This window comes from Eulemur rufifrons, chromosome 1, assembly GCF_041146395.1.
Source record: "Eulemur rufifrons isolate Redbay chromosome 1, OSU_ERuf_1, whole genome shotgun sequence".
Lineage (NCBI taxonomy): Eukaryota > Metazoa > Chordata > Mammalia > Primates > Lemuridae > Eulemur > Eulemur rufifrons.
In genome coordinates, this window is record NC_090983.1 from 24,253,956 (window position 1) to 24,542,313 (window position 288,358).

Sequence of the window (288,358 nt, forward strand, 5' to 3'; positions counted from 1 at the left end):
CCAAGGGTGTAGGGAATTCTCTTCATCAGTTAGTCTATTCCAATAACGTCAAATATTATGAGGGCAATGTTGAACTGATCCACATTTTGAAATTATTTATTTGGGCCCTGCTCTATCTACACACATCAGTGAATAAAATATTAAAACCCAGCAGCCCTCGTGAATTTATATTCTATTGGTGGGAAAACATAAGTAATAAAATAAATAAATAAATAATATAGGAAATGAGAAGATGATAATGCTATAGGAAAATATAAAGTAGAGAAGAGAGAATAGAGAATGCAAAGGGAAGGGGAGGACTAGAGAAAGAAAAACCAGTGAAGATCAAAGAAAGTTGAGAAAAAATTAAAATAGGTTAACCTAGTTATTCATATGCTTTGAATTTAAAAAACTGTTTCTTCTCTATAGATAAGTAATTCAAATCATTGGTTTATTTCTTTTTCCCAGTATATAAATTCAGAGTTTATCCATCAAATTCCTTAAGTTGTAATCCCTGAACATCACATAGCAAATAAAATCTACCAATATGTAATCCAGGAAAATTAGTACATCTCTGCAGTTAATTTTTATCTCAATAATCTAAATTCAGGTTTCATTGGTTTTTAACACATAAAATACATTAAGCTTTCTGCTGCAAAATACACACACACACACACACACACACACACTCACAAAGGTTGAAAAATACACAGAAGTTTTTTTGTTTTTTTGTTTTGTTTTGTTTTTGAAACAGGGTCTTGCTCTGTCTCCCTGGCTGGAGTGCAGTGCAGTGGTGACATCATAGCTCACTGCAACCTCAAATTCCTGGGCTCAAGCAATCCTCCTGCCTCACCTCCCAAGCAGCTGGGACTACAGGTGCATGACACCACACTCGATTAATTTTTCTATCTTTCGTAGAGACGGGGGCTTACTCTTGCTCAGGCTGGTCTCAAACACCTGTCCTCAAGCAGTCCTCCTGCCTTGGTCTCCCAAAGTGCTAGGATTACTGGCAAGAGCCATCACTTGAGGCCCCAAAGTATTATTAATGGTTATCTATAAACAAATAAAATTATGAGATGTTTGTTTGTTTGCATGTTTTTTCTATTTTATGTAGGCATTCTTGACTTTTCTGCAATGAGGAGCATATTACTTTTGCAGTTACCAAAAATAAAAGTTGCTTTTTATTTTTAAAACCCATAATGGTAAGCATTAAATAGAACAGGACAATTCCATGACAATAGTGTTTTTAAAAGAGAAGTACTTTACTTGCAAAAAAAGATTGCAAGGAAGTTTAGGTTTTAAAAAAGTCTCTACAAATAAAAACTGAATAGATATTTAATGAAAATTTTTACCAAAGTTACCAGTTACCCAGTTTTCATTTAGTTGTTCATAGTGAAAAAGAAAACAACACAGCAATATTCTCACTTGCTTTCAAAAGATAGGATTAAAGTAATTTCTATCAGGAAATACTTTGCAATAAAGCTTGAGTTTTCATTTATTTTCGGAACTATTGCTAGACAGGGTGTTCCTGGTTTATTGGTTTCTTTGGTTAACTTTTGCATTTGCAATGTGACTATGCACTATACATGATGATGGTAAAGCAAAGTGTCAGACTTCGCTTCCAAGTGAAATCGCTTGGGCTGGGCATGGTGGCTCACACCCATAATCCTAGCACTCTGGGAGGCCGAGGCGGGAGGATAGCTCGAGGTCAGGAGTTCGAGACCAGCCTGAGCAGGAGCAAGACCCCCACCCCCACCCCGTCTCTACTAAAAATAGAAATAAATTAGCGGGCCAACTAAAAATACATAGAAAAAACTAGCCAGGCATGGTGGTGCATGCCTGTAGTCCCAGCTACTCGGGAGGCTGAGGCAGAAGGATTGCTTGAGCCCGGGAGTTTGAGGTTGCTGTGAGCTAGGCTGACGCCACGGCACTCTAGCTCAGGCAACAGAGTGAGACTATGTCTCAAAAAAAAAAAAAATAAATAAAATAAAAACAAGTAAAATCGCTTGGTTAACCTACAGAATGGGAAAAAATATTTGCATACTACACATCAGATAAAGGACTGATAACAAGAATCTATTTAGAAATCAGGAAAATCAGCAAGAAAAAAATCAAACAACCCTATCAAAAAGTGGGCAAATGACATGAATAGAAATTTCTCAAAAGAAGATATAAGAATGGCTAACAAATATATGAAAAAATGCTCAACATCCCTAATCATCAGAGAAATGCAAATCAAAACCACAATGAGATATCACTTAACCCCAGTGAGAATGGCCTTTATCAAAAAAACCCCAAACAACACATGTTGGCGTGGATGTGGAGAGACAGGAACACTCATACACTGCTGGTGGGACTGCAAACTAGTGCAACCCCTGTGGAAAGCATTATGGAGGTATCTTAAACAGATTCAAGTAGACCTGCCATTCGATCCAGCAATCCCATTATTGGGCATATACCCAAAGGAAAAAAGGTCATTCTGTAACAAAGACATATGTACCCGAATGTTAAAAAAAAAAAAAAAAAAAAAAAAATCGCTTGGTTAGCCTTTTGCCTTGGCAGTCAGGAAACTCAGAACAAATTTAATATATTTTTCAATTCTCCCCATATAATTATTTTTTTATTTCCTGTCCATCTTTTTATCTCAGTTTTTACCTTTATTTTTAACTGCCATATTGAAAGTTCTTTTATTGTAAGCCATATCAAATCTGTTTAGAAATATTGGTGGTATAAATTACAATAAATATACTGATGGACTTAGTGGCTTCATCTTTCTAGATATAAACTTTATTTACTACTCATGAAAATCAACTTCCTGGATCAAATGAAAAAGATGATAAAATGGATCATAAGGTTTCTGGACATCAAGCATTTTCTACTAAATAATATTTCAATGAATCATGTAAAACTAAATCAGAAACAGATTTAATTTCCCTTGAAATTCACATGGCTTTAGATTGAGTTTAACACATTGTTTGCCAACTTTGCTAAACCTAGATAAAAGGGAATTAGCTGAAATTTTCTAAACCATCCAAAAAATAATTTTTTGCTGTTCCAACTGAAAAGAAAGGTCAAAATTAAGAAATGTCAACATAATTGAAAACCCCCCAAGAGAGTAATAATGATAAAAGGAACTCTTTTATTGTGGTTTTCTTTACTTCAGAGACCAAAGTGGCATTTGAAAATCCCTTCAAAATACCTTGTATGTAACCGAAATTGAAATTAAAATCCCATTGCATTCTTTCTTTGATTGTGGTACCGTCATGTCCTCATGTGTGTTGTTTTTTCTCTTGAACGTGAATACAAACAAACAAAAAATGTGTATATAATATAAGATTGTTTCCAGAATCTTGGATAGGCTTAGGAGTCAATCTTGTCATTTGATGAATTTCTGTACCAACTTTATTAGAGAGGTTGGGGAGAACAGGAAATAATTATACACACTGGAGACATTTTTCCCAAATGGCAAACTCTTGATCTTTAAACAAAGGGAAATTAAATATTAATATTTATATCACATACGGTTTCCCTTTGAGAAAATCTCTCTGAGAAGCAGAAAAAGTTGTCCTAAACAATAGATTTTTTTTTTCCAATTTCATGACATTGGAAATCTTGTAAATAATTGTTTTTTTTCAGTGGTCTATTTGCAACCCCCCTCTAGCATCCATGCAGGACTCTATAACATGAATTTCTGTGTATAAGTTTTTGAGGCTTAATTTTTGTACTATTTACGCTTTTGAATACTATTCAGTGACATTCTCTAGTCACCTCTTATATGCTAAATTAACCCTTTTTTTTAGCCTCCAGTCAAATGGCCGTTTCCACCTGTCTCTTGGTGTCATTTCCTATGAACTAATAGTTCATCTTTAGACAGCAAAACCATCTGGGTTTGTGCAGTGAATTGCCTGACTGCTGTCTTTTTGGAATTATTTGATTATTGTATTGAATTTTGTATATATCCTATTTAAAAAAAAAACAGTTCAAAACTGAAAACTGGAAGTTGGTTTCAGTATGAAATGGATAGTCTATAAACTTAACACAAATTGACAAAAATAAAAATTATTAAGTACACCAAACAGTAAATTAGCTCCAATACCATACTCATTTGTTGTTTGACTAGATGTTCAATTATGAAATAAAAGAACAAAATTTAAAAACACATGTGAAATACTGGAAATGTATAATCTTAATATTGTGACTAAAAGTCAAGGAAGATTCTCTTTATTACGCAAGTCTTTGGGTCGATTTGCAATACAGCTTTTGTAAACATTTTATCCCTCTTGCTTCATCTACTTTACATTTATTTTCCCTTTGCCTAGTTTTCTTTTCTCTTTTATGGCCTGTTAAGTTTATTCTATTTGCCTTAAAGCTTGCTCATCCTTTTTGGAATGAAGTAGAATATACAATTATAAATTAAATACTTATTGAACAAACAATGGGTCTCTTGCTGTTTTATAAAGTACTGAGGAAAGTTGCTGACATTTGTTTTGTCCTTTGAGTAGTGTGTTGTGGTAGAAGGTTATGGGCCAGAAAGCCTAAAGGATTTAGATAAGAGATTATAGGCAATCCATTTAATCTTGCTGAATTTCTGTTTCCTTTTCTCTAACAACAAGGATAACACCACCTTTCCAGGAATGGTGGGGATTAGATAGTCTTATGCTTTAGGTGAACTAGCCTGCATTTGACACCTGCTGTAGTTACTCTCCGAGGGTCAGCTACTATTCTGATGACCCTGTGTAATTACTGCTCTGTTATAAGTTTTGCTTCAGCTACTTATGTGTCTGTGCATATGTGTATTGTATTAATATATACTGTATATACACATACATATATATATAATCACAACAAATATCTCTGATTTATCTGGTTAACTTTTCTTTTTAAATAAAGGAACTTATATGTTTGTGATGAATTCTCTCAAAAAGATTCCTTCAGAGTTTAATATAAAAGAAATGAGGGAGTGAACCATTAGTACTTTCACCCATGTAAATTATTTACCCACATTTAGGGAGTCACCTGGTCAACTGTCATTCTAAAAATACATGATATTATATTGACAGGGATAAAATAACTTTGGAAAGGAAAATATAAGAATCGGCCTCTTAATGAATACAAAGCCGTAAAAACAGCCCGCCTAAGGACAGGAGGAACGCAAGTTGGTCTCTAGTGACTCCGTGTGGCAGAGCCATAGAGGAGCACTGAGGTTGCAGAAGGAGCAGCAGGCAGCGCTCTCTCTCGCTCTGAGAATGTCTTTGCAAGAACCCAAGTGTTTGATGTGGGGAAAAATGGAAGTGGGATTAACATGTTTCAAAAAGTAGGATAAAAGCTCTTCTCCTCCAAGGAAAAAGTTCCAAATTACTTTAATTACTGACACTTATCTCACCTTTGCAAGGTGAGATAATTATGTAAAGCAAATGCATTGGTGGTTCCCTTGTAATAGTGCTATTTTGGAACGGGACAACCATTAAATAATTTGTCACTGGAGATGGTCTCTGTCAGGAAGACTCCTCTAATCCAATGCATATTCCATCCGACAGGAGACAAAACCAGCAAATGAAAGGATAATTTTTCACAAATTCAGATTTCCTTGTTCATTGAACTATGCCAAGCATGTTTGATGTAATGAGATAAAGAAATTTATATTTAATAGAACAGTTCTTGGGACAGTCTTCTGAGGTCAGAGCTCTTCAGCGAAGTGATTCTATAACAAGAGAAATGACTACAGGTCATTCACTTCAGAGCAGCAGCCAAGTAAAATACTCCAGGGATAAATGTTCCAGCAATCACCTTCCTTCAGCAATCACCACAGTCCTGTCTGTTCCAAGCCTCGTCTTTCAGCCTTCTTTTTGCCCTGCAAGATCCCCCATATTCTTCCTTTAACTTTTATTTCTCCTAAAGGAAGGCAATCAGAGTCTATGGCTTGCAGGCCAAAAAAACCCTCCAATAACAACTTCTGATTATTTCCTTTTGGATGAGGCCTTCTCTGCAACTTCTTTCATACTTTCTACTGTTCTGAAAAATAGTAAGGAATAGTTCTAAATAATAACAACAGAAATAATTATTATAATGTCAATTATACGAAGTAGTTTACAAATATTTGGTCATTTACTCATTAAAATAATCCTCTGAAGTAGATAGTGATACTATTTCCATTTTGTATATGAGAAAATAGAAGATCAGGAAGATTAAGTAACTTATTGAATATCACATAACTAAGCAGCAGGAGAGCTGGGGTGCCCAGATGGTCCGGAATGACTCCCAAGTTCATCCCCTTAACCACCTCTAACATTTCAAATATTTTACATTTTTAGCTCTTTTGTATAGAAAAATGTTTTTAATAAATATGTATGTACTCATATATATATTTCATATATCTATAATCTCAAGTTTCTGGCAGCAAACAGATGGAAACTCAAAAGGAATAATTTAAGAGAAAATAATAAAAGGATTATTTATAAAAGTGTGGGCAGGATAAAAAGAAACAGGAGAGAATAAACGGATAAAGTATCCAGGGGCTAGCAAGAATATACCCTAGGTCCCAAAGGAGAATACTCCACCTCCTCTCACCGCCCATCTTCCAATCTCCTACAAGCGCCTCCTGTTGACAAAATCCAACCAGAAGCCAAAAGGCAAGGGAGTGCAGATACTAGAGTCTATGTATAATATCAGATGCCCTGGCCATAGAACAGGGTGGGAAGGTCAGAGAATGGATTTGGCTGGGCACACAAAAACTAACTGGGGCTCCTTATTAGTAGAATGCTAAACACAGTGTTTTCTTGATGACTTACCTTCATGATCCTCATCAAATCAAGCTACATTATGACCTCCCATTGTTAACACAGATGCGGACTACAGAAGCTTCCCGAAAACTCCCCTTCTTGTGCACAGCATGACGAGTACCCCGCATTCCGGAGCCTGGCATCAGAACACCTTTGCAGGACTTGCTGAGGGCTTATGAAAAGAGTTCAGCCAGCAGCAACAATCCCCTGCCTCCTCACATAAATGAGTCCGTGTTGGCGTCTGTGAAGGGGAGTTGTCGGGGTCCTTGCACCCCTTGACCTACTAACATGAAGCCAAGTGAGAGGATTGGCAAGAGAGCCACTCAACGAACCCGGCACAGTCCTCTGAGATCACAGGAGCCCAAAGTTTTCTATCTTGACTCCGCCTAAAAAAGTCTAACAGGGATTAAAAGACTCTGCCTGGAGGTGCCTCTGAGGCAGCAAAAGAAAGAGAAAAAGGCTACACAGGAGGAAGCTGTACTGCCTTCTTGGCAGGGCAAGAGGGCAGAGCTTTACCTTGGGCCAGGGGGACCCGTGCAGGGAGCCATCTGGGTTCACTTTGAACCCCACTCAGAGGACTGCCTGGAGGGGCTCTGAGATCTGAACAGAGAGTGCCTGTGTAGGGTGGACTTGAAAGTTTGGAGCTCAGAGCTCAGAAGAATGAGCCAGAGGAGGCAGAAGTCCATAAGGATCCAATGTGCATCCCCCACAGCCAGAGATTCAGAGCTCCTTCACACCACACCGGCCGCTGCAAGTTGTGTTCCTTTTTCCTGAATGCTCTCCCCAACCCACTCCCCAGGCCTGACCATCAAGGGTCAGCAAAAGCAGCTAAGATGAAGATCCGAGGGGACAGAGGAAGACAGAAGGGGCTGAGCCTAATTCTCACTGCAGGTGTCCAACAGTGAATGAGAGCAAAGGGAGATATTTTGCAGAGGATTTTGGGTCCTTACAATAAATGGGACATTTCAATAACTAAAATAAGAGTTTTCTTTTGACTGAAAGTAACAGGAGTGGGTTTTTTTTTTAATTGTATAAGAGTGACTAGAAAATTCACTTTAAATGATGGAGGATTTCATAGAGGAGGGAAGATGTTTAGCAGAGAGACGCTAAAGGAGAGTGGTGATGCTGAATAAAACTGCTCTCTGCTTCTATCCCCTCACGTCCAGCCCACTCAAACACACAGCAATTTTTGGAATGCAATTCTTTGTTATATTGCCTCACTCATATGAAAAGGCGATGATGGCTGTGCAGCTACACCACTGCCTTTGTACTGCGTCATACCATCTCTCCACAGAATTAATTACTAACTCAAATATCAAAAGAATTTTTCTAAGTGATTTTCTCACCTCTCAAAAAGTCATTTTCTTCTTTATTGAATTTGACCAGTCAGTTTAATTCTAAAATCTATTATTTGTACATCACCTATGCAGTGACCCCTACCCCAATCACCTCCTTGTCAATTTGCACCTATTCCGCTAGCTTGCTTTTATTAAAGTTATTTATGGGATATGGAAAATTTTTCCTTCTTATATGAAGAAATTATTACAGGATTATTTGGATGCAAGATGATTTGCTACTTTGTACAAAAGTAGCAAAAGCCAATCACATTTTCTTTCCCAGAAAAGACATTATAACATTCTTGTAGGAATGACACCAGATCACATTTTTTTTCTAAAATCCTTTTAGTATTTGACCTCAAACGCAATATTAATGATGGGCTGCATTAGGTGGTGTATCTCTAATGTTTTACTTTTGTAACCTGAGTTTTCCATGCTTTCCCAGATTGTGGGAACAGATGGGCTGACAATATCAGCAAAATGCCAAATTTCACTAATGTTCCTTCCACCACCCACCCACCTTGTTGAGACAAGACCTCCAGACTCCTACATAAGGCACTCCTCTCACTCTGCCCCCAGTAAGGGTTTCCAAGGGTCCCCAGGGTTTTTGCACAGATACTCATGCACATCCTCCCTGCCAAGCATCACTGCTACCTTACTGAGCACCCAGCATGAACTGCCATGTGCCTTAGCTTGGTGGCACCTTCTAGGCACTACCAAATCTGCTGGGTACTTGCCATTTTCCACAGGCGGAATCCACTGGGCACCAGAATGTCTGTTGGACATCCACAATTTGCCAATGGGCATGCACTGCATTTGGCCATGTCTGTTGGGTACCACTATCTCCAGCCCCTGCTGAGTCATTGAAGCCTGGTAAGATGTCAAAACAACACAGTTTTCTATTTAGAACAAGAGACAATGTCATTATCCCCTTATGTTAAATTCTATCAAGGGTCCCTACACAGTGCTGCTGACATGATTGGTATTTACAGTTTAAATGAAATTTGTTTTAGTATGATTTTTGTAGTTTACCAAAATAGGGTGCACACAGGATACTATGTAAGTATACACAATTTGTGCCCAGATGAAGAGTTGAGTAGGGGCTGTCAGCCAATGTACTGCTGACCAAGCCATTGAGCAGGGGCTACATCTCCCTAAAGGATGAGAAGACTACATCTTGCTGAGCTCTGAGACCCGTGCTGCTGGAGCTGCATCTGCCCAAAGGAGCTATCTTTTTCTGGTTTGCACTACAGTGTTGCAAGGGCTGGCAGCAGGTGAAGGCACATACATACAATTAGTAGGGCCAGGGTAAGGAATCAAACCAAGTGATAGGCACCATGTTGCATTCAGAACCACCCTTCCCTCCACCTATCCTCTAAGAACCAAGAACTAAGACATTCTTAATCAAATGCATTATTCATAACTTCATCTTTCGCCAGAAGACTCTTAGATCCTCATGCAAAGGAGCTTCTGAGAAGCTCCCTCATATAATTTACAAGATATGATCAGACACAGATTAGTAGTCTCCCTTAGACTGAAGCTAGACTCCTACTGTCATTAAATGTCCTGTACAGTGTCTGAATGCTTGATGTAATTTTCATGAAATCTTTTCTGTGATAATATTTTATATTTTGAATAACATTTTGTTCTATAAACTGAAGTAAGTGTAAATGATAAATATTGCCAGATATGAACTATACTTCCAGGGTCCACATTCACCTTGGGTTACGTTGCCCTGACCTTAAGATGTGCCAGGTCTTGATGGGGGGATGGTAGCAAGCATGGAGATACAGCTGATTCCTGCACAGGTGTATAAGCAACATTTGCTTACTTGATAGGCACTTTGATTTAGTCAAACGAGCACTAAATTCAACATTAGAAGACTTGCATTCTAATTCCATTATTGCCACTGGTTCTGGCCACAGTCCAATTATCTAGGCTATAAAATGATGGCAAAAACCAATTCTGCTTATTTCACATGATTGTTATGAATATCAAATGAAAATAATTGAGAACCTACAACAGCACTGAACAAATGTAAGTCATCATTATTATCTGCTATCTACAAAGACCTAGGAAACTTTTTATAATGAAAAACTCTTCATACAATGCCTATTAAAATGGGCTACTTTTAAAATATGCAAACAGAAAAAAATGTATCTCTCCCTTTTATTTCAGCACATTTTCAAGGAGTAGTTTTACTGCCAATTAAATTTCAAATGATAATTATTCTTTTCATTAAAAATTATTATATTGAGCCAGGTGTGGTGGGCTGCACCTGCAGTCCTAGCTCCTTGCTTGCCTTCCCTGAGGCGGGACGATTACTTGAACCCAGGAGTTTGAGACTGCAGTGAGCTATGGTCATGCCACCGCACTGCAGCCTGGGCAACAGAGTGTGACCCCATCTCTAAAAATAAATGAAATATTAAAAAAATGTATAAATAAAATTTTATTTTATAACTTGCTAATGTCATCAATGATTTAAATGCACACTTTGTCCTCCAACCTCATGATATATATGGAAAGAGCACTGAAGGGGGAGTGTGGATGCTGCATCCATTTCTAACCAGCTATATGAATTTGAGCAGTGCATGTTTCTCCAAACCTTTCCTTCTGGATCCTGCGGTTGTGAAAATTTAAATAAACCGAAGCAATAAAACACTGGGATACAGTCTTGCCAGCATATAAAGTAATGTGTTCCTTTGAGAACACCTACGGTCTTTCTTAGGACTTGCTATAGACATCTTTCCCCATGTCTCCTGAAGGTGGTTAGTGAAACTAAAGGGACAGAAATTGTCCTAGAAGAGAGATGCTTTGGTAATTGGAAGAGGGCTGAACAGAGACAGGTTACTCTGAGAAACAAATAAGCTGACTGAAGTCAAATGTGCATTAGATGTGGTAACAAAGTAGGGTTAGTTACTAAAAAACTGGAACAGAGGGGGCCACAGAAGAACCACAGTCAGGCTAAGTGACAGAATACTCCCTCTTTTACTTCTACATTTTAAATATCTTTCTTTTATTTATTTTCTCATGTATTAAAGTAGTTCCTTTTACTCTAATATGTAAATCGTTTTGTATTTTTTATGTTAGCCCTGAACTTCCGAAGCGTCAAAGCAAAAACGAAAACAATGCACTACATCACTAATCACTGTTTTTTAAAAGGAAGTACAGGCAGTCCCTGGTTATGGACAACCCGGCTTACGGCATTCTGTACTTATGAACCGGCTCCCAAGGCTCCCCATAAGGATAATTTATAATTAAATAATTAAATTAATAATTCAGAAACAAACGCGCATGGCATAAGCGGTCCTTGGTGCAGCACATTTACGCTCCCAGTTGGTCTCATTGTTTATGCAGTTGCTTCCGCACAGCATCACTTTTGTCTTAACTTTTTTATTTGATTTTGTGACTTACCTTTATGACCACGCCTGCAAAGTGAAAGTCCACTGTAAGTCCAGGTGAGAGAAAGGTGATTACGATGCAAATGAAAGCAGAAATAATTAAGCAAACGTTCAGAGAAAGGCCAGACACCTTTCTAGGAAAGCATTAGGCTTCCCTCGCTTGACTAACAATTACAAAGGATAAAGGGAGAATAATGGAACACGTTGGAGGCAGTCATTCGGTGAAAGCATCAATCATTACTAAGCAGTGTAGTGGATGAATTATTGAAATGAAAAAGTCATTACTGATTTGGTTAGAAGATCAAAATAAGGGTAATATTCCTAGTAGCCTAGCGTTAGTGCAGGAAAAGGCGGGAAGCATTTTAAACAGTTAAAAGCTGCACACATAGAAGTGAAGGTAGTTGTGATGAAAAAATTGTTGCAAGTAAAGGTTGGTTTAATCATTTTATTTATTTATTTATTTATTTTTTAAGCTTCTCTGTATCGTTCCAATTTTAGTATATATGCTGCCGAAGCGAGCACTAATCATTTTAAAAATAAGGCACAGGCCGGGTACGATGGCTCACGCCTGTAATCCTAGCACTCTGGGAGGCCGAGGCGAGAGGATCACTCGAGGTCAGGAGTTCAAGACCAGCCTGAGCAAGAGTGAGACTCCGTCTCTACTGAAAACATAGAAAGAAATTAGCTGGGCAACTAAAAATATATAGAAAAAATTAGCCTGCCATGGTGGCGCATGCCTGTAGTCCCAGCTACTCGTAAGGCTAAAGCAGAAGGATTGCTTGAGCCCAGGAGTTTGAGGTTGCTGTGAGCTAGGCTGACGCCACGGCACTCTAGCCCAGGCAACAGAGCGAGACTCTGTCTCAAAATAAAATAAAATAAAATAAATAAATAAAGATGAAAAAATATGTTTTGTTCTTTTGAGTTAGGATTTTTTAATGGAAAGACTTTTAAAGGATTTTTAAAGAAATTTCAAAGTTTTTAAATTATATTTATTGATATTCAAGGAAATTTATTTTGGCATTATCCTCAACCCACACAGGTGAAGAAAAGATATTTATATCCCAGATTTTTTAAACAATTTTTATCATGAAACAATTTCAGGCTCACAAAAAACTACTAGAGTAGTACAAAGAACTCCCATGTGTCTTTCACAATCATTAATATTTTTTCAAATTTGCTCTATCCCTCCCTCTCAGGTTGTAGGGCTCCTGAGTTCCCCTCATTTTCTCTCTGAGTACTGACTGGAAATCACAGAGTACATTGACCGCTCTGTGACCCAGCCAGCTGCAGGTTTTTCCCAAAAGGCTTGAACCCAAGCTAGGCCCTTGAATATTCCCAGGCACTGGTAAATGTATCTAAGTTGTTACCCAAAAAAGAAACTGGCTTATCCCTAAGCCAAATTCCTTAAAACCTCATTAAAAACTCCACACCCTGACCCTTCGCTGAAGACACACCTGGGTATAATAGGATACCCTTTTTCTCTAACTGTCCATCACGAGGATTGCTGCAGCACTCTGTAAGTTAATTCCCTTGATAAATACTTTGGACTGGTCACCCCAAAGCAGTGGGTGTTTAGTACTTCTTTCTTTGGAATTCCAACTGACTCCATCTCAGGATGGTTTGGGGCACTCCCTTGTGGGAATCCCCCTGCCACTGTTTTGGGGCAATTGCAGCTGGGGTTCAGTGGGACAAAAGACATGTACATACACAAGGGAATAAGTTGCAGACATCATTCTCTTTTATTCTTGAACACTTCACCTGACTTCTTAATACCCTTAATACCTACCAATTTCAAATGAAATTAATAAGTAATCTAAAAATACCATTAATTGACTAACATGAAACATCATAAGCCCACAATGCAATTCTTTCTGACTCTATGAATAATTAGGATTATTAAAAGAATAGTAAGTCCTTACTCAGTTGCTCAATGAACTCCTTATTCAGTTGCTTTATTCCTCTCGTAAAGGAACACAGAAATATCTAACAGTATGAAATCCCTTAGTGAGCTTGGGCAATAAAAGGACACATCTTGTAGAAAAAGTATCTTGAATTGGAGCTGTTGGTCTTGTGTATTAATAGTATTGCTACTAGAAAAAACAAATGCAGATAGTTTGTGATAGATGCAATAGGAGATTATCACAAAGTTCTAGGAAGAAAACAATGGCAACAACAAATCCTTATGGCAATTTCCAAGCAAAGGAGATTATGTAGAGTGGGGAGGAAGGGTGTCAAAATGGAGGAGGAACTTGAGAGGAACTCAAGTTAAGAGTGGATAGGTTCCAATAAATAAGAAAAAGAGAGTAGGAGCATATCTTGCAGAACCAGGGCAAGAGAAAGACCTAGAGACAAGAATGTGAACTAGTGCTCAAGGAGCCGCAAGGAGACTAGTCTGGTTAGAGTGGAAATAAGAGACTGTAAGCAAGAGTGGTAGAGCCTGATTGCAGAGGACTCTGCATTTTAGTCTATGGGGGTTTTTTAAGGGCTTTTCTTTTTTTTTTTTTTGGAAACAGAGTCTCACTCTGTCGCCCAGGATACAGTGCAGTGCTGTCAGCCTAGCTCACAGCAACCTCAAACTCCTGGGCTCAAGTGACACTCCTGCCTCAGACTTCCGAGTAACTGGGACTACAGGCGCCACCACATCCGGCTAATTTTTTCTATTTTTAGTAGAGACAGGGTCTCACTCTTGCTGACGCTGGTCCCAAAGTCCTGACCTCAAGCAATCCACCCTCCTCGGCCTCCCAGAGTGCTAGGATTACAGGCGTGAGCCACCGTGCCCAGCCCAAGGAAACATTTTAGAAAATAATTTATGTTCCTGCCTCCAGAAATTTTGACTTAAGAGATCTGCAATGAGACCCTGACTTTGGCATTTTTAAAACCCTCAAGTGTTGCTACTGTGCATCCAGAGATGAGAATCCCTGGCTTGGTAGAACTTTGATGTTTAAACAGAAAGTACTTCGCATTAATTATTGGTACTGTCTAGATTCCAAAAAGAGAAAAAATGGCAGTAGACTAGGTAACATCATACCTATAAACACAATGACTATGATAAGTCCATGTAGTACAGTTCATTGACTCTCATCTCTGTTTTAACTGATATGAAAGAAATTATGATGCTGGTTTTTCTCTACAAGTTCACAGATGTCTGTGAAGTTATCCTTTGTGGTGTTTCTCTCTCTTTCTCAAGTTAGAGGTTGGAAGTCCCCTACTTATCTGAATGTAGTTTTTTTAATTTATGAAAATTAAAATTCAAAACTTCATATATATTAATAACATGTTCTCATTGAGTACCAGATATCACAGGTCGAGCAATGGAATGATCTCCATTTATTGATATGTTTACTGCCATCACGATCACAAATAAGATCACATAGTCCTGCTCTATAAACCTCTAATCACATCATCAATGAGTGGAAATGGGCCTATATTTACTTGATAAACTGATTAGAGGATTTTGAATGCAGAGCATTAAGGATAATAAATCTGTGGCAAAGAAAGGGAAACTAAATAAAACACCAGTCTCTGCTTAGCTCAAATATAAAAGCCGCAGTTAGTTGACATCCACTATAAATAGAAACTTGTGACCTGCTCATGGAAATTCTTATTTTTTTTATTTGGTTTCAGTTACCTACTTAACCAGCAACAAAAATTATTCCAACACAATCCAATAGTAAGTATTCTTTCAAAACTAATACAAAGCAAGTTTCTTTCATCCAAATTTAGTGGCAAGAATAATAGATAACAATTTTAACTTCCTATTACATGTCAGACAACGAGCTAAATGTGTCATTTCATCTAATCCTTCTAACATCACCACAAGATAACAGCTATTACTATTACTCCTAGTTTACAAAGGAGGAAATTACGTGTCAGAAAGAAAAACTTGCCCACAATCACAGAGCCTGTAAATGGAAAAATCAGAATTGAACCCAAATCTTTCGGCAAGCCCAAGTATTTAACCACTGTGTTATATTACACATTAGAAATTAGAGCTGAAAGCAATTTCATGTAAATGTCTTGATTATTCTGAGGTGTGGCAATTTCCCTAGACAGTCTTCACTTTTTTGTGTTCTCACAAACTTCTAAAAATGAGAACTTGCCTGGCTAACAAAGCCTCCTGCATATTCTTTTGCATGCAGCAAGAGAATGCTTATACTATGTGGGGGTTTGCTGTTATTGGCTTTTTTTTTTTTTAAGGAAAACGTGTGTTTCAGCCCACTTGCATAATAACGTATTTGCAGAAACTGAGAGAAAAAAGGTTCAAGAACAAGTGTATTGAAGGACAAAAGCTACAGAAAGTGCCACTAGTGTTTAGATTTATGTTACTCTATTGCCATCTTCTGGTTTTGTTATAAAATACATTTTATAAATGTTAATCTGGTTGTACAGATAGGGAGAAATATTTTCACAGCATTATGTATCACAGAATGTGAACTCTGGAGACTGTGACAGATAACATAGCTTTAAGCTCTTCATTGTTATGTACTAGTTAGTTTACTTATCTGTTAACTCATTTATTAATTAAATAAATATTAATGAACCTGAGACTGAGCTGAGTGGCTGTGATAGGGGAGCCTAGATGTGGCTCATTCCATCAGGAAAATCTAGAGCCTTTAGGGAAAGTAAAACACTTATTCAAAGTCACCCAGATGTTCCACAGACATGTGGCAACCAGAATTTACCATTACACAGCTATATGTATTCTTTAAAGTTATATGAAGCACTTAATTCTGTTTGAGAAAATATGACTCTGAACAGTCATATAAAGTAATACAAGAAAACAATATGCAGCCCTTGTCTATACTCTTCCACTCATATACCTCACCATTCTTCCTTTTGAACTTAATGTCCAGCATTATTGAAGCTTTGTCGTCAGCTGCAAACAGCTGGAGAATATTGTCCATTCTCATACTTAAAACACTATAGCTATGATGTGATTTAATAAGCCCAAATGTATCTGTAGAGCAAGACAAATCTGAAATCAGACGTAATTATCCTAAACTTTTGATGCCTTAGAGTAGACATATCTACAGAAAAGGAAGCAAACTGGTAACCCGCTAACTAAAGCTGGCTTAAATCCCACTTTATTCTATCTGCATAGTGGATTTCTTTTCAATTACTTAAAAATATTCAAATATTAGGGTATTTCATATAACAATCCTAAGTTTTGACTGTGCTTGAAAAAATTGAGTTGAGTGAGATTCCTGCATGGTAACCATGGGCTGGTGCTGACTAGACCTTGGTCCTCTTTGGATGGGGTATGGATTCTCAGTTTGCCTTAGTCCCACTAGATATCCCCACATGATCCATCTTTGTATGTAAAATTATTCTTTCTTAATAGAATATTTCAAGCATACAAAAATTGTAGACTAATATAATAATTACCTGAGTACACACCACCAAGCTTATGAAATATAAGTTTAAAAATAGGAATGAAGCCACCTATGTAACTCTACCCTGATCCTATTCCCGCCCTCCCGTCAAGAGATAACCACTATTCTGATTTAGTTTTTATTATTCAAATGCATATTCTATACTTTTATAACAAATTTGTATATTCATAGACTAAATATACCATTTTTTAAACTTTATATAAAGGGTATCTTACGATAGATAGCTTCCTGCCCTCGTTATTGTTAATTTTTTTTTATTTCAGAATATTATGGGGGTACAAACATTTTGGTTACAAGTAATGCCTTTGCCTGGCCCAAGCCAGGGCTAGAGGCATGCCCCTCCCCCATACATTGTGCTCTGTCTTCATTAGTTGTGAGTTTACCCACCCCCCTGCCCCCAACTGACCGGCACCCAATGAATATTACTACCATGTGAGCACCTTAGTGTTGATCAGTTAGTGCCAATTTGATGGCGAGTACATGTGGTGCTTATTTTTCCCTTCTTGTGATACCTCACTTGGAAGGATGTCTGCCCTCATTTTTTTAACAGAATTATATTTTGTAGATTTATCTACACTACCATTTTAACTCCAGTATAGTACTCTATTATAGACTACAACAGAATTTATATATTCTGCCTACTAATGAGTATTAAGGATATTTCTAATTTTTATATTACTATAAATAATTCTGCAATAAACATTCTTGTGGATGTTTCTTTATGGGCACATGTGATTTTTCTCTAGAGTGGTGGCTCGCAAATATTAGTGTTATTGGAATCACCTGGAGGACTTGTTAAAACACAGATCAGTGGGCCCACCCCCAGCTTTTCTAACTCAGTAGGTCATGAACACTCAAAGAATATACCTACTACAATATAGACAATGGATTTTGGTTTATAAATCTGAAAATATTTTTTAATAGATGAGATAAGCCAATTTAAGTTTATAAATATGATAAATATATTTGCTCTTACTCTTGTTATATTTTGTTATTTTTCTTCTTAATTTTTTCTAACTCTATTTACTATCTAGAAATGATTTTTCTACATCATTCTTTTGTTACCTAGGAAGACACATACTTTTGTTCTAGAAATTATCTTTATAATTATACCTTAATATAAAGCCTATTAAGGCCGGGCTCGGTGGCTCACGCCTGTGATCTTAGCACTCTGGGAGGCCAAGGTAGGAGGATTGCTCAAGCTCAGGAGTTTGAGACCAGCCTGAGAAAGGGTGAGACCCCATCTCTACTAAAAATAGAAAGAAATTAGATGGACAACTAAAAAAATATATATAGAAAAAATTAGCCAGGCATGGTGGCACATGCCTGTAGTCCCAGCTACTCAGGAGGCTGAGGCAGAAGAATTGCTTGAGCCCAGGAGTTTGAGGTTGCTGTGAGCTGGGCTGACGCCACGGCACTCTAGCCTGGGCAACAGAGTGAGACTCTGTCTCAAAAAAAAAAAACAACAAACAAACAAAAAAGCCCATTAAGCCTCTATTAAGTCCCTCCTATGAACAATGATCAAATAAGCCATTTTCTCTAACTGTCCCCTAACCTCCCTCTTTCATTATTCATTTTTGATGAATAATATTATCACTCTAATTGTTTTCCTTTGTACTATTAAATGTGATTCCCTAATCAAAAATGCATTCAGTCCAACACCTATTCATGACAAAAACTCTCAGCAAACTAGGAAGAGAGGGAAACTTCCTCAATTTCCTCAACGTGGTAAAGAATATCTACAGAAAACCTATGGCTAACATTATACTTAAATGGTGAAAATCTAAAAGTTTTCTCGCTAAGATCAGGAACAAGGCAAAAATGTCTCCTCTCACCACTTCTTTTCAACATTATATTGTAAGTCTTAGCTAATACAATAAGACAAGAAAAGAAAAGATATGCTGATTGGAAAGGAAGAAATAAAACTGTGTATGTTCATACATGACATGATCATCTATGTGTGAAATCCAATCCAAATCAACAAAAAAACTTTTGCAACTAATCAGTTGATGATAGCAAGTTTACAGGATACAAGGTTAATGTACAAAAGTTATTTGTTTTCCTATATAAAGTCAATGCACAAGAGGGATTTGAAATTAAAAACGCAATACTGTTTACACTGGCGCCTACAAAATGAAATACTTAGGTATGATCTACCAAAATATGTACAAGATCTATATGAAGAAAACTACAAAACTCTGATTTTAAAAAATCCAAGAACTAAATAAATGGAGAGATATTCCATGTTCATGGGTGAGAAACCTCAATATTCTCAAGATATCAGTTTTTCCCAACCTGATCAATAAATTCCACGTAATCCAAATCAAATTTCCAGCAAGTTATTTTGTGGATATCAACAAACTGACTTTAAAATCTATGTGAATAAGGCGGTACATGGGCAACGTATGTAACCTGCAATTCTGTATCCCCCATAACAATAAGATGAAAAAAAAAAAATCTATTCAATTAAAGCATTTTTCGTAACAAAAAAAAAAATCTATGTGAATAAACAAAAGACCCAGAATAACCAACACAGTATTAAAGGAGTAGAACAAAGTCAGAGGTTTGACACTACCTGACTTCAACACTTATTATAAAACTACATCAATCAAGACAGTGTGATATTGGTGAAAGAATTGACAAATAGATAATGGAACAGAATAGAGAGCTCAGAAATAGACCCATGAAAATATGGGTCAACTGGCCTTTGACAAAGGAGCAAAGACAATGCAATGGAGCAAAGATAGTCTTCTCAACAAATGATGTTGAAACAACTAGACATGCACATTTTGAAAAGTGAACCTTGACACAGACCTTACACACTTCACAAAAATTAATTCAAAATGGATCACAGATTGAAATGTAAAATGCAAAAGAACAAAACTGCTAGAAGATAACATAGGAGAAAACCTAAATGACTCTGGGTATGGCAATGAGTTTTTAGAGACAACACTAAGGCACAATCCTGTTAACTAAAAAAGAAAAAGAAAAAAAGAAACATAAGGTTTATACTTTGGAAAACTAAAAGCTTTATTTCTCACGAGGGGTTCTCAGCTTGTAGTGGCCATTCTGGCAAGCTGGGAAACACTGATCCAGCCACAAGCCAGGAACATGTGTTTCCAGGTAGAGTTAAAAGGGAAGAGGATTTTATACTGAGTAGGGTAGCTAAATATGCATATATAACAAGCTACAGGAGGAATCATGAATATTTATGAAAAGAAAATGTTCATGTGTAATTGTGCTTACACCTCCCATCCAGTCATGTGTGGGAACTCAGTTTTAAGGTTTTTATCTGGGGTCCCCTTGGCTGAGATTGGTCTGTTCAATTAGCGGGTGGCTTAGCATTTTATTTTTAGTTCACAATCTGTACAAGAAAAAAGTGATAAGCTGGACTTCATTAAATTAAAAACTTCCACTCTGCAAAAGACTGTCAAGAGAATGAGAAGACAAGCAACAGAATGGGAGAAAATATTTGCAAAAAAAGTATCTGATAAAGAACCGTTATCTAAAATACACAAAGAACTATTAAAACTCAATAATAAGAAAACAAACGGCCCAATTAAAAAAAATAGGCCAAAGACCTTAACAGATACCTCAACAAAGAAGATATGCAGATGGAAAATAAGCATATAAAAAGGTGCTTCACATCAGTATGTCATCAGGGAAATACAAATCAAAACAATGATACACTACACATACCTATTGTAATGGACAAAATGCAAAACTCTGACAACAGCAGATACTGACAAGAATGTAAAGCAACAGTGTCATTCATTGCTGATGGCAATGCAAAATGGTACAGTCACTTTGAAAGTCTGGCTGTTTTTTACAAAGCTAAATATGCTCTAAAAGAAAACAAACAAACAAAACCTAAATATACTCTTACCATATGATCCAGCATTCATGCTCCTTAGTATTTACACAAATGAGTTGAAAACTTCTACAAAAACTTACACATGGGCCGGGCATGGTGGCTCACGCCTGTAATCCTAGCACACTGGGAGGCCGAGGCAGGCGGATTGTTTGAGCTCAGGAGTTCGAGACCAGCCTGAGCAAGCTGAGCAAGAGCGAGACACCCCCCCCCTCCCCGTCTCTACTAAAAATAGAAAGAAATTATATGGACAGCTAAAAATATATAGAGAAAAAATTAGCCGGGCATGGTGGCATATGCCTGTGGTCCCAGTTACTCGGGAGGCTGAGGCAGGAGGATCACTTGAGCCCAGGAGTTTGAGGTTGCTGTGAGCTAGGCTGATGCCATGGCACTCACTCTAGAGAGCGAGACTCTGTCTCAAAAAAAAAAAAAAAAAAAAAACCCTACACGTGGATGTTTATAGGAAGTTTATTCATAATTGCCAAAACTTGGAAGCAACTAAAATATCCTTCAGTAAGTGACTGGGTAAATAAACTGTGATACATCCAAACAATGGAATATTGTTCGGCACTAAAAAGAAATGGGCTATCAAGCCAGGAGATGTTGATGGGGGCGGTGTATGTGTGTGGGGCAGAGGATATGGAGGAATTCTCTGTACTTTCTGCTCAATTTTGCTGTGAACCTAAAACAGCTCTAAAAAATAAAGTCTATTAAAAAATACAAAAACAAAAGACAAATCTTGTTTGTAGACCTTCTGCCCCTAGCCCAGATACCAAATCATTTTTGTGAATAAGTACTGCCTTTGCAATTTAGAGTAAGCCCCTCACCTTTAGAAAGTTTGTTTTTTCTGGAACTTTCTAAAATCCACTGCCACTGGTGTCCTCACCATCCTCAGTGCTTCTTTTCACTTTTTCCTATAAACTTCTGCCCAATTGCAACCCTACTCACACCATTTCCCACTGTATTTTGGCAAACAAAGAAGAAAGCTTTTACACTTAAGGGTGAGTTCCTTACTTTTAGGAAGCATATTTTTGTGGGTTTTGCCAAGAGCATTCTACACTTTGTGGTTGCAAACAAGGGCTATGTCTTTTGCATTTCAGGTGAGGCTCACATTTCAAAGTATATTTCTGCAAGCAGTTCCTTAGATCCATCAATACTGACTGGGCCCTCTCACTGTTCTAGGCACTTTTTTCACTTACTTTTGAGGCTTTTATCAGATCATGGGTGCTTTGTGAAGACTATATTTATGTAAGACTCTGTAAAATATCCCTACCTCCTAATTTAACAAACAATGGAGTTTGTGAGTTGCTGTTATTCCTGTTGCTGTTTTTTTTTTTTTAATTTTTTTTTTTTAATTTTTTTTAGGCTAGTTGATTCGGCAGGTGAGTTGTTACATCCTGTTGCTGTTTTATAAATTTCATGAGTAGACAGAGAGGGATGCTGGCTCATGTTTTCAAGTACATATCGAAAGTTTCACTATGGATGCAAAGGATATTTATTATACTCTATTTAGCATTTCTATGTGCTTTATAATGAAAAGAGTAATAGATGCCATGTGCTGGCCAGCTTCCCCACTTGAGAAGAGGAACTCACCCCCAGCTGCTGGGAGTGTTGGGGGCTGAGAGCTTTCAGATCTACCTCCAGTGGCAGTCCACATTCAATACCAGGTTGATGCTGGTCTTTAGGCCGAGTGCGGTGGCTCACACATGTAACCCTAGCACTCTGGGAGGCTGAGGTGGGAAGATCACTCGAGGTCAGGAGTTCGAGACCAGCCTGAGCAAGAGTGAGACCCCATCTCTACTAAAAATACAAAGAAATGATCTGGACAGCTAAAAATATATAGAAAAAATTAGCTGGGCATGGTGGCACATGCCTGTAGTCCCAGCTACTTGAGAGGCTGAGGCAGGAGGATTGCTTCAGCCCAGTAGTTTGAGATTCCTTTGTGGGAATGGAGATCATAGGATCCTAGATTAATAGAGGCCAGATGGGGGCCACTCAACTGTGAAAAGCAAGATGGGCATAAACATCATAATGAGCAGCAAGGTTGGAGGATTAACCAGAGAGACTTGACTTGCAGAGGGAGATCTATAGAGATAGTTAATAGAACATAGCATCCCTAGAAGCAAAATAGATGGACAGCCAGCAAAGTATTGCTCAATATATAAAATCTGAACAAATCATGAAAGGATGATCAGGAGCTGGAGATCACCTGCTCAATTTTCACACATGAGCTAGTTTTAATACCCAGAACTCACTGGCTGAGGAGAAGTGGAAAAACAATCCTGAAACTCCAGCAAAAATACGCAATAATGGTTCTCTCATTTTCCCAAAAGGACCTATGGCCATTTACTCAGATAACTGAAGACTGTTAACATTGATACCAAGAGACCCAAAGCATTGTCATGGCACCCATATTAGAGTGGTGCTATATAGAGCCCAGAAAATAAGTGGAGTCCTAGCCCAGATTTGATTCACAGTGGATCTGCTAGGTCCATGGATTCACCCAGTGTCATTCCTTGAATGACAATGGAAATAGACATACTTAGAATTTTTCACTCCCACATTTGTCTCTTGGCCTGTGATATAAGAACTATTACAGGGGGGGTTTTAGTTCTCCAGGTCTGTTGTAGCAAAGTATCACAAGTTGGGTAGCTTAAACAACAGAAATGTATTGTCTCAAATTTCTAAAGCCTGGAGGTTTGAAATCAAAGTGTCAGCAGGGTTGGTTTCCTGTGAGGAACATGAGGATCTCTTCTAAGCCTCTCTCCTTGGCTTGCAGATAGCCATTTTTTCCAAGTCACTTACCATCATCTTCCTTCTATATGTGCCTGTCTCCACATTTACCCTTCTTTTAAGGACAGCAGTCATAGTGGATCATGAATCTACCCTACTCTTAACTAATTACGTCTACAACTACACTCTTTCCAAATAAGGTCACATTGTAAGGTACTAGGAGTTAGAATTTCAACATATAACATTTTTTTGGCCAGGAGTGGGGCATAATTCAACCAATAACAGTGAAGAAAACCAAGTAGAAGCCTCTGAAACTGCTCCCCACCACCTCCATCCCACCACGTCCAGCCAAGAGAATGAATCAAAAACAATTTCACATTCTTCAGAAGTGATTTGTGCCACCTTTAAAGAACTAAATAGTACAGGGGTGGTGGTCTTAATTATATTTCCATTTGATTCACCAGTCTGGCCCCTACAAACATCAGATGAATGCTAGAGAATACAGTGAACTACCACAAACTTAGCACACAAATAACACTAATTGCAGCAGTCTCAGGTACATGGTAGACAGCCATTGATTCTGCAAATATATTGTTTTCCATTGCTACAAGAAGGATGTTTACCAACAATTTTCATTGTCTTATAACAGAAAAAAGTGTACACTTACAGTCTTAGCTCAAGTTTTGGTTAACTCTCTCTGTCACAGAGAGTCTGAAGGGACCTATGGACCTTCCAACCATCACTTTATTCCACTATAAAAATGACATCTTGTTAGTCAGTCAGATGAGCAGGAAATGGAAAGTAATGTATTCTACAGGGTAGAAGATAAACTCTCCAAAAATTTAGGGTCCTTCCCCATTAGTGAAGATTTCAGTAGCCCAATAGTCTGGGGCATGTCAGGACATATCCTTCAAAGTAAAGGATCAATATTTGTCTGGTTCTACCACAAAGAAGGAAGCACAACACCTGGTAGGTCCTGGAGATAACACTTTCCACACCTGGGAATACTGATTTGATCCATATACCAAGTGACAAAAAAGCTGCTAACTTGGCATAGGCTGGAGAAAAAGGCTTTACAGCAGGTGCAGGTTATGGTGCAAGCAGCCATGCCACTTTGGCTATATGACTTAGCGGATCCTACATTATTAGAGGTATCAGTTGTGGAAAAAGGCATCATGTGGAGTTTACGGCAAGACCCAGTGGAGAAATGCACTCAAGATTCCTGAGGTTCTGTAGCAAGGTCATGCTATTTATAGTAGAGAATTAAACACCATCTGAAAAATAGCTTATGGCATGTCAATGGACCCTGGTGGAGAGGGAGTGTCTACACATGTCTAAACATCAAGTGACCATGCCACACTTACTAGCTATGTGACCTTAAGGGAAATCACTTAGCCTTTCTGTGCCTCAATTTTATCAAGTGTTTTTGCCTTCCATCTCTCACCAGATGTGTAATGTCAAACCCAGATGGCTTGTTATTTTGGCAAAGTGAATATCAAAAATATATTTTCATTGGTAAAATTAGTGACTTGTTCATTATCTTAAGCATCAATCAGATCTCACAGGGATAATTAATTAGTGGTATTCAAGATACATGATTAGCTGAAATTTCAGAAATGCTTCCCATACTTGGCACCTCAAGCTTGACCCTCAAACGGTCCAGTGTTCCTCCATTGGATTTCTGAGACCAACTATAAGAGTAATAGAATCTTGCCTCTTGAATATCGTTGAGTCAGCTTCAAGTCATTAGAGCACTTAAGAAGACAGACAGCTTTTTATCTTGTATAAACTGTTTTATGCTTATTTACAAATACATGTTTAATAAATACCTGTTTAAGTGACAGAATTTGGTCTGAAATTTGCTTCTATTCTGACTTGTCCTCAAAGTGGGGAACTGTACAACCCCATCCATTCCAATCTTTTCTACAGTTACTATTATCTGCCAAAACGATAAGACTCTTAGGGGTTGTGTGTGGCCAAAGAGGTTAAGCTCCGTTCACAACACTAGTTACTTTGAGTAAAACACTGTTTGAAATAAGGTAAAAGTAATCAATTTCTAGTTTCATAAATCCTAAAATGAGAGGCTATGTTTAATACTCTCAAATAATACTAATTTTGGATAAGGAGCCAATATTTGCTGCTATTTTATTAAGGGACTTCAGTTGCCAGCAATTTAAATATATTATTTGTTATCAAAGTTTAGTATAATCCATAGCATAAATTATTTTAGCTTTTAAGAGCTAAATAAAATATGAAGATGTTTGAATTCACCCCTTGACTGCATTCTTATTTAAATTCTAGGTCTGGGATCATGAGAATGGGCATGAACTTAATGGAATAATGAGTTCTTTTTTTTTTTTGAGACAGAGTCTCACTCTGTTGCCCAGGCTAGAGTGAGTGCCATGGCGTCAGCCTAGCTCACAGCAACCTCAAACTCCTGGGCTCAAGTGATCCTCCTGTCTCAGCCTCCCGAGTAGTTGGGACTACAGGCATGCACCACTATGCCCGGCTAATTTTTTCTATATATATTTTTAGCTGTCCATATAATTTCTTTCTGTTTTTAGTAGAGATGGGGTCTCGCTCTTGCTCAGGCTGGTCTCGAACTCCTGAGCTCAAACGATCCGACCACCTCGGCCTCCCAGAGTGCTAGGATTACAGGCGTGAGCCACCGCGCCCGGCCAGAATAATGAGTTCTTGACCACTAACCTCAGGGACCATGAAAATTGTCCTCTGTAATAGAAAGAAAGTTCAAAGGTCCTAAAAAAAAAAAGATAAACCTTATTTTTTTCTCACTGAAAATCAATTATTAACTCTAAGGATGGTTTTGGTATGGCTCAAATTTTGCAATAGTGTACTAAGAGAAAGGTGATTTCTTCCACAAATTTATGCATCATTGGAGCAGATCAAGGCCCAAAGTCTCTCTCTTTCTCTGGCTCTCTCTCATGTTCTTGCTTAATGAGTGAACTTACAAATATTCTTTATGACTTGCAGTATGGATCACAAAGATATTTTGTTAAATATAGCAGAAGGTAAATACTTTGAAATTGAGAAAATGAGACATTGTCGTTGACTTTTTGACCATCAATATAGGTAGGTAATGTACTGGGACTTTCTTTAGCTACAAAGGTTACATACTGTACCATGGACAATCCTATTTTAGGTGAAAGTTTACAATGTAAATGTTACTTAGTGCTATCAGTCTCCAGTTATTAAAAGAAAGTCGCTATCTCCTTCTGAGTAATCAAAGAAAGTCCCTGGGATTTCTTGCTGCTGTTTTCTGTCTTGCAGATAGGCCTGGGGGGCGTGGGTTGAGGGGCAATATTTACCCTTAATTTGTAGACTCTACCCAGCCTGAGGCAATAGACCAAGACAAGGCCTGCATTCAGACCTCAGGCAACGAGCCAGAGCTCAGGAAGCTAGCAAAATCTCGCAATAGCCAGCAAGGGCACCGGTGATTTTTCTGGCTTCTGCTAGCTTTGGGGCTGCCCCTCTTGCATAAAGTTTCCCCTGGGATGCCAGGACTTAACTGGCATCACAGCAGCAGCTCCGGAGAGACGGTTTTTACTTACCCTTCTCTCTCTACGCCAGTGCCCAGCACTAAAATCTCAATTTTTTTTCTCCTTCTTTCTTCAGTTATAAGAACCCTAAAGTCCCTGGGGCCAGGAAGGCCTGGGCTTGTATTTACAGGCAGAACTGGGCTGTTTTCTCATCAGTTTTTCACAGAGCAATGAAGTGTCCGTCACCCACTCAACATTGCCAAGCTCCAGCTCCAACCCGAGACCGTATGTTCTGAAAATTCCATTTTGAAAGACAGGCAGTTGAGGGGTGAGGTTTTATCTACTCAAGATGTGAGAAGGTCAAAAAGAAAATGTTTGAAGGACAATAGTGTTTACTGCTAGCTGGGTGTTTTAAAACATTTCATTTACTCTCCCCCAAATCCTGTGCGGAATGCCCATTTCACAGTTGAGAAATCTGAGATCTGACATAAGCAACTTGCATAAGGTTCTGCTGACATTAGTTGGCAGGGTAAAAATATGTCAGGTTTCAGTATGAAACATGGGTTCTTGTCAAGCCCATAGGTGGAGAATGACCAGACTGGCCAAAGTTAGGCAAGCACAAAAATGAGGTTTATTGAGGAGAGAATGATAGGATTATAGGGCAAGAGCAAGATATAGGTTTACAGAGCATGAAACGTATGCCACAGATGACAACCGGGCCCACTGTTGCAGCAAAGGGAGAGCAAAAGGAAGGGCTCAGAAAGGGGCTTGGTTGTGGTCTGCATCTTGTTTTATAATGCCCAGATTCAGACACCCCTCCCCCCCAGTGGCTCGGACGTCAGCATGGAACCACCTTGATTGGACAGTTGCAAGTTATATTACTATGCATGCAGGTTGTTCTAGGTCAATTTCTTTTTTTTTTTTTTTTTTCTGTTCCTATAACAGAATAGGTCAATTTCTGTACTCTATGGTACCCGTGCTGCTTGTCCTGTGGGCTAAAGAGTCCTCTTCATTCTTTTGCAGCTGGTCCACCAACTTCTGATTGGCAGATTCATAGGGTGTTCCCTCCTACCCCACCTATGGCAGTTGCTTGATACAAGATTAGGGTGGGACAGGACCACTGCGGAGGCCTGGGGCCCACCTTTGTCCTTCCCAGGTGGAGCAATTGCCCCAAGGCAACAGCACCCACTTTCATCCCTAGGAGCCCCAGAATCCGTTGGTATCTACCTAACAGATAGAGCCCATTTACTCTTCTATCGTGTCTTTATTTAACTCTCTCTCTCCCACCTATCCTGTTCCTTATTCTCTCTCCCCTTCTGTTTTCTCCTCCCTGTCCCCCAATTCCCCTTTTCAAGGTCGAAATTCAAAGTAATTCAAACAGTGGGTAATTATCTCATGGATAGACACAAGGTTTATCTCCATTGCACTGTAAGCACCTCATTTATATTTATTTGTCTTTGCCTGCCGCTACAGACAAGTTCCCCAGGGTTAAAAAAAAAACTCTGTTATGAGAGTCCTCATGAATGGAATTAATGTCCTTATGAAAGACACCCCAAAGAGAACCATCTCCCCTTTAGCCATGTAAGGTTACAGAGAGAAGACTGATTCTATAATGAGGTGAGCCTTCACTAGACACTGAGTCTTCCAGCACCTTGATCTTGGACTTCCCAGCTTTCAGAACTGTGAGAAATAAATTTCTGTTGCTTATAAGCCAACCAGTCTGATATTTTGTTAGAGCAGTCTGAACCAAGTAAGACAATTTATTCAATAAATGGTGCTAGGAAGAATGGTTAGTCATCAGGAAAAAAAATTATTATGTTGAAATAAGTTTCAGAGAGACCAAAAACTTATATATATAAATGAATCTATAAAAATTCTAATATAAACCATGAGAGAAATTCTCTGCAGTCACAGACTGCAAAATTCTTATCAATTTCCATAAACCGCTGCTGATCTTTACCAATTACTAAAATACCATTACACTCTGTTGTTGGAAATGTGGTATGTTTTATGTGTACCTAGAGTTGGGGGGAGTCAGCAGGAAGTACGGTCTTATGGAGAAAGGGTGATAAATATTTGAAGGGTATAACAGATGCCTCTTTCTCTTGACTGAAGGTAAGAATGGATGAACATGCAGATAAATTTGAGAGAGGAGATGAGAAGCTGAAGGAATTTGCAACAGATGGAGAGAACAGGTTTGCTAATTTTAGAAATTAATAAATAAATAAATAAATAATGCTCTTGAATCAAACGTGTAATTCATGGTCCACATGATTTCAGTCCATAAGCTGACACTCAGAAACATTAACTTTTAACTAAAGATGAATTTCACTAAATAGTTTTCCTTTGATTAAGATGCCTATCACCCAGGGAGTATACTCTATAGAAGCAATCCTTCCAGTTTAGTATGGGGCTTTAGCAGATCCATTTAGGTTTCTATGGAAATTATGTCAAACCTATCTACTCAAAGAAAGCTAAAAAGATTATTAAATTGAGACCAAGTACAGATACTATGGCAAAAAACTCGTATTCTTGGAGAAATCTTACCATGAAGGTTTATCTTACCCTGAATACAAATCAGCTATGCAAGGAATAATTCTTTTTTTTTTTTTTTTTTTTTGTCTTTGCAACAATTTCTCATTTTTGTTCTTCTTCTTTTTTTTTTATTTCATCTTATTGTTATGGGGGATACAGAATTGCAGGTTACATACGTTGTCCATGTACCGCCTTTCCCCCCAAGTCAGAGCTCCAGGCGTGTCCGTTCCCCAGGTAGTGCGCGTTGCACCCATCATGTAGGTATATGTCCCTCCCCCCCCAACCCCCTTCCCGAGTCAGCACCTTCAAGTGTTACCATTCCCCAAACGGTGTGCAATGCACTCATTGTGTAGGCATACCCCCATCCCCTCCCCCACCCCCCACCTCAGTCTGATATCCGATTGGTGTCGTTCCTAGATGTGTATTTAGGTGATGTTCAGGGAAAACAATTTTCTGGTGAGTACATGTGATGCTTGTTTTTCCATTCTTGGGATACTTCACTTAATATAATGGGTTCCAACTCTCTCCAGGAGAACCATAGAGATGTCGTATCTTCATTAAGGAATAATTCTTTATTGTGCAAGCAAAATGGATTAACAGTCATTCTTCTGACATTGTTCAGGACCCATATAACAGCATTATGGATGCTTAGATTTCTTTAGTTTAAAACCATAATCCACTAAAACTTATATAAAACTTCTATATTTTATTAGATCAGTTTTGCTTTGCACCAGAGGACATATATACTTCTAATAAGCTCTGTATAAAATGAATATAAACAACAGAGCAGCCCTAGAATATAAATTTTACACTCCTTTTTACTTTTGAGCAATGAATTTTGTTTAAAAATGTGTATGACTAATATTTTGATCATATTATGTTATGGGTATGGCCCATAGGGAAGTAATTTAGAAGTAGATCAAAGTTTGACGGTTGAGGCTTAAACAAATTCATTCTTAATCCTGACAATTAGGTTTCCCGTGAATGTCATGTTAGCTAAAGACACTTAAATTGCTTATTTATTTTTTTTAAGAAAATGTTCCAACACATAAAATAACGAGTTTTGAAAGCATTGTCTTCTATAAGGGAAAAAATAGTAATTCAGACAAATTTAGAAAAACAAATGCCAGTTTCAGCTTCTCAATGTGTCATCAGGCTATTCTTCAAATCAAATATAAAAATAAAATAAGTTTCTAATCACTCTCTTTTTTATTCATTTATTAATATAAACAGACAGACAGTAATGACTTGAGTTAGAGAAACTGGCATTTGCATCAGGTTTGGAAAGGACCATGTGGACCATGGCATTTACTACAGGTATCAGAGCAAAAGCATAAGCAGTTCCTCTCCTCAAACACCCTCTAGTTGAAGAGGTATTGGGATACACACAAAACAAATTTTAAATGTGCAAGATAGTGTATCAAAAAAGTACTCTGAGAGTCAGAGAGGAAGACTAAACATGATTAAAAGCTGTTTTTTCTTTACATTCTGTAATGAGTTAAGGATTTTAATATTTAAATAGAAGGACTAGGGGTAATTTTTTTTCTTTTAACTTAGATTTTTTAAATTTATAAAGAATGTAAGTTTATTTCTTACAGTTATGGAGACTAAGAAGTCCAAGGTTGAGGGGCTGCATCTGGTGAGGGCCTTCCTGCTGATGGGGACTCTCTGCAGAGTCCGAGGGGGCACAGGGCATTCCATGGAGAGGGGGCTGAGTGTGCTCGAGTATTTTTTAAGGATTTGCTCTTTCTTTTTTATACTCCAAAATATGGGTATTTATTTTATGTTGTAGTCCTGTCCTTCTGCCAACCACTTGACTTCCATTACCTGAAATATCCTCCCAACAACCCTATGATGTAGGTACTGTTATTCTTCATTTACAGGTGAGTAAATGGAGGTTCAGAGAATTTCTGTTATACTCACCAAGTCCGTGACCCTAGTAGTTTCTCGGTTCCAATCAACCTGGGTACAGAGTAACCTTCAGAGAATCGAGGCATGCCAGAGTAGTCTCCAGACATCTGACAGATTTCAACTGAATCCTGGCCCTTGCCTGACCTTCCTTTGCTTCTACTTTAATTATGGGATAATCTTCTAACTTTGCCGTACGTCTTGGCTCCAAATTCCTGAACTTTCTTGCTGTCTGACATCTGACCCCGTGATGTTGCCATATTCGTCTTCATAGCTAAATGATCTTTAAAGCTTCCAAGTATTTGGACAAACCTTCTCTCTCTTCATGGATGGAAATTTTTTGCCCTCCCTTGAAGAATAAAAGCAATGATGCCCGACAGGTAGAAAAGGCAAAGTCTAACATTCCTAGCAGTTGTTTATACCAGACTAGAACACTTAGCCAGAATTATCAGTTTTAGAAGCTGGACAAATGAAACTCTTTTGCACCTTAACCTATTTTGGTATTAGTTTTAAAATTCCCTGGTGTTGATTATGAACTCTGGGTCAAAGAATACCAACAGCAGCATATTTTCTTTTCTTTTTTTTTTTGACAGTTTCTCTCTGTCACCCAGGGCTAGAGTGCCACAGTGTCAGCCTAGCTCACAGCAACCTCAAACTCCTGGACTCAAGCAATCCTCGAGGCCCGGCTAATTTTTTCTATTTTTAGTAGAAATGGGTTCTCACTCTTGCTCAGGCTAGTCTTGAACTCCTGGCCTCCAGCGATCCTTCCACCTCAACTTCCCAAAGTGCTAGGATTACAGGTGTGAGCCACCGCACCGAGCCCATTTTCTTAAATAGTATTGGTAAAGGGGCCTTTAACATTTTCTCCCTTGCTTTCTCTAAAAGGGAAAGAACAAGCTATTGAAGGAAATGAACAGTGTAGAGACATAAAGTTCACAGGTAAAAAAAAAAAAAAAAAAACCTAAAAAAGCTTACAGGTCATGCGTTGGTGTCTCATACCTGCCATCCTAGCATTTTGGAAGCCGACGTGGGAGGATTGCTTGAAGTCAGGAATTAAAGACTAACTTGAGCAACATAGTAAGATCCTCTCTCTCCAAAAACCACAAAAAGGCATGCACCTGTAGTCCCAGCTACTTGAAAGCCTGAGGCAGAAGGATCGCTTCAGCCTAGAAGTTTGAGGTTGCAGTGAGCTATTATGATGTCACTGCATTCTAGACAGGGGCAACAGAGTAGGCCCTGTCTCAAAAAAATAAATAAATAAAATAAAATAAGTTTACATTAGTAACCCTTGCTCACCCTGAGGTTTGGCTCCAACACAAGGACTATCTAAACTGTACATTAAATAGATTATTGAACACTACCTATGAAAAAAAGAATTAATAATTAAAAATTTTTTTAAATTAATTGTCCACTAAAGAGTTTAGGGCCCGGTGCAGTGGCTCACGCCTGTAATCTTAGCATTCTGGGGGGTCAAAGTGGGCAGATTGTTTGAGCTCAGGAGTTCTAGACCAGCTTGAGCAAGAGTGAGACCCCAATTCTACTAAAAAAATAGAAAGAAATTAGCTGGACAACTAAAAATATATAGAAAAAATCAGCTGGGCATGGTGGCGCATGCCTGTGGTCCAAGCTACTTGGGAGGCTGAGGCAGTAGGATTGCTTGAGCCCAGGAGTTTGAGGTTGCTGTGAGCTAGGCTGATGCCACGGCACTCTATCCCAGGCAACAGAGCAAGACTCTGTCTCAAAATAAAATAAAATAAAATAAAATAAAATAAAATAAAGAGGTTAGTGTCGCGACCCGATTACAGAACAGGGGATGAACACATAAACATAAAGAAACAAACAGACACACAAAAAACAGACACAGACGCGCGAAGACGGTTCAAGGCTGCAGCACTGTAATGTGCCAGTCGTTTTATTTTTATACTCTCAGCCCGCAGCTACTTTTTAGTGCGTGACTTTCTTTGATGCCTTGATGTAACCTGTTCCATTCGTTAAGAGTGATTGCTCAAGGGAGGTGAATGTTTGCATCTCAATCTCCTGACCTCATCACTGTGTGCAGACAATGAGACTCCTTGGCTTGTTTGCAAGACCACAGGCCCTTGGCTATCAGTCACAGGGAACAGGTTATATGATCATCAGGCCGTGTGCAGACCTATCGATCATCAACAGACTATGTGCAGGACATGTTGATCTCTGGCCTCAAGAAGCACGTCCAGTTTCGCTGACTCTCGGCAAAAACCAATTTCCTGCCAAGGGGCGAGGGGCTCCTACAGGTTAGCTTAAATCATCAGAAACTAGAAGCAGCAGCTACCACAACTTCTCTCTAATGAATGATGGCTAACTATAACACATTCTCTGGGTTTTATTTGTTTCCCTGGCAACTAAGGCCAAGCATGGCCTCTCCTTCGACTAAGGGTAAGGAAACACAGTGATGATGTTACTAAGTACTGGACTTCTACTCCCAGACTGGATGCTTTACATATTTTTTCTTGTTTTAGCTTCACAACAACCCTGTGAGGTAGATACTATTGATATCTCTGTTTTATAAATAAGGAAACAGAGATGTGGAGAGATTAAAGAAATCCAACAGAAGTGTCCAACCTTGATCTAGGTCTGTCAAATGTTATAGCTCATAAATGCCATAAAAATAAAGTGGAGAAAAGAAACAAATCAAGAAGGCCACCCAAAGTGTCAACTACCTGCTCTGAACTGTTCCCTTACTCCATTTGTCACACTCTGTCTTGATTTTAAATCATCTTACATCATTCTTATTTTCATAACTGTATTTTAAGCTCTTTGAAAGCAGCAATTTTATCATGAACAACACTGTACTCTCATATTTAGGAGGAACACAGTAAGTATTTATTTAATAAGAGAATGAATGAATAAATTAATATATTTTGCTCTCCTACCACATCAAATCTAAATTCCTTGGTTTGATATTCAATAATAATAAAAATACTGGCCAACCATAATTGAATAGTTGCAATGTGGCAAACTCCTGTGCCACACCCTTTACAAGCACCTATGCTCTTAATCCCCACAATGACAATAGACAATTGGTAAGAAGCAAGAGTCAAATCCAGATCATCTCATACCTAAATCTGTACACTAAACCCAGTACCACCCTGCCTCCCAGGGATTACATACCTACTGAACCTGATTTCCCACTTCTTCCCCAAAAGTTCTTCCCAACAGTTACCTCCGATTAAACTGGTTTCCTCATCATCCTTCCTCTCTCCCTTCCTTCCTATCTTCTTCATGTACGCCTCTCCTAATTTTGTTCCACCCTCTTCTAGTGTCCTGATTTTTATTTCTATTAATTCTAAAGGTCCAAGTTCAGGTACATCCACTGACTGATTACTCTGACTCTCGTTGACTTGTCAATTAATAAAAGCATGCCTTGTAGAACTCTCTTGTAAAAGATGTGGCATATTTCTGCAAGGGACGTATAAATGCCTCTGAGTAAGTGTTCATGAAATCCTAGGTGATTTGCCTAAATTATCTGGGTAGTTTGTTTAAACTTTCAATTCATTTTAGCACAGCTAATTCTGCATTGAGAAACATATTTGTTCTTATTTCACAAAAGGAAACATAGTGGTGTTACTGGTGAGTGGTTGTCCTCTCCTCTTGGAGTTCAGAGACAAAGAATTGAAACCAAAGCAGCAAAGCAAAGTGAAAGAAGTTTATTTAGAAGGCACACTTCCAGCCATGGAGGAGAACTGCCAAGAAAGATTAGCAAGCTCCAGAAGGGCGGATAGGAACAGGCACACATCCCAGTGGACAGTGGCACTTTGTATCCTCGGGACATTGGTTCCAGGACCCCTTGAATACCACAATCCATGAATGCTCAAGTCCCTTGTATTAAATGGCATGATATTTACATATAACCTACACACATGCTCCTATATATTTTAAATCATCTCTAAATTATCTATAATATCTAACACAATGTAAATACTAGGTAAATAGTTATATTACATTGTTTTTTATTTATTGTTGTATCATTACTTTTGATTGGGTTTATTTATTTAGTTTTTGAAATATTTTCAATCCAAGGTTGGTTGAATCCTCAGATGCAGAACCTGCAGATTCAGTGGGCTGACTGTACTTCCTTTGAAATTAGAAGACTTGGGGTTTCTTACATTACTGTATTTCCTAAGGATACTGGCAGTAATTCCTAAAGTCTGTGCTTGCTTTGGCAGCACATATAAAATTGGAATGATACAGAGAAGATTAGTATGGCTCCTGCGTAAGGATGATGTGCAAATTTGAGAAGTGTTCCAGAAAAAAAAAGAAAAAAAAAATTTCCTAAAGTCCCTGGAAAAGTCTTTCCTGTGTCATCTACATGGGCATGCCTGACCTTACAGTCTAGAAACACAGCTACCGACATAACTTGATTTGAGGAGTATCACAAAGGCCCACATGTCCCAAATATCTCCTCTACAGTTCTACCTCAGTACCATTTTACTTGATCAGAAATATCACTATTAGAGCCAATTATTGGAATGAGAAAAAAAAAATTTTTGTCTAATTGATTACAAAGGTCATTGTTAAAAGTGCCCATGACCTGAAAGAGTAGAGAAGGCTTGTGAGTATGTTAAGTGGAGGACAATAAAAACAGTTAATATTTTCTGAGTGTTATGTGCCAACCCCTATGCTGTGCACCTTACATGAAACATCTCGTCAATCATTTCACATGCTTTAGTGTTTACAACTCATCTGTGAGACTTGTTAACTATCCAGAATCCTGTAACTCATCATCAAATATTCTGATTCAACAAGTGCTGTTGCTGATAGCAATTGTCAACAACCATACCAAGGCACACTAAAGTGTTTTTATTATTATCCTCATTTTTCAGAGGCTTGGCAAGACCATGCAGGAGAAGGGTTCTGCGGTATAATATGAAGTATATTTGGTCTTTGTTCCTGGTTCCTGTCAGAGTTCCTAAAAATTTTGGAAGTTCCTGAGTGATAGGAGTATCTTTAGTTACCCATAACTAGCCCCTGTCATAACAACTGAGTTTATGCTAATGCAGTGACTTAAGCTGGGGCCCCTAGATAGACCTGGATGGGGCTTGTGCCAGAAAAACAAGTGATCGGAGGAGTAGAATGTTGGAACTTTTAGCCCCACTTACCAACCTCCAGGACAAGTGAAGGGTGGTTGAGTTGAGATTAAGCTCTATAAAAACAAGGAGATTTGATGAGCTTTCAGGTTGCTGAACATATGGAGGTGTTGGGAGGGTGGTGGGCCAGAGAGGAATGGAAGCTTCACAGCCCGACCCCCAATACCCTGCCCTATGCATCTCTTCCATCTGGCTGCTCCTGAGTTATAGCCTTTATAATAAACCTGTAAATGTAAGTAAAGTGTTTGCCTGAGTTCTATGAGCCATCCTACAAATTATGAAACACATGGAGGCGGACTGTGGGAACTCCAATATATAGCTGATTGGTCAAAAGTACAGTTCACAATCTGGGACTTGCCATTGTCTTCTGGAGTGGGGGCAGTCTTCTGGGATTGAGCCCTACTTGCTCAATCTGTGGACTCTGATCCTATCTGCAGGTAGATAGCATGAGAATTGAATTGAATAATTAGACACCCAGCGTCTGTTGTAAAATTACTTGGTATGTGCAGGAAAAACCCCTGTACATTTTGGTGATTGGAAGTGGCATGGAGTGTGTTGAGTACCAGCAGAGAGAAAAAAAACTTTGTCTTTTCCTTTACAGGTCCCTTATTGCCCCACACTGGTAGGTTACTTGATCAGCTAATTATCACCTTGTGTTTGGTTCCATGAAGCTAATACGCAGATGTAGAGGTAGGGATGGCAGGCTGGCAGGTCTAGCATTCTGGCAAGACTGATGGAGTTCTGTGTTCCCTCTGTCAATTAAAAACGTTCACATTCTTCTGATTGTTTATAATTAAAACTTTCTAAAGCTTTTTATTTATGCCCTACCTTGAGTTAGTTGTCAGTTGTTGATTTCTAATACAAAATGTCTCTTTTTCACTTTCACCATGTCAGGCCCATGGTAGCTGTCCTTGACTGTTGTAATGGCCTTAATATTCTGCTTAACCTCCTCAGAAATCCACTCTGCACATTCTTTAGAGTTCAAAAACCTTCAGATATTTTCTATTACAAGAAAAGAATTGTGAATCTCAAGAGGTCAGACTTCATTGAAATGAAATGTAGATTATTAAACAGTTGATGACCTGAGTAAAACGGAAATGGCAAGATACGAATTCAAGGAAAACTACATTGCGTTTTTTATTTGCATATTAAATATATTTTAATTTTTTTCAGGAAGTAGCCCCTAAATTTTTCAAGAACAAATGATAACTGCACAATTTTTTGAATACAGTGTTTATATAGTTGTCTATGTGACGTAAACCAATTTCCAATGTTACAAAATAAACTTCACGTAAATTTTTGTGGTTATGTATTTGGGAGCCTTTGGGGGACTCCATAGCTCAACTGCTTAGATAAATAATGCTGCAGGGAAAGTCAACAGTTTCTCTTTTAGAAGCCTATGACTGATAAAGCTCTTGAGGGGCGTGTTGCATGGGGGCGGGCAGTCTGCGGGCTCCGGAAGGCCGCGCACAGGGCGAGACGTCTGCTCCGGAGGAGTGCAGGGTAGAACGCCCCGGCCGACAGTCCTCCCGCCCGTCCCCGCCCTAAGACGCAGAGGAACTGAGGTACCTGGGAACCGCGTCCGCCGTCCTTGCCGCCTCTAGTAGCTGCGGCCATGGCCTCGCGCCTCCTCCGCGGGTCCCTGCGCCTCCTGGGCAGCCGCTGTGCGCCGCGCCTGCCGCCCGCCGCGAGGTGAGTGCCGGCCGGGCCTGCAGTCCGGCCGGGGATGCTGCCGGGCAGGGGCGACACCCGTCGTTTTGGGGGACTTGGAGCGGGGGTTGCCCCACTCTCAGGTCCAGAGCAAGTGCTGAGCCTTGTCCCCCGGCTTCCAGAACATGGGTGTGACTGGCTTCTTCGTGGAGGAACAGGGGTGTCGGCCGTGCAGCCCCCAGAACTGACAACCCCACCATGCAGAGAAAGATTTGGTCAAACGCTCTCTCCGGGGCCCCGGTCCAGCCCGCCTGGTTCAGTGGCTTGCAGTGTGAGACCCGGGAACCGGCATTTTGGAGAGTTCCCTCAAGTTGGGGGGCGGGGGGTTGGTCACCTCCTGGGCGCAGCTGCCAGAGCTGAGACTGCGACCTTTGGCCCAGTAAACTGTGACAGGCGGTAGCCGCCGCGGTTTAGACTCGCTTCCTGATGGTGACCTTGAGAATTGGACTCTGACGCGGCACGGACCAGAAGTGTCCAAGACAAGTAATCCGGGATAGAAATGACTTGGTGAGGGAATTAACTGGCAAGGAAATTAGATTTATTAACAGATCCTTTAGCTAAATGCGGAGGAGTGATGAGAAAGTCTTAAAATGGCTCGGTGACTATTAAGATGGTGTTTACAATAAGATTAAAAGTTTCAGATACCGATTAAAGCATAAAATCCATTCATTGAGTAAACAAACTGGAAGAACCGAGAATTCATTATTTAATAACGGTAAAAGGACCAGTAAATTAGCTAATTACACCAGCGTTGTAAAGTACTGAAAGATGCTGTAAGAGCTGTGAGAGGGAATGTCTACTCTTCCTGGGGCGGGTTGTGAAGGCTTCACCAAGAAGGTGTGTTTTCTTTAGGATACACATATTTTAACAAATTCTTCCCTGGGACATCATAAGACAGTAATCCTCAAACTTTTTGATAACAGGACTCCTTTATGCTATTAAAGTTAGGGGACTCCAAAGATCTTTTGTTTATGTAGGTTATATCTATCTATATCAATAGCAATAGATGTCTTACAAAACTGAGATATTTTACAAATATTTAGTTCATTAAAAGTAATAGGCCAGACATGGCGGCTCACGCCTGTAACCCTAGCACTCTGGGAGGCTGAGGTGGGAGGATTGCTTGAGGTCGGCACTTCGAGACCAGCCTGAACAAGAGCAAGAGCCCTGGCTCTACCCAAAATAGAAAAAATTAGCTGGGTGTGTTGGTGTGGGCCTGTAGTCCCAGCTACTGGGGAGGCCGAGGCAAGAGGATCACCTGAGCCCAGGAGTTTGAGGTTGCAGTGAGCTATGATGATGCCACTGCATTCTGCCCTGGCCACAGAGCAAGACTCTGTCTCAAAATAAATAAATAAATAAATAAATACATAAATAAAAGTAACAATAATAAGCCCATTACATGTTGACATAAATAACATTTTTATGAAAAATAACTTTTCCTCAACAAACGGAAAAAAGTGAAAAGAATTACATTGTTTTACATTTTTGCAAATCCCTTAATGTCTGCCTTAATAGAAGTTATTTTGGTTGAAGTATGGGAAGAAAATCTACCTTCATATTGAGAATATTGGAAAAGGGAAAACCTGAGGGCTGTAGTTTTATTAGAACAGGCTTCTTAAACTTTAATATATTAACATATATGGATTACTTAGGGATCTTGTTACTAGTACAGATTCTGATTCAGTAGGTCTGGGATGAGGCCTGAGATTGTATGTTTATAACCAGCTACCTAGGTGTCCTGGAAGGTGCTGGTGGAGATTGTTTCCGTTTTAAAATGTAAATGAGGCTTTAAAAAAATTACAGCCTAGTCAGTAAGATCGGTAGCAGTTTTACTGCCTTAGGGGAAAAAAGCCAATTTTTTTCAGTACAGTTTTTTTGTCTTTAGACTAAGAAATAGATGTTCCAACAAATTTGCTGCCAAGTGTTTTGATTTTCTTCCCACTGCATATTCTCTCTTAACCACCTTTGACTGACCTGAAAGTCTTAATTCTTTTGGCATTTCTTTTGCTTTCCTGTGTCTTAGTGTATTTTACTTAGAAATATTGCAAAGATTTCCCTAACACAATATGGGCTATAACGTTTTAAGATCTATGCAGACTTAAATGAAAATTCTTTTTTTTTTTTTTTTGAGACAGAGTCTCACTCTGTTGCCCAGGCTAGAGTGAGTGCCGTGACGTCAGCCTAGCTCACAGCAACCTCAAACTCCTGAGCTCAAGCGATCCTCCTGTTTCAGCCTCCCGAGTAGCTGGGACTACAGGCATGCGCCACCATGCCCGGCTAATTTTTTCTATATATATTTTTAGCTGTCCATATAATTTCTTTCTATTTTTTTTTAGTAGAGGTGGGGTCTCGCTCTTGCTCAGGCTGGTCTCGAACTCCTGAGCTCAAACGATCCGCCCACCTCGGCCTCCCAGAGTGCTAGGATTACAGGCGTGAGCCACTGCGCCCGGCCTTAAATGAAAATTCTGACTCTATTATTTACTCACCATGTTGACAAATAAATGATTCAGTGTCCTAGAGCCTCAGGTTCCTAGTCTCAGCATATTTTTTCCTGAGGAAAAATCTCAAGTATGGAAAATCTATGTGAAAAAATATGTGCTTTGTAGTTTTGTTTCTACTAGCAAGAATTTGGAGCCAATCATTTCTTTTTTTTTTTTTTTTTTTTTTTTTGAGACAGAGTCTCACTCTGTTGCCTGAGCTAGAGTGCCATGGCGTCAGCCTAGCTTACAGCAACTTCAAACTCCTGGGCTCAAGCAATCCTTCTGCCTCAGCCTCCTGAGTAGCTGGGACTACAGGCATGCGCCACCATGCCCAGTTAATTTTTTCTCTATATATTTTTAGTTGTCCAGCTAATTTCTTTCCATTTTTTTTTTTTTTAGTAGAGACGGGGTCTTGCTCTTGCTCAGGTTGGTCTCAAACTCCTGACCTCGAGCTATCCTCCCTCCTCGGCCTCCCAGAGTGCTAGGATTACAGGTGTGAGCCACCGCGCCTGGCCCAATCATTTCAATTATAAAGTTAAAGTAGATTTTAGTTTATTGGCTGCAACCTGACAGTGATCTGCATGGCCCCCTGCATGTCCTGGTCCCTGGTTATCTCTGACCTCTCACCTACTACGCTTATCACTCAATCCACCCCATCCACACTTGATCTTCTTGCTCTTTCCATTACACATCGGACACTGTCCAGACTCGCAGACTTTGCTCTAGTTCTTTTGTCTTAATATGTTTGTATTCTAGAAATGTGCTTGGCTCACTGTGACCTTCAAGGGTTTGCTCAGATCTCACCTTTCCAGTTTAACCTACCCTCACTGCACTATTTCATACTGAAACCTCTGTCCCTACCTCACACCAGACACACTCCTGATCCCTTCTCTACTTCTATTTTTTCATATTAGTTATCACCTCTTAAGGTATTATATTATTGGCTTATTTACTGTGTTTATCATTTATTATCATTCAGTCTCCCCTTGCTAGAGTGTAAGATTGAAGGCAGGAAGCTTTGTCCTCATCTTAGTCCTTTGTTCATTATTGTATTCCAAGTCACTAGATAGAACAATGCTTGGCACAATATAGGTACTCGGTATTTGTTAACTAAATGAATGGATAAGCCATTAAAATGATGATTTGGATAACAGTACAGTAATCAGAAAAATACTTATGAAGACAAAAAGCAGACCAACTATAAAAACTGTATTAAATGTTCACAGCTAAAGGTTATCATTTAAAAGGCATCTCAGGGCTGGCTTTAGCTCAGCGGTTCCTTCACCAGTGCTTTGGTAATCTCTAAAAGGCATCTCAGATTATATTAACAAATAAAGCTCAATTAAAAGTTGCATATAAAAGGTAAGCCTAGGACAAAATGAACTAAACCTGGGGCAGCTCTGGCTGCCATAACAAAATAACCATAGACTGGGTTGCTTAAAGATGCAGTCACCAAGCCCCGGGCCGTGGACCAGTACCAGGGTCTGTGGCCTGCTAGGAACCGGGCTGTACAGCAGGAGGTGTGTGGCAGGCAAGCCAGCAAAGCTTCAACTGTATTTACAACCACTCTCCACGGCTCGTATCACCACCTGAGCTCCGCCTCATGTCACATCAGTGGTGGCATTAGATTCTCATAGGAGCACTAACCCTACTGTAAACTGCGCATGTGGGGGATCTAGGTTGTGGTCTCCTTATGGGAATCTAATGTCTGATGATCTGAGGTGGAGCTGAGGTGGTGATGCTAGCGCTGGGGAGTGGCTGCGAATACAGATTATCATTAGAAGAGAGATTTGACTGCACAATAAGTGTAATGCAATTGAGTCATCCTGAAACCTTCCCACCCCGATCTGTAGTAAAAATGTCTTCAATGAGTCTTTAATTTGGTTTTCCGATTGACTGTTATTGGCATATATAAATGCCTCTAATTTGTGTATATTAATTTTGTAGCCTGAGACTTTGCTGTATTCGTTAATCAATTCCAGGAGTCTCATGGTTGAATCCTGGGGGTTTTCCAGATATAACATCATATCATCAGCAAAAAGTGAGAGTTTGATCTCTTCTTTCCCTATTTGGATTCCCTTGATTCTGCTCTCTTGCCTGATAGCTCTCGCAAGGACTTCCAATACTATGTTGAAAAGTAATGGGGACAGTGGGCAGCCCTGTCTGGTTCCAGTTCTAAGTGGGAGTGCTTTCAATTTTTCCCCATTCAGAATGATGTTGGCTGTGGGTTTGTCATATATGGCTTGTATCATTTTTAGGTAGGTTCCATCTATGCCTATTTTGTTAAGTGTTCTTATCATAAAAGGGTGTTGAATTTTGTCAAATGCTTTTTCTGCATCTATTGAGAGGATCATACGGTTTTTGTTTTTGCTTCTATTTATGTGGTGAATTACATTTATAGATTTACGTATGTTGAACCACCCCTGCATCTCGGGGATGAAGCCCACTTGGTCGTGGTGGATTATTTTTTTGATAAGCACTTGGATTTGATTTGCTAGTATTTTATTGAGAATTTTTGCATCTATATTCATGAGAGAAATTGGTCTGTAGTTCTCTATTTTTGTTGCATCCTTTCCTGGTTTTGGTATCAATGTTATATTGGCTTGGTAGAACGTGTTGGGGAGAATTCCATCCTTCTCAAATTGGAGAATAGTTTATGTAGGATGGGCACCAGTTCTTCTTTGTATGTATGGTAAAATTCGGGTGTGAACCCATCTCGACCAGGGCTTTTCTTTTTGGGAAGGTTTTTTATTGCTGTTTCGATTTCAGTTCTTGATATTGGTCTGTTCAGGTACTCTATTTCTTCCTGGTTGAGCCTGGGAAGACTATGTGTTTCCAAAAATTTGTCCATTTCCTCCACATTTTCCAGTTTGTGTGCATAAAGATTTTTGTAGAATTCATAGATGATATCTTGTATCTCTGTGGCATCAGTTGTGATTTCTCCTTTCATGTTCCTAATGGAGGTTATTAGAGATTTTACTTTTGTGCTCTTGGTTAGTCTAGCCAGTGGTATGTCTATTTTATTTATCTTTTCAAAGAACCAACTTTTTGTTTTATTAATTTCCCTTATAGTTTCTTTGTTGTCCTTTTCATTTAATTCTGATTTGATCTTAGTAATTTCTCGCCTTCTGCTAGGTTTGGGGTCATTCTGTTCTTTCTCCAGCTCTTTGAGTCTATTCATTAGGTTTCCTATTTGCAAGTTTTCTGTCTTTTTGATATAGGCATTTATGGATATGAATTTTCCTTTCAAGACTGCTTTAGCTGTGTCCCATAGATTTTGATAAGTTGTATCTCCATTGTCATTTAATTCAAAGAAACTTTTGATTTCCGTCTTGATTTCTTCCTTTATAGAATAATTGTTCAGGAGAAAGTTGTTTAGCTTCCATGACTTTGAGTAGGAATGAGGGTTTCTGTTTGGGTTCATTGTTACTTTTATTCTGCTGTGATCTGAGAAGATGCATGGTATAATTTCTATTTTTTTGAATTTTTTAAGACATGCTTTATGTCCTAGGATATGGTCAATCTTAGAGAATGTCCCGTGAGCTGATGAGAAGAATGTATATTCTGTGGACTTTGGGTAGAATGTCCTGTAGATGTCAGCCATGCCCATTTGTTCTAGCATTCTATTTAAGTCCATTATGTCTTTGTTTATTTTCTGTTTAGAGGATCTGTCCTGTACTGTCAGTGGGGTGTTAAAGTCTCCAGCTATTATAGTATTGTTATCTATCATTTGGTTCAGATCAAGTAGGGTTTGCTTTATGAATCTGGGTGCACCTAGGTTGGGTGCATATATATTGAGTATAGTCATGTCTTCTTGCTGAATTATGCCTTTAACCAGTATGTAGTAACCATCTTTGTCTTTTATTACTTTTGTTGGTTTGAAAGCTAAGTTATTGGAAATTAAGACTGCCACACCAGCTTTCTTTTGGCTACTGTTTGCTTGAATTTTCGAGTTCCATCCTTTTTATTTTCAGTCTAAATGCATCTTTGCAGGTTAGGTGAGTTTCTTGAAGACAGCAGATACTTGGTTTGTGTTTTTTTAATCCACTGGGCCAGTCTATGTCTCTTGAGTAGGGAATTCAAGCCATTCACATTTATTGAGAAAACTGATGTGGGACAGTTTTCTGTTCAGCTTATTGGGTAGAACTTCATTGCTATGTTTTCTCTCTTGAGCCATTGTGGTATCTGGGATTTGATCTTTAGCTCTTGAGTAGTTTTACATTCGTGGGTCTTTCTTGTGCTGATCCGTGTGTAACTCTCTTTTGAGTACTTCCTGGAGGGCTGGTCTTGTCTTGGTGAATTCCCTCAACCTTTGTTTATCTGAAAATGTCTTAATTTCTCCTTCGTATAGAAAACTTAGTTTAGCTGGGTACAAGATTCTAGGCTGGGCATTATTCTGTTTCAGAAGAGGGAAAATGGGACCCCAACCTCTTCTTGCGTGTAAGGTTTCAGTTGAGAAATCTGGCGTAATTCTGATGGGCTTTCCTTTGTATGTTACTTGTTTCTTTCTCCTTACAGCTTGAAGAAGGGACTCTTTAGTGGATATTTTGGTCAGCCTGATGACTATGTGACGTGGTGTTTTCCTATTTGCTATGAATCTCCCAGGGGTCCTTTGAGCTTCTTGAATCTGTATGTCTAGAGTTTTAGCAAGGCCTGGAAAATTTTCCTCAATTATGTCTTCAAATAGCTTGTCCAACCCTTGCTTATTGTCTTCTTCACCCTCAGGAATGCCAATAACTCTCAAGTTAGGTTTATTCACATAATCCCACATTTCTTGAAGACTCTGATCATTTCTCTTATTTCTTTGATCTATCTCTGTGACTGACTTATTTAGTTGGAAAGAGTTATCTTCAATCTCTGAGATTCTTTCCTCTGTTTGATCTACCCTGCTCTTGAGACTTTCCACAGTGTTTTGTAGCTCTCTGAGTGAATTCTTCATTTCTAGGAGTTCAGTTTGGTTTTTCTTCAATATTTCAATTTCTTTAGTGAATTTTTCCTCTAAATCCTGTATTTTTTTTTTTGTGGTTTCTTTGTGTTGGTTATCCATTGTTTCTTGTATATTATTCAGCTTGTTTATAATCCATAATTGAAATTCTTCCTGTAACATATTGGTATTTTGAGTCTGGTTTGTGTCAAATGTTTGAGAGCTGGTATTTCTCTTTGCATAGCAACAAAGAAAATAAAATATCTAGGAATATACCTAACTAAAGAGGTAAAGGACCTCTTTAAGGAAAACTATGAAACACTGAGAAAAGAAATAGCAGAACTTGCAAATAGATGGAAAACTATACCATGCTCGTGGATCGGAAGAATCAAGATTGTTAAAATGTCTATACTACCCAAAGTGATTTACAGATTCAATGCAATCCCTATTAAGCTACCAACATCATTCTTCACAGAAGTAGAGAAAATAATTATACACTTTGTATGGAATCAGAGAAGACCCCGTATAGCAAAAGCAATTTTAAGCAATAAGAACAAAATGGGAGGTATTAATTTGCCAGACTTCAACCTATACTACAAGGCTGTGGTTCTTAAAACAGCCTGGTACTGGCACAAGTGCAGGGACACAGACTAGTGGAACACAACAGAAATTCCAAATATAAAACCATCCTTATATAGACACCTAATTTTTGACAAAGCAGGAAAGAACATACTCTGGGGACAAGAATCCCTATTCAATAAATGGTGCTGGGAGAATTGGTTAGCCACACGTAGAAGACTGAAACAGGACCCACAGCTTTCACCTCTCACAAAAATCAAATCACGGTGGATAACAGACTTAAACCGTAGGTGTGAAACAATTAGAATTCTAGAAGAAAATGTAGGAAAGACTCTTACAGACATTGGCCTAGGCAAAGAATTTATGAAGAAGACCCCTAAGGCAATCACAGCAACAACAAAAATAAATGAATGGAACATGATTAAATTAAAAAGCTTCTGCACAAAGAAACAGTCCAGAGAATAAACAGACCACCTACAGAATGGGAAAAAATTTTTGCATACTACACATCAGATAAAGGACTGATAACAAGAATCTATTTAGAAATCAGGAAAATCAGCAAGAAAAAATCAAACAACCCTATCAAAAAGTGGGCAAATGACATGAATAGAAATTTCTCAAAAGAAGATATAAGAATGGCTAACAAACATATGAAAAAATGCTCAACATCCCTAATCATCAGGGAAATGCAAATCAAAACCACAATGAGATATCACTTAACCCCAGTGAGAATGGCCTTTATCAAAAAATCCTAAAACAACACATGTTGGCATGGATGGAGAGACAGGAACACTCATACACTGCTGGTGGGACTGCAAACTAGTGCAACCCCTGTGGAAAGCATTATGGAAGTATCTTAAACAGATTCAAGTAGACCTGCCATTTGATCCAGCAATCCCATTATTGGGCATATACCCAAAGGAAAAAAGGTCATTCTATAACAAAGACACATGTACCTGAATGTTTATAGCAGCACAATTCACAATAGCAAAGATGTGGAAACAACCCAAATGCCCATCAATACATGATTGGATTAGCAAGCTGTGGTATATGTATACCATGGAATATTACTCAGCTATAAGAAATAATGAAGATACGACATCTCTATGGTTCTCCTGGAGAGAGTTGGAGCCCATTATATTAAGTGAAATATCCCAAGAATGGAAAAACAAGCATCACATGTACTCACCAGAAAATTGGTTTCCCTGATCATCACCTAAATACACATCTGGGAACGATACCAATCGGATATCAGACTGAGGTGGGAGGTGGGGGGAGAGGATGGGTGTATGCCCACATAATGAGTGCATTGTGCACCGTTTGGGGAATGGTCACGCTTGAAGGTGCTGACTCGGGAAGGGGGAGTGAGGAGGGGAGGGATATATACCTACATTATGGGTGCAACGCGCACTGTCTGGGGAACGGACACGCCTGGAGCTTTGACGTGGGGAGACAGGCGGTACATGGGCAATGTATGTAACTTCAAATTCTGTATCCCCCATAATAAGATGAAGTAAAAAAAATAAATAAATAAATAAATAAATTAAAAATGTACTAAAAAAAATAATGTCTTCCATGAAACCGGTCTCTGGTGGGAAAAAGGTCGGGGACTGCTGACTTAAAACAACAGAAATTTATTTCTCGGAGTTCTAGAGGCTGGGAAGTCCAATATCAAGGTGCCAGCTGATTCAGTTCCTGGGGAGGGTTCTCTTCCGGGCTTGCAGACTGCTGACTTCTCACTGTGTCTTCAAGTGATCTTTGGGCATGAATGTGGGGGTTGGGGGGGAGAACAGAAGGGGGAAGAGAAAGAGAAAGACCGAGAGACTAACTTCTCTTCTCATAAAACCACCAGTCCTATCAGATTAAGACCCCACCCTTCTGACCTCATTTAACCTCAACTCCTAAAAGCCCTATCTTTAAATTCAATCACATTAGAGGTTAGGGTTTCAATGTATTAATTTTTTTTTCTTCTAAAATCCCAAACCAGGGAAGAATCAATGTATGAATTTTAAGGGGACATAATTCAGTCCATAGCATTAAGCAAAGATAAATAAATAAAACTAGAACCAAATAACCCATTTTGGGGGAAAAAATTGAAATGTTTAGTTAAAAGCTATGGGGAAAAAAATCCTTTAAGTGTACTTTGATTAATTACATGAAATAGGTCTTTTCTGGACAAAGACTAAAAAAGAAAAGAAAAAAAAAAGCGGGGTCCAAATAAGGAAGAGAGAAACTGAAATCAGAATTTAATGCAAAACAGAAAAATATCTGTTGGCAATATTTTAATATATGATAAAAAGAGTTTATGATGTGAGCTTGAAAATGTACAAAGTGGTACATAGATTTTCAAAATTCCTTTCAAGGGTAGCTCAGGGGAAAAGAAACTCTGAAGACCATTGGACTAAAGGAACTACAGAGCAGTCTCATATTAAGCTTGGTGTGTATGGGGGTGGGTCTTGAATAATCCCACGGGAATCCTTACAGAGGTTGGTGGATATTTTGGTTTGTACCCAGAGTGGCTCTGTAATGTGTTGATAACATCTATCAATGCAGTGTACATCTTATGTTCTTGCCATTTGAAATTGTATGATTCTGGATAAAATACTAATTTTGGAGGGCTTGTATTATTTTAAACATTGTACATTACATGAAAATTTATCAGTATTATTCTGTTGTACTATTTGAATTTTGCATAATTTAAGCAATGTATCATGTAACACTGTTTCACCTCAACTCAGTCCTGTGGTTAGTTCTAGGTATTGTCCTCTTTATGGATTTGGAGGTGGAGACTGAGTTGAATAATGATAAACTACTTCTTAATCCCAACTAGGCAAGGTAGATCCTATCAAAGGTGGTGATGCTCAAATATGAACTCAGGTTTGTCATATTTCAAATTTTTTCTACTTCCTCTAAAATGTCTCTGGAAAAAAAATCAGGGTTCCATGCTGTTCAGTGGCATTAATTTTAGTATGAAGAGTAACAATGCACTTAATTTACTTAATGCATATATTTTTTTAAGATGTTCTCATTCTGGAGGGGAAGAACGACTAGAAACTCCTTCTGCTAAAAAATTAACAGATATTGGAATCAGAAGAATCTTTTCTTCAGAGCATGACATTTTCCGGGAAAGTGTAAGGAAGTTTTTTCAAGAAGAAGTGATTCCTCATCACTCAGAGTAAGTGGCACATTTTCCTTTAATGTAATATACACTAGGAGTACAATAGGACCATTTCCTACAAGGCTGTATGCTGTACAGAAAAAATACTATGTTTACTGCTTTATTGACATTTTTATTGCTCTTCACCATAATACTGTAAGATCACAGGATTCTTGTTAGTTCAGAGCTTTGTAAATGAATTTTAAGATGTACAATACAAAAATAAAAACATTTGAAAATTTGCAACTTAATCTAAGAGTAGTATTTTTGAAAACTATGGTTAAGTGGCAAAAAAATACTAGTCAATTTCATGGTCTTTCTTTTTCTGCTTCATGAATTGATTAAAATATGTAAAAGCTCAAAAGGCTGACATAATACAAATTTTGTTAGGCAATTGGCTACCTCTAAGAATTTTTACTACTGGATATTTCTTTTTTTTTTTTTTTTAAATATGGAACGCTTCACGAATTTGCGTGTCATCCTTGCGCAGGGGCCATGCTAATCTTCTCTGTATCTTTCCAATTTTCGTATATGTGCTGCCGAAGCGAGCACCTGGATATTTCTTGATTAACTAATTACTGTTTATTGACCCCAAATCTGTCATTTCTTTTGTTATTATTATTTTATTTCTGGGATTGCTTCCAAAACATGTCACTTCTATTAAAGTAAGATTTTGCTGTTTCCAAAATTTATTCAGTGCCAATACAGTTGCTCTTTGACTTGGGATGGGGTTACATCCTGCTAAAACCATCCTAAGTTGAAAAGAGTGTAAAGCTGAAAATGCATTATTGTTCTGTTAACACTGTTTTATATTATTTTAAAAAACACAAAAATTCTCAGCACTGTTACTTTGTTAGAACCAGAAATTAAAAATTAGTAAAAATAAAGAGAGAAAATGTTCAAGAACATCATAAGTTTGTGAGGTTTGATACACCTAACCTACTGAACATCACAGCCTAGCTTAGCCTACCTTAAATGTGCTTAGAACACTTACATTAGCCTACAGCTGGGCAAAATCATCTAACACAAAGCCTGTTTTGTAATAAAGTATTGAATATCTCTTGTAATTTATTAAATACTGTACTGAAAGTGAAAAACAGAAAGGCCCTAAGAGTCCTAGTAGTATGGTTTCTATTGAATGCGTATCACTTTCCCACCGTTGTAAGTCGAAAAGTTGATAAATCAAACCATCACAAATCAGGGATCATCTGTACTTTACAACATTTAGAATCATTTTTAAATATTATTTTAAAACAGCTTCCTTTAGGTTTTTACTAATACTTTCTTGAAGAATGACCAAAATTAGCTAAACTCAGAAGCTGTAACTAGTTTTTGGTGAAAAGCAGCTATCTCCTAAAGACAAGAGAGACATGGTATACTTTTCTCTTGGAGAATCTCTTTTGTTTATTTTTTCACTGCTTTTAAATTTTGTTCCAGGGCTGGGCATGGTGGCTCACACCTATAATCCTAGTACTTTGGAAGGCCTAGGCAGGAGGATTGCTTAAGGCCAGGAATTTGAGACCAGCCTGAGTAAGAGCAAGACCTCATCTCTACAAAAAAGTACAAAAATTAGCCAGGTGTGGTGGCTCATGCCTGTAGTCCCAGCTGCCTGGGAGGCTGAGGCAGGAGGATCGCTTGAGCCCAGTAGCTGGAGGTTGCGGTGAGCTACGATGATGCCACTGCACTTGGGCGACAGAGTGAGACCCTGTCTCAAAAAACATTTTTTTTTTGTTTGTTTCAGAAAAAAATTGGTAAGAAGAACTTAAAGTAAAAATAATAAAAGTTGATAAATTTGGGGTCAATAATAAAAATATTTCCAAAGCTACTTGAAGCAACAACTACATTAAAACACACGTATAATCAAATTCTTTTTTTTAAATCTCTTATGGTGTCTATATCTACTTTCAATCAGTATTTTAAAATACTTCATATCTTACTAACTATATCTACCACTTAAAAAAAATTCTCAGATTTTTTTTCTTTGTGGGGGGGGTATTTTTTTTTAATTGTTGAGTTGTAAGAATTCTTTATATATCCTAGACAGTCCCTTATCAGATCATATGATTTGAAAATATTTTCCTCCATTCCATGGGTTGCTTTTTTTTTTTTAAGAGACAGAGTCTCAGTCTTTTGAGGCTGGAGTGCAGTGGCCTGATCAATCATAGCTCACTGCAGCCTTGACCATGCCTGGCTAATTTTTTTTATTTTTATTTTTTTAGAGATGTGGTCTTGCTGTTGCCCAGGCTGGTCTCAAACTCCTGGCCTCAAACAATCCTCCCACCTCGGCCTCCCAAAGTGCTGGGATTACAGGCATGAGCCACTGCGCCTGGCTTTCCATTCTCATTTTTAAAGGATAAAAGCTGATATTACCCAAACATCTAATGTTTTCAGAAATTCCTTTGACAGAGCTATGCTGCAAGGTGCTTCTGCTCTCCTGTTGTCCCCATTTAAACTGTAATGAGGTTGCCTATTTTGTCAGCTTTGATATGCTTGTCCCATAAATTCAGCACTTTAAGCAAATATGCTGAGGAGAATTGCCTTTACAGGACAAGTTGCATTAATTCCCATAACTACATGACACAACTTAGCTTGCACCCTCAGAGCACTGGCTTAACAAAACTACATCAGTGATTACCAGTGGGTATAATTTTCAAGTCTAATAAATAGTCAAGGTTGGGAGGAAGAAGTGGCAGACACAAAGAAGTAAAGAAGAGAAAAAGAAGTGTAAAAAAGTCAGATGCAATTAGAAGTGTATGGCCAGTGTCAACAGTTACCTTACATTAAGAGGACATTTTTGCACAAAATCATTCATAAATTCAAAGTTGTGGCCATTTAAACAATACAAAAATATTGATTTTAAAATATTTGTCATTTGCAGATGGGAGAAAGCTGGAGAAGTGAGTAGGGAGCTTTGGGAAAAAGCCGGAAAACAAGGACTGCTTGGTGTCAATATTGCAGAACATCATGGTGGTATTGGTGGGGACTTGTACTCTGCAGCTGTTGTTTGGGAGGAGCAGTAAGTATGGAGACATTTGAGGTTGAGTCTTGTTTTGTAAGCATACTGCTCACCTTTCTGAGATGATTAAAAAAAAAAATGCTTTCTAATTTTGTTGGACAATTGAAAATTCAGTGTAAAATAGAAGAGATTATAATAAAAATAGTTGCTGTGTTAGGAGAATACAATTGTAGGTGATTTCTATTTTAAAATATTTTATCTCTTAATTCATTAAGTGTTTATTGAGCTTTGTTAGAGCACTGTTATTATGATAGAACCAGAAATTAAAAGATTAGTAAAAACAAAAAGAGAAAACGTTCAGGGATGTCATCACAGGTTTGTGAGCAGACAGGCTATTACAACACAATGTGATTAAAAACTTTAATACTTGGTTGTTGTATTAGTCATTTTTTAATTGAAGATCAAACAAACTGAAAACAGAATAACTATTATGTGTTTTAAATTTTCTTCTTGTTTTTTTTCCCCAAGAGGATATTCAAATTGTTCAGGCCCAGGGTTTAATCTTCATTCAGATATTGTCATGCCCTATATTGCAAACTATGGCTCAGAAGAACAGATTAAGCAATTCATCCCCCAGATGACAGCAGGCAAATGTATTGGTGCCATAGCAATGACAGAGCCTGGGGCTGGAAGGTAAGTCAACATGTAGTTGGCTTTGAATTCTTGGAAGCCCTTACATTTTCTCAGTACTTTGTTTATATAAGACTCTGAACTGGGTACTGGAAGGAAAACAAAGATGAACACATAATTCATGACCTCAAGTAAAACTCCAGCAGGAAAATAACAATAAAGTGGATTTTAGTATGTGCTCTGTTTGCGATACTAACATAGTTTTATGCAAATAAAATGGTGGGTTATGAGCTGAATTTTCAGCATGATGAATTTTAGATATGGGGGCAAGACATGTAAATGTCAAGCAGCTTGTCAAAAAGTGTATTTGGAACTCTGGAGTCATGGAGGAGTAGCAACAGGTTTTAAAAGTCTTTCATCGGCTGAGCGCGGTGCCTCACGCCTGTAATCCCAGCACTCTGGGAGGCCGAGGCAGGAGGATAGCTTGAGGTCAGGAGTTCGAGACCAGCCTGAGTGAGAGCAAGACCCCGTCTCTACTAAAAATAGAAAGAAAGTAACTGCACAACTAAAAATATGTAGAAAAAATTAGCCGGGCATGGTGGCACATGCCTGTAGTCCCAGCTACTTGGGAGACTGAGGCAGGAGGATCGCTTGAACCCAGGAGTTTGAGGTTGCTGTGAGCTAGGCTGATGCCATGGCACTCTAGCCCGGGCAACAGAGTAAGACTCTGTCTCAAAAAAAATAAAAAATAAAATAAAAAACATAAAAGTCTTTCATAGACTGGGTGTGGTGGCTCACAACTGTAATCCAGCACTTTGGGAGGCCGAGGAGGAAGGATTGATTGCTTGAGGCCAGGAGTTCAAGGCTACCCTGAGCAACATAGTGAGACCTGTCTCTACAAAAAAATAGAAGTAAATTAATTGGGTATAACGCTGCAGGCCTGTAGTCCCAGCCACTTGAGAGGCTGAACCAGGCGGATCACTTGAGCCTAGGAGTTTGAGGTTTCAGTGAGCTATGATTGTGCCACTATATGCTAGCCTGGGTGACAGAATGAGACCCTGTCTCAAATAAATAAATAGATAAATAAATAAATACATTAGTAAAGTCTTTCTTAAATAAGCCAGAATTGATGCAGTGGGAATGAATAAGATCATGTATTCAGTCGTTTGCTGGTTATTTAGTAAGTGCCTTTAATATGCCAGGTATACAGTGATGAGCAAAACAGATGTGGTCTCTGTACTTATTGAGGAGAATGACAAGAACAAGCAAACAAATACATTTGTAATTATAAATTATGATAAGTATTGTGAAGGAAACAGAGTGCTATACTATAGACTAATGGGATGTTTGTGTTTGGTGAAAGAGGGAAAAACAAATGTAGATATAAATACTAAGAAAGGCCTGTGACAAGTGGTTGTGTTAATATTTAAACTGAGATCTGATGAATGAGAAGGAACCAGTTATGTAAGAATTGGAGGAAGAGCTTCCACATAGCAGGACCTGATGCCCAAGGGGAAAAGTGGAAGGACAAAAAAGGGACCAAGGAGTAAACTGTGGGGATTGTTTCGTTTAGAACTGTATGAAAGAAAATGGAGCAACAGAGAGACGGATTGAGAGTTTGAAAAAAGTCTAGACATGTGCTGTCTGTTATAAGTGAAAAGGAAAGTCAGTTGGAAAGGCGGAAGTAGGATGAGAAGGAGGAGTTAATAATGTCGAGAATGAAGAATTCATGGCAGGCCACCGATGATCTTTTCACTGTGATTTCAGTAGCGTGGAGGGGCAGAAAACTTCAAAAGGAAGTGAGGTGGTTATTGAGAAAACAGAGGCAAAGAATACACACTAATTGGGTGGTGACAGGAAGTGTAGAGAGGAGGAAGTAGTTTGACAGGCTAGAACGGGAAGGGAGATGATTTATGTTAAGGAGAGCAGGGCCTTATGGGCCAACAGGAAGCAGGTAGTGCAAAAGAAGAGTGTAAAGATGCGGGAGAAGTAGTACAAAAAAACCCAGGATTTGTTTCTGCGAAGGTCAGGCCCTACTGATTTATGTTGATAAATTTTCTTTTTTGACAGTATTATTTATTTTTACGTTTCTTAATATTCAATAGTGTCACTTAGCAGCACGCTAAAATTGTATTTATCTTTTTAAGATATAAATCTGTAATTACAGGCCAATACTGATACTTAACTTTGCCAAAGATAAAAGGTTTTTGTTCACTTCTGTTGCCTAAATAATGTGATCTACACAAGTAGAAATTTAATCTTCTTCCTTTGGTTTTAATTTCATTCTCTAAGATAACTGGCTGGCTGCCAGTATTCAGATTGAATTGTTTTAGCTCTGTGAGCAGTACGTTTCAGTTCTAACCCACGGCGTGTTAGCTTTTACCTAGAAGCAAGAGAATAAATGAGATCTTGATTTATGTCCAACTTACACATGCAAACAAAAGCTCATTTGATTTTTGTTTAAACTTTCTGCCCTCATCTGTGGTTAGGTATATGTAATTAAGAAGGAATGCGAATGGAGAAAATAGCCAGATTTGGGGGGAGGGAAGGTCAGTGAGAGTCATGGGAGGATAGCAAATCAGTCAGATATTTAGAGACACGAGTAAAGGTAAAAGAATGCAAGAACAGAGAAAAGCTGCAGATGAAGAAGAGTAATAGAGGGTGGAGGAATTATGGTGAGAAATAAGGAAAATCACGTGGGAGGAAATAAATAGAGAAAAGGGGACATGATTCATTTTGTTTGCCCTCAGATAGGTTGGCCACTGTCTGTATTCATGCTTTGATTTGGCCTCCACGAGAAAGCCTGCGATTGCTGGAAAATGTCCAGAATTTCACTGCCTTTCCCCTTCCTTGTACATAGGAGGCTTCATTATGTACAATTATGTTTAATTTGTATGCTACTTTAGCATTTTACAATTTTTTTCATGTTGATTTTCTTATTTGGCTATTATAATAATCTGTCTGGAATATGGAGATAATTGTGTTCTCTATATAAGGGGAAGAAAGAAAATGATAAATGAAGTATTTTGACCAAGTTCATAGAGCAAATTGATGACTGTGTTGGAGTCAGAGTATTCTGACACCAGCTGTGTGATTTTGGGTAAAATCTCTGAGCCTCAGTGTCTATATCAGTGAAATTGAGGTAATGATACTTAATAGGATTATTGTGAGGATCAGAATTCTTAGCATTACTAAGTAGTATATTTTTAAACAATTTTTAATATTTCATGTTTACCCTTCAAAAATGTAAGAAAAGTCTACAAATGGAGCTATGTCATTACCTTTATATTTTCTTTGATATGTCCCTGTGTAGAATTGTTTTCATAAACTATGTACAGACTTCAATAACTGATACTTCATATTTATGATGAAAATTATGATGTCAGAATACAACAGCATTCAGCTTCAAAATGTCCACTATCAACATCCACCCTTTTGATGATAATCAAGCTACAGATTAGTTCACATATGTCTGTCATTTAATGTCTTTCATATAGGTGGGCTCTATGTTATGCGATCTCCTCCTGAAACTTACCTGTGATGTTTGAAGTGATTAGATGTGTAATAGAGAATTGCAATTCATGTTTCTAATGTCTTGGTGTGTTTGAGGTCCTCAGGACTACTCCCAGGTTCAATAATTTGCTAGGGAGACTCATAAGACTCAGCTTATATTGCATCATGGATATGATTTATTACAGTAAAGGGTACAAAGCAAAATCAGCCAAAGAAGTTATCATGGGCAAACCGTAGAAAACCAGAAGCAACTTCCAAGAGTTCTCTCCCAGTGAAGTCACACAGGACATGCTTAATTCCTTCAGCCACAAGTTATAACATGTGTGAAATATTGCTTACCAAGGTGCAGCTCATTAGAGATGCAATGCCAGGGTTTTATTGGAGACTGACCTCAAAGGCACCCTCTACCTAACATGTGCCAAAGAGTTGAAATTCCCAGAAAGAAAGCAGGTATTCAGCATAAACCACATTGTTTGCACAGTTTAGACACAGTAAGCCCCTCTTATGAGTTCTGAAATCCAGTCTCTCAGATGCCGGCCATGGGCAACATTGCAACAAGCCTTTCGAAGAACAGCAGTCTTGGGCTTGCTATATTCACTCTTTTCTGTACACTTGGCATTTTTAATAATGTAATTCAACAAATGTTTATTAAATGCCTGTTATGTGCAAAGCAATATGCTAGGCACAGGGCAGATGAACATGATCTTGATATATACACCATATCCTCAGGAAGCTTGAGTCAGATAAGTGGGGTAGCTGGGAAAGATAATAAATTTTTATTGATAACTGAAATTCAGGATAAATACTCTAAGACAGTATATTAGTTTCCTTATGGCTTCTGTGACAAATTACCACAAACTTGGTGGCTGAAAACAACAGAAATTTATTCTCTTTTAGTTCTGAAGGCCAGAAGTCCAGAGTCAGTATTATTGGGCCCAAATCAAGGTGTCAGCAGGGCACATTCCCTCCAGAGGTTACAGGAAGAATCCACTCCTTGCCTCTTCTGTCTCTTGGTGGCTGCCAGCATTCTTTGCCTTGTTGCCTCATCACTGCAATCTTTGCCTGTGTGGTCACATTGCCTTCTTTTCTGTCTGTGAAGTTTCCTCTGCCTCTCTCTTATAAGGATGCTTGTGATTGCAGTTAGGGCTTATCCACATAAAGCACTATGATCTCTCCATCTTGAGATCCTTAAGTTAATCACATCTGCAAGACTCTTTTTCCTTATAAGGTAACACAGATTCCTGGATTAGGACCTGATATTTTTGGGGTCATTATTCTGCCCAATACAAAGAGTAACTTTAAAAAAAGTGCCATGGAGTATAAAATATAAAGATCACATACAAAAAGAAGAATCAGAAAAATTTCACAACAATAAGTGATGAGGACTATTTATACATGAAGCTTTTTGATGTGGGATACTTAAGTGTTTGACAATAGGGGATTGCTTTAAAAAATTATGATAAATCCATATGATGACATTCTGTGAAGCTAATAAAAATTATAGAAAAACATTAGATATTGTTAAGAGATCAAAATCACAAGTAGGATTCTAATTTTATAAAAATACATATATGGGTATATCTATGTCCATAGAAAAATATTGGAAGGATATATTTTAATAATGTTCATTCCAGGAAGTAAAATTATTTTTCTCCTTTGGAATACTGCCTATATTCTTCATATTTTAGTTACCAGTATTTGTTTATTTTATATTTAGAAAAATAATCTAGTCTACTTTTAGAGCAGGTTTGTTAGAGAAAATGGCATTTGAGACAGTTTTTTTAATAGCTAAACTTTTGATGAATAGAGATAGGGGAAGGAGCCAAGTTATATGAAGGCAGCTAAGTACATAGTGACACATAATCTTGAAATGTCACCTGAGTCCAACCACTCTATAAAATCTGGCTAGTTTATCTAATCGTAATCATATATCTATTTGTATAAGTGATTTATAATATAAAACATCAGACATGATTTTTTATTGCAATTGTGTGAATGTTCCTAATATAAGACACTTTTTATAATGGCATACCAGTTTGAATAATCTTATGACATACATACGTACATGCATTTGTATAATTTAATTTTTACCAGTTGATGAATTTTATCTTTTCTTTCAATTACAGCGACTTGCAAGGAGTAAGAACAAATGCCAAAAGGGATGGAAGTGACTGGATTCTGAATGGAAGCAAGGTGTGTAAAGAGGGAATTCCATAGCCCTTCTTTCCAGAGTCGTGCCGTGGATAATAACGTCTCAAATACTACTCAGTATTGATTCTATTAAATCTAAGAATTCACACAGAAATTGAGTTTAGATGTTTTGGGAGACAGAAATTTACAACATTTATATTGCATAAGATCTGTGATAGTCTCTTCTATGTTTCATTTTGCGTGTCCCTTCACTAAGATGGCAAAGGTTGTTTTAGCTTCCAGACAGCCCATCTCAAACCAGAAAAGGGGAATGTAAGGCTCACATTGCCCAAATATGGGACAAACAGTACATAAACTTTATGTTGATGAAATACTGGGAAAAACGCTTTTTCATAAATATCAGGAATTGTTTCACAAGATCCTAGGAGAGAAAAGTATCAGCGATAGAATTCAAGGAAGTCTTTGGGCAATTATTTTCCAAGGTCTGTTGAAGGACTAGTTTTTGTTTGTTTATATAAGCTAATAACTTTGCATTTACAAAATTGAGTCACTGGTGTTTTTCAAATATATTCTAATAAATATTAGTCTAGATTAGTCATCCTAAGAATAAACAGGTGCCAACTCCATCATATAATCAGTTAACTCCCTGCATATAGAGGGCTTGTTTTGAAAAAAAAAGTGGGATATTTGGTCAAAAGTGAAACGGGAACCACATTGTCTTATGCCTCTAGCTTTCTAAGCAGGCCTAGTCTGCTCAGTTATGAGCTTCTGTGGGAACCACCTAGGAAAGGTACCACAGACTCTGTTTCAAAAATTCCATTAGGAATAGTAAAAACAATTAAAAGCAAGTAAAAGTAAAAGAATGTGTAAGCACATATAGTACATCTGAACTAATATGCAATCATTAAAATACTGACACAAAGTTTTTAACAGTATAGGAAAATAATTACATATTAATATTAAATGAAAAGCAGGATTTAAAATGCACACATCAATAATTTTAACTATATTAAAAGAAAAAAGATGAGAAAGGAAATTCACAATGATGTTTGTATTATGTACTCGTGGAGAATTATTTTTTTCTGTTTCTTTGTTAACTTTGCATCCTATCTATATAATACCTACCATGAGGATCTGTCATTTTATAAGCATTTAATACCTCTCAAAAAATATTAGCCCTCATTAGGGATAATTTCAGCTGTATTCAAATTTTGACTGTCATAACTAGGAAAGAAACTGAGAAAGTCTATTTACAAGGAGTATTCTCTTATAACTTTGTTAGGAAGGTAGGTACACACGTCTAGATCCTAGCAAGAAATGTGGCTTAGATACAGACTTGTTGTAGTAATCAGCATGTAGAGGGCAACTAAAGCCATGAAACTGGTTCAGATGACACAGAAAAAACACAGAATGAAAAGTTATAGTAATATTTGCTCTGAGTGTATTTCATTTTCTGAATCAATATCATCTGATAATTTCTCCTATTTAGTTTGTGATTTTTTTCCTCCTTAATCATAGTCTCTCTTATTTAGGCCATTTTGAAAAAAGGAGGCCATGAATTATAAAAAACAAAACTAGGCCTTTTCAAAAACTGATAAATCTAAGAGTACAAATACTTTAATAATAGTGCCATTTAGAGCAGATTCCCTTATCAATAGCTTTCTTCTAAAATACAATTTATCATTTTAATAGATAATTTGGTTTTATTTTTTTTTAAAAAAAATCTCTGTTAATTATTATTTATAATATTAATAATGAGAAGAAAATGTATAGGTTTCATTCTTTGAAGCACTGGGTAATCTTTCCCTGATCCTTGATAACTTCATGTGTAAATAATCAACCTTGCAAATTCTTGGATAGGGTACTGAGAGAGGTATAAAACATATCTTGTCTGCTTTCGTATTCTTGAGTATGCTTCCCCTAATCATAACTTGCACATGGATCTGAATTCCTGTGGTGCATTACAGTGTACTTGGGGTTTTGCAGGTGTTCATCACTAATGGGTGGTTAAGTGATGTTGTGATTGTAGTAGCAGTCACAAATCGTGAAGCTCGCTCTCCAGCCCATGGCATTAGCCTTTTTCTGGTGGAAAATGGAATGAAAGGATTTATCAAGGGACGAAAGCTACATAAAATGGGATTAAAAGCCCAGGTAAGTCATAATATAGATCATATTCAGGTAATAATTGAGTTTCCTATTAATCATCTAGAAGACATATAGAGTATTACATGTGGCACAATTATACCTTCCTATGCTGAATTCCTAAAATATGCTTTTCAGAAATAATAATGGAGATTTATTCCCATTTATGCCCCTGTATCTTTCTCTGGTGGTCAGCAATGGAAATAAGTCAGGGTATTTTGAATATCTGCTTTAGAAATGGCAAAATTAATGGCAGTAAGCCATCTATTTATAAAATGTATTGAAGAAAATGGTGAAGAACAGAAAATGTTTTTCTATTCATTCCCAAAAACACAGGTTTTTCTTTATATGTATTGGAAATCCTTAGTACCTAGTACCTAGAGAATTGGACAATATTACAGACAGAATGACAGTGTATTGCAGTGGGAAAGCTACAAGGTTTAGAATCAGATGAACCTGGATTTGAATTCTTGTTTACCACTTACTAGGCTTCCAATTAACCACTCCAATTTGGCTTCCAATTTGTTGGTTTTTTGGTTTTTTTCTTAAATGGAAATTACAGTAACCTCATTGGGTTATTGGGAGGTTTTTATTATTATTATTTTAATTTATTTATTTTCTTTTTTTAAATTTCAGAATATTAAGGGGGTACAAACATTTTGGTTATAATATATTGCCTTTGCGTCGCCCATGCCAGGGCTACAAGCATGCCCATTCCCCAGATAGTGCGGTCTGCACCCATTAGTTATGAATTTACCCATCCCCTCCTCTCCCTCCCATCTGCCCAACACCTGCTGAATGTTACTACCATATGTGCACATATATGTTGATCAATTAATACCAATTTGATGGTGAGTACATGTGGTGCTTGTTTTTCCAATCTTGTGATACTTCATCTAGTAGAATGGGCTCCAGCTCTATCCAGGATAATGCAAGAGGTGCTAGATCACCATTGTTTTTTGTGGCTGAGCATAACTCCATGGTATACATATACCACATTTTATTAATCCACTCATTTATTAATGGGCACTTGAGTTGTTTCCACATCTTTGCAATTGTGCTGTCATAAACATTCAAGTGCAGATGTCTTTATTACAAAATGACTTTTTTCCTTTTGGATAGATGCCCAGTAATGGGATCTGAATCAAATGGTAGTTCTACTTGTATCTCTTTGAGATATCCCTATATTGCTTTCCACAGAGGTTGTACTAGTTTGCAGTTCCACCAGCAGTGTATGAGTGTTCCTGTCTCTCCGCATCCATGCCATCATTTATTGTTTTGGGACTTTTTGATACAGGCCATTCTCACTGGAGATAAGTGGTATCTCATTGTGGTTTTGATTTGCATTTCCCTGATGATCAGAGATGTTGAGCATTTTTTCATATGTTTTGTTAGACATTAGTCCTCTTTTGAAAAGTTTCTGTTCATGTCCTTTGCCCACTTTTTGATACGGTTGTTTGATTTTTTCTTGCTGATTTTCCTGAGTTCTTTACAGATTCTAGTTATCAGCCCTTTATCAGATGTGTAGCATGCAAATATTTTCTCCCATTCTGTAGGTTGTCTATTTGCTCTAATGACTGTTTCCTTGGCTGTGCGGAAACTTTTTAATTTGATCAGATCCCATTAATTTTTATTGCTGCTGTGATTGCTTTGGGGGTCTTCTTCGTAAATTCTTTGCCTAGGCTGATGTCTATGAGAGTTTTCCCAACATTTTCTTCTAGCATTCTTATGGTTTCATGTCTTAGGGTTAAGTCTGTTATCCATGGTGAGTTGATTTTTGTAAGTGAGAGGTGCGGATCCATTTTCAGTCTTGTGCATGTGGGTATACAATTTTCCCAGCACCATTTTTTTTTTTTTTATTTCAGCACATTATGGGGGTACAAAAGTTTAGGTTATGTATATTGCCCTTGCCCCGCACCCCTGCCCCAAGTCAGAGCTTCAAGCATGTCCATTCCCCAGACAGTGTGCCCGCCTTGCACTGATTATGTAGGTATACACCCATCCCCTACCCCCCAGCACCATTTATTGAATAGAGATTCTTTTCCCCAGTGTATTTTTTTGTCTGCCTTGTCAAAGATTAGATGACAATATGAAGATGGTTTTATATTTGGTTTCTTAGTCCTATTCCAAAGGTCTATATCTCTGTTCTTTTGTCAGTATCATGCTGTTTTGGTTACTATAGCCTAGTAGTATAGCTTGAAGTCTGGTAGACTGATACCTCCCAATTTGTTCCTTTTGCTTAAGATTGCTTTGGGTATACCAGGTCTTCTCTGGTTCTTTGGTTCCATGCAAAGCATAGAATTATTTTTTCTAGATCTGCAAAAAATGATGTTGGTATTTTGATAGGGATTGCATTGATTCTGTAGATCACTTTAGATAGTATAGGCATTTTAACAATATTGATTCTGCTGATCCATGAGCAAGGTAGGGTTTTCCATCTGTTTACATTCTCTACAATTTCTTTTCTCAGTGTTTTGTAGTTCTTCCTATATAGGTCTCTCATCTCCTTAGCTAAATATATTCCTAAATATTTAAATTTTTTTGATGCTATTGTGAAAGGTGTTGTGTCTTTGATTTGATTTTCAGCTTGACTGTTATTGGCATATATGAAACCCACTGATTTGTGTGCATTGATTTTGTATCCTGAGACTTTGCTGAACTCATTTATCAATTCTAGGAGTCTCTTGGTTGAATCCTTGGGGTTTTCTAGATATAATATCATATCGTCAGCAAAGAGTGAAAGTTTGACCTCTTCTACCCCCATTTGGATACCCTTCATTTGGGTTATTGGGAGATTTAATTAAGATCATTCTCTGTTTCATTGGTCTCTTAGGATACTGCAGAACTATTCTTTGAAGATGTACGATTGCCAGCTAGTGCCCTACTTGGAGAAGAGAATAAAGGCTTCTATTACCTCATGCAAGAGCTTCCACAGGTTAGAAGTGTTTAAAGATTCCATCTGTTGATTAGATAACGAACTGAAATAGAACAATATAGAACTATATAAATCTATGCACACAAAATTTGTGAAATAGCCAATCGTTTGAGTATTAAAATTGTAGTAAAAGTATGAGTTTTATAGGCTAGATAAGTAAATAACTGAACTCAGAGATATCTAATCAATGCTTATAAAGTGTAGGAACAATAGGTATTTCAGTTCCTTGATTCTTTCTTGGAATGATTTTAGCTTCTTAACTGCAAATCAAGAACTTTTAGCTCTTTGTAAGGAAATTTCACCAAAACATTTGAAAGTTTTTAAATACCAACTGTGAATCAAAAAGAAAAGGTGTTAAATTCAGACTGAAAAGTTTTAGCTACATAGCGTCAGTCCCCAAGCAGTTTTTGGAATGTGGTTGCCAAGTGGTCATTGAGCCTTGGATGCCAATGTAAGTGAGTACACCTGCCTGGTGGCTGCCTTGCCATGGGGTAAACATGGAATTGGGAACAAGGGCTAGGAACACTGGCACTTAAATAGAATATGAAAATCACCAGCATGATGGAATTAAACTGACTGAGGCTACTTTTACACTAATAGAATTTAACCTGTGTATTTTAAAAATGTTAATTTCCACAGGCACATGTTACATTGGTGCACAGAGATAAATAAATTTAAAAACTGTGGAATTTCTTTGCTCATATATGAATAAAGAGAAGGGGGGATTAAATAAATTACATACATATAATAAAGACAAGCATTCATAAAAATAAAGGATTTACTTTATAGGGTTATCCTTACAGATATGTCAAAAGAATCTCATAAACCCCTGTAGGAGCCTTTTCTTATAAAGATTAATAAATAAATTAATCATTAAGAGTTTATTATAAAGATTATTTATAGGATTTTTCATAAATGAAATTGAGTGAAAATCACTTGTATAATTAGAATAATGTTTAAGACCCAATTTTTATATTATAGGAAAGGTTGTTAATTGCTGAGTTGGGAATTTCAGCCTCTGAATTCATGTTTGAAGAAACCAGGAACTATGTTAAACAAAGAAAAGCTTTTGGGAAAACAGTTGCCCACATACAGGTAAGCTTGTCATATGGTTTAATATTAGGTGATATCAATTTACTCATCTGAAGTGGATCTAGTGTAAACAAATTTGGGGTAATTTTCATATAAGGTGAAAATCACTGAAGGAGAAAGAGTAGAGTATAAGACAAGAAGAGGTCCTAGGGCAGAGTCCATGAAAAAAAACTACAAGATTTAAAGGTGGAATGGAAAAGGCAGACTACAAAGAAGAGTGGGAATGAATAGTTAGAAAGGAGAAAGCAAACCAGGAGAGTGTTGTCACAGAAGCAAAGGAGGAAAGGGGATTTCATGTAGGCGGGAGTGGGGCCAAATGCTGCTTCGAGGAAAAATAGGATGAAGAGTGCCCTTTGGATATAATAATGTGGAGACTATTTAGCAAGAGCCATTAATGGGGGCAGAATTGGGGGGTGGCAGGCCAGAGTAGAGGAATAGAAGGAAGTAAAGATACTGATGGCAGGCAACTCTGCTGAGTTTGGCTGTCAATGGTAGTTGAGAGGAAGGATGGTAATAGAAGAGGGGAGAGGGTGGAGAAGGATTTGGGACTCAAGGGAGATACTTGGGGGGTATTAATTTTTTGTTATTGTTAGGATGGGAATACGAGAGAATATTTTAATACCTAGAGAAAGGATTTTGTAAGGAGGGAAAGATTGTAGATGTGGATGGGATAATCAAATGAACAGGGTCTTTGAGAAAGGGTAAGGTTGTGGGTACTGACACATGTGAAAAGATAGACTTTCCCATCTCCGTAGGAGAGGTGTTCCTCCATTGTATCAGGAAGAAAAGAGGAAAGGAAGGGTGTGGGGGTTCAGTTAAATGCATAGCCCTGTTGGTAGAAAACTACAAAAGTTCTTTTCAGAAGACTTCTATTTCCTTAAAGAACAATAGAGAAAGTTAGTTCTTGAAGGAAAAGTGAGTGAAGGGGGCATGGAAGTGTCCAAGGAGAGCAAGGAAGGTTTGAAATACCCTCTTCAGAGTGAGAATGAACTAACTGGAGAAACACAGCCTGCTGGCAGTGTTGAGGACCCAAATGAGGTTAGTGATCATAAATGTACAATGGTACCTTCTGTTATTTTGCATATCAGCTTTACTATAAGGATTTAGCTGCCCCCGTATAAACACAGAGAAGGTAGATAATTACGTTTATGTAAGGTTGGGTTTTGCCAGGAAGTTTTAAGTATTTGCAAAAGAGCTCAGTATATGGTGTCCACAGTCATCCAACATGTCAATTATTAATAGATTTTAGACTGTCTAGTTTCTTCTTAAATGAAGGGTTTATAAGTAATGCATTCAATCAAATTGGTGAAATATCTCACCAGGAAAATACCCTGGAGTTGGAATACTACTTGAAAAGTTTTAAGTAGAATGACTTTGGCTGAAAGGCTTTGTGAAGGGAAAGGTAGAAATGATACACCTTGGAAGCTTTTCAGGACCAGCATTATAGAAATTCTGTTCAAGTGTGGCTTAAGTCCTAGCACAGCTACTTGAATCTCTGTAGTCTAGGCAAGTTGTGTTCTCTCTCAGAAATGTTCTTGTTTGTAAATGTATGAAATGTATTTGATTTGTAAAATTATAAAATCTTACCATTGTGAATCTTAAGATTTGTAAAATTTATTCACAAATAGAAATATTTTCCTATTTGTGAACACTATCAGTGGCTACCCTCATAGGGTTGCTGCAATGATTAGATGGGATAATGTACAAAAAGTGCTTGGAATATTGCCTAGCAAAGTAAGCCCTCATTAAATTTAGCTTTATTATTATCTTTCCCTTATGTAATGTCTTGTTTTATTTTCTTCCAATGTAAGGGAACTTATAATCAACTTTTTCCTCTTGCTCCTGATCTGGACCATCTCTATGTCATTTTGGGAACTGTGTGGTAAATATATGGTCATCAGACTGACTTTTCTCCATCCTGAAAAACAGTCTTTACATCCTTTCTTATTGACATAACAGACCTAAAACAGTTGTTCTGAATCTCTAAAAATGAAGCACACAATCAAGAAAACATTTTAAAAAACAGTGTGATTTGACTTGCTTAATGTGATTTCCTTAAGAGGAAGGATGTTATACTTTCTATTCCTTTTCATTTATGGATCACTGATTTACACATATCAGCGGTCCTTTATGACTAACCTTTCCCTCAAACATTTAGAAATGTTGGGGATGGGGGGTGCACAGTGATTGGTGGTGTTACTTGTATAGTGCCTTGGAGAACAGTGTTGTTAAATGTCCTGTAATTCAGAGATAGCTTTTTACTACAACTAATTGTCTCACTCAAAATACCAATAATCTCCCATCAAGAAATACTGACGTACATTATGTATTCCTTTTTGTTTCACTGAGTAAGTACATACTATTGCCTTGTAAAGGTTATGTACTGGCCAGGCGCGGTGGCTCACGCCTGTAATCCTAGCACTGTGAGAGGCCAAGACAGGAGGATTGCTCGAGCTCAGGAGTTCGAGACCAGCCTGAGCAAGAGTGAAACCCTGTCTCTACTAAAAAAATAGAAAGAAATTAGGTGGACAACTAAAAATATATATAAAATATTAGCCGGGCATGGTGGTGCATGCCTGTAGTCTCAGCTACTCGGGAGGCTGAGGCAGTAGGATTGCTTGAGCCCAGGAGTTTGAGGTTGCTGTGAGCTAGGCTGACGTCATGGCACTCTAGTCCGGGCAACAGAGCAAGACTCTCTCAAAAAAACAAAACAAAACAAAAAAGGTTATGTACTCAAATGTAATTTGATAAGTATGACTCTGGAAATATACACTGTAGGCCCCTGACAATATGAAGGAAGTGATACAACTTTCTCAACTGTGGCCAAAGTGGAATCAGTAGCATTTGCTTCTGAAATCCAACCACTACCACTTTCACATCAAAAATGTTTATTAGAACACCCATGCCTTTATTCTTATTCTGGATACTATAACAATCGAACCAAACAGAGATATTTTTTCATCCATTTGGAAATCTACATTTCCTGTGTTTATGGACTTCTTATTAGATTACAAGAAAGATAAATCTACTACTCAGATTGCCTGAATGACACATTTAACCATGAAGGAAATAGGAAATTGGTCTATACTGTTTTCCCATAGGGGAAAATATTCTTTTAAAATATTAATTTAGTCTATTTGATAGCAAAAAGAAAAGAAATAGTTTTAATCCTTCCTTTTCAACACAAGCGTCATTTTATTGTTGCCTCCTTTCAACGGTAGTTCACTGAAATTTCAGTAGGTGGCAGTAGCATTCTGCTTCCACAGGTACATTGTTGCTAGCTAGTAGTATTGTTTTCCAAATATATGTATATGTTCTAGGATTTCTGAGATATTTCTTTTAATCTTCTTGTTTTATCTAAATAAATATCTTTGAATAATATTTTCATATTTCAAGCTAGGAATATATTCAGAGAAGATGGACTATTCATACCTACACCTCCTATTCTATAGCTGGGTATATACTACAGTCCTACCTATTCAGTTGAAATAGAAGATCTTTAAATGTTACATTATACTTGGCCAAATGTCATTTTATGACCATATAACTATTCAGCTTCCTTTTTCTTTGTTATTTTTGAATTTTGAACATTTGGGGCCTTTCTGACCATTTAGATGCATGTCACAAAATTTATTTTCCTTTTTAGAATAGAGACCTACCATACTGATGTAGTAATAGTTATGAGATTTAAAAAAAAATCTATAGTCTACAAAGTTGATATAAAGTCTCATGGTTTTCCATAGAACAGATAAAACCATAAAATTCAGATGGTAAATAATAATGGCTATCATTTTTTGACTACTCCCTATGTGCCAAACACTGTGCTAAATGAATTATTTCATTTTTTTCTCCACAACCCTACATAAGTATTTTAATTATCCTCATTTTACAGGTAAGAAAGTTAAAGCATAGAGAGGTTAAGTAACGTGCCCCAAGTTACACAGAATTCTAACTCCAGAACCTACACGCTTAAACCAAACACTATTTTTACTGCCCAGAAGTTTAAAGTAGATGGACATTTTTTCTTTTCTTATTTCCTTCACCCAGTGGGCAATGAAGTGAAAATGGAATGTTCTTTTCTAATGAGAGCTCTTGGTTAGTCATTTCCTATGTGGTATGTGTTCTTGACTCTAAGGGCACAAAGTATTAGGGACAGGAATAGGAGAGGAAAAAAATAGCACTTCTTCCTTCCATGCCTCCAAAACAGGAATATCTAGTTCTTAAGACCTTGAGCATGGTGTTAATTAGCTATAAAATCAGGTAGCAAACCTAATTTGTTTTATTTTATATTTAAATAATAATGTATGATAATATAGCCAATGGTGTTGTTTCAATGAATACTGGGCTAGATAAACTCTCCAAGGTGTCTTCCAATTCCATAATTCTGTGGTTCTAAGAATTTTGTCATTCAGAAGTCTGAAAGAGACTCTCTCCAGTCCACTTAGTAACTTCAGAAGAATTTTCTTAAGATGCTATCTTCAGGAGTATCTACTAGTGAATATTAATGACTTAAAAATACTGCTATGAACATGTTGATCACTCACAAAATGTGTGGTACAGTTATTACCTGCCATTCATTAAGGCATGATTTCAGAAAGCATGATTCAGTGTCTGCGGTGAAGAGCAAAGACCAAATCTATTTAGTAATACCCAGCTCAACACCAAGAATACATAAATATTTAATCTCTTTATCCCCAGAGTAAATTACGTACTCTTGGAGACATTTTCTTTCGGACCTCTGGACCTCACTGAATGCACTGAAGCAAGAATTCTAAATGATTCTATCTTTGTCTGAAATTTAACTTCGGCTTCTAAAAGCTCCCAGCATTCACCTAGAATAGCACTTGTGTGAGAGAATCAGGCTTAGAGATCTTGATTCTCTCATACTGTACATAGCGCATAAATTTTCAAATGTGATTATCATGTCAGGTCAAAATTATCTCCAGACTTGTTAGATCCCCCTTGTTTTCCAGATGAAATATGATAGTGTCATTGAACTAAGCCAGGAGTAGGCTTAGAATTCAGCTTCAGGGATTTTCATGGAATATATACTCATCTATTTTTCAATATATATAAAAGATTATTTTCCTACTTTTTTCACTTCTTGTGAACTTGAATGTGTAGGGTGGGAGTGGGAAACTGTGCTGATTAAACGGTAGAAATTTGGCCTAATCAAATATATAATTAATAGAAATGGAGATAGAAAAAGTAAAAGAAAGAATGAGAGAGGAAGAAAGTTTTGATGTAACCCAGCTTGTTCAGAATTAGGGGCCAGGAAACAGAGATGGAAGGAGTTTGGTGCCAGCCTTCCTACTGCTTGGTTTGGGAATAATTAGATGCTAGTAACATTCTCTGTTTCTAGAACAGGGAAAGACAGTCAGTTGGGTTTTTTGTCAGCACAGTAGTTATATTGATATCCTGTGAGAAATCTGCTCCTCAGAGCTCCTACTCTACCTAACACATCCTGGTCTTGCCTGGTCCTGGGTCTTATTACACTCCATTCTATTCTTTTCCAGAAATGCTAAGTAAGAAAACTGTTCCAACTGCCAGTGACACTGAAAGATTCAGTTTTGTGGTTTGAGAATTGTTATAGCCACCAGTAAAAGCAGGCCCAGCATCCTCTGAGGCTCTAGCCCTGCAGTCCTCTTTTGAGAACTCAATTGTGGCTTTGGACTTGCCAGTGCATAGGTGAGATGCACTTAATTGCTAGTTTGAGTTTCACTGCACCACCTTTCTCTTTAACGTCCATATTTATGACTTCTGTTAGCTACAGTGAAGGTCTGTCTCACTCATAAATTCTGCGGTAGTATGATCAAAACTCTGTTTCCATATGAATTTTCACAAAGAAGATAGAGCCAGTTGACCGTATCCAGACCTTGGACCTAAGCAGTCTACTAGAATGGGGTGTACTTTTGGAGGCTACCCAAAGCAGGAAGCCAGTATTTCAAGTCCAATTTTGTGAAGGAGGTTTAAGAGTCAGTGCCAAAGAGAAGAGATGTAAACTCAAAGTTCAGGGTGTGAGAGCCAAGTGTTAGGAATGAAATAAAACTTGACTGAAGTGAGAGCAGTCAGGAACTATTGAGGATGGTCTAAACGGAATGATTTCCAAAAATACTATGGGTTTTCCATTGCCCACAGAAGGAGGCAAGTATGTAGGTATATTAACCATGACAATTCCAGACCATTCAGTTCGAGTTAGAGTCTGTGCCAGACAAGCAATTGTGGGGGGAGATTGGGGAGGGATGGAAGAGGTTGCAGAGCACTAGACTTTGATCTCTTGAGTGCTCTGATTCCATTATTCTCCTATTGCATTCTGCAGATCTAGATTAAATACTTTGCAATATAAAATAATGTCTAATAAATATGTATGTGTTTATGAACATATAGAACCCTCTGGTCCCTCCAGCTGTTAGAAGCGGAATTGGGAAATGTATGTAATTTCAATTTCATTAATAGCGAATAAATCTTCCAGAATTTAGTCTCTGGAGGAAAATAGGTATTTTCAACCGCTGCACCTAAAAAACTGTACCACCAGATGGTGCTCACATATTAAAATCATGCTGTTTTTCACGTAGTTGCCCTTAATGCTCTAGATTTTAGAATCTAAAAAGAGATATTATTTATGTATCTATCTATTTTTGCACCTTTTATTATAGTACAATTTTCCTTAACACTGAAATATAGTGAGTTTTAAATTTAAGCTGATTTGGTAACATATGCTCTTTTTATGGAGGGGAAAACCCAGTAATTTCACTTTTGTTTTGCTCTAAAGATCTTTTATCATATAACTTTTGATACGCTAGGTGAGTCAGAATTTGTACTTCTACCATGCTCATTTTTTTCTTTTATTTCCTTTAAACTCAAGACGGTACAGCATAAACTAGCGGAATTGAAAACAGACATATGTGTAACCAGAGCTTTTGTGGACAGCTGTCTCCAGCTGCATGCAACGAAACGTCTGGACTCTCCCACTGCTTCCATGGCAAAATATTGGTATGCGTGCTACAGTAATTAAAATATGGTGTTTGCTCAAACTGTTATGAAATTCTGCCAACTCTACGTTCAGCCTTAAGGGTCTCAAAGGAAGAGGCTGTGTAAGTGAAAAATAAAATAAAAAAATGCTGAGAAGTCCCATCAAGCCTATTTATAATGTGCTAAAAATTATTCAGATTGGTATTTAATTCTTTTTTTCTTTTGAGACAGAGTCTCACTCTGTTGCCCGGACTAGAGTGCCGTGGCGTCAGCCTAGCTCACAGCAACCTCAAACTCCTGGGCTCAAGTGATCCTCCTGCCTTAGCCTCCCAAGTAGCTGGGACTACAGGCATGCGCCACCATGCCTGGCTAATTTTTCTATATATATTTTTAGCTGTCCATATAATTTCTTTCTATTTTTAGTAGAGATGGGGGTCTCGCTCTTGCTCAGGCTGGTCTCGAACTCCTGAGCTCAAACAATCCGCCCGCCTCGGCCTCCCAGAGTGCTAGGATTACAGGCGTAATCCACCGTGCCCGGATCCACAGTGCACGGATCCACCGTGCCCGGCCTGGTATTTAATTCTTAACTTACTATTGAAAATCAAATATTAAGAGTAGGATAATTAAAAGTAATTAAGTAGGATGACTGATTAGTTTATACAAGTAATGATTTCATTTTAAATTATCCAAAGAGTGGTAGCATAATGAGGTTGAAAGAAAACAGTAAAACTTAGGAGTCTTGGGATAGAGTCCCAATTCTTTCATTAAATAACTATAATTAAACTTAATTCTCTCTGGGAAAACTTTTTGTTATCTGTGAAATGACTAGGTTGGACAGGATTTTTCTATTTAAGGTGTTTTCCAGATCTAAGAAAAAATTCTTGAAGAATTTACTGTCCCATCAAAAGTTGCACATGCTCTATTAAGTGAAAGGGGAAAAATGTTCTGTTACATTTAGAAAAACTTTCATTTGAATTAAAGATGATTAGCAATGGTGTTAAAGATGAGTTAATTGAAAAAAGACCCCTATAAGGCTTTTGTATATTTTAAGACTTGAAAACATACAGTCTAAATCAGATTCTGGAAGTGGATTTGGTTTCTTCTATTTAAAAAGAAACATTTTCACATCTCATTAGCCCAAAACTAACCTAGAAAAAATTCCTGTCATTATTCATTAACTTGTGTTCGGTTCGGTCATAAGTAGAAGAGGGGAAATATTTGGTGCTTTATGTAATGATTCCATAATAAAAAAATTTCCAGGTTGAAAAGTAATGTTGAATTATTGAGAACTTGCACTTTTAGGGGAGAATTTTTATATTTACATTTATGAATTCTTTTGACTATGGTGGAAAAATGTATAAAAATTTTAGATATTTTTAGAAAAGAGGAGTTTGGATAGCTATTGACCTCATTGTTCTTTGAAAACATGAGGTTTATAGACATACTGGTATGTCTCATTGAAGCAGAGGAAACAGCTAGGTATAACCCAGTAAATATTTCACTAAATACTTGCCAAATACAAAAAACCCATCAAATTCCAAATATTATTGTCCCCAGAGTCTTGTCTGGTAATATTAATAATTATACTGTTAATATATTTCTTAGGAACATCCTTACCTGTCCTATGGTTTGAGTTAAATATTAATTAAATAGAAAAATGTGTCTATGTTACTTTTGCTTTATGTTTCCTACTATTGAAAAATAAGTAGAAAAGAATTTTGAACTAACTTATATTTTTATTTTAAGGTGAATAAAATCCAGACCAGTTAGAACTGTAATACAATCAGAAAATAATGTTTCTTAAGTACTTCACATTTTTATACACACACACACATACACACACACATTTCAGGAGTAATTATCCCCAGATATTTTTGTTATAAGTTACCTATATATGATGGCATGTACTTCAATAGTCTACCCTCTTAGGTTTTCACTTTCACCTTCAATTTATTTCTGAAAAGTCAGAACCCTAAAATAAATTTTTTATGATGAATTTCAGAACTGTGATCTTCAGGTAGAAAGTGACATCATTGGAGAAAAAAGACATGTTACAAAGGCAAAAGGAACTGGAGGGCTGAGTAATTTAGCTCATATAGAAAACCCAAATGACCAAATTCAAGTCTTTACTATATCGTTTTCAAGCCTAAAATTGCCAAAACCTAATAGTCCGAGTTTTCTGCCTTTTGTTTCCAGCCTTACCAGAAACCTAGCCAGAAATATAATTGATAAAAAAGATATTCTTTATGTAAAAATTCTCTTGTGATTTATTTCATATGTAATTTTTTTCATCTTTTTTGATTGGCTAATATGCCATTTTAATTCCTTGTTAAATGTGTACATTTAAATAATCATAAATATTATAGTTTCCTGATTATGAAACAGCTCATGGAAATCCATTTTAAATGTTCCTTTTCTGCTCTTTATTTTGATCATCTAGGGCATCTGAGTTACAAAACAGAGTAGCTTATGACTGTGTGCAGCTCCACGGAGGTTGGGGATATATGTGGGAGTACCCAATTGCAAGGTGAGTATGGTGATTCTGTTACACTTTTCTTAATGATGTGAAGAAAAAGGAAAATTACTTTATACATCAAATATAGAGGAGAAAAGGTGTGAAATCTTTGCAGTTTTTAACTGACTACAGATAGAATGTGTTCAAACAAAAGGAAGCATATTTATTGTATTGATTCACCACTGGAATTTTATCATTTTTAAAGAAAGTAAAGAGGCTGGGCGTAGTGGCTTATGCTTATAATCCTTGCATTTTGGGAGACCAAGGTGGGAGGATCGCTTGAGGCCAAAAGTTCAAGACCAGCCTGAGCAACATAGCAAGACCTTGTCTTTTTTTTTTTTTTTTTTTTTGAGACAGAGTCTCACTTTGTTGCCCAGGCTAGAGTGAGTGCCGTGGCGTCAGCCTAGCTCACAGCAACCTCAAACTCCTAGGCTCAAGCGATCCTCCTGTCTCAGCCTCCCGAGTAGCTGGGACTACAGGCATGCACCACCATGCCCGGCTAATTTTTTCTATATATATATATTTTTTAGCTGTCCATATAATTTCTTTCTATTTTTAGTAGAGATGGGGTCTCGCTCTTTCTCAGGCTGGTCTCGAACTCCTGAGCTCAAACGATCCGCCCACCTCGGCCTCCCAGAGTGCTAGGATTACAGGCGTGAGCCACCGCGCCCGGCCAAGACCTTGTCTTAACAAAAAACTTTAAAAAATAGGTAGTTTGAAATATTTTCTCCCATTCTGTGGGTTGTCTCTTTACTTTGTTGGTTACTTCCTTTGCTGTGCAGAAGCTTTTTACCTTGGTGTGATATCATTTGTCCATTTCATCTCTGGTTGCCTGTGCTTTTGAGGTATTACTCAAGAAATTATTGTCCAGCAGGAGTGGGGAACCTGCGGCCTTGGGGCCACATGTGGCCTTCTAGATCCTTGAGTGTGGCCCCTGCACCAAATCCAAACTTCACAGGATCTGGGTAGTATGGACATTTTAACAATATTGATTCTTCTAATCCATGAGCATAGAACATCTTCCCATTTTTTTGTGTCCTCTTCAATTTTGTTCATCAGTGTTTTATAGTTTTCATTGTAGAAGTCTTTCACTCCTTTGTTTAAGTTTATTCCTAAGTACTTTATTTTATCTGTAGCCATTGTAAATGGGATTACTTTCTTGGTTTCCTTTTCAGATTGTATGCTATTGTCATATAGAAATGTTACTGATTTTTGTATGTTGATTTTGTATCCTGCAAATATACTGAATTTCTTTATCAGGTCTAATAGTTTTTTTGCTGGAATCTTTAGGTTTCTCTAAGTGTAAGATCATATGTCTATAAACAATGATAATTTGACTTTTTCCTTTCTAATTTGAATACCCTTGATTTCTTTCTCTTGTCTGATTGCTCTAGCTAGAACTTCCAGTGCTATGTTGAATAACAGTGATGAAATCAGGCATCCTTGCCTTGTTCCCGATCTTAGGGGAAAGGCTTTCAGTTTTCCCCATTTAGCATACTTGCTGTGGAGGTGTCATATATGGTTTTTATTGTAATGAGGTGTGTTCCTTCTATACCCAGTCAAACATATTTTTTATTTCCTTCAAATTAAAAGAAATTAAGTGCACTTCTTTTTATTGTATTATATATAAATACTCTTATCAGTTTGACTCAGTGCCAATTTGTAAATAGACAGTGTCCTCTTCCATATTTCTTCTTTCCCTCTTCCCATAGTCTTTTGCCTCATTGCATTTCTCCTTATTACCCTAGAAAGTATAAGTTTCCTTTTATTTAATAAGCAATATTTTCAGTATATAAAATTTTCCCAAGGAAATTTTTGATTCATATAGAGAAGTCCAGTTTAGTTCTGAATCTGAAAATAAGGATGTTATGGGCTTCTAAAAACTTTTTTCTAATTTTTATTTTAATATAGAATATCTAAAGGGGAACATTATCAAACCCATACTCAAACTGGCAGCGTTTCAAATTTATCATTTTGGCAAGCATAATTGAAAGCATTTGATATGGTTATAGTCCTTGATGAGGGAAATAAACATTTTATTAAAATTACATTAAGAACAGAAGCTATGTAATGCCTCAACGTTTGTATAGTTTAGTTCAGGTTGTAAGACATTAGATGAAAAGGAGGCAACCATCTAGATGGTTTAAGATTAGAATGTGGAGTAAGCCTTGGTCTCTGTTTCTTCAGAGTCAATTCTTTCAGGTCAGTAGCAAGCAAAAATTGTGGCTTGGTGGCTTATTTGAAATCCCTGGTTTCTGTTTGAGAGACTTACATTCCCTTTAAGAAATAATAATCACTCTTCTTGGCCAGCTTTTTAGTTCAAAGATTGTGTGAATCTAGATTACCATTTCTCTCCCCGTATATTACCTAATCCTAATATCAAAAAAACCAAGTTAGACACATTGAGAAATATGTGGATGTAATGTGCAGACTTCAATTTGATAGAAAAAAATCATTCTCGTTGTGTTTCTTGTATCTCCCAGATTAAGCTACATTATTTGTTTATATTTCGGTTACAGAGGTGCTTTTTTTTTTTTTTTTTTTTTTTTTTTTTGCTTTTTTGTTTTTGTCCTTTTTAAATAACTGGTCTTCAGCATGTTGGTTTATCTCAGTCTTACACAGGCTTGGGCCTGTGAGAAGTGAGGTTTAAGCTTTGCCATTTGAAGATTTCTCCCCTATGCTAGGAAGGCCAGCCTGAGATAGAAAGCTTCATTGCAGTGTGGTTAAACATTTCTGCTGCTGCCCTTCTCTGTTAATTTTAGTTGATGACTAAATTTAATTAGTAACCTATAAAAGGTCTACTGATCTTTGTCGTTACCTACTCCACTGGAACTTCTTTAATGTGAAAAAAAAATGCCCAACTCAGTCCAAAAATGTCTAAAATTTGAGATTACTGTAGTTGGCTGAAATGGTAGGTGGGTCCTTGAAATGCAGGTGCTGGATTTCGTGGGGAACAACAGAATCTGTTCAGAAAAAAATATGTTTGAAAACATAAATGTTTCTAGCTTTTAAAACTTTCATCAGAAAGTACTGAGATTCTAAATATCCTTCATAATACAGTAAATCAAATCAGTAAATATTTACCAAGTGTCCATGTTTGTAAGAAATTCTGATGCATATGGAGAAGAATAAGTCCAGAATTGGTCATGTTCTTAGAGACCTGGCACATTTAGTTTGTCCTAAACAGTAAATTTTTTAAAACCAAGATTTTATACTTGGAAAAAAAAATCTTTGAATTTTGTCTACTAAGAAAGTCCAAAGCTCAATAACTAGCCCTAAATGCCTGGGCCATGGCAAGTGCTGTGATACAATAAAAAAGATACTTGCCAAAGAGGCAGAATACCTCATCCTCATTCCAGTCTGCCAATTGTCTGTTAGTGACCATTAATTAGTAAATGTATTAACTTCTCTGAACCCCAGTTCCTTTACCTGCAAAACAATACTAATATTTATTCCCCGGATCTCAGAGCCAAGAGGATAAAAGGAGATGAGAAAAGATAAAAACAGCTATACAGTGGCATGTTTGCCATCATGGTTATCAAAAGTGAATCCCTGATAATATTTTTTGTAGGTTTTTTGTGGCAATGGACTCAGCCACTTAGTATTTTAACCCTACTCATCACTGGAATGACTTTTAACTATTTCTAAAAAAATGCTTGTTAATTTTCTGGAAATAATATTTTCTAAAGCATTAATTGATACTTTTGGTGGTGGTTGAGGTGGCGGGATCTAAGGGGATGCCTGAAAGTATATAAATTCTTTTCTCTTTTGTTTTCTGGATGTAAACCTTTTAAGATAACATTAAAGAAATAAGAAACTAAGACATTCCATGCATTTCTAAATCTCAAGCAGACTTTTAAAGAATGCTATTATATGTGCTGAATTTTACAAAGTTAAATCAGATGAAATATAAATGTTAATTTGACTTTGTAATCTCTTGAAGCAAACTAAAAGAAAGCTATACTTATTATCAATATCTTAATAAATTGTTCACAATTATACCAATCTATGATGAATGCCATACTGGAAAAATGAATAATTTATGAAGGATTTTTATTGTTTGGATTTCATTAAATGAATGCTTTAATTAATAGTTACCTGGTGAGACAAAATTTACTATTTCTAATATCTTTCATTTATTCATTCAATCATCTTTTGATTTATCCAGAGCTTATGTGGATGCCCGAGTTCAGCCAATCTATGGTGGTACCAACGAAATAATGAAGGAGCTGATTGCAAGAGAGATCGTCCTTGACAAGTAGACATCTGCCCACATCCTGGAATCCTATTACAGTTAATCTGGTTTTAAATCTACTCAAGATAAAATATAACCTGGAAAGAAGGGGAAACACTAAACATGTTTTTATGTACTCTCTCTATAAAGGAAGAAATCAAATATAAGATTGACACAGTAGAAGGAGAAACCTTTGAATCCAAAGATTCTAAAATTCTCCAATATAAGATTTAATTTTTTATATAATTAAAAAGATAAAGTTTTTCTGAATCTAAATGCCTTAGTGTTTCATTTATCTCTAAAATTCTAAAAAGAATAGAATGCTTAAATCTTTAAAATTGAGGCAGTAATAATTTAATGTTATACTAGAAGAACATTAATAAGATAGCACATTGACTTTTAAAGGGAAAAATAAATAGAATGTAAAGTCATGTCAGATACCTTTTGCTCAAAATTGCCTATAACAGTGGTTATTACCACTCTGCCCCAGCCCCCTGTTTTTAAGCAGTGGAACCCTTTCTTCAAACAAAAGCTTGTGCAGAATATCTCTGTGAAATGCTGCTAAGTGAGGGGCTGCTCTGAGTTGGAGCAGGAAACCTTCCTACCCTATTGCATCAAAATCCCTAGGACTTACTATTTGATCCAGCAATCCCATTATTGGGCATCTGCCCAAAAGAACAAAAGACATTCTATAACAAAGACATCTGCACCCGAATGTTTATAGCAGCACATTCACAACTGCAAAGATGTGGAAACAACCCAAGTGCCCATCAATACATGAGTGGATTAATAAAATGTGGTATATGTATACCATGGAGTACTATTCAGCTATAAGAAATAATGGGGATATAGCACTCTTATATTTTCCTGGATAGAGCTGGAACCCATACTCATAAGTGAAGTACCCAAGAATGGAAAAATAAGCACCACATGTACTCACCATCAAATTGGTTTCACTGATCATCAGCTAAGAGCACATTTAGGAATAACATTAATTGGGTGTCGGGCAGATGTGGGGGAGGAGGGGATGGGTGTATACATCCAGGAGTTGGGGGGCAAGGGCAATATACGTAACCTAAACTTTTGTACCCCCATAATATGCTGAAATATAAAAAAAATAAAATAAATGAAATTTCTTAAATATTCTAAAAAAAAAAAAAAAACCAAACCCCTAGGACTCAACTAAGCATTTGCCTAATCCCAACCAGAGGATGCCGTTGGCTCTCTTAACTACTGACACCTGAGCTTTGATAGATTTCCATTCAAATTTCATTTATTAGGGGAACACAGAATTATCTCTCATTCTTTAATTTCAAGATACTGGTATAATTTATAGCTATAAAGCACATAAAAGTAAAGTGGCTTTTATTTTGCAACAGTGTAATATATTTATTTATTTAACAAATACTTTGTGTCTTCTGTAAACCAGGCTGTTAAAAATACCATGAAGGCAAACAAAACTGGCAAGGTCACTGCTAATAAGTGAATAAACAAATAAATAGTAATAAATAAGGTAAGAAGTAAATAAGCAAACAAGGTAAGTTTAAATCATAAATGCAATAAAAGAAATAAAGTAAGCATTCAAAATTGGAAAGTGAAGAAATGACATTTGATTCGAGACTTAAAAGTAATTATAAAAAAATAAACTGCTAATTTAATATGTAACTATCATTTCAGTACTTGTTTTTCTTTTCATATAGTGGTGAGATAGTGAATAAAGTAACTTTAAAATGGAAGTAGATGTATTCTTGTTCAACTTAGAAAACTTAAACATTTTATTTGGTATTGTTGATATTAAACGTTTTTTTAAAAAAATACAATCATTACAACTGGACAGAGCAGAGGGAAGGGAAAATATTTTCATACCTTCTTTCCTAGAATTACACAGCTTTAATTTGCTCTTGTATGGTTGTCAGCTTAGGTTCTTTCTCATATGCATTAAATAACCATGCAAAATAGGTTAAAATAAATTCTTACTAGATATTATTGTATTTGCAGCTTTCATCTCCCTTCTACTACCAGGAAGTGATATCCACAACCCCCCTTCCCCCAGCACAGCCCTTTCCCTTCCATTCCCAATCTTGAGGGAAACTAGATTTTAGGAATAAAACATCTGGGGGATAAAAAGTAAATTAGCACAGTAGGAAAAGCCTACTGTGTAGAGGTGGGCAGACCTGGATATGACCGATGACTCTGCCATTTAGGAGCCACTGAAGGAAATGTGGGCAAGCTGTTTAACTTCTCAGGATTCTTTCTGGTGCAGATGACAAAAGAAACCCAATTCAAACCATCCTAAGCAAAAATTTGGATGCACTGGCTTAAAAGGATTGTGGACTAGCTCATACAGTGTGAAGAGCTGTAACAAGTAGGGTCTCAAGGGCCTGATTCTGGGACTTAGAACTGCCCGCATTTATGCTATATCCATTTACTTGTACTTTTCTTTGCAAAGTGGCCTAATGGACACTGTAGGAGAAGTTTATTATGAGTCCTGTAAAAATGACCTTGGGCTGCTTCAGGCCTGCATCCTTCAGCACAATGTCATTATAAGGTAGAGGAGGAATGCATTTTGGTTGACATTCCCATGAGGAATATGTGGACTGGGGGAAGCAGTCCCTGAAGCAGAGCATGGTATTACCAAAAGAAAAGAAACAGAAAAGTCTACTGGGCAGACCTAAATCTATCTCCATCTCTTTCTCTCCCTCTCTGCCTCCACCCCCGCCCCTCCTCCTCCAACACACAGAGTGATTACAGTCCTCTAGAGCTAGAAATAGATTCTAGTAATTTTTATACGGCAGAAAGTGAAACTGTTTCTAAGGTAGGATACTGTTTCTAAGGTAGGATATTCTCTTGTGGTGATCTCTGGGATGTTTTCTATCTCTTCTAAGCCAGAAGTTTTCTTTATCTTACCAACTTCAGTCTTGTTTCCTACCCCTAAAAGAAACATGTATTGTATCATGGGCTTAAAGCTGAAAGCAAAAAATTCAGAGTGTGCTTCTTAACCTTTCATTTGGTTTTCATTTCTTAAACAGCTAATCTTTGTGTTTTGCTTGTGTGGCTTTGATTGTTGTCCCCTAGGGAGGGAACTTATCAGCTGTATCTCACGCAGTGCTGAGTGCTCAAGAAATGATAAATAATAATAATGCTCAAAAGAACAGGCTGGACCAACACAGCGAGAAAGCAACACTGTGTAAATATTAATGAGAATTTAAAAGCCTGAGCAATTTTGTTTTTTGGCTGAGATTTTTAGGATCATAATTATTGCTTTAAAATTATTCTTGCCCTTTATTTATTTGATGGTATCATTGAAAAATGTTTCGATTTGCTATTTTAAAATCTAACTCTGCAAATCTTTACTAAATAGGAGACTGTTTTCTTCATGTCAGTATTAATTTTGGCACACATAGCATTAATTTATTTAGAGTCATTGGAAAGATTTGACATCAAGATTGAGACCAACTGTAGGCCTATGTCTACTGGTTTAAAATAAATGTTGAAAAGAAGTTTTCTATGTTTTAAAATTTCATTTCCAAGAAAAAATTATGAAAAACTTCAAACATACTAAAAAATAGAGTACTATATAATGAACCTCTAGCTTCAACATTTACTAATCAATCCCTCCCACTTTTCTCATGTACAAGGCAAATCCCAGGCTTAATGCTACTTCACACACAAATATATCTCAGAATCTGTATCTAACTGATGAAGTTTTTTTTACATAGTCACAAGGTCACTATGATACTTTAAAAACTTAAATTTAGCATATAATTCCAAGTTCACATTAAATTTTCCTTGATTGTATCAAAAATGCCTTTTGTATTAATAGTTTGTTCAAATCAGGATCTCAACAAGGTCCACAACTTGTATTTGGTTGTATTGTCTTGTAAGTGTCTTTTATTTTATAACAGTCCTCCTTTTTCTCTTTTTTCCTTCTCTTTACAAATTTTATGTTTAAAATTAGCATACAACATTTTTGCCCTTTTTGGTATACATACATACAATAAAATTACCTTTTTTGGTTCTCTGGATTTTAGCATGTGTAGATTCATGCAACTACCACAACAATCAGGATACAGAAGAGTTCCATCACCCAAAAAACTGCCTCATGCCCTTCATAGTCAACCCTCTCCACACCTATAACTGCTGGCACCCACTGATCTAATCTCTCGTTTTGAGATGGTTATATAAACAGAATCATATAGTATGTAAACTTTTGAGAATGATTCCTTTCTCTTAGCAAAATACATTTAAAATCCATCCATGTTGCATGAGTCGATAGGTGGTTCTTTTTTAATGCTAAGTAGTATTCCACTGTATGAATGTACCACAGTTTGTTTATTCATTCACCTGCTTAAGGACATCTTGATTAAGGTTAAATCTTAACATCTTGCTAAGGTTAAATGCCCAGGAGAGGAATTGTTGGGTCAGATGGTAAGTGTATGTTTAACTTTAAAAGAAACTGCCAACCTGGTTGTCCAAAGTGCCTGTACCATTTTGCCTTTCTACCAGCACTGTGAGAGTTGCAATTGCTCTGAATCTTCTCCAGCACTTTTATTTTTTATTTTTGCCATTTTGATAGGTATGTTGTGGTATGCCATCATGGTTTTAATCTGAACTTCCTTGATGTCTAATGATGTGGAATAGCATTTCATGTGCTTATTTGCCTTCTGTGTATTTTTTTCGTGAATTGTCTATTCAGGCCTTTTGCCCATTTTTTATTTGGGTTGCTTGTTTTCTTAATGTTGAGCTTTGAAAGTTCTTTATATACTCTGGATACTGTCGAGCACAAAGCAAAGCCAGGCTGACAGATTCTGTACCAGTCTTAAAAACAACAGGCTCTTTTTAGACTCAGTTTATTGGTTACCTAGATAGTAAAAAGAAGAGTAGCTAAAGGTGCCAGCTCTCTGTAGCTTTTGTGCAGGGCGACACTGAAACAAAAGAGGCCAGATGACCACAGCAAGAATGATGGGATACACGATTGCTGAGGAGCCCATTTTATGATACTGCCCAGCAGTTTTATAGCTGCAGGTGTGCCTTAAGGGTGGCAAGGCAGAATGCCTTGTACTGCATCAGAAACCATGAGACAATGACAAACTGTGACGTGATAGCCTCTTGGTATAGAGGGAAGCCAGTGAGAAATGGCCTTGGAGCAGCACCTCATTAGCCCTCCATACTTTCATGTCCTAGGAGGATCACAAGGCATTCTGCCAAGATTCAGTTGCCATTCAAGCCTTGCCTATGTGGTCTTTGTGGAAACATGTGAAGTCGTCAGGTGCTGGCATGGAGCTGTTTCCCTATAAGATACAAGTTCATTGTTGGATATGTGGTTTGTAAATATTTCCTCACTTATCTGTAATTAGTTCTTTCATTCTCTTAACAGTTGATTTGTCAGAGCAGAAGTTTTAAATGTTGACAAATTCCAATTTATCAGCTTTTTCTTTTATGGATCATGCATTTGGCATCATGCTCAAGAACTTTTTTATTTTTTTAAATTTATTTTTATTTTTTGGAGAGATATGGTCTTGCTGTGTTGCTCAAGCTGGTCTCAAACTCCTGGCCTCAAGCAATCCTCTTGCCTTAGCCTCCCAAAGTGCTGGCATTATAGGTGTGGGCTACCATAACTGGCCATGTCCAAGAACTCTGTACCCAAACCTATCGTCAAGTTTTTGTCTTATGTTTTCTTCCAAGAATTTTATATTTTATGTTATGTATTTAGATCTATGTTCCATTTAGTAATTTTTATAAGGTGTGAGGTTTCATGTTGAGGTTCATTTTTATATATATATGGATATCTAACTGTTCCAACACTACTTGTTGAAAAAAGTATTTTTTCACTAATTGCCTTTGCACCTTTGTCAAAAATCACTTGACTGTATTTGTGTGGGTCTATTTCTGAACTCTGTTCTGTTGCATTGATCTGTGTGTGTATCCTTTTGCCGTGGTATTGATTATGGTAGCTTTATAGAAAGTCTTAAAATCAGATAATGGAATTTCTTCAACTATATTCTTTTTTTTTTTCAAAATTGTTTTGGCTATTCTAATTCCTTTTCCATTCCATACAGTTTTTTTTAATCAACTTGCTTATATCTTCAAAAAAAATCCTGCTGGGGTTTTGATTAGAATTGCAGTAAATTTTATGGATCCATTTGAAAGGTATTGTCATCTTTACTATGTTAAGTCTTCCAATCCATGAACAAAGAATGTCTCAATTCATTTTGGTCAATTTTGGTTTTTTCAGTATTGTGTAGTTTTCAACATACAGATCCTATACATGTCTTTGTTATATTTATACTTAAGTATTTCTTTCTTTTTTTCTTTGGCAGTTACTGTAAATTATATTGTTTAATTCTGGTTTATAATTGTTTATTGCCAATATAACTGATTGTTTGTTGACCATGCATCCTTTGGTTTGTTAATGAAGCTTTCCTTGCACTGCTTTTTTTTTTTGTTATCAGGTTGATTTGACCTCCTAAAATTAGTTGGGGATTGTTTCTCCCCTTTTCTTTAATGTGATTGACTTGTTGAAAAAACCTGGTCATTTTATTTTGTAGAATTCCACCAGTATTGATTTGCCTGATTGATTTCTTCTAATGGTCAATTTCTTCTAATTGATTTCTCCCCATGTTTCCTAAACTGATAGATCTAGAGGCTTGACTAGATTCAAGCTCAATATTTTTGCCCAGAAAGCTTAATAAGCAGTGCTGTGAATATTCTATTGTATCACATCATGAAACACATTATATCTATTTTTCTCACTTACAGTGATTCTGAATTAATCAGTGGATTCAGATAATATTAGTCTGATACCTCCATAAAATTCCTTATCAACTTTTTTACCTAATGCTTTTAACATCCATTGATAATTATTTTCAAGATCTATTATTTCATTAGAAGTTGCAAAAGATGCTTTTCTAATTTTTTCACTCCTTTTGCATTTATTAACTTTGATAAAGAAGAAATTTGATCAACTTTTTAGTCTGTGTGTTCTTTGGGTCCTAAAGGAATCAGAAGCTGAGACTCAGAAATATAAGAGGTTTATTAAGTGAAAGATAAAAAAAGGAAGGAAGTCATATGGGACAGGAGAACAGGGCTTCAGACCATAAGGCTTATTTGACAAAGTCTTGCCCAGCCCAGTGGGAGAGCTGTGTAGCAAAGACTGCCTATTAGAGGAATCTCATACTGGGCAGAAATAGCCCATCCCTGGTTTCTCTGGCCTGCTCAGTCACTGTATCAGGACTGCCTGGAAGAAAGTGGCCTCAGCTCAAAAGCTGCTGTTGATCCTAAAGGTGTTAACAGCTGGAGGCTGTCAGATAACTGTATCCCTTATAGTAAAATGGCAAATTTTTCCTTGAAGGGAAATCTAGGAGCTGTACCTCCATGTCTGCCACAGTCTAAAATACAATTTGTAAATAAAAGGCAGAATAAATTATTGATTCTTTCCTTTTATCAATTTTTAGAATAATGAGTAGGTGACCTAGCAACTTCCAATGGTAATGATTTTTTTAATATCAGTGAGAACTCATGGAGTTTTAGAAATTTTGATGTATTTCCATTAATTGCAGTCATTATCCTTTTTGATACCTATATTGGTTTATCTTAGGCCAGTAAGAACCCTTTCAAGTTTGCTCCTATTTTTTTCTCCATTTTATTTTGGGAAATGACAAACATATATAAAAGCACACAGAGTAATATAGCGAGCCACTAAGTATGGATCACCCAGCTTTGACAATTATCAACTCATGACCAATCTTTAGTCATGTATCTTCTTATACCCCCCACTCTCATGTGTAATTTTAAAACAAGTAACAGACAACATGTAATCCTGAATAATTTCTACGTGGCCCATTATTTATGATAGTGTCCTTGCTGTCTGCCACAACAAAATCTCCCATTCCTATCATATACAATTCCTATCCTGAAGCTGAAAGCAGCTAGATCCCTAAATTTCCCAAAGATCTCTAGTTTATTTTAGTGAGTTTTAAGCTACTACAGTACAAAATTGTTTTCTTTATTTTACCTTCTGTTTTACGAAATCCTCCTTGAAATTACTTGGATTGTTAAAAATCATATTCTTTCTTCAGTCTTTTCCTTAAATCTAATCTCACCATAAACTTACCTTAGCATATCCTAAGAGAAGTTGTATTCCATTTTACAGTAGAAAATTATATCAGAATGTTTTTCCTTGCAAGAAACAGAAAACCCAAACCAAATTTGGCTTAAACAATGAAGGAAGGGCTGACAAAACTGGAAAGCTCAGAAGCAGGGGAGACTCAAAACTGGTTGACTGAGCAGCTTAGCTTTGTCACCAAGGACCCACTTTACCAGTTGCTTGCCATCCTTTGTTCTATCATTGATAGTATAGGGCTAATTGTGAAACTGGCTCCTCTTATGGTCATGAGATGGACTTTCTTCTTCATGTCCAGGGTGAGAGAATGCACTTCTGCCCAGAATTTTAAGAATAAGTGCTGAAATCCACTCTCATGGGGCTAGCTTTGCCCACCTCTGAACCAGTGATTGCATCTAGGGAAATAATTAGGTTCTTCTTTGGGACATGGAGATGGGAGCAGATTTATTCAAAGTACATGAGCTGCATGAAGGGCTAGATTACAGCAAGAAAATCAAGAAAAATGTTAGGAAATGGAAATTATGGAATAGAAACCAAATAGGCAACTAACACATACCTACTATAACAACTGCAAAGTAGATCCTGGCTGTTGGGTCAGTACCTGAAGATTGTCACATATTAAATGAGACACCATCTCATTTACTATTTTCGGATTCCCTTGCAATTTGGCAGAGCCATGTGACTAGTCCTTGTCAGTGGATTGTGGATGGAAGTAAGGTGTGTGTCTTACCCTGTGGCAGCAAATGTAGAGGTGCTATGGACGTGATATAAGATCAAAGCATGGAATGCAGATCCAACATATGGAAAACAGGCACTCTGGAAAGTTACAGACTTTGTGTGAAGTAGAAATAAACTTTTTTTGTAATAAGTCACTGTGATTTGGGGTTGTTTGTTACTACTGCACCATAACCTGGCCCATCATAACTGTTAGAATTTCCATATGTTCTTACACATGCTATATAATTGAGGAAATAGAACTGGTGTTACAATATATATGTAACACCTTCAGTGGCCCCAAGGAAATGCCATGATGTTCACATTTCACATGAAATGAATGAGAATGTTGGAATACTGTTTCAATTGCAGTGATTTCTGACAAGTATTTCTGGATATACCTGTTTAGGTTAAAGACCTATGAGATTAGTGTAGTGAAAACAATGCTTTCATCACTTCATTGCCTTATGCAAAAATTTTCAGTGGTTCCACTATTGCTTACCAAATATGAGCTTGACATTCCTTCCTTAAATTTGCATCAAAGCCTTCCATATTTTGGTCCAAACCTACCTTTGCAGACTTGTACACCATTCTTTTTTTTAATTACATCAAAGTGTTCAGCATTTTTAATACTCATGGGCAGAGCCAAAGAGCCTGAAAAAGGCAATGTATTACCAAAAATATCTTTTAGCTGTCTTTTTGTTTAACTCTCCACTCCCACCCAAACCTTGCTACATCTAGCTGACTCTCTTTTAGACATTTTTATTTGGAAACTGGTGGAGACCATTGCCTAACCAACATCTATTGTCCCCTTCTTCGTAAATAATATCCATGTACTATTGGAGATGACAATGTATTCAGCTTTGGTTGTATTTTCTAGTCTCCCTTGAAACTAGATATATCCATATGATGAAGTTGTAGTTGTTGAGAAGGACTTCAGGAGAGGTAACTTAGAGGCCTGTTTGCCTTCTGCCCTTCTTCCTGCCTGCTGCCTAGGAAGTGGATAATGATGTTTGGGGTTCCAGTAGCCATCTGGGACCATGAGATTATTTTGAGAATGGAAGCCAGGGCTGAGAATGGCAGAAGAGAATAACAGAAAAGAGCCTGGGTCCCTGGTGACTTTGTGGAGCCATTGTATCAGTTCTGGGATATCTACCTGTAAACTGCTCTTACTACATTTCATTGACTCTTTTTTCTTTTTTTAAAATTTTTTAGAGATGGAGTCTTTCTCTGTCACCCAGGCTGCAATGAAGTGGTGCTATCATAGTTCACTGGTATGACTTGAACTCCTGGGCTTATCATTGACTCTTAAGATGCACCATATTTATGTATCATTCAGAAAAAAAAAAACACTGCCAATCAAACTCATACATTATTTTCTTATTGCAGGAACCCTGAAGTCATTCTGACTTCAGAAATGTTAAGCTATGGGAAAAAATGTGTCTTAGAATCAATTATACATGTTAGAAGATTAACTCTTGTGTTTTTAAGCTACTGTTGTTTTTGCTCTTTCTGATATATTACACACAGCCTATCTTCATCCTAACTAAGACTAGTTTTAAATTTTTCTGCCTGTCTATATTTTGGACTGAAAACTCCTTAAAGCTTCTGAGTCCACCTTCATCAGGGAGCTCTTGTTTTAAAAATAAACTTCATTGAAATATAATTCACATATAACAACATGCACTCATTTTAAGTATATGTTTTGGTAAGTTTTGACAAATGCATGCACCCATTTGACTTCCACCATGATCAAGATATAAAACATTTTCATCACCCTTTATACCCATCCCTGTCAATTCTCCCCACCCAGGCCCTAAGCCACTGATCTGCTTTCTGTCATTATAGATTAGATTTGTCTTTCTAGAGCTTTATATAAATGGAATCATACAGTATTTACTCTCTTTTGTGCCTGGCTTCTTTCACTCAGCATACTGTTTGAGTCTCATCCATGCTGTTTTATATATCAGTAGCTTGTTTCTCTATTTCTGAGTAGTATTACATTATACAGATGTACCATAATTTATTTATTCTTTCATAGGTGATGGATCTTAGGATTGTTTACAGTTTGGGGCTGTTGTGAATAAAGGTGCTGTGGATATTCATATGCATAGGGAACCATTTTTTATTCCCCTGCAGTCATGGGCCAGTTCTGTCCTCTGTAGTACCCAGCCCTGGTTCTAACAATCTTATAGATTGTAAGAATCTTGCTGGCTCCCCCTACCCTTTGTCTCTCAATGGACACTGGTTAGTTAAAGTTAAATCTGTCCTGAGCAGTAATTATCACCTGTAGCCCTGCTGCTTCTCCTATTTCACTTTCTAAACCCGATCAAAAAAAAAATAATTAAATATACTACAGTATGACAGTGGAGGACACTTGCCCAAGGCACAGAAATATAGAGGAATAAATAGTACAAGCTCCCAATCTAGCTTTCTATTCTGAGAGGTAATGGGGAAAGAACTCTGGTTTTGGAGCCAGTCAGGTCTGTCTCCAAATCCAAGATTGGCCATGTATTAGTGTAAGAATCTGGGTACATTAACCTCACTGAGGTTCATTTTTTTTTCACTTGGAAAATCAGTGTAACACTCACTTTGCAGGACGTAAAAATTAAAGGAATTCATTCATTCAACAATTATGTGTTGAGAACCTACATGTGCCATGACCTGTGCTAGGCTCTGGGGATACGGAAATGAGCAAAATAGCAAAAGTGCCTGACACCCAGCATAGAGAGACAGATAACAAAAGTAGAAGAATCAAAATCTATGTTATGTTAGGTGGAAATAAGTGCTATGGAGAAAAATAGAGCAAGACAGTGGGATAGAAAGGGCTGTATTTGTAACCCCTCTGTGGCTGTGAGTTCTTTGAAACTAGGGATTGATCTTTCTCCTGTATCTCTAGCATATATTACAGTGTCAGCTGTATATTAAATACTGCATGAATGTTTCCTGAATGAAAGAAGTGACTGAATAAGAACCAGTGTTGAAAAGAGAAGTTTATCTCATGAAATCATTGTAATACTGCTTACCTGGACACTTTTGCATGCTTCCAGGCAGGTAATAATTATGTCAGCAAGAATGGTGCCCTTTCCTTCTCCTTGTTCTTGCTGGATCTTTAAATGTTCTAGTCTTACCACTATTATATATTTTTTTCTTGGAAATCACAATGCTTTTAATGTACCTTCCAAAAATAATATTAAATATATCCTTGATTTTATTTTATTTTATTTCATTTTTTATTTTTTTTTTGAGACAGAGTCTCACTCTGTTGCCCGGACTAGAGTGCCATGGCGTCAGCCTAGCTCACAGCAACCTCAAACTCCTGAGCTCAAGCGATCCTCCTGTCTCAGCCTCCCGAGTAGCTGGGACTACAGGCATGCACCACCATGCCCGGCTAATTTTTTTCTATATATATTTTTAGCTGTCCATATAATTTCTTTCTATTTTTAGTAGAGATGGGGTCTTGTTCTTGCTCAGGCTGGTCTCGAACTCCTGAGCTCAAATGATCCGCCCACCTCGGCCTCCCAGAGTGCTAGGATTACAGGCGTGAGCCACCGCGCCCGGCCTTATCCTTGATTTTTTAAAAAATTAACTTTACGTGCACTTTCAGGCTCTTGCTGAATGAGTAATGCAGAAAACAATCTGACAAATGGTTCAGTATGTCAATTTTTTTAATAAGGAGCTTTGGTATTCTATTGTTTCTGGAAAACTGGCATGTATATGCTACAAATATATTAAAAAAAAAATCATGCTTTAGAATAGTATTCAGTGTCAAGGGACAGTGTGCTTAATATGTGGCCAAATGGGATTTAAAAAAACAACAAAAAGTCCAGTATGCAGTGTCATCTCACGCATATAAAAATACAGGAAGCCTTACAGATGATTGTGATTTTCTTATTTTATATGTGCTTTTCTATGTATTTTACATCAAACCCATATTATTTTGTTAATCATCTCCCCCATTCCTATTATTTTTAAAGTATCATAAGCTGAATATAAAAGAAATAAGAGAAATTTACATGTAGGATGGCGTGATAGATTGAAATATATATTTAATGACTGTAAAATTTGGCAGACTGCAGGGCTGACTAGAAGATAAAAGACACAATTCACCTGGAGTACTGGAAACTGCTTATCTCCCACCGTTGTATGATGAACAAATTAGATAATGTATGTAATACTGCTTTATGAATTATTAGTTGTGCTATTACAAAGCTTAATGTCTATGTCATCCACTATAAACTTCCTGAGGGCAGGCACTTTGTTTACTGCTGTACCTACACTGCCCATCACAAAATATGCACAAAATATGTGTTCAGTAAACATCTGGTAAATATATGGATATTTTGTTTTGGTAACTAATAATTATTTCACAGGAGAATGCTGTACCATCAAATGATTTGATGGCTCTACGATTCTCTTGGGTTAAAATCTGAATTCCTGTCATTAAAGATCTATTCAATCTAGTTGACAATGTGCTTTTCCACCCCAACATGATACACACAACCTTAATTCAAGCCACTTAAAGATACTATCTCCTGAAGTATGTATCTCTGCCTAAAATCTTTTTTTTAAAATTTCATCTTATTGTTATGGGGGATACAGAATTGCAGGTTACATACGTTGCCCATGTACCGCCTTTCCCCCCAAGTCAGAGCTCCAGGCGTGTCTGCTCCCCAGATAGTGCGCGTTGCACCCATCATGTAGAAACGTCCAGCTTAAATCCAAAATCTTCCTTCCATCTATCTAAACATGTTTATTTGACTTCTCAGACTGGTAATTTTTTAAACAACTTTTAAAATACTTTGTTCGTTTTTGCATTTATGTTCCCGGGGACTAGGACAGCCCTTTGAATATGGTAAATAGCCAATAAATATTTGTTGATTTAATTGTTTTCACAATACACCATTAGCTTACAATTTTTTATTACAAATGCAATTCATCATAAAAATTATTTCAGTAATGTCACAATCTACTAGAAGGACCAGGAACAAGTAGTTCATTTTCCAATTCCAGTCATCAGTGTAATGGATTATGCTTTGTTATAACTCCAATTCCTTGGATTTCCCGCCCCCCCACCTTCCGTGTTCTTATTCAATTAACAAGTTTGAAATAATGGCAACTTTCATTCTGGATCTAAAATCTTAGTGCACTTCACCTCCTAAATCATTTTATGTGTAAATTAGGTGTTTAGGGAAGCCTGTACTCCATCATCTATGAAACTATATTTAGAGTTTAGTTTTTTAGAAAAAAAATGAGTGCGTAGCTGAGGAAATGCCATGGTGTAGTTTAGTGGTAAGTGGCGCTCTGGGCCAGGTGCGAGACTCTTCAGAAATGTTTTTATGTGTCCCCGGCCAACTATCTCCACTTAAAACCCTGTTTATTTATTTGACAGCGCTACTGCAGAACGGAGTTAACTCCGACGCTACTCAAACCAGTGTTGTAGGGACTTTAAAATGCTCGCTCTGGCAGCTCCTTTTTATCATAAAACAACCCAGCTGGGTCCAAGACAAATTTGTCACCTACTCAGGGCCCCTCCGAGGTGGTACAGAATTATAACTGGATTTGAGCGCACGGCCCAAATAAACGCAAATGTTCAGAGACTTACAGACTTGACAACTGTGACAAAGCTCTGTCAAAATCTGCCCCTCGAGCAGCCGGGCGGGATGACGGGGACTTCAGGAGCCCCGAGGCCCCCAGAGCGGGCGGCAGGGCGGGAAGCAGCTTGACTTTTCCCGGCGCTTTGTTTTTCCTGTCACCGTGGTACAAAAATAGCAAAGCAGGGGCGGGAAGTCGCCCGGCCGTGTTTTGGTTTTTTGTTCCCTCCCCTCAGGCTGGCACGCGGAAAGGGGAAAGAGGAAGCGGGAGCGGCACAGAACCCGCCCCGAGGGAACCGCGGCGCCTCTGCAGCAGGATTCGGGCGTCGCGCTCCGGCCACTTCCAGAACGCTCGCAGCTGTTTCTGCAGGCCCCACCCCCTACCGGGGTTTCCCCGCCACCCGCTCTTATTTGCATGGCGCTGCCCCTCCCCCGTTACCATTGGCCGGCATTAGGCCCCGCCCTCTCCCCCCTCCCGACCGCAGCAGGGTTCCATCCCCCGAGCTGCCCGGAGCTGTGGGCAGCGGGCGGACTGTTAAACCGCGGCGGCGGCGGCGGCCGGGGCGGGAGCAGGGCGCGCTCTGGAGACGAGTCAGCGGCGCCCCGGGTGGGGGGAGGCGGGCAGGCAGCTAGAGATCACCTCAGCAGCCCCCACCACGGCCGGACCGAAGGTGCGGCGGCGGAGGGGAGCCAGGGCGCCCCAGCAGGCGAGTGGCCGTCGTCAAAGCGGCGGGCTGAGGGGGGTGGGTCTCCTCTGTCGGGGACGGCTGCAGCGCGGGGAGGGGAGAGCGGGGAAGACCGCCGGGTGGACTTGCGGGCCAGGTGACCGACCGGCAGCCCCCTCGCTCACCGAATCCTCTGGGCTGCTGGACTCTGGGTCCCGGCACAGGATCGCGCTCTAGGGCAGGGGTCGGACTGCAGCCAAATTTAAACGGCTAAACCTAACAGCCTTGGCAGGAGCTGAGGGGAGGGGAAGGGAGGGGTGGAGGGAGGAGTGGGGGCGGACCTAGACGCAGGTCACGTGGGGGGAGGGGCTTGGCAGGCCTCCCTTTTGTTTTGGCTGGCGCGTGCGCAGAAGGCGGAACACGTGGTCTCCTGGGCCCTCCCCTGGCCTTAGCGGCTGCGCCTCACCCAAGGCGGGTGTGGTGACGGGTGGTTTGGTGCAGCTCTGAGGCGGAGCTGCCTGTGTTAGATGTGACCCTTATTTTATTTATTTATCTCATACTTTATTTCAGGCTAACGTCTATTTGGCGTTTAGAATTCGGTGGGACGGAGGGGAATCTAGGGGATAATTGAGGAATGGCGTTTCCTATTTGTGTCAGTTCTGGGTGTGCTGAGGAGGGGACCGGTCTTGCTGGAAAAATTGAGAATGCTTGGTGTTTGGCAGCAAGAAATACGAGGAGGTGTTCTGGTCGTTTCAGAAACGACAGGAAAGGACGAGGCTGGCTTTGGAGCCAGGAGAGCAGGCACCGGGTGGACGTTCTTGTAACGTTTTCTTACTCCGGGAGAATTAGCGTTTGGTTAGTTCCTTGCGCGCTCTGCCCTTCTGATCCAGGAGTATGGAGAGATTTTGTTTCTTTTTTTCTTTTTTAAGCTTTGGGAAGCACATTCCGTTTTTGATTCCCCAAACTTAAGTACAGTCATGTATTGGCGAGATTTAATAGAGTAGCTTCCTTCGCCTTTCCGTAGCCAGTTAGCGTAACTTCGTGCTGAGTTTGGGTCAGTAGAAACGTTTCTTAAATACTGACTGGATGGGGCAGATTTGTTAGCAACAAAACCAAAGTGAAATGTTTGTGAATACTGCAGACAAAACTGGCAGTGTTTTTGACTAGGAAAAAGTGGTTCTAAAAACAATTCAATATTGGAGAAAAACCCGGTGTTCTGGAATGCAGATGGCTTGAGAAAGACGCTTAGCAGTGAGTGAATGTCTCTGCCTTTCCAGTTACTGGCTGTTTCCTTGGCCTCTCATCTCAAATTTCTGTTTCCTCTTGTAAATAGTTTCATAATATAGTCCCTGCCTTAAGAGATTGTTGTGAAGATCAGATGCCTTCTGTTAGTAAAAGTGATTTGTAATCTACAGACATAGAAATTGCCAAGTAACATGATTTCATAACAAAAGTCAGTTTTTTAAAAGCCAGGATGTTGGGGCAATATAAACAACGAATGAGTCACAAATGGGATATATTTGATTATCTTCAAAATCTATTGTAACTATTATCTGATTCTCCCTCAGTTTCCACCTACTTACTCAAATTAGTGTCCAGGTCTGCTACCATTTCTCATTGTTTTAATGGTTAATCTACATGGTTTAATCTATCGTGACTTCTCTTTCCCAGCCTTTCTGGAGTAAGTTTTTGTGTGAAACTCCTCTTAATCTAGGCAAATTCTATCCATTGACTTTTACGTTTACATTTTTATTTTGTTTCGAGATAGGTGCCTTTTTCAAATAATAATTGCGTATTTCGTTAAATATTTATTATAAAATCATTTGGAAAATAGAGAAGAGTACAAATAAGAAAAATAAAAATACTTTGTATTTCTTTCTTAATATTTCTCTATGCATGTATGTGTATTTTTCCTAAAACTGGAATCATACGGTATTTTCATTTAACTTTAATTCAGGCATTTCCATATCATTAAATATTCTTTGAAAAAATATTTTCAATAGCTGCTTAACATTTCATCATGTTACTATCATATTTTAAGTTTTTCCTATTGGAGATATTTGGGATATTTCTAATGTTTTGCTATTATAAATTTTACTACAGAAAATACCCTTTTACATGAATCTTTGAAATTTTCTCCCCTTAGATTTGTAGAAGAGGAATTACTGGGTTAGAGTCTGTTTTTTGTTTGTTTGTTTTAAGGCTCTTGTAATGTCACCAAATTACTTTCCAGAACGTTGTATTGATTTTCACTGATCCCGTGGTATTGAGCATGCCTCCCATTATGTCTTTGTTCATCATCCATTATTAGGCTTTAAAATGAAAACCTTGCTTCAATTTGCATTTAAATTTTTTTCACCTTTGTGATGTATCTATTTTATTTTTCTAATTTATTGTAAGATGTTTGAAAGAAAGAAGTATCTTTTGTATTTGACATGCTGCAAATCACGTAGTGGGTGCTCAATAAATACTTGCCAATTGGCTATTAATATTTACCTTTTTTATTTCTGGAAGATCAGGAAATTGTGTCTTTTGCTTTTTGTCTTAATTTATGAGTCTATTGTTAGTGGTAATAGACTATTATTGTTTGATCCATTACTTTTTGAATACTTATCTTGTCAGGTGGAGCCTCACTGATCTTACCATAATTGTCTACTAAAAAGTCCAGTAGTTTCCCATTGTCCAATTGCTGCATTGTCCAAGAACTTCATCCAATTTTGATGCCATTTATCATGATAACTTAAGACTATTTCATTTCCTTTACTCATTCATCTGTCTCTATGGAATTAAAGATTTCACTCTGATCATTCAAGTTGTAGCTTTCTCTGTTTGACAAAAAGACGCCTAGTGTCTAAAATTTCTTTATTATTCAGATTGTTCTTGATAGTCCAGTTATTATTGCCTATAGCATCCTTACTGCCCCTTAATCTACCACATAACTATTAATATGTAATATGTAATTCTTGTTTTCATGATGTTTTTCGTGTATTTATTCAGTTATCTCTTCCTATCCTTTTACATTTGTCTATACAGTATTAGATGATAGTTGAAGGAGATGGAAAGCTGCTTCCTTCAGGTTTAGAATAGTGTTTAAAGTTGTTCACTGATTGGGATCTTCAAGATACAAACATAAGAAATGGGGCTGCTTGCAACAGAAGTGACACCTAATGGGCAATTAGCAACCAGCTTACTGATTTTAAAGCGTATCATTTCTTATGTTTCTATCCTTAAAGTTGTTACTGTATTACAGTGCTATAATGAAATACTGTACATAATGATGACCCTGAGTCATAAATACAATTTTACATTACTTTTAGTGTGGTCGATTTGGAAAGGCAAGGAAAGCATATCATTTCCAAGAGATTTCTACCTTTTTTTTTTTTCTTTTAAATGTTCTCCTGTAGGGATTTTTCACTGAACTGTTTATTCCCTAATCATGTGGGGTAAACAAACACTCAGCAAATGTTAATAAAAATGATAATAATATAGTTGCCACTAGACAGGCTATGATAAAAATCTGAAGACAGTTCATAATGGAAAATTTTAATACTTGATTTTATTTTTAGGTTCTTAGAAACATTTCCACAGGGATGTGAAAATCCATTTATGACACTGAGGCTTTGTTAATATTTTTTAAATGGTAATGAACTTTTTATTCATTCATTTGTAACATTAAAGCTTTGTTTCCAGTACTATATGATAAAGAATTCTCAAATATGTTATTTTTAATAATTAAAAAAGTTTTTTGTTAGTAGATCATTAATCAGTGTTTAACCATGTGAAATTAAATTGAAGCCAAAACATATAGACTGAGCAAATGTGATAGTGCACTCCTCAATGTAAATTTCTGGATCCAAGTTGATGTACACACACAAAAAGACTCTTCATTTATATTCCTATGAGTCATACACTTATAACTGAAAAGTAATAATTCTGCTTGAAGTATGATCTGTTTGATGTATTATGTGGCCACCCAAGTGGCTTTATCTTTAATTTAATTCCTTTGGTCTTCAAAGAGAATTCCTTTTTAGGCATAGTTTTCAAAGTGGAAGAAGTTCTTGCTTATAAACATCATTTAATACAAAGTACTGAGTTAACCATATCCTGGTCATGCCAGTTACCGCAGTGTTTCCTGCTGTAAATTGAGAATTCCCATAAAGTAGCATAAAGAAATCTTGAGAACACAACACTGTATTTTGTATTCCTATCTTCCATTAATTCCTATATTTTTGAGGAATTAAATTGTACCAATGTGAGCTCATTCTCCTTACTTTTGTTGTTTTAATTGGATTTTTCCTTTATATGTTATGAATCAGAAATTTTGTGTCCCCTTCCTTATATTTTAGTAATAATGTTTAAAAGGCTTCTCATACTTTGCTGAAAGAGTTTATCTTCCTACTCTTTTTCTTACTGTTATTAGTGTGGGTCAGCTAATCTGAAACACATAAGTCACAAGTGTGGAAATAATATTTAATATTTGATCCTATTTAAGGGTTCTCCTCTCTCAAAATACTATTAGTAGTCTTTTCACTTTGTCTTCACTTAGGGATAAATCTGCTTTCTTTCTGATACTTCTATTCTGTTTTTTTTTTTTTTTTTTAATTGCTCTGTGTTTAGGAGAACTAGGATTATCCAAATTCCAATTATAAGAGTAAATTTAATGTTTAGGGGGTACATTTGGATAGACTGTTTTCCATGAACACTATATGGAATATATGTATGCATTCTAGAATACAAATCGTAATCAAAATCTGGAGCAATGCTTTAGGGGATAGCAATTCTGATTTGGATTTTAATCATTACTGTACATTCTAAGGAGGAAGGGTGGTGCTTATCTAGATTATCAATTTCAACTCTGAAGGCAGACTAGATTAACAGATTTTTTATTTTTCTTTAGGACATTTATAAAAAATTATTTGGAATGTGTGACCTATATATTAATTTCTAAAGGCCTGATTACTGTCTGAACCAACTTCGTAATTTTTGACTTGGTAATTATCTCAATATGTACATGCAGCTTTTGAGAGATAACAGCTTTTTCATGATATCCCAGGGGATTAGATTACATTTATTGCTAAATTCATAAATACAAATGATTGATAAATATTAAAAATACAGATTAAGCCACTAATGGAAACATTCTGGAGACAACAGGGCAAGGCCTTTAATTTGTAGTACAGTAGTCCCCCCTTATCCTTGGGGGATATGTTCTAAGACCCCCACTGGATACCTGAAACCACAAATACTACCAAACTGTGTATTTATGATGTTTTTTCCTAGGCATACATAAGATAATGTTTAATTTATAAATTAGGCATAGCGAGATTAACAATAATGAATAATAAAATATTAATGGAACAATTATAGCAGTATACATAAAAGTTATGTGAATGTGTGCACAGTCTCGCTTGTTCTCTTTCTCTCTCTCTTTCTGAAAATATCTTGTACTTACCTATTTTCAGGCTGCGATTGTTGGCGCGTAACTGAAACCATAGAAAGTGAAACTGTGGGCCGGGCGTAGTGGCTCATGCCTGTAATCCTAGCACTCTGGGAGGCCAAGGTGGGAGGATTGCTTGAGGTCAGGAGTTTGAGACCAGCTTGAGCAAGAGCGAGACCCCATCTTTACTAAAAACAGAAAGAAATGATTTGGGCAGCTAAAAATATATATAGAAAAAAATTAGCCGGGCATGGTGGCACATGCCTGTAGTCCCAGCTACTCAGGGAGGCTGAGGCAGTAGGATTGCTTAAGCCCAGGAGTTTGAGGTTGCTGTGAGCCAGGCTGATGCCAGGGCACTCTAGCCAGGGCAAAAGAGCAAGACTCTGTCTCAAAAAAAAAGAAAAGAAAAGAAAGTGAAACTGTGAATAAAGGGCGGGGACTATGGTAGTATAATTTCAGAACAATTAATAACTAATGCCTTCCTTAATTCATAGTGAATGCTCTTTGGATTAAATTGTAGACCAAAAATTAGAATATATGGTATAAACTTAACTTTACAATCCCCCATTGTTTTTGCTGGATTAATTTGATTTTATTGATAATAATGAAATTTAATATAACAAAAAATTGTTTTAAAAAATGTTTATTTAAAGTCATAAACTTTGGCTTATCTTACTGAAATTCTCTCTCTAGTTGGTATTTTTTCTGAGACTTCTAAGAAAAATGGATATATATTGAAATCTGGATTGTTTACTGGACGATTACTTGCTTGGCGGATTATCTGTAACTGTACTGTTATAGTTTTTGTTTTTTTGCCACCCATAAAATTTCTGGGCTGCGCATGTGCTAAGGAATTTTTTTTAAGTTGAACTGGAATGTAAGTTGAAAATTCTGTTGTAAAAACATAAAAGGGAAATTCCTACCCAAGAAATATAATTGGTTTTTGAATTATCTAGAACTATTGCTTATTGACAGAGAATCAAGATTATCTAGTTGCTTTCTTTGAAAGAGTACTGATATAGTTTCTTAACTTACAGTTTTGCTTTGTAAATTCTGTAGCTTGGTATTTTAGTTTCTGTATGACAAAAACAAGTTTAATTTTTTTCTCAGTTTTCTCCCTTCCAGATTCTTTGAAGTCCTGTGTCATTAGACTAAACTCTTTCCAAAAAGGGACCTGTTGTGCCTGAGTATCTTAGGTGTATAGGAAATAAATAATTATCAAAGATAATGATGGTACCTGGAGCAATAGAGTATTTTAACAGCTGGAAAGACATTTGGATTTAACTAAGATTCAAATATTCCCTTCCCCCAATTAAGTGTATAATTAGAAACTTGAATAATTAGAAGTTAAATATTAATAGGAAGATCAAGATGCATTTCAGAAAGCTATTTGAGGATTTGCCTTTTCCACATTCTTTCTGGATAGCCTAGAATACTAAAGATGACTAAAAATATTAAAAATAGATTTGGCTAAAAAATTGGGGGACTCAAATATTATAGTTGATAGTTGATTCCTGGTCACTTAGGGGGACCATATACTTTATTATGCTTTGTACTGGCCAGTACAGTAGTCCCTAACCACATGTGACTATTGAGCACTTGATATGTGGCTATTCCAACATTGAGATTGTGCTAAAAGTAAAATAAACACTGGATTCGAAGACTTGACACACATGCAGAGGAATGTAAAATATCTCATCAAGATTTTTTATATTGATTACATCTTTTTTTTTATTTCATCTTATTGTTATGGGGGATACAGAATTGCAGGTTACATACGTTGCCCATGTACCGCCTTTCCCCCCAAGTCAAAGCTCCAGGCGTGTCTGTTCCCCAGATAGTGCACGTTGTACCCATCATGTAGGTATATATCCCTTCTTTCCCCACCCCCCCTTGATTACATCTTAACATAATATTTTGTGTATATTGAGTTAAATGAAATTTAAATTAATTTTCGCTTTTTACTTTTTAAAATATGTCTAGTAGCAAGTTTAAAATTACATATGTAGCTCATATATATCTATGGAACAGTGACATTCTACTAATATTTCCTAACTGTTTTGCCTATAGGCTCCTTTCAGGGTAAAATAGCTCATGAACCTCCTTCCTTGAAATTTTTAAGTAATTTTATCATTTTGGATAGTGTTCAAGAAATACTAAGAGTCTGCTATATACCAAAAATATTCTAGAATACAGCAATGAATGAAAACATACAAAACCTACCTTCATACAGCTTTCTATTGGAAAAAATATGATAAAGAAGTAATTTTTAGATGAACTATTTGTTGTAAGTATACTATTATTATATATAATTTCACATAATTTTAATATAGTGCTTCATTTATCAAGTGATAGTTTGTCATTACTGTTTTAAATATTTCTTCTTTCTCTTCTCGTACTGGTATTCCTATTACATGTTACACCTTTTATAGTTGTCTCACAGTTCTTGGATATTCTGTTCTGTTTTTTCCCCTCCAGTCTTTGTTCTTTTTCCTTTTCAGTTTTGGAGGTTTCCATTGATATATCTTAAAGCTCAGAGCTTCTTTCCTCAGCCACATCCAGTTTACTAATGAGACCATCAAAGGCATTCTTCATTTCTATAAGAATGAAGAATGCTAGAGGGTTTTAGATCTCTAGTGTTTCTTTTTGATACTTTCTTAGAGTTTCCATCTTTCTGCTTACATCACCCATCTATTGTTGCACATTGGCTATTTTTTCCATTAGATCTCTTAGCATATTAATCATAGTTGTTTTAAATTCCTGGTCTGATAATTCTAACATTTCTGCCATATATGAATCTGATTCTGATGTTTGCTTTGTCTCTTCAAACCATGGCCTTTTGGCATGCCTTGTAATTTTTTGTTCAAAGCTAGACATGATGTACTGAGTAAAAGAAACTTCAGTAAATAGAACTTAATAAGATGTGAGGGTAGGGGAGATGTTCTATAGTCCAGTGATTAGGTCTGTTTTTTAGTGAGCCCTTGCCCCTCCCTGGGCTGTGAACTTCCTAAGTGCTTCTCAGTTTTCCTTCCCTTAGGTAGGATAGGATGGCTAGAAGGAGCTGGAGTTGGGTATTTCCCTTCTCTCATGTGGAAGGCTAGAGTATGTTGGAGTTGGGTACTTCTTTAATTTATTTATTTATTTATTTATTTTTTTTGAGACAGAGTCTCACTCTGTTGCCCAGGCTAGAGTGAGTGCCGTGGCGTCAGCCTAGCTCACAGCAACCTCAAACTCCTGGGCTCAAGCGATCCTCCTGTCTCAGCCTCCCGAGTAGCTGGGACTACAGGCATGCGCCACCATGCCCGGCTAATTTTTTCTATATATATTTTTAGCTGTCCATATAATTTCTTTCTATTTTTAGTAGAGGTGGGGTCTCGCTCTTGCTCAGGCTGGTCTCGAACTCCTGAGTTCAAACGATCCACCCACCTCGGCCTCCCAGAGTGCTAGGATTACAGGCGTGAGCCACCGCGCCCGGCCGGTATCTTGATTTTATATACTTCTGGATTTTCTTCTACCTCACTGATAACCTTTCCAATCTCCTTTTTGGGGCCCATCCTTTATTGTAGCTCCTCTTCCTTTGCTCAAATAAACGTGAGTGAACCTCCAGGTTTGGTTTTAGACTCCTCCAGGTTTGGTCCTGGACTCTTTTTTTCTTTTTTGCTTATAGTCTCTCTCAATAAACTCTTCTAGTCCCTTGCCCTAAAGTACAATTTAAATAATCTAACTATGACTTCTCACTTAAACTCTGGAATTCTTTGTATAGCTGATCTACTTGGATGGCTAATGACACTTCAAAAGTAGTAATAACATTTCCTAAACAGAACTTTTTTTCTCTCCTTCGAACTCTGTCTTCCCAAGTCTGCCTCATTTCAGAAAATAGCACTACTGACCACCCAGTTGCTCAAGTCAAAAACCTAGGAGTCATCCTTGATCCGTTTACTTTCCGTTAAGCCCTAGAAAATGTTGATCATCAAAAGTGTTGTTGACTCTACCTTGAAACATGTTCTAAATTCATTCATTTTTCTTCATTTCTACTACCTAACTAGTCCAAGCAACCACTACCATCTTTCATTTGGATTACTTCAATAGCCTCCTAATTGGTCTCTCTGCTTCCATTCTTGTTCCATTACAAATCTTTTCTTTACAGAACAGCCAGAGTAATTTTTAAAAAATAAAAATTTCAATGAGATTAAGTTATTCCCTCATATAAATCTCTGGTGGCTTTTCTTTGATTTATACCTAAAATGTCCGTGGTTTGGCACTTATCTACCTCTCTAATCTTAATAACTGTTACTCTCTCTCTGGCTCATTATGTTCTAGTCATATTTGCCATTGTTCCACAAACACACCAAATTTATTCCCACCTTAAAGCTTTCTGTTTATCTTTTTTTCCTTGAAGACACATAATCCCAAATTCTTGGTTAGCTTGTTACTGTCATTTCAGATCTCAGAGCAGATGTCACCAACAGAGAGGCTTTTTCTCATCTACAAATCTAAATTTACTCCTACCTCAGTGTAGTCATGTTGTATACTATGTTTGATTTTCATAAAAACACTTACGGAACCTTTTTTTTACTTAATATTTTCTTATTTTACTCTGTAGCTATCATTTGCTAGAATGTAAGCTCTGTGAGAGTAGAAACCTTATTTGTCATCTTCACTGCCACCTTTCTCTAGTACCTTAGGATAGTATCTGTCACATGTTGCTCATAAATATGAATGAACCAAATTGGTGAATGTTTGGTTTTAGGTTGAATATTATATTAAATGGAGACTAAAAATCTAGTATCTACCAAAAATATACAAAATTATTTTTATGATTTGATATTGGCTATTTCTTCATTTTCTGCTTTAAAAAAAGTTAACTAGCTTATTTCTACACTTTTTGAATTTTTATTTTGTTTTTGAAAGATGAAATAGTTTTTCAGCTGTCATTCACAAACACTTCTCTATAAATAATTTGTTATGGTATGGATAGTCTTTATGTCCCAAATGAAAACCAGATGGCTTTACTTGTAGCTAGATATTCTCACTGTCTTATTTTTAAATTGGCTTTTGAAATACTGGAGACACATTTAAGTGCTATAAAAAAATTGTGATTTTATGGAATACAGCTTATGGAACTAATGGAAACCATCTTAAGGTGAATTTATTCAATTGTTATTTATTACTTTATGCTTTTCAAATCACTTTTCCTCCTTATACTTTCTGCCTTTAACCAATCATGCACCATGTGTGTAAGTGAAATAATACCCAATTAAAAATAAATACACTTTAAAACTGTATAGTGGTCAAAACCGTTATTCATCATTAACCTGAATGATAAACTCAGTGAGTTTCAGTAGTATGCACATCTAATTTCTACTAACCCCTGAACATATATCTTCTGAATATATGTATCAGAGGCTCCCAAACTGTTCTGTTTTAAATAATTTTTAGAAGTTTATCTTAATATTTATTTTAATTTTTAGGAAATCCAATTTAGCATTTTTTTCTTTTATGAATAATGCATTTGGTGTCATGTCCAAAAAACCTTTGCTTAACGCAACGCAGTGTCACAAGATTTTCTCTTATTTTTTTGTAAAGAAGTTTTATAGTTTTAGGTTTTACATTTAGGTTCATGATTCATTCTGAAAGATCTGACCATTTTTATATAAGGTATTAAGTATGTATTAAGGTTCTTTTTTTTTGCATATGAGTATGTAGTTATTCCAGAACCATTTGTTTAAAAAAACTAGTCTTCTACACTTAATTGTCTTTGCATCTTTGTAAAAAAAAAATCAATTGACCATACATGTGTGGGTCTATTTCTGAGCTCAGTATGTGTCCATCCTTTTGGCCAATGCCAAAATATATTTGCTACTGTAAATTGATAGGGAGCATGAGTCCTTCAACTTTGTTCTTTTCCAAAGTGTTTTGGCTATTCTAGTTCTCTGACTTTCTGTATAAATCTTTGAATCAACTTGTTGATATCAGCAAAAAGTCTTGTGAAGATTTTGTGTTTAAAATTATAGATCAGTTTGAGGAGAGTTAATATCATAATGATATTGAATAATCTAATCCATGAGCACATTGAATTGCACTATTTATTTAGGTCTCTGATTTTTTTCATTGGTGTTTTCTATTTTTCAATATATAGATCACACATTTTATTAGATTCATACCTATTTTTGGAGGTACTGGAATTATTTGTTTTTAAAATTTCTATTTTCAATTTTTTATTTCTAGTATTTAGAAATATAAATGATTTTTGTATGTTGACCTTGTATTGGTTCTAGGAGGTTTTTTTGTAGAGTCAGTGGGATTTTCTTTGTAGAGGATTATGTCATCTGTGAATACAGACAGTTTTACTTACTTTCTAATCTGTATGCCATTGTAGATGTTAACAGAGTAGAAGATATAGGCCATTGATTTGATCAAGTGACAACTTGAATCTTGGAAAAGTTTTCCAAATGCTAGCTTGTTTTGTAATTATTTTTTTATTTCCATAAAAGTAAGATGTAAAATGCAAAAAAAAAAAAAAAAATCTGGTTATTTTTGTTTCCTCATTTTTTTGAATTTAGGATAAATGGGAATCTACTGTATATTAAATGTAAGATTTACTGCATATTTTTAAGACATTATATAAAAGTATATAAATTTTGAGACATACAGAATTTAGGGGAAGATTATTGCAGAAATCTCTACATTTCTTGAGACATTATGTAGAAAAGTAGATATATAAAAAAGGCAAACATCTATAATTTTATCACCCAGAATTAAAAACCATTAACATTTATTTATTATGCATTTAGTCTTTTTCTTCCAAGTCATAAAATTTTGTATTAATAGTTAAAATGCAAATTCTCTGAAACCATCACTCTTAGTTCTGTTTCATGGAATTTACTTGATGCAACTACTGTTGCAAGTTTGGTGGTATTTTTCTGGTTCCCTTTTTATTCTTGTAAACACACATGTACATATACATACATATATATGGTATTGAGGCAGGCAGACTGGTTGGTTTCCTGTTTTGATGTGGTCTAAAGGAGGGAAGCAGAGGCCCCTTGCTCTAGCTGAGGCTTGCCTAAAGCCCCTTATTCAAGCTGTGGCTTGCTGAATTTCTAGCCAATTAGAAGCAAGAGACCAAAAACCTGCTAACCACAGTTCCTGCTTTAGAGGGATAGGGACTTTCCCAGAGCCCCTACAGGCCCGGTTAGGCTTAAGCTCCAATTTAAGGAGCTTAAGTTAGGCTTAAGCTCCAACTCCGTGCTTTGACGTAACCCTTCGCTTTAGAAAAGCCCAGTAAAACCAAGCCCCACGCTATCCTCAGGGAATAGCCCGAGCCTTTCCTTTCTCTGTGCTAGCTCCCTTGTGCACAAGCTAAATAAACTTTTTTTCTTTGTTGCTATGTCTGGTGATCTCTCTTGATTTCCATCCTGGGAGATAGGTTACAATAACCCAGAGATGTTAGTAACAGTGTGGCTTTAATTTGTATTATATATATGGTACTGTGCTTTATATATTCTGCACTGTTCTTTTGTCTTTTTAACTTAATATTGTTTTTGAGGTCTCTCTTGATACTCTAAGTTATTCCTTTTTAACTGTGATATAGTATTCCATCATGTTTTATTGTCCATATCCATTGTTAGAAGACATCTAGGTTGTATTGAAAGAATGTTTTGCTATTGCAAGCATTGCTCTGTTGCACCCATGACAAACATTTTCTTCATTATGATCAAATTACTGAGCCAATTTGTGGTCCCAAGAGATGTGAGAAATCTTTATTTGTTGTTGTTGATAAAAGATACCCAGATTTTATTAACGTGTACATGAGGAGTGATTACCCCAGATGTGAGAAATCTTGTTTACCCATATCCTCCTAATAAGTGATATTTTCAGACTTAAAACATTTTTGTCAGTTTCGGGGTTGGAAAACTGGGCTCTTGCTTTGGTAATATATATTCCCCTCATTACCAATGTGATTGAGTATATGTTTAATGACCATTTAGGTATCTTCATCTATGAAGTGCCTGACTGCTCTATCCTTTCCCCATTTGTAGGAGTTCTTTATATATTCTAGATACTAATATTTGTCTATTACATATGTTGCACATATTTTCTCCTAGTCATTTGTAATTAACTATGTGATTTTTTTTTATTACATAGAAATTTTTGTGCGTTTTCTTCCCTTCTTGGTCATTCTTGCTAGTCTTTGCAAAGAATCAGCTTTTGGTTTTGTGTTTTTATTTATTTTTTATTTTTTTGAGACAGAATCTCACTCTGTCACCTGGGCTAGAGTGCCGTGGTATCAGCCTAGCTCACAGCAACCTCAGATACCTGGGCTCAAGCAATCCTCCTGCCTCAGTCTCCCTATTAGCTGGGATTATAGGAACACGCCACCATGCCTGGCTAATTTTTTCTATTTTCAGTAGAGACGGAGTCTGGCTGTTGCTGAGGCTGGTCTCGAACTCCTGACCTCAAGCGATCCTCCCTCCTCAGCCTCCCAGAGTGCTAGGATTACAGGCATGAGCCACCGTGCCTGGCCTGGGTTTTGTGTTTTTAAATGGGAATGAAGGAAGTGAGTTATAGCTAGTATCTGGGGACATGCACTGTGATAGTGACTGTTTAAATGACTGTCACCTATCATGTGTTGAAACAAAAATTATGGAGTGTCATAGTTATAAATTGTTAGCTGCCTTTACAAACTTATAATGGCTAATGATGTAAAAAATCTTTACTACTCATGATTCATAATTTTTAATGGTACTGGATTACCTTTTTCTGTGAGTCAGAATATATGGTTTATATTTTTGATAAAATATAATTAAATTTGTTTAATTATGGGACTAATCTTTAGTGGTCATCTGACACAGTCTCCACTATTTTCCAGGCAGGAGTAATGTCCTCTGTAATGATAACTGATGAGTATCCATATAGGAAAAGGGAAAAAAATTGCAGATACGTTTTCACGAAAAATTTATACATAATCGCAGATAAGGCGAGTTTTCACGGTTATGTTATTTTTAACAGCTGTGAAGTTATTTATATGTTTTTATTTGTAGTTCATTTTACTTAAGTCTTCTTACCAACAGATTATTTAGTATATATTAGTTCTTGCTATTAGTACTGTTCAAGTTGTGAAGATTAAATTCAGAATTGGAAGTTTGGAGCAGTTTATTTTATAAAGATAAGTAAGAGTATGGGATTAAATCACATTTTCAAGTATGATTACCAGATTCTAGGTTGGAATTTTTTTCTTTTGACTCCCACTAAACATTGTCAAAAAATGGAATTCTGAGATGTAATTACATCCACAAATATTCATTGAACACTTATTGTGCTAGGCTTTAATTAGAATTTTGGATATTAGGCCCAAAGTTAGAATGAAGAATAGCTTAGTCCTTATTGAGATAATGTTGGGAATTGTGAGATGAAGAGTTTGGTTCCTTTCATGTTTTAGTCAGAAACATCAAAATTGTTGCCTTTGGAAAAAAGTGGAAGCAGAAAACTTTTTTCTAGATATTTGATCATTTATTTTTACATTATTTTAGGTTTCCAGTAATTATCTGCAGGAATCGCCATGACCCCAGCTCTGAGGGAGGCAACAGCAAAGGGTATCTGCTTTTCATCTTTGCCAAGTACCATGGAGTCTGACAAGATGCTATGCATGGAAAGTCCAAGAACTGTAGATGAAAAGCTGAAGGGAGACACTTTCTCTCAGATGCTGGGATTTCCAACTCCCGAGCCTACTCTTAATACTAATTTTGTGAATTTAAAACATTTTGGCTCTCCTCAGTCTTCAAAACATTATCAGACAGTTCTTTTAATGAGTTCTAATTCTACATTAAATAAATACAATGACAATTATAAACCAAAAAAAATAGGGGAGCCCAATTGCAATAAGCTGAAAAACATACTGTGTAATGGCAGCAACATTCAGCTCAGTAAAATCTGTCATTCTTATTCTGAAGAGGTCATCAAAAAGGAACCTTTATCAGATACTACAAGCCAGTGCATGAAAGATGCACAAATTATTTTGGATTCAAATGTAACCAAAGACACTAATATAGATAAAATACAACTGCAAAACTGTAAATGGTACCAAAAGAATGCACTTTTGAATAAAGTTACTGATGTTGAGATTAAAAGGAGTTTATTGCACTGTGCTCAAAAGAAAATTGGACCTGCCCACTCAAATGTGCCTATTAGTTCTTCAGCTGCTGAAAAAGAGGAGGAAGTGAATGCTCGTTTACTTCATTGTGTAAGCAAACAGAAAAGTTTACTTAGCCAGGCTAGAAGAACTCAGAAACACTTGCAGATGCTCCTGGCAAAGCATGTTGTTAAGCACTATGGTCAGCAAATGAAATTTTCTATGAAACATCAACTCCCTAAAATGAAGATCTTTCATGAACCTACCACAATTTTGGGTAACAGTTTACCTAAATGCACTGAAATTAAGCCAGAAGTCAACATATTGACTGCAGAGAATAAATTATGGGATGATATAAAAAATGGCTTTGCACAGTGTACAGCTGCAGAAATCCAAAGATTTGCACTGTCTGCTACAGGGCTGTTGTCTCATGTTGAAGAGGGTCTGGATTCTGATGCAACTGATAGCAGCTCTGATGACGATTTGGATGAATATACCATTAGAAAAAATGTGGCAGTGTAAGTGCAAAATTATTATTATTAGACCTTCTTCTGTTCCAAATATAACAGCAATTGTCTTTAAGATATGTTAAAAGGAAATAGATTTTCTGAAATCTTAATGCCATAATCTTTAACTTATAAAATTGTGGTGAATTTTTAAAATGTTTTATTAAACTATTGTATGTGAATACACATACACACACAAAATTTTAAAATAAATTACTAAACTGTTCTACCTAGGAAAAACCCATACAGGAATATTAAAACTAGTTGGCTATAAGTAAGCCCTTTTTCCATTCTTGAATAGAATAGGCTATGGACAAGGCCTAAATCTTTTTTTAAGTGATCTAATCAATGTGTATAGATGAATCAAAAAATTTAAAGTCTGCACATAGGGAGCCCTTGTTGATTTGGGGAGTTTATCAGTTGAGAGTACCTGTAAATTGACCTGGTACTTTTTTTTTTTCTTAACTATTTATATACTCACTGTGTTTGTAGCTTTCAGCTTTGGCCTTTACCAATTCAGTCAATATTTGCTGAGTTAATATAACTAAGACAAAACTATAATGTCTGCTATAAGATACCTACTGAATGCTTATTATATGCTAGACACTATAGATTCAGTTGTGAGCAATGTATTCACAACCTCTGCTCTCTTGGGCATTTACTTGAGAGAGAGGTATCTCGATATTAAAAATAAAAGCAGAGAAAAATAATTTTAATAATTATACCATAACACTCCTGAACAACTCTGTCCAATAGAAACTTCTAAGATGCTTGAAGTGTTCTAAATCTATACTATCCAATAGGCACTAAACTCATGTGGCTATGGAGCGCTGGAAATTTGGCCAGTGTTACTGAGGAACTGAATTTTCAATTTTGTTTAATTGTGTTTATAATTTAAATAGCCAGATTGAACATAATTTTTAATCTAGCTTTCAGGGAATCTGTTATTGTCCCCAAATTGATGTGAATTACTGTGTGTATATATGACATTTTGTGTGGGGGGGAAAAAGTCTATCATTTTTTCAAATTCTCAAAAATAAATGAGAATTATTATAGAATTAGAAGCCAAACATTTTACTAACAAATACAAGATCAGTATATTAATTTTTATAGAGAGAAATAAAACATAAAGCAAAGTGAGCATTCTAGTTTTTTGGTAATTGAAGACTATAATTGAAGTTTGTTTGAATGTAGGAGTTATAATAGTTATTGAGCATAGATTATTTTTTGGGCTGGTATTGTACTGGTTGCTTTACATATGATATCTTATTAATTTTTTCAATAATCCTGGGAAGTAGTTATTGTTATTCTTATTTCACTTAGGAAAAAACAAACTCAGCATGGTTTAGTAATGTGCCCATGGTCAAAAAGCCAAATAAGTGGTAGAGCCACGATTTAGCCCATATATGTGTGACTCTAAACCCATGGTGGTTCTCTTATAACATGCTACTTTCTCAACATTGTATCATTGATGCTTATAGCTATAAGAATTATTCGGCGCATGTGTTCTGAAAGTCCAGAAATTTATTAATTTTTATATTTATAATACTTTTGAAGTTTTTCAATTTAATAAAATTTAGTAGGTAAACTTAGTAAATTAAGTATTTACATTTTTATTGTTAAAAGCTAATAGACAGGTTTGTCTCTTTTAAGGTAGAAATAGAAATAAGAAAATTTTATCTTTCCAGACTACTTTGACCAATGATGCTATTTTCATTAGTATCTCTTATATTGATTTCCGACAGCATTTAGTTTGCATACCATTTGTCATTTTTTTTTCTTTTTTTTTTTTTGAGACAGAGTCTCACTCTGTTGCCCAGGATAGAGTGAGTACCATGGCGTCAGCGTAGCTCACAGCAACCTCAAACTCCTGGGCTCAAGCAATCCTCCTGCCTCAGCCTCCAACATAGCTGGGACTACAGTCATGCGCCACCAAGCCTGGCTAATTTTTTCTATATATATTTTTAGTTGTCCATATAATTTCTTTCTATTTTTAGTAGAGACGGGGTCTCGCTCTTGCTCAGGCTAGCCTCGAACTCCTGAGCTCAAATGATCCACCCGCCTCGGCCTCCTAGAGTGCTAGGATTACAGGCGTGAGCCACCGCGCCCAGCCACCGTTTGTCATTAAATCATATTTTGTCCTATACAGTTTGCTAATATATCTATTAGTCTTAAACATGTCTTGAGGGTAGAGACCACATTTTATACTTTTTTTTTCATCTCTTATAGACCAAGTACATCATTATTGATTGGTTAGAACATTTTGTTTTAAGATTTGCATTTACTCTTTCAGTTTAGTGAGAGAACACTAAGCTCAGACATTTGTATAAAACATATACAAATGGGGAAATTCAAACTATTGAAAAAATTTTTTTTATAAAACACTATGTCTTCCATTTCTTTTTTTGTCAACTCTACCAATTTATTGAGGTAAACTGAAGTAAAGTAGCCTGGAAAAAATTGGGTTCTGATTTGGAAAGTTTATTTCTCATACTCTCTTTATTTTTCCCATAATCAACTAGAGGGGCTTCAGGGACTATAGACATACATTTTAGGAAAATAATGAATCTAAGAAATTTAATATCAGTTCTTTAAGATATACTTTGAGCCTCTTACATTATTGGCCTTTTACTATTATGATGCCTTGATTATTAAAGCCCATGTCTCTATTTCTAGAGGCCAAATAAACTTTGTTCTAAGGTCAAACGCATCTGCTATATAAATCAATAGTACTAAATTTATATAATAACTCTTTGAATTCTTTAACTCACTGAATTGAAACTTATTTTGGTTGGTTTGGTTTTGGGGTTTTATTTTATTTTCTACTTAAAATCTGTTCAATATTTCTTGATTTCACACATCTTCCCATACATTAGATATTAAATTTTGTTTCAAATATTTTTACTAATATAATTTCTTGTGGGAAAGATTGTACCTCAACATTTTATTAATTTTGAAGTTTACTGAATTTTGAGAACAAATAGCACAGCTTTATTTGTATCTTTAGGTGTGAATATAAAAATGATTTCTGTTTTTTTAAGTTGGAATTAATCAGTTCTGTTTTAGGTTATTAAATTCATTTTTAAATTTAAAACATTTATCCTGATAAGTTTACTTCCCTTCTTTTAAGTTTATTTTTATTATTTTCTTCTCTACATCTGTGGAAACTCACCTTTTCAAATCTAAATGAATATTTTTGACATATAAGCTTCAGAATTAAACCTTAAACCTAAATAGCGGGTAAAAAGATACATTTTGTGGATCTAAATTTTTAAGTGAGTGCCAACACAATTAAATTTTCATGTTGAATATGAAGAGTTCTCAACTTCTCAGCTCCAGAGTGACAAATACTGAAGTTGACTTCAACTTAATTTTAAGCAACATAAGGGCGAGTACTACTCTTACTATCTTTGTATACTTACAGCCTAGTATTGTCTTCTGTTTAGTGGTTGCTTGGTATTTGAATGAATGAATGATTATTTCTGTATTTGTACATGTAGTTGTAAAGATACAAAAATTGGAGTTGACAATCTATGAAATTTCTATGTATATGGTTTTTTCTTCTTTCATTCTGGAGTTGTTTTATCTTTACTTGATGGTTTTTTCCCTTCCTTCTTTTGTTTCTAATACCAAAATGGCTACAAGATGTATCTTGTACATCTTAGACCCTGTGTGAATGTGTATTCAATGACTGAATGAACAAAATATGCCAAAATATGGACATTTAAAAGTGATGATTTTATTGTAGTATTTAACAGTTGTAATTTTTTAACTTGATAAGTAAAATATATATTTACCTTTCAAATCTTAGATTCTATTATTATATGCCTTCTATTTTTCTTAAGATTATAGCCCCGATAAGAAAAACAAATTTCATTTTGATCAGGAAATTATCTATGAATGAACATAATTGTTTTAGGAAATTGGGAAGTGCTCATATTAGCCATTACTATTTCCATTGTTGTTTTAAATATATATTTGACTTGCCCCTTTTATTTTCCCTCCAAAAATGTAGACAATAGATTAATTCATCATGATGTTACTGATAGACTTTAATAATAACTTTTGGTTGAGAGCCTAGTGTGCATTAGAAGTAAGAAAAAAAAAAAAGGTCAGTTTACTTCAGAAAGGATAATTAGGGGGACTTTATAGTTTTTTGTAGGTTTGAGATATAGTCCTTATACTGTAATATGAATGGAATTTTTTCCCCCAATATTCTTTTCCTTTGGTGAAGGAGCCCAGGCTCTGGACATTCTTGTGTCATAATCATGGCTTGCTTTGTGACCCTAAACAAGGTTATTCTTAACCATTCTGAATCAGATTCCTCATCTTTGATTTATCATAAAGAATTCTGAAGATAATTAGATGAAATATTAAATATAAAGTACCAATACATAATAAGGCATTGATAAGGCAGCCAATAAAGGGTGCCTTATTATGCAACTTGCTATTTTGGAAAACTGGAGTTTCATATTGCTGGTAGAAACTTGAAGAGCCAGTGTAGAATACATGCTTCAATGTTAACTCATTTGAGAGGTGAGAATTGGGGGTATTTTTACACTAATTCTCATCAGTTATTGGTTGAAAGCTGCTACTGGTAGTGTTAATTCCCTGGCACTTCCCTTCTGCCACTTGGGTGGCAAAGTAAGCTCCAGCAACTAAAAAGAAACCCTCTATCAAAGAAATGCAGGTGCTGGCAGTTGGAAGTCAGGGCCCTGTGCACTGAACTGGTTAAATGTGAGGAAATGTGGGTGGGTCACTGACAAGAGTCTGCTACAATTATGTTTTCATGTGGTAGTAAAGCTTTAGAATTCTATCATTTCTTTTCTTTTTTCCTGAGGAATGATGATCAGGTACTTTTTTCCAGGATGGCATGTTGGGGAAACACAGATTTTGACACATGCATGTTTTAGTCTTCCAAGGTTGTAGAAAAGGATGAAACATAGTTTCTTGTCTTATTCTAGGAAGCCCACCAGTATCTTCCAAATAACACAATTGTTTCAAATGTTGGGAGAAAAAAATTTGCAACATTTCCCCAAATTGCTCCCCATATATTCAAATTTTCTTTGAGTTTTTACTTACATATATAGATAGGCAGGCTTGATAAGGAAATTCTTTTCAATAGATTTAGGCCTTCACCAAGAAATAAGGGAGAATTGTTGATGTTTAGTTAGAGCGGTTGGATGAATCTTTCCAGACTGAAAAAGAGAAAAAGACCAAAGTAATTTTTTGCAGGCCCACAGATAGGAATATTCATAGTTTTGTTCTTGCTTTCCTGTTTTGCCAATGGAAAGGAAAAGAATTGAAGAGCTAGGTGATCTAGTATTTCCCTTTGAGAAATTGGATAAATAAAAGTAGAAACTCAGTGTGAGATTCAAAGGGTAAAGAGACTGATAACATTCCATTAATAAATTGCAAAGAAGAGTAACTTTGTATAATATGGAGTTTACAAATTATTTTTGCATTTATCTTTTTTATTTTCCACACCTCTGACATAGATAGGAGAAGTTTGATTTTATTTATTTTATTTTACTTGCAAGGAAAACAAAGAAAAAAATTGAATGAAAAACAATTCTAGAGAACTTGCAAATGATACTTGAGTGAAGAACCTTCTTCCATTAGGAGAAGCATAAAGGAAGTAAAGGGCAGCAATTCAAATGTGTAATTGTGAAATGGATTAGCAGCTAAAAAATGGTAAAGAAATATTTTATACTGTAGTATGTGGACATCTTGGAGGAAAGTAATACTTCAGTTAAAATAAGTTCATTCAGTTTTAAAAAGGCATTTTTTTCAAGTAATGCGATTTTAAAAGATAACATGTTTACTATATTTTCTCAGTGTTATAAAGTTATTTTATGGCAGAGCTGGGATGTTAGCTAACTTCAATTTTAGGCTGTACTACTATATCTGAAGACTTTAGCTGGCTTAGGCCAAAATTAAGTTGACTGAGGTATTTTCGACGTTCAAGTCACCAAAAGAAAACAGAAAAAGTGTTTTGTTTGTTTTAACTGGAAAAGGAAAATTAAAGTATTTTATAAAGTTGAAATTTTTCTATGAGAAAAGCATCACATTGCTTGTATATGTGTACATTTTTAAAAATCTTGCTCTAAACCAGTGGATCACAATCCTTTCTTCTTCACCCCAATATATCAGGGGATGACTAAGTTAAATAATTGTTTTTATTGTCTTGATTTTCACAGGATGGGGGAAGACGCAGAAACTCATTCTTTTGGACCATGTTGTTTAGAAAACTCTATCGGTGATTATAATATAACTAATTTTCCTTGAAATTGCCATATAATGTGTATCACTTAGAAGTTTTTTATACTTTCATTTTAAAATAAGTCACTTTCATTTATTTATTTATTTATTTTTTATTTGGAATTGACGATCTGAAGGAATATAAGTCACTTTCATAGAAGAAACAAAATGGCAATTTTGTCCTATATGGGGAAAGCAGAATAATAAAGCCCCTTTGGAGTAGTTACACAATATATAATTTTATTTCTCAGAAGGAAATGACCACCTTTGTTTTCCTAGTTTTGACAAGAAAGTACAGCTTGGGAGAATGATATCATCAAGATAGCAGAGTAGGAGATACTAGCCTTCATCCCCCCACCAAAAACAAGAAATAGACATCTATCCATGAATGAAAATCATTTTGGGAGGGCTCAAGAGTCCAAGTAAGAACCTGAAGCAACACTGTGGAGCAAAAAACAAAAAAACAAAATGGAGAATAAGTACACAGAAAGTGTAGCTGAGATCAGCATACCTGACACATCTGGAGAACAAAGAAGGTGGCCAGGAGCTATCAGTATTAGGCATGTGGTGGGTACCACCATGGTCTGACTGCAGATAGCACCAGCATCTTTTGCCACTGAGATGACCAACAGTCATCACCACCACAGACCCTCCAGAGGAAGATACTGCTAGACCACCCCACCACCACCAAGAAGGAGCTGCTGTTATGTCACTCCTGGATGAGGGCCACCATCCTCCCAACCCCACATGCACCCCAGACTCCAGAGCTTCAACTGCCCATGCATACCCCCACATAAGACCCTGGCTTCAGGGCTGCTCCATACCTGTCCACATTCCAGACTCTGGCCCTGTGGTTGTACTGCGTGCACTGTCACCTCAGAAATGAGAGCCATCACTGCTATAGGCTAGCCTTTCCCAAAGCCTAGAAGCTTGGGGTGCTCTGCATGCACCTGTGTTGCAGACATTGGCTCTGTTGCTACTCTTTTTTTTTTTTATTTTTTGTTGTGGGTTTTTTTTTTTTTTTTTTTTTTTTTTTGAGACAGAATCTCAGTCTGTTGCCCAGGCTAGAGTGTTGTGGCATCAGCCTAGCTCACAGCAACCTCAAATTCCTGGGCTCAAGCAATCCTACTGCCTCAGCCTCCCAAGTAGCTGGGACTACAGGCAGGCGCCACCAGGCCTGGCTAATTTTTCTCCCTATTTTTTAGCTGTCCATATATTTTCTTTCTATTTTTAGTAGAGACAGGGTCTTGCTCTTGCTCAGGTGGTCTTGAACTCCTGAGCTCAATCCGCCCGCCTCAGCCTCCCAGAGTGATAGGATTATAGGTGTGAGCCACCGTGCCTGGCCTCTGTTGCCACTCTTTGAGCACTTGTATTTCTGACATCTGAGCCACCACCATAGCACACTGGCCCATTCCTCGAAACCCAGAAGCCCTGTAGCCCCTCCTGTACCCATGCTTCAGAAACCAGAACCACTGCCATTATGGGTTAATCTGTACCCCTGGCCCTGGAGCTGTGGTTTCTCTGTGTGTCTGCACTCCAGGTACTACCTCTGGTGCCCCAGTGAGTAAGCCTGTGCCCCAGACCCTGGAACCACTGTAGTTCTGTTTATGCTGGCACTTTGGACTTTAGCACCCTGGCTACTCCACAAGCAATCACGTCTTGCACAGTTACCAATGTGGCATTGAGGGCACCTGCACCTCAGACATGGGTGCCACCTCAGCCCCTGACCCTGGAGCCGTGGTTTCTCTGTGAATGCTGTGCTCCAGATCCCAGCTCAGTGGCAGCTTCATAGATGCGACACATGAGACATTATTGCTGCCAATGTTGCAAGCCGTATCCAGTGCTAAGAGAGCTTCCCTTGGCCACAGCTTCCCTGGTGGGAGAATAAGAGATCAGGAGGACCCCGTGAGCCTTCATGACCAAAGCACCCAATAGCCTTTGCTGCCTCGTTGGACACTGACTGCTGAGGACCCCTGCCATCTTTGCCAGTGCCAAAGTCAGTTGACAGAGCTATACAGAGATCATACTGCCATGTCTTCACTGGAGCCAGAACTGTCACACATCCCCCAGCTTGTGTCCTTGCACCCACCTGTTGGTGAAAGACTTTACCAATCTGTAAAGTCTGAAAGAGGTGACTGCACCATTAAATATGCAGACATTAATGCAAAAAAAACAAAAAACATGAAAAGCCAAGGAAACATAACACCACCAAAGGAAAACAATAATTTTCCAGTAACTGACCCCAAAGAAATAGATCTATGAATTTGCCTGACAAAGAATTAAAAAAAAATTCTTTTAAGGAGGCTTAGCAAACTACATGAGAACACAGAAATACAATTCAACAAAATCAGGAAAACACTATGTGAACAAAATAAGAAGTATAACAGAGAGATTAAAATTAACCAAGCAGAAATTCTGGAGCAGAAAATGAAGAAAATGAAAAATACAGTAGAGAGTATCAACAGCAGAATTGATTAAACAGAAAGAATCTGTGAACTCAAAGGCAGGTTATTTGGAAATATCTAGTCAGAAGAAAAAATGAATGAAAAGGAAGGCCCATGTAATTAATGGAACACCCTCAAGAGAGCTACCATTCTCATTATAGCAATTGAAGAAGAGAGAAGGGGGTAAAAAGTGTTTCTTAAAGAATAATGGCTTGAAACTGCAAATCTGGGGAAAGATATTCACATCCAGGTAAAGGAAGGTCAGAGGTCTCCAATCATATTCAAATCAAAGGTTACACCAAGATATACCAACATTAAAGTGTTAAAAATCACAGACAGACTCTTGAAAGCATCAAGAGAGAAGATTCTCACTTACAAGGGAACTCTAAGGAAGCTATCAGCAAATTTTTCAGCAGAAACTTGGCAGGCCAGGAGAATGTGGGATGATATATTCAAAGTGATGAGAGAAAAAGAAAACAAAACAAACAAAACAACCAAGAATATGTTACCCATCGATGCTGTCATTCAGAAATGAAAGAGAGAGAAGACTTTGCCAGATAAACAAAAGCTAAGGGAGTTCATCACCACTAGACCTGCCTTACAGGAAATGGTAAGACAAATTTTTCAAGCTGAACGAAAAGAATGCTAATTAGGAACCTGAAAACATGAAAGTATACAAGTCACTGGTAAAAGTAAGTAAATAATCAATTTAGAATACTCCTAATACTGTAATGGTGGTGTGTAAATCACTTATATTTTTAGTATGAAGTTTAAAAGAGAAACCTATTAAAAATTATAGCTATAATAATTTGTTATAAAGTACACAATATAAAAAGATAAATTTTGACATTCAAAACATAAAATAGGAGGGGGAGTAAAAGTATGGTTTTTGTATATGACTGAAGTTAAGTTATCAGCTTAAAATAGACTCTTAGAACTATTAATAGAAGATTTTTTTATAAGCCTTGTGGTTACCAAAAACCTATAGTAGGCACATAAAGAATGAAGAGTAAGAAATCACAGCTTACCACCACAGAAAGTCATCAAATCACAAAGAGAGGAAGAAAATAACAAAGGATCTACATAAAGAAATAGAAAATAATGAATCAATGACAGTAATAAATCCTTACCTATCAATAATTACCTTAAATCTAATTGGATTAAATTCTTCAATCTGAAGACATATTGTCACTGAATAAGTAATGATAATAAAAAAGATCCAACTATATGTTTTTTATAAGATACTCACTTCAGATAGAAATCTTTAAAGACTCCATCAAAACAGTTAGAATGAATTAATTCAGTAAAGTTGCAAGATTCAAAATCAACATATAAAAATCAGTAGTGTTTCTATACACTAACAGTAAACTGTTCAAAAAAGTAATCAAGAAAACAATCTAATCCCATTTATAATAGCATAAAAAATGAAATACTTAGGAATAAATTTAATCAAGGTGGTGAAAAGTCTGTACACTGAAAACTATAAAACATTGATGAAAAATATTGAAGAAGATACAAATACATGGAAAAATATCCTGTGTTCATGGATTGGAAGATTTAATATTGTTAAAATGTCCATACTACCCTAAGCAACTTACAGGTTCAATGTAATCCTTATTAAAATCCCAATGACTTTTCCACATAAATAGGGAACAATAATCCTAAAATTTGTATAGAACCAGGAAAGACTCAGAACAACCAAAGCAATCTTGCATACAATGAATAAAGCTTGAGGTACGATACTACCTGATTTCAAAATATGTTACAAAACTATAGCAATCAAAACAGTATGCTTTGGAATTAAAAACACATATGTATATACCTGTGGAACAGAATAGAGAACTTAGAAATAAATCCACACATTTGTGGTCCACTATTCTTTAACAAAGTTGCCAAGAACACACAATGAGGAAAGGACAGTCTTTTCAATAGTGTAGAGAAAACTGTATATCTACATGCAGAAGAATGAAATTGGACCCTTATCTGACTCCGTACCCCCATATAAACTCATAGTGGGTTAAAGACTTAAACATAAGACCTGAAACTGTAAAACTACTACAAGAAAACAAAGGGAAAAAGCTTCTTGACATTGGTGGCAAAGATTTTTTGGATATGCACTCCAAAGGATGGAGAACAAAAGCAGAAATAGATGAATTGGATTACATCAAACTAAAAACTTATGCACAGCAAAAGAAACAATCAACAGTATGAAGAGGTAGCCTACAGAATGAGAGAAAATATTTGCAGACCATACATCTGATAAGGGGTTAATGTTTAAAATATTAATACATTAATATATGGAAGTCAACTCAACTAATTTTTTCTATATATATTTTTAGTTGTCCGTATAATTTCTTTCTATTTTTAGTGGAGATGGGGTCTCCCTCTTGCTCAGGCTGATCTCAAACTCCTGAGCTCAAATGATCCGCCCGCCTCGGCCTCCCAGAGTGCTAGGATTATAGGCGTGAGCCACCGAGCCCGGCCAGGAGAAATCATCTTACACCTGTTAGAATGGCTGTTGTAAGAAAGACAAAAAATAACAAGTGTTGGAGAGAATATAGAGAAAAAGGAAACCCTTGTACACTGTTCAAGGGGAAGTAAATTAGTATAGCCATTCTGGAAAATAGTAAGGAGGTTTTTCTGGAAATTAAAAATAGAATTATTCTTTAATCCAGCAATCCTACTTCTGGTTATACATACAAAAGAAATGAAATCATTATGTCAAATTGATACCTGCACTCCCACGTTCATATTCATTTCTAATAGCCAAGATATAGAATCAACCTAAGTGTCCATGGGGAGATGAATGAATAAGGAAAATGTAATGTTTGTATGTGTATGTATCAGTTACATAGGAGGAATAATTTCTGGAGATCGATTGTCAACATGGTAACTATAGTTAATATTATAGTATGTACAGAAAGTCACTGACTTATAACGGTTCAACTTACAATTTTTCATCTTTACAATGGGCTTATTGGGACACAACCCAGTGCATTTTGACTTATATTTTCAGTGTTCTCACTATAAAAAGTGTTAAATGTTCTCACCATTAAGAAAAGTATGTAAGGTGATGGATATGTTAATTGGCTTGATTTAATCATTTTTCTATGTATTATATGAAAACATCACATTTTATACTTTAAATATATACAGTTTTTATTTGCCATTTGTACCTTAATGAAAGCTAAAAAAGATTTTTAAAAATCATGAACACAATTTTAAACTTTCTTAGACAAATCTAAACACTGCAAATACTGTTTAGTTCTAAAAGTGGTCTTTTTATAGAATTGATGTCATCAATACTGTTTTTAAAAATAATAAATTTTCATATCTTAAAAAAAAGCATAGCTCAGGAAGATTTATTTACACTTTCAGTGTAACATTTGGATTCCCAATGCATATTTTTATCACATTTTAATGTTTCTAAAAGTAAGATGTGCCCTATAATGAATATGTATAATTAATATTATATTATTCCCCCACCCCAGGGAATTCTGTTATTAAATTGATGGTCTATCTTGAAATCAATGACATATTAGCATTGAGGAAATGCAGTATTTCAAATTTATGCATGTTAACATCAGTATCATTTTAAGTAACATACTGTATAATATCTTTAAGAATGTTAAAAATAATTTTCATTTAATGCTTAGTGATATTTTTAAAATGCTTGCATTTTTTGTTACATCTTTTTTTAAATGTGAATTAGTATATGTATTTGGCATATAGGGGACTGATATCAATATAATGTGGAATTTTACACATAGTATTTATACACAATGTAGATTGTTTCCAAACCATTTCAAACATGTTAATGCTTATAAATGGTTAGGGTCAAGCTTTTTCACAACTAAAGAGAAATCCTTAGCAGTATATTAAGATCTAAAGAACATGCTGAAAATTCTGTAGAAGTACCCTCGTATAGTTAAATAAGTTGATGGTTTATTGATTTCAATAATTGCTGTATATTTCTGTATTTTAAAAGATCTGAGGAGACTACAAGTTCAGTTGAACATGCTTTAAAGACATTTCCCTTGTGTTAAAAATAAATTGATTAATGAAAAAGGCTATCTCTAGGAGATATTTTTAATTTTTATTGAACTGTTCTCTATTAGAACTGAATTGCTTCAAGGACCCACATCAAAGGAAGAAGCATGAGCCCCAGGATATGAAGTTTTAAAGGTGGACTGTTTTATTTTAGGTACAAATGCCAGTAGAAACTTTAGATTTTTATAAGCATCGTTATTGTTTTGTTAGGGCTCAGATTTTAAAGTGCCATAGGTTTTGAGTGGTCTGGCACTAACTATTTTCACCATAAGTCCAGCTGTTTTTATTTTGTAGAACATGAGGTTATTCAGGAATGCATATGTGGTGTTACAGCACAAACACCTCTACTTGATTCTGGCTTAGTGGTAGTCACCTTTTTGAGCAACAGTGGTAGTTTGAATTGCCTTTTATCCTATTTCTTTTCAGGGCCCATTATAGTGTTTGACAGAGCCAACACTAACCCATTTGCGTGCATTAGAAAAAGGTTTTCCTTCCTCTGAGCAGATTTCGGTATGTAATTGCAGGGCTTGGAGTACAGAACTCTTTTTGGATTTTATTAATAGTTCTGCTTGCCCTTTCAGCCAGGCCCTTGTGCAGTGTTTAGTTTGAAAACACTACATGATTGCCTGGCTTTCTAAACAAGAGACACATATATGCACATACACACACGTGCACACACACAGTGTTTGTTGAACTGATTGTTCCTTTAGCAAATAAATGTATTTTTATTAGTTTAACAATTCCTTTACAGTATTTCCTTTTAAAAAATATATCTCTAGTTGTCAACGTTTCATGTCATACAAGGGATTTTACAAACACATTTAAGACTACTTAATAGACAATTAACTTTCAAAATCCTTTTCATACAAGCGAAAGGGGCTGGTAGTGATAGGGTGCATAAGTATTCCCAAACTCCTCTTTTTTTTTCTTTTTCTTCCTTTTTTTGGGGGGTGGAGGGATAGCAGGAAAACAAGACTAAATTTGTCCATCTGATGTGTGAATTCTTTTAAACTAATACTGAAAATTTCAGTTTGGGCAGTTGACACAGTAGGTTCTGCCAGAGTTCTAAGCATAGTTGCATAATATATCAAGATCTGTTTACTCCCTTTCATATATACTTCCTTTTAGGAACCCTTTTTATGTTACAGTCCTAGATTATCCTCAGACATCCTAAATCACACCCTTTAATTTGTTTTATCTTCATGCTAAAATACCTAGAGTTCACAACTGTCTATTTATTTTGATTTTTGTTTATTTCTTGAGTGTGTGTATATATGTGTACAACTAGATGGCAGATTATTAAAGTTATTAACCTGTATATCAATAAGGCTTAATTTTCTTAAAGACAATGAACATTTTATAAGAACTTAGTCCAAATGATCCTAATGGCATAAAATATTTTTGAAGGAGAGGTATATTGATTAAGATATATGCTAAGCTGTCGTAACCCAGAGACCTTGACATAAATATATAGAATTTATTTTTCTTTTGTTTAACAATCAAGAATTAGATATGCTTCACAGGGTTTAGCAGAGACCTGTTAGCTTTGCTGTTCTCTAGGATGCTAACTTTGCTTGTATTGTTGAGATTCACTGATACTTCATGTCATTTCCATACTTAATCATTTTAAGGACTTAATCATGTCCCAGTCATTTATAATGGCCAGACCCAGAAGTTGCACACATCATTTTGGCTCACATTTTGACTTCTTGTCAAGGACTTCATCACATTTAGTCAGACCTAACTGCATTTAATACTGGGAAATAAAGTCTCTAGCTGAGCTGTCAAGGACTCAAGGAGTCCCATTATCCAAAAAGTATAAGAGAATGGATATTAGGGGAAAACATGCAGTCTGTTCAATTTGCCTCTTTGGCCACCCAAATATCCATGTACCTCTCATACATAAAATATGCCAACTTTTCAAGTATGATAAGCCAAAGTCATATTCAGTGGGTGGAGTAAAGTCCTTTCCATCAGGTCTAGATGTGGTTCTTCATGATATGGTACCCTTTAAATTGATAAGCAAGTTTTTTTAACTGTCTTGACTTCTTGCTGCTTGTATGTATGATGAAGTAGGGACAAGAAAGCTACAGTAAAACTTCCATTGGGAAAAAAGAATAATGGGATATACATGACAGTTCTTGGTCCTTATAATAATAAGACTTATTGCTCTGAGGCCGAGCGCGGTGGCTCACGCCTGTAATCCTAGCACTCTGGGAGGCCGAGGAGGAAGGGATTGCTCGAGGTCAGGAGTTCGAGATCAGCCTGAACAAGAGCGAGACCCCGTCTCTACTAAAAATAGAAAGAAATGATCTGGACAGCTAAAAATATATAGAGAAAAAAATTAGCCATGCATGGTGGCACATGCCTGTAGTCCCAGCTATGTGGGAGGCTGAGGCAGGAGGATTGCTTGAGCCCAGGAGTTTGAGGTTGCTGTGAGCTGGGCTGATGCCATGGCACTCTAGTCCGGACAACAGAGCGAGACTCTGTCTCAAAAAAAGAAAAAAACCAAAAAGACTTATTGCTCTGGCAGTGGAACAAGATCTTAGTTTGCTTTCTGAGAGAAGCTCCCTTGTCCTTTGTCCCTGACTTTACTCTGTGGGAATTATTCTTTGTCCATTATTCTTCATGATTGTATTTGAATTGGGTGTTAGTTTACCCATATTGGAGGTTCCACTGTATTCTCACCCTGCTTTCTGTTGGGGCAGATTTGGCTCCCAGGGAAGTTTGTGTTAGATTTTTGATAATAGAGTTCCCTCAGAAATGTAGGTTTCCAGTCTGTTTTCCTCCAGTCAGTTATATGTGAAAACACCACAGCCACAGATCTTACTTGGTCATAGTGATTAAGCCTACAGACTTGTTAATTTACTAGTTATTTTCTTTAGACCATCCACCATCCCTTATTTAATGACCACCTAAGTGTAACGGCTACTCTATACCTACTCTAACAAAGCTTGAAAGTAAGCTAAAATTGATGAAGTTGAACAGCAAATAATTTAATAACCTGCCAAAACAAAACTTATCACTCTTTAAAGGAAGACCACAAAACCCACACATTCAACAATATAATATTCCTATACCTATAGTATATGTATTTATATAAAATCAGCTACTAGACATTTGTTTCTATACTTATATATTAATATATGTGTCCAAGTATTAAACATGCAAAGAAGCAGAGGAAAAATAATCAGTAGAAACAGACCTGGAAATGACAGAGATGATGAAAATAATCAGCAAAAATATTGAAATATCTATTGTGAATATGCTCAAGGACTTAAAAGGAAAACATGAACATAATGAGAGGAATTTAAGATAATCATAAAGAACTATTGAACTTTCAGAAGTGAAAAATAACAGTTTCTGAAATGAAAACTACTTCTTCAGCTTAACAGTAGAATAGACATTCAAAAGAAATGGTTAACAACAACAACAAAATCACTGCTGACTTCTCACCAGAAGTTATGTAAGCCAGAAAAAAAAATGGAATGATATATTTACAGTGCTGAAGGAGGAAAAAAAAGTCAACCTAAAATTCTCTGCTCAGTTAAATATTTTTAAAAACAAGACAAAATTGCATTTCCAAATAAGCAGAGACAGAGAAAAGTTGTCAGTATACACGCACTAAAGAAATTTTAAAAGATGATCTTCAGGCTGAAGGAAAACATACTGGGCAAAAAATCAGATCTACTCAAAGAAAAGAAGAAATGGTAAGAAACAGTAAATATGTGTGTCTAAAATTTGTAGAAACTGAACCACACATTTCTAAATAACTCATGGATCAAGTAGAAATCACAAGAGAAATTATAAAATGTTTGAACTGAATGGTGTTAAAATACAGCATGTCAAAATTTGTAGGATGTAGCTCCTTAATTACTGAAGCAGTGTTATTAGGAAAATTTATGCCTGTAAGTGCTTATATTGGAAAAGAAGAATGATGTAACGTCTATGGTCTAAATGTCCCACTTTAAGGAGATATAAAAACAATAGCAAATTAAACCCAAGCAAGTAGGAAGAAAAAATGATAAAGCATTGAAATTATAAAGCATAAAAGCAATGGAGAAAATTATAAACTTGTAGCTATATTGATCAGGAAGAAAATTACTAATAGCAGGAAAGAAAAGCATCACTATAAATGTTCTAGACATTAATAGATAGTCAGGGAATACAGTTAATCCTCTGTATCCACAGGTTCTGTATCCACAGATTAAGCCAATGTAATCAAAATATTTGAGGAAAAACAATAAAAAATAATAATATAGTAAGAAATGATACAAATAAAAAATACAGAACAACTATTTACATAACCCATTGTATTAGGTATTATGAGTAATCTAGAGATGATTTAAAGTATACAGAAGAATGTGTGTAGCTTATTTTCAACTACTACACCATTTTATATAAGGAACTTGCACATCTGCTGATTTTGGTATTTTGTGGGGTTGGGGGGGATTGGATCCTGGAACCAATCCCCTGTGGATACCAAGGAGTAACTCTATCCTGAATACCTACATGCCAATGAATTCAACAATTTAGACTAAGTAGGCTAATTGCTTGAAAGACACAAGAGAAATATAAAACCTGAAAAACCTGTATCAATTAGAAAAATTGAATACTTTAAAATCTTCCCACTAGGCAACTCCAGGTTCAGATGGCTTCACTGATTAATTTTATTGAAACTTAAGGAATACATAATTCTAATCCTACATAAACTTCAGAAAATAGAGGAAGGAATATTTCTCAGCTCATTTTATGAGGCCAGCATTAGCTTTATTCCAAAACCAGGCAAAGATATTACAAGAAAACAGCAGATCCATATCTTCTTTGACTGTCGATACAAAAAAAAAAAAAAAAATCCTTAATGAAATAGCAAGTAGAGTCCAGCAAAATATAAAAATACATCATGACGAAATGAATTTATACCAGGAGACAAGGCTGTTGTAATATTCAAAAATTAAAGAAAAAAACGAAACAATATATCCATAGATACAAAAAAAAAAAAAAAAGGATGAAATTCAAATCCGCTTATGATAAAAACTGACAACAAACCAGGAATAGATGGAAACTTTTTCAGTCTGGTGAAGGACATTTTCAAGAAATCTATAGCTAACAATTTATTTAATGAGAAAGACTGGATGCTTTCTTTGCAATATCAGGAAGAAGGTAAGGATTCCACTCACATGACTTATAAATAACATACTAGAATTCCTTCCTAATCAGTGCAAAAAGGTAAGAATAATAATGAAAGACATCTAGATGATAAAGAAGTCAAAATTTCTTTATTTGCAGTTGACATGACAATATACATTGAAAATCCTATGGTCTATAAGGAAGCTACTAAAGCTCACAAGTGAATTTATCCAGGGTCACAGTATATAAGGTCAAAATACAAAAATCAAGTATATTTTTATATTCTAGCATTTATAAATTAAAATACATAAAGGTAAATTTTAAAAAGTGTACAAAACATAGCCAAGAGAAATTAACAGTATGTAAATACACAGATATATACTATATACATTGATTGGAAGACTCAGTATTGTTAAGATGTCACCTGTCCACCAAAGATCTGTAGATTTAATGCAATCCTAATGAAAATGCTAGTAGTTTTTTTGTTTTGTTTTCTTCTGATTTGGGGTAGAGATTGACAGGCTTATTCTCAAATGTAGAATGTTCCAAACAAGAAAGAACAGCAATGGAGAATTTACACTACTGGATTTCAAGAATTACTCTGAACTATAATAGTAGTATGGTATTTATATAATGTGTTGACATAGATAATAGATAGCTATCCAAATGGGTGGGGGTTGTATTTGTACGTGTATAGGCAACAAATACAGTATTCAGAGACAGTCTTATATCTATTATAGTGTTTTTCTACTATAATAGGTAGATCTATTTGTTAAAGGATAATAGAATCTTTTCAAGAAATGGTTCAGAAACTGGATTTTCTATAGGAAATAAGGAATCTGGATCCATACCTCACACCGTACACACAAACTAACTTGAATTAGATCATAGATCTAAACGCCAAAACTCTAAAACTTCTTGAAATTTTAGAAGCATGAGAAAATCTTCACGACTTTGTGTTAGGCAAAGATTTCTTAGTATTCAGAAAGAGCTAACCATAAAAAGAAAATTTGATAAATTTGGCTTCATCAAAATTAGAATAATTTACTTCTCTGAATACACCATTACGAAGAGAAAGGCACGCTATAAACTGGGACAAATAGATATCTAAAAGATATCATCTGATACAGGACATGTATCAATAATAAGGTAATCCAATTAAATATGGGCAAAATATTTGAATAGGCACATCATCAAAAAAAGTTGTAATCCCTTGGGAAGCATAAGAAGCATATGAAAAGGTGCTCTACAACAGGAGTTGGAAAACTGCAGCCCAAGGAACAAATCTGGCCCACTGCCTGTTTTTCTAAATAAAGTTTTATCAGAACACAGCCATACTCATTCATTTATGTATCATCTATAGCTGCTTTTGTGCTACAGTGGCAGAGTTGGGTCATTATGTCAACAAGTAGTTGGTACCAAGAGAAATTTTACTGGTCCGTGGCCTGTTAGGAACCTGGCCACACAGCAGGAGGTGAGTGGCAGGTGAGGTAGTGAAGCTTCATCTGTATTTACAGCCCTTCCCTCCCAACCCCAGCTGTGGAAAAATTGTCTTCTGTGAAACTGGTCTCTGGTGCCAAAAAGGTTGGGGACCACTGGTCCAGGTGGGCTCCACTCACAGATGTCTTTGCCCTGATCTTTATTAGAGGGAGGAGCCCCACCTTATGTTCAGCATGTGGTAGTCTATGAGCAGTTTAACACAGTCCAGAGAGATGGGAGGCTGTATTCTTAGTGGTCTGGCAGACCAGTCTTCTATGCCACTTGGAAAGTCTGGTCACTGAGTATGCCTCACATTCCTAAGGGTTTGCTGTTGCATAAGCTATGTTCTGATTGGTTACACTGTAAGTTATGTAAACCATTTGCATCATTGATTAGGTAAGTTATTTACATAAAACATGTTTTGACTTTAGGATACAACAGGTGTTAATCTCCTTTGAGCAAGTTGCCTGTATGTTTATCTGTAACATGTTACAACCATAATTATTTTTGAGAAAAACATGTTTTCAAGCAAGGGAACATTTTTGATGAGAAGGTTTGCTTACCACTTTTTTTTTTTTTTTTTTTTGAGACAGAGTCTCACTTTGTTGCCCAGGCTAGAGTGAGTGCCGTGGCGTCAGCCTAGCTCACAGCAACCTCAAACTCCTGGGCTCAAGCAATCCTCCTGCCTCAGCCTCCCGAGTAGCTAGGACTACAGGCATGCGCCACTATGCCCGGCTAATTTTTCTATATATATGTTTTTAGTTGTCCATATAATTTCTTTCTATTTTTTAGTAGAGACGGGTCTCGCTCTTGCTCAGGCTGGTCTCGAACTCCTGACCTTGAGCGATCCACCCGCCTTGGCCTCCCAGAGTGCTAGGATTACAGGCGTGAGCCACCGCGCCCGGCCTGCTTACCACTTTTAAGCATAGCAAACAGATTTTATTCACTTAAAATGTAGAATAAGTTATCCTTAACAGAAAATTTATTTCACATATTAGAAAGTATGGTTTAGTTTACTTAAATTTAATCTGGTATTAGTATTTTTCTATGTTAGTATAATTTTATGTAGTATATGAGTATAAAAATGATTTTTGTAATCCTAATTTCAGTATCAGAATATTTTTATCAAAAGTACAATAATATGAGCTCTATCAAAATTTTCTTTTTTCTCTATTATATTTGACCATTAGCTAATCATCAGTTTGATAGCCAAGCCAGACTGCATGTTATAGGGAAATTTTCCAACTGGAGCTTAAAGAATGTGTAAGATCATCTTTGTTTTCTGTTTGCTTACTTCCACATCATATTTCTGCAAGTCCTATAAGCTTTAAAATGTACCTTAAATCCATCCTCTTAGTTACATACCTTCTTTATTTCCCCTCCACTTCCCAGCCTAAGCTATTTTCATATTTGATATTTTAGTCAGAATAGGCTATATATAAAGTCACAAATTAGTCTTCTAATCTTAGTGGTTTAACATAGCGGAGGTCTACTATGGTTTACATAAAGTCCAGTGTGGTTTGGACTATGATCCTCTTCAGTCTTATAACCATAGTACCTGCACTAGTGGCTTTGAAGGTCCTCAGGTGAACTGGAAATGACAATGTCACTTTTCCTCACAGCTCACTGGTGAAAATTAGTCACATGGCTCCAACCTAAGTGCAAATGAGGCTGGGAAATGTAGGGCAGCACATGAAATATTTGGAGACTATTTGTACCATACCCAGATTATTATAGTTACATTTTAATTGGTTTCCTTATTTTCTCTCATATCCCACCATGGTGCATTCTCTACTTAGTAGCCAAAGTGCTTGGAAAAAATTTTTTGTTACTGCCTTGCCAGTAGTTTCCATGTTGAATTAAAGTCCAAACACTTTATCCTCACCTGTGCAAGTTACTGCATATTATGGCCCTTGCCTTCCTTTCTAATTTCATGATTGGCATTTAGTGTTACTAAATATTATCCATGCTAGTGTATTTTGAATACACTAGTGTTCTTTTGTCAGTAGTTATAAAAATGTGATTTTTTTAGAAATGGCAAATTTACAAAATCACAATGACTGTAAATAATAAATAATACCAATAGAAATCCTACTTTATATTTTATCTTCAGTCACAATGTATGAAATCAGAATATTTTTTTAAAATATCCTTTTGGAAACATTGATAAATGTAAAATCCTATTATAAAGAATAAATTCTCTATAGCAAAGTTATAACAATTGCATTCTGTTTATCTGACAGCAAATGATCTCTTAGAATAAATGTTTCCTCTGGCTAATGTTGCATGAAAGATATTCCATTGTAGTTAAATACATGTCTAAAAATTAATAAATTTTATTTTTTTGAGACGGAGTCTCACTCTGTTGCCCAGGCTAGAGTGAGTCCCATGGTGTCAGCTTAGCTCACAGCAACCTCAAACTCCTGGGCTCAAGCAATCCTCCTGCCTCAGCCTCCTGAGTAGCTGGGACTACAGGCATTTGCCACCATACCTGGCTAATCTTTCTATATATATTTTTAGCTGTCCATATAATTTCTTTCTATTTTTAGTAGAGGCAGAGTCTCGCTCTTGCTCAGGCTGGTGTTGAACTCCTGAGCTCAAACGATCCACCCACCTCGGGCTCCCAGAGTGCTAGGATTACAGGCGTGAGCCACCGCGCCCGGCCAATAAACTTTATTTTTTAGAGAAGTTTTAGGTTCACAGCAAAATTGAGTGGAAAGTACAGAGAGTTACCATATACCTCTTGTCCCCACAAATGTACAACCTTCTCTATTAACAATATGGCACACCAAAGTGGTGCATTTGTTACAATTGATGAACCTACGTTAACACATCATTGTCACCCAAAGTCCATAATTTACATTAGGGTTCACTCTTGATGTTGTACATTCTATAGGTTTTGGCAATAAATGCATTTTTAGATACTTTTTTATGACATTTATATGTTTTGTAATTAAGTAGTTGTTGTGCTTCAGTTATACCTTCAATTTCTGTCATATTTTCCCTTGGCAATCTGTATCTCCTAATTAATTCTCTCTCTCTTTCTCTCTCACACACACACACACACACACACACACACCTACACACCACCTGTAATCTCAAATAATTTTTTTCTAGTTGGAATTGTTGAAATATTTTCATCAAGTAATTAATTTGTAATCTTACAAATTATGTATTAGAGCAGTGCTTTGCCACATGATAGAGAAACTAGGAGGATTTAATCCTTATTTTCAAATATGCATACAAGGGTTTATATAAATTCTTTGTGATCTCTGGTTTGTGAATCCTAGGAATCAGGTTTCTAAGATGTTCTTTATCTTAATAAACATCTCAACACCTATATATTTGTATGTTTATTTGAAATGTAGCAGAACATTCATATTTTTAATAATTTTTGATAATTTCCCTAAATTGATTTTAAATATTTAATTAGCTAATAATGATTCCTGTTTTAGCAAATGAAAATTACATATAGTGAATTTGAGTACACTAAAGTTTGTTACATGGATTTAGATCTAGTACAGTTCAAACGGCTTGTCCAATATTGACACCTACTTACATATAAAAATTTCATTTAACAGTGTTTATTTACATGGTGTTAGTATCGTTATTCATGTTTCCTTTTCTTTGCTGGCCCATCCCTATTTAAGCTCTTAAGCATTAATAAAGTACTAAGTAGCAGAGGGATTATCTTACTACATGATGTGTAATACTGAATAAAAATGGGTATTTATGGGCTGGAAAGGTAAGGAAATTAAATCTTTTTTTTTTCCTTATAAGAAATCAATCTGCCATTCTCCCTTCATATAATTAGATGTTTTGTAAAGAATTTGGATTTTATGATAGGAGTCAAGGAAGTTATTAAGCAGTCTCTGTGAAAACTTGATTGCCTTTGTGCTTAGACTAACAGTGTTTGTCTTGTTCACAGTAACTGTAGTACTGAATGGAAGTGGCTTGTAGACAGAGCAAGAGTTGGCAGCCGATGGACTTGGCTTCAAGCCCAGATTTCAGAGCTTGAATACAAAATCCAACAACTAACAGATATTCACAGGCAGATTCGTGCCTCCAAGGTATTGTTGTGTTCTTCTGTTTTTGATAAAAATTGTTACTGTTTTAGTTCCTTCTCATTTCATCACCCAAAATAATTGTTAGTAGGTTTTATAAAAATGTACTTAGTTTATGTTAAGATTTTTGATATATTGCTATAAATTGAAGCTATCTTTGTAATGCCTTTGTATTTAACCAAGATCATTTTATCATACTTTTTGAGAAATTCAGAACTTCCTTATTGGATTCCAGTTAATAGAAATAATATACATTTTTTTCCAAATTTTTTATTATGATAAAATACATATACTATAAAATTTACCATGTTAACAATTTTTGAGTCTACAGTTCAGTGTTAACAAGTATATTCATAACATTATGCATCCATCACCATCCAACTCCACAATTCTTTTCATCTTTTAAAACTGAAGTACTATATCCCTTAAATAATAACTGTCCATTTCCCCTTCTCCCTAACTCCTGGCAACTATTTCTGTATCTGTGATTTTGACCATCCTAAGTACTGCATATAAGTTGGAATCATAACAGTATTTGTATTTTTGTGACTCATTTATTTCACTTAGCATAATGTTCTCAACTTTCACCCATATTGTACCATATATTAGAATGTCTTTTCTTTTTAAGGCTGAATGATATTTCATAATATGTACAACAATACAACATTTTGCTTATTCATTCACCCACTGATGGACACTTGGGTTGCTTCCATGTTTTAGCTATTGTGATTATGCTATAAACATGGATATAAAAATATCTCTTTGAGACCCTGTTTTTAATTCTTTTGGGTATATATCCAGAAATGGAATTGCTAGTTCATATGAAAACTCTTATTTTTAATTTTTTGTGTTTTCCACAGTGGCTATACCGGTTTACAATCCCATCAACAGTGGGAGAAATTTCTAGTTTCTCCAAATTCTCACCAACATTTATATTTAGGCTTTTGTTTTTTATGGTAGACATCTTAATGGATGTGAGCTGGTATCTCATTATAGTTTGATTTGCATTTTCCTAATGATTAGTGATATTGAGCATCTTTTCATGTGCTTATTGGCCATTTATGTATTTTTTTTGGTGAAATATCTGTTCAAGTTTTTTGCCCAGTTTTGAATTTGGTTGTTTGATTTTTTCTTGTTGAGTTTAGGAGTTCTCTAAATATTCTGGATATTAATCACCTATTAGATATATAATTTGCAAATATTTTCTCCCATTCAGTGGATTGCCTTTTTATCTTTTGGTGCTCAAATTTTAAAAATTTTTTTGAAGTCCAATTTTTTTTTTTTGTTACCTATGCCTTTGATGTCATATCCAGGGAATCATTGCCAAATCTAATGCCATGAAACTTTTACTGTATGTTTTCTTCTAAGATTTTTATACTTTTAGTTTTAACATTGGTGTCTTTGATCCATTTGGAGTTAATTTTTGTATGTGGTGTTAGGTAAGGGTATAATTTCATTTATTTGCATCTAAATATTCAGTTTTCCCAGGATCACAGGTTGAAGAGACTATGTTCTTTCCCCACCAAATGGTTTTGACACCTTTGGCAAAAATCATTTGACCATTTATGTGAGGGTTTAATTTCTGGGTTCTTTATTCTCTTTCTTTCTTTTTCTTTTTTTTTAGACAGAGTCTCACTCTCTTGCCTGGGCCAAAGTGCCATGGTGTCAGCCTAGCTCACAGCAACCTCAAACTCCTAGGCTGAAGTGATCCTCCTGCCTCAGCCTCCCAGGTAGCTGGGACTACAGGCACACGCCACCATACCCAGCTAATTTTTTTCTATTTTTAGTTGTTTGGCTAATTTATTTCTATTTGTAGTAGAGACAGGGTCTCACTCTTGCTCAGGCTGGTCTTGAACTCCTGAGCTCAAACAATCCACCTGCCTCGGCCTCCCAGAGTGCTAGGATTACAGGCATGAGCCACCACACCTGGCCTGGATTCTTTATTCTATTCCATTGATCTATATATCTGTCTTATGCCAGTACCACACTCTTTTGATTATTGTAGCTTTTTAGTGATTTTTGAAATCAAGAAGCATAAGTCTCCCAGCTTTATTTTTCAAGATTGTATTGGCTATTTGGGGTCCCATGGGAGTACATATGAATTTTAGGGTGGGTATTTCTATTTCTATAAAAAGAGACATTGAGATTTTGATAGGGATTGCATTGAATCTGTAGATTGCTTTGGGTAGTATTGACATTTTAGCAATATTAAGTCTTCCAATCCATGAATGTGGGATGTGTTTCTATTTATCTTTATCTTCTTTAATTTATTTCAGCAATGTTTTATAGTTTGTACCAGTCTTTCACCTATTTGGTTAAGTATTTATTATATTTATCCTTAAATATTTAATCTTTTTGATGCTATTATAAATGGAAATTTTTTTAGAACTTTCTTTTGGAATTGTTCATGTTAGTATACAGAAATGCAACTGACTTTTGTGTGTTGACTTTCTATCCTACTACTTTGGTGAATTCATTTATTAATTCTAACAGTTTTTGGTGGAATCTTTAGGGTTTTTAATGTGTCAGATTATATCCACTGTAAATAGAGATAATTTTATTTCTTCCTTTATGTTGGGATGCCATTTATTCCTTTTCTTGCCTAATTGCTTTGTTTAGAACATCTAGTCCTGTGTTGAATAGAAGTGGTGAAAGCAGGCATCCTTACCTTGTTTCAGATCTTAGAGGAGAAAAACTTTCAATCTTTATCCATTGAGTGTGATATTTTCACTGTGAATTTTTCATATGTGGCTTTGATTCTGTTGAGGTAGTTTTCTTCTATTGCTAGTTTGTTGAGTGTTTTTATCATGAAAAGGTGTTGGAGTTTTTCAAATGCTTTTTCTGCATCCATTGATATAATCATGTGGTTGTTTTTTTTCTCCCTTCATTCTGTTAATGTGATTGATTTTTACATGTTGAAGCATCCTTGCATTCCAGCAATAAATCCCATGTGGTCCTGGTTTTTAATCCTGTTAATGTGCTGCTGAATTTGTTAGCTAGTTTTTGTTTGAGGCTTTCTGCATCAATGTGTCTAAGGGATATTGATCTGTAGTTTGTTTTCTTGTAGTGTCTTTGCCTGGCTTTGGCATCAAGGGTAATTCTGGGCTCATAGAACGAGTTAAGAAATGTTCCCTCCCCTTCATATTTTTGGATAAATTTGAGAAGGATTGGCTTTTGTTTTTCACTAAATGTTTGAAGGCCAGGCATAGTGGCTCATGCCCATAATCTCAGTGCTTTGAGAGGCCAAGGCAAGAAGATTTCGTGTGACCAAGAATTCAAGACCAGTCTGGGCAACATAGTGAGACCTGGTTTTTACAAAAAAATAAAAAAATTAGTCTGGCATGGTGGTGCATACCTGTAGTCCCACCTGCTCGGGATCCTGAGGTTGGAGAATTGCTTGAGCCCAGGAGTTTAAGGTTATAGTGAAGTATGATCATGCCACTGCACTTCACCGTAGGGAACAGAGTGAGACCCTGTCTCTAAAAATTTTTTTTTAAATGTTTGGTAGAATTCAGCAGTGAAGCCATCAGGTCTAGGTCTTTTCTTTGTCAGGAGATTTTGACTACTGATTTAATCTCCTTAATAGTTATAGATCTATTCAAATTTTCTATTTCTTTGTGATTTAAGCTTGGTAAGGTTTGTGTTTCTAGGAATCTGTCCATTTCATTCATATTATCTGATTTATTGGTGTACTCTTGTTCATAGTACTCTCTTGTAATCATTTTTAATTTCTTTAGAATCAGCAATAACATTCCCAGTTTCATTTCTGATTTTAGTGATTTGAGTCTTCTCTCTTTATTTTCTTAGTTCATTTACTTAAAAGTTTGTCAATTTTGTTGACCTTTTCAAAGAACCAACTTTTAGTTTCAATGATTTTCTCTATTGTTTTTCTGTCCTTGTTTTTGTTTATTGCCACTCAAATCTTTATTATTCCCTTTCTTCTGCTAGCTTTTGATTTAGATTGTTTTTTTTTTAAGTTCCTTAATTTATAATATTACATTGTTAATTTGAGGTCTTTTTTTTTTTAATGTGTTTATAGCTATAAATTTCCCCCTTAGCACTTTTTCACTGCATTCCATAAGTTCTGGCATGTTGTATTTCATTTTCACTCATTTCTAAGTATTTTATAATATTCTTTGTGATTTCTTCTTTGATCAATTGGTTGTTTAAAAGTGTGTTGTTTAATTTCCACAAAACTGTCAATTTTCCAGTTTTTGATTTCTGACTTCATTCCATTGTGGTTAGAGAAGATACTTTTTATGATACTTTCTTTTTACATCTCTTGAGATTTGAGATTTAATCTATGGCCTAACATGGTCTTTCCTGGAAAATGTTCTATGTACACTTGAAAAGAATTTGTATTTGATGATTGTTGGGCAGAATGTTCTGTATATTTCTGTCAAATCCAGTTGGTTTATTGTGTTACGTCCTCTGTTTCTTTACTTATCTTCCATCTAGTTGTTCTGTCCATTATTAAGAGTGGGTTATGTAAGTATCCATCTATTATTGTAGAACTGTTGATTTCTCCTTTCAGTTCTATCAGTTTTTGCTTCATGTATTTTAATGATCTGTTATTAGGTGTGTGTATGTTTATAATTGTTATATCTTCTTGCTGTATTTAACCTTTTATTAATATATAATGTCCTTCTTTGTCTCTTGTAGACTTTTTTGATTTAAAATCTCTTTTGTCTGATATTAGTATCACGACCCCTGCTCTCTTTTGATTACTATTTACATGGACTATCTTTTCCATCCTTTCACTTTCAACTTATTTGTGTCATTGGATTTAAAATGAGTCTCTTATAGACAGCATAGAATTGGATCATGTATTTTTATCCATTCTAATTTCTGTCTTTTGATTGGAGAGTTTAACCTATTTATATTTAAAGTAATTACTGATAAGGATAGACTTACTTCTGTCATATTGTTATTTGTTTTCTTTTTTTTTTTTTTTTTTTTTGAGACAGAGTCTCACTTTGTTGCCCAGGCTAGAGTGAGTGCCGTGGCGTCAGCCTAGCTCACAGCAACCTCAAACTCCTGGGCTCAAGCGATCCTCCTGCCTCAGCCTCCCGAGTAGCTGGGACTACAGGCATGCGCCACTATGCCCGGCTAATTTTTCTATTTTCTAATTTTTCTATATATTTTTAGTTGTCCATATCATTTCTTTCTATTTTTAGTAGAGACGGGGTCTCGCTCTTGCTCAGGCTGGTCTCGAACTCCTGACCTTGAGCGATCCACCCGCCTCGGCCTCCCAGAGTGCTAGGATTACAGGCGTGAGCCACCGCGCCCGGCCTGTTATTTGTTTTCTATATGTCTATAGTTTTTTTTTGCTTAAAGCCAGAATCTCACTCTGTCACCCAGTGTGGAGTGTAGTGTCATGATCACAGCTTGCTACAACCTGAAATGCCTGGGCTCTGGTGATCCTCCTGCCTCAGCCTCCAGAGTAGCTGGAACTACAGGTGCATGCCATCACACCAGATAATTTTTTTTATATTTTGGAGAGACAGGGTCTTGCTGTGTTGCCAGGCTGGTCTCAAACTCCTGGACTCAAGAGTTCCTCCCACCTCAGCTTCCCAAAATGCTGAGATTACAGGTGTGAGCCACTATGTCTATCCCCTTATCATTTTTTGTTACTCATTTCCTGTATTACTGTCTTCTTTTGTGCTTAGTTGATTTTTTGCTAGTGAAATGTTTAAATTTATTTGTCATTTCCTTCTGTATATATTCTATAGCTATTTTCTTTGTGGTTACCAGGAAGATTACATTTAACATTACAAAGTTGTAACATTCTAATTTGAATTATAATTCACAAAACTCTGGTCCTTTACAGCTTTTTTTCCACCTCTTTTTGTTGTTTGTGTCACAAAATTACATCCTTATACTTTATGTGTCCCAAAAGATAAAATAATAATTATTTTAAGTATATTAGTCTCTGCCAAGTGTGGTGGCTTATGCCTGTAATCTCAGCTGCTTGGGAGGCTGAGGTGGGAGGATAACTTGAGGTCAGCGGTTTGAGATCAGCCTGGGCAACATAGTGAGTCCTCATCTTTAAAAAAATTTTTAAAAAATTAGCCAGGCATTGTAACACGTACCTGTAGTCCCAGCTGCTTAGAAGGTTGAGGCAGGAGGATCATCTGAGCCCAGGAGTTCCAGGCTGCAATAACTATAATCGTGCCATTGCGCTCCAGCCTGGGCAACAGGGAGAGACCCCATCTCTAAAAAAACAAACAAACAGGAATATGTTAGTCTCTTATGTAGAAAAATGTGGCATTACAAACCAGTGTATGACAAGACTAACTTTTAGACTAATAATTTTTTAAAAAGTATGTTAGCCTCTTAAATCATTTAGAAAACAAAAAATAGAGTTACAACCCATTCTTAAAATAATACCATCTTTTATAATTGCCCATGTATCTACCTTTATTGCAATTTTTATTTTTTCATATAGCTTCAAGTTACTATCTAGTGTCCTTTCGTTGATTCACTTTGCAGGACTTCCTTAAGCATTTCTTGCAGTACAGGTCTAGTGGTAACTAACTCCCTCAGCTTTCATTTATCTGAGAATGTCTTGATTTCTTCTTCACTTTTGAAGGACAGTTTTGCCAAATGTAGGATTCTTGGTTGACGGTCTTTTTGGTTTCTTGTTTTTCTTTTAGTGTTTTAAATATATTGGCCCACTGATTTCTGGCCTCCAAAGTTTCTCATAAGAAGTTACTGATAATATTATGGAAGATCTTTTGTATGTGTTTCTCTCTTGCTGCTTTTAAGATTCTCTCTTTGTTTCTGTCATTGGATAGTTTGATTATGTGTCTCTGTGTGGTTATGTTTACATTCATGTATTTTATCACATTTGGGAAATTTTTGCCCATTATTTCTTCAAATAGTCTCTCTGCCTCTCTCTCTTTTTGTTCTGGAACTCCCATATGTTTATGTTGGGCCACTTGATGGTATTCCACATGTTCACTTTTCTTCAACCTTTTTTCTTTCTGTTCCTCAGACTTGATAATTTCCATTGTCTTGTCTTCAAGTTCATTGATCTTTCTTCTGCCTAATTTCAGTTATTGTATTTTTAGCTCCTGAATTTCTCTGTTTGGTTTTAATTTTGATGAAGCCCAATTTATCAGATACTTTGTTTTATTGCTTATGCTTTTCATGTTCTATCTGAGAATCTTTGCCTACCCAAAGGTAATAAAGATTTTTCCTTTGTTTTATCTATAAGTGTCTTTAAATTTTTAGCTTTTATTTATAGGTCCATGATTCATTTTGACTTAATTTTAATGTATGTTGTGAGTTAAGAGGGTCAAATTTCACTCCAGTGGATGAATTCCTGATTGATTTTCCAAATAGATATCGAGGTATTTCAGCACCATTTCCTGAAAATACCATCAATGCTCCTTTGTATTACCTTATCTTTGTAAAAAATCAATTGGCCATATATATGGTGAGTTTACTTTTAAACTTTCTGTTCTTTTTCATTGATTTTTAAAATCTCTCTATCTCTTCCTGTATGCCAAAAATCACACTATCTTCATCTGAAGCTTTATAATGAGCCTTGAAATTGGGTAGAGTGAGCCTTCCAATTTTGTTCTTCTTTTTCAAAATTGTTTTAGTGATCAGGTCTTTTCATTTCCATGTAAATTTTAGTATTAGCTTGTTAGTGTATGCAAAATTTTCTTCCAGGATTTTGTTTGAGATTGCATTGAGTATATAGATACATTTAGGGAGAATTGACATCTTAACAATGTGGTGTCTTTGAATAAGTAAACAGGGATTATCTCTCCATTTATTTAGATGTTTCATTTTTCTCAGAAATGTTTTATAGTCTTCAGTGTATAGTGTATAGATTTTTTACATATTTTGTTAAATTTTCCCTATGCATTTCTTGTTTTGGGGTACTATTACTAACAATAGTTTTTTTTAAAAAATTTATGTTCTCAGTCTTCATTACTAGACTTTAAAATACAGTTGATTTCTATGTATTCACCATGTATCCTATGATCTTTCTAAACTCACTTGTTTGTTCCAGTAATAGTAACTTTTTTATAGGTTTCTTAGAGTTTTCTATATTCATGACTATGTCCTCTGTGAATAAGAAATACCATCTGTGTCTTCTGTAGGCCTTTTATTTTTTTTTAATGCCTTCTTGGCATAGGCTAAGAACTTTAGTGCAATGCTTAATCGAAATGGTAAGTGAAAAATCCTTTTCTTATTCACAGTCTTAAGAGGAAATCATTCAGTCTTTCACTGTCTCTTTCGGTCTTTCTCTTTGTCTCTACCTCTCATTTATCTAGCATCCATCAGACAAACTATTATGTTCGATATTGTACATAGGTCCTAATATTACTCTTGATGATGATGATGACATAATGACAATAAACTATAATGTGGTGCTTAAAATACATGAAGAATTGTTGCAAGCAATTTATATGAATTATTTCATTTAATACTCAAAACAACTGTAATTGGTAGATATTGTGTCCTTTTACAGATAAGGATAAAAGGAACAGAGAAAGAGAGTACCTTGCCAAAAGCCAGAAATATTAAAATAAGTTATAGAACTTTCCTTTGTGATAAATGTATTTGTAAATTTTGGTAATTGTTAATATATTAACTAATATAAGGGAGAAAATGAGTGTAATGAGAAAAGTACGGGTATAGTGCTGTGGGACTTCTGATTAAGGAAAAGTCCTGGAGATGGACTTGAATGCTTGGTTCAAGAGTAAATTGATCAGATTCTATTTAGAGAACTTCTCTAGAACTATATCGCAGTAAAGAACATACATTTTTATTTTTAATAGTACCTGTCATGATAACTATATGCATGATAGACTAATGAAGAAAAAGTATACCAGGGAAATGCTTGCTAGCAGTTCTAGCATATAATAAACATTAGAACAGAGTAACGTATAATGCTAACTCTGGAGGTAAATATCAGAGAAATACCTAGAGAGAACAGAGAATTACCAGAGAGATTGTACTTGAGGATAGAGACAAAAGCCATATATCCCCAAAGACCACCTCAGGATTTTGAGCACTATGATCTCTTAGGACGTATGGTTTTTGAAGAACAAAGGATGTCATTTGAGGTGCTTTTTCAAATCACACTTGTAACAATTACCAAAATTCGCCTCTCCCAACACACACAAACACACACACACACACACGCACACACAAAGGCATAGGAAAATATTGGTCGGCAGTTATGTTTTCAATAACTTCCAAAGTTATTCTGACTTCAGCCTTTCTCTCCTTTTAGTTATTGATCTACTATTTCCAAGAAAGGAGAAAAATGCTTGATTTATAGGAAATGTGATAAAAATTAATTTTCTCACACATTGATTGTCAAGGTTTTTTGGGCATTTTTGTTGATATGTTCTGAAGGAGTTTGAAATGTGAGATATTTTAGAAGGGAGGTCTCTGAGAAGATGTAGATTTGAGATTATTTCAGTGAAAATGACTATTAAAGCTATGTTATTATATTGTAGCAATTTTTAAATAAAATTCATTCCTTGTTCCTTCCTTCCTTATTTTCTCCTTTCCCTCCCTGTTACCTTTACTTTTTCTCTTCTTTCTTTTCACACAGTCAGGTGCCCAATATGTTTAGGAAATACAGTGATGAAATAAAACTTACAGGGTTTGTACATCTTCAGCGCTTTCAGTCTAATCGGGGTAAAAATTGAGCAAATGTTACAGAAATAAATGTTGTTTTAATTCCAACCCAGGGAAATTTTAGCATGATGTCTCACTTGCTTAAAAATACATTGTTTCCTGAAAATTATAGGCTACCTGAAACTCTAAGTATATTGTCCCAAAGAAGCAATAATATAAAAAGATCTCATGCAATCCCATGAAGTCTTATTTAATGTAAAAATTGCTGAATATCTCTTTGTAACTTTGTTTTTGTGGGAAATTTTATTCTCCATGGTAATACTGTAGATAATATAATATTGTAAGGCAGATAGGAATTGGTCTGAAAAAAAAAAGCTGAGAAGGGAAGGAGGACCAGAGTCCTTAAACCATGTGGTTAGCCTAGCCCCACCTAGGGCCTACACATCAAAAAAGATTAATAAGTTTTAGGCTCTATTGTGAGTTTATATTCTGGTAAAGGAGATAAAACATGTAATGGTTGCAATGTAATATAATATATCCAGTAATACATGTTTTTAATAAGATATAAAAATGGCATAGAGAGAATACTTAAGGATAAGAGGATCAAAGAAAATGTCAAGAGAAAGAGGTGGCATCTCAGTATGACTTTGGAAAATAAATAGTAATTTTCTTGATGAACCAATGGAACTAGAAAAAGGCATTCCTTAAGAGTTTGCAAGAAACAACATCATCAGTTTCATAATAGACAAAGTAGTATGGTATTCTAAGGAGCAGAAAGTTTTCTATTTTGGGATGCTAAGAGAAAAGGAGCAGAAAATATGAGTTGTAGAAGAACAGGAGAAGTTAGGAAGTGATGAATATTGTTTAATGCCTTGTAGGAATTAGTGATGGCGTCTGTAGGAAGGTGGGTAGTAGGATGGACATAAAACCTTAGGCTTACGAGTTCTGTCTTTTAGATTTAAGGGAACCATGTTCAAGAATAGTTTCCTGATGGAAGTTTAATATTAAATTACTGTAATTACTTTTTCTCATTGTTCACTACTATCTTTACAGGGGCCTTCAGCTGTAGCGATTTCTCAGTCCTTTCAAGATCACCAGTAATCTATCTTCTTTGATGGTTTTCTTTAAAGGATATTACATCACACACATTTTTTAAAATGGCAAATAGAGTTCTAAGAATGAATCAAATATTAAAACAACTTGGAAATTCCCAAGAAAGTGGGTTCCCAGTTAAATTGATGACTAAGTTTTACATTTTAATTTAGGCAATCTGATTCATAATCCTTTGACTTGAGAAAAGGATATTTTCATATTCTGTATATTCTAAGAAATACTACATGTTTGTTTAAACTTTTTTAAAAATTTGATTTCATGTTTATATAATGTCTATTGGAATAAATTGTTTTAAGGAAAGACATATAAACTTCTTAGTAATAATTTACAAGGACTTGCTTTTTTCTTGATTCAGGTTAGATGTGTACCTGGCCCTTTGTTCCCTTAAAGAATCATTTTGCTTAAATTTTTAGAGAATAGAAGATAGCAGTTATTAGCAACATCCTTTGGTTGTTCTTAAATTAGCTTTGTCAACAAATTACAAATTCCCATATTTCTCCTTTTTTTCCACTTCAGCTTTCCACTAAGACAACAAATTCTTCTCACTCTCAAAGTAAAATACTTTTTCTTGGGAGAACACTGGGCTATCCTATATAAATGGTCTCCTTCTTGGGTTTATTTTGTTATCCTGTAATAGGGTCTTCTACATTTTAAATTGTACCTTTTGTGTGTTTTAAATTTTATATTTAAATTTTTGCTTAAAGTTAGTGACTTTAGGTGAATAATAAAGATGTTGCTGAGGCAATTGTTTACTTTTTCACACATTGTTTCTCTATGAAGACCCTGAGGGTTAGAGTGAGAGACCTCACTAGTGTTATTATAGGAACAGTTGTCTTCTCTGGAACAGTTGATTTGTTTTTATCCCATGCTAGAGTTTTCAGTTATCTCAGCTGTTGTAACTCATTGTTGCTAAAAAAGGGAAAAAAATTGTATCTTTGTTGCCCAGGCTAGAGTGCCGTGGTGTCAGCCTAGCTCACAGCAACCTCAAACTCCTGGGCTTAAGCGATCCTACTGTCTCAGCCTCCCAAGTAGCTGGGCCTACAGGCATGGGCCACCATGCCCGGCTACTTTTTCTATATATATTTTTAGCTGTCCATAGAATTTCTTTCTATTTTTAGTAGAGACGGGGTCTCGCTCTTGCTCAGGCTGGTCTTGAACTGCTGAGCTCAAACAATCCGCCCGCCTCCGCGGCCTCCCAGAGTGCTAGGATTACAGGCGTGAGCCACCACGCCTGGCCAATTTGACTATTCTTTTACTAATTTTTTAAGGATAGAAACTAACTCCCTGTCCCCAAAGGATTTAGTCTTTATCCCTTTCCTCTGTTCTTGGCTATAGCGGATCATCATGGGCCACTCTTATTACACTCTGAGAGTTTTCCAAGGTGATAGTTTAAGGGAAAAAGTAGATTATGACGTTGACTATGAATGTCTCCCTGATTGAATTTTAAAAATATTCTTTATTGAGCTAACTACAGCAGGCTGCCTACTTATAAAAATGTAGTATTCAAAATGTTTAGAAATTGAGCTTTGAAATTCAGAATAGAGTTTTCCATAGAAGCAATATTATAAGTATGGGTTATGAAATCAAGCTAATCTACAGCATAGTGGCCCATAATATAAACTGTAATTAAACCAAAGATAATTGCAATTAAATTGATATGGTAAAAAAATTGTGTTTCGTTTGCATGCAGTTGCTTGTGAAAAACCTAGTGGGAGACTTATAGAAATTTTGAATGGATACTTTCAGGAGCCTTAAAGATTGATGACACTGTATCTATCATATCTAATTTAATTTTTAAAATATCAACTGAAACAAGACTTCTTTTAAATATGTTTCTTCAGATTTTTTGACAACAATATTTGTACATTCTAAGAAAACAGTCATTGAGATCAACAATTGGATCCCCTTTGGAAAAGTCAGCAAACTAGCACTATTTTAAATGTAAAAACAATAGTGCATTTACTACTTTTACCAAAAATATGTGTTTAACACGACAACTGAATATGCCCACTCTAAAGTTACATATTCTCTAAATTATATAGTATAAACTAAAACTTATGTATAGCACACTATCATTTATAGGCAGTTTCCATTTAATAAATAGGACTTGTATACAATATAGGCTGGCCCACAGCAGTCATTTAATGTGTTCTATTCTTGAAATAATATACGCTAATATTAATATTTTAATCTGTTTTTCATTATAAGGATATAATATTTTAGCCACATTAGGAGTTTTATACTTTTCCAATTAGCCTATAGGAGTTTATTAGAATTTTGCAAATATATATATATTACTATATTCTTTTGGGGGGAAGGCTGTTGAAAGGGATAAAAAGGGAAGAAATTTTATGATGAGAACTGACTATGAAACCACTAAGATCCTGTCTTTGCATTCCTTTTTTTCCTTTCTCTCCTGTCTCCATTGCCTCTGAGGAACCTAAGGTTCAGAACAGTTGGAGTGAGGAAGCTGAGGAATATAGGAGAAAGCTAAACAAACAAGTTGAAAAATAAGTATGTATATGAGTAGGAAGCAGGGACTACAGAGGCAACTAGTTCCCTACTAATTCTTTACATTACATTCCCTCAGTTCCTTACATTTCAGAAAATATCCCATCAAAGTTTAAAGCTTGTGTCTTTATTACTAGCACAGCTACCCTGTAGGTAGCAGGAACTTTGATTGGCCTAGATAGTACTTTTTCTCAGTGAGGCACTCCTGCCCGTGGATGCTGGCTGGCAGCAACAGGGGCAGGGCTCCTTAGGGTACTCTAAAAGGAGTTAGTACAGAGTTAGATTATTGTCTGGATGTTTGTAAATTTGGTATTTTAATTTATAAAATTGGGAGTGCTGAAATACAAAACTCAAATAGAAATGCTGGTGACCAAAATACTAGAAGATTCTATTAGGAAATATTCTGGATTTCAGTCTGAAATCTCCCTACTCTGAGTATAATAAGCCTTTAATTTTATTTTAAATGTGCCTTGCTTTTAATACTAATAATTAAAACCAACTAGAAAAAAACTTGCATATATGTTAAGACAATATTTTATAAGCCCAATACATCAGCCATACATGTTATTTTACTAGTACATATTTTCAATCAGCCAATTCTTTACAGAATTAAACTGGACTTTCAAGTTTATGTTTTCTGATTTTCAAGGGATAATAAGCATAATTTCAAGTGCCTTGTAGCATCAAAGGTGATTTAGTAATCAATTTTTCATTTCAACTCTCTCATTGCTGTTTGTCTAGGGGATAGTGATCCTAGAAGAATGTCAACTTCCAAAAGACATTTTGAAAAAACAAATACAATTTGCAGACCAAGCAGCTTCGTTAAACACTACAGGGAATCCTCAGGTTCCCCAAGAGTGTCAAGATCCTTTACCAGAACAAGATTTTGAAATGTCACCAAGCAGCCCTACTTTACTTCTTCGAAACATAGAAAAACAGGTAAAGTCAGAGTAGGGTGTCAGTGATATGAAATGACTTTTCATTGGTTTTATAAACTGTTCAAATAAACATCATTATATGTGTGTCTGCCTGGAATATGGGTTATTGAAGTTGACCATTTGACATTAAATGCAATTAAAATATTTGGCATATGATGGGTCTTTATTATAATATTGATTAATTAAAACTATATAAATATATAAAGTATTGGTACATAGCCATAGGGTGATAATCATTTACACCAGGGTTGGAAAATCTTTTTTCTAACAAAATTGCCTATCATTGGACTTTTTTCAAGGGGAAAGAACAATGGTAACAACTAATAAATGTGAATGGTTGTTTGACTAGTTTATTGATTGGGTTTTTAGCAAAGGATAATATTAGAGTATGGGTTTCGTCATAAAAAATGATTATGTAAATGGAAAGTCAAAGAAGCCTATAACAATTACTCTGCTTCCAAAGCCTTCCCTGGTATCTAAATCCTACTATGGATAACTCCTCAAGTTTAATTATTCTGGCCTATTTATCTTATATCTATCCTTTGAAATCAAACAATTTATTTTTATTTAGATCATGGTGGCTTTTGAACAAACCTAGCTTTCTAGGAGTTTGTTATTGTGACTAGGCTGAGTCTGTCGGAGCATAGCCATTCTTGACCATAGCTGCATGATTACATTGTTCTTCTAGGAAATGATAAAGATTCATGCCTGCCTGCATCTAATTTTCCTGGATTTTTTTTAAATACCAGGAAATAATTAAATACAGGTTACTGTCTTATTCCTGGTAAATCAAAATATGATGTAATTTTGTCCACTACATATTTATTAAAATTACAATTGCCGAGAGTTTTCCTTAATTGGACTATGTAATCAAAACACCTTTATGAATATTTTGTAATTCAGAAAGTTATTTGGTAATCATCTGATGTTAAATTGTAATGTACTTTACTATATAAGTGATGTTTTAAATTAGTGTTTGTTATGTTCTCATATTCCCACTTCCTTCTTTTCCCTCCCATCATCTCATAGGATCAAATCTCTTTCAGTTTAACCCTAGTTGTTTCACAGTGCAGGGTAATTTATTTGCTTATTATGTCAAGTCTACTTTCTTTACCTATAGGTCACTACCTACTCATTGGAAAATATAAGCTGATTAAACTAATTCTTCATACAGTACAATTCTAGAGGGATTTCCATTTCCAAAAGAGGTTTCTTGTACCATTTTCTTTCTCCTTGGTAAACCCAGTTTTTTTGGTTAGACTTGAGATAACTTAAGAACTATCTAATTTGTGGAGCCCAGTGAAAAGTGAAATTGCTGAGCCCTTTGTTAAAAACAATTATTAAGAATTTAAAGACAGTGACAGCAGAGCACTAAGTAAGCCTAGGACCATTCTGAGTGCAGCCTTATGCACAAGTTGCACACCAGTGAAGCTGGCCCTGGTTAGCATTTTAGGTCTCATTGCTGATGGGAGTGTCAGAGGCTTTGGTAATGTAGGGAAGGAACAGGAGTTGTGAGAGCAGCAATAAAGGCTCGACATAAGGAGAGTAGAAGAGAAAGATGCAGAAAGGGGCAGCAGCAATCATTGTAGAAGTTATTAATAAATTGCCTACAAATAGGTCATTTGCTCTTGAGATGTGGTGATACTACTTTTATAGGCCAATTTCTAAAAAAGTTGTTTTCAGATACTTGTAGAGGAAGACAGTCTAGAAGTGAGTTAAGTGGTAAGGGTGGCAAGCCCATTATTGCACAGAGTTTTCTTAAGATAATCTATTGATACATAACTGTTCACAGATAATCCTTTGACTTGATTAAAGTAGTTTTGTTGGAGTTGGAAGTTAAAATATAAAGACACTATTAAGTTGTAGGCTGATAACATGTTTAAAAAATAACCTATTGATTCATAGTATTAATACATGCTTGCATTATCAGAGAATATATTTTGCTCACAAATTGAAAAGTATCTTATTTTTAGTATTTTAGTTGATTTAAAATAAATTTCACTGCTGGTATATTTACTTTAGAAACCTTGTTAAGTGTTTTAACTTAAAGTTGATTGGTTTTGGTTTTCAGAGTTAAATTATGCTTCTCTTAATTTTACTTTTATTTGAATTTTTACTGTGAATTTCCTATTCTACATGTAGACTAAGGTATATGAGATTTTACTGGGCCACTGTAGGCTGGTTTATTAGGGTAAAGCTAGGGGTTGTAATGGTGTCCTTCTGGGCCAATGATTCAAAAATACCTGACCAGCGACCTCCAGTGGCTTAAAAGATTTTAGATGTTTTTGGAGACGGAACAAAGAGAAGGGAGTTTCAGTGTTTCACACTAGAAAATATGAGATACTTCATAAATTTAATTGTAAAATTAAACTGAGGAACACTAGCTAAATGGATAAAGAATCTGTTTGTATTGATAATCTTGAAAATTAGCTTTAATCTAAAAAAATCTGAGTAATAATTTTTAAAATGAAGTCATTAGGTACATATTATCTCTCAAGAACATAAATGGTGAAAACATTTCAGGGTCTTTCTCATGAAAGACTTTTTGAAGGAATAAAATATCAGGCTTAATTCTATAATATTTAGTCATTATTTCTAATAGCATGTTATTAGTTTTATACAAATGAAGTTTCAAAATAATTGTTTCATATACCCCTTTATTTTGTAATAGAATATCTTGCAGTCAGTGAAAATGGCGAAATAGGTCTATATATATTTTTAAAAGATAGTCACTATATTAAATGAGAAAACTAGGTTTTAGAAATTATTGTGGCATGATTTAATTAAAAGTGTGTGTGTGTTATACATACACTCATGCTCACATATACTCAGAAAACTTAGTCTAGAGGGAGAAATATATACCAAAATATTGGCAATGTTTTTTTCTTTGAAACATGATTACAGTTGGCTTTCTTTTAATCTTTTAAACTTCTCTATATTTTCTAGTTTTTCTACAATGAACATGGATTACATGTATAATGAGAATAGTTGTCATTCTTTTGTAGAAATGTACTATTTCCATTTATGTGGACTTTATTATATGTATTATTGTTTTGACAATAATTTAATATTTATTGCATATATTTAAGTTTGGGATAACAGTCAATGAAATCTTAAGTGCCAAAAAAACCCTGATATTTTTGAATTAGGAAAACTATTGAGAAACAGTATAGTGCTAGATTTAGACCTGAATTTGAATCCTACCTCCATTTATAACCAACTTTATAACCCTTGCCCAAACTACTTAATCTTTCTTGCTTTGCTATAATTTACTAATCTGTAAATAGTAATAATAATAGTGATATCAGAAGCTCTAATATTATCTACTTTGCGGGTTAGTTGTACAGAGTAGAAATACTCTATGTTTGGTGCCTGGTATAGTGCCTAGCACATAGTAGGCACTTAATACATTATAGCTATGATTTTTTAATTATTAAATTGGCTACCTCAAGGAAAATATTATATATGCTATTAGCTGGGTTCCAGTGTTTTAGATGATGAGATGGGTAGATGAAGGAACTATAATAAAAAAGGATATGGAAAAAGATGGGAACTTAAAATGTAGATTTGTTTATAATAAGTGGAAAAATCAGTTGTATAAATCATCTTTGTAGGCTCAAATATGTACTGAAATAAAAACATTTACATGTTTCATGAGAAGTTAAACACTAAATAAGTACTATAAGCCTGAGAGTTAACTCACATTTCTTGCTTAGCAGTAGTAAAAGGTTGACTGTTTCCTTGCAGAGTGCACAGTTGACTGAGATCATCAACAGTTTGATTGCCCCTCTCAACTTGTCCCCAACTTCATCACCCCTCTCCTCCAAATCCTGTAGCCAAAAATGTCTGGCTAATGGCATTTCCAGGAGGTAGGTATCAATGGGATAGTTTTGCTTCTAAATTTGGCTTTGTATTATTTTGTTTTGATCTTTTATGTATTATACTATTTTTTTCCTTCTATGTTAAGGAGTACTAGAGTACAGTCAATAGACCCTGGGTAAATTTTTAGATAATATCAAACTTATATAATTAAAGTAACTATAAACATAGAAATGAAGGAGAAATCTTTCCAGGATGTTTAATAATGTTTCTAAAAAAGAATAACAGTGATAACATTTGCTATAGAAATGCTGCCTTATTTACTATACTTTCCATTTTGTATCTTTTGTATTCTTGAACTCCATGCTGTCCTTACAATGCATTTTGAGAGAAAATGACCTTAGATATAGTTTGGGGACAGAAGATTGGTAGATATCACCAATAAAATTCAGCGTAAGGGCCCATGGTAGCTCATATGTATAATCCCAGCACTCTGGGAGGCTGAAGCAGGAGGATTGCTTGAGGCCAGGAGTTCAAGACCAGCCTGGGCAACAGAGCAAGACTCGATCTTTACAAAAAATAAAAATAAATTATCCAGCTGTGATGTTACACACTTGTAGTCCTAGCTACTGGGGAGCCTGAGGCAGGAAGATTGCTTGAGCCCAGGAGTTCGAGGTTACAGTGAGCTGTGCTAGCACCACCACACTACAGCCTGGGTGACTGAGCAAGACTCTCTCTCTGACAAAAAAAAAAAAAAAAAAAAAAATACATATATGTATATGTGTGTGTATATGTGTGTGTATGTGTGTGTGTGTGTGTGTGTGTATAAATAAATTATCCAGCTTAAATTTTAATGAGTCATTTTGGGCCTTAGCTTTTATAAGGTACATTTTTTCTTAGTATAATTAATAAGATAACTCTTATAATCATTAACAATTTATCTTATATGTATCAGCAAAAATATATATTTTATTAATCCAAACAGCATTTGTTTTACTTTATTTTGCTTACTTTTCTGTTTGAACTTTTCTTTCTGAAGATGTAATTAGAAGACATACTAATAGAATATCATTTTATGTGTGCATTGTCTAATTTTTTTTCAGATAAAATTATAATGTTGGTTTCTTTTCTTTAATTACCATAGAGGACTAAGTATAATTTTGTATTGGGAAATATTTATATGAATAATTGTATTATTTTTTTTAAAAAAATCTTTGTAATATAGCATAAAAGGAAATTTTATACCATGGTGAAACTTAATGCTAAGTAGCCATCACATTCTTTGTGAGATTAGTGGATATAAACCAAGTTTTAAAATAAAAATGCTGTGGGGTGTGGTGGCTCACGCCTGTAGTCCCAGCTGCTCCAGAAGTTGAGGCAGGAGGATCACTGGAGCCCATGAGTTTGAGGCTGCAGCGAGCTGAGATCATACCGCTGCACTCCAGCCTGGGTGACCCTGACAAAAAAAAAAAAAAAAATGCTGTTATTTGATTTTTATTTCTAATTGGTTATTTTGAAAGTTTCGTTTTAATACTTTTACAGTTTTATTGGTGCTGGGTCATTTATTCATTGTTTTATTATGGTAACGGTTCTATTAGTTTTGCTTCTTTTTTTACTGACTTTATATTCATTCCTTTTATCATTGATGATTCAGTTTGAAAGTAAAGATGTTGTATAGGGCAACTATGATATCTTCATTTATAAGAACATATCCTGATTAGGAAAGTCATAATGTAGGTGAGTGAATTTTAAGTTGAGCCATAAAACACCATCAAATTGGTATCTGAGCATTGTGATTTGGGGCTAAACTTATTTTAAATAACATGTTGCTTACCTAATTAGGCCCTACACTATTACACACGCACACACACACACACACACACACGTGTGCGCGCGTGTTTCTTGTTAATGTATTGGCTTGTATTTCTGGTCATTCATTCACAAAGCATTGATTGAATAATTATTTGTTGTATGGCATATAGTCAAAGTTCTAGAGATACAAATATGAAGAAGACAAAGTCTCCGGTTGTAAATAATTCACAGTCTGGTAGGTGAAACGTGTAACTATTTTTAAAATATTATGTAATAATAATGAATTGTATACAGTTGCTTGAATACTTCTTTTTAATAGCTGTCATCACTGAAAAAGATACCTCATAAAGATATGTAGATCCAAATGAAACGAATATATAATTGGCTATTTTAACTAAAGCATATTTTTCAATCATGTCTACTAATAAATCAGAGGTTTTTGTTGAAATCAGCTAGTAATTGCCATTTTTCCTGATGTCAATTAGTTGTTCCTACAAACTAATTGAAAGGTTTGCTTTTGAAAGTTTTTAACAGGATCAAAACCTACAAAAATTCTTTGATAGATTTAAAAACAAATAAAAATTTTGTTCTTCAGGTTTTTGAAGTGTGATGATATGCGTTTTCTTTAATGACGTTATTTTTGACAACAATGAACTCTTTTCAAAATGTAATACTTTTTACATAATGTGTTTTCCAAAAATCATTTATTTTTACATTTGTTGTCAAAATATCATATTTCCCTTGAAGAAAGTATTGTACTTCTTTTCTAACATTTGCTAGGTAATGTAATACAGCAACTTTTTATCAAAGGGAAAATGACCAAGTTTAGAATAGTTGAGTTTTTGTTTAAAATACATAATTTGGCCAGGTGGAGTGGTTCATGCCTATGATCTCAGCACTTTGGGAGGCCATGGCAGGAAGATCCCTGAGACCAGGAGTTCGAGACTGGCCTGGGCAATGTAGTAAGATCCTGCCTCTACAAAGAAAAAATAGAACATAGTTTATCTTTAATAACTCCTCATAAGAGCATTGATACCAGATAATCAGCAAGCTGTTGTATAAAACAAAAGTTTTGGGGGATACCCCTGATGTTATTAAAATGTATTGTAAAAATTCTACTATTTATGATTATATTTACTATAATCTATAAATCTATTTAACCAAGAACATAGGAACTAGAATATGTTACAGATAAAAGAGTAATAACACAGAAGGAAAAGTAGCAAATTTTGAAGAGAATGTGGTCTGTTGTGTCAGATGCCAAAGAGAATTACTGAAAAATACCTATTGGTTTTGTCAGTTATGAGTTGAGACCTTAGCAAGAGCAGTTCAATGGCATAATAGAGAAAGAGGCAAAGTAGTTTAATAAGGGAATCGGAGATGAAGTAGAGAGAGGGAGGCAAGAATACACACCAAGGCCACTGACTATAAAAGCTATGATACAATGGACATACAAGGTCAAAGAAAGTATTTTTTTTAAGATGGAAGAAATTTAAACATCTTTATTAAAATAAAGGCAAGGGAAGGAGGTACCAGTGGGGAATGTAGAAATGCTTTATCGCAACATTATGGAGGGATCTTATGATGGGAGAAAATACACTTGTTCTTTAAGAATGGCATTAAATAGATTAAGATGGTATTCATGCAGTTGTTTATAAAGTGATTATAGGCTAGTTAAGAGTGCTAAAATGAGCTTGAGGAGTTAGGTGAAGGTTTGGATAGATATTGACAAGTAAAACATTTTCCCTTCCCCTTTCCTCTTTTCTCCTTCCTCCCCACCCCCTTCTTTTTATGTGTAGCATGAGCAGCCCACCCCTGGAGAAAGGTGTTAGTAGTTTTTAAGCAGTTTTTTTTTAAATCCTTTAATTATAAATATGCTGAGTGTGAAAAGTACTTAACTGATGCTTGTAAAACTAGTTAAGAATTTAATTTTAAAGCATTCTCTAATTGCATTTTTTATAAAATAAAGAAATGCATAGTAGTGAATTTCTATAAATTCAACAGATTGTTTAATATTACTCATATTTGAGAATATTACCATAGATTTTTTTGAATTAATTGGAGATAAAATTTTATATTATTGCATTATATAAAATAGCTTTGATTTAAGGATATCTGCATTGAAGCAATGTGAAATTTATCTATAATGAGCCTTCTGACCTTGGGAATAAAATATCAAATGAAACCTCATTTTATTTGTTTTATCTTGCTATTTTCCAATATTTTTGTAACTTTTTCTTCACATAGTTACATATGTAGAAAACATCTTTGAGATTCAAAGCTTTTCAGAAGTAAGGGCTTAGTCTATTTAATGTTATTCAGACTTGACATTTAACCATAAAGCACTTTCTGAAAATGTCCCTGTTAAGCATATAAAAACTATTAATTTTGTGTATTTATATAAGTGGGAAGGTAAGAAAATTTATTAAGAATTTTTTAAATTGTGTAAAACATACATAACACAAAATTTACCATTTTAACCATTTTTTTTTTTTTTTTTTTGAGACAGAGTCTCACTCTGTTGCCCAGGCTAGAGTGCCGTGTCATCAGCCTAGCTCACAGCAACCTCAAACTCCCAGGCTCAAGCAATCCTTCTGCCTCAGCCTCCCAAGTAGCTGGGACTACAGGCATGTGCCACCATGCCCAGCTAATTTTTTCTATATATATTTTTATTGTCCAGCTAATTTCTTTCTATTTTTAGTAGAGACGAGGTCTCGCTCTTGCTGAGGCTGGTCTTGAACTCCTGACCTTGAGCGATCCTCCTACCTCAGCCTCCCAGAGTGCTAGAATTACAGGCGTGAGCCACAACCCCCAGCCCATTTTAACTATTTTTAAATGTAAATTCAGTGGCATTAAGTATGTTTGCCTTGTTGTGCAATCATCACTACCATCCATCTTCAGAACTTTTTTCATCTTCTCAAACTGAAACTCTGTACCCACTAAACTATATTATTTATTACATTGCCAAGCCAAAAGCTAAGAGAAAGCAAGAACTCAGAAAGTAAACAAAGCACAGCAATCTACTTTTGTTTGATGCCAACTTCAGACAAAATTAAATTGAGGTTTTGATAGCTTTGTGGGGAAAGAAAGAGAGAAATCAAAGCCAAACTCAGTAAAATCAAGCTGTAGTTTTAATAGATTGTGGGATAAGAGGATGGGTAATCAAAGCCCTTTATCATGACAGGGAAATGAAATAAAATCCTCCCCATATTTATTATTAATAGCAGAGACCATCCTCTCTGCCACAGGCTATGCCATCATAATAAAGATAAATTAGAAGTAAAACTGTTTCCCTTCCCTCACCACTAGGGCACCCTGGGGAGATTTGCCTTGGGGCTGAGCAGAGCAGAAGATAAAAGAAAGCCTGTCTTTGAGACAGGTACTTTTACATGGATTTCAGTCCAAATTTGCATCAGTTAGTGGTCCAAAGGATCCTTAGTTTTAAATGGTTCTGGAATGGCAGGAACAAATGCATATTTTCTCTGGAGGAAAGGTATCTTCTTTTTTAGACCTGGGAAATCCTCATGAATAATTTTTCAAGGGCAGTGATTAGCACACAGTCAAATATAATCAAACATGTGAGGTGAAAGAGTAAGAAGAGTACAAACAAGCTGAAAACAACAGACAGCAAAAAAAGAGCATAAGGCTTTTAGATATTAGAATTATCAAACATTAATTAAATTAAAATGGTGCTTATTCTGATTATAGAAATAAAAGATAGGCTTATGATATCAGGAGGGAAGAAATTACATAAAGTGATGTAGGCACATTTTGAAAAGGATCAAATAAGGCTTCTGAAAAATACTGAAATAATTAAGTAAGTGGGTTCTTCAGCCAACTGGTCGCAGTCAAAGAAAGAATGTGTGACACAGAAGATAGATTAGAAGAAAAGTTCCAAACTATATCAAAAGAGACAAAACAATGGAAGATACAGAAGAGTCATTTAAAAATATGGAGAATATAGTGAGAAGGTCTAATATAATACTTAATCAAGACTTGGGAGAAGAGATAAAGAATGGAGCAGAAGCAATATTTGAAGAAGTGCTGGCTGAAAAATTACCTGAACTGATGAAAGACACCAAATTCAGGAAGCCAAACAGAGATTTCAGGTCAGGAGAACTAAAAAGAAATCTACCTCTAAACATAGAGGACATTTGAAAAAACAAAGACAAATTGAACATCGAAAAGCAACGGAGACGTGGGGGAAAGACATTATCTTAACTGGAGTCATAGACTGGCAGCTGACTTCTCCAGAGTAACAATAAGAGCCAGAGTACAATGGAATGGTATTTTCAATGTGCTGAGAGAAAATAACTTAGAAATTATACACAGAGAAAACATCTTTGAAGTCTAAATGTGAAATACAAATGTTTTAAAGCAAGCCAAAACTGAGAGAATAGACTAGTAGACTCTAATTTATGATAACCATAAATTAATGATATACTTCAGGTAGTAGAAAGTGATGATTTGGATGGAAAATTCAAGATGCAAGAAGGGATGAAGAACAAATAAAATGGTAAGTAACTATATGGGCATATGTAAACAAACAGTAAAATATGTCTGGTGGGGTTAAAAAAGAAGTCCATGACAATAACATATAGGTCAGAAAGAAGGTAAATGGATTTAAATTGTACTCAGGTCCTTGAATTATTCAGATGCCAGTAAAAGTGCTGATTTAGCTTTAAATATTCCTAAGTTAAGATGATAGAGGAGCTCCACATGAGAAAGGGGGCTTCTTGGGTGCTAATAATGTTCTATTTCTTGACCTGAGTAGTGGTCACGGGACAGTAGGTGTTTAAGGGAGGCATTGCTTCATATTTACAAGTTAAACATAAGATAAATGTTTCTGGTACTTATCTAAATGTATCTTACGTTTCACATTTTAAAAAGTTAAGAAAATAGGATATAAACAATATACTTCAAAGAGGAGAAATAGAAAATAATCACCTAGGAAGTCACATTTGCCTTCATGTTTTCAAAAAAAAAAAATTAAAGGACGTTATTCATCGTAAACCTAGAACAAAATTTGACTACTCCCACAGGAATGTGATATTTAATTTGTTGGCAGGGAAACAATGAATTTAATTTGTTGGCAGGGAACAATCTCATTTCAGCATGTTACCTTAAAATTTGGTAGTAGGGACTAATCTAATTGTTGCATTTATAATCTTTGCCCTTGTCTTTATCTGTCAAATCTGTCTTGACCTAGGATGTCTCTTCTGTCTTTAACAATCAAAGTGATCATACATATTTGTGGAAAGCGATGAGGAATGTCTCAAGAAAAGGACTGATAACTATAGTGTATTTTAATTTTCCCCTATGACCCAAAAAGTACTCTTATATTTAGTTGTGAATTTTGAGGTACATACTTAGTTGAAATGTATAAATTAATACAAATGTCAGACATAATAATAGAAATACAATAATAGGAAGTTGCAGAATATTTATAGACATAGGCAAAAGGTGCATTTAAAAATAACAGGAGGCAGGACACGGTGGCTCATGCTTGTAATCCTGGCACTCTGGGAGGCCGAGGCAGGAAGATTGCTTGAGCTCAGGAGTTCAAGACCAGTGTGAGCAAGAGCAAGACTCCATCTCTACTAAAAATGGAAAAATTAGTTGGACGTCATGATGTGAGTCTGTAGTCCCAACTACTCAGGAGGCTGAGGCAGGAGGATTGCTTGAATCCAAGAGTTTGAGGTTGCTGTGAGCTAGACTGACACCACGGCACTCTACTCAGGGCAACAGAGTGAGACTCTGTCTCAACACAAAAAAGAAAACAAAACAGGAAATTTGGTAATTTACCATGATAGCATATATTTATTTTACATGATCATAAAAATCATTATGGTACCTAAATATTTATATTCTCTCTGTTCCAAAATATTTATAAAGTCTTAACCCACATTTGACAATCATTCAGTCTCCCCTCTAACCCAACTTCTACAATCATGTTATCTTAAAAGGTAAATGTTAGGTCTATTAAAATATAGCATACCACTCAATAGATTATTGACCAAGAGTTCAAATGTATGTCTTACAGTAAGCATACCAGTTACTGGGAGACAGTATATGGTTGTGCGAGAAGTAAATAAAAGAGCATGTATCAACTCTTACAATACCTAGCACATAAAAAATAACCTAATGATGTTAGCCATTGCTATTTTTATGTAAGGACATAATGTGTATTAAAATTTTAGATACCGTCTTTTCTTTCTTTCATATTCTGGATAGTATACTAGTCATTTATTTAGCTATTCTTACTCTTTAAAAAGTGTTTAGAAGTGGCCTGAGTTAGGGTTAGGATTTGAGGGCATATGTAAGTATCTCTTTGCACATGCCTATATAGACTTCCAATAGGCCAGCTGTTACTGAAGACATTCATTATACAGATACTAGAAGTCACTGAGGCACTATCTATTTTTCCATCATATGTTTTGGGAAGACAAAGTTTCTCTCTTGCCTTTGGTCTACCTCATTTGTATGGGACCCTGTAACTAAATCAGGTACTTTAAAATTCAGCATAATTGGGTTTTGTTGGGTTTTGTTATCATATTATAGAAAATGCTATCTCCTCAAAAGATCATCTTGGGACATTTCATTTCTCCCTCCCCCCCACACACAAAGATTTTAACTTTTGTTTATTCTCAATTAATTATAGTGTTTTAATAATTTAGTGGTTTGGGGTAACATGGTTATGAGTATGTACCATTTCTATGTATTCTGTTTTTGTGACCTTGGGCAAGTCAGTTAATCCCTTTACATCTCACTTCTTTAAATTTAATGGGATGTAGTTTCTAAAACAGTTTCTAGTGCTAATATTCTTCCATTAAATGTTTATTTTTGAGAAATTCTGTTTTTTCAAACAAATTCACAATAAAAGCATAAAAGTTTCAATACAGCCTTAAGTGTGTATATCTTTTTGTAATATTGCTGTTGTGCTCTTATGGATGTAATAATTTTATGTTAGCTTATATCAAGAGAATTAGTGAATAGAGAGAAATTACTCAATGTGTGTTAGTGACTTTAAAGCGTACCCTAAAGGTTATATGGAAAGTGGTATCCATGACAATGAGAGGAATGCAGATTCCACTTAAGTGCCAAAAACTTTCAATTAAACTATTTGGGAAGAATTGTTTAAATAAAATTTATTATACATTGCCTTTTTTGGAAGGTACTGAACTTAATTTTTCTGTGAGAACTTAGGTTCATCACCATGACCACATCCTCGGGCTACTGAGATAAATAGCTATATATCTATCAAAGAATTCACTTGTTAACCAACAAATACCTACTGAGTGACTTTAGTGTACCAAGGATTGGATTGGGCACCAGGTATATGATGATGTACAGAAACAGATAGGGTCTCTATCCTTGTGATATAGAGTCTAGTTGTGGAAAATGAAATCACCTAAATGATCACACAGATGTATAATTTTAAACTGGATCAGGTGCTACAAGGAAAATTTGTTGTTAAGAATATCACTTTGAAATTAGACAGATCTCAGTTCAATCTCAAATTGATGAATTGGTAGCACTGTGATCTTGTACAACTCTCTGAATCACAGTTAGAATGGGAACACTCATGGACTTGGCTCATGCCTGTAATCCCAGCACTCTGGGAGGCAGAGGCAGGAGGATTGCTTGAGGCCAGTAGTTTAAGGCCGGCCTGAGCAACATAGCAAGACCCATCTCTACAAAAATTTAAAAAATTAGCAAGGTGTGGTGGCATGGGCCTATAGTCGCAGCTACTCAGGAGGCTGAAGGGGTAGGATCACTTAAACCCAGGAGTCGGAGGCTGTAGTGAGCTATGATGGTGCCACTGTATTCCAGCCTGGGTGACAAAGCAAAACCTAGTCTTTAAAAAAAAAATAAAAAAGAACGAAAACAGTCTATATCTTGGATTGTTGTGAGGACCAAACATTGTTATTTGAGATAACAAATGTGATACTATTTTGTTAATTTTTTACTTGTTTATTTTCTGTCTTCCCGGACTTGAATGTAAGCTTCAGGAAAGTAGAGATTTTGGGGTCAATTTTATTAAAACTGCTATTTTCCTTAGTTCCTGGATCAGTGAGAGTCACATCATGAGCAAGAGTAAAGATTTGTTGAGTGAATGAAATGTTGTTCATGATTTCTTGCAGGTAATCATCATTCATAAGAAAAATTTTGTGCTTACTTTTTTTCTTCCTTATAGTCAGATTGATATCTAGTTATTGATCTCATGCCTGTCTCCTACAGTTCTACTTCTCCTTATCTAATTTGACTCTGGACTAGAAAATCAGATAACCAGAGTGGTAGAAGTATCTATAATGTAATAAGAGACATTTTATAGTAAGAGAAGGCCTCTCTTAAAAGAACTTTTGTGCATTTTGGTTATTTAAAGGCCTTTTGTGATATCATCTGCATTCTATAAAGTTGAAATTGCTAGATAAGTAACCTCATAAATGAAATATTGCAGTCCTTATAATAAAGAATACTTATTGTAGTTTCATATCACAATATGTCATAATTTTTGTATATAATTAGGTGAGAAGAAATTTTAATTTTTAAAGTTTGCTCATTTATTCTGTACATAATTTCTGTGAACCATATAAAACTGTTTGATATAATTTTTTAAAAGTATTTATAATCACTTTTATAATATTCTCACCTGGTTAATTGTTTTCCAGAGCACCTGTTATTCATTGATTCCTAACCCCCATCTTTTATTTAATGGCAGTATCTCCTAGAAAAGTGTCAGAGTTGTTTTTTAGCTTTATTAATCTTGGCAGCAGGGTTTAAGATGAATCACCAGGAACTGAACAACTAAGAAGATTGAGTCTTCAAACAAATGAAGTGTTACATTTTATCATCATAGGATTAATTTGTGGTTTTTAGATCTTATACTCTAAAATGAAAATAAATGTTATAAATGGATCCTTGTTTACCCCATAGGGTGTTATCTCTGAAAGAGTGAAATTTGTACTTGAAATAATATCTAGATTTTTGTTGTTTGTTTATGCTTTAATGAGTCCCTAAATATGATATGAAATTAAATACCAATGAGTCATTGCCATGCTGTTTATTTCCACTAATGGTAATTATCTCACATGAAATGCAACCATTCTTTCTAATTGGATATCATAATTGAAAAACTGCATATAAGCTGGCAAGCTAATCACATATAAAGTAATTCTTTTACCCTCATATTTTCAGTAGTCACTTCTCAATTATGAGAAAACATTATTTGTTAGCAGCATATTCTAGGTTAATGTTTTCAGCATAATTTTGGATTCCTGTGAATGACATTAAATACTGTATTTGCTAGATGTATGATGTCAGTAGGGAAATAAAACTTCCCCTGCTATGTTTTTAAAATAGTACCAGTAGGAATGATTTTATTTTGTAAAAAGCTTACTTTTCCCTTTTTATCTCTAATAACATAAGTCTAAAGCCTAATGTTTTATAGGGGAATATTTTAATAAATTATAGTATAACCACTGGATATAATATCATACAACTGTTAAAAAATTATATGTATAGAAAATGTATAGTCATATAGAACATGATTATTTTGGAATGTTAGGAAAAATCAGGATACTAAAATTTTAGTATGATTTCATAGAAGAAAATATTTGAAGGGTATAAATCAAAATTTTAATGTAAACTATATGTCTGTTTAGAAAGTGAGATTTGGGGAAATATTTCAGCTTTTATTTTTTTTCAAATTTTTTTATATTTCCAAGTTTTCCTTAAAATGAAAAATAGTAGTTTTCTGGGAATGTCTCAGGTTAGATAGAAATGTTTGTCAAACTTTATGTCTCATCTCTCAGGTAGAAAAATATAACTATCATATTGGCTTTCTAGTCTCTGCCTTTATGTTTTAAAAAGTCCCACTTGAAGTTAAGAGCCAGAGATGAGAGCAGTAGATAGCACTGTAAAAATTAGTCTCTTTTTTCCTCTAATTTTTATTGTGGAAAACTTTAGACATATAGAAAGCATAGTAAAATGAAACTACATATTCCCAGCTTTAACAATTCTCAATATTTTGCTAATTCATTTCAGTTATTCCCTTCCTGACACACTTTTTTTCCCTAGGAATTTTTTAAAAGCAGATTCTAGTGATTGTTATTTTAAGTATAAGCAGTTCTATGTATTTCTTTGATAAGCATTTTTTTAACATACCTACCACTTTATTATCACATTTAATATTATTTCACCATAATTTGTTACTATCATTCAGTTCTTTATTCATACTCAAATTTCTGTAGTTGTCTCAAAATTATCTTTTTATTAATATGATTAATTTGTTAGAATCAGGATCCAAAGTCCACAAATTACATTTGGTTATTATGTCTCCTAAGTCTCTTTTATTTTATTTTTTAAAATATATATACTGGCCAGGCGCGGTGGCTCACACCTGTAATCCTAGCTCTCTGGGAGGCCGAGACGGGCGGATCGTTTGAGCTCAGGAGTTCGAGACCAACCTGAGCAAGAGTGAGACCCTGGCTCTACTAAAAAAATGAAAAGAAATTATCTGGAAAACCAAAAATATATAGAAAAAATTAGCCAGGCATGGTGGCACATGCTTGTAGTCCCAACTACTCAGGGGGCTTCGGCAGTAGGATCGCTTGAGCCCACGAGTTTGAGGTTTCTGTGAGCTGACACCATGGCACTCTAGCTGGGGCAACAGAGTGAGATTCTGTCTCAAAAAATAAATAAATAAATAAATAAAATAAAAAATATATATACTTTGCATTTTTAATTGCATAAATTTATAGGGTACAAGTGTAATTTTGTTACATGGCTATATTGCATAGTGGTAAAGTCAGGGCTTTTAGTGTATTCACCACCCATATAATGTACATTGTACCCATTAAGTGATTTATCATTATCCACTCTCCTCCCCGCTTCCAGCCTTCTGAGCCTCCAGTGTCTATCATTCCACATTCTGTGTCCATGTGTACACATTATTTAGCTCCTACTTGTAAGTGAGAACATGTGATATTTGTCATTCTGTGAGTTGTTTCACTTAAGATAATGGCCTCCAGTTCCATTCAAGTTGTTGCAAAAGACATGGTTTCATTCTTTTTATGGATAAGTAGTATTCCACTGTGTATATATACTACATTTTCTTTATCTCATCATCTGTTGATGGACACTTAGATTGATTCTTTGCTATTGTGAACAATGCTGTGATAAACATACAAGTTCAGGTATCCTTTTGATATAATGATTTCTTAAGATCATATGGGTAGATATTCAGTAGTGGAATTTCTGGATCAAATGGTAGTTCTATTTTTAGTTCTTTGACAAATCTCCACACTCTTTTCCACAGAGGTTGTACTAATTTGCATTCCCACCAACAGCGTATAAGCATTCCCTTTTCTCCATAGCTTTGTCAACATCCGGCATTTTTTGTCTTTTTAATAATAGCCATTCTGACTGGTATAACACGGTACCTCATGGTTTTGATTTGCATTTCTCTGCTGATTTGTGATGTTGAACATTTTTTCATATGCTTATTGGCCATTTGTATGTCTTCTTTTGAAAAATATCTATTCATGAACTCTGCCCACTTTTTAATAGGATTATTTTGTTGTTGAGTTGTTTGAAGTCCTTGTAAATTTTGGATATTAGTCCATTGTTGGATGCATAGTTTGCAAATATTTTCTCCCATTCTGCAGGTTGTCTGTTCATTGTATTGATTATTTCTTTTGCTATGCAGAAGCTTTTTAGTTTAATTAAGTCCCATTCATTTGTCTATTTTTGTTTTCGTTGCCTGTGCTTTTGAGGTGTTGGTCATAAATTCTTTGCCTAGACTAATGTCCACAAGAGTTTTCCCTAGGTTTTTTTTCTAGTATATTTTATAGTTTCAGGTCTTACCTTTAGCTCTGTAATCTATCTTGAGTTGATTTTTGTATATGGTGAGAGATAGGCGTCTGGTTTCATTCTTCTGTATATGGCAATCCAATTTTCCCAGTGACATTTATTAAAGAAGGTGTCCTTTCACCAGTATATGTTCTGTCTACTTTGTCCAAGATCAGTTGGATGTAGATATGTGGCTTTTTTTCTGGGTTTTCTATTCTGTTTCATTGATCTATGTGTCTGTTTTTATGCCAGTACCATGCTGTTTTGGTTACTATAGCCTTATAGTATAATAGTCAGGTAATGTGATGCCTCTAGCTTTGTTCTTTTTGCTTACAATTGCTTTGGCTATTAAGACTGTTTTTTGGTTTCATATGAATTTTAAGAATGTTTTTTTCTAATTCTGTGAAAAATTACATTGGTATTTGATAGGGATTGCATTGAATCTGTAGATTGCTTTGGGCAGTATGGTCATTTTAACAATTCTTCCAATCCATGATGAGCATGGGAAGTTTGTGTCATGTACAGCTTCTTTCATTGGTGTTTAATATTTTTCCTTATAGAGATCTTTTACCTCCTTGGTTAGATATATTCTTAGGTTTTTGTTTGTTTGTTTTTATTTGTGTATGTGTGTTTATGTAGCTATTGTAAATGAGATTGCTTTCTTGGTTCTCAGCTTGATAGTTTTTGGTGTATAAAAACACTACTGGCTGCGCACAGTGGCTCACGCCTGTAATCCTAGCACTCTGGGAGGCCGAGGCAGGAGGATCGCTCGAGGTCAGGAGTTCGAGACCAGCCTGAGCAAGAGCGAGACCCCGTCTCTACTAAAAGTAGAAAGAAATGATCTGGACAGCTAAAAATATATATAGAAAAAAAATTAGCCGGGCATAGTGGCATATACCTGTAGTCCCAGGTACTCGGGAGGCTGAGGCAGAAGGATTGCTTGAGCCTGGGAGTTTGAGGTTGCTGTGAGCTAGGCTGACGCCACAGCACTCTAGCCTGGGGAACAGAGCGAGACTCTTTCTAAAAAAAAAAAAAAAAAAAAAAAAAAAACCACTACTGGTTTTTGTACATTGATTTTGTGAATTGAAACTTCACTGGAATTCATTTATCAAATCTAAGTGTTTTTTGGTGGAGTCTTTAGGGTTTTCTAGATATAAGATCATATCATCAGTGAACAAAGATAATTTGACTTCCTTTTTTCTAATTTGGATGCCTTTTAGTTCTTTTTCTTACCTGAAGTCCTAAAAAAAAGAAAAAAAAGACTATAATTTTTTAGGTGACTTTTTTTTATTATTATAAAAATAGTAAAGTTCATTGTAGGAAAATTCAGAAAATTATGAGAAGAAATTATATTGCTTGAAGTATGTTTCCATGCTATCTTTTTAATACATTATTTTCACAGTTGGGATTTATTGGAAGTAACTTTATATTTTTTCCAGCTAATATTATATCTAAAGCTTTTATACTTAAAATATTTCTTTTCTACCTAAGCACCCACATTAATGTGTATCTTAACTATTGTTTTAGGCACATCTTATTTAGAATGTCATTTTACAGTGTATTACAACACATTTTCTAATTGCTAGAGTTGAAGAGACTTATATTTTGGAGTAAGATGCATAGTGCTCCTACTTAATATCCTGAGTGGGGGATATGGTTGAGGCACTGTTTTCTGTATACCAGGTAATGCCTGGATCTTGATCTTTTGGTCATTTGAGAGAAATGTTTATTTTTGCCAGTTGGGGGAATAAGTAATACCCCTAGTGGGCCATTTTTAGTAAGTTTAAGTCCTATTTTCTACTAGTTTCTTTAAAATTGGTTACGGCCATCCTAAATGTCATTGGGTTATCTGAACATGTGATACATTCATATTTCCAAATACTATCAGGGAGGTAGTAAATTCAACTATTGGCAGGACTCTGGGCAACAGGGAAAGTTTGGAAAATGTTGCTGCCTACCTTAGCTGCTATAGGTTGAATTCATCAGAGAACTCCAGCTGGTGAAAAGGAGAGACATGAAATAGAGATTGTAATCTTGTTAAGTCATACAAAAACAGTGATTCTTAGATACACATGTTTGTGGATGTATTAGTTTCCTAGGGCTGCTGTAACAAATTACCACTAGCCATGTGGCTTAAAATAATAAATATTTATTCTTCCACAATTTTGTGGTTCAAAATCAAGGTATCAGGCAGGACTGTGCTCCCTGTGAAGGTTCTATGGAAGAATCCTTCTTTGCCTCTTCCTAGTTCTTGGTGGTTGCCTGCAGTCTTTGGCTTTCCTTGTAGGATATAAATAATATCACTCCAAACTTTGCCTCTGTCTTCACATTGGCATTCTTTACTGTGTATATCTCTTCCTTTAAGGACATCACTGATTGGATTTAGGGCCTACCCACATCCAGTATGTCCTTATCTTAATTAATTACATCTACAAAGTCTCGTTTTCCATATAAGGTCACATTCTGAGGTTCTGGGAGATACTATTCAACCCAGTATTGCACGTGTGGGTATTTGTGTATATGTATGTGGGGGCGGTGGGGGGCACTGGGGAGCTATGATCTCTTTAAGAATGCACATTCTAATTCTCTAAAGTTTATTACAGCTTTTCCTTAAGTGGCTTATTGTGAGAATGGTGTGAATGTGAGGGAAATGTTAGAAACCGCAGGCCTAAAATAATACTTTAAAATTCTGTGTTGAATATTTATTCTGTGCTATTCTATGAGCTTAGTTTCCTTGGCTGCATAGTGTATTTTAAGGCAAAGGGCAGGGCATGTGTACCATGGAAGGTAATCTGAAAAGAAAGAGACTAAGATTTGTTCATTTTAACATGTGCTGAAATGCTGAAATTGGCCTGTCGTGCTATGTAGCCTAGCTCTTCAGTTAGTCATTGTCCTGGTATACAAGGTTAGTCTTCTGTTACGACCTTCTTACCTTGAGTAATCCCTGGCTTTTGAGGATATCTTAAGGATATGGCTCTTTCACGCCACTATGCTAAAGGTCCTTGGATCTTATTTTCCAGTGAATGATAGACAGTAAGCCCTTAATGTAGTTAAATACACATCTTAAACTCCAAACTTCTAAAAGCATTTTTATCACATATTGTTACATAGAAGCATTTTCCAAAGCAGTCATCCACCATGTTGTAATGTTTCTGATTGGATTGCAAATACATCCTTATAAATTATCAGCATTATAGTAAAGCAACAAAAATGAAATATGTACCTTTTTTTCTCAATAGGTTTTTTTTCCCTCCAGCCATTCAAACTAAGAAAATAACTACAAATTCCCTATTTAATGGTTCTGCCTTCCCCTTCTTATCTATTTTTTTTTCTCTTCTTTCTGAGATTTCTTCCTTTGGAATTTACCTTAGCTAAGGAAGCAAGCTTGTCCAGTAGACAGTTGTGTGCCAGTGGATTTCATGGTATGTTCATCTAAAATGGTTTCCTTTTCCTTTATTAAAAAAAAGTTTTAGCCACCATGATAAACATTATATGTAAGTACAAGACTTATATTCATGCTTTATGAAAAATTTTGCAAGTTTTTAATTTAGTTAATATATAACGTATGAAGAGGAAGATTTAGGAGAGTATACAAAATACTATGAAAAAATAATCTTTATGGATTATCTATCACTGTATGCTAGTAGGTGAAAATAACCTCCTGAAGTCTTTGCTATGCTTTTATGATTCCAGCATTCTAAATTTATAACGTGACTCAAAAGTTTCTTATTTACAAAAGTATTTGAGTAGAGCATTATAAGGTTTATCCCAATCCTTCTAAAAACACAGCTTATTTTAGCCAAAGGTTATTAAATTCTTGAATAATTTGCTATAACAAACTTTAGACTATCTTTCATTGGATTTACTTTAAAAGTAGATTGAAATTAGATTATTTCTCCACATCCATCACCATTATCAGCACTACCAGATGACACAAAGAAGCTAGCTAATATATACTTATATATTTAGATTGTTTTACTAGTAAGTACATAATATTTGTAGAACACAGATCTTGGTAGTGATTTATAATAATACATCAGGTAGGAGATTAATTGACTCACTTTTGGGCCTTTGGCCTCACTTTCTGTAGTAAACAGAATATAGAAACACATTGTTTTAAAAAATTCACTTAAAGTCTTCTGTTTATATTCTGTAAAAGCACATTGAATGTCTATTCTTTTCATCCATAAATATCTTAACTGCTAAGATTTCTAGGACAGTAATAGAAAACCAGTCATTTCAGAGAATCATTAAATAACTATTAGAAAAATTAAATGGTGTTAATAAAACCTGAACTCATGACTTTCTGATTATTTTCTAAGGTAAAGCTTTCAGTCATTTTGCACTTTTTAAAGATTAGAAGACACTGTTTAGACTCAACTCATGTCTTGCTCTTTTATAAGTCAAACAAATCCCATCTGCTTATTATTTTTATAAATTTATGATCAAGTTATACATCATTATATCTTACTATTAAAAACTAACTTTTGTAAACCAGAGTCAGACATTTAGAATGAAACTCAAAGCCTTGTAAATATGTATCTTGTTAAAAGCTCTCTGGTAGCTTTCTGTTTAGAGCTTCTTTTGACTCTTAAACCAAAAATGTTCAACGTTTACTCATTCACCAAACTAATTATTTAGGTGTAGTATGCGTTATGCACATGCTGTACTAATCTCAGAGCTGGAATGATAAACCTGACAACATACATGTATGTCAGTATTTCTTCATCACTTAACAAATAATCATTGTGCATCTGCTCTATGGAAGGCACAATATCAGGAACTTATGATACAAGGGTAAACAAAAATAGACACATTTTTCTGCACTACTGACAGTCTAGAGAGGAAGACAGACATTAATGAGATAATCAAACAAATAAAATATAATATTAGCACTATGAAAAATGCTAGGAAGGAAAGATGAACAGTTTTCACCTTTTAGAGTTTATAAGGAGATTTGACCTCGTCGTTAAAGGGAGACTATACAGGTGCTCAAGAAGACTTCCCTGAGTAACTGACTTTGGAATGGAGAGCCAAATGATTATCAGAAATCGTGTAGCGGAAGGAGGATGTGTGAAGATTCTAGGAAGCAAAAATAACATATGCATAGGTCTTGTACTATAGGGAGTATGAGTTATTTGAAATGAAAAGGATACAGTGTGGTTGAAAATGTCAACCTAAAGAAAGAAAGTGAGGCAAAATTAATATAGAGATTTTATTTGGGCCAAGGTTGAAGAGTGCAGCCTGGAAAACAGAGGGAATATAAATGAACACTGGGAAGAGCTTATTCAGCTTTTGTTATAAGCAGGTTTTTAAAGGCCGAAGGGGACAAGGAGTAGGCTGATACAAAGTTGTCTGACAGAAATTCTCAATGGTTTATAGAAGTAACATTGATTAGTGATTGGCTATACATTGTTGAACTATAGGATATGAGTTATGGTGTCCAGTGTATGTATGGCATTTTATGGCTACTTGGCATTAGTCTAGAGCCCACATAGCAAGTGGCTTCAAGAGGTAATTATTAGACTAAGTGGGGAGTAAGACATGACCGCTGTCACATTTTGATGCCTCTCTAGGCCTCAGAAATTAAAGAGGCTAGTATTCCTCAGATAAAAAGTTTCTTTTCTTTCTCAGAACACTGAGGACAAGGGGGAGCTTGATGCAAAATGAGGTGAAGCAAGAGAGCTGTGGCAGGGGCCAGACCAGTTAGAACCTTTTAAAAGATTAAGGATTTAAGTCTTCCAAGAGCAATGGGAAAGCTTTGAAGGATTTTAAGCAGTGTGTATGTGTGTGTGTGTGTGTGGTGGTGGGGGCGGTGTATGACAGATCAGATTGTTTTTTCCAAAAGATTAATATAGAAGGGACTAGAGGGGAAAAAGTGTGGATGAGAGAGACCAATTACAAGGCTATTGGAGTAATCCTGCCACAAAATAGCTTATATTTGGGAGGAGGCAGTGGAAATGGAGAAAGGTATAGGCCTGAAAACCTACCCTCATACTTCTCCTTCCTCAAAGATTTAATTCATTTTCAAAGCAAGTTATGTTATGTGCCTATAACATAAAAGATCTAGGCTATCATTCAGGAGATTTTTTTTTTGTTCTTTACCTTCCAGTTAGAAATCTAAAAAAAAAATAGATAATTTATTGCCTTACCTGGCCCTACTTGTAAACTTTCTATTTCAAAAGTCCAGTGATAAGTATATATTGATAATTGTTTTGATAATTATTATGTGACAGTATTTGACAGCCCATTGCATCCTCAGTTTCTGGAGTTTCATAGGTATACCGTAAGCTCAGCGAGAACCTAAGCCTTACCGCTTTCTAAAATACTCTTTTCCTTCTGGATTTTCTCGTATTCTTATGACTTTGTTTTTTAAAGACTGTCCTGGATGATTATGTTTTATATTGATTTATTAATGATATCTTTGTCTTAAGTTCCCATAAAAGTTAATACTTAATTACCTGGGTATTCTATTACTGTCTCCTGAGGAAGAAGCCTTGCATTACACAGTCACAGGAGCAGGCTTGTGTTGTCTTCCTCAGTATTTTCTCAGTATTTTCCTTATCTTCTGCTTTCAGTGAGGTTCCTTAATTGACCTTCTCTTTAATGTAAAACACTGTGCAAAATAAGTGAACTTACCAGTGATCTGCAATAACCTTTTACAACATCCTCCACCCATAATTTATGAAAGTGGTTTATATACCTACTAAATTAGCTTTGGTGAGAATAGTTTGCACATTGGTTAGTAGTGAAATAAACAGACTTTACATTTTTAAATTTCAATAAATTCCCCCATTTATTTGAGAAGGATAAATATTGATAATACTTTGCAAGAATTCTTATTATTAAAAAGTATTAGAATCTAAGGATAAATTGCCTGCATTCAGCCAATTAGTATGTTTCTTTAAGTATGTTCAGGAAATGGAGAAAGGTATAAGCCTGAAAACCCACCCTCATACTTCCCCTTCCTCAGTGATTTAATTCATTTTCAAACCAAGTTATGTTATGTGCCTATAATATAAAAATCTAGGCTATCAATCAGATTTTTTTTGTTCTAGCCTTCCAGTTAGAAATCTAAAAAAAAAAGGTAATTTGTTGCCTCACCTGATCCTATCCTACTTGTAAACTTTCTATTTCAAAAGTCCAATGATAACTATATATTGACAATTGTTTTGATAATTATTATATGATAGTATTTGACAGCCCATTTGACCTCCATTTCCTGAACATACTTAAAGAAAAAGAATAAAACTAAACATTTTTCTTCTGATAATGCATCACCTTAGAAACTTTAAAATATATACAGTCATGTGCCACATAATGTCATTTCAATCACATATTGAAAGGACCACATATACAGCAGCGGTTCCATAAGATTATAATGGAACAATTCCTATTGCCTAGTGTCATTGTAGCCCTCATAAGGTTGTAGTGTAATGCATTACCTTTTCTATGTTTAGGTACATAAATACTTACCATTGTGTTTCTGTTGCCTACAGTATTCAGTAGTGCAACATGCTGTACAGGTTTGTAGCCTAGGATCAATAGGCTATTATCATGTCAGGTTCTGATCAGCCTGTAGTTGTGCTAACTCTGACTGAGGGTGAGGTGGGGGAGCTTCACAGTGACTCAGTGGCCAATTAAATGCTTTCAAATGTACATTGTGAGGCTTTCACATACCAACAATCATGCAAATGTACTCAATACATACCACACATAGGCCTTAATAAGAGAGAGGAGACCAGCCCACTGACCTAGGAATCAGGCAGGTCCGGATTTCTCTCTAAACGCTGATCACTGGGGGGAGGGGAGAAGGGGAGTGTCGCTGCTATTCTGACAGTTTCTGGCAGCTGCTGCTGATTGAGAGGAACCCTCATAGAGCTCAGGCATCTCATCCATGGTTAGTTTCTTTGCTGTTTTTATGGCCCTCCTCAGGAGTAGCCATGGTCATTATCTCAGCCACCTTTTGGCTTCATTTTCTTGTTGGGTCCTGGAAGGAAGGGGTACCTGGTCATAGCAGTTGTAATCGTATCACTTCAGGCCACCATACATATGTTTATCACTTTGAGGGGTCAGCAGTTTCACTATAGGCTGAGTCACTTGTCATAACTGGCTCCATTTGAGACATTTAGGATCACAAAACATTATTATATATCAGTTATACCATATAGCCTAGTTGTATATTAGGCTGTACCATCTAGGTTTGTGTAAGTACACTCTGTGATGTTCACACAGCAAGGAAATCACCTATCACCTAACAAGGCATTTCTCAAAACATATACTCGTTGTAAAGTGCATAACTGTATGATATTTGGTGACACAAATGACCAAGCTTTCCAATTATCTTTACACTGGCCTATGAAACTCTAGCCAGTTCAGAAGTTGTGTCCTTTTGTTTAATAAGGAGATAAGGGCTTACCTTCCCTGGGGGAAGAGGGAAGCTAATGTCCCATTAAAAACTAAAGACTTGTAAATAGAGGGAAGAATTAGTTTAGTATGTCTCAAGCTCCCAGAATAAAAGCTTTTAATTTTCCCACACACTACCAGAGCAATCTCTGTTAAGGAGCCAAGGTAAGTTTCTGCCCAAAGGTACTTCTCACTTGCTTTTTATGCTGGATATACTTCCATTTTCTTGGATCTTAGCTGTCCTGACTTGATCACCTTTAATACCAGCTACCTACTGAAACCTATCTTCTTCTTGACCTTGACTCATTTGTATGTTACTACATGGCCTGTTCAGTGCCTAATTTCATATTGGCTATCCTGTTTGCCTTCTGCTCACCTTTGACATGATAGTCCAGCTCCATGAATGGTTTTTCAAGAGCAGACTGTTACTTAGCATTGATATACCTGAAGTTTTTCATAGATAATACATATTATATGTATTACTGTCACAGAAAATAACATCAGGATATGTTTGTTACTGGACTATTAATTTGAAAGTAACATTATACCCTAAATTTTTCTTAGCCAGCTACATGACAGAAGATCTTTAGAACCTTTTCTTAACTGAGACTAAAGCATTCTTGCTGGAGCTCTCTGGAGACTTAAGTTAATGTTTTAAAAGTGAAATAGTTGTCATCTGCTCGTTTCCCTATACTGGTCTGGCCAATGTACATATTTAGTTATACATTCATTGAATGTATGATATTCATCAGATGCCTTATTTAATTATTTTCTTTAGTTTCATAAGCCATTCAGACATCCTTATTTCCGGTTTCTCAGTATGTAAAGCATTCTTGAATTAATTCCTTTATCCACAAGCTAATAGAATTTTTTATAGCAGTCATAAATATGATTCAAAAACGGTAACACTACTACACAAAAACCATATCTTATGTTTACTGGTAAACACCAATTCTGTTTGAACCAAAGAGCATATTTAGAAATTATATATTGAGCAGTAGTATCATATATAGCAGATTCACTTGTTAATGTTAGAATACTAAATTGACTAGCTTTTGTCTACATAAGGTTGAAATTGGTACCCTGTAGTGCTTGAAAAGCTTAATTATTTTATATTAAGTCATTAAATATGAAATGTCTGGTTTTGAATCAAAAGTGTAATTTATTATATCTCAAACAAGAAGCAGTACAATTCATCAACGTATGTGCCTACACTATTGACACAGTTTTGCCATCTTAACGGTAACTTGTTTATGCCAGCAGCAAAGAAGCCTGGTGAGCGAGTGGTGATGAAATTGTGAAAGGTATTTTCCTCAGCTTGTTTAGAATGGAATAATTTTCCTTGCAAGAAGTAGTCCAAAGCTTGGAAAAAGTAGTAGTCAGTTGGTACAAGGTCTGGTGAATATGATGGATGACAGAGAGTTTCTAAGTCCAGCTTCTGTACTTTGAACAGCATTATTTGTGCCACATGTGGTTGAGCGTTGTTTTGCAAGAGGATTGGCCTGTCTCTGTTGATCAATCTTGGCTGCCTAATCGCAAGCATCCTCATCATTTCATCCAATTGGTTGCAGTAGACATCCGCTGTAATTGATTAACCAGGTTACATGAAGCTGACGTGGATAATACCAGCGTGGATAATACCAGACATCATTAGTTTTTTCTTATGAATATTCAGTTTTGGACTTGTGTCTCACATTTCATCTTTATCCAACCATGTGCCAAATGCTTGTGATTGTCAAAAAGAATCCATTTTTCATCACATGTCACAATACAGTGTAGAAATGGTTTGCTTTTATGTCGTGACAGCAAAGAAAGGCAAGCTTCCAGATGATTTCTCTTCTGACACTCGTTCAATTCATGCGGAACCCATCTATTCAGCTTCTTTACCTTGCCCATTTGTTTCAAATGGTCCAATATTGTTGGAATATTAATGTCAAACCTTGCTGCTAATTCACATGTAGGTTGAGATGGATTTGCTTCCACTACAGCTTTCAGCTATCATTATCCACCTTGGTCTCAGGTTGCCCACATGGCTCATTTTCAAGATTAAAATCACCAGAACAGAACTTCTCAAACCATCAACATACTGTGCATTCATTAGCCACATCCTTCCCAAACACTTCAGTGATATTTGAAGGTATCTGCGCTGCATTGGTTCCATGATGGAACTCATATTTGAAAATAACATAAATTTTTTATTTATCCATGGTTTCACAACAATTGCTCTAAAAAAATTTAAAAGATAATCACAAGTTAAAACGTGCGTTTGAAAGACTGAGGATGTACTTTCATAATAAAAACAAAACAAGGCCGGGCGCGGTGGCTCACGCCTGTAATCCTAGCACTCTGGGAGGCCAAGGCGGGTGGATCGCTCAAGGTCAGGAGTTCGAGACCAGCCTGAGCAAGAGTGAGACGCCGTCTCTACTAAAATAATAGAACGAAATTATCTGGCCAACTAAAATATATACAGAAAAAATTAGCCGGGCATGGTGGCGCATGCCTGTAGTCCCAGCTACTCGGGAGGCTGAGGTGGTAGGATTGCTTAAAGCCCAGGAGTTTGAGGTTGCTGTGAGCTAGGCTGACGCCACGGCACTCACTCTAGCCCGGGCAACAAAGCGAGACTCTGTCTCAAAAAAAAAAAATAAATAAATAAATAAAAATTAAAAAAATAAAAAAAAAACAAGAAGTGTCAAAGTGAAATATCAGAGATACCAACTGTCAAGTTAGTACTTAAGAAAATCAGACATTTCATACTTAATAACCTAGTATACTAGTATAAATGAAGTTAAATTTATGTGGCAAATTTATGAGGGTTAACTTCCTGATGTTCTAATGTTATAAAATATTTGAAATATTTAAATGTAATGTTTAAAAATTAATATGAATAATAACTATGAAATTATTATGTGTCTTTTCATGTGTAGCTTGTGTGATCCATTTCATTATTTTACAGTTTTAGCTTCTGTATTATTAGAGGTTTAAAAAAAATCCTAAAGTATAGTGAGGTTGTAGCTCTGCTTCAAAATTCACTGAAATGGTACGTAGTGCTTATTATAAAAGCAACATGCTGTGAGGAAAATGTGGTTAAAAAAAATAAGAGCAACTAATGATGCAGTGATAAAACTTTAGCCTTTTTTAAGCCTTTAATCTATGTAATTTCACCCATATGCAAAAAGAATTTGATGTAAATAGTTTAAACACTATGTTATATACATGAATTATTGAATTACAATGAACATTGACATACTAGTGAACTCGTGAGCATTTCCTAACTTATGGGATATTTGTTTTGCAGGAGAAAATAGAAGTAGAAATTATTTTCACCATTTTAATATGTAATTCTCCATTAATATCAATTGTTACCACAAAATTGGCTAAAATTAATACTCTTGTCATGATAGACCAAGGCAATTTAAATTTAGTTTTCTTTGTCTTTTTTGTTTGTTTTGTTTTGTTTTGTTTTATTCCCCTTCCTACCTCCCAATTATTTTATGGCATTTCAGTGCTTCAGAGAATTTAGATGAGCTCTCTTCCTCCAGTAGCTGGTTACTTAACCAGAAGCACAGTAAGAAAAGGAGAAAAGACAGGACAAGATTGAAATCTCCATCCTTGACTATCATGAGTACAGCAGCCCGAACAAGGCCACTTCAGAGTTTCCACAAACGAAAACTCTACAGATTGAGCCCTACTTTTTATTGGACTCCACAGGTAAGGCCGCCTTTTGGAAAACATGATCAAAGGTTTCACGGCCAGTGTTATTTCATATACGAGACGATGTGGATTATACACAGTTATTTAGAATGGTTATATGTATAAAACTTAAAAATATAGTTTATTAACGATATAATACATATTAACAATATATAAGTGGGATTTAATAATTTTTAAACATAGCAGTGTGCACTGAAATTTCTCACATCTCCAGTTTTTTTAAAGACTCCACTATTACGCTTAAACTAATTTGAAAGAAAATTAAATGTCAAGATTTTTAAAATGTACTGGTACGGGTAATAAGGGAAACACAAATGTACTACATATCTGTCTTATGAATATTTGCTCAGGTAAAGAAAATCTGCACAGCTGTCAGTTATTTTGGAGGAAATGACATTGCTTTCCTTTTTAGGTTTGGTATTTATTGATCTTGGTGAGCATTCCTTTTCCTTCTTCTACAATATGAGCAATGCAACTTTAGATGTTTTTACTTCACTTTATACAAATTAAATATGCTTCATTAAAAGCATTCATTTGGAAAAGCATATTTTTCATTTTATAAACAAAACTTCTTTCAGTGCACCTCTACACAAGATGTGATGAAGAGCAAAATATGTTGTCTCTAGTTCTTGCTGTATGATATGCATTTCCCTCCATTCTTTTAGATTTCTTAATAATATATGAAAGGAAAAAATTCTTGATATTATTTAATATCGATTATTTCTGATTATCATTATATTAATTTTAGTTATATTTGTATAAAATCAAGATGCTTTTTTCCACAATGCTTTTATCAAGATCCAATTATAAATAGGAATGTGAATTCTGACAAATTAAGTTTTATTAAAAGACTAATTTTTACCATTTAGTGGTTCACCATTTTGAAAATATTCTTTAAAAATTGTTTTATTACATAATTTTAAAAAATTTTACCTAAGTCAACCTAATAGGAAAATGATTTTTAAAGTTTTTTATATATGAAATTATATTTTATTTAATAATTTTTACTTAAAGTTACTGTAAGCAATAGATAAATAACATTTTTGATATGTGATTTTGTAATTTCATAGTCATAAATAGAATTATCTGTCTAAAATATTTTACCTATGAATATGTCATAGTATTCTGTCTGGAAGAAATCTGCTTGAGTAAGTGGTTTGCTAGATTTTACTAAACTAATATATGCTTTGATAATGTAAAAATTGGCCTGGCAAGGTGTGAGCAATTTTAAAACTTTCAGCAAACAAAGGAAGAGAAACCAGTTGTAGGGTTATTTTTACTAGTAGACTACATAATTTACCATATTTGTTACTATGCTAAACATTTGCAGTACATTATTTTAATCATCAAACATGTAACTATTAGGTATTATTAGTCCCACCATCACATACAGAAATTGAGATTTAGGGAGATGAAGTAATTTGCCCAAGGTCAGATTAAGTAGTAAGCAATAAGTCTAATTTCAAAGCTCATGTTCTTACCCATTACATTTATAACAAAAATAAACCAAATCTTTTGTGGGCCTGAACTCAGTAAAGACATTACATTTGGGAGTTTGGTTAGAGAAAGTAAGATATATACATCAAAAAGATGGGCTTTGAAAGATAAGCAGAGATTTGAAGAGTATGGGGGAAAGAAAGCATTTTAAGTGAATGATTGGAACATAGATAAAAAAAGTGACAGAGAATAGCAAATGCCAGCACCTTCAACTTAGCCCCCAAATTTCCAGGCCAATAGTTATTTGCCTTTCTAAACTTCAGTTAAATGTCATTTCTCTCAGAAAGCCTTCTTTGACATCCCCAGAATGGTATACATATTGTTATAGCACCCTGTTTTAACCTCATTATGTTGGAATTCATCATATTATTCTATAATAATCTAGTTATTTTTTTCATTTCTCATTAAATTGTAAGTTTTTAGAGAACAGGGACTATCTTTATTTCTGGATCTACAGGGCCTTGAACAGTACCTGTGCAATAGTATATCCTCAATAAATAATTGTTTAATGTGTTAAAGAATTAAAATAATGGAACATAGGAAAATATTTGAAAACCCATGGAGAGTGGGAGCTCAATGTATGTGTGCATATGTGTGTTTCTTAAATTTGCCTACTGCAAGAGTCTAGAGCAGTGATGTTCCATAGAACTTTCTATAATGATTCCAATGTTCTATATATCTATGCTGTCCAATATGTAGTTCCTAGACACATGTAGCTATTGAGCACATGAAATGTGGCTTATGCAACTGAGGAACTGAATTTTTAATTTATTTTATTTTTATTAATTTAAGTAACCACATGTGGATAATGGTTACCAAATTGGATAGCACAGACTCAAACTTACCCTGATAGCAATGAATATACCTGGCATTCATATCTTGTTTTCTAATATCATTCTCTGCTAAAAGAAACCAGATCTCTTTGGGGGAAGTGGCTGATCTCCAGGGCTGAGGCAGAAAACATATAAGATTAGCCTGACTACTAAAGAAATTGCATTTCTGGATAGACACACCAAGCAGGATTACAAGTGGGCACTCCAAGGGGATTTATGACAGGCCTTCCATCTCAGATTTCAGAAACCCTGTTGAACAGAATGGTCCCAGAGTTTCCCCAGCCAGACCCTTCTACCAACATGATTCCAGCATGAACTTGATGTTACCACAGGATCCAGCTAGCCCCACAATATTGAAGAAGCACCAAGAATGTTCCTCATTCACTCATAAACAGTATGAAAAGTTGGAGGCTCTGTTTGGTCAGACCATGTTCCCAGATAAAAATCTCCAGAAGAAACTAGCTTTGAAATTCAACCTACCAGAGTCAACAGTGAAGGTTTGGTTCAGGAACAGGCGATTCAAATTGAAGCAGCAGCAGCAGCAGCAGCAGCAGCAGCAGCAACAGTAATAACAACCATCAAAGCAACCAAACCAGATTCTTCCACCCGAGAAGAATACACCCACTTCACTCAGAATATCTACCAATCCTTACTCTTTTTTTCCTGTGGTTTTAGATTTCTACAGCTACCTTCCACCTCAGCCCTTTGATCCTTCCAATTGGGCATGGGACTTCATCTTCACTGAGAGTCCCACAAGTGATTTCCAAATACAGGATCCTCAGTTGGAGAGGCTGGTGGCCTCTGCTTCTGCATTATACTCTGATGCTTAAGACATAGGCCAAATTGTAGAAATGTACAGGTTTCCTGATGAGCATAAGATACCCATCTATTCCTTCCACTGTCTATATCAGTATCTCTCACCCACAAGGTCCCAGATAAGAGGAGAGGGTTCCTCTATCAGCACCCTTGCTGTTCCAGCTGTATGTCTATCTCCTGGGCAAACCTGGTCCAGTATGACAAGCCAAGGCTTTGAAGCCTACAGTCTAAGAGACAGCCTGGAATTCCAGAATACCTCCAATATGGTAGACTTTGGATTGCTCTGATCAAAGTACTAATAAATACCAGACCATTTAGAAAAGAGGTTAAGAAAAATTAGCCTGGAACATCTTAATGTTAGCAGAAAGTAAGGAAGTGTTAAAAAAAAATGATTAGAAGGATATTGAAAAGAACATAGGAGCTAGCTAGAAGAGGCTCCTACTGGCCAAAGCTAGGAGTATTTGAGCATCAAAATAAATAAGGACAGTATTGAACCATTGAAAAAATAGAAATACATGAATCCATACTGATGAAAGATAGATAAAGAAATAAGTTGGGAAAAGGGAAGACTTTTCTCTATAGTAGGATGCAGATTAATAAATGTGGAATAAGTGATAAAATCAGAGAATCAATTTGCAATCATCACAATAAAGATTCATTGGGCAAGAATCACTGATGGGTAATAAATCTGAGATCAGGCTTGAAGAGGAGTTTGATGAGAACAGGATATTTGCACAGTGCTATTTTAAAGTGTCTTCCCCCAGTTGCCAGGGGCACATAGTAACTACATGATAGAGAGTCAGACAATACTTTGCCTGAATGATCAAAACTAATGTCACCTGTGAGGATACAATATCACTATGGAGTATTCTGGCCAGGGATGCATAACCTGAATTTAATCAAAGCCCAAATCAGAAACAGACTGTTAAAAAACAACTGACAGGCTAGGTGCAGTGGCTTATGCCTTATAATCCTAGTATTCTGGGAGGCCGAGGCAAGAGGATTGCTTGAGGCCAGGAGTTCCAGACCAGCCTGAGCAAGAGCAAGATACTGTCTCCATAAAAAATAAAAAACTTAGCCAGGCATAGTAACGCACGCCTATAGTCCTAGCTACTTGGGAGGCTGAGGCAGGGGAATCGCTTGAGCCCAGGAATTTGAGGTTGCCTTGAACTATGATGACGCCACTGCACTCTAGCTCAGGTGACAGAGTGAGATACCATCTCCAAAAAAAAAAAAAACAAGGAAAAGAAAAGACAAAAACTGGCTAGTATTCTTTTAAAAATGTCAATGTCATAAAAGCCAGGAAAGGCTGAGGAGTTGTTCTAGATTGAAAGAGAGACTAAAAAGATATATAACAACTAAATGAATATATGAAATCTAGAGCAGAATTCTTTTGGAAGGAAAAAAATTATTGGAACAATTGAGAAAACTGGACTCCTGATAGTAGATTAGACAAAAATATTTTATCAATGTTGAATTTTCTAGATGTTATTATTTTTCAGTTATGTAAGAACATATCCCTATTCTAGAAAACATATTGACATATTAAGGAGTAAAGTGACTAAGGCAGCCATTGTATGTAATAAATTAACTCCTCTTCTAGAATGGTACTAGCTATGTACCATCCTTGGAAGAATTGAGAAATAATAATTTAAATCATTTTCTGTAGCACTTAACTCTCTAGTAGAATATCGGTTGAAAAAAAGGCAATAGAGAGAGGTAGGAGTCTTCTGGTAGTAGGTAGGATATAGTAGATAGTTGGGTAATCATGACTCCCACTGCAACAACTAGGGGAAAAAGTGTATAAATTACAAAAAAAAAAATCATACTATTAAAAACATCGGTGAGACCTCTGCTTTCAGCTCCAACATGTAAAGAAATTGGAAATCATCACTCTTGTTCTTACAGCAAGAAAAGGGTGAACAGGTTGAAAATTAGTGCCTTTTCATGGGCCCATCAAAGAATTGAGGTTGCAGGGCAAACTGCCTCTGAAATATGGAGACAGGCAAATCCAGAGAGTCACAGCCAAGATTTGCTTACCTGGAGCAGAAGCCACAACAACCATAAACAAGCTGGTAGGAACACTTAAATGGTAATTTTGATGAATTGCTTGAGGTGCAGTGTTGGCGAGCTTTAGAGTGAGAAACTCCTGGAGACCACAGTCTTGAGAAGACCCCAACACTTTCATGGACTTTACTTCTAGGTACCCCACTAGGTTCTTACAGTGAAGAGCCAGCAGATCCCTAGTGGCTTTACCATGGAAGGGAAGAGTAACCATGGTGAAATAAGCCAGAGCATGCTCTAACAAAGGCCTACTCTTCTGGGGAAAAGACTTTACCAGAGCTTTATACCACCTGGGGGAAGAGCATATCTCACACTCCCACTCCCTGTAGCCGCCTTCTCTCACTGAAGAGGAGTGGGGGTGGAAAATAAGACACACTTGTTAAGGTCACAGCTCAGGGACAGAGACACACTAAAAGGCTGAGATTTAATCATAAGATTATATAATAAAATGCTTCCCTTCCCCCACACTACCACTATACCAACAGGTTACAGCTGCAAGGCATATACTCTGAGGGGGAGTACTTAAGGAAGTCAAAAGTCACCAGAGGAGACAAAAAACAAGAACACTAGAGGAATCTGAGGTCTCTGGCACCTACAGATACAGCAAACATTAACCATAGCCAACTCTTAGCCAGATTAACATAACACCACAATAAAGACTTGTTTACGTCAGCCACTATTACATAATACATCATTTCACTTTTCAACAAAAAATTACAAGGCATGCGAAGAAAAACGCACTCTAAAGAGACAAAGTAATCATTTGAACCAGGTTGAAATATGACAAAGATGTTTGAATTATCAGACAGAAAAATCTTAAATAACTATGATTAATATGTTAAGGGCTTTAATGGATAAAGTGAAAAACATGCAAGAACAGATGCGTAATGTGAGCAGAGAGATGGAAATTCTTAATCACAATCAAAAGTAAATGCTAGACATCAAAAACACTGTACCTTATGTCAGGCATGCTTTTGATCGTCTCATCAGTAGTCTGCACATGGCCAAGGAAAGAATCAGCCAGGGTAGATAGGTCATAGAAACGTCACAGATTGAAATGCAAAGAGAAAAAAGAATGAAAAGACAAGAAGAAAACAGCTAAGAATTTGGGGGCAATTTCAGATGATGTATCAGATATGCAATTGGAATATCAGAAAGAGAGAATAGAGCAGAAGAAATATTCGAAGTAATAATGAATGAGACTTTTCCAAAATCAATGACAAACACCAAATTACACATCTAGGAAACTCTAAGAGAACGTCAAACGGGAAATATTTTAAAATATGCACTTAGGCGTAACATATTCAAACTGCAAAAAAACTAAGACAAAGAAAATCTTGAAAAAAATCCAGATAGAAAAACATCTTGCTTATAGAAGAACAAGGATAAGAATTACAGCTGACTTTTCATCAGAAACCATGTAAGCAAAAAGAAAGGGAAGTGAAATATTTAATGTGTTGAAAGAGAAAAACCAAAACAACTGCTGTAGTGGGCAGAATTATGTCCCCCAAAAGATATGTCAATGCCCTAACTTCTGGTACCTAGGAATGTGACTGTTATGGGTTGATTTATGTCCCTAAGAACTCATATGTTGAAGTTCTAAGCCCTAGCATCTCAGAATGTGACCTAATTTGGAAATAGGTTTATTACAGATATAATTAGTTAAGATGAGGTAATTAGGGTAGGCTCAAATCCAATATGACCGATGTTCTTTTAAAAGGGGGAATTTGGACACTGATGCATACATACAGGGTGAACGCTACATAAAGATAAAAACTGAGGTCATAATGATGATTCTACAAGCCAAGAAACATCAAAAATTGGCAGTACACACCAGGAGTTAGGGAAGAGGCCCAAAAGATTCTTTCTTTTAGTCCTCAAAAGAAACCAACTGACATCTTGATCTGACTTCTAGCCTCCAGAACTAGAAAACAGTAAATTTCTGTTATTTAAGCCATTCATTTGTGGTTCTTCATTATGGCTGACCTAGCAAATACAGTGAACTTATTTGTCAATAGGGTCTTTATAGTCGTAATAAAGTTAAGGGTCTCGAGATAAAATCATTTTGGATTTAGGATGGGCCCTAAATCCAGTGTCTGTTACCCTTAAAAGAGAAAAGGAAGAGAGATTTGAGGTAGAGACACAGAGAAGAAGGCTATGTGAAGATGAAGGCAGAGATTTGAGTCATGCTAACACAAGTGAAAGAATGCCAGGAGCCACAGAAGCTGAAAGAGGCAAGGAAAGATTCTCCCCTAGAGCATTCAGAGGAAGTGTAGCTCTGTCAATATTTCAGTTTCAAACTTTTGACCTTCAGAACTATGACAGAATAAATTTCTGTTGCTTTAAGCCACTCAATTTATGGTAATTTATTATGGCAGCTCTAGGAAACCAACACAGCATTTGGTACTAGGAAGCAGGGTGCTGCTGTAACAACCTGAAATTGTGGAAGTGGCTTTGGAATTGGGTAATGGACAAAGGCTGGAAGAATTTTAAGGTGCGTGATAGGAAAAGCCTAGATTCTTGTGAATGCTCAGAAGGAAGTGAGGAGAATGGAAGACAAAGCTGCTGTCATCTTAGAGAGTACATACATCATCATGAAAGAATGTTGCCAGAAATATGAATGTTAAAAGTGCTTTTGGTGAGATTTCAGAGGGGAAGGAGGAACATGATATTGGAAACCGGAGGAAAGCTGATCCTTGTTATAAAGTAGTAGAGAACTTGGCTGAATTATATTCTACTGTGGGGTGGAAAATAGAACTTTTAAGTGATGAATTTGAATACTTAACTGAGGAAATTTCTAACCAAAGTGTAGGATTTGTTACCTAGTTTTCCCTTGCTCCTTCTAGTAAAATGTGACAGGAAAGAGATAAATTAAGTAAGGAACTGTTAGGTAAAAAGGAACCAGACCTTGATGATTTGGAATATTTTCAGTATATTACAAAAAAATGATATAGCATACTCTGAAGATAACCCAGAGCATGGGCAAACTTTTGCTGGAGAGATTAGGTATATAACTCATGGATCCAATCAACCATCTCAGCAGAAGCCAGGAATAGAAATAGGGTTATACAGAATCTTTGGAGAACCCTCTTGAATAACATGAATCCTCTTGATATGTGTGGGAGTCCCACAAAGGTTTTGAGAATTTTATACCAGCAGAAACGCTACCAGCTTAAAGTGAAAGGGACAAAGAGTAGACAAAATGAAAGAAGGTTGTCAGACCCCCAAAATTTTACAGGCAGGAAATGGACTGATAGAACTACTCAGTTGCAAAGGAAGGTAGATCAAGAAAAAGGAAGGTAAATCATAGACCTAAATGTGAAAGGAAAACAATAAAACTTCTAAAAGAAAACATAAGAATGTCTTCTTGTCCTTGGGGTGCATCACTTCTTAAATAGGATACAAACATCACTAATCAGAAAAGATTGTTAATTTGGGATTTGTCTTATCCTTGAGATCTTGACACTGAGGCCACAGGTTTTGTTTTGGTTTTTTTTTGTCTTGTTTTTCTGAGAAATGGGGTCTTGCTCTATTGCCCAGGCTGGAGTGCCGTGGCATGAATACAGAGTGGCATGAATATAGCTCACAGTAACCTTGAACCTTGGTTTCAAGTGATTCTCCTACCTTAGCCTCTGAAGTAACTGGAACTATAGGTGTGTGACACTATGCCTGGCTAATTTTTAAATTTTTTTTGGAGATGGGGTCTTGCTATATTGTCCAGGTTGGTCTTAAACTCCTGGCCTCAAGTGTGAGGATTTGATCTTTGCACTGATGTCATTTCTTACTATGAGAACCCTTTGCTCTTTGGAGTAGCTGGAAATGGGAAACAGTATTATTTTCGAACCCAGAAAGTCTTGGCTCTGTTTCCTCTAAATTCTGCCTGAAAATGTAACAGCTTGTTTTTAAGCTCATCCTACTTCATCCATACTTTACCATAGGCAATTAAATGAAACCATTTTGTATTTTGCACATTCTGCCTAGAAACCTTAGCCGCCTCTATGAGTTCATTATGTACTCTTTCTATCCTCCTCATTTTTGTAGGCAACTGTTACACTAATTGTTCTGTCAGAGCAATAAGATGAAAGAAATAGAAGTATAAAAACTGGAATAATTATTAAGAATAATTATTCGCAGAGGTTATGATCCCTTTGCTAGACAGGATTTAAAAAAGCATAAATTAGTATGCATTTTTACTTGATACTGCTCTTTTTATAATATTAATCTCTAATGAGAATGTCAAATGATAATAATAGCTAATATTTATTAAGCAATTGTTATGTGCCAGGTACTATTTTGAATTCTAAATGCTTTACATGTATTTCTTACTTAATATTCATATCCCATTTTCTTTGGGGAAGCTGAAGCACAAAGTGGAAGGAAAAGATGTACATATTTAGCATTATTTAAATGTGTATAAATACAAGTTTGGTAGTTTTCTCTTAAGTGTTAATGTTGAGTCTTTCACAAGCATGAGTTAAACATCTGATTTGAATCTTTTATGGGTTGTTTCAGACTGTTTCTTCCTATGAAATGTTAGCCCATATCAACAATTGTTAAAACTCCACATAGTTTCTAAGACTGTTTAAAAATGTTTGGCTCCCTTATTCTTCTAGATGAGTCATATCTTTTGCTGTCTAAGCCTACTTATTCATTACGAGGACACTTTAGTTTATTCTTGGAGAACCTGTGCTTTTTTTAATCCCTGATAATGTTGCTTAATCTATCTAGAATATAGATGTATCTTTAGATCCAGAAAATGCATTGTCAGGCATAGATATCAGATAAGATGTAAAAATGTTCATCAGAATAATATCATAGTATAAATCTTAAAATGTAAATGTGGCTAATAGCATTCTTCAGAATTTCACTTGCAATTAAGAATTAAAGAAAAGTGTTTATCTGACCATATACTTCTTCAGCCCCTTCTTGATGCTCTGTATACCCAATTACCATGTAACTTTAGGCCCTATACTGTTGGTTTCTCAGCCTTAGGTAACTGAAGCCACCCTAACTCCTGGCAAGGGGAGTTCTTTATCCCATCGGGAAAGGACAACAGAGGTTTCTTGCATCCAAAGTTAGAATTTCCAATGCAGTTTTCTATATAAACAGATTGTGGGTGATTAGATATACAAATCATTTATATAGGACACTAATAGTAACAATTCTATTTTGAATTAGGATAGTGGGCTTATTTTATAATAAGACTTTAGCTAATAAACGTAAATGTTTGAGCAAGAATAAGAAATATATTCAATCAGTTAGATCAGAGGTTATTTTATATGAAATTGATAAAAGTAGAGATGATTGGTTGAGGCCCAGAGTATTATTTGGTCATGCACCCAACTATCTTCCTCCATACTGGGAGGATGGAGGGGTGGTAGTGATGATTACTTCTTCCCTGATAATACTTGCAGCCCCTGAACATAAATTATAAATCGCTGTAATGTAAGTATCAGCTACATGACCTGGGCAGAATTTTTAAATAAATGAAACCGTATTTGCACTTGTATTTTATCACCCCCCTCATGGTGTTTCCCACCCCTCTGGTATTTAGTATTCTTATGTAAGTTTCCTATTTACCCATGGTATTCTTCAAGTTCCCCAACTTATTTTTTTGTTTTCTTCTCCTTATTTCCATACAAATATAACTAATCTATTTTGTCACTAAGTGACCTGCTAATCTCTGGTAAACCACTTACCAATGATACTGTTACTCTGAAGGCTGTTTGTATTTTGAGAAGCTTGTCTTGCATAAAGTAGTGAATTAAATATAAAATAGTCACATTATGACTCTGGAATGCTGGTTGGGAAACTATTTTGAGCAGAATTTTTTCATTATTTATAAATTTTAGCATGTAATCCACAGCCATTTTGTATATATTTATGTAAACAGCTGTAGATCTAACATTTAAAAATTGAAGTAAAATTTTAAATTAAGAATAACTACTATAACCTTTAAGAAATAAGGCAGAACTATTCCTATTTTAATTTCTGTTCATCTGTGTTCTTTTATATATTTCCTATGGCAAATTTATAAAAGTAGTGTTTGTAGATATTCAGTAGTCAATCTTATCATTATTGTTTCCTAGATTCTCAAATCATAATGCTGATGGTTTAATAAAATAATCCAGTTGTATAAATTAAGGTATATACGATAAAATTTTCCTTTGAAGGTTTTCATTTCCTTTTTAAAAAATGAAATGATTAAGTTTGTAAACTTTGTTTATGAAAATGCAGGATACTTTTTTGACCAAATAATAAAAGAATTGAGAAGAAAAACTTGAGGTAACAAATAATGACACTGAAGGAGAAAATAGGTTAATTCCATGATATGGGAGGCATCTGATTAAATGAGGAAAAGGAGGTGACTTAAGGGTCACTTAAGTAGTATTCTTATCTTATTGGGAAGCCAACTCTTCTTCTTCCGTGCCATACCTACTTCAACTCCATCTACTGGAGAATCTGCTTTGGACAATGGGAAGTATTTTGGTTGAGGATTTCCTTACCTTGCTGCAACAATTCTATTACTCCAGGGACCTTTATGGGTTGAGCTGGAGAGATAAATTTATAGCATGTATAACATTACTCCTATGAAGAAATATGCTTTATATAATTGTAGATAAATCTGGAACGTACTAAATTATAGTCTTAGAGTTATTTCTGATAGGGAAGCAGAACATTTTAGTGGTTTCATGCATGGGTTCTGGAAGATACACTGGATTGAAATCCCAGCTCTACTTCTTAATGATAGTGTACAGTATTGTGCAGATTACTTACTGCCTTGTTTTCCTCATCCATAAAAATAGGGCTTCCTTCACATTGGCTACATTCAGCTGGAGGGCCAGCTGCCCTGGAAGAAGCTGGCCTCACTCATCTGGCAGGTGGTGCTGGCTGTTGGCTGGGGCAACTCAGTTCTCCTCCTTGTGGCCTCTCATGCTGCATGAGCTAGAATGGCTTCCTCCCATGGCACCTCAGGACAGTGCTCCAAGATGACAAGGAGAAAGTTACAAGCCTCTTGAAGCCTAGGCCCCAGATCTCAAATAACATCATTTCCACTGCATTCTATAGGACAAAGAAAGTGACTTGGCAAGCCCAGATTCAAGGGGATGGAGAAACAGACACCATCTCTAGAAGGAAGTTGCAGCAAAAGGGCATACATACAGGGATAGAAGGAATTTGTGACCCTTACTATTAAGCAATCTTCCCCTTGGGATCTGCTTTAGGGCACATGGGTAACCCCAAATTAAGACATTAGCCGAATCAAGCAATGAAGAAAAGAAAAAAAAATAAGCCTACCTTTTAGAGTTGTGTTGATATTAAATAGGATAACATTTGAAAGTTACTTAGCCCCATACCTGGCATATAAGTCCTCACCAAATGTTAATCATGATGGTAATGATTCAATGATTAGGACAACATCAAGGAATCAGTGACAGTTTTGGTGGGGAGGAGTGAAGTGACAAAAATATTAATAATGAAAGATTAAACTTGCTGCCTTTGAACAGGCCAATTCACAGTGGAGAGAGATTATAGAAACAAATCAGTTAAGAGACTTATAATAAATTAGATGTAAGGTTATAAAGAGTTGGAGTGAAGGTAGTGGAATAAAATAGACAGATGTAAAAAACATTTTGAAGAAGAAATAACTAGTTTTCTGAACTGATTTGATATGGTTAAAGGAACGTTTTCAAAGAGAAGAGGAAGAGAAATAAGGGGCAAAGCAAATTATGGTATTGCTGAGTTGACTTTGTAAAATCTCCAAGTCAAGTCATAATAGTAACTCATATCATGGATTAAGAAGCAGTGGAAGATGAGCCAAGTCTATTGTCATCTCATTCATAATTCTGTAAGCTCCATTGTAAGGTGCATGAGTGAAACATTTTATATCAATCTTTCAGAACACAAATAAACCCTAAGTCACATGCTTTAAAGTTATGTGATCCTCAGTTATATGTGTTTTCTCCATGGCCCATTCTTCATGTGGTGTGTTAATTCTTGCAAGGCACCGAGGAAAGAATGGCAAATATTCTCAATCTCTTTTGCTTATTTCAATTGTCAAAAGCTCTGTTTGAGAAATATTTTGACATCTGGGCTTGGGGAAGGGAATGCTATGATTAATTAGAAATGCTTACCACAAATGAAGGAAAGGCTAGTAGCAGACATTGTATATTATTTTGCCATTCCTATACTAAGGTACCATTATATCAACACTAACATGTTAAAATGACTAATTCACTTTCCATATTTCTTAGAAGGTAATAAATAAATACATAAATTAATGCATTGCTTTATTGTTTACAGATGACTTGCCTATGCAATTTGGGAGTTGCTTAGCAAATGGGAATAATATATCTTTAGTTTCTTGAAAAATCTTAGGGAAACTGAGCCAGTACTAGTTTGCATACTTCTTAATAATATCCAAAATAATCTATGTTAAAATGTTAAATCTTTTAGTAGCTTTATTCACTTTAATAAACATTTTTAGAAAAATGCCTCAAAATATGTTAATTTTTTTTAAACATTTAAAACATTTCTAAGCATGAAACATTTTAATTCATTATTTCACTAATAGTGTTTTTTGTAGCCTACTACACACGTTCTTCTTATTCCTAGGCTGCTTTATTAGTTACCCACTTTGTGTTTTCCCACTAGAAAAGCTGTATACATAAAGAATGTGGATATGTAACCAGTCTTCTTTCAGAATTCTTAAAAATTAAAAATACGTTGTTTGTATGACCACAGTTGAGTCTTTACAAAGGACAAAATATTTTAATTATCTACCACATAACAGTCAATAACCATGTGAATTATAGTTCTGACTTTTAATAGATTATCTTCAGAAAAATAGATATATAAATCTTATAATAGTATTCTATTGTTTTAAGGAAAATCTTTAACTTTTTGGTATTATAATGTGATTTACTGCTGTGATGCTACTGTGCTCTGCCAGTTATATCCTCACTATTGCTGATAAATCTTAGAGATAGTAATTTTTCAACTTTATTGCTCAGTCAGTATAGTTCTTAGGGTTTTGTATTTACCTCCCAGCTCCTTGCTGTGCCATAACTTTCCCCCTCTTCCTTAAAAATAAAACCCAAATTATATAGAGTGGCAATGTGTTATGCTAAAAATATACATTTTCCTATAAATGACCATAGAGAAAAAAAGGGCAATGTTATACCCTTAAATTTGAAAAGGACAATTTTTTTGTAAATCCAATTGTTTTCTCAATTTTCTTTTTGGATTATTTACTGCTAATGTATAGAAATATAATTTATTTTTGGGGCCGGGCGCGGTGGCTCACGCCTGTAATCCTAGCACTCTGGGAGGCCGAGGCGGGTGGATTGCTCAAGGTCAGGAGTTCGAGACCAGCCTGAGCGAGACCCCGTCTCTACTAAAAATAGAAAGACATTATATGGACACCTAAAAATCTATATAGAAAAAATTAGCCGGGCATAGTGGCGCATGCCTGTAGTCCCAGCTACTCGGGAGGCTGAGGCAGTAGGATCGCTTAAGCCCAGGAGTTTGAGGTTGCTGTGAGCTAGGCTGACGCCACGGCACTCACTCTAGCCTGGGCAACAAAGTGAGACTCTGTCTCAACAAAAAAAAAAAAAAAAAAAAAAAAAAAAAAAGAAATATAATTTATTTTTGTATATTAATCTTGTGCCCTGCAATTTTTCTGAATTCATTTAATAGCTGTAATAGCTTTTTTATGGGTGCTTTGGGATTTTCTATATCTCAGAGCATATCTTCTACAAATAGAGTTTTATTTCTTTCTTTACAATTTGGATGTCATTTAATTTTTTTCTTGCCTAATTGCTCTGGCTAGAACTTCCAGGACAGTGCTGGATACTAGTAGTGAAGGTAAAGAAGATAAGGTCATCCTTGTCTTGTTCCAGATCCTAGGGGAAAAGCTTTCAGTCTTTCATTATTGAGTATGATGTAAACTATGGGTTTTTCATATATGTCCTTTATCATTTTGAGGAAATTCAGTTCACATGTTTGTGAGTATATCTCTTGGAAGAGTCCCAGAAGGTGAATTGGTAGGACAAAAAATATTTACATTCACAAATTTTTTTTTCCAAATTGCCCTCAGTGTGGAATTGAACCAAATTACACTCCTACCAGCAATACATGAGAATGACTGTTTCTCCACATCTTTAGACTGACCATTTTTGCATATGTTTAAGAGCCATTTTTGTTTTCTTTCTGTGATCTGAGATATCCTTTGCCTATTTTTCTGTTGAGGATTTGTTGCTTGTTTCTTATTGAATTTGTAGAAACTCTTCATATATATTAGGAAGATTATATTTATATTACATACTTTTCCTCATATATACATACATATTAAGGAAATTTGCCCTTTGTTATGATTTGCTTTTTTTTTTTCCGGTTTGTCTTATGTTTTCACTTTGCCTAATGTTTTTTTTTTCCCCCATGCAAAAGGTTTTTTTTATCTTTATTTTTATGTGGTTGAACTTTTCAATCATTTTACTATGGCTTCTGGATTTTGAGTCAGAATTCAAAATTTTTTCCTCATTTTGAGTCATAAAATAATTCTCTTGCATTTTTTTTTATTGTTTTATTTGTTTGTTTGTACTAGAGATTCTTTGATTGACCAGTATTATTAATACTTGATCAGGAGAAATTTCAAAGGACTACATAAGATGTTGTAATCCAAATGGCATTTCACCCATAACAAAAGAAATTGTACAATTATCTTTCCTTCAGGCTTTTAAGTAAATTTCAAGTTACTATACATTGCATTTAAATGGCTACAGTTCTTAGCATGCTCCCACACTTTCCTTTCACACTGTTTTAGCACAAGGTTAGTTAGAATCTGCTTAACATGAATGAGATTTGGGGGACGCAGAATTCTACTAGGTTAAGTCTGCCAGTTGACAAGTCCTATCCATGTATGCAAAACCTGTGTATGCTAAATTTCTAGTCTTTCCATTCAGGAAGAACTATTGGGGAAATAGTCCTTCATACGTAATACCAGAGGCACATACAGCTATTTAGAATAATCTATTTATTATGTTTTTCCTCTTTGTTTTCTTCCCTCCCTTCTTTTATTTTCTAGTTAAGAAATACAAAGTACCTACTATGTGCCACACAATGCCTACACATTGGAGATACCATGATGAACATGATTTAAAGGTTCTTGCCTTCATGGAGCTTATATTCAATGGGAAGAGAAAAACAATATAAATTTTAACTAATGATATGATTTGGAAAAAAATATAGAACTAAAGGAGATAGAGTTTTCTGGGGGAAAGGGGAGTTTATTTTAGATACGATAGCATGAAGGTCTTTCTGGAGTAATTGACATTTGATTAGAGACTTGATTGAAGGGAAGAGGGAACAAGCCACACAGAAGTCTAGATAGAGTTAAAGCATGCCAGTATATCTGAGTGATTAAACTATGAGCAAAAATCAGCAGCAAGAAAGGCTGAGAGAATATAGCTGACCTTGGTGGAAAGAACTAATTCGAAGAGCAGAAAATAACTTCCAGAATGGCCTATTGTAATATAAAAGTACCTTTAGAAATTAAAAATTGCTGGAATTAAAATTTTAGTATAAGAATTGGAATATAAGGTCAAAGAAATCTCCCAGAACACAGAGAAAAATTGAACATGAGTATTTCCCACAGCTAAAAAGAAGATACATGTCTTCAGTTTGAAAAGGTCCACAAGGCCGGGCACGGTGGCTCACGCTTGTAATCCTAGCAATCTGGGAGGCCAAGGCGAGCAGATCATTTGAGCTCAGGAGTTCGAGACCAGCCTGAGCAAGAGCGAGACACTGTCTCTACTAAAAAAAATAGAAAGAAATTAGATGGACAACTAAAACTATATAGAAAAAAATGAGCTGGGCATGGTGGCGCATGCCTGTAATCCCAGCTACTCAGGAGGCTGAGGCAGAAGGATTACTTGAGCCCAGGAGTGTGAGGTTGCTGTGAGCTAGGCTAATGCCATGGCACTCTAGCCCGGGCAACAGAATGAGACTCTATCTCAAAAAAAAAAAAAGAAAAAAGAAAAGATCCACAAACTGTTCAGCATTATGAATTAAAACAAATAGCCCATGCCTGAATAGATTCTCATGAAATTTCTGAATATCTAAAACATAAGATCTTAAAGCATCTGAAGGGAAAATAAAGCTAACAAAAGCAATGCATGACCTATAATGAATAAGAATGAAACTGCCACTGAAATTCTCATTAATGACTCTAGATGATAGAAGAAAATGGAGCAATGTCTCCAAAGTTCTGAAGGAAAATTATTTTGAACCTAGGAGTAAAATAAAATTGTCATTATTTTGAGATGAAATAATTTCATAGAAAAATACAACAGAATCAATAAATTATTAGAACTAAAACCATTTCTCCTCGTAAGTAATAACCAATTAGAAATATAATTAAAAAACAAGATACATTCCCAAAAGCAGATTGTCAGTTTTCTGAAACTTGACGAAAAATACATAAGACTGCTATAGAAATTAAAGTTTTTATACAGGATATAAAATAAAGTCTCAGTGGGAGACATTCAGTTTCCTGAATTGAAGGTAATCTTAGTCAAAATTTTAAGTGGATTTTTTTTTAAACTTAGTAACTTATTCAAAAATGAATATTGACAAGTAAAGGTCCATGAATAGCAACTTAAGTGTACTTTCAAAAAAAAGGGGGGAGTGTGGATAGGTGGTAGGACTACTAGATGCTGACTTACAGTAATACAGTATATGGGAACTGGCTCAATATAGACAAAGGGACCCAGAATGAGATTTCCAGGACAATACCATTTATGTAGATTTAAATATCAAAATTACAGTATGTTCTACAATAATACATACAAATAAAAGGATCCAGATCAGACACATTACAATGGTTGCCAGTGGGGGGAGGGGAAATGAAAGAGAATATAGGAGAATGAGGATTAAAAGAGAATATAAAACAATAGTATTTTATCATCTTGTGACTATATCACAACTTGTTTATCCATTCATCTGCTGTTGGACATTTGGGTTGCTGGTTGGGGCTATTATGAATAAAGCTGCTATAAATATTCTTGTACAACTTTTTGTGTCATTGTTTTGGATGGTATCATTTTACATTACCATCAGCAATATATGAGCATTCCACTTGTTCCCTCTCCTTACTATAACAAAATATTATCAGTCCTTTTCATTTTAGCCATTCTTGTGGTATCACATGTAAATGGTGCTTACTTTTGGGTTTAATTGCCTTTGTTTTTCTAGCTTAAAGTGATAACTTATAAAATTGATGTTCAGTCATTCTTTTTTTCTAATATGAGTAAATAATGCTGAAATTTTCCTTTTGAGCACTGCTTCAGCATCACACAAACTTCAATTATGTTTTCAGTTCAAAATATTTCTAATTGCTTATCTGACTTCTTCTTTGAACCTGGATTATTTAGAATTACCAAATTTTGAGCTCAGGAGTTCGAGACCAGCCTGAGCAAGAGCGAGACCCTGTCTCTACTAAAAAAAATAGAAAGAAATTAGATGGACAACTAAAACTATATAGAAAAAAATGAGCTGGGCATGGTGGCGCATACCTGTAGTCCCAGCTACTTGGAAGGTTGAGGCAGGAGGATGGCTTGAGCCCAGGAGTTTGAGGTTGCAATGAGCTACGATGATGCCAAGGCATTCTACCCAGGTGACAGAGCAAGACTCTGTCTCAAATAAAAAAAGAAAAGAAAGAGAGAGAACTAAAGAAAAAAGGGAAACATACCAAGAATCTAGAAAAGAAGTGACCATTGAAGCCTGAAGATTTCTTATGAGTATCTTCCAATTAAATCCAACAGAAATTTTTAATATTCTTGAGAGTGACTAGAGGCAAAACTTACAAACGGGAAGACATGAAGAGTCATTTTAGAGATCCTGCATAAAGCCAAGAGTTTCTATAGGATAATGACTTTGTGAGTGGGTGAACTACAACTCAAACCTGGGACAAGAACTTGCCTTTCTCTGCCTTGGGCTCTGTCTGAAAAGGGAAAATAGAGTCTCTGCTATAAATAGAATTATAACAAGTGAGATCTCTTTCATCTTTGAAGTCTGAAATCAGGCTACCCAAGTGCTTTACTTAAAAAAAAAAAAAAAAAAAGACAAGAATTGGCTTTTAAAATAGGTTAGCTACTGTTCCAGATAGCTGGCTAAAACAAATATACATCCTTTCTAGGGTAATGAACTGTCAAGAGAAACTTCTAAAAATCCAATGAATAAAGTTTCAACAAAAATGAATTCCTAATAAGAAAAAAAATTATAAAACACATAATAGTAAGGCAACATGATGATAGTAGAAAGAAAAGAAAATTACACATATGTATATGCATGCATATATATGTAAATATAAAATCTCTATAAAATACATACATGTGTGTTTATATGTATACACATATATACACATATACACACACATATATAGCTACAAAAATAACTACAGATATTAGGATTATACAGAATATAAAGATAAGTTTACTATATTTAAGGAAAATAAATTAGAAAATTGCTAATATAACTAAGAGGTAGATAGATACAGCTGAAGAGAGAATTGAGTTGGAAGATAGACCTGAATGAAATTATACAAAATGAAGCACAGAGAAAAAAGAAATGGAAAGGTTAGCAGAGGTCTAATATGACTCCAGAGAGCTGGTTTCTGCAACCACTATTACTCTGAAGGCAATTTAGAGATCATCAGAGCTGCCCTCCCATCAAAGGCAGAGTGCAAAGGCCCTGGGGGTGGAGCAGTTTCAAATGTGGGACCACCAGAGCCTATGCTACCTCAGCATGCACCGCCCAGTGGCATCTCCCATCTGCTCCCCACGCTGGTGCCTCCAGCTAACCCAGGGGTGGCTCCAGTGAGTCCTAGTGGAGCACAGGTTATGGTGGCTAGCCCTGTAGAAGGCACAGGTGGCAAATTTTGGTGGTGTCAACACAGCACAGTCTCTACCAGCACACAGGGAACTGTGGCTTGGGCTTTGCCTGGAAAACCCACTGGTGCACGATTCCAGCCTGGGAGAGCCACAGGCCTGACCCCAGTTGGCAAGAATGGCAGAGGCAGGATCACCACCAGGGGGAGCCACAGGCTTGAGACTCTAACCTGTGATAGCTTTGGAGGCAGGATCAGAGCCCCAGTAGGTCTGGAAGGCAGAGCATAAAGCAAAATAGGATTATTCTGGAGCCTTCAGGTCTAATGGAATTTGAGGGGTCTGAGATGGAATGCTATAGACTGAATATGCCCCCCTCAAAATGCATATGTAGAAACATAATCCCCAATGTGATGGTATTTGGAGGTAGGACCTTTGGGAGGTTACTTGGTCATAAGGGTCAGCCCTTATGAATGGAATTAGTACCATTATAAAAAGGACCCAGAGAGCTCCCAGCCCTCTTCTGCCATCTGAGGTTACAGCAAAGAGATGGCCTTCTGTGCATAAGAAAGTGGACCCTTTCCAGACACCAAATCTGCTAGCCCTTTGATCTAGGACTTTGCAGCCTCCAGAACTGTGAGAAATAAATTTCTGTTATTTATAAGCCACCCAGTTTATAGTAGTTTTTTATAGCAACCCAAACAGACTAAGACAGTATCTTATGGTAAGCATGCTAAAAAAATGAAGACACAGAGAAACTAGTAAAAGAAGCCAGAGGGAAAAATGACACATTGTCTTAAATGAGGACAATAAGACCTATAGCTAACTACTCAGTAGGAACAATGGAAGCCAGAGGAATGAAAGTATCCTTAAAGTACTGAAAGAAAAAAAAAATCCAACCCAGAATTTAGAGCCACAAAAAATATCATTAAAAAATGATAATATACATGGCTGGGCATGGTGGTTCATGCCTATAATCCTAGCACTTTGGAAGGCTCTGAGACAGGAGGATCATTTGAGGCCAGGATTTTGAGACTAGCCTGAGTCAACATAGTGAGACCCTGTCTCTACAAAAAATTAAAAAAAAAAAAAAATTAGCTGGGCATGGGTGCGCACTTGTTGTCCCAGCTACTTGTGAGGCTGAGCCAAGAGATCCCTCTAGCCCAGGAGTTGGAGGCTGCAGTGAGCTATGAGGATGCCACTGTACTCTAGCCCAGGCAACAGATCAAGATCCTATTAAAAAAAAAAAAAAAGATAATATATAAATGCTTCAGATAAATAAAAACTGAGAGAATTTGTTGTCAGCAAATCTACATTATAATAATAAAGGGAGAAGAAATATGATCCCAGATGGAAGTAGGAAATTATAGGAAGGAGCTAAAGCAATGAGAAGGGATAAATATGTAGGCAGTATACATAAATGTCAATAGCAAAAGCAGTAATAGTAATATAGAGCTATAAATATACGTAGAATTAAAATGCCTAACAACAACACAAAAAGAAATAAGAGAGTAAATGAGTTAAAGTGTTCTAATGTCTCAGAGTTTTCAGGGAAATGGTAAAAGGAATAATTTTTATTATACCGTAAAAACCAATACGTTAAAGATAAACATTGTAATTACTAGGGAAAACACTAAAAGAAAGTAAAAGAATGCATAAGTATAAGTTAACATAGGGGAAAAATGTAAATATTTGATTAATCTTAAAGCAGGGTAGGAATCAATCAAATATAAAACAGACAAACAATATAGAAAGTCATCAAGTCCACTTGGTGGCTCTTTGAAATGGTTAATAAACTTGATAAGCCCCTAGGAAGATTCCTCAAGAATAATATGTTCAGTTTGACTTTTAACAATCTGTTAATGCAGTTCACCACATTAATAGATTAAAGAAGAAAAGCCAAGTAATCGTTTTAATAGATTCAGAAAAAGTATGATTAAATTCAATGTTAACATATTTTTAAAAGTTTTTGGCAAGCTAGGAATATATCCTGATAGAGAACATACAAAAAAAAAAAAAAAAAACTCCTGCAATGCACATCATTCTTCATTCTGATAAATTAAAACCATTCATGTTATATCAGGAACAAAACAAGAATATCTCCTTTGATCATTTCTATTCATTACTGGACTATTCTAGCATGGTTAGAACCCCCTAAGTAATATTAGGTCATTAAATATGAAATTTCCAATTTCGAATCAAAAGTGTAGTTTATTATATCTCAAACAAGATGCAGTACAATTAATCAAAGGATGTGCCTAAACTATTGACACAGTTTTGCCATCTTAACGGTAGCTTATTTATGCCAGCAGCGAAGAAGCCTGGAGAGCAAGTGGTGATGAAATTGCAAAAGGCATTTTCCACAGCTTGTTGAAAATTGAATATTTTTCCTTGCAAGAAGTGGTCCAAAGCCTGGAAGAAGTAGTAGTTGGTTGGTACAAGGTCTGGTGAATACAGTGGATGACAGAGTGTTTCTAAGTCCAGCTTCTGTAGTTTGAGCAGCATTGTGTTTTTCAACGTGTGATCTTACAAGAGGTTTGGTCCATCTCTATTGACCAATCTTGGCTTCTTAATCGCAAGCATCCTCATCATTTCATATAATTGGTTGCAGTAGACATCTGCTGTAATCGACTGACCAGGTTTCATGAAACTGTAGTGGATAATACCAGAGCTGGACCACCAAACAGACACCATTAGCTTTTTTTTTTTTTTTCTGATGAATATTGAATTTTGGACTGTGTTTCAGCACTTCATCTTTATCCAACCATTGTGCCAAATGCTTGGGATTGTCAAAAGAATCCATTTTTCATCATGTGTAACAAGACGGTGTAGAAATGGTTTGCCTTTATGTTGTGACAGCAAAGAAAGGCAAGCTTCGAGACGATTTTTATTCTGATGCTTGTTTAATTCATGCAGTAACCATCTATCTGGCTTCTTTACCTTGCCCATTTGTTTTAAATGGTCCAATATTGTTGGAATAGTAATGTCAAACCTTGCTGCTAATTCACGCATAGATTGAGATGGATTCACTTCCGCTACAGCTTTCAGCTCATCATTATCCACCTTGGTCTCAGGTCGTCCACATGGCTCATTTTCAAGATTAAAATCACCAGAACAGAACTTCTGAAACCAACGACATACTGTGCATTCATTAGCCACATCCTTCTCAAACACTTCATTGATATTTCGAGCTGTCTGCACTGCGTTGTTTCCACAACAGAACTCATATTCAAAAATAACACGAATTTTTGACTTATCCATGGTTTCACAAAAGTTGCTGTAAAAATATTTGAAAAAGCTGGGCACGGTGCTCACGCCTGTAATCCTAACACTCTGGGAGGCCGACGTAGGTGGATCGTTTGACCTCCGGAATTCAAGACCGGCCTGAGCAAGAGCGAGACCCCCATCTCTACTAAAAATAGAAAGAAATTAGCTGGACAACTAAAAATATATAGGAAAAATTAGCCGGGCATAGTGGCGCATGCCTGTAGTCCCAACTACTCGGGAGGCTGAGGCAGAAGGATCGCTTGGGCCCAGGAGTTTGAGGTTGCTGTGAGCTAGGCTGACACCACAGCACTCTAGCCCGGGCAACAGAGCCGAGACTCTGTCTCAAAAAAAAAAAAAAAAAAAAAATTGAAAGATAATCACAAGCCACAGCATGCATTTGAAAGAATGAGGATGTACCTTCACAATTAAAAAAAAAAGAAATGTCAAAGTGAAATGTCAGATATCAACTATCAAACTTAGTACTAAGGAAATCAGACAGTCCATACTTAATAACCTAATAATAAACATTTTTTTTCTTTTTTTTTTTATACTTTTTTTTTTTTTTTTTTTTTTGAGACAGAGTCTCACTTTGTTGCCCAGGCTAGAGTGCCGTGGCATCAGCCTAGCTCACAGCAACCTCAAACTCCTGGGCTTAAGCGATCCTCCTGTGTCAGCCTCTCGAGTAGCTGGGATTACAGGCATGCGCCACCATGCCCAGCTAATTTTTTCTGTATATATTTTTAGTTGGCCAGATCATTTCTTTCTATTTTTAGTAGAGACGGGGGTCTCACTCTTGCTCAGGCTGGTCTCGAACTCCTGACCTCGAGCGATCCTCCCGCCTTGGCCTTCCAGAGTGCTAGGATTACAGGTGTGAGCCACAGCGCCCAGCCTTAAACATATTAGAATTGAATGAAAGAAATTAAATTGTTATTTGCAACTAATATGATTAAATAGAAGATTAAAAGATTCTATGTATTATTAGAATAAGAAAGTTTAGCAAAGTTGTAGGATACATTCAGTATTTAAAAGTTAATTGTATTTTTAAATCCCTTTTACAATGGAAATAATAAGTATTAAAGGTCATTAGGAATACATCTGACAAAATATGTGTAGTACTTTTACAGAAGAAATTTATAAAGTTTTATTGAATGAAATTAAAGATGACTTAAATAAATGAGCTATGCCACATTCATGGATTCTTTTCTCTTTACTGTGATTTCCTAAGATGAGAGAAAGAACCATTTTCATAGACATTGTTCTTCATTTTGAAAAACCAAAAAGGGTCTAGTCAAATCTCACCAGATTCATGGCCAATTCTTCAATGGCTTGTCTCACTTATTCTATGTCATTTTGAAGTGTTTCATCCAAGGCAGCTTATTAAGCCAGGATATTCTTCTGTTGTCATTCATACACTGTATTATAACTGTTACACTGTCTCTTATTCTGTTTTCAAGCAAATATGAAATGTTTGAATTATTTTTTTTTTCCTTGCAGACTTTGCCTTCAAAAGAAACATTTTTAAATACTACACAAATGCCTTGCCTACAGTCAGCTTCAATTTGGAGTAGCTTTGAACACAATTCAGAGTCTCAGCTATTAAGAGAACGTGTATCAGAGTTAGATTCCTCTTTCCATTCTGTTCTATCATTGCCATCAGGTAAGCCTCCTCATAAAAATTTTTAAGTAACTCTGGATTTTATTCTAAAGTGATATTGAATCCTATAAGTACAGGGAATCTAATAAAATTTTATTTTTATCCATTACTTTGTCACTAGACATTAGAACTAAACAGTTCCTATGAGGAATTAATTTAGTCATATGCAGAGTTAATGTTCTACGTTGATTCTTTAATCCCTTCCAAACCAATTTGACTGACTTTGGGAAATAACTAGGTTTTCATCCTCTTTATTTAATTGTTAGCATTTTATTGGTGACATGGCTGTGCTGTTGAGATGCTTCTCAGTAATAATAATTCAGTGTTCTTTTTCTAATGTTCTGATTTGCGTGGAGTTTTCCCTGCCATATATTCCTCCATTTATAGTCTGTACTGAATTTTTCCAAGAGGGAAGAAAACTGTCCATCTATAAGTATAGTTCAACTTTTGAACCTTGAGTATCTATAATCTATAACTGAGTAAATGAGGCATATCCTCACGACCCTAAGGTGGTTTTAAATTGCCAGTTCTTGATTTTTTTTGGAGGGGAAGGGAACCTTTTTAGTCTTGTTTATATTGGAACTAAAGTAAATATTTAGAGTAGAAACATCCCTCACATTGGTTATCTCAGGTTCTTCTCTTTATTGGGGCATAATCTCAAATGGGCTTTTGTTTCATTTTCAACTTGTGATTCTAATCATCTTTTAAATTTGCAAAATCAAGAAACTGATCCTCTTTTTTAAAGCACTATTTTTTGTACCTATCCCCCTGCCCTGAATCTTAGCCTAGTTTTTACCAGTAGTAGAGTGAATTCTTAGCTCCACCATACTTTGAAATTAAGTTTCTAACCGGAACTATATGATTCCACCTTTGAGAAAAACCTTAATAATAGGAAGAAATAATAATATAACAATAATAATGCACCTAACATTTAGTCTTAGCATACATTGGGCCCTATATATACTAAGCACATTACTTTTTTTTTTTCTTTTTTTTTTTGCACATTACTTTTGTTTAGTGCTCACAACTCCAGAATAGATACTTTTGTCTTCTTCATTTTACATAAGAGAAAATAAAGCTTAGAGATGTTAAGTTACTTATTCAGGATTACTCAGCTAATAAATGATGACCCAGTATTTAATCTTAGGTAGTCATTCTCCAGAACCAAACTCCTAACCATTACTTTACTGCCTGTTTTATTATTAGCAAATATATTTCTCTGATGACATAATTCTGAAAGCTAATATAAATATCCCTTATACTAAGACTCTTATGCCCCCTCTAATAAATAAAATTAGCTTATTTACCTACTGGTTAGGGTTATCCATTCCTTCTTGCATTCATTTAATAAAAATCTCAATACTTACTATATACAAAGTAATGAATAGGTGCTAGGAGTATAAATACAAATAAATCCCTCAAAGTACTTGCGCTCTTGTTTAAGACAACTGAAATGTAAACTATAAAGTGCTATGGAATATCTTGATAAAAGTCTACAGGTCACAGTATGGGTACGAAGAAAGGTATGTAAGTAAACAAGGACTTTCTCTTGTTACATCACATTTTCCCAGAACTCACAAAGAATAGTAGTAGAATAGGTGATATTTTCTTTATAAAAGTAAGTAGTATTTCTTTGCAGAAACAAACTTACGTTTAGGTAATTGGACAATATCAGAATCCTGATATCTTTACGCAGCATGTAAGGGAGAATATTTAATTTATAGTCTCATTTTCATTTTGTCGTAAAGTTTTCATATGATCATATTATAGTAGTAAGATTCAAACCCATCCTGACTCTGTCTCTGGGGACAAACTCCATGATGATTCTTATGAACCAATTTTTTTCTTTTTGTATATTCCACACTTGAGTATAGACCTACCACTAAAATACATCATTTGAGGGAGAGAGACATCTTTTCTTTAAAATCCAGACTCTTCCTGGGTCTATCCTGATTTATTTGTTCATAGTTTTCTTAAAAAACGTATCTTCTTTCAGTAGCAAAATTTTCAATATATCAACTGCTTTATAAAATATTGGTTTTTCAGGGAAAGTTTAGGTGTCCTTATTAATAAATTATCTTAAAGATGATTCTGTTTTTACTTTCTTAATTAAAAAAAAACTCCTTTAACACACTGACTGCCACACTAGAAAAAAAATTTTTGTTCTTGGGATCATGGTGTTTTATTACAAAAATCGAACAAAAACTTCAAAAACAAAATGATCCTTTCTAATTTAATGAAAAATTGTTATTTTTTATTGTTTTCTGTGCATGAGTTATATGCAACTTGAAAAATAGTTCATGCTGCTCCCAAGGTAAAGAGATGTGTGAATTACATATGCTTCTTGAGGCCCCCTGCTCAAAAGTAGTGTGAGTTAAATACACCTCACGTGGCAGTTAAGGTGTTAATAAATGTGAAGCACATCTACTTTATTACTTAGCTCCTCTTTGGTTGTGAGAATGTAAACATGGCCAATTGAGTGTCTCTATTTAAGGAAAGAGAACTAGTTTGTCAAATAGTTTTAGTTTTTTGTAAAAGATTTGTGATGTGTAATATTAGTAAACTAAGGGAATGTGAAACTTGATGTTTTCATAAAAGATTGGATTTGAATTATAGTGGTTTTCCCCCAAGTAATTAAAACTATGTAATTATATTTTTTGGAAACCTCATTATTTCAGATGCAAAGTTTGTGGGGGTGAAGTGGAATGGATTTAGAATCAGCCAGGTTTGGCTGCAGGTTTTCTTAAAGACGTCTTGGGTACATTTGTTTCCATTCATCTGTGAATAGTATTTAATAGTTATAATTACTGTTCATGTTATGTACTATTTTAGAAAGTTCATGAGGTTGTTCAGCTGTTCTTTTTTTAGTTTGTTTACTAAGTACACCTAATCAGTAATTTCCAAAATATTTCTCCCAACATGCTCAGAAAGAGTATCTTGCCACTTCTGATAGTTATTACTTTTCAAACTTTTGCTTATTTTTCTAGGCTTATGTGCTATTTATAGAAAAAAGCAATCTTAATATTGTAGTCTGTAAAGAGTGGTGTTCACTTAAAATACTTTTTTCACTGTATTTTTCCAGATCTGCCTCTTCATTTTCACTTTGAAACATTGTTAAAAAAGAGTGAAATAAAAGGAGATCTTGCTGAAAATAAATTTGTAGGCGACTGTATCATAGCTCCATCACCTGGTATGTCATATTTACAATTCTTGTACTTTATATACCGTTTTACATCCTTCATCCTTATTATTTTTCAATTCTAAGGAAATAAAATTTAACAGAAGAATAAAAGTAAATCCTTAATTTTTAATATTCACTTTTCACAAATCACGCACACACAAGTAGAAAACACAAAGGAACAATCTTAAAAAATGTATATTGAATGAAAATTATGAAATATTACTGGTAAATATAATAGAAAAATTAAATAAATGTGGAGAAACAGCATTCCTCAATGGTAAGATTAATAAGAATATCTATTCTTCCTATTAGTTTATATGTTTAATGCAATGTAACTGAAAGTTCTAATAGAATTTGCTTGACTTAGCAAAATAACTCTAAGGCCCACTGAGAAGACTTAAACAGGGAAAAATATTAAAGAAATTACTGGAAAAAGTATTGAGAAAATCTAGCCCAACAAATATGGAAACATGACAAAAAGCCGTAATTGTTAGCATAGATTATATTTTGCTTATATTTAGGAAAATAGGTGGATGAAGCAGACTACATAGTTTATTATATAATCAGGGAAGAACTGTATATCAATGAGAAGAGAAAGTGGAGAACCATTCAATAAACAGTATTGTTATTCAATAAATGGTATTGTTATTGTCCTTCTGAGTAAAGTTTTTTTCTGCACACTCATTTTATACCATAATGAAAATAAATTATAGTTAGCTCCAAGAATTTTAAATAAAACATTAAAACTACAAAATAAAACTTGAGTGCTGTGAATGGGGTTTGAGGACATTGTCTATACTTGGAAGCAATTAGAAGAAAGAAAAACATCAACATGTTTTGATTATCTGCAAAGTTAAAATCTTAACATCAAAAAAGTCAAACAAATTAAGATAAATTATTTCCAGATGAAATAATCATTTACCTGAAAAGAGTTAAATGAATACCTGTTAGAACTGGAGTTTTATTTTTAAAAAATTTATAAAAATCAGCAGTATTTATAAGTACCAGTAATAACTATATATCATATACAATTGAATGAATTATCCCAGAAACATTGACAATGAAAATATAAAATATTTTGGATCAAACTTAACAAGGACCTACATAAAGAAAACTTCAAAAGTTTCCTGAGGAGGAATGTAAGAGGACATTCCTATAAAGAGAGAAATATCCTGTTCCAAGACAGTATTGTAACATAAGAATGTCAGTTTTCTCCCAATTAATTTATAAATAGAATGCAATTCTTATCAGAATCACAGAGGCATTCTTTTGGAACAAAGTTATTCTAAAGTTTACTTCAGAGGGAAAATGTTGAAGCGTAGCCAATAAAATTTCTAAAAGATAAGTGTGAGATATCAAAATGTATTATAAAGTTATAATCATTAAAATGTGGTGGATGGAAGCCAGATCAAGGGAACTAAATAAAAAGCCTAGAGACAGACCCACAGGTTCATTATATGACGAAAATGATACTTCCTATCAGTGTGAAAAGGATAGCCTAGTCAATAAATAATAATGACAACAGGTTCTTTTTCTTTTTTTATCTTTCTTTTTTTTTTCTTTGTTTTTTATTTTTATCTTGCCACCGCCTCCCCGACAACAGGTTCTTATGAAGCATTTCTTATATGCCAGCCCTGGTTGAAGGGCTTTGTATTAGTTAATTCTTTTAATCTGTACAGCCCTGTGAGACAGGTATTTTTATTATTCTGCTTGACTAACCTTCCCCAAATCACATTTGAGTAATGGTAGAGCCAAGATTTAAACACAAGCAATGTGGCTCAGAGCCATGCTCTAAACCAGTGGTCCCCAACCTTTTTGGTACCAGGGACCAGTTTCATGGAAGACAATTTTTCCACAGATGGGTAGCAGAGGGGTGGGTGGGGGTTGTGGCTGGGGGATGAGGAGCGATAGGGAACAGCTGTAAATACAGATGAAGCTTCGCTCTCTTGCCCACCACTCACCTCCTTCTGTGCAGCCTGATTCCTAACAGGCTACAGACTGGTACTGGTTCGCAGCCCAGGTATTGTGGATCGCAGCTCTAAACAATTAAGTTTCCTGTGTAATTGGTGGTATTAAATAATGACTCTTGGAAGAAATAAAAAATGAGATGCCTCCCTCATATACTGTATTAGGACAAATTTAAAATGGATGAACATTAAAATACATTTAAGATGTATTAAAAAGTTAAATGTTTGGCCGGGCGTGGTGGCTCACGCCTGTAATCCGAGCACTCTGGGAGGCCGAGGCAGGCGGATCGTTTGAGCTCAGGAGTTCCAGACCAGCCTGAGCAAGAGCGAGACCCCCATCTATACTAAAAATAGAAAGAAATTATATGGACAGCTAAAAATATATATAGAAAAATTCACCAGGCATGGTGGCGCATGCCTGTAGTCCCACCTACTCGGGAGGCTGAGGCAGGAGGATCACTTTGAGCCCAGGAGTTTGAGGTTGCTGTGAGCTAGGCTGATGCCATGGCACTCTAGCCCGGGGCAACAGAGTGACACTCTGTCTCAAAAAAAAAAAAAAAAAAAAAAAAGTTAAATGTTAAAAATGGTTATCTTAAAAGAATTAGAGAAAAACTAGATTTACTTGATAATAATAGCTAACATAATAACGTAATAATGCTTGTGTCAGACACTGGGTGCATGTTTACTATTTTTGCCCATTACATTAATAAGTTTAAATAGTATAATCATCAATTCTGTCATGACTCTAGTAAACCTTGCACCCTCAGATATTTCAGATAACATTAAGAATTGATACAAGCCTTTTTGGAAGCACTGTGAGATACATTTACAAGGCCTTTAAACTATATATTCCTTTTATAAGCTCACTGTGGTTAAAAAGCTTGTTTACTTTTGTACCTGCTCACAATAAATGTTTACTGAACTGTTAACTGTATTCTGACCCAATTATTCCATTTTCAGTAATCGAATCCTAAGTATGAAACAACCTTTATTTACAACTACATTCATCTTAACATTTTTTGTGATAATGAAAAATTAGCAACAACTTGAAGAGCATAATAGAGACATGTTTAAATTATATACAATGGTGGAATATGCAACCTTAAAAAATATCTTAAAAGTTCATGTAAAGATGGAAACATTTTTCAAAGAATGTTCTGAGATAAAAAGATGAAAATATTTTACTTGTTTGCTACAATTGTAACCACATAGAAATGTTTGTTCTTTTTCTTTTTCTCTTTTTTTTTTTTTTTTTTTTTTGAGACAGAGTCTCACTCTGTTGCCCAGGCTAGAGTGAGTGCCATGGCGTCAGCCTAGCTCACAGCAACCTCAAACTCCTGGGCTCAAGCGATCTTCCTGTCTCAGCCTCCCGAGTAGCTGGGACTACAGGCATGCACCACCATGCCCGGCTAGTTTTTTCTATATGTATTTTTAGCTGTCCATATAATTTCTTTCTATTTTTTTAGTAGAGATGGGGTCTCGCTCTTGCTCAGGCTGGTCTTGAACTCCTGACCTCAAGCGATCCGCCCACCTCGGCCTCCCAGAGTACTAGGATTACAGGCGTGAGCCACCGCGCCCGGCCTTCTTTTTCTTTTTTTCACCATAAAGATCAGAGAAATGTTTATTCTCATATCAACCAAATGCAATGTGTAGACTGTTGAGATTATTTGAACAAACCAGCTGTATACACACAATTTTTGAAACAGAGAAATTTAAACATAAACTAGCTGTTAGATTATATTAATGAATTATTAATTTTGTTAGATGTAATAATACATTGTGGTTATATAAATATACATACTTTATCAGTTAGTTTGTTAGGGATTCACACCAATATATTAATATATGTAGATGAAAAGATGTGTTTGGGATTTGCTTTAAAATACTCTAGCAAAAAAGTGCTGGGAGAGAGATGAAACAATATTGCTCATGAGGTGATTATTGCTGAAGCTGAAGGATAGGTACAAGAGAGTTCATTATTCTAGTCTCCTTTTGTGTTTGTTTGAAATTTTTCCACAGTAAAAACTTAAAGAGAAAGAAAAAAAAATGAAAGCACCAAGGATGAAGAAAAATTGTCTATGTATAGGTGAAAAAGCCTAAAGCAATACAGGAAAGTATAGATTATGTTCAGGTACTTTTTCATGATATAATTCCACTTGTTGGAATTTATCCTGAAACTAAATTTTTTTCAAAAGGGAAAAAAATGTACCCATGAAGATGATTATTTTAATAATATCCATAATAGCAGTACTATCATGATAATACTGAAGGGAGCATGCAAAAATGAAAGTACATGCTGTGTTAGAGAAGATCAGGTGAGTCTATTTCTTCTAATGTTGCTCCACTGTTTGATTTAAAAAAATGAGTGTAAATGTGTTAGCACAGAATTAATAATAGTGTATCAATAACATAATGAAAAATTTCATCCTATATATATCTTAAATAGCTGGGCCTTAATTTTTCCTTTACTGTTAGTGATTTCTATAGAATTAAGTAAAATTAGAGGTCAGAATTTATTGAGCACCTCCTCTGTGCCAGGCAGACTATTAAGTGAAGAATCAATGGTGAATCACAGGAAATCAAAGAAATTGTAATAGGAGGAAGGCAAAAATAACTATTATATTGTATGGTGGGCACAGATATATGCTAAAAATATTCTATAAAGAAGGAGTATGTAGCTCTGCCTAGAAGCCAGAAGGAGAGAGGTTAAGGGAGATTAGAAATGGGCAAAGACACGAACTCCAGAAAGATGGTAATGCCAAGTGCAGCTTCAACTACTTAATTGAAATTTACAGAGGAAGAAGGGTGAGGTGTTCCAAATTAGTGCTTCTCAAACAAATTACTTGAGGGATGTTGTTAGAATGCAAATTCTGATTCAATAGGTCTAGAATAAAGCCTGAGATTCTGCATTTCTAACAAAGTCCCAGGTGATTCAAATGCTGTTGGCCTATATTGAGTATCAAGGCTTTAAATAATGCAAACAAACACATAGCCTGTCACGGAGACATGAAACAGTATGATGTGTTCAAGTATCTACAAATAGCTTGGTATTCCTGTAGGGGAAATTGTGTGAAGGTAAGTAGACAATCTTTGTCTGTCTTGTCACAGAGTTTGGATTTTGCCATCACAATACCACTGCTGACTTCAGGCAGCAAGGAAGTAGGGAAAAGCCAAATTGTAGTGGGTTCAAGAGTGAATAGATGGTTAGCCTCATCTGTCAACTGAACACAATGAGTGATAATTTTCTATAAATAACATTGTAAGGATATTTGGTGAAATTTGAGTTAAGACCTATAGATTAGCTAATGGTATTAATTTTTTGATGTTGACAACTGTGTGACTGTGTTAGAGGATGCTCTTGTTTTTGAGAAATACATATTGATGTATTTAGGGGTAAAGGGGCATCATGTCAGCAACTTAAGAGTTCCAGAGAGAGGTAAAGCAAATGTGATAAAAAGTTAACATCTGGGAAATATGAATAAAGGGCATACAGTAATTCTTTGTAGTATACTATTTCAAGTTTTCTGCAATTCTGAGATTATGTCAAAATAAAAAGTTTGTTTTTCAAAGAGTGGATAGACCAGAGAGGAAGCACAATAAATAGCACCATAGCCTAAACAAGGAAGCCGTAAATATAGGGCTGTCTCTTTAACCCACACTTCCTCTATCTAAACCAATCGCCAAGTTCTCAATATGATCTTACACATCTGTTTCAAATCTATCTTCTTTTCTACTACTGTCACAGCCCAACATAATGATCTCCTATCTACACTGCTGAAATAGCCTCCTAATCAATTTTTAATTTCCCTTCAATCACTGTAGCCAGATTAAACTTTTCTAATGCAAATCTAATTATGTTACACCTGCTCCCCAGCCCAATTCCTTTTAAAACATTTGAAAGAGAATGTTTCTTTTTAAGCACCACATTCCAAACTTAAGAGAGGGAATATTCTTAATAGAGGACCCTTAAAGCCCTATCTACACAGACTGGCTCCTGCCTGCTCATGTTACTGTTTCACTGTGCTCCCTTACTGTACACTACATAGCCATTCAGTTCCCAAATTTGTCCTGCTCCCTTGGGCCATTGCTCATGCTATTCCTTCTTCCCTCTCCTACCCATCAGCTATTTCTGTTCATACTTGAAATCTATCACTTCATCTGGGGAAGCCTTCCTAGAGCTCTCTATTCTACACTCTGTTACATGGTGTACTTCTTTCTATCACACATTACGGTTGCATTCTTTGTGGAAACACCTGTAAACTACATTGAGGGCTGGGACCATACCTCCTTATGCTCACCCAGGATTTAGAATGGTGCTTGTCATGCTAATTGGCTCTCTATAGTTACAAGATGATTAAATAAAAGGGAAGGAAGTAATGGCAGGAGACATGAGAGATGCTCTGTCAAGGTATGGTGTTAGGATAGACTCTAGGAGAGGATCTGGGAGATCAAGAACTGAAAGGCTGGGATGGTTATCAGCAGGACAGGTGATGAAAGTGTGTGCAGTCAGAATGAATTTCATACATTTCCTACTGTTTCAAGGATCTACTAAACCTTACAGGATGCTGAAGAATAAGGAAAATGATAAATGTGAAAATATTTTCATTATTTGTGGAAGATTCCTTCACAAAGTTTGATATGTTTTTAGGAGAGTGGTGAATTGCTTGTAGAAAATAGGAGGGTGAATTGTCTGATATTTGCTTAAAATACTACAGCAAAATGTTTTATTAAAACAGCAGTGGACACTAACTTTTTGAACCCCTACATGTTCCAGGCACACATTTTAAAATCTAGCTCTCACAATTCCAGTCACCCTTCTTAATAGGCATGAGTTTAGAATTACTCCTGCCATCTTGTTTTCTATTTAACATTTTTACCTTTTTGGGGGTGGTAGGAAATCTTGGGGGCCACTTTAGTAATTCTTTTTTTTAATTTTTTTTTTTGAGACAGAGTCTCACTCTGTTGCCCGGACTAGAGTGTCATGGCGTCAGCCTAGCTCACAGCAACCTCAAACTCCTGGGCTCAAGCGATCCTCCTGCCTCAGCCTCCCAAGTAGCTGGAACTACAAGCATGCTCCACCATGCCCGGCTACTTTTTTCTATATATTTTTAGCTGTCCATATAATTTCTTTCTATTTTTAGTAGAGACGAGGTCTTGCTCTTGCTCAGGCTGGTCTCAAACTCCTGACCTCAAGCGATCCGCCCCCCTCGCCTCCCAGAGTGCTAGGATTACAGGCGTGAGCCACCATGCCCGGCCACATTTTAGTAATTCTGCCTATCATTTCCCCTGAGATCTTTAAAGTCATCATTTTCTTATATCTAGTTTTGCTGTGTGTCAATCTGATTCTCATTCCTTTGCAGTAACCTTTTTATCCCTTCTCTTGTAACTTTTAAGAATATCTTCGTCTGTGATGCTGTGATGTGTTTTTTTTTTTTCATTTGCTGTTTGACATTCAAGTGAATTCTTTGAAATCTTAAGGTTAGTATCATTGATTCTGGAAAAATTTTCGGCTATTTCTTTGAAGTATTTCCTTCCCTTCATGATCTCTGTTCTATCCTGAATGTTACCCCACATTTTGGTCCTTTTTTACTCCGTATTTTCCATCACTCTATACCATCAAGTTGTAGAATTCCTCTTCCAGACTCCTCATTTTGGTTTTCAGCTGTGTACATTCTGTTACTTAGCCCAGTTAGTGATTTATTTATTTATTTTTTACCTTAGGAGACAGGGTCTCCTCTTTCACCCAGGCAGGGCTCAAACTCCTGAGAGCAAGCAATCCTCCCACTTCAGCCTCCTGAGTAGCTGAGATTAAAGGCGCATGCCATTGCACCCAGCTTAGTGATTTTTTTTTTAAATTGGAACAATTACACTTTCCATTCGAGATTTCTCTGGAGGGCCTCCTGCCTGTTTCTCTTGGCAATATCAGTCATTCCAAAGACCTGTTAATCTGTGTTCTGTATATGATCCATTAACTATTTCTTGAGATGGTTCTTCCACTTGTAGTTTGTACCTCTTCTTTGCTGTGCTGGTATTCAGATTTTTGGAGTTTTGATTGTATACTCATCATTGCATTTGATATTCACTGTGAAGACTGTTCTACCACTGCTGTTTATGGGATCCTTTTAATGAGAAAGGTAGAGATTTATATTCTACACTTGAACTTCTCAAAGTTGGGGTAGGCAGAACATTTCAATGTGGGGCACTTGGGCATTGCTTCATCTCTCCAACCATCCATTTCTCTGCCCAAAGCTGTGATTCTGTTAGCATGGCTGAGATAATGGCATGTGGAGCCAATATATCATTTGCTCCAGATAACTGTCCTGCTCCCAGTTTTCCTCTCCTCTGGGTCTACAGCACCCGGTTGACCACAAACCTCTGTGGTAGTACTTCTCCATGTGCTTCTGCTCTGGATTTCCTCTTCAGATTCCATATGGCATTAGTCTTTCAGAGATTTCTTACAAATTCTACTTTGTAAGTTCCCCCTTTTGCTTGCAAATGTGGATGTATTATGTGCATATCTGTGCATGTGCCCATGTATAAAAATGTTGTTTATCATTTCTAGGGTGCTTTGCCAACTTAAAACCAGACTCCTGGTCAGTTGGTAGGCCATGCCCTTTATTTCAGTGTTAGCGAGTTTGGCACTTTAGCCTACATATTTTTTTCTATTCCTTTCCACATCTCCAAACCGTTTAAAAAAGAAGCCAATGTGGTTCTTACACCAGTACTGGAAATATGGAGTTCAGGTAGACAATTATGATAAAGCTAACATTTATTGAATGCTTACCAAGTCAGACATGTTTTTACTATTACAAGAATTAACTCATTTAATCCTCACAACCCTAAGATAGCTATTATCCTTATTTTATAGATGAGGCAACTGAGGCAGAGAGATGGTAAGTGACTTAAAGCAGTGTTAAATTTATTGTTTTTAAAAAGTGAAAGAATAGTGCTAGTCACTCTCAGAGGTGGATGAAATCTGATTCTTGCTCTCAAAGAGTCCCAGTCTGTTGAGACCCTGTTGAATCCTACTCGGTCCTGAATTATTTCCAGATTTAAGAGTAAGCAAGAACTTAAGGATTCAGATCATATTTGGCCAAGATTTACAGATCTGAACCAATCCTCAGTCTATACATTTTGCAATTTGGAAGACTTTGAGAACAGATCACCTTATCTTTTCAACCCCTTCAAAAAATGCAGCAAATATAGGAACTTGGGCACTTCTTGAAGATGCTTTTAAGGAATCCTATTCCAGGTATTTTTAGTTTTGAGTTGTCTGTATTGATATTTAAGTATTTATTCATCTTAATTTTGAACTGTTTTCTTAAAATTCTGCACTGTTATAAATAAAAAGAGATTAACATGTCCATTATCTGTTTTTGTTAAGGAACTAAAACTTAATATTTCCTTTTCATTTGTTTTAGTACATAGGACTTCTCTGAATCAATGGAGAAATGGATATTCACCTACATGTAAACCTCAAATAAGGTCAGAATCTTCTACACAACTGTTACAGGGAAGAAAGAAAAGACATTTGAGTGAAACAGCATTAGGTAGGTTAAATGAGGATATGAGCTAGTGCTAAATATTGAAAATTAAAAAATCCTTATCTTCAAAGAACCTGTCTCATGGGAGTTTATAATCCAGCAGTTACTATATTACATAAAACATCTATGACCCTGTGAACATTAAACAGCATAATCATGTAGTTAATTCAGAATTATTTGTGGATTAGGCGTCTATCCACTTTATGGCAGTTAAGTATTCCCTTCCTATGTTCTCTAGCTGTCTTCTACCAACTGTCCTCTGGACAGGTTTTAGTCTCCAAAGTTGTGTTCCAACCTCAAAATAGGCTAGTATAAGGTTGCCTTTCAGAAATGACCATTTCTTGTACCTATTGTGGAGGTGCTGAGTCACTGCAGATTCCTCAGGATTTTGACAGCATTTGGACAAGATTCAACTGAAGTACTCAACTACCTTGGTCAATTCTCCTTAGAAGCCTATAAACTTAAAGTTCCAAGATGATCAAGAGATATCTTTGGAAATTAGAACTCTTCTAGTAATACAAATTGGGGTTTGTTGTGGAGACTTGGGGAAGATAGTTGCCACAGTTATTGCTAATGATAAAAAATAAAACTGGAAAGATAAATTAGAAACTATATACAAGATATACTGGACTATTATTATACACAACGGATTTAATATTTATCTCTAGTGTCTTTAGAAATACCACCATAATACATCATGTCAGTACTGACAGTAACTACCTGATCAACTACAGTGAGCACAAAATTAACAAATTCGTACACATGTCCAGAGGTTTCATTATGCTTTTTAGTGTTTCACTCTTAAGAACAGATAACCAAGGATCACCTAGCTTTTCATGAACTTTCATATACACAAACCAGAACATAGGAAAACTAAAAGGACCTCTTAAAATAAGATGCATTATGAAATAAATATACATTACCTAAGATGTAAAATGTTTCTTGAATTGACTGATCCTTTAGATCTAACTTCAAGTTTAATGTGAATACAGGGGTAAAAGAACAAATGAAATGATATACTACAAATAGACAACTCCAAAAGCATAGGACATCTCATCTCTGTCATAAGGCAGTATCATTTAAAAAAAAAAAAAGCTACTCTAGCCTATAAAAAACCTAGGAGACAATAACCAATTTCAGTATGTGGATCCTGATTTGAAGAACTAGTCATAAAGGACATTTTTTTTAACAACTGGAGAAATGTAAATATGGATTTTACATTACACAGGAAAATATTGTTTAAGATTTGTACTAAAGTAAAATAAACAAGGGCAGTGAGTGAATAAACAAATATGTTAATATACACTTACAAATAAGGAACTGAAACAGACAGGAAAAAGGAACTCAAAGGAAACAGAAGATACCATAGAAGTAAATTTCTAATCAATGTCCTGAGAGAAAAGAAAAATTTCATCCATGAAAGAACAGGATGCTACAAGAAATGAACACCACGTAAGTACTTTTAGAAATTAGCATAGTATTTTGCCAGGCACAGTGGCTTGCATCTGTAATCCTAGCACTTTTGAAGGCCGAGGCAGGAGGATTGCCTGAGCCCAGGAGTCTGAATTTGCAGTGAGCTATGATCATATCATCGTACGCCAGCCCAGGTAACAGAGTGAGACTCTGTCTCAAAAAAAAAAAAAAAAAAGAAAAAGAAAAAAGAAAAGAAAAAGAAATTAGTACTTCAGTAGTAGAAATTTTTCAAAAATCAAGTGTTTCAGAAGATCAAGTTAAGGACACTTCACAGAAATTAGAACAAAAAGTCAGATATGAAAAATGAAAGGATAAGAAAATTAAGATCAATTGTGATGGTTCAACTGTTAATTAGAGTCACAGAAGAACACAATAAAGGAGAGGATGACCTTATTCAAGAAATAATATGAAACGTATTGAACAAAAACTGCTAAGTCCCCAGAAAATGGTATTACTTGTGGCAGGACTGTGGGTAAAGCCCCTTTTTCCATTTCCTTATTTTTTTGTGTGTTTTCTGAAACATGCATTCAAGAAAAAAAAAAAAAGGTAAGGAATCAATCACCAGTCACCTATTTAGGAAAATAATTCTAATAATACCTATCAGTCATGTTTAATGTGTGACCTTCTCAATGGTTCTTTCCATGGCAGGAGAAAGAACTAGATTTGAAGAATGTGCTTTTCAACACACAGTACCAGGATCCCATGGCAACTTTACTGCTGTTTCTAATGTCAACGTTATATCAAGAACCCAGAATTCATCATCACAAGTAGGTTTCTTTGTATAATGAAAGTAAAAGCAGCTGATTTTTAAAATAATTTATAGATCTTTTTGCAAATCTATAACAGCCTTATTGACTAGCATAATTAGCACATTTACAGCTATCTTATCAGGAAATAATATGATGAGATAATGCTTTTTTTACAGAATACTATTAGTTCATTAATCTTTGGTTATAGCTGCTTTTTCTGAGTTAAAAACTTCATCATGACCATCTTTACTCTTTAACATATGAAGCTAAATATAGTCTTACTAATGAGAATTTAAGACTTGTGTTAGTTGTTTTGTTTTTTTATCATCTGGCCAGGGAATGGAACAGTCAAAAGGTGAGAGGGCTTAGAAATGAATAGTCTAAAGCTTAGGGACCAGGGACACATAAACGAAGATTGTAATAATGATCTTTACTAAAGGGCTCATCAAAAAATATTTCATCACCATTCCTAAGTTTGCTAGATGATCATTTCATTGATATTTAGGGTGGGTGCTTCATGTTAGTGATTTTTGGTAAGAGTTTTACATTTTAAGGCATTCATATTTTTTATGGTCTTAAAAATAAGGTATGTTTAAGCACATAAATACACATTACACACCTGCCAAAAGACTGTTTGGTTTACTAAAGATAGGAATATTTTCTTAATTTGTTAACATTTTATAGTCAGATTCTAACATTTTATAGTAACATTCTATAGTCAGTGAATTTACAAAAATTATGTAACAGGTACACTGCCATATTATCTTTATGTAACTCATGAAAGGAGGGTATCATCACAAGTAACCAGACACAGTGTAAAACCACTTTAATACTGTTTTGCAGAATACTACAAGACGGAGATTGAGAAGTGAGAGCTCTTACGACATAGATAACATTGTGATTCCCATGTCATTAGTAGCACCAGCTAAGTTAGAGAAACTCCAATACAAGGAAATACTTACTCCAAGGTATGTATACTTAACATCTTTTTATTTTTCTTTCTTCTTTCCTTAATAAACTTAAATCTTCAGTGAAATTAGAATTTTAATTAATGAAAGGAAGATGCTCCTCCCCTCACCGCAGCTTGTGCAGCCATGGAGGGAACATGGTAAAAGGAACTATTACATTACTCAGGCTGAAGAAAAAGTGCCATACAGTGTGATTATTTTATTTTTCTCAGTTTTCATAAGAATTAGAAATTCCTAGAATAATTTACTTTAGTATCTTAGAGTCTTTTTTCTTTCAATGATATTTAGGTATCTATTATGTATATGGCACTAAAAGGTACCTTAGTGACATAAGAACTGCAACAAACAATTCTTGCCATTAAACATAAAAGGTGTGCATGAGGTTGCAAAAAGAATTTAAAGAAGAAAGCAACTACCTTTGCTTGGGGTATTGACATTGAAAGTAACACACCTGTGACAACAAAAATAAGAACTGGATGTATTGCAAGTCAGCAATAAACACATTAAATAGAAAGATGAGTGGGAAGGTGAGAGAAGACACCAATAAAGGAAGGGAAAGGTGGAAAGGGTGTTTACATAGGGAGACCACAACAAAGGCACGTAGACATGCACATAAGGCTTAGCCGATATTGAGGTTTTGTGTAGGTTGACAAAAGAAGTTAACGCTAGAAAAGTTAGAGCCATATTGTGGAGGTCCCTGAATGCCATATATATCTGCTTTCTATTGGGAGTGAAGTTAGCCAAATTTTTTTAGCAGTGATGAAAGCAGTTTCTTAAGAATATGAATATGGTACCAAGAAGTAAAGATAGAAAAGGTTGGAAACAGAGACATGAGATGGGTGATGATGACATTTAATTCCTATATTTCTATTCTAATTTCATAATTATTTTGAGGTATTAATAGAACTTTAATACTCTAGGAGGTATTATGAAAACTCCTATAAATTATATGTTGATACTGTCTACATAAGGAATAACATTTGTGGTTATGATGCTCTATAATAGCAAAAATGTTTTTGAGCTTGCAATGGTAGGCTAGAATAGCTGAAAGTTAAATATACAAGAGTTCTGTAAGCCAGCTGTTAAATTATTGGTAGCTCAAAAGGGCCATGATAGGCGTTTTCACATCAAAGATATTGGAAAACACTACAAATCAAGGCTTTTCTCCTTCCTTTTTTTTTTGGCTGAGCCAGTTTATCAGCATACCATTAAATTAATTCAGAGTCAGTACATATGTATTATGTATAAAATGCAGCTATGTAGAACAGACTGCTCACTATAAGGACAAAAATAAAGCTTTATCTCCTCCTTGTCCTGTTTACATAATACTAATATTTTTCTCTTTAAAAAAATAAAGTATTAAAATACAATGTTTTGAATTATGGAAGTCCCACGGAAAGAAAACCCTAATACATTTAGCTGTGCTTAAAGAATAAAACTGCTACATTTAAACAAATTAATAAAAACTGTTTGAAACTGATTTGTATCTTCAACAGCTGGAGGATGGTTGTTCTTCAGCCATTGGATGAACATAATTTGGGTGAAGAAGAGGTAAGCTGCCTTTCATGTCATGGGATAATTGTACATTACATATTATGAAGCCTGCTTATTTTGATGTCAAAGGAACTAAAGGAAAATATAAACCCTTTAAATTCTGATCTTTTTCTTTTCACTTATGAAAGCTCATCAAAATAGATATTAATTCAATTAGAAAAATGACATTTTTGTGCAAATCTGACTACAAAGATAATATATAAAGGAATTTTAAAAAGCAAAACTAAAATATACCACTTATTTAGATGAGCTTTTGAGATATTGAATTTATATGAACATTTACATTCATTCTCAGTACCAATCATATTTTTCTGCATGAGATTTAGCCTCATTGACTCAAGTCTACAGTGTCATTTTTAGAATCTTAGGGTCAATTTGTTTTTGAATTTTTAGATCATAGAAAAGTAATGTGGTGCATCTCATGTAATACCCATAAAGTCTAGGACAATTCTTGTAACATTAATCAAACATTAATGTTTCTGTAGTGAAATATTCACAATTGAGATTAACACAAAAAATAGCCTCACACCATATCACATCACGCTGTGTCACCAAAGAAATTATGAAAATTTGTTTTTTAAGATTTTTGGATTTGGGAATTACAGGTAAGGAACTGTGGGCCTGTAAGGGTAAAATTACATTAAGACAAGAATAATTATAGGGAAAAATACTGTATAACTAAACTAATTCCAAAGTGATGGTCTCTAGAAGCAGTATAATGTTGAAGACATTTGGTTTCTGCCAAGTAACAATCTTTCTGTGCCTGGTGGTCATGTTTTTCAACTACTAAAATTTACCTTTTAATGCTTTTCCCTCTTTTAATGTACTCTTCCTTACTTCTGAATGATCCTAGCCAGGAAATCCAAATTCTTTAACACTATAACCCAAGTAGTTTTCCAGGTTAGAACCCCAGGCAAATCATTCATTAATTCTGATTTATCTTAGATAATCAGTTTTAGTTTTCTTTGCTATTAACATGTACCTAGAACAATGTATGCTCCACAATGGGCAATCAATAAAAACCATTGAAAAAAATGAAGCATTATGACTATTTGATGTAAGCTGTGATAAATGGAAAGCACTGGGAACTCATTTGTAATCTAGGTACGTCTTCAAACATGAACAGTAAAAAGTTCTTAAAGTTTTTGACTCCCCTTTTTCAGGAATTTGAGGCTCATCTCGTATTTGTTTTCTCAACTTACATAGATTGCATTTAGAGTTTGGCTATTGTTCTCTAGATGAGGAATTGTTTGAAACTTATTCATATTTCAAAATGTTTCTGATTAAAGCAAAAATCTTTATTTCTCATCACAGATAGAAGATCTTTCTGATGAAGTCTTCTCCCTAAGACACAAAAAATATGAAGAGAGAGAGCAAGCCAGGTGGTCACTATGGGAGCAAAGCAAGTGGCATAGAAGAAACAGCAGGCAGGTGTTATAAATTTAAAATCCAAACCCATGGAATCCATGTGGAATGAACAAAAATTCTACATGAATTCTAGAGGAAGACCACTAAAAAGGAAAACATAATGATGTAACATTAGCTATTTGTGCACTAGAAGTAAAACACTGCATACATTGAGCTTATATTCAAAATATATTTGGGTGAATTATATGATGATGAAATGAGTTTCGATGCTTTACTACACTCTATTTCTCATGATCATTGACAGCCTCAGGAATATATTTAACTAGCAAATAATATGAATATTCTCTAATATAAAGTAGGTCACTTCAATCTACTGTAATAGTGAACCTAACACTGGGGATTGGAATTTGAGTAGTCCATTTTAACATAAATACTTCAAAATACGTTTTTCCTTAAAAAAATTTTTCTCAAAAAACCTGTCCAATTCAAAAAGCAAATAGTCTAAAATACTTTTAAAAACACAATCTGTGTGTGGAAGGGTGTATTAAAAAAAAAAAACATGGCCGGGCGTGGTGACTCACGCCTGTAATCCTAGCACTCTGGGAGGCCGAGGCGGGAGGATCGCTCAAGGTCAGGAGTTCGAGACCAGCCTGAGCAAGAGCAAGACCCCATCTCTACTAAAAATAGAAAGAAATGATATGGACAGCTAAAAATATATATATAAAAAAAAATTAGCCAGGCATGGTGGCACATGCCTGTAGTCCCAGCTACTCGGGAGGCTGAGGCAGAAGGATCACTTGAGCCCAGGAGTTTGAGGTTGCTATGAGCTAGGCTGACTCCACAGCACTCTAGCCTGGGCAATAGAGCAAGACTGTCTCAAAAAAAATAAATAAATAAATAAAAAACAAACAAATAGGCTTTGAGGGAAGGGGGAATAAATCATAGACATACTTAGTAATTATATATTTGAGAAAATCCCTGGTATCTTATATTTACATTTGAATATTTTCGATATAGCCAAAACTCACAAAGCAAGATTATGTGAAGTCTGATAGTCACTTTAGTTAAAGAGCATCTCTCATTTAATTAGTATTGTTAAAACACATTTCTCTGTTTAGGTCTCAAGATTTCCAGATTTGCTGTAGATCCTTGTTCCAAGAGTTCTCCTAATATAATGAGATTCTGGAATTCTCACCTTTTTCCACATTCCAGAGATAAAAACTTTCTAAAAGTACAGAGGGAAATGTGAATTGAGTCCTTCACGGATGACATCACAATAATTATAGAATACGCTGGGAACTCAGAATGTCTGTCAGGGTTAAGTAATTGTGCTTTGTTGTCTTCCAAAAACTAAAAGCAAACCACATAAACAAAAAAACTATTATAATTTGGCAAAATATTTCAAAAAGTATTATTTAATCCTTTGAGCTATGAAAATAATAACATCAGGAAGTTCATCTGATGAATTTAAAAAAATCTTTTGGGTAGAACTGTTTTAAAGAAAAGCTATCAAGTTTAGTTGACTTAGTGATACCTTGGATTGTTCATAAAATGTTAAGACCTCAAAAAATAACAAGCAATGATATGTTTTCCTGATTTTCTTTCTAGAGCCTACAGTAAAAATGTTGAAGGACAAGACTTGCTTTTGAAAGAATATCCTAATTACTTGAGTAGCGGTCAGCAATGTGCTGCTGAAAGTCCTCCTGAGCTTCTTTCTGAGAGCCGTGACCTGTGTACACATGGTTCACCTTCTTTAAATCCAAGTCAAGAAATCAAGGTGAGTGTAATATATATATGATAAACTTCCTTTTTCTTGCCTTTTAATCTTTTACTTGTTTGTAAAAACTGCTTGTTACGAATTAAGTTTCATCATTACATAAATTCAGTAGGACAATTCAATAGAGAATGTTGGGGTAAGAATCAAGGTCTGCATTCCAGCATTCTAGTTCCATCACTAACTACAATCAATATCTTTTTGTGTAACATACCAGTTCCAACTTCCACCTACTCACTTACCTATTAGGAAATGGGGATACTGTCAAAGTTTCATTACAAAAGAAATCTGATTAATGCAGAATAGAACCTGGTACACAGTCAATGTTAGCTACTATTTCTCTTCCTGCTTACATATAAGATTTTTATTTGTCTCCCCATAGATCCAGTGCCTACCTCAAGGGGAGTGTTTTCTAACACTGCATCCATAAAGTCCGTGCACCTTTCTTCATAAATAGGTGTTGAAAAAGAAGAACCAAATCTAGAATGGAGAGAGTAGAGACTATAGAAATTAATAGGCAAGTTGTAAAAAGCTCAGGAAAAAAAAATGTCAATAGCTATTTGTAATAATGATAGGATAAAAATGATATTGAAGTAGAAGTAGATCAAACTTTAAAAGACTTTTAAAGGGGCTTTCCCAAAGTGCTTTTAGGCTGAAAATGTAGACCAGTGCATTTCCTCTTCTTGGCAGAGGCAAAGTGAAGAAAATAATTACTAAAGGTCACTGAACAATTCCCAATACATTCATTTTGAATTGCTAGATATTTAAGTTCAAGTGAAAATTTGTACCTTTATATGCTAAAAGATCAAAATAGGAGTTATTACAAAAATTGACATTTACACATTACTTGATAGATTAAACAAAACAAATTAGTTGAAACTTAACTGAAAATGTTTCCCCTTTCAGTCTTTATGGTGGGAACGACGGGCTTTTCCACTGAAGGATGAAGACGCAGCAGCCTTATTATGCCAAGATGAAAAAAAGGATCAGATTGAAAGGTCAAGCACAGTTTTCCATGGTGAAATATTCTGTACCAGTGCACCAGAGAATGGCCACCACCCAAAAAAGCAATCAGATGGAATAGAAGAGTACAAAACCTTTGGTCTAGGACTTACTAATGTTAAAAAAAATAGGTGACAGGGAACAGGTTAAGCAAACTATGTAAATGAAGGGAAGAAAGGAAAAGAAAGCCCTGTTCTGGATCTCCCATGCCCTGGAATTCTTATTCCAGAATAAGAGCATGTACTGCATGTATTAATCTTTTATGCTGTTTATGAAACAGGCAAGAGAAGTCTCTTTTTCATTCTTGAACCACAGGAGTAACTAGCTTTTCATTTACAGACAAGTGCTAGTCATTTGTGTTTATCATGCAAATTACAAGCACCAAGATATTAACTGTTGCAACTGATGTCCAATCACATTACTGGGTAATTTTTAAGACCATACACTCACACACACACACACACACACGCGCACACACACACAAACCTGTGTGTCAGATAACAACTATTCTCTTCTGTATACATAGTAATTCATTAAAATTGCCTCAGAAATATATTAGAGTATATAAATATATATGTATAAAATATATATATATATATATGCACACATACACCTATGTAGTTTTTAAAAAACACTGGCAATGACCCACTCCACTTGGAAATGCATGGAACTACCCTGAAGAAAGTTAATGTAAGCTGCAATATATATAAAGCACACATTTCTACTGATAAAGACATCTAAGTCTTGAATAGAGAGAGGAAGTTTTTGGTGTTTTTTTTAACATGTTTAACCAGTAGCAGAAGTTATATATGGAAATTCTTATACCAGATAACACAATACTCCTTTATTCAAAATCACTGATATCTGTTGGACTAACCACAGGCTTTCTGTTCACTTCTAACAGAAGAAAGCATATTAGAGTTAAAATGAGCAACAAATAGGAAAGTCCTATCAGTATAAAATTTTTTAAAAATGGTTGTATTTTTAGCTAATGTGGTCATTCCTTGGCATCACTTGATCTATTCAAGTAAGCATTTATTCTTCCTTGCATCCTACATTGAGAATTAAAATTTTTCAAAGGACAATGCTTCAATATTAGATACTGAAGAGTGTACATTAAGGAAAATTCCTTTAGAAGCTATTATACCATTTTTTCCTAAGTGAAAGTTGAGGACAATTTCTATAAATCATTTTTGTCATGTAAAAAAGGTTACTCAAGTTGTAGTACTCATACAACTGAAAATTGTGGCCATCTGGCCTAGTCTATGGGGTTTGACACTAAGTTTTAGCCAGGGATTAGAAATTATACTGGTCTAGGGAAAAAATAAATTCAAATTCAATACTGACAAACCTTTGGGGGTAGTTTTACCATACATTTATTTTTAAAGAAAAACAAAACAAAACAATAACAAAAAAAAAAAAAAAAAAAAGCCAGACAAACTCAAATTGTCCAGGCAAATAAATTCAAATCTTTGTCATGTCTGATATTATAATCTTCTATGTAAGTTTTTTAATTAAAGTTATTTCTATATGCCTTGTGTTGTCTGATTCGATTAAATGCCACCTACTCCCAGCATAAACCTTTCCTAAGCCAAAATAAAAATTAACATTAAGAAACAAATTATTGCCTTATAATGTAGGAAAAAACCCAAGCAAGCTCTATTCTATGCTTAAGTGTTAGCATTCTTATTTTTCAAACATTTCTCAAAACTCGTAATAGCCCCAGAAGTTTAATGATACTGGTCCTATTATTTCTGGCCATATTTATTATATAGCAAGAGTATTTACAAGAAATGCAAGTAGCTGACACATATTTGTAGTCTCTGTAATTTTGAACACAGTTACAAATATTTAGTTTATAGATTAACTCTGTACCCTGTCATCTTGTAGCCTACCTGGTCTTTCTTGGAATAAAATGTATATCCTTGGGGTCAAGATCCATAGTTCCAGAATATTTTCAGCCATCTGATTCTGCTACAGGGTAAAGTTAGACTGGAAATAAGACAATGTTAAATAAAAAGAAGATTCTTTTGCCTAACCCACTTCTCATGGGTTCTAATTATAAAAAGAGTACAGACCAGAAATCCTATGCCAGTAGGATCCTTTCCATGGTACCATCCTATTGCTGAGCTTTAGTTTCTTCATTTTCAAAATGGCAACAAAAATACCTGCCTTACTACCACTTATAGGAGAAAGTTATAGAGTTAATGAGCAAATATCAAAGAACTTTATAGCCCACAAAACATAAACTTATGTAATGCTAGCCACTTTGTATTGAGCATCCTCTAAATTCTACGAATTATACTAGAAGCTTTACATAGATGCTGTTACCTTTTTTAATCTTCAACACAACCTCGGAGTTGTTATAATTACATTCAATATATAAATGAGTTAAGAAAAGCACAAAAAAGTTTGGGTGATTTGTTAAGGTCAAATAGCTAGAGAGGGGAAGAGTCAGAATTCAACCCAATTTTACTTCCAAATAGAGGCTTTACTTTTCTCCTTTCTACTTAGAGCTAACACAACAGTGTTATTAAATGTTGTTAAGAATGGTGGGTGGGATGAAGAAAACCAGGGATGAGGAATCACTGAATAGTCTGCTTTGACAAAGAAAACACCCTGATAAAACTCTATGCTTGTATTTTAGAACCCCTCGGCTTCTAAAATTTGTTTTTATACTTTTTATGAGTCAAGTATAAGGTAAAAATAAATGTTTAGATGCAAGAATATGGTATGCCATCCCACCCAAGCTTATATTTTTAAATTCCATTCTTCTCATATTATCAAGCATATAAATAAATCACAAATGACATGAAATAGGAAAAACATAAGGATTTCCTTTGCATTTGGAAAACAGATGAGAAACAGAAAATTTTTCTTAAAAATACAAAAAAATTTTTTTTCATAGTAGCTAAATATGCCCTCCTTAGGCATTAAGACACATTTCTATTTGTAGCCTTAATACAGCCATATTTTTTACTCTTTATAAAAATCAAGTCTCCCAGTAAAAACTGAGTATTTCACTACATTAATCTTTAAATTGTATGACTAAAAATGTAGTTATACACACCAATTGCTAACCTCTTAGAACACTCTGCACAATAGATTTTAATCACTGGAATGAATAATTGCTTTGAAAAACAGTATTGCCTCAACTGCAATATGATTTGGTAGTCAATATTCCTGTTTTCCAGTAAAGATTTCACGAGCAGAAACATTGGGCTCCTTATGGTTTCATCGATCAAGAGAACGTTTCTGAGCAGCTTCTGAGCAAACATTTCTTAACAGGTTGATCACAGATCTGGGGTCTTCACTTCTCATAATGGCACTGCCAGACACAATCATGTTAGCTCCTGCCTGCAAGAAGCAAACATTTAGGTTATGCCTCAAAGACAGATCAGAAGAGCCTAAAACAGAATTCCTAGACTGGAGTTTCTACTCTTGCATCTGTCAACACCTTACTTTTATTCATATGAAAGCTGCTTTGAGATGAGCAGAGTTAAGCAATCTAGTTCAATAAGGAAAGAAGTTAAAATGTTCACAAATGAGGATGTGAAATTGTTTTTTAACGTGTCTAAGAAATCACTGAACTTTTTGGTAAACCAACTCTAAATAAGCTACCTGGTATCTCTGCTAATTAGATAAAGTTTAAAGCCCTTTAATCCTCAATTCCGTTAAGGTTTTTGGCAATATATACCAATGGCCCACAGCTACTAAAAAATGTCTCTGAATCTTTGAATTATTTATATGAATTTGTAGATAGTGTGTAAGGACAATTATTGCTAAAATGTGAAATTACCCATCAAATATGGCAACATTAAATTTAAGTAATCTCATGTTGGTGTCAGAACGTATGGAATGTCTCTATTTATACTTCAATGCATTCCAGAATGGTTTTGAGGTGGCTTAAAAATGATTTAAGATGATATTTTCAAAAGTGGAAGCAAAGAAATAAAAAAGAAAGCTACTAAGATGGGTCCTAAATTTAGTTCTGAGCTTCCCAGGATTTCATTCGAGGATGGAAACCTATTCTGTTATGTGATTCATTGCTAGCAGAAAGGGAGAAGGGGGAGAAGGAGGCACTGGAAAATTTCTCCAGTGAAACACTGTCACTCTACGACTGAGTACTACATTTCTAACATTCCTCATAGAAATTATAACAATGAGTTTTATAGGGTTAACCTTTAACACATCTCTTCAGCTAAGTAAGAATAGCATAATGGCAAAGCACAGGTAACCATAAGAACCAAAGGACACATGCTCACTGATCTGGTCAGCCCCTCCTGCATAAATATTTATTACTGCCAAGCTTTTTTTTTTTTTTTTTTTGAGACAGAGTCTCTCTCTGTTGCCCGGGCTAGAGTGAGTGCCATGGCATTCACAGCAGCCTCAAACTCCTGGGCTTAAACAATCCTACCGCCTCAGCCTTCCGGGTAGCTGGGACTACAGGCATGCGCCACTATGCTCAGCTAATTTGTTCTATATATATTTTAGTTGGCCAGATAATTTCTTTCTATTTTTAGTAGAGACAGGATCTTGCTCTTGCTCAGGCTGGACTCGAACTCCTGACCTTGAGAGATCCACCCACCTCGGATGGGTTATGTATTAAGCAGAAAAGTACAGCAGTTACACAAGAACCTAAAAGTACAGATACACCACATTGCTGAATAAAAGCAGGTCATGGAAGCTTTAATCACTTGTGGTGCTACAGGAAGTCCTCAGAAGTCTGACTAAGATCAACTAGCTGAGGGAAGGAAAAAAAAAAAAAAAAAAAAACCACTTATCTCACCTCTACATATATGGCCAAAGGGATACCAGGCCTAGATGTTCATCAAAAATGGTTTTAGTTTATTCTTACATGGGACAAATAGGTAACTAATACACCTAGTTCTAAAGAATAACATAATAATTAGGTCTATTGTATCTCTTTATTCCCCACCCCACCTTGATAAGGAGTTACCTTTTCTTTGTCTATTTTGGAAAAATTTCTCAATCCAAGATGTCACTTAATGATCTTCCTACGGGCTGACACTGAACATATTCTTTTTTAAAAAGGACTTTCTACAGCATTACTGTGACAACCAGGATTTACTATATAACAATTTATGTGATTTTAGAATATTAACTTACTGCTCCTTATTTTCCTAGTTCTACATGTGAGTAAAAAATACTTTTCCAAGAAAAAAAGTCAATTTAGGAACCACATGAAATCCCTTTGTCCCATGAGACAATGCCTTGGAGATTATATTTGACAGGAAATTGGTCTAGTCACAGCTGAGGAGCAATCTCACCTCTGCACACTTATGGATAGTGTCAGGACCTACTCCACCATCGACCTCTATATCCAAAGATGGGAACTGGGTCCTCAACCAGTGAACCTAGATATACATGAGGAAATAAGTTACTCCTTGGGGGAAAAAACAACCAAATAAATAAAGTCAAACAGCCAATATTGGCCATTAAAACTCCAAATGTCTCACATAGTAACTATATCAATACAAAATATTATTGGGGAACACTCTGGCTTTCAATTTGTCATGTCACTGCAGAGACTATATGTCATGGAAACAAGACAAAGACAAACCCTCAACAGTCAATGAAAACTTCCAAGACATCTAAAGGTTATAGACATAATGGTTTTGAAAGAAAATTTCAAGATAAACATTTAATAACTTTTCTGAATTCCAAAGCTAAATCTACTACAGCGTTTATCATACTGTATTAGAATGATCTGCAGACATCCTTATCTCCTCACCTTCAGAACAGGACATGTCTGACATACAGGCCTTTCAATACATGCTTACGGAATGAACACATACAGTAAAAGCTTCATTCTAGAATCAAATACTTCTTTTACCTTTGGCATCATATCTTCCATGAATTTCTGCCCACCGAACCCAGGTTCCACTGTCATAACCAAGGCCATATCTATTTGATTAGCCCATGGTGCCAAATATTCAACTGTAGTCCCTGGTTTGATGGCAAGGCCAACCTGCAACAGAGATAAATTTGCTACATCACATTAACAGTTATTTCTGTATTATACTATTGTGGCATAGCCAGGCTCAGTAGAAATATCTGTTCTTACAAAGTAGAATAATAAAACAAGTATATAAATTATTCAGACTACTACCTCAGTCTAAAAAAAAAGTGAACAAGCCTATTAAATGTAAATGTTTCCTAAAGGCAGTAACTTTCAGAAAACAGTGAAATATATAAATCCTATCTATCTGACAAACAAGTCATACTGCTGAAGAACAGCTGCTTAAGTCAGGTCTTCTATAGCTATCATTTCCGATTTTCCAAAGTCTGAGAGTGAATGGTATAAAACATTAGTGTCGCCACTGATTTCTTACCTTCATCCCATTCTCCCGAATGTCTTTAATTAAAGCCCCTGGGTTCTCAGTCGCCTCGAGATGAAAGGTGTACTGATTGGCTCCTGCTACAGCCATTGGCTTTACCCATTGTTCCGGCCTAGACACCATCATGTGCATGTCTAGAAAGAAAAGACACATCTAAATATTCCTGAATGGAAAATACCTGGCTCATATTATTGAAGCCAGCCTATAGTTTTTGCCATTTCAGACATAAACTCTTCTGGTTTCACAAAAATTGTTATTTAAATAGTTAATGCTTTAGTATAGTTTCCCTTTATCCTAAAGACAAGGTTGTGGTTAAATTCGTTTATGAAAAACCATTTTTCAACAAAAAGCATATGGTGCTATATATGAAAATGATAGAAATCAAGAAACCCAGGTCCAGGTCCCGGAAATGCCACTCCAAAAAAGTTAAAGAAGTTATATTATCTGTGTAGCCTCATTTCCTCTAAGAAAGTTAAATCAAATGATTCTTTCAAATAACATTTATTGAGCAATTACTACACCATGAACTATTTATAGGCAAAGATAGGCAAAAATCTCTACTGTCACAGGAATTACATTCTTAGTGAGAGAGACAAACTATAAACAAAATAAATAAAATACACACCAGGTTGACAGTTCATAAGGTCAGGGTGGCCAGGGCAGGGGATGCACCCGTCAGGGCAGAGGCGTGTGGTGAGGAGAAAAAGCAGAGTTCTGTGGGCCATCGGGTTTTATTCCAAACGAGATGGGAAACACACCACAGGATTTTGAGTGGAGAAGTGACAAGATCTGACTAAGGAAGCTACTATGGCAATAACCCAGGGGAGAAATGATGGCAGCAGCTGAGGATGGATATGTTCTGAAATTAGAGCCAACAAGGTAGCTGATGGATTAGGTGTAGAGGCTAAGAGGAAAGTCAGGGTGGTGGCCTAATCAACTATTAACAGAAGAACAGAACTGTCATTAACTGAGAGACGTAGAAGACTGCAGGAGGAAGAACAGATTTAGGGGGAAGGACATGTTGACTAGAAGACTGACATTTTAATTCTAAATCTTGATTCATATAAACACACAAGGGGAAAATGGGAATGGCCTTCTTCTTAAAGATCTCGACTTAGAACATAATAGCATTTCATGAGAAGGAAAAGGAAGCTTAAAAAGGCTAAACCAAGACACAACCCTGTGAACAATCCTGTGCTCAACAGATGGTATGAGAAGAGTTTTTGAGCTTTTCGTTTGGCTACAGGAAGCACATTTTGACATAGCTAAATTATATTTAAGAAAAAAATTCTAATAATTTCAGAATTCGAAGATCATAAAATGCAATAAAGCTCTGAAAAAAATGTCGGTAAAAGAGCATATAAAGTATGACTAATAAAGTCATGATTAAAGCTCATATTTTAAACCAGCAAAAGTAATTAAATTAGAACATATTTTAATAGGTAAAACTTTATTCTTAAAAAAATATATTCAGTCTGGTATTTCTTCCTTTGTATTTTAAATAAGAAAAATTGAATCTGGTTTAAAATATCTAGTTCATTCATTCCATAAGTTACCAGACTGCTAGGTCATCCTTACTCAATCTCTAGCACACAGAACTGCTAGCAACCCTCACTAGAGAATCTCCACAATGTTCAGAGTAAACATTTCAGCAATTCTGCCTATACTTAACATAAGATCAGCAGTGGCCGGGCGCGGTGGCTCACGCCTGTAATCCTAGCACTCTGGGAGGCCGAGGTGGGCGGATCGTTTGAGCTCAGGAGTTCGAGACCAGCCTGAGCAAGAGCGAGACTCCATCTCTACTAAAAATAGAAAGAAATTATATGGACAGCTAAAAATATATATAGAAAAAATTAGCCGGGCATGGTGGTGCATGCCTGTAGTCCCAGCTACTCGGGAGGCTGAGACAGGAGGATCCCTTGAGCTCAGGAGTTTGAGGTTGCTGTGAGCTAGGCTGACGCCACGGCACTCACTCTAGCCTGGGCAACAGAGTGAGACTCTGTCTCAAAAAAAAAAAAAAAAAAAGATCGGCAGTTCTCAAACATTCTAATATTACACTCTCTTTACATTCTTAAAAATTATTAAAGATACCAAGAAACTTTTGTTGATATAGGTTATATTTATAGATATTTAATGCATTAGAAAGTCAAACTAAGACATTTTAAAGTATCTACTTATTAACTCATTTAAAAATAATAATAATGAACCTATTCCATGTAAATTAAGAGTGGCATTGTTTTACATCTTTGCACATCTTGAATGTCTGGCTTAACAGAGGGCATCTATATTCTCCTATCTGTTCTGCATCCAATCTGTTGCAATATACCTGCTCCATGACTTAAAATGGGGTTATGTCTCAGTAAAATCCATTGCAAACTGAAAATATTATAAGTTGAAATGCATTTAATACACCTAACCTACAGAAGAACACTATAGCTTAGCCTAGCCTACCTTAAATGTGCTCAGAACACCTTCATTAGCCTATAGTTGGGCAAAATCATCTAACACAAAGCCTATTTTATAATATAATGTTGAATATCTCATGTAATTTACTGAATACTGTACTGAAAGTGAAAAACAGAATGGTTGTTTAGCTTTGGAAATACGGTTCCTCCTGAGTAAGTATCACTTTCACACCATCATAAAGTTGAAAAATTTTAAGTCAAACCACTAAGTCAGGGACTGTTTGCATATTGTTTTCATTAAGAAAAGGGAGGAGAAAAGTGCATGAAAAAGAAAGCAGTATGTTAACAGCCTTTTCAGATAAGTGTGGATATCATCCTGATTCTATACCAAAACTCAGTAAGTGGTAGTTTTTATAAAAGTTACCTGCAATGTGCAATCTGTAAACCCTATCAATGAACTTCTCGTACTGTGCTACATTAAAACCTGCTGTTTTATCTCACACTTTGAATGGATCTTTTAAGTATTGGTTCACCAAGTTACATGGACCTTCTACATAGCGACAGATTTCATTCCATATTACCCAAAAATTACATTTGTTAAAATCACTATGGATCTCACCAGAAAATCTGTTAAGTATTGGGAAGCTGTCAAGCTCACAGTGGTAAGATACAAGTTTTCCAAAATTCTAATTTTCCCTTGCAAGTTCTAACTATGTCAGTGACAACCAAAACTGACAAGGTTATCTTTCTTGAAATGACAGTCTCAGTTTATTTTAAAGAAAATTTTGGTAAAATAGCCAAATCTGAAAAACCACAGTTCATCTGCCAGTTGTTCTTTCCAGTAAAATAGTGTTCATGAAAAAAGCAGCTCGTTCAGATCATAACTCAAACTATGGTGCAAGTGGTTTTCCTTGAGAAAACCATCATGTTCCAGTACGCAGAAGTGTTTAATATGTACTTCCTACTCTGTCACACAAAATATTAAAAAGACATGTATTCAAGGATGAAGATTTATTGAAATAATTTATACTGCTTCATCAAGGATATTTACTGCAAGCACATGGTGATAAAGAATATGATCACTAGTATAGTTCAATACCACTGCCTCGATTTGCCTTAAGGTACCAGCAAACTAACTCACCACTGCTTTTGCATCATCAGCACAAATAGTGGCAAATAATACCTTAGCATTACAAAAATAGTTTTGATATCCTCATGCATGATATGAAAGGGTCTTAAGGATTTCCACAGGTCCTTATACCATACTTGAGGACCACTGATTTAGAGAATAACAAGAACAGACTTTTTCCTGTCACTGTATTTCTTAGGTGGTTATTTCTACTCAATACTAAAACCCAATAGTTAAAAATTTTAGCAGTTATACATAAAACATGTGATCTAGTTACTACTATATATTCATGCATCATTTATCAAACAACCAAGATCCAAGAATTAAAAAAATGCTTCTTAATATAAAAAACAAAGGTCATAAAACCTAAATATTAAAGCATATGGAATTCATTCATCTTTAAGAGCAAATTCTAGAAAGATTAATCAGCAAGTTTATCAGCAAACAGCAAACTAAAAACAGGAAGAAAAAACAGATTGTGTGTGGTGGTGGCAGGAGGATTGGTGAAAAGGCACATACAGAGATGTGACAATAGGAACCCAAATAAAAGAGAGAAAAAAGGAAAAACTAAAAAATAAAAAAATTTAAATTCACACAAGACAGCCAGAAGCAGAGGACTCTGTGGCATTATAGAGTAGAAGAAAACAATGGTATTTATTTCATCCACCTCTCATAGTCAAGAAATGAACTTAAATTCACAGAAAAAGTCACGGTATCTGGTATAAGCTGATTAAAGGATAAGAAACTTATTTTGGAAAATTCATGTAAATTTAACTACATCCAAAATGTAGTTTAAAAAAAGAAGACTTTAGATAATCAGAGAATTATATTCCACCACTGGAAATTTCAAGATGGTGAACATGTTGGTGGAACACTGTTTCCTCATGCCACATAAATGAGGTGGTAATGCACATTTTCTTTGGTGCACTCAAAGTAGATGGATCCTACAAAGAGGCTCTATACAACAGAACTTTCTGCGATAACAGAAATGTTCCACAGCTGCACTGTACAACATGTGGCTACTGAAAATTTGCTATGTGGTGAACATGAACGAGAAACTGAATTTTACTTAATTTAAATTTAAATAGCTACACGTGGCACACTGAACAGCACAGTTAGAATCCTTCATAAAATTGGTCCACAATATACTGATTAAAAACACTATTACAAAAACTTGTAAAATTTCTGATATATACAACATTTGGCAAGTGAGGCATTGCTAACTTAGTATAACACAATAAAAAATGAGGACTGAATCTATGTTCCATGTAAAGTAACTACCAGGTCACCATGTAATTTTTTTTTTTGAGACAGGGTGTCCCTCTGGTGACCGGGCTAGAGTGCACTGATGTCATCAGAGCTCACTGCAACCTCCAACTTGTGGGTTCAAGTGATCCTCCCATCTCAGCCTCCCAAGTAGCTGGGACTACAGGCTTCTGCTACAGAATTTCTTTTGTAGAGACAGGATCTCACTATGTTGCTCAGGCTGGCCTCAAGCAATACCCCATATCAGTCTCCCAAAGCGCTGGGATTGTAGGCCTGAGCCATCATGCCCAACCTACATAATCTTAAAAATCCTAATTCGCATTGTCCTATGATAATGGAATAGATAATATTTAGGCCCCACTTGTAGAAAGCTCCAATTTGCATGAAATAAATGGCTTCTAGACCATAAGCCAATGAACTGATTCATAAACTCATTTAATAATTACAATGAGCCTCAATCACGCGGCTATACTTAGCTTTAGGAAAACCACAGCAAACAAGGTATACTCAATCCCTGCCCTCAGAGCATATAGTCTGATAAAGGTAATCTCAATTGAAGGAAATTCTAAGGAAAAAAAAAATCAACAAGGTGGTAAGATAATTGGATAAAGGTTAATTTAGGATAGGGTGCTCAGAAAAGCCTGCGGAAATGACCTGAGGCCCAAAGATGAGGAAGGCAGCCAAGCTAATAGCTTTCTAGGCAGAAAATAGGAAGTGCCAGCCACGGCCCTGGGGCGAGAAAACATTTGGGTCGGCTTACTTACTGGAATCAGGCCAATGAAGCCCCCAGGAGCCGGGGGAAGGTGTAGTTGAGGGACTTGGAAGTAGTTAAGAAATCAACCATCCATTTTTCCTTTACTTGAGCAACACATCCAGCTTCAGATGGCATAACACCCACTTACCAAAGAAAGGATCCTGGCCTAGCTGCTTTCGGAGGCTTTCTACCACAGGGTGACCAAAGGTGATGTTGGGAACAAAATGCCTACAAGACAAACAAAATCTTACTCTGAAAATGTTTTCACTTCAGTGTCTGTATTACTCTCAATATGAATTCTGATGGGGGTTGAGGGGATCGTCTGGGATTGCAATATTTTTCAAATTAATACTTATCATCAGTATTAAACAACACTGACAGTGGAAACACCTGGATAATTTCAGTTTTATTAAACAGTATCTCCCTGATATTTCAACATGTCATAATGTCACTTAATGATTTAAGTGTATAATTCATAACTCATGACAGGTAAAAATAAAAAGATGACAAAATCAAAAACCCACAGGTTTTATGACTTGCCCAAGTCATATAATAGTAAGTTTTGGACTCTGATACAGGTATCCTGAATCCTAGCCTGTCACAGGAAGGCTGTTAGATAGTTCCAATCCACTTCTATCAGAAGGCACTACATGACAGTTTACTTAAACTTTCTTAAAGATCACCAGTAAAGAAACTTGACGTGTTTATTAGTAATAACTGCCTTTTACTGAGGGTTTACTACATGCCAAGCATTCATCTTCACAACATGTGGTAGGTACCATTTTTAGCCCCATTTGAAGAACACAGGATAAATAACACCGTAAGTCGCCCAGTTAATAATTTGTGTAGGTAGGATTCCAATTAAGTCTGCTTAATATCAGACTCAAAGTACTTAACCTTTAACCTACTCCAGTTAATCTTTTTATTCTGTAACTAGATTACTCAAATATTTAGCAAAACCTCCTATATGCAAGTACCATATGCGGTGATTCAGAGTACTATTTTATAAAAAAAAAAATGCTAGAGTTCCTATGTAACCTAGGAGCGTTTACAATTTCATTGGCAAGAGATGGCAGAGATGGCCAGTGACTCACCAGAATTTATGACCCTACTGCTATAGAATAGTTGTCAACGGGAAGCCAACTCAGTCAAGAACATTTCCCAGCTCCCTTTACATCCAGGCAGCCCATGTGACTAGTTCTCTCACTGGACTGTGAGTGTAAGTGATGCGTGTCATTGCAGAGGTTAAGTGGTATTACTTTCCTACTCTCACTTTACCCTTCTGCCAATAAAGCCCTTAAGGAATGGCAGGGACAGAGGACGGAACGACACTCACACTAAACCATTAAATGAATGAGAACCTATAATGTTAAACTACTGGAATCCAGGCTTTGTTAAAGTAGTAGATATTACCCTAAATGAGGATTACAAGAAAAGCTAAGCAGTAACAGGCAGGCAATATGTGATTGTAGATAAAACATACCAAACATTAAAAGAGAAGATCAAAAGATTAACAAAACAAATAGGATCTATAAAGATGGGAAAAGAAACGAGGCAGAAAATGAAGCAAACACAGCAATAAGCATGTTCAAAGCACAGTGGAGTAGTATTTATTGATCAGCTTGACTAGTGTGAAAAAGACAGGAGGTAGGTTGCATCACATTAAAGCTGTCAAATGCCAAGCTCAGCTGTTTGGACTTTATTCTGTTGTAAATATGAAGTAAGATTTTTAAAGCAAGAAGCAAATAGTAAATAAAGAGTGGGCAATGAATTAGAAAAAGGTAAGAAGTGTTGGTAAGTAGCAAAGAACAATAAGAATGACAAGGACACACAAAACTATTAGGCTATTAAGTATGAAATGTCAGATTTCCTAAACAGTTGACATCTCTGACATTTCACTTTGACACTTCTTGTGAAGGTATATCCTTGGTCTTTTGCATGCTTTTAGCTTATAATTATCTTTCAAAAAAAATTTTAGAGCAATTTTTGTAAAACCATGCATGCATAAGTCAAAAATTCGTGTTATTTTTGAATATGAGTTCCGTCCCGGAACCAGGGCAGCGCAGACAGCTCAAAATATCAATGAAATGTTTGGGAAGGATGTGGCTAATGAAGGAACACATAGTACCTTGATGGTTTAAGTGATTTTAGTCTTGAAAATGAGCCACGTGGGCAACCTGAGACCAAGGTGGATAATGATGGGCTGAAAGCTGTAGTGGAAGTGAATCCATTTCAACCTACACGTGAATTAGCAGCAAGGTTTGACATTACTATTGCAATAATGCTGGACCATTTGAAACAAATGGGCAAGGTAAAGAAGCTGGATAGATGGGTTCTACATGAATTAAATGAGCGTCAGAAGAGAATTCATCTCGAAGCTTGCCTCTTTCTTTGTTATCACAACATAAAGGCAAACTATTTCTACACTGTATTGTGATGTGTGATGAAAAATGGATTCTTTATGACAATCCTAAGCATCCAGCACAATGGTTGGATAAAGATGAAGTAATGAAACACAGTCCAAAACCCAATATTCATTAAAAAAAATCGAATAGTGTCTATTTGGTGGTCCAGCACTGGTATTATCCAATACAGCTTCATGAAATCTGGTCAGCGGATGTCTACTGCAACCAATTAGACGAAATGATGAGGATACTTGTGATTAAGAAGCTCAGATTGGTCAACAGAGACAGGCCAATCTTCTTGCAAGACCACGTATCGCAGAAACAACGCTGTTCAAACTACAGAGGCTGGACTTGGAAATCCTCTGTTATCCACCATATTCACCAGACCTTGCACCAACTGACAGCCACCACATCCAGGCTTTGGACCAATTCTTGCAAGGAAAAATATTCAATTCTCAACAAGCTGTTGAAAACATCTTTCACAATCTCATCACCACTAGCTCTCTAGGCTTCTTTACTGCTGGCATAAACAAGCTACTGTTAAGATGGCAAAACTGTGCCAATAGTTTAGGCACATACTTTAATTGTACTGCTTCTCATTTGAGATATAATAAACTACACTTCTGATTCAAAATCGGACATTTCATATTTAATGACCTAATAATTAGATTTGTTAAATGACTGGGTATGTGTTTGGAGGTGGGGGAGTTAAAATAGACCATGGTAAGGTCTTAAGTTTAGATGACAGGCAGAATGAGTGTTAATAAAAAAACAACTTATATGTGGGCCAAGTACAGTTCTAAACACTTTCTATACATTAAATCATTAAAACCTCACAACAACCCTATGAGGTAGGTACTATTACTGATATTTTATAAGTGAGGAAAACAGGCCCAAGTTCACACAACCATTAAGTGCTGGAGGCAGAAGTTTCATGCAGGCAATGTGGCTAAAGTCCAGGCTCTTAACTACTGTGCTCATCTGCCCCTACAATGACAACAACAGAAAAAATAAATTCTAGGGGAGAAGAAACTTAAAACAGAGTTGAGGATTCAGGACACATCTAAGAGGGACAAGTAAGGTGCATGGGTACAGACACTTTCACTCAATAACATCTTGGTCCTTGGAGACTGGATTTCTAGTATTTAGGAAATTACCATTTGCCTGAGCAATCACTGTCATGGTTATGGATAAGATGTTTGTATTTACTTAAAACTTGAAACAAGGGTCAGATAAGCAGGCAGTAAGGCCAACTGGAATTTTACAAGGAAAATATAATAACCACACCCTGAAGAAATAAGAGAATCAAAGAAATACAAGTTTACTTTATCGAAAAACACAAGCATAGCATATAAAACTACGTGACTAATTTGTGCTATTGAAAATCAATGCAATGCAATAGGTTCACCAAGTACAGTGGAAGAACAAAAATGTACCAATATTCCGAGAAGAAACCAAAAGCTTACAGCTAAGCAATAAGAAAAAAAGGGCTACAAACACAAACATTAAGGCAGGGTGTCCTGAATTTGGCTGACAACAGTAATCATGGAGGCACTTGCCACAAATAGATTTACAGGCTCTACTTCAAGCCTACTGACTCCAGAGGCCCTGGGCATCTGAATTTTAACAAACGCCTCAGGGAGTTCTGAACACACCAGCTTGAAAAATCACAAAATTATTTCACTCTAAGGAAGAGACATTTCATCAAAGTCTGCTTCATCATCATATTATTCTGTCTTTCTTTCCTTAAAGGTACTTTCTAGAATTAAGAATACAAGAAATAAAAAGCAATTAAAGAGTATCTCTTTATCCCAGGGATTACCTAAAATTAAACCATAATTGTAATACAGGAATACAATTCTTTTATCTCTCGTCATGTTCCATCATCACTTCTAAGCTTTAATTATATAATTGTAATGCAACCTATTGCAGATAGTTCAAACCTTCACCCTATCTCTCAACAAGCCAGAGATGGTAACAGTAGGATCAAGGTTGGTATAAAATGTACAAGATTATATCTAGAAGACAAGCTTCCTATGAATCAGGAACCACAACCTCAAACACCAGTGGGAGTTGGCAGATAACATCAAGGAGCACAACAGAGCAGGTAGGGAAAGGACCAAATGAAAGACACTTGACCTGGCTAATGGTAGGGCTGCCCCATTCAGCTCCAGCCCACATGGCCTTATGAGACTGAGGGCCCAGTGTTGGCAAATCTTTGGATTTTTTTTTTACAAAAGTCAAATATCCAGTATTAATGTGAAATCTCCCCTATTTTAATTTCTGGTAACTAACTTAGAAATAGCTTATTTGCTCTGTTCCCTTGCTTAGGATCAACACATTCCAGTCACTGCCCTGTAATGATGCATTTATGTGTTTTCCAGGTTTTTTTTCCCCCTTGAGAATCAATTTATAATAGTGCCCCCACCTTCCAGTGCTCCCAAAACTAGTTTCTGACTTTCTAAATGAAGCACGTTAGTTTCCATCAGGAGAGAAATTGGGGGCATGGGCAAGGAAGTAGAGACTAGAAAACAAGCGCATCCATAGTGTAACTAATGCTGGATGGGATTTTTAAAAGGGGCCAGAAAAAAAGAGAAACACTGGCCAGGTGTGCTGGCTCACCTGTAATTCTAGCACTCTGGGAGGTGGAGGAGGGAGGATGGCTTGAGCTCAAGAGTTTGAGACCAGCCTGAGCAAGTGTGAGACCCCATCTCTACTAAGAAATAGAAAAAATTAGCTGGGTGGCATGGTGTGTGCCTGTAGTCCCAGTTACTCAAGGAGGCTGAGGCAGGAGGATTGCTTGAGCCCAGGAATTTGAGGTTGCAGTGAGCTACGATGATGCCACTGCATTCTAGCTGGGCCAATATAGTGAGACTCTGTCTCCAAAACAAACAAACAAAAAAGAGAGACAGAAACACGGAGGCAATACTGGGAGAGAAAGTATGTTGTAGTTAACCACCTTTGGACAGGGATCCACAACCCCCGTTTTCATACCCCCAGGCTACTCCCAGCCTAGGAGACATTGCAGCACACAGCTTGGGACACTGCTGCCAGCTCAGCCAAGCTCTGCCTCTTCTGGTGGAACCACCTCTGTGAGCCTCATTCCTCACTGTCAAATGCTATTGGTAGTAACAGCACCAAGCTAATAAGGTTGTACAAGTTAATTCACTTTTAAAAAGCATCAGAACAGAAATAGTCAACTGCCCATAAACATTGCTACTATTATTATCATTAATATTCTTCACTGGTGAACTGAAACAAATTGTTTGCCCATTCATTCACTTACTCACATGTGACTTATTTAAAACCAAACTGCTTTCTGCATCAAACAGACTCACAAATATGCATGCAGGTATATTTTATCCTCCATTCTGAGACCCTCTAGGTGTTTTCTCAGGCACAAAATATAACTACCCATCTCTAAGTTACACATTCAGTTTATTACCTGTGACAATTTATGGTTTTCAAGCAAAGCTGTCAAAAATAAAGTATGTAAGTAGAACTATATATGATGGCCAATTAAAAATCAAGCTTTTGTGAAAGGTAGCATTTACTAAACTTCTTACACATTTAGCCTATTATTCTTAGTACTCTAAGGTCAAGGTTTTGTCATTATCAGTTGTGCAGACTGGTAAGGTAACTGGGTGGAAAAACAAAAGAGAAAAACAGATTTAACCACACAGAAGAAAGGAAGACAAAACTCTTATAGAAAAGTGAGAGTGACATTAAAAAGGAAGTAACTAATCATCTTTTGTTCGTATATGCCAATTTGCAAATTTGATGAGGGCACAGTTTTTATCTATTTGTAATAAATTTATTTATTTATTTATTTTTTTTTTTTTGAGACAGAGTCTCGCTCTGTTGCCCGGGCTAGAGTGAGTGCCGTGGCGTCAGTCTAGCTCACAGCAACCTCAAACTCCTGGGCTTAAGCGATCCTACTGCCTCAGCCTCCCGAGTAGCTGGGACTACAGGCATGCGCCACCATGCCCAGCTAATTTTTTGTATATATATATTTTAGTTGTCCATATAATTTCTTTCTATTTTTAGTAGAGACGGGGTCTCGCTCTTGCTCAGGCTGGTCCCGAACTCCTGACCTCAAGCGATCCACCCGCCTCGGCCTCCCAGAGTGCTAGGATTACAGGCATGAGCCACCGCGCCCGGCCAATAAATTTATTTTTCTATTTCCACCCAAGGTAATGGCATTTATGATCTTATGCCCAGTTAACAGCAGGGCTCAAAGAGCTATTTGGCAAACCCAACAGCCAAGCTGCAAGTCTGTCACAATCTTGTGTAATGTTGAGGGAGTCTTAATGTTTTCCCTAAGTTTGTTTCCTTATTTTATAACCAGCTTCACAAACTAGTATCCTGCTTCCAAACATTATGTGCTATAACTACAGTGCTTAAAAATTACTTACAAAAAACTGACCTCCCTGAAGAGCAGGGTGCCTGAAGAGAGAATAGACAGGAAAATCATAATTTCAATAATGATACAACAATTATAGAGAATTTACTATATGTCAGGCACTGTGAATGTGTACTTGTTCATTTCACCTTTCAAAGATGCCTAAGCGGTAGACTCTATTAGTAGTCCCATTTTTCAAATAATGAAACTGAAGCTCAATGAGATTAAGTGGCTTGTCCAAGGTAACCAGCAAGTGGCATAACTCGGGCAATCTGACTCCATGTGGCAAGCTCTTAATCGTTACACAAGTCAGTCTCCCCAGCTTTGCCACTAACTAGCTATGTAAGCTTGGGCAGGTCATGCTTATCCCCTTGAGCCTCAGTTTCTCCAACTGAAAAAGAAAGAAATGTCCTGGAGATTTAAGGTCGCTTCCGGGTCCTAAGGGCTAGAAGACCACACGTTATGTGGGGGGAGGGGAGGAGTTGAGATTTGGGACCCGGCCGCAGCTCAGGATGCCGCGTCAGGTCCGCTCCTACCAGGGCCTCCAAGGCTTCCACCCCAGTGCACTTCTCAGTATCGCGTTCAGAGTGAGGCGCTCGGTGGTACAAGAACACCGTGCACCCAACAAGCACTCAATAAAGGTGCGCCCATCCTGCCCCCGCGCAGCAAATCCGACCCGAGCCCCGAGGAGTTACCCGTCCATTACATCCAGGTGCAGATAATCCGCCCCAGAGTCTAGCATCCGGAGGCACTCGGCCCCTAGATTGGCCAGGTCGCTGTTGAGGATGGACGGACCAATCTTGCAGCCCGACGCCATAGTGCTGGTTCCTAAGAGCAGGTTACCTCACGAGTCCCCGGGCAAGACGAAGGTGTCGCCCCGATTGGGCGCGCAGCTTTGGCCCCGCCCCTTCTCCATATAGGCTTCCGGACTCTGCCGGAAGCAGCGGCCCCGTGGCGAGGAAGTCCCGCCTCCTCCTCGGGGGAGGGGCTACCAACCGATGGCCGAAGGATGGGGATTGACATAAGAATTTTTTCCTCCTCCTTCAACGTTTTTCTGCGTTGTTGGGTCTTCCGGGTCTCGCTCTGGTCAAGGAGTTTGCTTCAGCTTTTTTCGTTTTCCTTCCCGTGCAGTTCTCTCTCCTTGGCTCTTGACCCCATTTTACTTTTAGTTTCTCCGTCGCGTGCATATGCGTTCCTATCCTTTCCTCTCCAGCTCCTGTGCTTGCCCTTTAAAACAACAAAAGCCTTCCTCCCTCATATTTCTCTTTCTTAGAACAAGTCCTAAGAGCTAGAGTAATCCTGGCTCTGCTAGATACTAGCTGGGTGACCTGGCAAGTCACTTCTTGCTTCGTTTTCTCATCTGTAAAGACAGTGCCCAGCCCTAGGTGGTTGTGAGGATTAAATGAGCGAATCCAGCTAATCTCCCAGCAGGATGCCTGGTGCTCAGTACAAAATGTGGTGACCATTATTACCCTCCTTTTTGTTTTTCCTTCTGTTAGGGCTCAGAAAATGAAGGCCTCAGAAACAAATGTTTTACTGTAATCTTCTGCCCTCTTGTCCCTCTCATTCTTTCCAAGGCTAATCATAGAAATTAGAATCCATCTTACCTTAGGCGGGTCTTCGAAACCAGAGCCCCTTTTCCCCAAACCCAGCCATAAAATCTAAAAATGTTACTCTACCTTCTGCCCTCCACCCCCCCCCACCACCGTGTAAAAACTAACCATAAAGAAATTATCTGCTCTACTTTGTTTGATTATAGGTGTCAACAGGAAAAAAACCCAAACTCTGTGAAATAATTTTAAAGAGATTTACTGTGAGCCAAATTTGAGGCCCATGACCCAGAGCCACGTCTAAGAGGCCTTGAGCAAGTGGACTCGCTGTGGCTGGGTTACAGTTTGGTTTTACACATTCAGGGAGACAAGGATTGTAGGTAAAGTCATAAATCAATATGTGGGAGGCATACATTGGTTTGCCCGGAAAAGGTGGGCCATCTCGAAGCTGGGGGCTTACAGGTTATAGGTGGGTTTAAAGATAATTTGGCTTGTAATTGGTTAAAGACAAGAAGCTTTGTCTAAAGGCTTGGAATGTTTTAACATAGTTGCTGTTTATCAGAGATAAGCCACCTGGGACATATATTTGTTGTGTAAATTGAGGACCTGTAGGTTTGTCTTGCATACCCTTAGGCCTGTTGATGGGTTACAAAGGATGTCCCCAAGAAGGGATCAGGGCATGATAAGGCATGTCTGACTTCCTCCTGGCAGGCAATTTAGTTTTAGGATATTCCTTTGGCCATGAAGGGGTCCATTTAGTCAGCCGTTGGGGGAGTGAGCCTTAAAATTTTATTTTAGTTCACAGTATAAAAATGGACAATTTTCCCTGTATCTTTGGGTCTTCATTCTGAACACTATTGTGTCACATAAAACATGATCAAATAAATTTTGTATGCCTTTTCTTTTTTTTTTTTTTTTAAGTTTTTGATATTGGTACCAACCTTTTCTATTAATCTGCCTTTTGTCAGTGATTTTCAGCCAATCTTTGGCGGGTGAAGAGGAAGCTTTTCCCTTGGCTCTTACATCTCTCAGCAATGCTCATTCACAAATTGTGATACATTTGTGTACTGTTCAGACGCAATCCAGAAATGGGTAAGAGTGTCCCACTGCCAAATGTGTCTAGAGTCATTGGGTCAGGAAAAGAGATGGAAGAAAAACCATGAGCGGGTGAAAAAATAGATTTAGCGAGAGCAATCCTTAGTGGGTGAGGATAGGGCACTTTGCATAAAAGAACTGGTGGTAATTCGGACGACGTGTTTTTCTGGCCACACTGAGAGGACAACCAGGTCTTTAACATTCCCACTGTAAAATCTCCAGTCATTCCAGAAGGTCATAACCTGGGCAGAGAAGTCAAATTGGGGTGTCTGTCTCCTATTGTGCTTTATTTTGAAAGGTAGATTTGGAAAGCTTGAGTAGAATGGAACTCAGTTGGGGCTGGAGGTGGGGTAAATTGGAGGTGTCTAACTAGATGGTGACTTCAGACCAGAGGAGTGAGGAGTAGTTTTGAGGAGGGACAGCAAGACATTAACAAAGACACACCCCACACCCCAAGGATCAAAAATAAACATCTTCCTGTGTAAGTTAACCTATTCCCTACATTAAGACATGAAACAGGCATCTTAAATGTTTTTAGATTTATTTTATTATATGTGCATATTCAAACAGAATTCTTAATATCTTTCATAAATATCTTTCATAAATGTTTCAGTATTTATTCATATGCATTTTTTCCATGTTCTTTGGTCATTCAGTATTCATAATAGACTTCATAGTCATCTGAGGGAAGTTGGCTGTGTAGTCAATCTTTTGTTTTTACCTATAAAATGGCTAATAAAGGATTTTCATCCTGTGGTCACAGTGACTATTAAAAAATATTATGGAGGTACATTAACCTATAATCCTAAATGATCCTAAAATAATATAAATAAATTTGTCTTTAGCTTTTCCAAATACATTCTGCTCTCAACTTGTTTTTATTCTCCTGAGTATCAAATCAAAGTTTGTTTTTGAAATACTGCAGTTGAGACCCACTAGAGTAAATGAGGAAGTGGGACTTTTTACTCACTGCCAAGACAAGGCCATGGAATTGGAAGTGTGAGGTCACAGGGCAACAGCATGACTAGGTGTGATAGCAGCAAATTCCAGAGACTGTGCTCTATTAAAGTATCCAGTATAACTCGAGGAAGGATATTTAATTCATGTTTTAGACTGTAATTCTATTCATTTATGGCCCTTTCTTCCCTCTAGGTCCCTACACACACCCTGTTCTTGTCTCAGATACTCTCAGAGCTGGGCAGCAGAGTGGAGAAAGTTCTTCACTGACTAAAGGACCAGATGCTGAAGAAGAAAGGAGCTGTCACCCTGTTTAAGGTACTCTCAGCAAACCAGCTACTCCCAGCCTGTGCAATAGGCCTTAACCAGACCACCAATACCACAGGTTTTCCCCCCAGCATTGCCATGCTCATTTATGCCTTTTGACACTAGTTCTCAGTGCCTTGTCCCAATGCACTCAGTAATTCAGTTTCCTTTTCAGAAAAATCAAATAACTTATGTAATAGAATTATAGAAAGCAGCAAATATTGAAAAATAAAAGTAAAATGTTTTACTATAGAAAATGCTATATCCAGGATTTGAACTGGCTTGAGTATAAATCTGCACCCACTATCATGGATAACACATGTTTTATACCAAGATCTCTCAAAAGTTAAGTTCAGAAGAAGCAAATTCTTTGTTTAGTCCAATTTTTCATACATGGTAAGTGGATGCCTATTTTATTTTTCCTTTAAATAAGATAAATATCACTAAGCATCATAGCTTAAGAAATGATCTATGGGGAATGTATTTTCAGGGCAACTTGAATTTATGCTCCTGAGTTGCAATCCTCAAACTTGCCCTAAATAAACTCTCTACTTATATATATATTTTTAAATATATTATCACCAACACTGTATTTATCATGTGTAATAATTAGCTTTTAGTCATATACTCAATAATATTTTAAACATTATAAAAATTGTCAATTATCTTGACCTTTTTTTCTAATCTTCCCCAACTGTTTTTTTTTTTTAAATGGTTATTTCTTCAAACTCCAGGTAACAGTATTCCTGAGAATACATCTTGTGACAGTCTTATGCACATACATATAGATACTTTAGCCATTACACATAAACATTCAACACATTACATTCAACACATTTAAGGGCACCTTAAATGGAACAGATGCACACATCTGCAAAATCTCAGTAGTCCGAGTATGGAAACATCCCCACTCTATAAGGCCCTGTTTCTCAGAGTGGAGGCTTTTTTGCAAGATACATTACTTAACTTATTGAACATTTCTAACAGACTTCCATACACTAGAGTGAAGGAGTCAGGCTAAAAGGCAGACAGACCAGCATAATCATGTTCAACACTTTTAAAATATATATAAAGGTATTTAGGATTCTTGTTGGATATTTAACAATCTTCTTTGACCCCTTTGCTTTTTAAAATATTTGATACATTTTACGTAGATAATTTGAATCAAGAAACGAACAAAGCACACACATATATAGAGACTCACATAGCCCAGACACTTATCATTATCAAACATAAGGCCTCTAATGCTAACTGAGCAGCATAATTTTTAACAGGTGAATATATCAGCTTAGAACCCATAAAACCACATAAAATTTATATTCTGCACTTGAGAATTAATTCAGCATTAAGTGTAAATGATGTAAAAGTATTGTAAAACATAAAAGAGGCCATTTACCTCCTTGATTTTCTGAATTGTTAGATTTGAAATTTTTCTTTTATCTTTAACTCATATCTTTCATTCTCCTAGTGAATGGGATCATAACTCCAAATTATATTTGAAAATATAAACAATGTCTATTTAATAAGCAATTCTAACAAAAAATAATTTGCCTTTATGATTAGGGTGGGTTTAGTAGGTATCCTCTTTATATATATACATTTCATAGCCAACATAGTCAAAGTTTAAGCATACAGAATGTTTTAAACTCATTGCAATATAATCAAAGTCTATATTTAACTTCAAATCGAGAACTAAAACACACATACACGCACACACGCACACACGCACATACACCACCATACCAATTTAGTTTATGTATATGAGTTTTTTATATGCTTAGTAGTTATGTCACAGTTTTCTAATACAAACTGTTAAACTTTTGAAACTCAATTTTGAACTATATGATGCCCAACCCTACTATAGGATCAATAACACACTAAGTATTGGCCTCACAAGCCTTCTAAATTTTATACTTGTCTTGAAGTTACCGAACCTCAAATTAAAGATTTATTTGTAAAATATACAAGCTGGCTGTGTCTATGAAGAGTTGCTTACTTTATGTTTTATTCCTCATAAACTTAGATGTTCTAAGGATCTTCAGAATATTGTTACTATTGAGAAAAAGTTATTTTACTGAACCAATTCTTACAATACTAACCTTAATATCTGAAAATATGCCCTCAAGGGCAGGCACGGGATAATGTAAGGAAAAGTAATCACATTTCTCAGTATTTCCTAATCTTGGCATTTATGCTGTCAGGGCTAGAAGTAGGAATACCATCTCTTTTAAGTTACTACATTTACATTTAGTTTTTATAGCTGGATAGACTGTTTAAATTCTTCTTAATTCAGAATTATATCTGATAATTTCTAGAATATTCTGCCTAATGTGATTGATTATTAAATGGAATGATCTTATGGCATTAGCATTTTGACTTACAACATGCAATGAAAATGGCAATTAAAAAATAAATATTGAAAAGTTCACAACTCTAAATATATTATTTGTTTCTTCTTCTAAATGGCTGTATTATTGATAAAAACAAAAATGGCTGCAGATTTATTTGTTATTTAGTCTCCCAAAACTAATATTTTCTTATTCATTATTTTTATGTAAATTGCTACTTGTATAGCCACCTGATTTAATATTTTTAAAACTATAAAAATAAACATTTACATGAGATGTATAATGTGAGTAATTTCAGAAAATTGCATTCTCTTTTTAGAACATATTATTTGTTAATATTTCTATGAAAGCAGCACTGTAATAGTATGTATTTTTAACTGCTGAAAGCTTCTTGACTCATAAACAACGTGCAGTGAAATGGCTCTTTCCCCTTATTCCTCCCTGGTTTTTATGATTTTCATACAACTAAATCCTTTTAGCCATTGATTTCTAAGATGTTTATGAAATATTATGCATATTGGCAACAAAATCTACTTAGATTTGTGCTACCCATTGGATGTAAAGTGCTCTTTTGTAATTAATCTTTTTTTAAGCAAAATTATTCAACTTTTAAAAGAGGGATCCCTTCCATTTCTCCTCTACACCTGCAGTCCTAACAAGTTTCAGAATTAAACATGAGATTCATCTAGGACTACATCTGTCTCCCCCAGCTCAGTGGGAGTAAAAGTGAACTGGCTGGACAGCAGAGGGTTCTCCATGCCATTTTCCTCGCTGATGTGAAGGACAGTGTCTCCATGCTGTAGGAGGCTGGATGTCTCCAGGCCTGTGAAGTCATCAGGGTCTGAGAGTCGAGTAGAGAGCGGACTAAGTGCTGTAGCACCTTGTGCGTCTGTGTCCTCCTTCTTTTCTCCTTCTTCAGTGGAGATGGCCTCACTCTATGATCAAAAGGATCATAACATCATGGAAAGGTAGGCTGGATACCAGAGAAGAATATTGAAAAATGTTGTCTAGCTGTTATCTAAGGAACCAGAAGGCCAGTCCCAGTTGTAGCCTTTGTCATAGGTAAGATTTTATATAGACCCTTCCAACTTTCTAAGCCTTGTTTTTCTAACCTGTAACGTGAGCATAATTTTTTGTTTTGCTTACCTTGTAGACTGTGAGGATTAAATGAGATAATAATGGTAAGTGTTGAAATGCTCTTTAAGCCTTAAAGACTATACAAACGTAAATAGTAATATTGCCTTTTAGTTTTCTTTAAATACCACATGAGAAGAATGTGGAACCTATAGGAATTCATTTATTAAAATCAAAGGAAGGAAAAAATCAAAGCAACAAGAAAAATATCAAAACAATGTGGGAAAAGATTAAAACAAAAACTTTCTCAGAAGGCTCAATATTTAAAGGCTTTGTCTAAATTGGTAACTTCATTATTTTTTAGTTGAACTATTTTTCAGCTATGTATTACAGGTTGAGTATCTCTCATGTGAAATGCTTGGAATCAGAAGTGTTTCAGATTTCAGATTTTTTTTGATTTTGGAATATTTGCATTTATACTTACCTGGCTGAGCATCCCTAATATGAAAATCTGAAATTTGAAATGCTCTAATGAGCATTTTCTTTCTTTTTTCTTTTCTTTTTTTTTGAGACAGAGTCTCACTCTGTTGCCTGGGTTAGAGTGCCGTGGCGTCAACCTAGCTCACAGCAACCTCAAACTCCTGGGCTCTAGCAATCCTTCTGCCTCAGCCTCTCGGGTACCTGGAAGGGACTACAGGCATGCGCCACCATGCCTGGCTAATTTTTTCTATTTTTAGTTGTCTGGCTAATTTCCTTCTATTTTTAGTAGAGATGGGGTCTCACTCTCCTGAGCTCAAGCAATCCTCCTACCTCAGCTTCCCAGAGTCTTTGAGCATTTTCTGAGAGTGTCATATCAGCACTCAAAAAGTTTTGAGACATGAGAAGAACACCATGTGAAGACAGAAACAGAAATTGGAATACTGAATCTACAACCAAAGGAATGCTCTAGATTACTAGCCATCACCATAAAGAGAGGCAAAGAACAGAAATCAACCCTGATAACACCTTGATTTCAGACTTCTAGCCTCCACAGCTGTGAGACAATAACCTTCTGTTGCTTAAACCACCAAAAAATAAAAATAAAAAAAGTTTTGAATTTTAGAACATTTTCAATTTTGCATTGTCAGGTTAGGGATGCTCAAGCTGTATATACCTGCTTCCAATGGTTATTTTAGCTGTGAGGTATTTTCTCTTAAATTTTTTTTTTTTATTCTTATTTCAGCATATTGTGGGGGTATAAAAGTTTAGGTTACGTATATTGCCCTTGCCCCCGAATCCCGAGTTCTCTTAGATTTTTCGTAACTAAAAATATGGAGACTTCTCTTGGTCCTTCTTAAGTAGATATATTCCTGGCCATATGCTGTTTTTTTTTTTTTTTTTTTTTTGTGATAGAGTCTCACTCTGTTGCCCAGGCTAGAGTGAGTGCCGTGGCGTCAGCCTAGCTCACAGCAACCTCAAACTCCTGGGCTTAAGCAATCCTTCTGCCTCAGCCTCCCAAGTAGCTGGGATTACAGACATGCGCCACCATGCTCGGCTAATTTTTTCTATATATTTTTAGTTGTCCAGCTAATTTCTTTCTATTTTTAGTAGAGACGGGGTCTCGCTCTTGCTCAGGCTGGTCTCGAACTCCTGCGCTCAAACAATCCTCCCGCCTAGGCCTCCCAGAGTGCTAGGATTATAGGCGTGAGCCACCGCACCCGGCCAATATGCTTTATATAGATTTTCTTTTTCATGATGGCAGGACCAGTGTCTGTTGGGATAACAAGGCATTGCAGACCCAGACTTAATTATGTGGAATAAATTTGCATATCCAAGTGGTTCCTAGAAATAAGTATGCAGTGAGCAAGCCTTGCCCGTTTCTCTATCGCCCTCACCTGCTTGGGAGACAGGCTGTGGAGATCCGCAACAACTATGGCAGGGGAAGACGTGAGGACTGGATCGTCCATTTTTTCTGGTTTCCTAGATGGAGCTGGGCTGCAGCCCTGTGGTTGACCTGTGGCAGGATGTGCCTCTGTTGGGGCAGCTGCTGGCTCTGGCTGAGCCTCAATGAAGGTCACAGATCTTTTCTGATCCGCTGTAGGTCAGAGGTGAGGCAGTAGGTGGGGGGAAATTGGGGAAAATACACTGTTAGTGCTTAATAATTGGTTTTAACCAGTGTCACCTAGCTTTTCTTAATAAAGACATTGCTGGCTTATTAATAAATGAGAGCATGTTTGATTATTTTGTACATGTTTGATTTCATCTTCTTACAAAGAGTAGGACTTGGGTAGAAAAATCATTTTTATATAAAATGGCCTAAAACAAGATTTTCATGGAGCATTAGGTGGAACTTGAGCATTCCTCAGAACACCTGCCAACAGGACTTAAAAGTCTCTATTACTCATCATACCTTTATCTTCAGTAGTACATATAACAAACCCTGTTCTTGGTTTGAATAAAGAAAACACAAGCCTCTATGGCCAAGTTTAATAGTATTAGTGGTTTACCTTGAGCTCTTCCATTTACCTAGTTTCATAGGGGTAGGGACAGGAGTTGGGGAAGGCAAGAAGGAAAAAAGGCACTAAAATTTTCTGAGAAACTTCTTCCCTTATCTTAACCTCCCCAAAGGTGTGCTTATCTGCATCAGCTCAGTTTTTTCAGGCCTTCCTGGCTGAGTCGCATGGTATCAAGTCCATGGTATAGTTGGAGGGGACACAGGAGGCCTCACCAGATGGCTTCGTTTTAGGTTGAATGCTCCTGCGAGTGGTCGACAGCCGAGCTGCGTGACGATTTTTGGATTCAGTCTGAGTCTTCTGACGTGATAGTAGAGGACGTCTCAGCTAAAGAGAATAGGCAAAATAAACTTGCAGGAGGGTCTAACTGCCTGGGAGGAAACACTATGCTCAGAGGATTCTGACTATATAGTTGTTTTTTAAATTTATGTGTCTGTGGACTCTTAAAGTTGTTCCTTACATCTATAGCTGATAAACTTCTTTCTGCTTATTTAACTACAAGTATTTTCTTCTGGCATCTTCTTTCACCAATTCATCTCCTGGCTATTACTCCTTTATCTATCCCAGTAACATTAATTAACATAATTTAAATTGTAAATTTGAGAATTTCAGGGATTTTAGGATGCAAAACTAATAATTATTGCTTACTGATCAACCTTTGCTCATCTAAAAATTGTAGTTGAATATATATATGCTAACTTTCAAAGGGGAGATTTATTAAAAAAAAAAAAAAAACTATTGCTGGCTAAGTATGTGGTACCTGAATCACAACTGGGAAGCTCCCACTGAAGCAACACTGAAAAGCCTCGTTTAGATTTTTATTTAGAAAGTAACATACAAGAATTCTACCTAAGGAAATTGGTAAAGATGACCCTTACTCCAGTTTGTTTTAAATTAAATCATTAATCTCAAAATGAGGAAGAAAGGACTTCTTTGTCTTTGCCTCTATGCAGAAACATTCATTTCATAAACTGTATAACAAATCTCCGTCAGTAAGTTTGGCTGGGAAAGTTAGTTTCTGGATAGGGAACAAATAGAGTTACAGGCTCACTTTATTAAGTCATTGGCTTTGCCAATAAGAATATTCAAAGCTAAAATAGAAGCTTAAAATGCTCAGCTTGTGCCCAAGTACTTACCATATTTTAAAGTTGCTCTGTACTGCTTATTTCAGATAGGGAGAAGGTAAAATATAATCTTAATATACATGCACATTAAAAATTGAATAGAGCTTCCATTTCATAGGATGATTCTCTTGCCTATTCAGGGTCTGCTTACCTGCCTCAGGCCCCTCTTCCTCCCCAGTGGCTGCTGAACAAGGAGGTTCTGTTGGCCAGGTTCACTCTGTACACTTGCCACCCTGTCAAGCATCAACAATGTTAGTGTACCCTGGAGAGAGTACAGAAGACCATTCTCTGGTGGGTGTTAGCCAAAATCACTTATATGACACAGTCACTTCAAAGATACCATTATCTTTGAAGGATGGTTGGGAAAGAGTCCCTGGGATAGGGGTTTTCAAAGGTTTGGGAGGGAGGAAAAGGCCTTATAGCCCCAAGCTGCCAAAATTGAGATTCGGTTTTCAATCACTGCTGCCGTATCTATCATTCAGCAAAACATTGGTTTGATCACACCCATGGTTTGGAAGCCACCAAAAGGTTTAAGATGTCATATTCTAATCTCAATTTTTTTTCCAAGGGGAAGGGAAAAGGTAGTGACAAACAAACACAAACAACTCTATTACATGGATGGGAACACCTTTTTTAAAATTGCAATTTAAATGAAAATAAGATGGACAAATATCAAACACATCAGACACAGAATCCATTTGGGTGAAGGGGCACATTCAACACATGTTTGCAGCCTGAAGTCTCTGTGACTACTGAATAAATGAATAGTCACATGGGTAGACAATTAAATGTTCTTTTAAAATAGTCTTAGATTTAAAAGGCTGGCAAAGTCTTTTTTTTTTTTATTATTATTTTCTTTTTGACCTTCAGTCCTGGTGTCAATGGCAAAGTCTTTAAGCTATCATTACAACTCAGGAGCTTTAACATTGAGTAACTGCACTCAAACATACTGTGCAGTTTATAAAAGGAACAACCTGCTCCCCCCAAATTTACTGTGTATGTGTGTCTTTCATATGCAAAAATGACTGGAAGTGGTTGCTATTTTAGTGTTAGGTGAAGCTGAAAATACTACTATGGGCCCATGGTCCTTTATCATTCTGCATGCATGTATAATAGATATTTATAATGAGAGTGGGGGTGAAAAAAAGAAATATACTGTGCCCCAGAGAACACTGTAATTCTGTGGATGATGTCAATGTGATTATTTGGTTAATGGGTAATTAATTTCTGCTTTGCCTTTGCAAAAGGAGAGTCATCTACAGATAGTTTTTAGTGTAAAATATTCCACAGAGGAATCCAAAGTCAGCAACTGTCTAGGAAAAAGAAAGTGAGACTATATCTATTTATTTCAATTTGTTTTAAAAAAATGAGCTATCTAAATACCTAGCTGCAGTTGGAGGGAGAGAAATTGGTGGCAGGATGGGCAATCAGATGTTTCCCCTTTTGTGTTAACAACTGGTTAATCATCACATAGTTGACACAGTCATATCTGTCATTTTTTAAAAGTCTTACATTTCCACTAGAAGAAGATCAATAATTCCCAAATGGGGTTCATCAAAATTTTTATGAAATAGAGATGTAATTATACCATTTGGGGTACCCAATCACAAAATCCCATAAAGAGTACCAAAACATGTTTTTGAACTTTCTTGTTCTCCTGAATATCCAGTTCAAAAGATCAATGTACTTTATCCTTATACATATATAACCTTGTAGCATATATATGACCTTTCTGTGAGGAAAGAAAATTACCCCAAAGGAACAAAGCAATAAATTCTGATAAGCAATCCAAACTATGTTGCTGGCATGTCTGAAATGACATCTCCTGATTAATTATACATTTTAACACGGACGTGTCTGTTAAATTGGAAAGAGCATTCAATTAACCATATGCACAAAAGTAGAAACAAGTTTCTCCCAATACCAAGCAAAGCTTTCATTGGAATGGATTCTTCATTGATAACTAAATGTTACCTCAGTTCCCTTGGCCATAAAGGGAGGTTAATACTTACCAACGACCTCCCATTAAGGTAGAGAAAAGAAGTCAATTGATGTAAAATGGTTTGAACATGAAAAGTGATATATATAGCATGCTTCCTTGTTTTACATTTGATTTGTAGTGAGTTTATTGCTTCTAGAATACTAAAAGGAAGTAGGTAATAAAATGTTTGGAAAATAATTGGGCAGAGAAAATGAAATCGAGGCAGTCCACTTGTCTCATTTTTATTCAGTAATCTGAGATTGTGAGAAAAAATGGTGCAAGAAAAGAAAAGAAAAGAAATACATGTTACTCAGGGAGTGTTAAATGTCAAAATGTAATGATAATTTCATGATGATTATTCCAAGAGGATCATAAGCATCAAAATTTTCTCTGTGGATAGAGAGGCTTATATCTAAAAAATGTATCAAATTGATAGCTTTAGTTCTATGAAAATGATATAGTATTTTATCATGGAATGCACACATCAAAGATGAAATTACAAAACATATCCTTGGAAATACATCCCAGCTGATAATTACACTCTCCCTAAAAATGTGATTTTATATTTGGAATATCAAAGGCTGCCTTAACTTGTATACAGTTAGGACACATTAAAAATAAACAGCCAGAAAAGTTAATAACAGGCATAATTTAGACACATTTCTTTTTCTGGGGTCTATATCAAATTGAAGTTGCAAATAAAAAGTAGTTTCAATTTAGCTTCTCTCCCCATCATATGATATTTCAGTCATCTGAAGGATTTGTGATGCATGACTGTAAGATGTGCAATACTAAAATGAACCAAGAGAAGACCAAGGTGTTTGCATTAAGCACCACTCTATGTTACACCCTAGTTTCTATTTGAATTTTTTGAAACAGTCCCATCATAGTCCTCATCTACCACAACTGCAATAATCAAAATTATTTTCCCCTTTAGGGAAATATTGTTTTATTTGATAGGCTCAAATTTTAAAATATTATATTCCAGTAGGCCATTGAATCCTTTTGAATAACTAAATCACTATTTCACATATCACTGTCATAAAAAATAACTCCGAAAAGTTGAGACTCTGTCAAGATATGTCAGAGTAGTGGGGCAAGTTTTAAAAACTGTAACTCATGGAGAAAAATGCTTTCCTGAAATTTTTATTCTTGGGAATGAGATATGGCTGATTTCCACTGTTTTGGTTAAGTAATAAGGTGAAATAATAAGAATATAAGCAAATAAAACTTTCTAAATTGAAGCTAACATCTTCCAACATATTTGGAAATAAATCATCTCTTATATTTTTGAATCACTGAAAAATATCACTATGGCAAACTGTATAATGGTCTAGGTGTTAGAGAAGTAAATGTAACTGGGGCTTGGTACAACTGGTGTGACTTAAACTGTTCACACAAAACAAAAACATCTTATTTGAAATGCAAAGAAGTAATTTACAAACTAAGGGAATTTAGGCAATATTAGGAAGAGATACAAATTACCTCTTTTCCCCTGTGTCCCCATGATTGGCCCAAATTGTAGTATATAAATATGTGTGCATATCCTAACGGAACACACACCTAATAATATTTCTTAAAATAAAAGGTAGATGAACAAGGGGCCATTCAGCAATGCAATAAAAAGTCACATCATTCATCTCAATATTACAAAAACATTGTAGATTGATTTTAAGTAGAAGCACTGGGTAAGACCAGCACACGGAAAAGGGGATTAGTATTTTCATTGCTTTTTTCTGTGCTTTGGTTTCACTTTTAATATGGTTATAGAAATGTAGAGGAGAAACACAAGATACACAGGATAGCCATTTACCGAGCAATTGCCTTGTGATGAGAAAGCATAAAGCTCCCAAAGGAGCGATAAGGCATTTATAGGGAACGGGGAAGTAAACAGTAGACTAAATCCTAATTTCCCCTCTCCCAATACAAGGTTATTGTTTAGATTTTACTTAGCCTCCACAACATCCACGAGAATATATTTTAAGGGCCACAGAATTTAGAGCTTAGAGGCTGGAGTCAGATCGAAAGGGGGAATAGAATAATCTAGATCTTAGATATCCTGTGAGAACTGAATTAGCAAAGAATGGCAAAGTACATATCTGTGTATCACAATGCACATTTTCTTAGCCATTAACTCTCAGCTACATAAAAAGGTTGTTTTAATTTTTTTCTTTGTACTTTGAAAGTACTTGCCAAATTTTTATACTTGAAAACTGTGGATGATCATACAATGGGTTCCACTAAATAAACTATTTTATTTCATCTTACTTAGACTATATAGTCTTATTCAAACATCCTTATTTTTCACTGTGATTTAAAATTACCCTTATACAATCAAATAGCATTATAATCTCTTTTTTTTTTTTTTTTTTTTTGAGACAGAGTCTCACTCTGTTGCCCAGGGTAGAGTGAGTGCCGTGGCGTTAGCCTAGCTCACAGCAACCTCAAACTCCTGAGCTCAAGGGATCCTCCTGTCTCAGCCTCCCGAGTAGCTGGGACTACAGGCATGTGCCACCATGCCCGGCTAATTTTTTCTATATATATTTTTAGCTGTCCATATAATTTCTTTCTATTTTTAGTAGAGATGGGGTTTCGCTCTTGCTCAGGCTGGTCTCGAACTCCTGAGCTCAAACGATCCGCCCACCTCGGCCTCCCAGAGTGCTAGGATTACAGGCGTGAGCCACCGCGCCCGGCCTATATTCTCTTTTTTTAAAATTAGAGTTGAATGTCAATTCCTGCCCTTCAAAATGTTTAACATGTCTAACCAAAATCTAATTGTCTGGTATAAACATCTGGTCTTAAGTGCTTGAGTAACTTCTGTTGTGTCTCTATTTTTCTAGAGAGAAAATATTTCCATAGTATGTGTATATTTGGGGGCAGGGACGGGGAAGAAACATCTATAATGAGTTTTTATACTTGTAAGTATAAAAACTTACAAGTATAAAATTCTCTCTAGAGAATTCTCCCATGGAACATTATTTCAGTATTTCTCAAGAGCACAATGTTTCTAACAGGCTATTTCTTCGAATGAATCTTTCAAAGAAACCAGTTTGCACAGTTTTTAAAAAATCCTAGAAGTATCCTGAAAGAAGTGATAAGTTGAAAAAAAGAAAAGAAATCCTTGAAGTAATTTTCAATAGGTGTATAAAATTTTATTGGTTTCTACCTATTCATCAGGTTATCTTGGTCTCTTCCTCATTTAGCCCACTTAGTCCAACTTGCCCTTTTTGTCTAAAACAAATGTTTTTTTTCAAAAGCAAATTCTCATGAAAGTTTAGCAAAATGTTATGGGCCGGTGGTGAGAGGAGCAGGATTTATTATTTCCCCCTGGGCATGCTTCCTGATATTCTCTAAGCTTTGCAGCCAGATTTTTCTTAGGACTATTTTGGGTGTATTTTAGTTCCTGAGTGTTGGAGTGTGTGCTAAATGTAATTTACTTGGTTAATGCCTTACTGCTTTAGGATTTTAAGAGTCTGCAGCATAAAGAAGTCTCATGCCAAAAATAAGAAAACCTGGAAACCAAATATAAAAAGCATATATCCTATTTTGTAGACCCACCTCCTAGTAAATGGCAAAAGTTCCTCTCCTCCAAAGAGAACTCGGTGACATGATGGAGTTCGAGAGATTTGCAGGATATGGCAAAGGTGGATGTGCTACTGGTTGGTGGGATGCCTCTGCGTTAACATAATTATTTCAGAATCCAGAATGAATGCCTCATCTTTTCATTTCTTAATGACCACAACTGAGTCTGGGTGTCTGATACCCAGAACTAAAACGCAACAGTTACAGGAACAACAGACCAACAACAGTTGATCTAAGACAGTCATCAAAGTACTGACATGATTGACTAATTCAGTTGTAGACAAAATCTATACCTTTGCTTCGGAACCAGTCTCACTTAGCAAAAGCTTTGGGTTTATTCCCATTGATACTGGAACCAGGGTAGACTAACTAAGCTGGTTTAGATAACTACAAATCAGTCATCTGAACCCTGAGCCCGCCAAAGAGGGCCAACTCAAACTCCTGCCTCTTCTCACCACCCCTGCACTAGTACTTACTCATCGAGAGTAGTATTTGGCCTAATTAGAAAAGCTCCAGCACAAAGCCAGCTAAACGGAAGTCTGATTTAATCCTTTCTGCTCAGTAGGTCACTGAAATTATCTTCTAATCAAGGTTCTCCTATCCCTTATGTAATTTTAAGCATTAAATAAATGCATTCTTTGAAAGCAATGGTCACCCTGCTAGACTTGGTTCAAATCTCTTCAAAGACTGCCGACAATTAAGGGAAGCCCTTTTGTGGATGGTTTGTTTCTCAACTTCCTCCTTGCCCCCAAAGCTCCTGCTAATGGAACTGCCTGCACTTCGCAGCACTTCCACATTTACCACCAATAAGAGACTGATCTGTCAAGGTGAGGGCTCGCAAACACGAATGTCATGAATTATGGATCTGGTAAATAAATTAAAAAAAAGATACACTCAATGATGGACTATGTTTCCCATTTTCAATTGCAAAAGAAAATGTGAAATCTGAACAAGATGCAAAGAAAAGAAAAGACAACTTTTCACAGGAACAGCCTCTCAACATTTCCTCATCTTTGTGATAAAGCAATAAACACAGGTATCTTGTACTCACTATGTAATGCAGACCTGAAAAGGAACGTTTTCTCTTGAGATGGAACAAAGACACTCTAAGGATGAACAAGAAGCCTTACCCCTAATGAGGATTAGTTGAGAGGTGTGAATCAACAGCACAAGATTAGGAATGTTTGACGTGGTTTATCTGAGTGTTAAAGGTGCAGTCCCCTTTTCTGAAGCTTTAAACTATTAGTCAAGACATTATTTCGCTGGCATCATATGACTTCTCTTACTTACCAAGAAATGTTTGTGTCTGATATTTCATGGCAAGTTTGGGAGTCACCTTGGTGCTAGAACAGAGATTCTTTATATAAGTGTTGCTTCAACAAGCTACTATAAGAGCCTGCCAAATAGCATGCATCAAAAAGAAGGAAGTACAGTATATAAATTGTATCAACATTGCTATTCTTCCTAACGCATCGTTGTTTTCTTACCATCAATGGTATTAGCTAAAAGACCTGTCTTGATTTAGTAAGGGGCTTCCTGATGATGGAGCTATATTAAATTAAAGGATCCCTGAAAAACAATTCTTAATGAATATCACCATGGGAGGGAATGATTAGGTGGGATAAATTTGACGTTTGGCATATCAAACTTTTTAGATACTCATAGGATTCAAGCCCCATAGAAAATTCTACAATTTGTTTGTTTGTTTTTAGTAAGCTTTTAAGGCCATTTGTGATTGCGCTCTGAAGCTGAAAATGAAGGAGGGTTTGCTACACCTTTGACTTCCAGGCTCGTATGTTTATGAACAACAAAGGGCAAGAAATGGAAATAGATATCAAGACGGGGCGAGAAGAGACAGAGAAGACAGAGAGACAGAGGAGACAGGGAACAGCTAGTTTCCCAGCACAGACACCAATAGACAGGTAGCATTGACACTGTACCTAGAGAGGCTGCCTTCAGCGGCCAGGCCCTGGGAGTCATCGAGGACATTAGGTTCACTGCAGGAGGGGTAGGGAGATGAAGCATTTAGGGAAAGAAAATGAAAAAAAAAGAAAAAAGGCATGCAATTTTCTGCTTCCAAGAACCAAAAATAAATAGATTTAACAGAACAAGGAAGGAAAGGAGACAGTCAACCATTTCACCTTGTGCTGGGTTTGTCAAGACATAGGACTCAAGGCAATGGGGGAGGAAGGACTTTGGATGGATACAGCTCTCAGAGTGATCTATTCATTGGTCAAGAGTTAAAATGAACTCCAAATGGACCTGTGAGCTCTGAAACGCATTGCAGAATGAATCTGGAGAAGATGAAACTATCCTTCCCTTTGGTAACCATTGGCTAGGTGGTTATTATTTTTAACCTGTCTTATGTATGGTTGTTAGCCAGGACCCTGCTTCTACCTTGTGCATTCTGACATTGTCACACAGAAACCACTTACCATGAACTGCCACAACCAAGCTCTTGGAACTGATGCCATTAAGAAAAGCAAAGAAAGAACCCAACTTCCCCTGCTAATTTTGCAATGAAAATGCAAGTAAACAAACGGAAGGAAGATATCTTGGAAAATTCACATAGAACTCTCATTTACCTCCTTACTCTCCATCCTCTAGTGACTGAATTATAAATGCCAAAAGAAGAAACCTATCAGGTTGGTGAGAGAATAATTAAATAGTTTATCAGTTTATTTTTATGTAGCTGAACTGAGATCTGTGAACAGAAGCTGTCATACTTTTTCTGTCTTTTCTTCAGTGCCTAGCATTGAGCTAAGCACCCATGAGGCACTCAATAAATACTTGTTAAATTGAATGGAATTAGACCATTTAGAAAAGTGGAGTGCCTGCCCCCAAAGAATTGAGGTTTACCTAATTGTACACTGTAAAAATAACCTCTGTTCCCCGGCAGAGGCTCACTTTCCCTATTGTACAAAGACAGCATTATCTTAACTAGTTTTGCAAAATGTGACTCAAGCTCAAAGAGTTTAACTATATTATTTTTTCTGGATTTCTAATATGTCTGTAATAGGACAAATTTTGTCCCTGGAAACAAGTTAACCCCTTAATGGATATACAGAAAAAGAACTGATGGTCCGGTTATTTTAGGTAAGTGACAACAACAACAACAAAAACAAGAAAACTCTGTTTAAAATTCCTACAGTTCTATAACTTGAATAAAACTTTTAAATAAATTGCTATTTTCTTTTATTCTTCATAGAACCTTGTACATTGCTAGCAATTAAAAATAAATTAATAGCTACCAATATTAACTGTTCATATGACTTTCCATCTTTTTTTGCACAAGTTATTGTTTGGCTCTGATTTTGTTCACACATTTTGTTTATGACTTTCTTTTCAAAGGAAAATTACCAAATAATAGGTGAAACAATCTCTTACAATGATAGGAAGCTTATGTAGTATTAACCTTTGTAATAGTTAAATGGCACTTACATAAAATATTGCCTTTTTAAAAAGTATGCATTTTACTTGTTTATCATTTTTTATCATTTTCCCCTATTATTTGATATTCTCCAAACTTGGGCTTTATTTCACAAATTTTATTTCATCTTTGTAGTTCATGAACCATTTACTAAAGGATTTGGGTACAGATAATTATTCTTGCATATAAACTGGTTTTTATCTAAACATTACAATGTGCCCTGACTTTTATTATTTTCCTTATGTGAACTGTACCACAATGACTCTATAGGTATTAAAAAATAAGCAACAAACTATTAATAATTAAAAGCACATAAAGCCAATTCTTTGAAATAATTCAATTCCTGGTGTGAACATAACACTGGTTCTTAGATAATGTTTTTACTCTTCTCAGATCATTTTCTGTATTGTACTTTTATTGTATGTGTATATATCTTGGAAGATTTTTTTACTTATATTCTTAGAAGGCAGACAACATATAAAGAAAATATGTAAAAGGATTTGGTCATGGAATCATAGAACTATTGATAGAGAAGTTACATTAAAAGATAATTTTAGCCAACTTCCACATTTCACAGAGGGGAAAACTATGGGCTATTGTTAAATGACCTGCCCAAGGTCACACATAGTGGCATAGATCCTTTTCTGCTTGGTGAAGCATCACTATCTTTGACTAAATACTGATGACATATCAGAAGCCTAAACTTTACCAAATACATCAAGCAAGTCCTATATTCTTGCCAAGCACTCATTATTACCTTAGCTAATGATAAATCTGAAATACAAGAATGTCATTCGACAACCAGAAAGAAGACCATGGAATTTATGGAAATTTTTAAGGAGAGACAATGCTTGGATTAGAAATTCAGATCTCTTCTACTAGTCTGGCTTAGAAAACTGCACATTGTTCTGTGTAGGAACCTAGTTGAAAAGTTCTTTGTTGAATGATCTCTCTAAAAACATTACCACTGCTTTCAGCCTTTGTAGAATAACAGAGTGTATTTTCAGAATTTTCATCTTTGCCCCCAAACGCAGAGTATAATATAGCCATGGCTCTTTACCTCTGGCTGGGTAACATGCCCACCTCAGCCTGAGGTGCAGACATGCTGGAGACATGGCTGGAGAACCGCCTCCTTCCAATGGCGCTCAGGAGGTAAGCTTCTTGTTCACTTACCACACTGGGCATGCTTACAGAGTCATCTGAAAGGGTCAAAGGAATACAGTGTTATAAAAACTATGACACTGATCAGAAAACCCAACCAAGGCTGTTCCTGGGTTCTATCCTTGACTTGAGTACAACCTTAGAACGGTCTCTAAAGGGGGGACCAAAAACTAAGACCTTTGGAGTAATAATTTGTCATGTCCGTACATCCCCCACCCTCCCACACTAAAACAGCCTTCTTAAAATAAATGTAAACTTCTTGTCCATTTTTACAAGTAGATTATTTCTGAAAGTCAATAGGCACCTGCAAATTTAAGATTTCAGAAAGCTTGAATATAAATTTTTAAAACTTGGCAGGGATAGTTCAGTAAGGGACTTTGTTATTGAATGGGTCAAGTACATGTCCTTGACATTCAAAAGCTGCATTCAGGTACATTTAATGAGTTCTAGTCTCTGACAACGGAAAGACTCTTTCAGGTGTTTTTTGGTTTGTTTTCTTGGGGACACTGGTCTCCCACTCTTGGCCTTAAGCCATCTTCTGGCCTCACCCTCCTGAGTAGCTGGAATTAACAGGTGTGAGTCACCACTCCAGGCTCTTAGATATTTTTAGGAAAAATATTTGAAAACCTATGAAAAGTGCTAGAAATTTTAATTTTCTATCTAATGACTGACTTGAAATTGATTCTTGTTATAGAATGGCATTATTTCCTTTTTAATTGTGTTCACAGAGAAGAGAATAAGCAAATTTGCCTTAAAAATAATGGAAAACCTGATAGGATAGATTGAGCTATTTCTACAAAGGCCTTTCCCAGATCCCATTGATTTTCCACCTTTATTTGTACTCATACATCACCTAACACTCCCCCAATATTTGTTTGGTGGCTAATGATGCACTGTCTTCCATTAACCCTTTTGTTAAGTGTTCTTTATTGCAAATGTCTATCACCTCCTCTACAAGATTATATCTATGATCTTAGAGGGCTGAGAACATATCTTTCTCATATTTCCTTCTTCTTTGTCTTATACCCAATAGGTCTGAATATAGGTTTGATGATTGAATGGGAAAACAGTTTAATTCAAGGCAGTCAATGAACTGGCTTTCGTATCTCTCTGTTTTAAATTAATATATACCCACAAAACAACCACACTACATCATTTATTAACAAACCTGCTTTCACTGGGATGGTCCTGATGTCTGAGAACGGAGATACTAGCAAAAATTGCATGCTTCCCAATCCCCCACCTCTGCCTCATCAGTACATGAGTGTTGGCTCTTGGGCAGTGATTTCCCTGTTTCCTCCACTTTTCTTCCCTAGCTCCTTCCTATTGGTTAGCTCATCGACTTATTCATAAAGTTACCCACAAAATATATTTAGCTCTACGACAGATAGGTAGCATCATTTTCCATCATTAAAAAAAATTGCTAGGAGAGACTAAGCATTAAAGAAAACTGGATTTTACTTTAAGTTCTGAACCATTACCAGGACTTATTGGATATCTAAACTGCTGATCTTTTTTTCTATCATTGTGTTTTCTTGGTCAAGATTTTTCAAAATTTCCCTAATTACAACTTTAGGTATATTTTCATGAGCAGTCACCAGAGCAATTTAGAGACAAGTATATCTATAGGCCAGGTGCAGGACAATATGATTATCACTTTATCTGACCCTGAAACTAAATCTGGAAATATTACTGATAAGTGTGTTTTGCCAAAGCATTTATTTCTTTTCCTCTCTTACACACCCAACTGTGGTGGGACATTAAAATACTTTCATTCATCTTAGTTAATTAAAATTCTAATCTCAACTCCCATTTCCTCTATTTAATTTAGTTCAGAGTGGGGCTTTTTGTTGTTGTTTGGTATGGAGAGGCTCTGAGTGGAGATCTAGATTTTGTTCTCATTCTTAAGGCATTGACAGCACAATTTTGCTATAAATGTTATATTAGAGTGTCTTAAATACAGCAGAAAATAACTGATGCAATTTTAAAACCCTTTAAATGACAGTAGCATTTAATGGAACCTTTCACCCTACTTTTACTTTTTAAAACCTCCTGTTAAGCATACATATGAAATATTTCTTGACCAGATTTTCCCTCATGTCAAAACCCCAAATCTGTAGCACATGCATTAGAAGCTCTTGGGCTGACCTAGTCACCGGGTAGTCTCTTAACTCAAATTTGGAAAGTATCCCTCAAGACAGCTTGCTGGTTTACATACTGGGTGGGATAGCCAGCTAGCCTTTTCTGAGTCCTGAGCATGCGCACTGCCCACTTTTCCTTGCCCAATGGGGTCATGCAAATACTTCCCCTAGTTACTTAGCCACAATTTAAATGAGAGTTAGTGGAAATATATAAGCTCAAAGAGAAATTAGGGGTCATTAAAGATTTACTTTTTGCCTGAATTCTTTCCAAATGACCAAGGCTATCAAGGAATTTATAGAAGAGCAGGCATTAGGAATCATGGAATCAGTCACATTTTCACCTTGAACCCCTTCTGTAAAAACGACTCGGGGATCAGAACTGGAAAAGATCAGAAGGGCAGAAATCCTTGCCAAGCCCCCACTAGTATGGTCAATTTATATTCTGTGTCTCCTGCCCAGATTCTTCAGGGTGACCTACTTTCCTCATCCTCCTCATCAGTCCGACTCAGTGTGTCCTGTGAAGCCTGCTGGGATGGCTCACTGTCCTGCTCCCAGACAGTCCCCGTGCCTGTGTTAGAGCGAGACATGGTGGCCAGGCTCAGCCGATAAGCAGAAGTGGAGGTGCCCACGGTACTGATGGATGTCTTCCCTTGATAGGCTGGGGGGTTCAAAAGAACAAAGGAAATGCACAGTGAGACTCTTGAAAGAAAACAGATGTTTGCTTCATCTCTGACCACTTGTATTTTTTAGGAAAGATTAGTTAAATAATGTTGCCCAGACAAATGATCTTTAGGTCAAAGCAGCGAATGGAAGTGAGGATGTTTTTAAGCAAAGGAATCAATACTGGCCACTGATGTATTTATAATTGAATAGTTTCCATGTTAGAGCATAACATCTCTAACAATGTAAAATGCTTTGACATTTTCCCCTCTCATTTCTTTTCTATTTCATTTTCCAAGGTTGGTAGGATGCAAGTGAATTTCGACCTGAATTGTAGCTTCCAGCTTGCCAGTTTTTACTGAGAAATATACCTTACCTGACACAAGCATATGAAAGTAATAACTAAGTTGTCTGATATGAACCCCACAATCAAAATCAGAATACATAATCAAAACTGTATTTTTATTTTCCTTTTCTGGAAATTACAACCTATAAAATACCCCTCAGTTCTATCTTAGATTATTTTATTATAAAGCAGAATATTTGAATAGCAGTGTATAGATTTCACTAAGATTGTATTTATCAAAATTTTTACCTTTAACACATTGTCTGCAAAGAACAATAAAAGCTTCAGAAGGAAAAATGAAAGGAAAAAATACCCAAACCCAAAATTCTATATTTTACTTGTGGATAACGACTGCCCTCTAATGGCAAATAATGATTTATTAATAATATAATTGTAAAAAGTAAGCAGTGTACTCCCAAAGAAAATCTTTTGAATAATGTAAAGAAAGTACCTCCTAGCCTGCCAACTCTAATTCAATTCTCCCCATTCCAATTTGTAAAAAGTGAAAGGCTTTATAATCTGTCAGACAAATCTGGTTCAAAATTTCCTTACTGGTAGCACTTTCTATGTGTTATTTAACCTCCACTGAGTCTCTATTTCCTCATTCTTTAAAGGAACTTTCAGTTATGCACCTTGCAGGTATTTGTGCAGATTAAAGAGAAAAACATCTGTGAAGTAATCTACCATAGAAGAGAAGCTCAATAAATGGGAGTCCCCCTTCTCTTTTTCAAAAAGGAACTGAAGGTAAGAATTTAAACAGGTTTTTTTCCCCTCCAATTAAATATTCCAGAAAGAGCTTAACTACTAAAATGAAGACTGAAAAAAATATTTAGAGAGGAATACAATTCAACTTTTATGATACCCCTTTGATTTCTGTTTTATTGATAATGATCACATGGTGGAATCTAGCAGTGTACCAAAATGGCTCACTTATCCATGGTTCCAAAACGAGTCGTGAGCTGGGCAGAGGGATTCTTTGTAGGCTGTGGGTTCCATTAGTCAAACAAATTCAAAATTCCCCCATGCATACTCACCTGATCCACTGTGAACTGCCTCTTTTAGAATTTTTAGTTCACTGTTGAACTCAGCAATGAGTGAGCTCTTACACAAAGGGCGTGGTATGAAGCGCCGCTCCAGCTGGTCAGCAATGTGTTGCCGGGCAGAAAGCTCTTCATGATTCTCTGCGGGCTGGGCCAGAAGCTGAAAGGAAGGCATGGCATTCTCAGGGCCTCAATTTTCCAGCTGTAAAATGGGCTAATTATTGTACGTACTTCATAGTTGTGAGGAGTGAATAAGGTAGTGCATGTGAAGTTCGTAGAACAGTACTACATACAGGAAGTGCTTAACAAATACATTGTTTTGAATGACTGCCCCAAGAAATCAGGACATGAAAAGAAGAACTAAAGAAATGAGTACTGAGGGTCTTGGAGGAAAAATCCCTTTTAAGTATCCCATCTTTTTCATATGTTTATTTAAGAATCGGATCTCAGTCATGCCACTGAAGATGGGAGAACATTCTCCAGACCATTCCATGGAGCCAGGCTTTCTACGGGTGGGGCGGTGGGGGCGTGATTGGTGTGAAGGTACTTCTAACATGAAATTTTATCCTCTGGGATATATTTTTTGGGCTGTTTTCTCATCAAGCATGGTGTTAACAGGCCCCACTAACTGGTTACGGCATGTTCCATGAGCACTCTTGTCATAACCCTGCCTCCATGGAGAGCAGTACATTCACGGGGGCTTGTCACGTCCAGGAAGTGAAGCACACACCCCACCTTGCACTGGATGAAAGGACGCAGGAGCACAAAGATGGGAATTCGGGTCCGCACGATGAAGTCGAGGAAGTCCCACAGGGCCAGGCCTCCCACCTTCCGCAGAGCCATCTCCTTCACCTGGAGGCTCAGCCAGTACCACTGGCTTCCAAGCTGCCTCTCAAAGCAGACGAGGATCACCTTCAGCGCTTCACACCAGGAAGAGAGAAAAGTGAGCCTGCAGACTTGTGCTTTGGAGGAACCCAACCCACATCCACAGTCCTTCTGCACTCGGAAATTCTCTGAATTTCTAAACTCTTCCTATGTTTCCAAAAACTTAATGTGTACTCTGGAGCAAGAGTGTTCTGGACATCAATACAAAAATTTGCATGGCTACCATTTCAATTCTAATTAGGAGAACACAAATGTCTTTCTTAAGTGCATTGAACTACTATTTTAGAAAATATAGAGCAATGTGGTCCACAGAACTGAAAGGGAAATGTTTTATAAACATGCTATGTGGCTAATGTTTTACTTTCCAAAAGTTTTGTCATAGTGGCTGTAAGGTAATACCTGCATATCACTCACATCCTCAGCTAAAACATGGATTTTTAAAATCTCTTCCTTTTATTATCCATAGAAATAAATATTCATGTTCTTTTTAATTTTATTTTATATTATTTGTTTTTAGAGACAGGGTCTCACTCTGTCTTCCAGGCTGGAGTGCAGTAGCATGATCATAGCTCACTGTAGCCCAGAACTCCTGGGCTCAAGCTATTCCTGCCTTAGCCTCCTGAGACTAAGGGGTGGGACTACAGGGCGTGTGCCACCAATCCTGGCTAATTTTTTTATTTTCTGTAGAGATGGGATCTCACTGTGTTGCCCAGGCTGGTCTCGAACTCCTGGCCTCAAGTGATTCTCAGCCTCTCAAAGTGCTGGGATTACAGGCGTGAACCACAGTGCCTTGTGTTATTAACAATAAAATCAAACCATGCAGAAGTGCACAAAGTTAAAAAATTAAGTCCTTTCCCTTCCTGACTCCATCCTAAACTTCTCTCCAGAGATAACCAGTAAACATCTGAGTATATCTTTCTACATAGAAAAACACCTCTTTCTCTGTCACTTTCTTTTTCACTGCATGTTATGTCTGTTACGATACCCTGTTGGATTTCTTTTACAATATCACTGTCCTCCCAGGTTCTGGCAGCCATTCACATCTATTTATCTACATCTATTTATGTTTTTCAGGAAGCAAACTTCCCAAACAGTATGTCAGGACAAACAAGAGTATTGTAAAGATGTCAAAGATTGTGATGGGAGCTTCCTCTGATGCCACAGTTCTCACCAGAGGGTCTGCCACGGGGCAGTCAGGTGAACCTGGGCCTTCCTCCTCTGTCTTAAGGCCCATCTATCTCAGCAGCTAAAAAATCTGTAAACATGTTTTGATTCTGATTAGGAGAACACAATCATCTTTCTTAAGTGCATTGGACTACTAAATGCACACAGAAATCCAACTCTCTAAAGCCCTCAAGAGTCGCATACACCTTTGCCAGCTTTAGGACATTTCCAGGGGAGAACCATGCCATGTAACCCAGGGAGAGATGTAGGAGGATACTTTCTTACCCAAATTCCTTTGCAAAATCTCACTTTTCATAGCAATTGCTCGTCTCAAGTCCTCTCCCTCAGCCAAACAAACAAATGAACGAAGAGCAACACTCCACTTTCCCTACCCTGATTCTAGTGACTTTTCCCCTGTTACTATGTGGTCGTTGGCTGCCTTTGGGTTTCTGCCATTCTGCCTGCCGCCCTCATTTCCATCAGGCCACCCTCCGCACAGAGCATATAACAAGGGGCTCAAGGACAGAGACTTTGGTGCCAGATGGCTTGGATCTGAACTCTGGCTCTGACACTTACTAACTGTGTGCCTTTAGGCAAGTTAGCCAACCTTTCTGGGCCCCAGCCTCTTCACTCCTACAATGAGAATAACATTAACTTATTTGAGTTATTGTGAGGATGTGAGCATTCAATCTGATGATAATGTAAAGCACAGAAAACTGCCTGATGCACAGTAAATGCTCAAAATAAATATAAGAATAATTTTAAAACAGAAGTTTAGTAGCCTGGCCAAGTAAGCAAAGTTTAAAAATAAAAAAAATCCCTTCACTATACAGGCAGAAAGCGGAGAGGACTGAAACTCATCAAGTATTTTCTCAGATCCTCATCTTACATGGTAAGTTCATTTTCTCCATCACCCTCTGTACAATCCCAAACCTCATGCAGGGCTCTATGTCAGAGTTTGGATTTCATTTGAACCCTAGTTTTTCATTGCTGGGGCAACTGAGCACCCATGTGGGTGGGTCCTTTGCAATTGTATTTTTTCAGTGTTTTATTCCCCCTCCTTTTTCATTCTTGTTGTCAATCATATCATTTTTCAAACACATCTCTTTATAATGCAATCCAAATAGCCCCCACACTCCCAATTCCAAGGACTTGTTTTTGTCAGTGTGTTTGCATTCACCTTTACTTCCCACCAAGATTTGCTTTGATGAAAAGACTTTCTCAGCTTTCTCCTTTTGAAATTTCCTGCTGCCAGAGCTCCTTATTCTCAGTGCTATGGCAAGAGTGGTCTTTTCCCCCCGGCCCAATTCATTCAGGGCCTAAGAGTGGTTTTCCATTGTTCCATGGGTCAGGAGCAAGTTAGAGGAAGGGAAAAGGCAATGGGAAGGTGGGAGTGAAAGGGGGAAGGGAATTGGCAAGCCTAGGGAAGCAGAATATGTGGACCGGACCGGTCTCATTAATGCAAAGATCAAGCTGGAGATTAAAGATGACATTGTGAAGGAAGAACAATAACTAGTAGGGGGCATGGTATACTGCAAGGCTACCATCTCTTGCTGCACAGGATGTGCAGGACTCCAGCTCCAGGACTCCATTCACACAGATGATGGGCCAGTGGAGCTTTATGAGTTGTACAATGCAATGTCCTTGTATACTAGACTGAGTCTAGATCTGCTAACAGCCACCAAATCTCACCATTGATCTTCTACTTAATCAGCAAGGGAGGAATCCTGACCGAAGAGGCTTCCTTACATGCCCAGACACTCTTATAAAAACAACTAAGTAACTTAGACATTGCAGATATGAAAGCACTTTGTTTTTTGGCATATGTTTACTTAAGGAAAACAGGCTCTTTTGCAAGGGTAATGTTTCTTGTTCAAGTGGCTTCTTTAAATACTTTCTGGATTAGAGTCTCTCTAAATATTTCCTGAGTCAAGATGGAACTTAACTAAGTACATCCATATGTACATCTGTGTACATATACATACACATATACACACATACACCTATAAAGAGAAAAAGGACCCACCCAAGTATGCTGCTTGGCTGGTGGACTCGGCCAGCCCTTCCCTGCGTAAGTCTTTCCCTGCATCCCCAGGGGTGGAGCAGTGGGCAGGGGAGCTCTCCAGCATGAAGTTCTTGCTCCTGGACGTGCTGATGATCCGAGGCGGCAGGAGCACATTAATGACAGTCTGCAGCAGCAGCTGCACCTCAGGCTGCTCTAGCCACGGGCTATCTGAGGGGCCAAGTTTGGAAGAGGGAAGCAGAAAGAAAAACGGTCACAAGGTAGACGTTACATATTAGACACAGAAAAACTCAGCTCTCTTTCCAATTTCAAACTAGAACACCCTAGAAATCCAGGTGTTTCCCACCAAATACAGCTTCTCCCATGGACAGAAATTGTTCCTGGCACCTGAGTATTTTCTCCAAAGCCTTGTGTTCTTAGCCAAATCTCCTGCTTACCATTTCAATCTCCTTTCTTTTTGCAAATACTCATAATGTACTGTCCTTACATTTGAGATAAACTTTTCCTAAAAAAAAGAAAAGCCCTAAGAAGGAAGAGTAATGAAAATATATCGGAATTTAATGACAGTGGCAGATTTCTGCTAAACCCAGTAGCAGCAGGCCATAAAGTGCATTCACCTGTCAATTCTCGTCATATTGCACTTCAACTAATAATACCATTCTTAATTGAACTGAAACAATGTTCTCTTGATTTTTGCTGTACTGAAATGATTTTTAAATAGGATGTATCTTCTAAGAAGCAGAGCAGAGAAACTCTTCTCCCAGGGTAGCTAAACTGGAAAGAAAGAAAAACTCTTATTTCCTAAGGTAACCCTATTCAAATCATTCGGATCGACTTCAGTGATGGCCTTCATGGGAAAAGGAAAAAGAAATAACAGCCTGACATTTAAGAAAACATAACAATAATGATAAATTCCCTTTAGTTAAATTAATCAGACCTTTGCTTCCAGATCCTACTGTGAGCACAAATGGGATGAGTAGATTTAAAAGCATCCCCTCCCTTCGCTCTTGATTGGTGAATGGGGAGATCACATGGCTTAAAGGAAAATCTTCTTTTAAAGCCTGTGCAGCAATAATAGAAAAAAAGATTAATTGACCACCATACCCATTTAGTATGTTTGTCTTACACAGCATGACGCAGATGGTGGCTCCCTGCTGGCTGCTCCTGTGAACTATGAGTTCAATTGTCGTCTGTACAGCATACAAGATCCACTCAAAACTGATACTTTACCATGTGCTTGACATAACTGAGAGCTATATACCTAAAAAGATAGTAACATCTTGACTATAAAGTGAGAAATTATAATACTTATGGTCAGGTACAAAAACAACCTCATTTCCCCATTAATTTTCTCCGTGTTTCCACCAATACATACAATAATACTTTAGCAACAAAGGAAAAGGAAGAAAACCAGAACTTGCTCCGTTTAGGAGTTATTTAAAAGTGCTCTGACCCCTGCCAAGGCCTTCTCCAAGGCAGGAAACAATAAGCAACACAGAAAGAAAGCAATGATCTTTGTACAAAAATTATTAAAATGTATCATTTTGGGGATGTCATTGTTTCCCTTCTGTGTGGTAGCCACTGCTCTTGATCTCTTTTCTGTCATCTACCCATTCTCTGGATGATGAACCATCAAGCTTGGTTGTCAGTTAACAAACAGGTCAGTTATCTATTTACATCAATTGTGTACTTTCCATTGATTACAGAGCTTTTTGATGATTTACCATTCTTGAAAATTGGACTAACACACAGTAATAGACAGGAGATTTGAGATTCTGCACTTTTTCCATTGGAAATGGTTATTTTAAGAAATAAATTGGAAGAATTTTTTTTTAAAAAACAACCCCACAATATTCAACCCACAATCATTAAAGAAAATTAAGATATTCAAAGTCTAGTAATAACATTTGAAAGAATTTATATTGCAATTCTTTCCGAAAATCATTTAAAACCAGACTGTGAATATTACTGCCTCTTTTAATTAACAATTGTGAGCTGATTATCTATGAACCATTATTTTCACACACATTAAATGGCTGAAGTGGTCCCTGAGGTTGTGGCAGGACTAAACGACTCTGCTATTTTTGAGATCTCGAGAAGAATTACAGAAGCACAACTTAGGGCCAAGCTCAGGGCTGTAGCTCCAAACCCATAAAAGTTTGGAGGTGTTTACACTTCTGTTTCACAGATTTTGCCCAGCCTTTGCAGAAAAAAAAGAGAACACCGTGATTTGGTGCCTCAACCAGCAACTTAATGAGCGTGACAAACAGGTAAGGCAGTCACACCTGTATCTGCAATGCTACAAGCCGGACAACAGCTGTGCTGAAGGGCAGAGGTGGTGAGAGATAAGGGCTGAGATGAAGAAGGGGTAATCCATCAGCAACACTGGAAGGTCCTACCACTCCCATCACCTGAAATACAAACAGAGCACATGACCAGCCTTGACTATTGCAATTTCATGCAACAATATTAAGGGAGTCTCAATAATAATAATAGTAATGATAAATTGAAGGTTGGGCATGTTACTTTCAATATTTTCTTTCTTGTTGCCTTCTTTTGAAGGCATGTAATGTCTGGAGTCAGATCAATCATTCCACTGGATTCAGCCAAGGTTTTGTAGAATGTTGTCTATAGTTAACTATGTAAATGAGAGATGAACCAAAAAGCTATTCTAATCAGGAGTTTGGACACTTACTTGTGGATTCAGGGGAATGCAGACAACATTCTTTGATGGAGCAAATACAACAATGATGATAGCAACAGCTCTATTTGCACTAGGCATTCCAACTACAGATTTATTGCTCAACTAATTAAGCAGCAGATCCTATTCAATGAAATGCTCTAACATGGTTTCCACACATTTTACAAAACCTTGTTAGGACCAGACTCTAGATATTACATAAGTGATTAAAAAATTTCTTTCTCCACACAAATCTGAGACTGGCCAACTCACAGTGTCATTTTGCACTCTAAAAGAAAAAAATATCCTCTGCATTTTAAGCTTCCCCACCCCAGACTACCTCGACTTTTAGCCAATTGTGCCGTCTCCGCCACCCCACTCTCCAACTGGCAGCCCTCAACTCTCAGCGCAACTGGAAGAGGTGAATTGTCAAAGTAGTGCATGGGAAGCAGCACACCAAGATCCCGTCTGGGTAGGGATGGGCCCCTGGATCTCCCCACGCACCACCTTGAAATGTACCTCGCTATTTTAGTGTCACCTGAGCCATCTGCTTTCATGGGTAGGTAGGGGCACAAAGTGGTTGACCTGTAAATCTTCAATTCAGAGAAGTCAATAGCAGAGTTAAATTTTGCAAAATTTCATAAGATTGCCACTTGGCTACTCACCAGATTGACACAGACATTGATCAGTGACCTAAGGTGAGGCAGGAAGGATATGATTGGCTGCCTCTGAAGTGTCAAACAAACCCCTTCAATCAAATTGCTGGCAGGCTCCCACTCAACCTGTCGCCTGGAATACAATATAGGAGCCATTAGCGGCTTGGCTCCCTTCTGGAGACAGTCTGAAACAAGTGAACGAGACAGTGGTTCTGACGCCATCTAAGACAGGATGTGTGTCTCAGACAACAAAGTGCTGCACACAGGATGACGTTTACCCACGCTGTTCCAAAAGCACAGAGCACACTGGGAGGGGAAGAAGAGACTGAGAACGTGGCAGAGGTACTCCCGCCCCACTGGACTAATGAGACAAAATCTATTGAAGAGAAAACAGAGATGATGAACGGCTTGCATTTTAAGTTCCCTGGTTTTAGCTTTGAGAGAGAGACCAGAGACTACCATTTTAGGAAACCCATCATGAGGGTAATTACTGTAATAGAACTAATCGGATCCAGGCTGCATTTCTGAAATCTGTTTATCAGACTACACATGATCACATCAGCTCTTACACCAGACTACTAATAATTGGATTTACATGGCTTAACTCCCGCCAAAAAGATCACATTAGAAGAAAATTATTTAAAAAATGTTCTTTCTTGCCTCCCAGGAGATAACATATTTTTTGGATACTTTCTATGGTAGTATAAATGGTGATACTGTATATATAACCCAATTAGATGAACATGGACTTTCTGTAATAAAAGTCAATCCAGTTTGTAATCATCTCAGTACTGGAAGATTCATCCCTGTGGTCCCAAAACAAACACATTGGGCTTTGCTAATACCAACACTATGTTTATATATTTTCCTGGAAATACTTTCAAAATTTATATTTCCTACCAAAATGGAAACTCTGCAATGACAAAATAGAAATAAATGAGGATATATTGACATCCCTGATGCTGCAGGTACCCAAGTAATACACAGATCAGGTTCAGTCAACATTTCTTGTGTTGAACTAAGATCACCTAAAAATTGAAATCGAAGCCAATCCCATATTCATGGCATGCCTCTCAAGAAAATTGCCTACAACTGACCAAGTCTATGCAATAATCAAGAAATCTACTTTTGGGGAAGGATGATGTTCTTTATAATAAGCTTAAATCATATGGCAAATGGGTCAGTTTATGGAGATGTTTAACATTATTAGATATCAAGTTATTTAAGAAAAAGAATTTATTTTGACATACCCTCATAACACAATTATAAATCTTTGATAAGCCATTTGCTGATAGATACAAATGTTCTATTGGGACCACTAAAGAAATAGTGCTTTAAGAACAAGCATTTAAGATAATGTGCAGGCATTCATCACCATAGTATACAAGAATATAAGAACAGACCATAAATTAGAATGAAATCTTTCAATTTGTTTTTTCAATGGCTCCTAAAGGCTGCATAAATGTGAAGACCACAGGCTAATATGAGGAAAAGTTCTGAAAAATTGAACATTAAGTGCTATACATTCTTGGGCAAGAGTTGCATTGATTTTCAGTTTAGTTTAAAAGGATGGAAAGTGCTCTTACTGACCCAAACTTGACTTTTCCAAATTTGTGGGTTTACCAGCATTTATCAACTGAACTGTCTGCTCATTATAATTTCCAAATTGGGCTCACATCTCCAGCTACACTGGTTCAGAGACATGTGCTAATAAGGCTACCCATGGATTTTTCTCAGGCCATTAAATACATATAAAATGGTAATAATGTTCATTTAGAATCACATTGAATTAGGTGTAAAGATGAAAATTGCATCTGTTATCAATTAACAGGGTATCTGTTATCAACCCTGTAAGCTTTTTAACTGCTACTTGGCCGATTATTGTAAAACTTGGCATTTCTCTAAACTGGTACCTAAATATGTTAACTAGCTATGTTAAATACAGCATTTTGAACATCAAATTAATTTTTCTTCTCTGATCAGCTATTTTGTTTATAAGGCATATTTCAAAAGGGATTAAGGGATACTAATTGAATTTCTTATGTGTGTCAGGTGAGGAACATGATAGCTAAGAAATGGATAGATTTTCCACAATGAACACATATATTTTTAAAGAAAATGTTATTTCCTCAAAATGTAGATTCTGCTACTTAGGCATTCATAGACCCAATTAGCTACGCACATATAACAACAGAAAACTTTCAAGTCATTCATCCAACTCCCGATTGATCCACCATCTTAAAAAATGACAAATCCTAACTTTGAGGTTTGTAATATCGATAGCTGACTAGGAGGCATCCTCACCTCAAAGTAGGCATCTTGTGAATTTTGTTGAACATTCTATCCAATCTCTTTAAAATGAGGATAAGGGCTGGCCTCACTGCCTCGGCTGTCCAGTCGGTAATGGGTAGCATCTCCATGATGTAGCGCCGAAGCCCACGGCTCTCCATTGTCTGAGTGTCATATGGTGCCAGCTTCAGAAGGGAGTGTGCAATTTCTGCCAATCTAAAATGATTTAACAAAAAATAAGCTTAGAATGCAACAATGGGAATTTTCCCACACAACATCATGCTTATCACCTCCTTCCAGTACACTAACTCTTTGAATGAAGAACATTCTTCCCAACATCCTCCACCCCTCTGCTCTTCTCTCACATATCAGTACATTGATACCTGCATGCATATTAACAGATGCATATTAAATGTCTAAGTGAGCTTTATGACTTCAGAACTCCCTAAGTACTCATAGTCAATGTCAAAGACATACTATAAAAAGTGGTATTGGTTTTTATTGCAGCCCAAGGAGTTCTTCAAACTCCACTTCCATTTCTTGCCTTCAAAGCCACCTCCTTTCCTTTTGTCCTACACATGGATCCTCATGTTTGCTGAGATTCTTTCTATAATTGGCCCAGTTGTACTGTCTGGATGGCTTTGGGTTTGGTTGCCTCTACTTCTCAGATTTCCCAACTCAGTTCCACATAGGAACCACCAGAGGGAAAGCTGTGCTTCCTTCAAGGTGGGCCCAGGTTCTCAGTCCCCAGAACCATGTGTCTACGTCCTAAATGTGGGATTTTCTTCAGTGGGGAGTTGGCCCACAAAACTGATTGGGCAAATGGGGTTTCTGGTAAATGTAATAGTTGATTAACTAAATAATCTTCAGCGCTAGATATGGATTACCAGTTTCCAAATAACACAAATGCAATGACATACATACCCTTAAAGCCAATTTAATTTAATTTAGTATGATGGAAAAAATGTTTTAGAATTTTACAATGCTTCACAGACAAATATAGTGAGTAGATGCAGAATGTGTAGAAGATGCTATTAAGAGGCAATGTATACTCATTCATGGAAATGTCTTGAAACTATGCTGTATGATTGGAGCTTGATTTTTTTTTCCCCAAAAAGGCTTACATTCTAAAAAATATACCCAAGGTTCCTCTCTTGGTGTCTGAAATGTCCATATTCTTTGTTAAGGTGCTGAAAATTCTTTTGAAAACAAATTTCTTTAACAAGAGTAATACCTTAAGCTACTATTTGAATATTTGGCTTGAATCAGCATATGCCTAGCCAGGCAGACAGAGGATCCTATGGAAGAGGAAAGCAGGACGGGGAAATCTTGATGGAGGAGGAGAGTAGAGAGGCCTAACGTTACCTGGGAGTACACATGTGAATGGCAGTATCAGGAGGCATGTGTAAACTGAGAGCTTTTAGGACTGTTACTAAAAAAGAAGAGGAGGTTGGAGATAAAGGGACATCAGAAATAAGCTTTTCTATTTTTTGAAGCAAGTTTGCCTTGAAAAAGCTCTGAAGATAATCTCATTAGAGTCATGCAATCTCAGGGTTTAAAGAGAACATAATAGTCCTTTAGGTAGTAGGGTTCTACAAGTTTAAAAAAATACAACTTAAAAGGAAAACTAAAACATACAGTTTCCCAGGCCTCACCTAAGATCTATTATAATAAATAAGAATTTCCTAGGGTTGGGCCCAGAAATCTGTATTTTTTTTTTACTTTTATTTTGGAAAATCTCAAACATATACAAAGGTAGAGAGATGAGTATATGGTACACCCCCCACAATGTATTCATCAGTCAGATTCAGCAATTATCAATTAATGACCACTCTTGTTTCACTTACACTCCCAATCATTCCCCTTCCCCCTACCCTGAAGAATTTTGAAGTACATCCCAAGCATCATATTATTTATCCATACATATTTTAGTATGTGTCTCTAAAGTTAAGGACTCGAAAGAATTAACCACAAAACAATATGGCATTTAACAAATTAAAAATGATTCATTTTTTAAAAAAAAAAATATCCAGTCCATTTTCAAGATTCCCACTCTTTCTCATAATTTTTAAGCACTTTTTTATTTTGTTTTTTACAATCAGGAACAAATAAGGTCCATTAATTTCGATTGGTTGACATGTCTTTAAAGTCTCTTTGAATCTGTAGATTTCCCCCTCTTCTGCTTTTCTTTTCCTTCCTTCTTTCTTTTCTTTTCTTTTTTGCTATCTTGTTGCTATCTTGTAGTTTATCTGTTGAAGAAATTAACTGTAGTGACACTCTGGATTTGCTGATTCAGTCTCCATGGTGCAATTTTATCTATCCCACTGTCTCCATATTTAATTCAATTGGTAGTTAAATCTAGGGTCTAGATCTGCAGATTCAGTTTTGATTTTCTGGCAAGAGCACCTAACAGGTGGTGTATACTTCCACCAGGAGGCACACACATGCTTCCTGTTGTGCCTTTTTTTATGATGTTAGCTGCCGTTGGTGATCATTGGATAGATCCATTAATGCATTATCAGTGGTACAGTGGTAATATTGTGTCATTCCTTTTCTCATACACTACCAAATTTTAATAAAGAGAAATTTTGATAACTCCAAGAGGACAGGAGAGGTAGAATAAATAAATGCTTGAAAGGATCTCTAGTGTAAGAGCTCTCCAGTTGATTTTGATAGGCTCTCTGGTTTAGGAATCACCGCCAAGCCATTACCTCTCTATTCTTGGATCGTTCTATTATTGCCTCATCTGACTAGTTCCATGAATGGAAAATTCACTACTGTAGAAGGCAATGCATTCCATCTTTGGGAGTCCACACTGTGAGAAGTTCTCCTCATGTTAGGTTCCTAAATTCCATCTAATTTCTTCCTACTAGGCTCACTCTGAAAGCATAAATCCAATACATCTCCATGGCAACTCTTCATTGTCAAGAAGTAGTTATTGTCCCTCATCCCCACTGTCTTCTCTACAGATGGAACATTAACATTGTCCTGGAAATTGTGTGCGAATGTAGGTGTTAAAGAATTCATTTTAAACAGCCAATACTTTCTTCTGTTTATCTCTTTCTTATAAATGTGCCATGCAGAAAATAACTCTTTACATGTCGGGTTATTTGTGTGACAAATAAGAGTACATGTATAGGCACTTATTTATTTTCTCTTATTATTTAATCTTTTTCTTTTTACAAATTAAGTTTTTAACTAACAAATAATAATTGTATATATTCATGGAGTACATAGTGATGTTTTGATATGTGTAATATCAAATATGTATAGTAATCAGATATGTATAGTAATCAAATCAGGGTAATTAGCATAACAATCATCTCAGACATTTATTTGTTGAGAACATTCAATATTCTCCTTCTAGTTATTTGAACTGTATAATATATTGTTGCTAATTATATTCATCCCATAGTGGTATAGAACACTAGAAATTATTCCTCCTATCTAGCTATAATTTTTTATTCCTTAAAAAAAATCTCTCCCTATTCCTCCCTTCTCCCTACTCTTCCCAGTCTCTAATATCCTCTCTTCTACTTTTTTTTTTTTTTTTTGGCTTCCACATATGAGTGAGTTCTTAATATTTTTAAAGATAACATTGAGAAATGCTTGAGAAATGATCAGTCTATTTTTATTTTATTTATTTTTTTATTTTTTTATTTTTTTTTTTTTTGAGACAGAGTCTCACTCTGTTGCCCAGGCTAGAGTGAGTGCCGTGGCGTCAGCCTAGCTCACAGCAACCTCAAACTCCTGAGCTCAAGCGATCCTCCTGTCTCAGCCTCCCGAGTAGCTGGGACTACAAGCATGCGCCACCATGCCCGGCTAATTTTTTCTATATATATTTTTAGCTGTCCATATAATTTCTTTCTATTTTTAGTAGAGGTGGGGTCTCGCTCTTGCTCAGGCTGGTCTCGAACTCCTGAGCTCAAACGATCCGCCCACCTCGGCCTCCCAGAGTGCTAGGATTACAGGCGTGAGCCACCGCGCCCGGCCGATCAGTCTATTTTAAGCTTGAGAGCACTACTTAGAGCTGAATTGAAGAGTCATTTTATAGATGACTACCTGAATTTCTCTAATTCCCAGTCATGCTAACAAAATAAATTTGCTTTGAGCATAAAACAAAATTTCCCCTTCATACAGTCTTTGCTGTACTATCACATGAATACTCTCTTGGGAAAAAAAATTCCTGTGGTCCTTTCCCAATGAGAACACAAGAAATTTTTCCATTGAAAGGGAGAGAGGGAAAGAGAAAGAAGGAAAGAGGGAGAGAGAGACTCAGAGAGAGAGAGAGAGAGAGAGAGAGAAACATTGAATTTGCAGATACTACTATCCTGCTGCTTTGGCAGCTCTAAGTTGGGCAAATGAAGCAACAAATTCCCTGACAGCAGAGAATCTATCTAATCAAGAATATTTTCCCCTAGAGCCTTGCAATCGACCATATATTCTGCAAATGCAGGAGTACAGACTGTGTTTGGCACTGCTGCTTAACCCTTTGGCTCTATTCAATTTTTTTCCTGCAAGTATCGCCTATATTTTTTATATTAATATCATCCCACTTATTTTTTAAATCAACTCTCCTTTGGTGACATTATCCATTCTTATGACTTAAGAATGATTTAATACTACCACAATTTATATTTATATTTAGCTATGACTTCTATATATATCCAAGTATACACTTAATTTATAAGAAGAAACCTTAAACATATCCTTTATTTGGTATAAGGTCAAAGCATATGGATTTGCTCCTGCTCAGCAATGTAGAATATCTCTGTTTGTCCAGAGAATATGACAGGCCTGTCTTTATCAAAAGCTTGTTGTGAGAAATTGCATGAATAGAAGGCATTTAGTCTAAATATTCCCTGGACAGTAAAAATTTTGTCCTCCTAAAGATCCAAGTCATGAAATAACTGTTCTTGAATGACATTATCTTGGCTCCCGGTGGGATGCTCTTGGTGAATTGCACTGGGACGTTATGCCAACTTTCTCCACTGACAGGCATCCAGCCATGTAAGAGTAGCACTTTCTCCACTATGGAGATGTTGCTGAGGACATTGTTCATCATATCACTCTTTCCTTTTAACAAACACCAACCAGGAGACAGTTGAGGCTCAGAAAATGATACACCACAATGAAAGTCTCAGAAGTAAAAGTTTTTCACTGATCTCCTGCCCTCCTGTCTCTGGCCCCTCACTCTTCCCCAGGCTAGTCATAGAAACAAGAATCCTTCTTCCCCAAGGTGGGTCATTGAAACCAGAACCTCTTTCCCCCGAAGCCAGCCATGCAATCTAAAAATATTACTCTTTCTCCTTGCCTTTCTATGTAAAAATTGTCCATAAAGAAATTATCTGACCTACTTTATTTGATTGAAGGTCATACGACCCCCTTTCCAGAGAGGGTCAGACCCCATGCCCCAAAGGAAGGAAGGCTGCACAGAAAGGCCAGGAATAATCTAAACAGACAGACCTTGCTGCGTTTGCTCACTCAATCTATTAACATTAGACCATACTCTTTTTGTCCAATCATATTTCCACATGGCTATCCATACGTTGTTAAGCCTACGTATAGAAATAGACAGTTTCCCCTGTACCTTTGGACCTTCATTCTAAAGGCTCATGTGTCACATAAAACTATGATCAAATAAATTTGCATGCCTTTTCTCCTATTAATCTGTTTTTTGTCAGTTGATTTTGAGCAAACCTTCAGAGGGTGAAGGGAAAGTCTTGCCTTGGCCCCTACAAGACATTTCTTGTTCTTCGTATTTAAAAAAAGTATTGTTTCACCAAACAACCGGTTATTTTTATCTTATTGACATTATGATTTTGTAATTAATCATTTTGATAACTCAGAAGCTCAAAGTCAAATTTATGATTCATGAATAATATCTTATATGATCTCATATCAATTTCCTGTGCTAATCTTATCATAAACATATTTTTTCCCTGCTCATTTTTCACATTGTTCCGACTCTATAATTGCTATATCCTATCCCATTGTATCATACATAATTTTCTAAGTTGCCTCAAATCCTTTATAAAATGATAAATACTTAAATGCACACGTGATTATAGTACTTGCAACACTGTATTATAGTTATTTTCTTCTGTATGTTTCTTGAATTGGACTGTTATAACCTTGAGGACCAGGAATTTATTTTACATCCCCAGTGTCTAGCATAGTATTTGGACCATTTTCATTAGCATTAGTATCTGTTGTATCCTAGATCTGTCCCAGGCACTGAGCTAAATCTCTCAAATTACAGCTCACTTGACCTTTAATAGGTGCTGGCCTCTAGAGGGAGCTCCAGGCCTCCCTGACTCTTGCTGTGCCTCCAGATGCCTCAAGGAAGAGTGTAGATACAGTCAGGAGATGGGAGAGTTACTATCCCATGGTCTGTCTCTCACACATATGCATATCCATCTTTTAGGAATCTTTTGCCCTTTCTCTCACAAAATGGCTGTTGGTAGTAGTGATTTTCTGATTCTGGGAATGTGACGTTTCTCTGTTCACAGAATTACTTAGGTGGGCTAGAGGTATCAGTGGAAAAGGAAGAGGAGGGACTGAATAGAGCCCTGGGTTGCTATGGCAACGGGACTTTAACGTTCCAAACTTCTCCCGCCCCATTCTCTGAAGCCTCCCCGGCTAGGAGCTGAAATTCTCAGTGTGAAATAATCCCTTCCCTATTACTGCACAACGGGGAGTATGCACTCATATGAAGCCGTGGGTGTGTGCCCACAATTCAAAGAACGTGAAATTAGGAGGAAAAAGAACCTGTGCTGATTGTGCACTTCTGGCCTCTCATTTCCCTTCACTGAGTACTTTCTAATTTTTTTCCAAAGAATCATTTTTAAAAAGTCAATAAGCAGGAAATTGGTGTGTTTTGTTAAATTGCAATGTTATTTCTGAATGGCTAGAACCTAACTCTACCTTTAGCTTTATAGATACATTAAACTTTCCAAGTGAACCTTTTGTTACCCATGAAATTTTCCTTTCAGGTAATTTCTATGATCCTTTACAAACTGTTACAAATAGAAGGTCCTCTGGAATCATGTTCCTTTTAAGAATATAAAAACACAAACACGGCCTTTAGCATGAGTAACAAGTGGAATGGCACCTCCATAGGAAGAAGGAAATAGGAATGCACAAAGATGTAACTTTGGGGCCTCTCCCTGGCACAACAGAACTCAAACATTTAAATGATGACTGGCCTTAATCAATTCAGAATTTTTACCAGGACACTTTTTTGAACTGTTGGAAGGCTATTATGCATAAAGAGGATTTCGGGCCCAAGCAAAGCGTGGCTAGGAGGTAAAACTGCTCACTTTCCTGTAGGGCTCATTACGGAGTACTTAGGGAGTCTAGGGGCAGAATGAGTACTCCACAAAAAGTAGTAGCATTTTTCATGTAAAATAACAGAAGAGAAACATTGGATTCTTGTGAAAAATTAGAATATAGGCAGTAAATAGTACCTGGAAGAAGGCTACTTTTCTAAGAATTCAAGTCATGAAATTTCCCTTTCCCTCTCTTTTATTGAAAAGTAAACATATGGACTGTGCTTTTCTGTCTTAAGAAAATCTACCCCCTGTCCACCATGAGGTCCTTTTTGATGGACTTCATCTACACTTTACCAGAGGGTTATGTGTGACATGTATCCAAGTCACAGGAAATAAATCATTCTGAGTATCTCAAGTTTTTATCCTGGAGACCTCTCAGCCCCAGTCCAACACACGTACTCAGACATGTGGCCCAAGCTATGTCCACACTCAGGGCAGGGAAAACGAGGCCAGTACCTCATGTGGGACTTCACATCCAGCAGCTCCAGGGCAGTGACCCGTGGCTCCCCAGCCAGATTTTGCAAGATCTTCAGCCTTGGCCCACAGTGTTTATAGAATTCTGTACAAATATTCAGCAGGGATTCCCGAGGTCTTCTGAACTCTTCCCGAGCAATTCGTTCATCCAATTCCTCTCGGGGAAGGCCTTGCCCTTCCTCCAGCAAATGAAGGTTTTCCCTGGGAAATTATAAGAGATTAACTAGGGGTCTGAAAATGTGTACATGTGGCAACTTCTAGAGGAAGGTTATCACACTAAAGAAATAGATAAGATTCCTAATGAATTAATGAATCAGTAGCATAAGGGGAACTTCATCTGAAGGACAAAGAAAGTTTATCAGCCTAGTAGAGATTGTCATCCCAAATTATAGTGGCTTTACATTGGCCACTTCCTGAGAAATTTTACAGAAATAGTAGTCAAGCTTCAATTAAAGAAAATCTAACAGAACCATAACCCAGCTCAAAAGACAAATCATCTCAAGATGTCAGAACTGGTATGAAATTAGAGCAAGTCTTTCTGTACCTGATAAAGTGCAGTTTGGCTCCTTGTTCTTGGTACCTGGGGGTCAGAAAAACAATCTGCATGACTATCAAAGCAAGAACACCATCCCTTTGCTGGGGCTTCCTATTGACATTTTCATATGAAAAGCCCCAGAGCTATGGAATATATAAAAAGCTATACATTTTGATAAGCTCACAAATACACACATATTAATCCTAAAATAGAAAAGCTTTACCTTTCATTTGGCTGTACATATGCTGCAGTTATAGCTGCTATGAAAGCTGTTTCATTGCCATATAATTTGGGTAAAGACAAACATTACAAAAACATATACAAACTCCTGGAATGTAGCCAAATGAGAGAAGTTTAGGAAATTTTGAAATTTTACTTACAGTTTTAACACCATGTGCTCTGTTTGAGGTGATCACTGGAAGAAACCTGGATGGTTTCCTTTCAGTTCTGGAGACTTATTGCTTTATGACTGATTGATTATAAGACTTAGAAGGCCTCTCTCTCCATGCACCATTCATCTAGTATTTGAACCTAACCCAATGTACCTAGAGAAGCCCCTAAATATCACTTAAATTACAGTTTATTATTTTTTCCTTAATATAAAAAATTAAGGCATGAGTTAACCATCACATCAGGCAATTTATAGTTGGGGTTGGAATTTATTTATTTTTGTCTTTAATATGAGTATATATGATGAATAGGGAATTCGCTTTACATAAATAATGATATACACTTAAAATATACTTCAGAGAGAATAGAAAATTATTTAAGTTTCTCATTATGATCTCCCTGCTAACTACTTCTTACTGGGAAAAGAGAATTTTCTCCTAAGCTGATTTTGGGTTTGCCTTATCTTAAATCTTTCTTGGAGGAGGAAGCTAAACTTTTTTGTGTGTGTTGGAGTATTTAAGGTTAACACAGATAGAATGAAACAGGTAAAATATTAACTAGTATAAATAGTGTCTGAGTTACACCAAAACAAGGAAAGGAGATTAAGTCAACAATCACAGAAAGGCATCATTTGAGGACATTAAGTCAAAGTTTGGATGAAATGTCTGTAGAAAATTTGTCCAGATGAAAGTAAATCAGCTCTTACCGCCTTGGGGATGAAGAACCACCTCCCGATTATTTTTGTTTATTTGCCTTTTGTTGGAGGCAAATGAAACAACACCGGACTAGTTCAAAGACCATCCAGGAGGCAGAGACCATCCAGCATGCTCATGCAAACAAACCAACACGAATGCCAACTTATAAAGGTGGTTTGGATATCTCTTTGACAGTTTCAAAAGAAGCCTTGCTATTTTCTTGTAACTCTAATCTCTCACCTTCTTTTCTTTTCCTTGGAGGTTTTCACACTCAATATTGACTATTTTCAGGATTCCTTTCATTCCCGACAGCTGAAATTCAGGTTGTATGAAATTGAGAGATCATAGAGGAATAAGGCACAATGAATTACCTGGTGTTCACGCCAGATGACATGGTGTGGTTGGCTGTGGTGGCTCCCTTATGACCTTGGTCACACCTGCTCATCTGTGGGGCCGTCATGGGCCTGTAACAATGACAGCAGTCACCACAAAACAACAACAGAACTGGGAACATATATGAAATCCTCATGTTAATGAGGTTCACATAAGCTTTAAGTTAGTTTTGAAGTCTTAGAAAGACAGGCTGTCTAGCTTTGGGCTTTTCTGGCACACATTTTCTGTCTGTTCTAGAGGCACCTTATATGGAACATTGATTCCCAAGAGTCTACAAATTCACCAGGATTTAAGTTCTTCTTCTTCTTGGTTCTGAGTAGTAAACTATGACTCTTCAAACAAGACATTTATGAAATCAAACTTCTAAGTTGGTACAGATTAAGTGAGAGTTAAGAACTCATTCTTCAATTCTGCAGGTAACAGGCAGTCAACCATTCCAGACAATAAGTAAAAGGCAAGAGTGTACATAACCACTTTGGCCACCTATACCACATTCAACCACTCTGTTTTTCTGAGAAACTATCAAAAAATGAAAGAATTCTCCTAGTCAAAATTATACCTAAGCCTATCCAGAAAAGTGAGTAAATCTGTATTGATTACAAGTCAGTAATTTAGGTGCTTAGTAATAGATCTGAATCATCTAATGTTACATCTGCAAGGTTTACTTTAAATATTAGGTAAAATTTGCGTCTGTATTGGCATTTGGGACATCAAAGGGATAATATAGTTTTTCAAAGCAATGGCTTTTATGAAATCTTTTAGGCTTGCTTTTATGTCGCTCATTTTCTGTATGCTGGGTAGGCTGGAAAGTAACTGAGCTTTTAACAGCCACACCAGATCTTCTCTTCCCTGGCAGGCAGAACTTAAAGATGACCCCTAAGAACTTTGCCTCTTGGTGTTACTCCAGTGATTATGTTACTTTACATGTCAAAAAGGGAGAGTATCTGGCTACTTCTAATTTAATCACACCAGCCCTTTAAAAGCAGAGAGTTTTCTCTGGCTGAGGACAGAGAGATTTGAAGCATGAAGAGGATTTAAGGCACTGTTGCTGGCTGGAAGACGGAGGGCGGCCCTGTGAGAAGGGGTGCAGAATGGCACCTGCCTGACAGCCAGTGACGAAACGGGATCTCAGACCTAAAGGATTCTGCCAAAAACCTGAATGAGCTTGGAAGTGCATTCTTTTCCCAGTGCTTTCAGACTGACCAGCACCTGGATTCCTGCCTTGTGAAACACTGAGCAGAGAACCCAGTTGAGCATTCCTAGATTTCTTGCCTATAGAACTGTGAGATAATGAATGCATTTTGTTGTAAGCCTCAAA

General features: G+C 36.2%; 4 protein-coding genes, 2 non-coding genes and 1 pseudogene across 11 annotated transcripts in view; 4 read left to right on the forward strand and 3 right to left on the reverse strand.

Moving 5' to 3' along the window:
- Window positions 1-35,622: 35,622 nt before the first annotated feature.
- LOC138387901 (U6 spliceosomal RNA) lies at window positions 35,623-35,726 on the forward strand. Its single transcript, XR_011234008.1, has one exon. It is a non-coding gene; the product is annotated as a U6 spliceosomal RNA (small nuclear RNA).
- A 2,295-nt stretch (window positions 35,727-38,021) lies between these two features.
- ACADL (acyl-CoA dehydrogenase long chain) lies at window positions 38,022-78,776 on the forward strand. The gene is made up of 11 exons (XM_069467603.1): window positions 38,022-38,251; window positions 49,272-49,427; window positions 52,288-52,425; window positions 52,894-53,058; window positions 58,635-58,701; window positions 60,646-60,810; window positions 63,635-63,736; window positions 64,718-64,831; window positions 71,694-71,821; window positions 74,241-74,327; window positions 78,484-78,776. The coding sequence occupies exons 1-11, from the start codon at window positions 38,175-38,177 to the stop codon at window positions 78,575-78,577; spliced, it is 1,293 nt and encodes a 430-aa protein (XP_069323704.1). The 5' UTR covers window positions 38,022-38,174; the 3' UTR covers window positions 78,578-78,776.
- LOC138387727 (U6 spliceosomal RNA) lies at window positions 49,855-49,961 on the reverse strand. Its single transcript, XR_011233957.1, has one exon. It is a non-coding gene; the product is annotated as a U6 spliceosomal RNA (small nuclear RNA).
- A 29,862-nt stretch (window positions 78,777-108,638) lies between the features above and the next one.
- Window positions 108,639-224,015, forward strand: KANSL1L (KAT8 regulatory NSL complex subunit 1 like). Of its 2 annotated transcripts, XM_069467619.1 has the most exons (14): window positions 108,639-109,731; window positions 133,012-133,153; window positions 147,122-147,319; window positions 151,066-151,187; window positions 176,712-176,916; window positions 201,773-201,935; window positions 205,015-205,122; window positions 214,502-214,630; window positions 216,746-216,864; window positions 217,690-217,814; window positions 219,311-219,365; window positions 220,683-220,795; window positions 222,345-222,513; window positions 223,417-224,015. In XM_069467619.1, the coding sequence occupies exons 1-14, from the start codon at window positions 108,644-108,646 to the stop codon at window positions 223,645-223,647; spliced, it is 2,967 nt and encodes a 988-aa protein (XP_069323720.1). In that variant the 5' UTR covers window positions 108,639-108,643; the 3' UTR covers window positions 223,648-224,015. The 2 variants fall into 2 exon arrangements, with proteins under 2 accessions (XP_069323720.1, XP_069323730.1); XM_069467629.1 differs by lacking the exon at window positions 214,502-214,630.
- Window positions 179,466-180,355, forward strand: LOC138380779 (arginine-fifty homeobox-like; annotated as a pseudogene).
- A 2,729-nt stretch (window positions 224,016-226,744) lies between the features above and the next one.
- Window positions 226,745-243,058, reverse strand: RPE (ribulose-5-phosphate-3-epimerase). Of its 3 annotated transcripts, none has more exons than XM_069467645.1 (6): window positions 242,931-243,058; window positions 235,577-235,656; window positions 229,869-230,008; window positions 229,370-229,504; window positions 228,804-228,890; window positions 226,745-226,869 (listed from the first exon to the last, which is right to left on the reverse strand). In XM_069467645.1, the coding sequence occupies exons 1-6, from the start codon at window positions 243,050-243,052 to the stop codon at window positions 226,747-226,749; spliced, it is 687 nt and encodes a 228-aa protein (XP_069323746.1). In that variant the 5' UTR covers window positions 243,053-243,058; the 3' UTR covers window positions 226,745-226,746. The 3 variants fall into 3 exon arrangements, with proteins under 3 accessions (XP_069323746.1, XP_069323766.1, XP_069323757.1); XM_069467656.1 differs by lacking the exon at window positions 226,745-226,869 and adding an exon at window positions 228,502-228,537; XM_069467665.1 differs by lacking the exon at window positions 228,804-228,890.
- A 6,101-nt stretch (window positions 243,059-249,159) lies between these two features.
- UNC80 (unc-80 homolog, NALCN channel complex subunit) overlaps window positions 249,160-288,358 on the reverse strand; it is a 194,559-nt gene continuing 155,360 nt past the window's right edge. For 2 of the 3 annotated variants that reach the window (XM_069467676.1, XM_069467685.1), the window contains 17 exons: window positions 287,019-287,111; window positions 285,572-285,607; window positions 285,010-285,228; window positions 277,235-277,435; window positions 274,940-275,063; window positions 273,880-274,005; window positions 272,532-272,655; window positions 271,598-271,804; window positions 268,258-268,442; window positions 267,517-267,682; window positions 265,955-266,134; window positions 263,235-263,373; window positions 260,685-260,741; window positions 253,333-253,414; window positions 252,273-252,384; window positions 251,440-251,639; window positions 249,160-249,426 (listed from right to left, as the gene is read on the reverse strand). In XM_069467676.1, coding sequence (XP_069323777.1) covers window positions 249,160-249,426; window positions 251,440-251,639; window positions 252,273-252,384; window positions 253,333-253,414; window positions 260,685-260,741; window positions 263,235-263,373; window positions 265,955-266,134; window positions 267,517-267,682; window positions 268,258-268,442; window positions 271,598-271,804; window positions 272,532-272,655; window positions 273,880-274,005; window positions 274,940-275,063; window positions 277,235-277,435; window positions 285,010-285,228; window positions 285,572-285,607; window positions 287,019-287,111 — 2,518 coding nt within the window. The remainder of the gene's footprint in view (window positions 249,427-251,439; window positions 251,640-252,272; window positions 252,385-253,332; window positions 253,415-260,684; window positions 260,742-263,234; window positions 263,374-265,954; window positions 266,135-267,516; window positions 267,683-268,257; window positions 268,443-271,597; window positions 271,805-272,531; window positions 272,656-273,879; window positions 274,006-274,939; window positions 275,064-277,234; window positions 277,436-285,009; window positions 285,229-285,571; window positions 285,608-287,018; window positions 287,112-288,358) is intronic. The other variant, XM_069467694.1, reaches the window with a different exon arrangement.

Coding starts and splice junctions, on each gene's coding strand:
- KANSL1L (XM_069467619.1), top strand. CDS start 108,644: ATGACCCCAGCTCTGAGGGAGGCAACAGCAAAGGGTATCTGCTTTTCA. Junction 214,631..216,745: donor TTTGAGTGAAACAGCATTAG/GTAGGTTAAATG, acceptor TTTCCATGGCAG/GAGAAAGAACTAGATTTGAA. Junction 222,514..223,416: donor ATCCAAGTCAAGAAATCAAG/GTGAGTGTAATA, acceptor TTCCCCTTTCAG/TCTTTATGGTGGGAACGACG.
- RPE (XM_069467645.1), bottom strand. CDS start 243,052: ATGGCGTCGGGCTGCAAGATTGGTCCGTCCATCCTCAACAGCGACCTG. Junction 235,657..242,930: donor CACCTGGATGTAATGGACGG/GTAACTCCTCGG, acceptor TTTGTCTTGTAG/GCATTTTGTTCCCAACATCA. Junction 229,505..229,868: donor TTCGGGAGAATGGGATGAAG/GTAAGAAATCAG, acceptor TCTCTGTTGCAG/GTTGGCCTTGCCATCAAACC.
- ACADL (XM_069467603.1), top strand. CDS start 38,175: ATGGCCTCGCGCCTCCTCCGCGGGTCCCTGCGCCTCCTGGGCAGCCGC. Junction 52,426..52,893: donor GCTGTTGTTTGGGAGGAGCA/GTAAGTATGGAG, acceptor TTTTTCCCCAAG/AGGATATTCAAATTGTTCAG. Junction 53,059..58,634: donor ACAGAGCCTGGGGCTGGAAG/GTAAGTCAACAT, acceptor TTTCAATTACAG/CGACTTGCAAGGAGTAAGAA.